Raw genomic sequence first — 270282 nt, forward strand, 5'->3', positions numbered from 1 at the left:
AGTTATGCTGCCGCTGGGGGTGGGGGTAGGCAAAGACCTTCGGGGAGGAAATGTCCTCAGGTGGATGTGGTTTTCTCAGAGATCCCTGACTCTCCCCCACCTCCAGATCGTTTATATTGTGCAAGAGAATTTCCCCAAAGAGTGGTTTCTGTAACTAAAAATCAACAGATTGAACCAAAAAAAGGGTGAGCAAAAGTAATTCTCACATGAGAGTATGGCTCTCTCTGCTTGGGACAGCGTTACCACGGAACTTCATAAGCATAGTAAATTCTTCGAGACGGAGTTAACAAAACCATGCCTGCTGCTGAAATGTGTACACTCCCTTGCTATTTACAATTGGAGTTGCTTGTGTCTCAACACACACCATTACAGAATTGATAGTACCAGAGGTCTTAACACCTGGAATGATCCGCTAAGGTACATACGATGTATATACCATATGGAGAAGCATTGTGGAGGTTCCAGGTTTCTTGATCAAAATGATTTTGAGTGGCTGTTTTGAATATGTTATGAATATATGTCTGACACCTTATTAACCCAGATTCTTCCATCTACTTTTCAATGTGCCCTTGTGACCTTTGGGTGCTGCCTACGCAAATGCAGCCTCACGTTATTCTGAGGGTAGCTTTGTGAGGTCTTTGCATACATAATATTTATGACTAATACTGCCGGAAAGCTCCACTTGTCCATGGATGATTTTTTTTTTAATATAAAAGAAATCTACATTGGACATCTAAACTTCCTGATGTAGCAATCTGGGGGCTGTGACTAGTTGACAGGAACATCAGGGAACAAAATGCTTCATCGGGATCTCTAAATACATTGAAATACGAGTGCTCATGGAAAATGTTCATGATGTTTGCTACTCACGTTACTTTCCATGGGACTGAGGAAACTGCAGAGGTGTTATCAGAACTACATCTCATGGTAAGAAAACAACTTGAAAATAGTTGGATAAAATGGTTATTATACCATCAAGTATTGACCTGAAAGAGCAGAAAATAGGTTTATTCCACTGACCACTTGCTCCACTTTTGTTTCAACCATTGTTTGTTTTTGTGAGGCGTTTGGTTGGTTGTGAGGTCTATACTCACCACCAGCTGGAGATGGTGGTGGTGATAGGAGTTTATTTTAGGCTGCTGTGAAAGATACAATCTCATAAATGGCAGGTAGGCAGGAACTTAATAGTACTGAGGCCTCCTAGCACATGAAAGTTTGTATAAGCTAACCAACCAACTGCATTGCTTAAGGACCAAAGTAGGGCTGTTGTTGTCATTATTTACTGAATTTATATCCAGTCCTCCCCTCCCCAAGGAGCCCAGGGAGGCAAACAGATGTACCACTTAAAAACAAAGCAAAAGCATTCTAAAAGCAATTGAAAACATTAATTCATCCAATGATCTTAAAGCAGTATTCTTCGGCCACCAAATGCCTGAGCAGGTTGATGCTGGCAGAGCCAGGTAGCTAAACCTGGACTTGCTGCCCCGTTTTAGGGAGTAAACAGGGCAGGTTGTGAGGAGCGCAAAACCCTCACATTCCCTGCTGCTTTCTCCATTGCAACCTCTCTCAGCATCCCTTTCCCCTCAGTCAGACTCTGATGCCTGGTGTGAGCCTGGCTGCAAAATAGATGCCGGAGAAAAGAGACTGCAGGGCAGGTATGCCACCTCCACATCTATGCCCTTTGGTTCTCTAAACTGAACCACCTCCGCTACATGAGACACTTTCTGGATTTAAAACTTGCAATTCCATGCAGTGTGTACCTGGCTGTCTAGATTCTAGAACAATGGTGTTCCTTTGGGGGACAAGAAAGGCCATTCTCCATAATTGGCCACCAGTCCACAGCTAGTATCTAGCCTGCTACAATTACCTGACTACTTTGTGGTAAAATAAAGTCAAACACGGTTGTAGAAGCATCTGTTTTCTGTGTGGTTTCCTCCCCCCTTTTTTTCTGTCACACCAACCATTTTTCCACTTGCGTCAAAAGGAAATTGAGCAGCTTGTGGGTTCTCGAGATTCGGCTCTTCTCAAGAACATGCAGTCAAACAACAAGAGCAGCACAAACTCACCGGCTGTTGGCTTAAGCTGTGCTTCAGGGAAGAAGGGCCAAGAGGATTCTGCTGCTTGGATTTTACTTGTGTACTTGTGTACAGAACAAGAGAACAGCCTGTTGCTTGGAAGACGTTGCAGCAAGAAATCCAGACTACTGAAGAGCACTGAATGCAGAGAATCTGGTCAGGTGCGTTTATCTTTGGACACTGTTCATTAAAGGAATAGGTCTGGATTTGTGTTGGTGCATCCCTATGTATTGAGTGATGCGACCCAGTGTTCTGACTCCTATCCAGAAACTATTACAGCCAGGGGAACTGGGGTTGGGCTCCACCCTACCAACTGTCCTCAAGGGTCCTGTTTTGCAAGAGAGCTTCTTTCTTCTTGTCGCATCATCATCCTGCTGTGATTTCTGAAGAGCCTGTGGCCATTTGGTGCTGGGATAGACAGGTGAGTGGTGCTCACAGTCGCATCACTGGGAGCAGAAGGAACTGTTAAGGAGCTAGAGACCATTATGCTTTTGAGAAATGGAACCAAGGGTTTGGCAGATTTTATGGTGATAGTAGTAGAAGACTGGTGGGGCAAAGAGGCCACTGTAGGTGAATAAATGCTTTGCTGAAGTGTGCTTCATTGTAGGATTAAGATAAGTAGGAGAATAGCGAAAGAGGAGCCTTGAATGTCCCTGGTACCAAGGTGGAAACCACAGAGGTGTGAAGAGTAACCATGAGGCTTAGTCTACTAACAAAAAAACAGCACTACAGGTTAACTTTAGGAAAGCCTTTTTTAATTGTTGGGGCAGATAGCTATGTTACTGGCCACCAGGGCTGAGATCCAGAACTGATCTTTGTTGCCTGGTCATACTGAGTACGGACTTAAACTCTACTCAAATATTCTTTTATCAATAGGTAATCTGTTTAGCTTCCAAGCTGTGGGTGAGACGTAAGTTTCAAAGATAGTGGAGCCATCACTTCCAAACACAATTAACCAGTGTATATTGTAACCAGGTTAGAAATGGATGGTATCTTAACACTGCCATCCTAGGCATTTGCTCTCAGCAGTACAGTCCAAACTGATTTGCAAAGTACTTGGGAGTACATCAAACTTATGGCTAAGGCTATAAGTTCCATCTTTTCAAATGAGTGTGACATGTCCTAACTTGGCTGTGTTTTGTACTGCAGAGATTCCTCATTTGTTCTCCTCTACTGTAGGGTAGTCTTCACTGAAGAGTGTTAATCACCCCCTACTGGGCAACTCAAGGCTGGATTAAAGTGGTTGGGGGTTCCTACACCAGTTTCCCAAATATGGCCCCCCTTATCCAAAAAATGAATGCACGAAGTAAGGAAATACATAGAATCATAGAATTGTGTAGAGTTGGAAGGGATTCCAAAGGTCACCTAGTCGAGTGTCATGCCCTACTGACTGAGCTATCAGATACCTCAGATAAAGACTAAGCAATTTATTGTTGCATAAGCTTTCATGGACTACAAAAACAACACCACAACACTCTGAGCAAGTGTAGTTTCATTTTTAAACTCGCTTCTTATGGTTTTTGCTCACTTTTGCCCACCAACTTACTTCACATGGCTAAAGATACAAGGCAAGGGAGGGCTCAGTGCTAGCATCCTAGACATCCAATTTTGTTTCCTTTAACCAGGATGGTGTACCTTTGTACTATAAAGATCCATATTTTTCTTGGTACTGCAGTCTTGCAGAGTAGTACAACTCCAAGGCTTCAGTCCTTCTTAATCTAGCCTGACTATAATGCTTTACAGAGGCATAACTCCAGCTTGTTTTCACAGGCCAGGCCAGCTTACGTCCTCATGACCCCTCTGATTTTGAGTCTATTTCCAGGGTTAACTAATTCTTGCTTGGGCTATTAATGTTAACTTGCCTTGCGGACTCAAATCAATAACCAAACCAATGATGAAGCCAGTAACTTCTTAAAGAGGCAGCAAATGGCTTTGCGGCTTCTTGCCTCTTTCCCTAACACAATGCAAGGACACTTCAAACACTTGGCAGATAACTGAGTTCAGAGCAAATGATGGATAATGGCTGATAGAAGAGGTGCTGAGCACAAGGTCCTTTGGAGCATGTGACTGAGTGGAGCCAAGGACAGAGGACTCCAAGCTGGGAACCTAGATCAGCATTTAGTTTTAGCATGTAGAAAAAGCTCTTATATCATTGGTGAGCAACTGAATGGAAGTTCAACAGGAGGCTGGATGCAACCTTGAAGTTGATGCTGATGACCCTCTGTTTTCTCTCTTGTTAAAAGGTCTCTCTCAATACTGTGATTTTAGACCACTATTACTTAAATCTACCAGCTGACGGCAGACTGTGATGGGAAGTTTGCCCAGCAGAAGGAAGCAGATTGCTACTCAGCCAAGCCCACAGTCCAACGTGCAGAACAGCCAGGCCCTTGGCCTCAGCCGTGGTGTCAGGCCACAAGGTGGGAGGTTGTTCTGTGCTACCGATCCCTGGACATAGAAAGCTTAGGGTTGCATCCAATGCTAGTCCTGCTCGGGGTAGATCCACTGAAATGAATGACCACTGCTAACTTGGGACCATCAGCACAGTGGAAGGTACCAGGTGGGGGAAGGATGATCCGGGACTAGGAGAATCAAAGTGGTGCCTTCTGGATAGTCTCGGACTACAACTCCTACCACTGCTGACCATTGGTGATGTGTTGGCTAGGACTGATGGGAATTGGAAGTCCCAACCCTATATGGAAGGCACCATGTTGGCTGCCACTACTAGTTTAAACACTTCTCAGCTTTGCTGGCTAACTAACTGGTGAAGCAGGAATGTCTTAATCAGGCAGGGGAAGGCAGCCAAGAGGGGGCAAAACAAACCTCCCTGGGGAGGGAGTCCCACAATCAATAAGCCTTTTGCGGTGCCCCAGTCACCAATGGGATGTCAAGAGAAGCCGCCTCTGTTTATTTGAAGGTTTGCACAGCTTCTGTATGGGAAGCCTTTTAGATCATTTGTTGCCAGTACAGTGGCACCTCAGGTTAAGAACTTAATTCCTTCTGGAGGTCCGTTCTTAACCTGAAACTGTTCTTAACCTGAGGTGCCACTTTAGCTAATAGGACCTCCTGCCGCCGCCACCACACGATTTCTGTTCTCATCCTGAAGCAAAGTTCTTAACCAGAGGTACTATTTCTGGGTTAGCGGAGTCTGTAACCTGAAGTGTCTGTAACCCGAGGTACTACTGTACTTGGCTTATCATCAATGTTCTCTGGGCAGTTAACAAAGAAAGGCTAAAAACCCATAAAATCCAGTCAACTAGAGCTCTAAAAATTAACAGCACCCCCTGTACCAGCTAAATAAGCTAAGCCTAAGCTATTTAGGGCCTGAATTTAGGGCACTTTGAATTGTGTCTGGAAATGAACTAGAAGCCAGTGCAGCTGTTATAATAAGAGTGCACCCTGCTCCTAGGACACCTGAGGTTTCCTGATACTCTTCAAGGGCAGTAGGAAAGCTCGTAGGAAAGCTCAAGGCATGGAAAGATTTTAAGTCGTTTGTTAACTATGTCTTTATTAACTTGTAGGTGAGAGTACCCCTATAGCTGTTGCTGTGTGTAATTTCCCTTCTGGACATGCAGAGCCAATACTGTGGATGGGAGAGCAGCTGAATTTGCTATCTGAGTGAGTACTTGCACTGAGATGATGAATGACAGAATTCCCCCTACCCATCTTGAGACATAGGTGCGGAACAGGGGTGTCCTTGTGGAACTGGCCTGAACTCTGAGACTTTATGAAGTGTGATATGGCTAAGCTCTCTGTCGTTTGTGCTTAAGGCCCAGTTCCTTGGCTTCTACTTGAGTCTCCACAAAATATATAAAAGATAATTGAGAGCCAATGTGGTATAACAGAATTGGACTATGACTTGGGAGACCAGTGGTTGAATTCCCTGCTCATTGGGTGACCTTGGCCCAGTCAAAGTCCCTCAGCCTAGCCGATCTCACAGAGGTGTTGTAAGGAGAAATGGAAAGGGGAGAACCATGTAGACCACCTTTAGCTCATTGGAGAAAAAGGTGGTATACAAATGTAAGAAACAAGTCAGCCAGTCAAACTTAATTTTTAGAAACCACTTGTCACCACAGAAATACAAATAGTATATAAATACATTTTCGCATAGATGGTCTCCAGCACATGAGACCTCATGTTATATGATGAAATTTTGTGTGATCCATCTGGGCTGCTAAGGAAACTGAGAAACATTGGGTACTATCCAACTAAGGAATCCCCTGATCTCAAGGATTTCTGCTTGTGTGATGGGACTTCCCCTCCACTCCTTCCCCAGCCACACCCTCCCCATATCTGCTCCAGAGGGTTGGGGGAACCCCTAGAACAGTTAGGGGGCACGGGGGGAGGAGAGAGGGAGAATGTTCCATTGTATAAGCAGAAATCCTTACACCGACTGAACATTCTCGTAGTGCTATGTCGAATTTATCCCCATCTATCAACAAATAACAGATTTTCTCCCTGTTATTTAAAAAGGAAAGCTGCTGGAAACAGTATAAGCATTTTTGTCGCGGTAATGGCCAGCCCCTTTCCCTAGTTCTCAATTATGAATAGGGAAGATCTTCAAGGAAGAGGTCATTGGAAAGTCTTGATGCTCAATTTTACAATATGCTTTTCTTTTAACAGAGATGGTGAATGGTGGAAAGTGGAGTCAGTAACCACGGGCAAAGGCTGCTATGTTCCCAGCAACCATGTTGCCAAAATCTCTTACGGGTAGGAGTTTCTGCTTTCCTGTTTATGCTGCAGCAATATAAATGGTCTGGTTGGGAGTAATTTGGGCAGCAGTAGGGCAGTTCAGGATGTGTGCCCCCCCACCCCAAGAGCTGCCTAAGAGTGCCTATCCCTGGAGGACCCAGTCTTAGCCTGCATGAGACAAGCGTTCTGGGCAGTAACAGTGGCGTGTTCTTCTCTTCCAGGTGGCTCTATGAGGGCATCAGCCGATCAAAGGCTGAGGAGCTGTTGCTGCTGCCTTCCAACAGTGAAGGTTATTTTCTGATCAGAGAGAGCCAAATGAAGAAAGGTATTGAGTCTCTTCAGAAATCTTCTGACTCGCTGGATTCTAGGGAACAAAGTGGGCTGAAGAGTGTGGCTCAGAAAGTTCAGAGGTGATGATTTTATACTACTTTGTGGCCTGATGGTGTTCTCTCTCACATGCAGGTTGCTACTCTTTGTCTATCAGACACGCAAATCGTGCTTCCTGGGATTGCGTGAAACACTATCGCATTAACTGCATGGAAAATGGCTGGCTGTACATCTCCCCTCGCCTCACCTTCTCGAGCTTGCAGGAGCTGGTGGAGTACTATTCTGGTAATTTTGTTTTCCCCTGCTTCTGGGTTGATAAAAGGGAGAGATTAAATTCTGTTTTGTTCCTGCTTGAGGCGGCCTCCAGTAGTTAGGACGCAGTCCTGGTGTCAGCACCTGGCATACTGGGCTGACACCTTGGGCCCTCTGGTGGCTGTATTCTCACAGCAGCCAGCCACTTCTTCCTGCACCTGCTCATGCCCTGCTACTGCAGCAGCAGCCCTTTACTCAGCCACCAGCTAAGCCTGTGCCAGTGTATGAGGGGGGAGGATGGCAGTCTCCCACCTTGTTGCTGTAGTGCAGGGGTCGGCAAGGTTTACCTTGCCTGGGCCAGTTCACTCCAGCGGAGATCCCTCCGTGGGCTGGATCGCGTGCGTGCCCACAATTTTTGGCGTCTGCACAGACTCGATTTTTGGCGCTACGAAAATGAGTCCCTACACCGTGCTTGTTTGGTGCAGCATGTGGGGACTCGCCGAGCGGGTGGCTCAGCGGCCAGTTAAATGACCCCCCCCATGGGCCACTTGTGTCCCATGGGCCTTAGGTTGCTGACACCTGCTGTAGTGCGTAGGATCCTGTAGTGGGTTGGATACACTGGCTCCCTCGAGAAGGATGGCTGCAGCAGGTGAGCCCAAATGCCAGAGGGCACTGGGAGGCTCTATGGAGATCAGCCTGCCCAAGTCCTCCCCAAAACTGAAGTCAGGCCTTGACAAATCCTCTTGCGTAAAAAGATGAGAGTTGTGCTAAAGCCCAGTGGGTAAGTAGGTGGACCAGTCCATATGTTATACCTGTGTAGGCAGTCATTTTGCACTAGCAAGTGAGGGATAGATGGATGTAGAGAATGAGAGGGCTCTTGATGAAAGAGGCATCTCTCATATCAGCAGGTTTGACCCAAGTGTAACATCTTTAGTTTCTGCCATAGAAGAGAATAGCTGCCATGCACTCCTGTCAGAAAAAACAAATGTGTGCTGAAAGAGGCATCATCAGGGCTCTATAAGCAGCAGCTATCAATGCAGGAAAAGCCTGTAGTATACGCTGCCCTAAGACTACCTTAAAAGAATTACCGTAACAGACTCCAGTCTATGATAACAGACTGACTCTGTTTGTGCACTTTGTACTGGGAATTACATTTCATGCACAAGAAACTCTGATTTTCTGGATGTTAACAGCCTACAAACTCTCATCATCCTTGACCATTAGCTATACTGCCTGGAGATGATGGGAGTTAGAAGTTCAACCACTGGAGCAATACAAATTCCTCATACATGACTTTAACGGGTTGGATGGTTGCTCTTCACTCATGCGATTGTACACACTGCCTGCTATTCCTCTGCTAAACTTCCTGGCTGGGCAGCAGACGGAAAAGAGGCTCATGTTGCTTCTGTAGAATGAGTGGGGAAGCTGAGCTTCCCCGGCCACGAGAAATCACACTTTGATACCCATCTTATTTTGTACTTTTTGCACTGCTCAACTTCATTCAGCACATGGGTTTCAATCCTATGCTTGGTGAAACTAGTTCTGGGTGGTGTGCAAGTGTGCTGCCACTCACACAAATTGCAGCCTGCTTCTTTGCCTTGGGGAACACAACAGGATGCCTTTTCCTTGCTCATGCTAAAGTGGTGGTGGTGGGCCCTCCAGTCGCTTCTATCTGACTCACAAGCTTGCTCTGCATCCTTCCAAGTACTTTGGCTTGGCTAGGATGTATCCTTGAATTGTGACCATGCCTTGAATGCCTGTGTGTGTGTAGAAACCTCCACCTTCTTTACATGCAAGTCAGTCTACTGCACAAAATTAGGAGCTGCATCTTTTGCTCTGGCATGCAACCTCCAAGATGCCCACAGGGGAATGTGGCCCTTGAGCTGGAAAAGGCTCCTCACCTCTTGTGCTGCCACCAACACACTGGTTTAAAATAGCAAGGTTGAAACAAGTATGTGGCGATCAGTGCAGTTTAGCTTTGTTTACTACTATGCGCTTGGTCTGGAATACCTAGTGGCTATGCATGGAAGGCCCAGATTAGGAGATTCTTTCCTCCTTTTGTTAACAGAAGTTGGAGATGGCTTATGTTGCTGCTTGAAGGAGCCGTGCTTCATCCAAGGCTCTACATTGTGGCAGAAGTCTAATCTTTCCCAACCAATGGTAGTAAAGAAGCCAGCTCTCAACTGGGAGGAGATCAGCAGGTACTTTATTATTATCCTCTTTTCTTCTAGCACAGAACTCAGCACAGAGTTCCTAAGCAGTCTCTTTATCTGGGCTCTGGCTTGTATGAATTCATGTTGATGCACTATCAGCCTTCAAAACCATGTTCTGGTCGGGCATCCTTCCTCTAAGGAGAAGACAGCAATCTTTGCAGACGGTCGCTGCTGTGATGATTCACTGGTTGCAGCAAGCATAAGACCATTTAATCTGTAGTGGGTAAATACTTCTGCTGCAAGAGAAGCATTTGGTTGCACTTGCTAATAGCAACAAGAGATAAAAGCAAGTTTCTGACAGTGGTATGATTGGGATAAGCAGTGGGGAAGTCTGCCTGCTTTTGTGTGGGAACAATCTACCAGAATGCTATAATGAGAACGTCTTTGCAAGAGAAGGATGTTTATCCTTCTGCTTCACAGCATATTTTAATATTTCAATGTTTTCTCCTGTCTAGCTCAGACTTGTTGGCAGAAAATCCGCTAGCAGAAGACTCGCCAATTAGCTTGGGCCTGAGGGAAGCTGTCACTTCCTACCTGTTAATGACTGAAGACCTGCCGCCAGAGAACACTATCAGTGAAAAGTGAGAAAGATGCAAATAAGGCTACTGTTGGGAAGCACTTCTGGAATGTGGAAGACAGGACTTCAGCACTGACCTCTTTCTACAGTTTTTAATGCTCTCTCACATTAATTTATCTACTTAATAATTATATTCTGTTGGTCTTCCATCATGTGGATCCCATTGCAACTACTGACCAAACCCAGACCTGCTCAGCTTCAGCAAGATAGCGGCCTCATGTAGTTACACACGGCCTTGATGGGCTTCATTTACGAGGACTATACATATATGTATTTATAATAATATTTTTAAATAATAAAGCTTGGCTGTGTATTTATGACTACTCCTATAAAGCCCTGCATTTCAGCAAAGTTCACTTCGCTCAACATCTGTAAAGGATATTTACATGGCAAAACAACAAGAACCGCAAGCCACTCAAACATCAGCAGATCACCACAACTGTTAAATCACTCACCTTCATTGTTCACAATGGGAAAGATATAAAGCTGGTGTTGGCTACGTAACTAACTATTGTTGTGAACACTCCTGTAATACAAGCGCTATGCTACTTTGAGACAACCAGGTGTCATTTAATGGTCACATAAGCTTTATTCCAAATTATTACAGCAAAATAAGTTTATCTGCTGTACAGATGTTACACTCATATCAATAAGTGCCAATAAATTGGAGACAAATTATTCCCTGAAATTAGTCTTGGCACAAAAGCCTTCGTTTCAACTCAGAATAGTATAATAATTCTTTCTGAAAAAATTAGCTGGTCAAAATGTTAACTGAAGTAATTGTTACTCCTATGACAAACATTGGCTAACTGAAATTTACATAATCAATTCTGCAGCATATAAACATTACAGATTTATATCCATAATTATCAATTTGTCACTTAACAGGTCTTCAACTCACAAATGTGCTTTAATTTTAAAACTTTGGTGGTGTCAAAAACAACTGATATCAAGGTAATAAAAAATCCAACATTCAGAACACCATCAATGAAAAATAGTCCATTCTTGTCCAGCTTGAAGTAACTTTTGTCCCAGGTGTTGTCCAACACAAAAATCAATTATGGAAATATGATCTGCAGGCAAACCTTTTTAAAAAACATAACGAATACTTACAATACACCAATGTTTCCAAAAGGTACTGTATAATGTAGCTTCAACATAAGCAGCATTTTCACTTTGATCTCACAAATAATACAAATAAGGAAACTAAATAAAAGTACAAAAAGGGATTCTGAAACATACTGTTTTAACATAATGCCCCCATGCTTTGGGGACAGTACCTCATGCATAGATCTTGAGGTTCCATTTACACAAATATAAAATAAACTGATTCCCAAAACCACACATTTACAAGTCTCTACAATGAGAAAGTTTATAATATTGAAAAAGACTACTTTTCAAACTATAACCGGAATGGCAATTATTAACAGTAGGGTAGAAAACTACACCGTGTCCATCACAGACAAATCTGAATCTGTAGTACACCTTATATCTCACCGACCGCCCTGTCCCCTGCCATGAGGGTGTCTCGTCAGCACTAGGTCATGAGAGGCACAGCATGGCCAGATTTAGAAATTCAAGAATGTACAGAAGTACAACAAAAAAAGAGGGTTTCCCAGTACCTTAAGTCATGCTACAATGACATGATAAATACGGAAAACAATCATTTACTAAGAAAAGAAGTGCAACCAAGTTGTGACCTTCTACTACATCTATTCAAAATAGTAGACAAGTTTCAGGTCATAATCTGCAAACCTCTTGTAACAGTTTACAATTAAATTAGACATTCATACTTGCTAGGCTTAAAAATAACATCTTCTCTATTGATTAAATACTGTGGTTATGCATAAACCATTAGAAATAAAGTATGACTGTCTGGTGCACTAGTTATTTAAATAAACTATGCAGAATGTAATTTACAGCCTTGGTCAACTAATCATTTTTGGCTCTTAGAACTTTGTTCTCCAGTGGCACAATTTTGTCAGTGTATGTATGCAAAGAACATGAATGTTGAATTCAACAACTTGATACAAGGAGTGAAAAGTCTTATTACCAGCCTGCTCCTAGCCTCTGAAGACAAGACTAAATCCCTTTCCATAATGTTAAAAATGCCTAGCAAAAGCCAAATGAACAAAAGGTAAGGGCAACCCCATCACTTTTCTGAAGAGTGACCCTTGTCCCTAAACAATTCCCTGAAGTCAGTTCTGCATCACATGCAACAAGCATGCTATTCCATTTAACAGAGAGTGATCAATTCATGTGATGCGCTCCAGCCATCACGTAGAAGTCTCCAGTATCATGTGGAACAGCAAAGTGCTATTTGTTGCACTTTGCCCAAGTCTGTGAGGAGTTGTTTTATACAATGTTTGAGTTGGGGGAGTCTAGCTAGTGGTTCTGGTGGCTCCAGCTCTCCAGTATAATCCAACCAGCTCTCCAAAACTGGAAGAAAAAAAGAATAATGTTTAAAAATGTGCACACATCAGTCACTGGTAACTAATTTGTACTAGAAGATTGGAAAATAGCCAACAAAATGTCAATTTAAAAAAAAGGCTCTGGGAAATCACAGGCCAGTTAGCTTAACGTTTGTACCAGGGTATCTGCTAGAAAAACGAAGTATATAAAAAGAACAGATCAGAATGGGTTCTACAAAGGGAAGAAAGTTCTGCCTCATCACATTTTGAAATTGTGCCAATAAGAACATGGATGTGGTGATCCAGTAGGATCATATGCTTGGACTTGCCAAAAGCTTTTTGTCAGGATGGTTCCCCAAAGGTTTGTAAGTAAAGTCATAGAGTAAGAAGGCAGGCAGTGCTATGATTAGTAAAAGGCTAAAAAGAAAACAGAGAACAGGAATAAGCTCCCACCACTTATCCACTATGGAGTGATGGTGTTATCGGAACCAGTGCTATTTAACCTCTTCATCCATAGATCGGGATTAGGGATGAACACTGAAGTGGGCAAATTTGCAGAAACCAAATTATCTGGATTTACTATAGTGAAAATTCAGGTAGACTGTGACAGCTCCAAAAGACTCTCCTCATTCTAGATGAATGAGCAAGAAAATGGCAAATGGGGTTCAAAACTATAAAGTGGTGCACAATTAAGGCAAAAAAATTCGTAACTTCCCAAGTACACTCTTGGGATTTCAAGTGGCAATGGCTACACAGGAAAGACATATATTGGGCTGTGGTGGATAGCTCAGTGACAATATGAATTCTGAGCATGGCAGCTATGCCAAAGAATTATTAGGAAAGAGGTTGAAAGAAAATTGAATGTGTTTACACATTACATAGAATGATAGAGTTGGAAGGAAGCACAAGGGCAATGCAGGAATCTCTTTGCCCAATATGGGGCTCAAACCCATGACCCTGAGATTAAGCGTCTCATGCTCCACCAGCTGCTGGAAAGATAACTTTGTAAGCTGGCAAAGGTTGTAGAAAAGGGAAGAACAAATCATTACCATCCAGCTCCTTTTCAATTAAATCCATCCTATGAGTAACTTCATCTTGCAGAGACTCAACGTGGGCCAGAAGGTTAAGTTGCCACTGCAGCTGGGAATTCACAACTCCTTCCTTGTCTTTCTCCAGCAGTTTTACTTCAATAGCTTCCTCCGATGTGACTTTTTCTCTTACCTATCAAAATACACAAATTAATGAGGCTTATAGGCATTAAATCAGTCAATGTAATTTAAAGGAAAAGTTAAAGGTTTACTGAATAATCTGGCTCTATAAATGGGACTACTTCTGGATCAAAAGACAGAGTATAAATAGATACAGTGGAACCTTGGTTCTCGAACGGCTTAGTTGACTAACAAATTGGCTCCCGAACGCTGAAAACCCAGAAGTGTTCTGGTTTTTAAACCTTTTTTTGGAAGCTGAATGTCCAATGCAGCTGTCGGCTGTTTCTGGGGTGCCTGCACCAATTGGAAGCTGCTCCTTGGTTTTCAAACGTTTCGGGAGTCAAATGGACTTCTGGAACGGATTAAGTTCGAGAACCAAGGTTCCACTGTATATCAGTAAGTTCCTTTGTCAGATGCTGCAGAATGCTGGGTTTTATGACTACAAGCTGTTTTTCAGAGTACAGTTGGGAAAATAATATGGAGTATTAATAAAACATTAAAACAACACATATTAAAGCTTGTGTACTCTTATGGACATGTCTTAATATATGGTTCATATATAGTCATCACAGAAGTAAGGCCTAAGAGAATCACAGAGAAAAAATACTGTTGTATTATATAGAAAATACTTCCACTCTGAAAGCTAGTTAACTTTTCTTTTTTTTAAAAAAAGGGGACACCCAAATTAGAACAGAATGTAACCTTTCTAAATAATAGATAGGCACGTTAGTTCTATACAGCTCTCCTGACAAATAGTCTATACTCTGAAATTTCATCACAATTTTCCGATGTGAGGGGTTTTCGGTTGCACAGGTTGTATCAAATGGAGTCCCTTGTGCTGACAGAAGGCTTTTTGAATCAGCAGAGGATTTTGCCAGTGGAATAGGGAGGGAGATGTTATTACCGATTCCCCCTCCTGGTGATGCCCTCTGTATGTGTCCAAAATCTACTTTAAGGAGTTAAGAGAACCTCCGGAACAGTCTAAGATGTGGGGGAAATCACTTCCCTTCCAGTTTCCTCTACAACTGATCAAAGAGCCTTCTGTCGGTGCAAGGAGCAGCATTAGATACAGCCTGCAATTCTCACCTTTGCATTTTATTTTCTATTGTTGGCCAGCAATGTATTATATTTCTATTTCCATTACCAACTACTCAGAATTTCCAAGTTGTATGGACAGGTATGCTGCCTCATCCTCCGTATACAAGCTCGGCTCTTCCCTGTGCAGGGATTATCATATCTATTTGTGTTGGAGATAAGATTTTCCTTCTCCCAGCTGCAGAAACTCAGAAATACTTCAATGCAACATACCTTAGAGTAGTTATGTTTTGATTCATTTTCAAACTTGTGTATTTCTCTATCCAGCTCCCATCCTAATCTCTCTACTATAGTATCATCTCCATTCTCTCTTATCCTATTGACACCATCATCAATGTCTGAATTTCTGGTTTCCACAACAAGTCTCTGTTCTATAGCAGGATAGTAGGCTCGAGGTTTTTGGTAACAGTGTTCACTAGTGATATATGATTCCTCTACAGAAGGAATGGTTGAAGGTTTCTCAATGGTTCCATTAAAAGTTCTGTAACTTGTAGTCTCCTCTTTGCAACAGTTTTCATCAATATGAATGAGGCGCGTGCTGTGTGATTTTTCATCTACTTCAAGATGTTTCCAAGGCTGACACCAGAGCTTCAAGTCAGGATGTTCTTTGCTTCTGATGAAAAAAGTAAATAAGTGGGAGTCAAGACTAAAAACTTTTACAGTGGTGTCCCGCAAGACGAATGCCTCGCAAGACGAAAAACCCGCTAGACGAAAGGGTTTTCCGTTTTTCGAGGCGCTTCGCAAGACAAATTTCCCTATGGGCTTGCTTCGCAAGACGAAAACGTCTTGCGAGTCTTTTCCCTTCCCCCCCCCCTTTTTCTAAGCCACTAATAGCCGCTAAGCCGCTAATAGCGCTAATCCGCTAACAGGGATGCTTCACAAGACGAAAAAACTGCTAGACGAAGAGACTCGCGGAACGGATTATTTTCGTCTTGCGAGGCACCACTGTACAGACGATTCAGATGACCTACCCCTTTTCTCCAAGAACATCAGAAGTTTTCACTTCTGCTAAGATTAACCATGGTCAAGTGTGCAGTCAACTGTAGTCAATAAACTATGGTCAGCTTAATAAACTATGGTTTAAAGTTGGTTTATTTCAACTAACTATAGTTGAGATCAGCATGGCCAGCTGTGGTTAATTTAAGATGAAAGTGACAGTTTCTGAACTCTCCCGTTGCAGCTATACTAGAAGAGGAGAAAAGCACATGAGATGGAAGGTCACTGTGTCCAGTTCTCAAGATGGGTTAGCAGCAAGGCCACACTAGCCTATTACAAATTCAGGTCTACAGTACAGAATGCCATACACAACAGAGATCTGCAATGCTAACCACACTTGCTTATTCAAAAATCTAGCGGTATGATTCAAATGAGAACTTGCAAAAACAATGCTTACTGCAAAATGCTCATCTTCAGTTGAAGTCCATGCAGTACTTCTATCACTTTTTGCACATCGCCAAGAAGTTGGTGCGTAGCAACTATTTTCTTAGCATTCTGGTGGGAATAATTTTCTCCCAAAAATGTTAAGCCATGCATGTGACCACTGCATAACCACTCCTTCTCATACCAGTATTTCAAACTGGATCTCTTACCTGAAGCAGAATAATGAGAGGGTAAGATTACAAAAGTAAATATATGAAAACTCTTTGATAAAAAAATTCTCATATTCTACTACTTAATCTTTATTCTCTTCCCCCACTCCCCAATAATAGTAACTTCTAAAAGGGAATAGTACAAAGTAAACTTTAAAGTGCGATTGCAAAAGGAAAAAATCTACTCCCCACCCATTTGCTTCAAACAAGGATGACATTTAGTAATACTCAAATTCTCTCTTGGCTTTTAAAAAAATAGTGAATTGGATATCGTTTAACTAAAGTAAAAACTAGCGAGTATCAAAATGCAAGTCCTATGATGCAGAATTTCATTTGAAGCCAGTCTAAGAAGGCTTGGAAGCTGGTAAAAGACACAAAGGATGTAATCAGATCTACACTAGCCCACTGAACATAGTGGAACTTTCTTCTGTATAAACACACACACACAAATCTTTATCTGAAACTTAGTTAACCAGATCTTTGCACTTGAATATAAACACACAAAATCCCTGGCTCCAAGTGAGGAGAAAGCTACTGCCGCCACTGCACAAAAAAACATGTTTCCTTATGGCCATGAAAAGATAGGTGCTGCTGTGACAGTGAGTTTGTTTTGGTTTCAGCAGCCCCTTCCTTGTGAGGAGTGCGAGAGAAGGGAAAAGCCAGAATTGGGCTCGCCTGTTGCAGTGGTGTCTTCTGGTCACCATCTCTACACAGCTGTATCCTAGAGGCACAAGAACAGTTTTTCCTTTTCAAAAGGTACAAATTATACTGACAGAAGTCATTTGGCTGAAAACAGGTCAGTTTAACCTCTTTTCCACATGCTATTATATACAACTGTCATTGCAGTGAGGGCCCCAAATTGCTTATTCTCCATTCTCCTTTAGTGGAGAAGTCACATCTCCCCTTGAATATGCAAACAGAATAGGTTCTGTCTGGCAGGGAGATGGAGATTTGGCCGATAATAATGCATAATGCATTTCCCATAAGTTGTCAAGCTACGTCCCTGAGGGATATGATTGACTTCTGACCGGCTGGATACAGCCACCTGTCAATCAAGACCCAGGTAGGTCAGAAACTCTTCAAAAGATGACTGTTGCCAAACAGTCTCTTGTTCCTCAACTGACCATCTGCTGCTATATGTGAGTAGACCAGAAGCCCTTATCAAAGTAGCTATACTGGAATAGATGAGACTTGAACTAAAATGTTCTTTTTGTTATTTTCTGCCTCTTCCATTTGCCCCCTTCCTTCCTTTTCTATTCTTAAGAGTCTTCATAAAATTTAGCTGTTAGGGTCCTGAACGCATTTGAGCCCAAACTCTCAGGGTTATTCCAACCTCTCATGTTATAGTCACTTGATTCATGCTATGTGTGTGCTATGAGAGGGAGGAACAGATAAACTGGATGCAATCTCTGCTTTCCCTTTGCAAGCATTTGCCTTGGATCCCTGGAAACCACGCCCATCTGGGGTTACAAGGAACATGCCTTGTAGCCTCTGGCACTACTGGTCTCCCCAGAATGGCAGTCGTGGAACCAAGGGAGTAATAAGTTATTTACCTCACTTCCATTACAATCATTGTAAGTTGTTTCATTTGGAATGCTGCAAACAGTATGAATTACATGACAAGGAAATCACTTCAGATGTATAATAATGTAAACTTGCAAATTAACAGGAGACAAGTCAATAACAAAATCTAATAGGTCGTATTTAAAAGAGACAAGACAATAATAATAATAATAATAATTACTACATACTATTAGAAGACTCTGCAACCTTAGAAATCTTTGTACCTGGAGGATCTTGACAAATATAGCAGGTGTATTTCTCAGGTACATTATCTTCTAATAGACCCATACAGACTCCATGCTGCCAACAGAGACATTCTTCACACTGTTGTAAGTCAAATAAACAGAACGAGATCAATACAAAGTATGCATCACACACACAAACAAACAAACACTTTAAAGGTATTTTAGAGGCCTAAATACATGACTGTATATTGCTGGTGCATATTTCTTTTACAAACAGAATAAATGAAAAAGAGTTGAGTTGTTATGGGAAATTATTCTTTTTTCCCTTAAACTGGAAAATTACAAACTATGCAACATGGAAATCAGGTAGCAAGAAAATTAATCAGGAAATATCAGGTCAATATATCTATAGAGAAATTATGTCAGAAGCAAAAGCTTAAGTTTTCCCATATGAATGTAACACCTTTGGAAGGAAAATACGACATATAGTCTTGTGTATTAGAAGTAGTGGAGGCCAAATCGGCCCCAACATCTGCTGTATCAAGCTAAGCATACCAAACTATTTCCCTCAATAAACTGAACTATTTCGAATCTAATCCCATTTTTTCCTGTGTTATTAATGGATCTTCTGTTTCCACCAGGATCTTCTGGTCTTTCCCTCTTATGAATCTCAAAACTCTCAGCCTGCATCTCCCTCACCTATTTATCTAAACTGCTGCTCTAGCAGCAGTTGAATGGCTGGAATGTGAGCCAGATACCAGGAGACTTAGATATGTCATCCTCAGGACTATGTTAAATGAAAAGACTACATCACTACCTGCTCCCAAGCCAGGCATCAGAATGGGAGAAGTAGGCTATCCTCTATCGCTACCACCATTATAGTTAACAAGCCAGGTAAACTTGGATGGTAGGGAGGAGGGCTTATTTCACCAGCTTCCTGAGTGAAAAATGCCTACCCCTTCTTTACACAAGCGAAGTACAGCCTTGAGTTACAGGGAGGGAGGCCACAACATGTTTGTACAGTAATGGAATTTTGGGGGTTTTCTTAGGAAGATTAAAAGAGCTCTATGTCATTCTAAAATCTTAAGAATTTGTTCTAAGTGATACTACATTAGCATTCACCTAAACATGAATTGCACAAGCACGGGTTACAGGTAAGAACAATTCAGAACATTCTTAGGGATAATATTTTCAACACAATAAAAGAAGTCAGAAAGTAATAGAAGAAGAGGCAAATGCAAACAATTAAAGTTTTTCATATCTGACACAATCTACTCTATTATAAAGCAATTTCAGGTAACAGTTAAGCTCCATAGCATCACCATTTTGGGGTTTGGTAATGAGGATTCTCTGCTATCTATCTATCTATCTATCTATGCACACACATTATTATAAAACATGCACAAATGAATCTTCCTAATTAAGTACTGTTTGGGCATGCAGGAGGGCACTGCAATATATTTATTTATTTATTTATTTACTTACAAATATGCAACCTAGACTTTCATGAAAATATAGCAAAGTAGAACCATACAAATCCATAAATATATCAATAAAACTTCAATTTGTACTTTATAATTACTTATGTGTTTCAATTTACTTCATTACGCTCACAATCTACAACCATGTACCTGAATCATAAAGTCATTTTCTTCCTCCACTTCACAAATGCACCGAACAATTTCAAAGTCATTATCGTCGTATTCAAGATCCTCATCAGGATTAGTTGTTACATCAATGTCCTGACTGCAGTCATCGTCGCTCCAAAGCAAACTATCTGCAGATGACTCACTCAAGGTATCATCCTCTGTGTGCAAAGAATTTAATAGGAATAAAATCTGTGTGAGTAATTCCAGAAAGCTGCCAAAGGAGGTGGTCATTCTAAACAATGTTAGCAAAAGAATATCCATTGATAAGACTTTCACACATTCCAGATTATGCTTAAAATTGTGTTTCTGTGCTAGACTCAGATGCTTTGTTAAATTTGTATCCATTACTAAACAAAAGTGAGACATAAGGTAAAACCCAGCCAAACCCTCAATTTCCTGACTGAAAACTGGGCCAAGCAATGTAATAAAAGGAAGCCAGTCTCACTGAAATCAATGAAACTTGTATGCTTTGCTTTGACTGGATCATGTCAACATGCAACTACAACCCTACACATGCTTACTTTTTCTGTAGAGCTTGCCATTAAGTAATAAGGGTTTGCTCCTGTGTTACCATAGCTGCAAGGAAAGTTTCTGACACCAAGTATTTTCTCTGGCCATAGCCCAATAGTAATCTGCTTATACTGCCTACTCATGGAAGCAATGGTTACACCACTTCCATCTACACAAAAACTGGTTCCTAAGGGGACACTAAACCAAATACTAGAGACCAGCATGTAGTGGTTAGTTGCTTCTGTTCTTGAGGACTACAAAACTAAGCAAATGGATGGCAATCTGGATAAAAAACTAACCCAGGCTCAAGGATCACCAGGGGCAGGAGAAAGGTTCAACCCCCAGATCAATAGTGCCCTTGGATGCTCTGACAATTACTCATTTGAGGAAAGTTAAAAGTGCTGCATTTGTAGTTAACTGTACCAAATCTACTCCAGAGTGTCCTTCAACCCTCAGGAGAATATTCTTTGAGCACATGGGGAGGAAAGGATGCCCACTCACACAACATTCAATTTCACAACTGCATGACTCTTTAAGATATCATCTATGTTTTCAAGAGATGATAAAGTGCTGTTTGTTTAAACTGGCTGTTTCTACTTTTCTTACACTGAACAAAAACACTTATGAAAAACAGCTATTACAGCAGTGAGAACTTAGTAAGAGGAACAAAAAATGTAGTAAATATCATATCCCTTATGACTATTATACCATTTTAGCGCACACGGAGAATAATGTGGGAAGCAACAGAAAAGTAGATTAAAGTAAGTGAGCAGAATAAATACAAAACTCCTCTCCAATAACAGAGGTATGTGATTTTCATGTTACACACACTTAATTTGTCATTGAGGTTTGGCATCTCTTTAGGTGGTTTGCAACAAAAAGTTCCAAGTTCCCTATGATTTCAATGAGTTTGCTCAGGAAATAATTAGATCTGGATCTAGAGATATAATTTCTCAATTTTTGTATCCAAAGTAATTTGCTGTGGAGAACTTATTTTAAAGTCTTCAGCTTTTTTAAAGATGTCATATAGTGATTGAAATGGAAAATGCATTTAACCTCAAATTCTAATTTGCTTTAGAGTAGCAGTGGACATTACCTCTTATAAGTAGGTAAAGGTTGGTTTAAGATTAGAAAAATGTAAGTCACCTTTAAGCAGAAACCAAATCTAGAAGATTTCAGCCTGAAGGTTGAGCATTCTGGAAAGATACAAATGATTTAAATGCAAGAATTTAGAATGGAAACTGGTGGAATCCAATTCATTTTAAAATAAGTATCAAGGACTTAATGTTCATAGATGAGTGGCTGATCTAGGAACAGTGAAGCACACAATTCTGAGCCACACTAGGTCACAGTGTGGTTCTATTAACAAGGACTCGAATACACAAAAAATGTTATTCTTCGCAGTTGTAAGAATGCTTTCAGATATTATTAAATACTATGAGACAAATCCAAAAGAAAAAACAGGAATCGATTAGTTTACTTAAAGTGCTGCTCTCTTTACAAGATAAACAACCTTCTTTCCACAACAGCCCACAAGTAATAAGGTGATCATTTTTCTTCTGAGCTCACACAAAAACACACCTGTATACCCCATGCCCATAACACAATACTTTTATAAGTCAAAGCTTTATATGGGAAACTAATGCAGAGGCAAGCGATATTGTAGCACAAATACGTTGCCGGCTGATGCAGCTAGGGAGTAACTGGATCTTTTGTTAATACAACTGAATATTTTCTAATATATCTATTAACTATTAGTGTATAGAAGCATCAGATATTACTTAACAATACTTCTTTAAATTAACAGAGTCATATATTGAATGACTTATCTGCAAATTGGAGGAAATTATCAAGATTAAAGATTTATGATTAGGATGCCTTCTCTTTCACTGAAGTAACTACACATGGACATGTCTAGATGTGAAACGGGACCAGGAAAAGAAAGTTGAGTGTCATTTTTAGCCATGTTCTTTCTGTATCAATGGTTGATGGTTCAAGGATGTTTATGGCAGCTACATAAAGTATAAACTATGCCTGTTTTTCAGTGCTGATCCTTCTTCAGGGCTGATCATATGGTCTGCTTTTTACTATTTACCTCTTACCAAAACTTCATTTCAGCTTCAATTGTGTTTCACAGGTGCTAGCAGTTGTGTATTAACATCCACTGCTGCTATTTAAGACCCTTGGATATTATCAGCCTTGCCATATTTTAAGGCCCGGTTGAGTTGCTCCTGTCATTGCTTCTTAGGCTAGGCAGAGAATTTATCCTCTCCGGATATTCACCTTAATACTTCTTTCCTTAGTACTACCCTACACCTAAATATCTGTGTAACCTTCAGGTGCTTCTAAAACATTTGTTCAATATTCATTAGTGGTTCCCCCCTTTTCTACGTTGTTGCTTAGCTCTGGCTATTCTAAACCATCAACAAATATAGAGAATAGACACATAGTACCCAACTGTCTAAAACAATGACTGCATTCTGACATGTGAAGCCATGCTTATCTTAGTAAAGCCATACTGTGCATGCGGCCCAATCACTCCTGCTTTTCTCCTCTTTTGGCACAGTAAACAATGAGGATAGCTTAGCTTTATGTGTCAACGCAGGACCATGGTTTGTTGGACTGTAACAAGCCACAATCAATAAGTCAACAACACACCATGGTTTAAGAGTAGCCAGTGATTGGAGCTTATTATGAAGCAACAGACCATAATTTCATATTTGGATGTAACACCAAGCTATCACCTTCCTAGGTTTGCTTATCAACTCATGCCAGGAGAGGAGCAGAACAGAAGCTTTTGCACAGAGAACTGGGTTGCATGCACCAGCATGAAGTTTTGCACAGTAGTTATTAAATCAAGCTTCTTGACTTACTATTATGTGCAAACACACCAAATTTAACACTTCTAAAGAATAGAAAACTTGAAGAAAGGGGAAAGTTACAAAAACAAGCCAGGCTCAAGCAAACCTGCTAAGGAAGAATAGCAAGAATCCCTTTAACTAAAACTGATAGTTAAAGAAGAGTTAAAGAATCCCTTTAACTAAAACTGATAAATCAGTCTTATGTCTTTGAGCTGGCATGTCTCTGCAAGGCAAATACATCATGCTTTATGATAATGTGTTGTTGCAGTAGTCAATGTGCTCCATCCTAGGCAGCAAGTCTTTGCAAATTTTCAATTCCTTTACTAGCATTTCAAAGTTCTAAAGTGAAGACTATTGAAGTAGAAACTAAATCAATCTCACCATTCGTTTTTGATTTGTGTTTACGATGCCCAGAATCAGCACCCTGCAGTTGCGTACTCGAATGTGCACAAGGCCGATTTGCTGAATTGTATCTCGTTGCAATGGCAGATCTCGTAGGGGAAAGATCTTGGGGAAAGTCAACATTTTCTTCACTCCCTGAATGCTCTGTAAACATTAGGAAGTGTTAACACTTTAAAAATGAATATACCCAAGATTCCATGGTTAAAGAATTAACAGTACTATGTTTGCACTGGTTCTACACCTCTAATAAACAAGTAGTTAGTGTAGATAGTGTTGATACTTGTAGACTCCTCTGCCTACAAGTATAGACCCCCATCCATGTTATTTGCCCATCACCAACAACAACTCCAGAATGCTAAAATGCTCTGCTCTCCATTCAGTAGGAGGCAGGGTCTCTTCTTAGAACAGGGGTGGGAAACCTGTGTCCTCCATATATTGTAGGACTAAATCTCTCTGTAACCAGATTACTGGCCATGCTGGCTGGAGCTAACGGGAGTTGGAGTCCAACAACATTGTCACAGAATACAAGCTTAATCAGAGGCTGGACTGATCTGCCTCGTCCTCTGCTAGATGCCATCATCACATGTCTCTGAAGCAAACAGTGACACTTCTCTGTTAAAAAGACAATTGCATATATACTTGTTTACATTGATGTCTCCAGTGTAACATTGTCTTAGTAGTGTTTTCTGCTAAGAAAATGACGTTGATCAAGAAAGGAAAGACAATTAAATGAAGTCATCTCCCCCATTATTACCTGATTTTGTTTTCTTTTTCTTCTTTTTCTTCTTCTTTGATTTTGATCTTACAATGTCTCTGGGTTTTTTCTCTTTGCTCTTCTCCTTTTCTTTATTAGCTTAAGAGAATTTTAAAAATCTATATTATTTCTTACAGGATAAAATAGTAAGCTTTTACTCAGGTATACTCAGTGCTTTTTTTCTAAAAAAAATGTTTAGGGGTGCTCTCGTTTTCCTACACATATTGAAATACTGCCCTTCAATGAGGCCAAACAGATTCACAAAATGTTTAGGGGTATGCGAACCCATGCATCCCCCCAGAAAAAAGTACTGGGTGTATTTATGCATGATTAGCGTGTTTCTAGATCAGTAGTCATGTAAACTAGGGAGGCGGGTGGCGCTGTGGGTAAAACCTCAGTGCCTAGGACTTGCCGATCGTATGGTCGGTGGTTCAAATCCCTGCAGCGGGGTGAGCGCCCGTCGTTCGGTCCCAGCTCCTGCCCACCTAGCAGTTCGAAAGCACCCCTAAGTGCAAGTAGATAAATAGGTACCGCTTTATAGCGGGAAGGTAAATGGCGTTTCCGTGCGCTGCGCTGGTGCTGGCTCGCCAGAGCAGCTTCGTCACACTGGCCACGTGACCTGGAAGTGTCTTCGGACAGTGCTGGCTCCCGGCCTCTTAAGCGAAATGAGCACACAACCCCAGTCGGTCACGACTGGCCCGTACAGGCAGGGGTACCTTTACCTTTACCTTTAGTCATGTAAAATTTCATTTTAGTCATCTGTGTGTGTTCCAGTACCAATCTCTACTCATTTGCTATAAATGTGTGTTTCCTCCTCCTCAAATTGCTGGCTCATTATATTGTGCCCCTAAAGGTTATACTTAATTTGCACAACTCTATGTTGTAAATTAAGTGATTAATAGAAAAATAACAAGCTGAATTTTAATGATTAAATGTAACTCAAGTGATTCGGGCTCATAAATGTAACTAGAGTGTTAAAGGCCAATTCAAAATAGTTACGAGAAAGAATACTTTTGGCAAAACACTCACATAAGCAACCAGATGTCGTCCGTCTTCTATTAGAACATTCTTGACTGGCCTTTTCAGAAGCTACAGAGCCTCTTGTTTGAATGCTTCTTGTTGCTGGACTCTGTTGTGGTTCTGGTGACTTCTCAATACCATGAAAATACTTCATATGATAATGCAACAGTTTGGCTTTCCGAAAGGATTTGGAACAATCCAAGAATTTGCATCTAAACTTGGGTTCATGTTCTATTGCAGCTTTTGAAGCAGTAAAAACATCAGCTCTCTTTGAAGCAGTGGTTACTGTAAGAACACAAGATGTAAACTTAAGAAACACATGCATTTTAACTGTAACACACTAGCCTTGTGTAGACATGTAAAGCCTTTTGCACAGTGGGTAATCAGGACTGCACTGCCCAAAGCCCTTCATACTAACTTTTAAAGAAGTCTAGCCTGAAAAATATGATGAGTAAAAACTTAACCTGTAACAGATGCCCCTGAAATCTCCTGCAATTCAGGTGTAGAGGAAGGCTCTGCCGTATTTTCTTCCTTTAATCTGGTGTCATCTACTGAAACCTGAGGTACTGAAGTCTGAGATACTTCAGAAGATGGAGGCAACTCTTCATTAATCTTTTGGTCAGACTCAACACATGCTTCTAATGGACCTAAAAGTCAAAAGGGTGGGTAAGTGAAGAATAGAACACACAGATACAAAACACTTAGGTTAACATAAAGTCTTTAACAGCCAAATCTACATTTTAAGTTAAAACCTTAAGAGAACTCAAGCAAGAAATAAACTAGAATGAGGACCAATACTACACATGACATTCAATGCACCTTTACAACTAATATGCAGATATTTTTTTTTAAAAAAAAATTAAGTTCAAGGGGTGGCTTATAATTAAAGACAGGCACTTATAAAATCAGCTTATTTACCTTCTACAACTTCTTTTGGGATAGATTCTGGCTCTTTTAAAGATCCAACTTCATCTAGTAGTGGTGCAATGAAGTCAGTATCTAAAGTTTCATGACTGCTACTGGTAGAATGTCTTGATCGTCTCTTTACAGAATCCTTTTCATTGTCCAGAGCATTTTTCAACTTTTCTTGAGCTAAAAATAATTTTAAGACCATTTATTTTTAAACTCTTAGCAATCAAATTTTATCTTAAAATTTTATCATAGTATTTACATGTTTAATTCAAATGCAACCTATTACACCACCAAAGGTATTTCACCAAACAGCTACATACATTCATATACACATAAAATTATACACAATGTGTTGACCTTGTGGCAACTATCATTCATCTTTATGACCACATCCATTCTTCTTCATGTAACACAATTCCTCTTCCCTTCTGGCTTCCCCAGAAGTATGGATGTAGGTTCTCAGTCTCCAAACCTATTGACTAGCAATAGCTTATTATTATAAATGGACATTTTAAAAAAGGTATTATATCCACTGCCAATGGTTAGTGAAAGGCATGTTGTTCTTAGGGTCAAACACAGTCCAGTGAGAAGCAGTCTTTGAATTAATGGATCTTCTTGATGGTGCTGGGGGTTGTTACAGATAAGACAGTTGTACCAGTGGACACAACAGGGTTTCCCCTTTGTTCTCTCCTCTCCTCACCCCCTTTGCCCCACAATCTACTTCAGAGGGTTCCCTCAGCCGTCAGAGCAGAGTTGAGGGGTGGGCGAGAGAGGAAGGGGAAGTCCCATTTGTGTGAGTGGAAGGAAGTCTGCTACACAATTGAGAAGACACTATTAGATATGTCCCATGTAGTATTTTTTAAAAAGAAATTAAACAAATACTCAGGCAAATAGTGAACTACTCTTACTTTATATTTTATCCGTAAATCTGCAACTTTCCCCCTGACCCCTTTTGTCACTGGCTCCTTCTGTTAGTAGGTGTTCCTATCAAGTATCTACACTATTAATCAATAAAGGTCATTAAAACGAACATAAGGGAAGTGACCAGCAGCTCTAAGCTACATGCCAAACTCAATATAGAAAGGGAAATGCCCAGTCCTTTCCCTTCACTATTGTTAAATTCTTTATTAAAGCATTTATCTCACTGTTCTAGTGTGAATACACACCACTTAGGGCAGGCTATAAGATATAAAATTACGATTTCATAAAAAGAATGTAAAACTATTGTAACAGAAAGTGGGTCAGCTGTTTAAAGATTGTAAGATTGTCTGCTGTGTGGAATAAAGCTGACTCAATGGATCAAATATGAACAAAGTCTGAATATTAGACTGCAATTCTTAGAGAATCAAATTCACTCACAGAACTTAAAGGCTAATGCACTAGTCAGCTGAGAATATCCAGTCAGGAGAGCTGAATGCTGATGTACAATGAACAGCTTCTTCAGCTGACCCAAGTGCCATAAATCTGACCTCTCATGGTGTCTAAATAGTTAGACGGTGGTCCTCACAAAAAAAAATTAAGGCTAGTACTTCAGAATTTTATTTTATATATTTACACACAGTTTTTTGATCTAGCATTTCTAAGGTAGATCTCCAATAGATAATACAATTCAATACAAGATGATGGTGTGACATGTAATCAGTTTTGAGAAAATGTGATATTCAAGGCTGCCCCCTCAGCTGTGTGTTGCTCTTGACGCTACGGGCCTTAGAGGCCAATAGCAAACCCAAGCAAACTGCACCCCTTCGGGAAGATGTAACTGTCACTCAGGAGTGGAACTCTTCCTCATGCAGAGCAGATAGAAGGCTGGCTTCTGGCTCATAATTTGATGATGGGGCAGCTGAGATGCTGGGGGGGAGCATGATATTAAAAGCCTCTCACCAGCTCTCTAGTGTCCCTGATGTTGCTATGTTAGAGGTCTGCAATCAAGCATCAATCCTGCCTGTGCCATTTCCATAAGCTGTATGCTACTGAAACAAAAGAGTTTCAGGGCCTGAAATGCATGCCCAAACACTGGGAGAGGAAAAACAAACAAAACAAAAATGTTAAAGATGACACAATGCCTATCATGCCAAATTATGCAGGAAACATGAGACTGAACCTCATCAAAACATGTACATCTCAAGTGTTCTCTGGATTTTTGTTTTTTAAAAACTTATGTTTACTTTCTAAACTATTATTTATATAAACGGATGAAATGTATGCAAAAAAGCTGAAGTTACTCAAGCTAAGCATCCTCATACAATTCAATTATTACAAAAAATCAGAAAATGAGTCAAAATAAGGTCCAAGTATTCAGATAACCATGTACTTAAAAAGATCACAGCATATTAAAAAACAATTGAAGATTGGCAATGTAAGTTTAAGCATTTTTGAGAGAGACCAGTAGAGCATAAAAATAGTCCCATCTCTGCTTATTTATCATTACACACATCCCTATATTTTATATATCACCTTGGTTCATTGGTGAGCAAAGAGAACTGCAAGAAAAAGCAATGACTGTATAGTTTTTGCATTTGTAAAGTGTTTTAAAAAGGGATTAGCAGGACCGAAATCAGCTGATTTTCAGGGTTTCCACGTTCCTTACAAAGCGTCATTTTTCAGAATCTCTTGAAAGGGGCTCTGCAGGTTCGTGGGGGGAAAGTGACCCAAAATCATTGTGATAGCTGGTGGGTCAAACTTGACCCATGAGGGATGTCCAAGATTACAATGTGGGCCATTGGCCAGATCCTGTTCCCCTTGTTCTAGGGAACTGACACAGAAAAGGCATTACTTCGGCTTTCGAGGCAAGAGAGGATAGATTTGCACATCTGAAGTATTTTTGTCCTTTGGTTCCCCAATAAAACCAGAAAAGGAATCTACCACTGCTAGTAGAAATACATGAAAAAGCCTCCATGTGCCTAAATTCAAAATGTAATGGGAGATAGTCAACTAAGCTTTACTTAAGAGTTGACCCACTGAAATTAGTGAACATGGCTAAGTTAGGTCCATTAATTTCCGTGTGTCTATTCTGGGTAAAAAATAGTTGAATGCCACCCAGTTTTGCTAAAATTTGCACGCTCTCTCTCTTTAAGAATATTTCCTATTCCAGTTAAATGCAAAAAAATCTTATTTAAGTAAATGAATAAAATACTCACACATGTTCTTCTGGAGTCGGGGACGTTTTGAGGGGATCTCTCCTCCTTTAGGTATTTTCCGCCTTCTCAGTTCTAAAGTTATTGGCTGCAATGTTTGAGAGCCTTGCTCTAGATATGTAAATAGAGCAAGGAAAAGGTTTCTAAACATACCAAGAGAAGAGGTAACCAGATTTTTTCCTTCTTTTTTAAAGAGAAATGACATTTTTCTACTGTTTTATAAAACTTTTATGGAGCTTAGGATTTGAATTCTCTACTTTCACCTTCCTTTTTTTGGGGGGGGGGAAGTATTCTATAACATGTAGTGGTACCAAGTGAGATAATAGCCATATATCATTAACTCCACAAGTTCCTTAGGAACTGGATGACAGATCTTGCACCCCAATCACTGTTGTAACTCTTGGCTTTAACAAGTGTAGAAAACTTACACTAATTTGTGTGTGTTGATGGTCAGTTCAAATTAAAGTAACATAATAACTAGTTAAATCTGTATTCTGTATCATCTAAATTGGGATATCTACACAAGGAGAAGGAAGAGATGGGGGATTTTGTGACCCTCCGGATGATGCTGAACTACAGCTCCTGTCACCCCTGGCAACTGGCCATGCTTGTGGGCTGCTGAGAATTGACGTTCAACATCTGGAGGGCCACAGATTCTCCACTCGTCGTATATGAATGAGACACAGCCTTGACTGTTACCACTGACCTGCAGGAGGCACCACAGGTGGTCGACCACGTCGTCTTTTAGTTTCTTTGAGGTTTTCTGGTGGGCTATTCACATTATCATTTTCAGGTTTCTTTTCAATCTGGGTATCTATTGAGAATTCTCTGTCATTTTCAGATATGTTCTCTTTGTCTTCTTTGCCATCCTTTGGAAGAGCCTTTTCAGACACCTTGCTCTTTTCTGAAGGAACTATTAGTTTCCCTTCTTTATCAGATTTAGACCTTCGTTCAGTCTTTAACGTCTTTTCATCCTTGTCTTTCTTACTATTCTCAGTTGCTTTCCTCGGTTCTTTAAACTTTTCCCATCTTTCAGGAGATGAAGGGATTTCATTACCTCTCTCCTTGGGTCTTGAATTACTCACAATAGACTAAAAGCAAGTTTAAAAATTGTGATTGCTTTCTATTGTAAATTAAACTTACTTACAGAATTGGGAAGGGGGAGGCACTGTAATAAGGCAATTAATAAGACACACAATGTACAGTTAAAAGAATCCTGTGACTGTACAGCTTTAATACTATTGTCTGGTTCCTTTTTCCTAATATGATTGCATGCACATATAAAAAGAGTTAAAAGCTATAGAGCAGTACATAAGGAAACAAGTACCATATGACAACACTCTGCGCTCATGGGAGATTACATGGGGGACAACTAGTTAGAGTATCTGGAATTTCTACATTAAGATTTATAATCTGTGTTTTAATCAAATTAGCAGGGTGGCATACAATTAAATTTTAACACACAATAGAACAAATACATAAAAATAAACTTAGATTAGCAGAAATAAGTAATACATAAGAAAGAATAAAGCTGATAATCAAAAGCTTAAAAGCTTGGGAAAATGTAATAGTCTTTGCCTCATGCTGAAAAGATACCCAAGTAGGTACCAGTTGAGACCTCGTTGCAGAGTGTGTTCTAAAATGTCAGAGCAGAACTGAAAAGGTCCTTTGCCTGGTCAACATACACCAGATCTTGGTTCTGAATGGGAACCCAAAGAAGGACCTCTCAGAGCAACTTACCGTTTTTAAACCCCACCCCCACCCCCAAGTTGGCTCTGTGAGGGTTGGGAAGACCCCTGGAACACTGCATGGAAGGAGGAGAGGGCAGATCACTCTTTCAGGCAAGGAGATCCACTTAGTGAGTGATCTACTTAGTGCTATGTTGAATACGTCCTATGATGTGTAAGAAATGCCCACAAACAAGACCTAAGTATAACAGCATTCACCTCACTTGTGGATTTCCAGCAACTGGTATTCAGAAGAATATGGCCTCCAACAGTAGATATAGAACATATGGCTCACAGCCACTGATAGCCTCCATTAATTTGTCTAGTCCTCTCACACTAACTGCCTCATTCCCTTACAAGGACATTGTATCAGGGGGGAAATATGGCAGTTCTCATAGGTCATGAAGGCAGTCACCTTTTTAACCTTACAATTCCCCAGGCAGGAACCGCATGTCTTAAGATACAGTTGCTTCCTGGGAACATTTAAAAAGACTATGCGGAAGGACATTGTAGGGAAAAGCTGCCCTTAAACAATCTTGTAAATGCAGTGCAAACATATGCACAGATTCATGAAACAATCATGCTGTTTAATCTGAGATCCATGTTCTGATCTGTGCATGGGTCCTCAGTGGGCAAAATGTGTAGATTTTATCCAAGATGTTGTGTGAACCAGAATCCACTTCATCCCTACATCTTAGACTTTATGTCCTCTAATAAAATACATGAATTAACAACCCTGTAATTTATGTTCTGGCCCCAAATCAGTTTAACCAAATCAAAATATAAAAGTAAGTTTCATACCTGATCTTTGGAAAAAGCTTTGACGTGTATATTCTTGACTGTCTGAATTACACCATCATAAAATTTTACAGTGTAAGTACCTGAAATTTAAAAGAAACTCCACTTATAAACTGAAGCAGCAACTCTACAGTGTGCTAATTACTCAATAAACACAAAGTGATTCACATGTAAGAGTAGTCTTCCCCAACCTGGTGTCCTTCAGGTGTTTTGAATTACAACTCAATCAACCTCAAAGACATCATGGGCAATAGGCAAGAGTGGGGTAAAAGCAATCTTCAGAAGTTCCAGATCACAAGTTTACATCACTGTGAAAAACTGGGTTTGATTGCAATAAATTCTATTTTTATCAAGGAAAATGTTGAGATTTCAAATCTGCTTAATAGCTTTTATTTCCATCGAGTGGAAATAAATACGAAAAGCTATTGCACTACAGTGAAACTTAGCTTTCTATAAACCGAAAGGCTCCTTCATTCAATGGACACCTGTGATGCAGTGGTGAGATCTTGTTGGTAAAAGGTGGTAGGGGCAATTTTAACCAAAAACCTCTTTTTCTTGAGAGTTCACCAAATCTCCAGAGCAGGTTTTGAGAGAGCATAAGGAGCTGCAGGGGGGAATCTGAGAAGTTGCCTCCACACCCTTCTTCCACCAGAAGAAATGTCTGGATCCAAGCAATGGAACTTACCCATGCCCATACTACTAGAAATTAATCCACAAAATTGTCTCATATTACTTTTTCACTCTCACATAATTAGCCAATTCAATTATTCATAACGTTCATAAGTAGTGGTCACAAAAATTGGGAATAGCGTGGAACGTATACAGCAGCTACTCATTTTCAAGACGACTCTCTACAGTGTACTTTGAAATTAACAATTATGCCTTACCATCCTTGTTAACAGAAGTAACTTTGGCTGGATAAAAACGACAATCAGACCAGCAAGCCAACACTTGATCATTTATATGAAATCCCTAAAAAATGGAAACATAGAGAAGCGAGTGTTCAGGATACACTGCTGCATCACAGCAATAATAAAATAATCTATGCAGTAAACAAAACATTCCTGCAGCAGACTTTCCTACCAATTATTTTACAAACGATTTTAATAATTGTACTCAGCCTATGGGGCACAATAGCTTTGATATTCTAAACATATTGTCAAGGCAGGGGGATCATCATAAGCAGCAAGATTATTGAACACTTGGATGCAGAAGAGTGTGTTATTTGTATAAAAAATGGGAAACTGCCATGAAAAACGACAATAATAAGGATAAAATCCTATACCCACATATCTGGTAGTAAACCTCACTGAAGTCAAAGTGAATTACTTCTGAGTAAACAACAGAGTAGAACCTCTGCAGGCCTAATTAATGCCAACAGGCCACTTTGGCTAAACCACACCCACATGCCAATCACCTACATCATACACAATGCCATATATGGGAAGGTTAAAAAGGTGACCAGACAGGGCCAAAGGGGTCTTCTGAAATGTTGCCGATCACCTGATTGGCAGGAGTTCAAAAGTGCTTTGAAGCATGGTTTATCAGCTGACTTTTGGAACTTCAAGTGCTTCATCACCTGATGTTACTGTGACATCCACCTATCAAATTGGACCACATGGATTTGGGATAAGAAGGATCTGGCCCACCAGACTGCACTGTAAAGCAAACTTCACAGCAGGTGTGGAGAACTAATCAGGCAAATGGGCTGCATCTCTAACTCCTTCATCCCCTGTGGGTCAACAGTAACAGGTGGGTGGGACTGTAGAGAAAATATGTCCATTTGCACATGCAAATAGATTTCAAAAGGGATCACAGCAAGAACCTTCTGAGATGCACCCTGAAAGTTCTCAGTGGAGGTCTCACTGTTGAGGTGACACCTGAAAGCCCTGCTTATAAACAAACAGGCAATGACTTATACCTACTTATACCCACATGCTTTTCTGTCCCACACCTGATGTCACATTTGAAGTCAGGTGTGGGCGCAGTTTGGAGGGGACAAAGCCTTGAGGACTACATTGGCATCTGTGTAGGACCAAATAGATCCATGGACTGCCCACACATGGCTTACAGTCACAAACAACATGTCTATAAACAGCAATGTTGCCCAAGGTTACCATATTTCATTTATCATTTTTTCTATCCCACCCCAGCTGAGAAAAAACAGTATGCAAGTTTATTTTATTATACCAAAAATATTTATAAAAAACAATTAAATCTGCATTCACAGTTTGCAAAGAATTGGGTTCACTGCAAGCTTTAACTTAGGTTGCTTTTACTTACAGAAGATCCTTCGTCATCATGTAATCCTTCTTTCCTTAACTGTATTTTTTCTAAAGGACGCAAATAAGGACTGTCCCAACAAAACCATTCATCATAGCGGTGATTCCAGCGTTTGAAATGGATTAGCACTTTTCCTTCCTCATAATCAATTTCTTCAATGTGAGCTGGATACCTATGCAAAGAAAGTTAATTTAAAATATTCTTGCAAAAAAAATTGGAAATAATTGTCTTGAAAAAGGAGTAACCATATTACAAAGCCATACATTTTGGTAAATATATGAATATGATATACAAATAGCTTCAATTTCCAACTTTTTGTGATTAATTTAATCTTGCTGCTTTTTTATTATTAAGTAAAACTGCTTTCTTTTTCTAGGAAATATGACAAACACCTGAAATCAGCGTTAACAAAGAGCCGACAGTTTATGTGCTTATGGTTGTGTCTTTTGAATTCTTAAGTCATGGTTTCCAGTCACGGTTTTTATCCATGCTTTTGGTGTGCAGACCTTGCACTTTTCGCCATAACTAATGTTCTAACTAAACAACCTTGCTGGTGCTATCAGCAGTATATGAAAGAAAGTTAAAAATCTTATGCCATCAGAGAACAACAAAAAGACCCCTAGGAATAGCTGCTTGGTATCCTGATGATGATGACAATAGGCAATGCTAATTTGTCAGCGCCATGACCTGACACTGCTGTTATCGGTGGCTGACATCGAATTGTTCCCAAGTGCTGGCAGACAGACTGCATACCCTCCAAATCTGCCTTGGCAAGTTACAGGACTTTGTGGAAATATGGGGAGGGGGCTGAAGGAGGACAAAGAAGAATGGGAAATCTACTTTTGTAATGTTTGATGTCAGTAGTGTTAAGAATTGGTCTTTTTTAAAAATTAAACACAGATCCATACAACATGTACATCTCTACAATAGCTTAATCTATGCTTTTGTTAAGGGTAACTCCAAAAGTAACAAACAAGAGCTTATCCCATATGACAAAGTTACTGGGGAATTTTCAAGCGTGCAATAATCATGTGGGTACAGAAGCTGAGAAGGACTCCTCAGACCTATACCTACAGACCTATACCTACAGAATAATCAGTTCCTATACCTATACCTACAGACCTATACCTACAGAATAATCAGTTCCTCCTGATTGGTCCTCAACCATTATGGAGCAAGATCCTTTTTAGCAAATCATATTAATCAATCCATCTTCAAGCAGAGAACATTTTCATCATCCCCTACTGATATCAGATGAGACGAGCAAAACCACCTTAGCTTGGGAGATGGTTCTGGCAATTTTTTATCTCAAAGCAGAAGTTTGTTCAGAATAAATTATGAGGACAGACAGAAAGGGGAGAAAGTTCACCAGTGGGAAGCAAGATGGTGACCCTTCTAAAGCATATCTGATCTCTTGCTACTAGATCATGCTACTAGAATGTTAAATAAAATGCATGATGTTCATACCCTACATATTTAGATTGTTCAGTCTCAAAGTACAGAACAAAATGGCATGTGAATATGTTCTTTCTTTGTGCTATACAATTGCAATCACATCTATATTAAAATTTAGGACAAGTTCCCTTGTTTAAAACTTGTGAAATTGCCTAGAAGCCTATACTGTATATAACTGCAGAAAACAAACAAACAAACAACCCACAAAACTATTTCCTACAGTGAGGGGGGGAAAGTATTTAATCCCCTGCTAAATTTGCCCGTTTGCTCTCTGACCAGTCCATAATTTTAATGACCACTCCATAATTTTAATGGTAGGTCTATTGTAGCCGTGAGAGACAGAGTAACAACAGGAAAAACCCCAGAAACCCAGAAGACGAAAGTCAGAGATTGATGTGCATTATAATGAGTGAAATAAGTATTTGATCCCCTATCAACCAGCCAGATGTCAGGCTACCTGGTATCTTCACTGTATGTAACGAGCTGAGATGTACCTGCTGCAAGGGAGAGGTTTTACCTGTAATCCCAGCTCGTTACAATACCTGTACAAAAGTAACTTTTGAAGCAATCAATCCAGCAGATTCCACGGTAGCCACCATAACCAAGACCAAAGAGCTGTCCAAGGATGTCAGGGACAGGATTGTAGACCTGCACAAGGCTGGACTGGGCTACAAGACTATTGCCAAGCAGCTTGGTGAGAAGGTTGGTGCAATAATTCAAAAATGGAAGAAAAACAAAATAACTGTCAACCTCCCTCGGTCTGGGGCTCCATGCAGGATCTCATCTCGTAGAGTTGCAATGATCATGAGAACGGTGATGAAGCAGCCCAGAACTACATGGGGGGAATTTGTCAATGATCTCAGGGCAGCTGGGACCATAGTCACTATGAAAACAGTTGGTAACACACTACGCTGTGAAGGACTGAGATCTTGCAGAGCCCGCAAGGTCCCCTTGCTCAAGACAGCACATGTACAGGCCCGTCTGCAGTTTGCCAATGCACATCTGAATGACCCAGAGGAGAACTGGATGAAAGTGTTGTGTTCAAATGAGACCAAAATCGAGTTCTTTGGCATCAACTCAACTCACCGTGTTTGGAGGAGGAGGAATGCTGCCTACGACCCCAAGAACACCATCCCTACCGTCAAACATGAGGGGGGGGACATATTATGCTTTGGGGGTGTTTTTCTGCTAAGGGGACAGGACACCTTCACCGCATCGAAGGGACGATGGACGGGACCATGTATCATCAAATCTTGGGTGAGCACTGCCTTCCCTCAGCCAGGGCATTGAAAATGGGTCAAGGATGGGTATTCCAGCATGACAATGACCCAAAACACACGGCCAAGGCAACAAAGGAGTGGCTCAAGAAAAAACAAATTAAGGTCCTGGAGTAGCCTAGCCAGTCTCCAGACCTTAATCCATGGACAGGCAAACTAGGGCCCGGGGGCCGGATCCAGCCCAATCATCTTCTCAATCCAGCCCGTGGACGGTCCGGGAAATCAGCGTGTTTTTACATGAGTAGGATGTGTCCTTTTATTTAAAATGCATCTCTGGGTTATTTGTGGAGCATAGGAATTTGTTCATTCCCACCCCCAAAAAATATAGTCCGGTCCTCCACAAGGTCTGAGGGACAGTGGACCGGCCCCCTGCTGAAAAAGTTTGCTGACCCCTGCCTTAATCCACCAAAAATCTGTGGAGGGAAGTGAAGGTTCGAGTACCTACACATCAGCCTTGAAATCTTACTGACTTGGAGAGGATCTGCAAAGAGGAGTGGGACAAAATACCTCCTGAGATGTGTGCAAACCTTGTGGCCACCTACAAGAAACGTCTGGCTTCTGTGATTGCCAACAATCACTTTGTCACCAAGTACTAAGTCATCTTTTGCAAAGGGATCAAATACTTATTTCACTCATTATAATGCACATCAATCTCTGACTTTTGTCTTCTGGGTTTCTGGGGGTTTTCCTGTTGTTATTCTGTCTCTCACAGCTACAATAAACCTGCCATTAAAATTATGGACTGGTCTTTTCTTCGTCATTGGACTACAATTCCCATGAGCCCTAGTCAATCAGCACTTATGGAAGTTGGGAGTCCAACAGAAATTGAGGACACTACATTGGTAATTGAGGTGGGCGGGGAGGGGGCACACACCAGTGCAGAATGATACACGCAGGTCCCACTTTCCCAAGAAATCATTCTGTAGTCGTGTTTACTAAGTTTACAATTCTCAGAAAATTAATGCTGTTCTTTTCAAACCTAGAATCATAGTTTTGCATATAAACTCAAGTTCAATAAAGGGCAGACCAGGTTACTTTATAACTTGACAACGGCAACCCACCTTCTGCCTTCAATTATCATGAAGTCTAATATAATTCTTGCTGTGTTGCTACTGCATCAAGAAAGCTTAGCACCTGAAAACAACTAGGGTTATGTCAAATATACTGATTATACACCCCCCCATCTATACTTGCAAGGAGAATGACATAACACCAGCATCTGCCTAACAAGCTACAATTTTCTCTCGCAACTCAGTATTGCTGTTTTTTACTTGCACATTATGTGCAATGAAGTGTTTATTCAAAAGGTTTCTGTTTATAAGGCCTACTGTCAAGGAAACTATAATTAACTAGCTGTTCAGTATTATGTTTCCAGTTGTTCAGATATTTTAAATAACAAATGAAAAGGTAAGCAGCACATAGGCAGCAAGAACAGATAAAATCAACACACACTTTCATACATTCAAATAGACAGAAAAAGCTCATCTGTAAGTAGGTTTGTATCGTTTTGCAACAGTGACCCACTAGCTTATACAGGAGTCTCATATTCACATCAGAGCTCCCTAATGTATTAGGAGCCCTTGGTCTGAGCTGATTATTTTATTATTTACAGCTGGCATAGAATTCAATGGCCAGGTTGCTTGGGGCAAGAGACTCTAGGTAGTTAACACTAATCCTGGCCAAACTGCACTGGCTACCGATTAGATTCCAGGTCCATTTCAAATGCTGGTTTTGACCTATAAAGCTTTATGCAGCTGAGAACCTCAATGCATCAAGGACAACCTTTCCTCATATGAACCAACCTCGACCCTGCAACCATCATCTGAAGCCCTTCTTTGTGTATGCCCCTCCTCAGAAGGTCTGAAGGGTGCCAAAATTAGAACAGTGCTTTTCAGTGGTGACTCCTTGTGCTTAGAATGCTCTCCTTGGGGGTGGCTCACCTGCCATCATCATTGTAGAGATGTAGACACCAAATAAAATAAAAAAAATTTCACCAGGCTTTGGCTCTTAATTATCTGTGTTCCCCTTTAGTGGACGGGGCATTTTTAATCCTGCCTTTAAAAAGAGGATTGTTTTTCTTGGTTTTTCTTTCATGCCTGGCTTAATGTATGTATGTGTTTGTTTGTTTGTTTGTTTGTTTGTTTGTTTGTTTACACAATGTAAGTCACTTTGTGGTCCTTTGATTTAAAAAAGTGACCAATAAATTTAACAAACAAATTTAAGACATTTATATACCACTTAATTATTCAAATTTCTAAGTGGTATACATTGTCTTCAGTGACAAAACTGAGGAAATGGAAATATTATCAAGAGACACTAGTTCATTCATTGAAACATTTCAAAAATAAACTCTATTTTTTTATATACTTCCAATGCTACCAACCCTCATCTTCAGCAGACTGCAAACTGTCCAGAATGCATTGTTTTAGATACGTCATTTGCTATAGCCTTGATCTAGCCAAAACAAGTTCTCATGAAAGCATGTTTCCATAATACATTAACCCAAGAGAGACATAATGATTAAAAATGAAATGTGTAGCTGTCTTTTCTATACAAATGTCTAGTATCAGTGTTCTGCAGTGTCAAGGTTCAGCTCAGTCTCTTAAAAAAGATTGATTCTCAGTTTTCCTATACATGGTGGTCCTCAAGAAGCAACATCAAAAAGCGAACTTTCCAGTATTCTCTATTCATATAACACAAAACAAAGTTCTACTTATCAATTCAGAACAATACAAATAATAAATTACTATTATTATTTGTTTTTAATGTGTGACATTTTAATGTATTTTAATTTTTGTTGGGAGCCGCCCAGAGTGGCTGGGGTACAAATAAATTATTATTATTATTATTATTATTATTATTATTATTATTATTATTATTATTATCTCATTATTACAATATCACATTCTACTTTCAACTTCCATAAAGTTAGAATGAAAAAGTAATCCACTAGTTTACCCCCTTTTAAAGAATTCCTCATGAGCAAAGTTTTTAATTCAGCCACTTGACAGGTGTCTTTCATTTCAAGGTACAGGGTATTGAAGAGTAAGGACACTATACCTCAGGGGAATGGGATATACCCTAACCATATTGTTCTTTTTTATAATTTATTGATTAGCGTATGCTCCCTACTAGAGTAAATACACCGTTCACGGCTGTTTACAACATATAAAACATAATGCTTCCATAAAAATAACGTTAAATAACAAAAAAATTCAGAATATATCCATATATGTGTCATAAAATAAAAGGTCACAATGAAATGGTCTTCAATAGCTTGCAAACAAAAAACAGCAAGGGAGAGAGCCAACTGCATTTCACAAGGCAAAGCATCCCATGATACCAGTTATTTAGAGGCCTCTTCTCTTGTCCCACTCAGTTGTGCTTCCACTCTAGGAAAGACACAGAGAAGAACCATTCCTTCTGATCTTAGAGAGCGACTAAGATGACATGGGAGAAGGCAATCCCCAAATGATTGACTTGTTGACTCAAATGTCTTTTTCAGAGCCTCTTCCTAGATCCCTTACACTTGGCACCTCAAAAAGAGTAATACTGTGAGAACAATTAAAATGGTGTAAAGCAGAAGGTCTCACTGTGGCTTCGGAAACCGTCTCACACCAGATCGGACTATTTGTCCATGTAGTCTAGTACAGTGGTGCCCCGCAAGACGAATGCCTCGCAAGACGAAAAACTTGCTAGACGAAAGGGTTTTCCGTTTTTTGAGGTGCTTCGCAAGATGAATTTCCCTATGGGCTTGCTTCGCAAGATGACAACGTATTGCGGGTTTGCTTCCTTTTTCTTAAAGCCGTTAATATCCGGGGAATCCGAGCTCCGCAAAACGAAAAAATCGCAAGACGAAGCAACTCGCAGAACGAATTAATTTCGTCTTGCGAGGCACCACTGTACTGTCTATTCTAAATAGTCATGGAGATTCCAGACCCTGAATCAGAGATTATTTTTCAAGAAAGTGCAGATGGGTGTTCTTTGTGCAGGAAACTCAGGCTGAACCCTGTACCAACTTCACAACAGTTTTAACACAAAGGCTGCAATCCTCTACCCACTTACCTGGGAGTAAGCACCATTAGGCTCAATGAGACTTACTTCTGAGTAGACATGTATAGGATTGCCATGTATTACAGAGCAGCAGACATTAGGTGAGGGGAGCAAAATCAATAAATACTATATGAACATTTGCAATCAGAACAAAGTTAATGTTAGGGAGTCAAACCGAACCCTTTTTTTAAAAAAAACTGAAAACCCAGCATAATCAGAACCTACATAATCATTGGTGATGTTAACTGTCTGCAAACTTTTATTATGCCCGAATTCAACTGTGATCCACTTTATAATTTCTGCTGTATTTATTAAACAAAATTATTTTCAAATGTCATTTTTATTTATTTATAATTTTTATTAAAGAATACCATGCTAATTTTATGTGCTGTATAAATCTCTCATTTCCTAAATAGCCAAAAGTATCTGAACTGAAATGTTTGATGTTATATTCAAGTGAATGCAAAGCTGTACTATTTTTTAATGAAATACTTATCAATATTCACATTACAATTTGGTAACATATGCTTCCTCAAATTTTAAGGTGGACAATGAAGGCACTGAAAATGGTTAACATGCTCAGTTTTAGCATACTCAGTGCTATATCTGCTAAGATGTATGCATGCACACTTTGAGGGGAACCATCCATTTTGACTAGTTATTTTTATCCAGTCATTATTTTTACAAATTAATTTTATGAAACAATGCAGTTTTAGAAATGGGTCTTTTTTAATGTGGAAAAACATAGCAATGGAATTTTTTCCATTACCGAAAATATCCTGTCCCACATCACTGTTTGAAACAAGAATGAGAACGCAATCAGAAAAAAGGGCAGGTTATTAGTTTGGAGTAAGGGTTTGACTAAAAACTGAAAAGATAGCACTTACTGACTCCAAAAACAAAGAATTATAATAAACTACTAATGCATTCACAGAACTAATATTGAGAAGAATGCAATGCTAAAATCATGGTTTACTGCTATAAGAACAAGCTGTAAAAGTATTAAGGAAAGCCTTAGGCTTGAGTGCTTCCCCACTGTCAATGCAGTCAGGACTTTTGCCAGCATTTGTAATAAACCAGATTGTGGAAAGTAAATGTCCTTTTCCTGGTCAATGAAGAAGAAATGAAGGAAGTGTGGGAGCATGAGCCTCTGCTCTGACTCACTCCAGCTAGTGCATATAGTACTGCTAAACAATAGTTTAACACTGTGTACAAATGCAGCCAATATGGTTTGCAGGCAGAGATAAAACTATTTTTCTGGTTTAGATATCACAGGAACTGTGAATTAACCAGGCAGTTTCCCCCCAAGCTGAGCGTGTAAACGAAGGGAAGATAGGAATACTAAAGTTCAGTGCACAATACCATTACACCCAAACTAGGCCTTTAGGTTTTTGAAACTTTCTACTTTTACAATGTGACATAAAGATTGTCAGATAAATAGCTGCATCTGTACAATATATTTAAACATTTTGTATTATTGACATTAGGATAATTATCACGTTGATACTAATCACCTTATCATATATGTGAACCACCATTTACGTTTTCTCACATAAAGTAGAACAAGACTAAGTGGTTCGGATACTCTGAACCAGTTACTGAAATGCTACTGGTCTGATTGCAGTTGAATCAGAACCAGACCTGAACTGGAACTTTTGTTGGTTTGACTCCCTGTTTGTAGCACAATGTGACAGCATCACAAAAATGTATCCAAGTTTTATCATGAAATAAGAAATACCAGTTTTTTAATCTGTCTCGGGCTTCCAACTGGGCTCCCACTTCAAAGCTGATACCTCTTCTGTTTGGTGGATGTTTTCTCATTTTGTTATAAGCCGCTGCTTTTATTCCCCTGAAAAATGCAATTAAATATCAATCACCAGAACCTGTGTCAATTGCTAATCTGTCTAATCAGATAAAATAATTCATATTCCAATGTTTCAGTTATGTAAGTTCTCTTTGCATTCTTTATACTGTATGTTGAAAAGAGTGCCCTTAAATATATAGTCTCTTCATTACAAAGACTGGCTTTGTATACCCCAGATCTTACTAAAACTCATCACTGGAAGTCAAACTGGAGCACCTGGGTATACTGTGGAAACAGTATCATTGTTGAGGGGCTCCCTCCGGTATTCAGGTACCAACATATCTGTAATGCTTCTCAAATTAAATTCTTTGTGGTCAATATTTTATTGATAATTCAGCACAATTTTGTACATCACGGTTTGTTGTTTCCAGTGCTACCTTGTCTACACTTTGATCCATGTGCTATGGCCACCACCTTTAGAGTTTACTGTGTTGTTGCCACGTAACATGTTGCTGGCTTACCACCTGGATTGCCATCTCTAAATGTTTCTCTAATAGTACTTATTTTTTTTTAAAAAAACAACAACAATCCTTGCCATATGGACCAGGTACCATGCAGAACAAATTTTGAGTAGCCACAAAGCTCATGCATTGTCTGAAGAGGTCCTTAATTTCAGTCCTGCAAGTTTACAGATATGATGCACTGAACAGTGCTAGCTTTTACACAGTACAGGAATCTTAGATTTAGTGTATGTAGTGTCTTACAGAGAACTGAACAGATGCTACTGGATTATCTGGGTTATCTGATATATACTGCTAAATATATTATCTTTCCTGCAAATGCCTTTGTTCTTGCACTTTTTGCTTCAAGTTCATGCTAACAGCACTACAGGCTTTTACTGCTGCAGTTTTGTTAATGTTGTTTTGTGATTTATCAACTGCTTCATTAACACCATAAGTCTCAAACTAATGAACAGTGGCATATAAAAGAACTGTTCTGGAACAGTGATCTGGAACATGCACACCACTGATCTAGAACATGAAAATCATTTGCAAAATGAAACAGCCTCGACATGGTGGTTCTTAGTGACTTGTGTTTTAGACATTACAATAGAACTGCAACGCCTTTTTCTAAAAGCTTTCACCCCCCCCCCCCCGGTAACTGGAACATTTGTTGACTCCCAGAGTTGTTTTTATTTTCAGTTCTAAGTTTGATGTACAGCTTAAAATCATAATATTTAAATGCTATTGTGAAGTAAACTACAATTTTTTTGCTGAAATTTGAGGTGCTATAAATGTGAGCTACCAAGAAGCAGTGGGCATTAACAATGTTTCAAATATTAAAAATATGTTTTGCTGGTATACATGACTCTGTCAACAACATAATAATTGGACTACAGTAACAAATCCTATACACACAGAGACAAGCCAACATTTGATAGCCAAGCCAAAATTTGCAGTTGCCAGTAGCCTGCCAAACCCGCTGAATCCAATGAAGTCACTGTGTGGGTGGAAAGACTGCTCATGTAACAGATTTTCCCCTGTGCTCCCCATACCGCCCAAACCTGCTTCAGAAGGTTGGGGGTGCAGGAAGAAGATAGGGGACGTCCCATTGCACTAACAGAAGTCATTCTACTCATGCAGTGCCTTTGAAAGGCTTTAGAGGCACGCAGATCAGTAAGCCCAGCACAGGTGTAGGGAACATCGCCACCCATCAAGCTCTGAACTAAAGGTGTTAGGTGAGCCAGTGCTTGCTTTTCTGGACAGCCCAGCACCAAAAATAGCAGCCCTAGCCTTCTCCAACTGGGAGCTGGTGTGACAGGGATCTTCCCCATAGCTGGGCTGTGCTTCCAGTACAGTCCAACATCAGGGACAATCCCTACTCGCCATCCACGTCCAAGGCAGAGAGGAGGGCTGGGCTTTGTCTTGTCATGCATCCCAGCAAGTGATGAGACACACACTGAGTAGAGTGTCTTAATACAACTGAAGAGTGGCAGCACATCTCCCATCTTAAATGCAATGCAAACATGATCCTGCTTAGCCTTCTCTGCACATCTAAAAAAAAAATTACTGAGACATATGGAACCATGAGCTAAAATATAACTTGAAGACCTCTACTAAGCATGTGAAAAAGAATGACACCCTCTCCTCCGAAATAGCTGCACAACTGAAAAGAGAATTGAGGCTTCCATAAGCTTCTGAAACTGGACCCCTGGACCCAAGGCCTATATGGTGCAGTGATGCAACCAAATACACATTTATTGAATGTAATTTGTTCCCAATTTAGGCAGAAATAGAAGACTAACACACACACACACACACACACACACTGCTAAGGTTTCTCCTTTTGTAACTTGTTGCTGGTGAAAATCTGGTCTTGGTTAGCACAATTATTTGTGGTAACTGTATTTTGCCTGCCAGATCACCACTTTGATGAACACTATGTTTTATCAGACAAAAAGGTATGAAAGATTCAAAACAAGATTCCATAATTTTACACGTCAGCTTATTTTATTGGTCTTGCAGTGCGCGTTCTCTCTATCCCTCCCTCACACACGCACAAACACACAAGCTGCAAACTATCAAAAGAGGTCTATGTGGATAGCCAATCCTGCTACTGTAGAACACACTAGAATGGGACATTCATAACCATGCGCCTGCCTTCTCTGACTTAAAAGGCCAGTATGTAAAGCAAACCTTAAAGCTAGGCATGCAGAGCAAGATGCTGGCAACTAACTCCAGTCAACAGCTGCAGAGTGTCCTACTGTTTCTTACCCAGAAAACCAACCTATTAGACACCTGTACAAGGTATAATTTCCCACACCTCTTTGTAAACCAGGCAGACAGGGTTTCTCCCTTAATACAATACTATGTATTCAATATACAACACAAAAGAAAGGAAGTCTTGTCCATCTGTGTCACTGGATTCTGGGCCCAGAAGGCATAGACAGAGATATGTAGCAACTTAGCTCAGCTCTGCTCTGCATATGGGAAAAATGAATGAAGGGACAGGAAAGCTTTGACAGAGCCGGGCAAGGAGCAGATTTCATGTGAGAGAAAAAGGGGGTGACTGATATTTCTATCTATCATGTTCTCTTTTTGGTTCAGGGTGGGTTACTAAAAAAATTTGTCTTTAGGCCAAAGAAATAACTGCCTAAATTTCTAAGCCTACTGAGCACTATTAGAAAGAATTACTGTACGGAAACTGTCAAGCAGGCCTCCAGTAGCAGCTATCAGGTACATAAGCAGCAAGTATTTTTTAAAAAAGTAAGTTTTAAGGTCTCCTAAGTCCCCTTTGCATGTGATGCCTAGCCAGAGGCTGTAACCCAAAGCAGCTAATCCAATAGTCACCAAAGGGACCATGACACCTCGCCAGTGGAATATAACTACGAGATAAATCAAAAGCCTTCACGGGCTTTCCAACTGAATGGATGAAGGAGCCTGAATACATTTTAAACCATCTGTGTGAATTGAGTGTGTGCTGAATCCTCATGCACAGAGCATAATATGCTTAAAATGTGTGGTCTCCACTTCCTAGGTGGTTCTCCCTCAAACAGAAACTACTTTTCCCCCAAAAGCTTTAAGACATTTAATATGTAGATGCAGTTAAATGTATTACAGAATGCTGAGCTGCTCATATTAATGACTTTCCCACCAGATAAGTGCTTTCCACCATCAGCTTCTTAATAGCACTGAAAAGTAACCTAGTTTTCAAGAGCACTGCATTTTATTTATTCTGCCATGTTGAGCTTGAACATACCACAGCCAGGTGAGTTCAGGACATGCACCAAGGCTAGCATTTGTCTATGGACAGCTATGCTTTATTACTGGAGTCCAAAGGCTATTTCCTCCCACAATGGAACTGACTAGATCCAACTGACTTTGGTCAAGTCAGTTTATTATTGGACTATTATCATCCTGCATTATTCATTTTATTTATTTCTCCTTGCACTTTGTTCCTGGTCTCACCAAAGGCCTGTCTCTAGATTCTAATTCTGTTCTTCAACACCCTAAACCGATTCTATGATAATAATCATGCTTCCATACAACTGCATATTCTATTTCCTTTGCTGTATCCAGCCTGGAAAAGATTCAGCACTCATAACCTTTATGTTCCATTTCCACAATGCACAGAATGTCTGTAATACTATGTCTCTGTCTGAAGACCAATCCAAGAGAGAGGGATAGTACCTGCACATCAAGCTCTGTTCTTGACAAGCAGCCATGGACTCCAAGTGCCAGGTTAAAAAAGAATGGTTTTATACTGCAGTAATGATTTACAGATTTAAAGAAACCACAGATGATCACACTATTTTTCATATTAACTGCTCCTGCTAGTTTACTCATGTTAATGTGTGGTAGACATTATGGGGCCCAGTACAGACATAATGCTAGCTCCCTAAACTGCAGGTGGAAGTGACCCATGCTTGGGAATATACAAACTGCCCTCTTTCTCCTCCACTTTTTGGCACAGGTTTTCCTATTTTTTCTCTTGTTCACTTAACTGTGGGTTATCATTGCATCTGTACTGATATTTGCCATGATTAATGCTGACCAGGGTTTGGAAATTCAGTCTTAAGTGCAGTTATGAAAGGACCTTTTTATATGATTAGCATTAACTGTGCTTAGTACCACTGTATGAAACTGGGTATTTTCAAGTTTGGCTGTAAAATTTCATGGTGGTTTATGAATTGGAGCATATCAATGTCCTACAATGTTTCTGCATGCCTTCATTCCCACTCACTTCACCATTTTGTCACTGAAGTAATTACATAATGTGCTTTTACTATACTACAGTGGAACCTCGTGTTACGTACCGTCCTCCTTGCGAACGCTTCAGGTAACAAGCTCCGCTAACCTGGAAATAGTTGCTTCTGGTAGTGAACTTTGCCCCTGGGATGTGAGCGCATCCCGGTGGCACGCGTGCAGTGGGAGGCCCCATTAGCAAAAGCGCAGCTCAGGATACGAATGGTTTCATGTTAAGAATGGACCTCCGAAACGAATTAAGTTCGTAACCAGAGGTACCACTGTATACTATACTTTTTCTGATGAATGTGCCTAGTGATATATTGGTCCAATTTATATTTATATTAGTCATACACCTTATGTGCAAACTGCTTTGAGATGGTGGTTAACCAATTAATAAATCAGTGATAATACTTATTTCATGATGATTATGATTTCTGTTTTATTAGTATATCAGTGGTTCTCAAATTGGAGGGTGGAAGAGACAGAACACCTTAATGGGGTAAAACATTCAAAGGCAAGATAGTATCATTGAAGATATGGAATCTTTCTCCTTTCACTAGCCAAGGTTTGTGGGCTGAATGCCTTCTGGCAGACATCACTCACTGGATGCACACTGAGTTTGTAAGAGTGACTGCATCCCCACTATCTCATCATACCACCCTTATCAGAGAAGAAGGTTGCTAAGATAGATAGGGTGCCTTGTCTGGAACTTTAGGAAGCATATTCTTCTCTAATAGCAATATTTGATTAGTAGCAAACATATACTAATGAAGCAGCAGAATGAACACAACTGTTTACGAGATTCTCCACACAATCACATGTAGCACACATTACTGGAGTTGGTTTACAGAGCTACATGGCACAATAAAATAAAGAAGTTTGAGATACACTGAGATAAGTAATATAATCATAAATACTCAGTGGTGACATGTGTTGTGCATCATACCATAAGTAATGGCAAGAACAAATAAAATCTCACCCAGTTCACCCCCCGCAATTTGCATGCCCTCATCAGAATTGGTCAGTCCAAAGTAGGAGTGGTGAATGTCCATGATGCCTGACACAATTAGGATCCCTTGCAAGTGGATGGCCACAGCCAGGCTGCGCTGAAAAACACACCTGCAGGTAAGAAAAGGCAATTGCTACATAAGGCTAAGACCATCACTACTATGGTTTTAACATTCCTATAAAAACAGGCAGCATTCCTGGAGCAAAGATTTAGAAAATATCTTCCTTGACCCACACCCTGTCCCAAATGCAGAAATGTATTAACAATTCTAGGTATACACACTGATCTCAACCCCAAAGTGGAATTTTGAAGGCAAAAATAAAAGGATTCCCCTTGAATTGAATTTCCTTATCTTTAAATAATGCTGTGTAATGTAATGTAAACCTATCAAAGGATTAGGGATGAGAAAAGTATTCTTAACTACACAAAACATCAAAAACTAATGGGCTACATTCAAATGTTTATTTCTCCATTTAGCATGTAATTTAAGCACATATGATCCTTTAAGTCTTTACTGACACAATGTATTTTTTAAAAAAGTTGTTGCCTGGTATATAACCCAAAATACTTTAATTATTTTCTTGAAATTCAAAGCTCTAAAAATGTAGATTTGTATTGATTACATTTAAGAAACTGTTAAATAAATACTTGTATGAAGAGAGCTGAGGCAGTGGCAGATGAGACGATTACCTCATCCCCATTAGATAACTGGCACTAGCAGGCATGGAGACAGATGGAGGTTCTGCAGGTGACACTGCACCTATGGGCAACAAATTAACAGGTGGTGATCCCATTCCCACTATGGCTGGCTACTCTTTGTTCCTGTCCAGTTTCCGTATCTCTTCCCCCAGGATTCTGCTTCCACATTTCTTTTTATTACCTAGATCTGTTTATCCAGGACTGACTACTTACTGAGGATTCATGCACACTTTTAACTGTGCAGGGCAGACCCTCAATTTAGTTACTGCCTCCAAGTATGGGAAGTATAATTGGGAAGGGCGGGGGGGGGGGAGGTAGACTTGAAATAACTAATTGTTATGGTCCAACCATTTCGTGAGATTTGGTCTTACAGCAGCAGCTGGCAGCTCTCCCCTGCAGAGGTAAGTAACCCATTAAGAATGTCTGCCTCCAGAGATTTCAAGAATGAAGCAGGTCAGATGACAGCTAGAGCACATATGGTGCAAGACTTGCCACAAATGCAATTGAGCGCATGCTAAAGGGCATGACTGTGCCTACTGTGAGGTGATAACGGGTGGCGGAGAAAGTATATTCTGTCACCTCCATCTCATCCTTAGGTAGCCATGGAACAGAGGTTAACATCCATCCCAATAAACAGGAGCATAGGAAGTCTGCTGTGGTAAGTTTACAAGACACTTCAATGATGAAATTTACTGAATCCATGATGATTTGGACAACACGGCTGTGAAAAGTCTAGATAAAGTGTAATCTGGTTTTGTGAGAGCAGTTTTAGCCTTTGAGGTCTGGGGATGTGGGACAAGGTGCTTATAGCCGTTTGACTGACCTGGCAACTTCTCAACCTTTTCACATTGTGGCTGATCTGAACAAGCTTGTGACGGGTGTTGTGTTTTACTGGGTAAGTCCAAGGCATGGTAAATGCATATTTGTGTGCAGAAGCAGTGCCTGCCATCCTTAAAGAAGCAGTAGTGCAGCCACTCTTGAAGAAGAAGAAGAAGAAAAACAACAACTTGGTCACAGGGGCTTATGATAACTACTTTTTAGGGAAGATGCTTAAGAAGGGTGGTGGTGGCAGCAGTTTGGCTCCAGGTGCTCCAAGAGCAAGGTGGGCCAATATTTTCATACCCAGTGGGCCACAAGAATACTTTGTTTGGGAACCCATGGGCCGCACACTGTCTTGTCATGCAGAAATGGGGAGGCCAAAATTTGATGCCGCTCCCCCCACCTCCCATGCTGCCTTCCAAAAGCCAAGTAAGTGAGGTGCTGACTCTAGGACCCTATCAGAGCCCTCATGCAACCTTTCCAAAGTCCAGTGCCTCACTTACCCAGCTCTGAGAAGGCAGTGTGAGGGCTGGGAGGGGTCAAGTGTTGCTGATGGCTGCCAAAAAAAGCCCTAGGCCTTGGGCCGTGTGTTGGATCATCCTGTCCTAGAGGAAACTGATTATCTACACTCATTCCAGTCTGGGTTCAAAACTGATTTGGCCTTGGTTGCCTAATCATTTCACAGAGAGATTCAGGTAGGTAGCCGTGTTGGTCTGATGCAGTCTCTCTCTCTCTATGAATATAAATGTATATACATTTATATATAAATGTCCAGTAGCACCTTAGAGACCAACTAAATTTGTTTTTGGTATAAGCTTTTGTGTGCATGCACACAATACACTAGTATCTGAAGAAGTGTGCATGCACACGAAAGCTTATACAGTCATACCTCAGGTTGAATGTGCTTCAGGTTGAGCGCTTTCGGGTTGCGCTCCATGGCAACCCGGAAGTAACGGAGTGCGTTACTTCCGGGTTTCGCCACTCACGCATGCGCAGACCCTCAAAATGATGTCACCCTCCCTCTTTTAATGGTAAACATGCAAATTGTATTGATGAAGCTAAATTGCTTGACAATAAAAAGTGGTAAATATTCTGCTGTTTCACAGGCAGTTTTCCATACTTGCAGGAACTAAGCCGGCAAGTTTTTTAATCTTGAGGAGGGGAATGCTTTGTCCCGTGGTACATAAAAAAGGTAGGCTGATCATATAGCTTATCCAAAAATAGTGGCTAAGTCTTCAGTAAACCACTGTATTATAGTGGTTCCATGCATACCTACAAGGCCTGTTTTACAGCATGGCATTGGGTGCCTGCATCTTGGCCTTGTGGGGGGTGAAGCAGGTAACTTCTTGTCTCTATTGCTGTTGAATATGAAACTGTTCAAGGTAGTCATTAGGAAATTTGGGGTGTGATGTCATCAGTATGCAAATGACACCCAGCTCTACTTCTCTGTTACATCAGAGTCAGGAATAGATATGCAAGTCTCCCTGGACAAAGGGATTGATGAGCGTCAATAAGATAAATCTTGATAAAATAAAGGCCTTGTCAGTAGGAGGTTCCCGGGTCTGGGGAGTGGACACATTGCCTGTTCTGGGGGGGGAGGGGCTGCACTCTCTCTGAAGAACAGGTGCAAAGTCTGAGGGCACACCTTCATCCACTATTGTTACTGGGGGCCCAAGTGGCCATGGTAGCCAGGGTGCCTTTTACCAACTTTGGCTAGTGCACCAGCTGTGACAGTTCCTGGACAACCTAGACACAGAGATTCATACATTGGTAACGTCAAGGCAGGATTTTCTTTGTGGGGACGCGCTTAAGGTTGGTCTGGAAACTGCAGCTTGTGCAGATTGCTGCTGTTATGTTGCTGAGTGGAGCTACCTACCAATAGTATATGACAGCACTTTGGAAAGACTTGCCCTGGCATTTTTACCACTGCATAAAATCAGCATTTCCCCTATGTGATTATCACTAAGATATTGTTATATATTATTTTAAATTGCTCTGTCAATGCTTAAGAAATAAAATTGACAATATGTGAGCGCATGTAGCTTAATGCTCAAGACTGGCATGTCTGTGTACATTGTTTTTTGAGAATTGCTTGTTGTTTGAAGAAAAGATACAACCTGAATATTATACAACAGATAAACACAAAACTACTGGGAAAGGTTTTAATTCCCCAAGGCTGATTCTAGTAACAGTAAATGTTTGGCAGAGTCAAAGGGAATATATTGTGATAATAAGGATTGTTGGAAAAAGAATATTTAAAGAAAATAATAAAAATTTATCTGGGGAAAAATGTTTAGCAGAAGTCATCAATATTTCTGTTTTTCCTCTATCCTTTCTGCTGCATTTGCAAAAGCTGTTCCTCATAAATCTATAGTAAATTTTATTTACCATTTCTGCATCTAAAAGACCTCTTCCCTATTTGGGTACCAATACCCAAGTACAAAATATATTCATATCATATTGTAACATACTGTATATAGTGTGTGATGAATTTATACATTGCCACCAATTGTATTTTCCTGTTCTAAAAGTGCATTAGTTCTGCACTCAATGATTCGAGTCTATCAAGTATTTGTAGTGATTTAAATTAATTTAAATTCATGTTAACTGGAGACGATCAGTTATGCTCTGTAATGCCCACTGATACAATCCTTTAAAAGAGAGTAACTACAATGCGGCGCTAAGGTTCGGCCTAGACAGCGTATTCAAAATAGTACCCACACTAAGAGGAATAAATTTGCTGCTGTTATAGAGCAAATTACAACTGTATTCAGCCACTGATTTCTGCTACCACCCCACTTGAAAAACTGAAACTTCCAGCTTACTAGAACCACCAGCTACTAATTCTTCCTCCTCTGCCCCTGCTCAGTTTGCATATCATAGCAACATATGAAGCTGCCTTACGAGTCAGACCATTGCTGGATCTAGTTCAGTACTGCCTACACTGACTGGCAATGACGCTCCAGGGTTTCAGGAAATGCCATTAATTAAACCTGGGATATTTTACATACAAACCAAGTGCTGTACCACTTTAATTACTTTCATTCCCTAAGTCTACATACATAGCAGTTTAAAGGAGTGAGTGGGTAAATGAAGGTACTGCAAATACAGCTACTTTGATTTTTCCGATAATCACACAAAGCAACAGGATTATATTTGTACAATTTCCTTGAAGGTATTTATCAGGCTGTGTGGTCAGTCTGCAGCATACACACCACAAGTTGCATAAACAGCAGGAGTTTGTGGCACATCTGAGCAGGGGCAAGAAGTACTGGGAGCCTGGCTACAGCAAAGTGTCATCACCCCCATGCTCTGCTGGCCTCTCCTGTGCTGCATACTTCTAAGGTTAGTAGGGTCTGAGGCAAAACCAAACCATTGTAGAGAGGTTGCCTGTACTGTTTAATAAATCTAGCATACACAAATCTACCATACACCTTTTCATTCTTTGGGTTTGAAATACTGTGGCACATTTGCTTAAAAAGTTATCTATTGTTGCATTTAGAAAAATGAGGAGGGTCAGTAAAACTATCCAGCTAATTATGTCTTCAATTTACTATTTATTTAAATATCATTATATTTTCCCTTCATTAAAAAAATAACATGGATGATGGCAGTATTCTGTTTGATTTACAGATCAGCTATGTCATCTTGCCACTGAAACACACTGTGTGCTGATATCTTAGCTTCCAAGTAAAAGAGGATCTAATTAGAATGCAGTAGCATTAACAAGAATGGAAAAGTAAATATAGTTTACAAGCAGGTGATATACTAAAGTTTTAGCAACTCTGGATAAAAGTTCTTCTGAGTATCTTGGTCCTGAATTTACTTTGATCCCACAGGCAATGTTTATTGTACAAGAAGTTAAAATACATCCTCCCCTGTGGTTTTCTGTGGCAGATTGAATATTTTCAATTCTTTGGGAACAAAATATATCTAGGTTTCTAGGTAAAATACAAAATATATCTAAAATACAAAATATATCTAGGTTTCTAGGTAAAATACCCAAGAATACTTGCCACTGCAGCCTACTTTCCCATAGGCACAGAAAAGGTAAGCAAAGTGAATTTGAAACACGCAAAGTGAAACCACATTTCTCAAAAGGCCTTACAAACAAATACCCACAGCCAACATGAAGGGCACTGACCTATTCTAACAATATAAGCCCTAAGGGCAAGCAATTAGGAAAACATGTGTTATGTAACTGCAACGCCCATTATGACTGTCAAGAAAATAATACAGACTCCAGGTCCCAGCAATTCATCACCACCTTTAATTATTACAAGAGATAATCTCTGCCCAAGGAGAAGAGGGAACAATTATCAAGGGTGTCACTACGCCCTAAGCGGCAATTATTGCGGCCACTACTAGATCACTTTCCTTAAAAAAAAAACCCCACTAATCGTGGGGCTCTCAATGAAGCCAAAGCAGCCAATGAAACAAACCACGCGCGCCAGTCCTGTGGTACAAAAAGATGCGTAAGTTGGCGTGTTATTAAGGGGGGGGGCGGGGAATGAAAGCGCAACTGCGCCTCGATCCAAACCGGACGCTGCGCCTTGAAAGGGATGAGCGGAGTCTTGGCTGATGCAGAACCTGCCACGATCAAGGTCACGTTACTGACATCCTAGAAACACAGCATCCCTCCTTGCCCAAGAGGAGGAGAAGCTCGCCTGCCCTTTTGGCTTTCCTCCGCTGACGGGGGCCGAGCGGCGTCAGCAGCAGCCTCCGATGAAAAGCATGGTGCCGGGAGGAAGCCGAGCGCTGCGAAGAGACACGCCGCCGACACCCGCCCGCCCGCCCCTTCGCAGGGCAAGAGGCGGCGCGGGAGACGTGACGGGCCCCTGCGGGAAGCCGAGCGCCGGTCCCACGCGGGCGCCGAAAGCCGCTCGGACGCTGCCGGAGGGACCGGCGAGCCAGCCAACCCCCTTCCCGGCTCCCGCTGAAGGAGCCTCCGGGCACCCCGAGCCCGGAGGGAAGAGGCGCCGCCCGGGGCCCGGGACTCCCTCCTCTCTGCCACAGCCGCGGCTGGTCCCCGCCCCTCTCCGCCTTTGTGAGGCCGCGGCGGGAACTCTTCTGCGCTCGCTGCCGGGCTCCCCCCGCCGCCTCCCTCTCTCCGCGGGCCGCCTAGGGAGCGCCATGTCCTTACCGGGGAGGGGGGGTTGCTTTTCGTACGTGCCAGGGGCTCGAGCCGCGGGAGCAGGGGCCGCCAAGGATCCGCTCGCCGAGTCCAGCCCAGCGCCGCCGACTGAGCAGCGCCACAAAATGGCCGACGCGACTGCGGCGCCGCTAGCTCGCCCGCCTGCCTGCCTGCCGCGAGGGGAGGGGAGGGTCCTCCTGTGGGAGGGGCGAAAGGGCCAGGGGGCGTGGCTCCGGCGGAGAGGGCTCGGGGGCCCTCGCGCAAAATCCAGGCGGCGGCGGCGGCGGCCCGTCACGCGCGCATCCATCTCTCGGGACCCGGAAGGCGTCGCTGCTTTCCCGTTGTCCAGTGAGAGGAACTCACGACACAGGCAACGAGCGCGTGCTTTTTTCAATACCCGCTGCTGCTGCTGGACTCGGGTGTATTGAATCCTTGGAGAGAGGGGCCAGCAGCCGCAAATTATGGACCGCTTTTAAGGCCACGTTTAAAACATACCAAACCTTTTCCTCCTTCACGCGGGGAACAGGGCAGAGTTCAGTGACTGGAGTACGTGCTTCGTATACAGTGGTACCTCGGGTTAAGTACTTAATTCGTTCCGGAGGTCCGTTCTTAACCTGTCACTGTTCTTAACCTGAAGCACCACTTTAGCTAATGGGGCCTCCTGCTGCCGCCGCGCCGCAGGAGCACGATTTCGGTTCTCATCTTGAAGCTAAGGTTTTAACCCGAGGTACTATTTCTGGGTTGAGTCTGTAACCCGAAGTGTATGTAACCTGAAGCGTATGTAACCCGAGGTACCACTGTACACAGCAAGTTCTCTCTGATCCCAACCACAGCCACTGGTGTAGTGGTCAACTCTGAAGTGCAGGCACTCTTCAAAGATAGAGTTGCACCTTGGCTTGTGAGCTTATACAACAACAAAAATTAAATATGAATTTTTTGACCAATGCAGACATTACGGCTTCGGTATCAAGGCAATTTTCTGCTCACTCGCTCTTCCAACCAGGGGCATACTTTGAAGTTGGCCATGTTGGCTCTTGGCCCCCCTTCCAAGGGTGGGTGGGTGGGTGTGCAAAAAAAAAAAAAAAAATTGCTTCTCTCCACTCTGGTTTGGAGTGGCTAGGAGCCATTTTGCTGGGAGGAGAAGCAAGTTGGTTTAGAATCTTGCTATTTAGGGTGCTCATTTCTTTTAAAATGCAGGTTATCCTTGTTTGTCATTTTTCTGGTTTTTAAAAAAATGTTTTAATGTTTATTTTAATGTTTCTTCTCAACATTTTCCGGGAGAAAATCAGGACCAGATTCTCCCCTTTCAGGTTTTGGAGGAAACAATTAAATAAGGTTATATAACATAACTCCTCCTCAGTCCGCTGCTCTGAGCAGCAATCAGAATCTCTGATGTTGGCGACGGGATCACTGACCATAATCAGAATACAGCGTAAAGCGTTACGGAGCCGAGTTCCGCCGGTTTAGAGACCTCTTCATATATACCGGTAGTTAAGATTCTTACACTGGCCATAGGGTGGCAGTATTTCCCTAAACACATCCTTTGTTTTCATTCCATTAACTGAAGAAATCAGCTGCAGATTATCAAGAATGAGCAGCTTAAAAAAACGTTTAGGGGTACTCTCTCCCTGCCAAGTTTTGATGGGCAGAATTTTACTTATTCTGCCTAATAATATGGACAAGTTGTTGAAGATTGAGCCCAATCATATACCCCCTTGATCCCTGCCCTGTTTGGCTGGTGGAAACTGCCCCAAGCAGCTTGTCTATTTGGGAGTATCAACACCTATTTATTAGATGATGTGGAACCATTGCTTTTGTGTGTTTTTACACATATACATTTTTTTAAAAAAGTTGCATCTCCCCTGAAGTACTGAGTACTTCCAGGTGGGGTGGGGTGGGGTGGCTAAATAGATGGTAGATTGAAGTGAAAATTCCATGTTCTCATGTCTACCATCACAATTTGTTCTCAGCTCTGATGTGCACAATGAGAAGCTAATATCCAGTTCTGCACAGAAACTGGAACGTGAACACCCAGTGTTAGCTTCTAGAGCTCGTTTTTGGCTGGAAGCTACAGGCTTTAAGTTGAAAATTCTGCCCCTTGAACTCAAAGGTGAAAATAATAGGATACATCAGATCTATTAGCTGTGCAATCTTTTGAAATGTCAGGGTGCAGCCGTGGGAGCATTCACAGCCATGCATCATCTGAGAGCTATGGAATATTGCAATAGGGTCTGGCATATATCCACTACTGCACAGATGAGAAATTTTGGGCCAAGTGTAGCCCTCTAGGAGTCTATGTGGCTCTCCCCATGTCACACCTCTCACCAGCCATGCTTCATGCCCTTGAGTGCTCTTGACTAGCCAGAATGTGTCCTTGAACTGTGTTAATGCCTCTTGTTTGTTGCGATGGAGGGGTGTGTGACTTTTACCTGTTGTTCCACCTATTTTTAAAATGGTTCTGCCTCGCCACAAACGTGTGGCCTCCAGATTGCCCATGAGGGAATGTGGACCTCGGGCTGAGAAGTGCTATCCACCCTTGACCATCCTGATTCACTGATGTCCTTAAATAATTGTGGCCATGTGGGACTATTTGCAGTGTTGAGACAGCTCTTGCGATGAGGGAAGGGTGCTTCCCGCATGCTCAAGAGCACATTCTATTATTTCACTTTTCTGGACTAAGCCAATGAGCTGAAATCTCTACTGTTAGAAGACAAACTACAAATTGCAAGCAGGAATGGCTGGTAAACAGTCAGCTAACGGAATTGGAGGGGGGATAAAGCCTGTTTTCATACACACCTCTAGATATTCCTAACCAGAAAACTTCAAGCTGCAGAGTTCACAGATATTGACCTGCAGTGTACAGTATCAACCTTTTGACTGAGATAACCTTGCTGTTATTTGCATTAGCACTAAGATTAGGAGCTAATATGCATTCCCTGGTACTGTAACCTGGAAAACGATCTGTGGAGGGTGAGGACCAATTTTTATACAAACCTATATAGTATTAACTGTTTGCTTTGCATGTGCTTAAAATTTATCATCATCATCATCATCATCTAACTTTTTATTGCCCAAGGCAACTCAAAGTGGCTTATAACCAAACAACTCCCCCTCAATACATACATTAAAACTGAGAAACAAAAATATATTAAAAACATCCACTCTAAAAGGCCACAGATAGTTAAGAAGCTAGAGGCCTGGTTAAAGAGGAAATATTTTGCTTGGCATTGAAAAATATAGAATGATGCTACCAGGTGATCCTCGGTGGGGAGAGCATTCCACAAACGGGGAGCAACCACTGAAAAGGCCAATTCTTGTGTTGTTACCCTCCAGACCTCCTATGGAGGGGGCATACAAAGAAGGGCCTCAGATGATGGTCCATATCGGTTCTTATGGGAAGAGGTGGTACCTGAGGTTCTGGTAAAATGAGTACTCTGCTATGACCCAAAACCACAAAAGAGACACCACCACAAAGAACTCAAAAGTAGGGTGTTTTTTTTAAAATACTGTCTGCCATTAACAATGTAAATAAGTTATAGTCACTATTCAGCCAGGAGAAAAGGTGGGGAGAAAGCAGATATTATGAAAGGTAGTTTAAATTCATGCTCTTAGTCAAGGCACAGTTTGTCTAAATCTAAATCGGTGTTTAAAAACACATAGAAAACAATGATGAACCACAGATGTTTAATTATTCTTTAACAACAGTAAGGGACAGTATGTTTTGCTGATTCACATTTACAAACATGTTGGCAAAAAGAAAACAATATCCAGTGTAATTTTTAGCCTATTTTACAGCCCTTGAGGGGAAAAAGCATTAATATAACAGCCTGTCTATGCTTCTGTTATACTTAAGTGCCAGGGAGAATTTTAATCATTACCCACCCTGTAGTTGGCTGCAGTGTTTATATCTGGGAAACCTGTGCACCCAGAGGACATCCTGAAACAATTTTTTAAAGCCTTTTTTAAAGGAGCGGGGGTGTATAGCATACTAAAAATTGGTCAACACTTCCCATTTTCCAAAAAAATTATTTGTGTAAAATGTAGTTGCTATATGGTATGGCCACAAACAGAGTCAAGTCCTTAGTATGCTGCATGGATATGAGCTCTGTGTGAAACAGAGAAAATAACTTTATATCAAGATTTGTAATAGAAGCAGGCCCAAGGTACTCTGTTTGGGAATAAGTTTGAGTTTGATGGGACTTGCTTCCAAATAAGTGTTTGTAGGATTCCAGTTCTAACAACCTGGCACAAAGAGTGAACAGCACTGGCCAAATTCTGAAAAAGGAGCCTTTTTGAATAGCACCCAGCTCCTCGGAAGACTCAGGCTAATCTACCTCATCAAGTGCAGCTCAGTAAGAGATAGCAAGGAGCATTCTGCACATGTCACAGTGATTGCCTGAATTCTGGATTCAGCTCAGACAACATGTTACGGGCATTTGTGTGGATATCACCCACATGTGTCTCCCTGGCAATGTAAGGGGCGGAAAAGACATGTGACATGCTGCAATGCAGTTTCTGTAGCCACCTGCCTTATGTAAAGTAGGGAAACATGAATGCAAATTGCATCACCTATTCCTCACATTACTAGTGAGATGTGCATGTTCAAATAACATGTAGTTTGGGTCCCAGAGAATGGCTCTGTTCAGATACAAGAAATCAGAATCCCCAAGTTTCTCGATAATTTAATTGAAAAGAAGCTAACTCTCAAAAGATAGCTAGAAAAAGGCACACTATAAAGGTGAATAGGAACTTTGGCATTACCAAATAAACCAAGCTAAAGGATCTTTTACAGCAGAACTGGCTCAAATAGGGAAACAGTAGCATACTTTGGTTCCACATAATGAGATGGAATAATCTAGTAAGAGTCACAGTGTCTGGAGATCAAAGGATAATGTCCATTCCTCTATCCATTAAGATCACATCAACCACTATCTGAGAAGTACTAATTCGTTCCGAAGACTCGTCACACTGGCACAGGAAAGGCTCAAAGCACTGACTGTAAAAGAATATACAACCTGACTCAATTTTCCAAGATTCTGTCCTTGTCATTTCCATCAACTGGCCTCTTCTCAAGGAACCCAAGCCTGCAAGTCTGTTCAAGGGCTTTCTGAAGGAGCGACACCCACTTCCAAAATGACGGAGAGGCAAGGACATGGAAGGCTCCTGTTTCAGGTATGTGTCAGGAAAGTGGCAAGAGAAAGGTGTAGAAGTACTGAGGCAGCAGTCCTACTCCTACCCCTTCCCTTAATCAGCAAGGACTCCCTGACTAGTGGAAGGGCAAAGTGGTCAGAAGACTTCAGCCTCGGTGAGAAAAATCCAACTTTCTGTGAAAGGGTGAAATGAAGTTCAGAGTATTATGGCATCAAACTGCTCTTCTTGCTTAGCATAATTGCTCTCTTCTACCTTAAGACTACAACCTGTGTTTTTCAAACCAGAAGTACTGACTGAGGTCCTAACTAATATGGATGAAGGAAATCCATGATCAGATCTCCCAATGTCTTTTTCTTTCATTTAAAAAGCAGTCACTGGCGGGGACTTAACACTTTACTCCTCTCACTATTTGCTCAATTTAAAGTTCAGAGATGAGGGAAGAGACAGGTATTATACGGATACTGATTTTCCTACCGCACTGGATCATGCTTCTCAGCTAACAGCAGCCTTGGAAGGGCAATGTAAGTCTGGAAAGTGCAATGGACACGAAGGGTTCAGCTCCAAACCAGTTCAGCCTCCCTACAGCTTCTTTTAACCAAAGAAAAAGATATCAGGAGATCTGATCAAGGAGTTCTCGTGTTGTGTCTAGTTTGGCTTTGTAAGCCTGAGTGGGAAGCAGAATACAAAAGGCATATCTTGAGCTCAGTAAAAGCCTTCATGCTGATCATGTTTGCTCATAACATCTTCACAACAACTTGATACCCGATTTTAGTCTATGTTGAAGTAAGGAGGAGAAAGGCAGCAGGAATCATAACTGACTGCGTTTTTTAACATATAGAGAAAGTTCCATTCTGGAGAAATAATCTGTAAGCTATTTCATTGCTGTGACCTAGCTTAAACTCAAGGGGACAAGGATCATTGCCATTTGAGATATCTAACCCAAACAATGAAAAAGTATATTTGGGCTTAAAAAAAAGCTTGAAATTTAATCAGCCTCTTTCTAAGGTACTATACAGCAGGAGAAGAAAACAACAACAGGCAGTCTCCAGTCCATGACTGCTTTTCACTGTGGGAAAAGGTTGCAGTTAAATAGCTTGACCTTGTTTCCAACAATGCCTTCCACTTGGTCCTTCTAATATGAATTGAGTGGTAAAAGTACTCCAGGCATGAGGAGAGTCAACCTGGATCGGAAGCCACAGCTCATCCAGTGCTGCCAAACTGAACCTTTGGTAAGAGTGGTGTGTTTTAAGGTAGCAAAGACAGGTAGAAGAGTTGGAGAAGGATGCAGCCAGCAATTTGAATTGCAGTACTGGCTGCAGCAGGTTTGCTCCAAGGCAGGATATGTGCTATAGTAGCCTGAGACAACAACCCTTTTCCTTCTGGGGGTGAAGCTTGATTAGCGAAGTTTCCAATCTTCAGGTGGTAGAAGCAAAATCCCAGTATCTGAGAGCAGTTGGTTCCCAATGAACATTCCACTTTGAATGTGCAGTGGATTCCCAGTGTAATGCAGAGCGGTTCCAACTTTTGTGCTTTGACAATGCACTGGCTGCTGCCTCTGGCATCTTGACTTCCTAGGAATCAACTGCTGCAGGTTCTTAGGAGTGCCCTCACAGCATGGTCTGAGAGTTGGCTCCCTGATGCCTCAAAACCCTTTCTAGTATGATGACTTCATTATTATAGGGTTTTCTTGGAGACATTAGCGGTGTTGCTGGGGCGAGGAAACAGCTGTCGAAGCAACAGAAGCAACCCGAGGAGCCTGGAGCCTGCAGAGGGGAAGATCCATGGCTCAAAGAAGGTAATACTGGCAAGAGATCCTTACTCCCTTCACATGGTGTTGCCTGAAGCCAACCCTTCACACCACTCCTTTGATAAAGCTGGTGTCCAAGTGCACAATTAGCATGCGCAAGAAAGACATCTCTTTGCGAGTGTTTTCAAAGATAACTCTGGGATCATCAGATTGGCATCGCAGACAGTTTGGGGCCATCACCATGGCCAAGTTGTTTACGTCCATCTTGGTTTTGCCCACATTGGTTGGCTGAGCAAAAATCTGTGAAATAAAGAAGGTGCAGCTCAAATAAACTCAAAGATATATAGATGTAAAATTCTGGAAAATAGCCCAGAAGATTTAGTTGTCCCACAAAGAATCATTTACTCCTGCTAGTATTTATATGCTGTCAACTTTAAGAAAGAATTTCATATAGGAGATCTAATTATATTATTATTGTGGGTCCTAAGACCTGCAGCCAAGACTGCCTCTGATACACATTAGAAGAAATGAAGATTGAATCTTCAGAGGGTTTTATTCAATTGTCATTCTTCCCCTAGTGGAAGGTTCTTTGAATTAGCAATGCCTTTTCTCAGTGGAGCAGAGATAGAAACATTCATCGGCTACTTCCCTTTTTTTCGGCAGCCCCCACCCCACCTCAAATCTGCTCTGGGGAGTTGGCAAGCCCTTTAGAACAGCATGGGAAGTGGCAACATGCGGAGAGGAAATACTTCAAGAGGTTCTTAATCCCTGTTCCACTGATGGAAGGCTGTGCTGGATTAAAGAGCCTTCCATCAGCGGAAGTATATCAACTGGATATAATCCAGAATATTTGCAATGCAGAGTAAAGCGAGACGTTCCAGAGTGCAGCTATCGTATGTTGCTTCAGAATGCCTGTGGCCTGTCTTCTGCTTCAGAATGATTCCTAGTCTCAGAAATGCAGTTACCTACATACCTGTAAGAAGTGGATGAGGTAACACAAAACCAATTTGTTGAGCTCAGGCAGGAGTTCCACTACTGCTACAGCAGCATCAGGGTTCTCATAGTTGCTGATACACTCCTTGTAGAATTGCTGTGGGATGACAGGCTCCTCCAGCTCCCGGTACCACAGCTTCAGCAAAGAAGCTGCAAGGGCAAGAAGGGAAAAAAACAGGCACTTTCAACAACAACAGCTTAACAAATAAGGTATCTGGGTCAGAGACATCTGTCCTGAAGCAGATGTTTAATTGAATAAGGGCACAACACTCCTGCTCCTCCATCTTATGCTAAGTAAGACTCTGTTCTTCCCCAGAGGAAAGATAGCATCACCCAATTCATTGAGATTTATGGTTTCAGACCTTTTAAATCACAGGACCCAAATCCTAAAGGGGCTAGGGTAGCAATGGTCTGCGGCTTCAGAAGTAGGTATTAAAAGCTTTGGTTTAGATAGGAGGGAGGAAACATAAGAACACAAGATGGATCTATCTCAGTGTACTGTGATTTGGAGTGTGACTGAAATGTTAAGGCAAGAGGGAATCTACTGTAGGGCAGAATGCTGGAAATGGAGCAGTTGGGATTTGGCACTTAAAGAAGGAAGTGGGTATGGAACGAGGGTGGGTGGGGAGGGAATGAGTTTCATGGGTTAGGAAAAGGTCCCAAATCAAAGATCTCCTATTTTGATGGCTTCTGAATAAAAGTAAGTTCCTGCTATTTATTTGATTCCCATTCTCTCATGAATGAAAACAGTTATATTGTCAATCTGGGTCTACCTTCCACGGAATTGAAGGATTTGAGCACCTCCCCACAAAAGTAATGTATTAATGGTGAGGCTGTGACAGGGGACAGGATCACAAAAAGAAAACAGGCCTTTTCAGCAGTGCAGCCTTCCTCCTGCTGGTTGGAATGTTCTCCCAGATGATTGAGTAATATTTTTTCTTGCAACAGTTGGCAAATGTGGGGGCTGGGGTGGTGCTGTTGTTCTGCAGAGGTCAGGGGATGGTGGGACCGTTTTATGGTGTGATTGTACTTTTAATCTGTAAGTTGTTGCGAGACCTTTTCATAAAGTAATCAAGAAACAAACAAACAAACAAATCTGAGCGAGAATACAGCAGCTGCGTTGTTTATCCATACCTGGTATATTGGGATCACCAACGTTGTTAGGAATTTTCCACTGATCAACCTGTAGCTTGAGTGCATTGACTTCATCAATGTCACCAGGAATTCTGAAAGCAGACACAGAGATTCATCAACAGAGGAAGCAAATCCCAGATCCAGAGGAACAAACGAGACTACATATTTCAGAAAGCCGTGTACAGAGTTGTTTGACAAGAATGCCATAGTTAGTGTTAAACAAGTAGGACACAAACAAAAATATTGCAGTTTAGAGTGCATCTGTTTGACATTTCCCCTTAAATGGGGGTGGGTTGGGGTAGAGAGAGGGGTACTCCTACAGGCGTCTCTACCTGCTCTGCTTAAGGACCAGGAACCTTGGCTCTTCCTCTCCTTGAGTCTTTCGATTCCAACTGGTCATTACAAGAACTCTGTTAACTAAGAAACAGTGCCAGAGTTTGCTTTTTCCCTCTTATCTCCCAAACTCTTTTCCTTTCAGGTCATGACTTTTATAAACTTTTAGACTAAGCCTCAAGGCATCATTATCATCAACATTTGTAAACTGTTCTGGGAGCCTTTTATGGCAGAAGAATGTGATTTAAAAATGCTACAAACAAACAGACCAAGCCGCAATATTTGGGGGGTCTCATTAATCTACTAATTCCTCCCTCTTGAGCAAGGCGGCTGTGGCTAAATGAAGAGTCATGCTTTGAGAACGAGTATTTAATTAGTATAGAGGATTCATTTTTAAACAGTTTTTAACCAAGCAATGGCCTTATTGGTATGGTAGACATGTTGGGGGCATGTTATATTTCTAAAAATGCCTTTATCAGCAGCAGCCCTAGTATGAGGATACAAACTACCACAATGAAACTTCCTTCCTTCAACTATGATGCAGATGTCAGCACTGCCATAAAACAAGCTCTGGCTCTATATGGTTTAAACAAGCTAAGCAGCTAAAAATGCACCCCCTTCCCCATGTTATGCAAGAGAAGTTTCTTTACAACTTTTCAACTTGTGGTCTACGGGGCCTGTCCAGTTTTTTTGTAGTGGCTTCTTCATTCTATAAATATTTTTATTTTTATTAGTTGTTTCCAGATGGAATTCCTTGCCCTTGATTTTCAGAACAGAGTGCAAAAACAACTTAAGTTCCTCACTCTCAAGGCCTTAGATTAGGTAGCATCTATACTGTGTGGCGGGGGGGGGGGGGTGAGCAGTGGCAATTCCTCTTCCCACTCTAGCTAAATCTGACAAAGCTAGCAATGGCTAAATGGCCTTCGCAGACACGGTGATATTCTAGGAAAGGAGGAGATTAAATCACAGAAAACATGCACAGCTGATGTACATGTACCACAGTTCTCTCCCCACCCCCAATCCAAAATATGCAGATGGGTAGATTAGATATTTTAGCCTCAGGTTTTAGGAGCGAGTTCATATGTACTAGCATAAGCCTATTTGTTTGGAAGCAACTGAGAAGGTGGCACAAGTCCCTGGAGACCTCATAAATCTTTTGCTGTGGTTTGAAAGCTGCTTCCTCTCCTAAAACTGTTTGTAAAAATGAGGCTTGAGAGGATGCAGTTCCACTAGGGCAAGGAGCAGAAATGCCATGCATCTCCAACTATCCGTTCAGCTATACAGTAATCAATCCTTTATGTAGCTCCGGTCAGCCAACCTCACCTGAATATTCCCTCAGTCTGTTCTCCCCCCAGTTCCAAAACTTGCTGAGACAGCTGTGTTTGTACCCAAGGTAGCTTGTTATCAGGATACATGTCCTGCTGCCGTAACATGATTTCCTCCAGAGAACTGCCAAACAGTGAAGGTGTTACAATAGCATTCTTGGCATGTATTATCTCTTCAATTGTAGGCTTCCGGAGACCCTATAAGCAAAAAAGGAAAAGGAAAAGAAAGGATGGGAAACAATGATGAACAGATTTGCATAAGGAACAATCACATGCATCCTAGGAAAGCATTTTGTGTTTGCTCTGAATTTTTTAAAATAATTATCTATGTCAGAACCTGTGTGGATGAGCATGTTAGCTGTGGCCTGTTTGTGCTGTATGCAGCACCCATGGAGGGGGGGGAGATGCATATTCACAATTAAGCCATGGGTAGTTTATGCAGTGCCCTCCAGATTTTGGATTCCGATGCCCATCAGCTCTAGCAAGCATGAGCAATGGAAGTTTTAGTCCAGCAACATCTGGAGGGTACCATGTTGCTCTCCCTTGGCTTAGTGTGACATGCTTACCAGCCTACCCACTTCTCCACTGGGGAAAAAAGCTGCAGTGGGGGCATAGAGACTCAATATGATGACTGTGTCACACACTGGAAGCTGCCTTACATGAAATCAGACCATTGATCCATTGAGCTCATTATTTCTACACTGAGTTGGCAGCAGTTCTCCGTAGCTTCAGACAGGAGTCTTTCTCAACCCTGCCTAGAGATGCCAGCAGAGATAAGATTGGGAGTGTCTCCATGCATCTGCCACTGAGCTAATGCACTTTCCCAAGAAAAGTACTTCTAAAATGATACACATTTTTAAATGGTCATAGCAGAAAAAATGTGTGTCCATGGAACTGTCATCCTAGTACTATTCCTCTGTAAATGTAATTCTGGCCTTCAATTGCTGCTGATAAGTTAGTGGAGCGTGCACTCATATTAGCTATTTATTCATCGTTTTTGCAAACGTAAGGTAATGGAACATTTCCAATCCAGACAAGAACTTGTATAATTCCTCCATGGTACTTTGATGTCATGCGTAACAGGAAGAATTCAGCCTCAGTGTGCACATGACTCAGTCAGATGATCACATCTATGCCAGGCAAGCGTATGCCATTTTTCCAGTAATGATAAATATGCTGAAAATGTCTGCATCGTAATGAAATTGATCTCAAAAACCGTGAGTGCTAGAAATTCATTCTTCACTTTGGAAAAAATAAGGAGATTTCCAGAACTCACAGAAGTGTTTTACTATATGTGACCTTGCTCACCCAATTCTGCAGCATGTGTTTTATAAGTACAATTCCAAGGCCCCCTATCTTAATTCTGATTACCAGGGCATCTTCCCACCCATTTGTTGTATGAATATTCAAGACCTATGAAAATGAAGATTTCATGTTATTTTGTCTTTCCACTGAATTTTTCTGTCTTAAAAAAGGAAAAGTAGAAGATTTCAGGCATATCATTCCCACATCTACCCCTGACTTTTCCATTAATGTCAAGAGAACAGTTCACTTAAACTACTAGATGAGAATATGACACTCGCTCACCTTTTTGCCTCCAGTGACTGCAACTTTTTGCAGCTTCCGGTAGCAGTATCTGGCATAAGTGCTGATAGGCAGACCTAACAAATGGAAATAAAGAAAATGGGAGTTTTAGAATAGTTGTGGGGAATTTCAGAGGAGAAGATGGCCCCAGAGCACAAATGTTTGTATTCTCCCTAACTGACCCTCAAGCTTATCCTTCTGAGCAAGTGATAAAATAAGTGCTATAAAGGCCTTATTACTGTTTTACTGTGCAATAAATGTGCACTTGTTGTGGCAGATCTAGATATCCTTTCTCAAGATAGCACTTCTGCCGCAGGGTTATTTCATTAGCCTGGCACTCAAAATAGTCTTCCCCTCCAACTATCACATCCATTGCAGTTTGGAGTGCTGTGAGAAATGTAATTGAGTTGGGATCAAGTGATAGAACTCCTTAAAGTCCATGGCATATTTTTTAAAAGAGGGATTTTTTTCCAGTGCAGGAAAACACATACAGTATTCTAGAAGGGAGAAAAGTTCTGATGAACATCAGAAAGGCAATATTTTCCCCATAGCAATGTTCTACATTCTGTAAACCTTTACCCATCAAAAACACATATAATACTAAACTGTATGTACTTTTTCTCCAGCACTAGTGCTTAGACTTCCCCTGCTTAAAACAAAAACAAAGCAATGAACAGATCACTTTCTCCCGCACTTTGTAGGACTAATATTCGTTTCTGACAGACTTTAGTATAAAATGTCATTTGGCCAGTGTCTGGAAAAGCACTCAGAGGGAGCTGCTAGGCTGAGGTGTCTGTGAGAAATGAGTTGAACAGGTCTTACAAACTGCATGTGCAGTTCTGCCTCCTAACTTGAGATAATATAGATGTGCATTATTTCACTTGCATACATGCTTCACAGTCTCATATAGGCACATAAAGCTGGAAATGGCAACCCTCTAATTTCTTTGGATTATTATCCCACCTCCTGCTGCTATTCAAAATGGCATACAAAAGCCCTCCAGTGCTGCAGTCCTGAACGTAACAAAGTACAGATACATTCTCTTTCCTGAAATGCCCTCACTTAATCATGTTTTCTGACAAGTCTGGGGTCCAGGTGACGAAGAACGCTCTTCTGGGAATACAGAAAAGGGCATGGTGAATGGACAACTCTGGGCATCTTCTGGCTTCAGATAATGGAACCAGCCGGGTTCTGTCATCACTTATATTGAGGAGCACCTCCTAGTGCATTCATAATCCTTGATGGAAATCAAAGCTCCAGACCCCTAAATTACTTTGCCAGATCAAGTCCAATTAATTTCAGTGAGACTTGAGCTTGGGCTGACATAGTGTTTTGTGGATGAGTGCTGAGGGAGCACCAGTACAATTCTGGAGCAGGTAAGCAGCTCCATGTGTGAGAGGTCTTCTTACTGCCCTGTGCTTCCAGAAACAGGGTCATCCTAAGGTAGCCAAAATGAGGTACCCTGGCCAATATTAAAGCAAATCACTGAAGGTTAACACTGAATTATTTGGGATTGGAAAAACATAAATGAATTGTGAAGAGCTCCAAAAGGAACTCTCCAAATTGAGTAATTTGGAGGCAATAAAATGACAAAAATATTTCAACATAAGAATCAAATGCACAGTTTCAGATAATGTAACTCTCCTATGAGGAGAAATGTTATAGTTTAGCTGAGGGCTTTTTAATTTAGAGAAAAGACATGTAAGGGAAGGGGGGACACATAGAGAGATATAAAACTGCATGGTGTGAGGAAAGTGAATAGAGTATTTCTTCCTCTCTCATAACTGGTAGCCAAGAACATTAAGTGAAGCTGAACATTCAAAACAAACAGAAGTACTTATTCACACAGTGCATAGGTAATCTATGGAGTTCCCTATCACAAGATGTGGTGATGGCCACCACCTTAAAAGAGGATTAAACAAATTCATGGACGATAAGGCTATCAACGACTAGTCATGATGGTTGTGTGCTACCTTGAGGATCAGAGACAACAAGGAACACAGAACACAGGAAGCTAACTCATAGTGAGGGCGCCATTGCTCCATCTACCTCAGTATTGTCCTAATTTCAGACAGGAGGCTTATCCAGCCCTCTCTAAATTCAAAAAGAACTCTTTAGCTGCTAGATAAGATGGGAATGCAGTGCTGCCTGTCTACACTGAATCCAATGAATCCATCTCAGGACTTTTGCTATCAAAGTTCTCAGACTAGAAGAGAAGGGAAGGAAGCCCACCCATCTACCATAAATGTAGGGTACAAATATAGCTAAATAAAGGTTTCTCCTAAACCCTGCAGTTGAAAGTCAATTATTAACTAGTTCCATCTGAATGGAGGGATCCAGTTTGCTCTGTGAAAGTTAAGACGGCAACACATCTTTATTTGGAAACACTGAAATCAATTGGACTTTAAGTGTGTTTAAGATGTGCTGTTAATCATTAAATACTGCTCTATCAAGTGTTGCATACAATTTTTTATCTGTAGCCATTTTGCAATTTCCTCCATTCCCAAAATGTTGATGCTTGTACAACTCCTGGGTCTTATCTTTCTACAATAAAGCCCGTACAACTATATCTGAGGTCAATGGCACACAAACACATACATGTGTAGTTGTGTCTCCTCTATTATTAGCCCTCCTCATAATTCAGTTATTTTTACCTTCATCCTCTGTATTTTGCTTCCTCTTTTTCCTGGATTTTGAGTTCTTTTTGTTTTTCATATCCAGAAGCTCCTTAATGCGCTGGGTAACTGAAAATCCAAAGCATCGTTGATTGAGTGATGGCAAAAACATTAAATTCTCACTGCCCTGTTTTTCTCAGCCATGGCAGAAGAGGGGCCCGTATTTACTGAATTCACACATCACAAAATCAGCTCTATCCATCTCCTTTTCATTACATGTCAAGATCAGTTTTCATTACAAACATCAAGATCAGTTTAACAATAAATGTAAGAAGAAGGAAGTTCAGATTCTAAAAAAATCTTTTTCGGTTTATTAATTTGATTAAAAATCAGCCGGAATGTTTACCATTCATGGATGGAAACTTTTCAGGATTATGGCTGCTGATGGGGTTATATCTGATGCCAGGGACAAAAAAAAGGGCCTGATTTCTTACTAATGAAGTCTCCTAACCAATTATTTTCTTTCAGCAACCTTCAGAACAGTGTACTTGGAATAAAACCATTGCACTGAATACTTTCTCTTCACTTTCTAAAGCATTTAACATGATATAGAGCAAAAGTTCTTGAACCGAGTTAACACAACTCCCCAAATGTATATCTTGACAAACAGAGCAACATGAAAGACATTTGGCCATTTACTCTGAGTGAGCTTGCCAGCTGTGATCTAAAAAAATGTGATACATCTGATGCAATTATTTATGTCACTGTTTTTTCCATCTACTTAATTATGTCTGCCTTCCCTTAGAATTCTTATAATAGCTTTTCACCAGGTTCTAAAGGAACATTCCAAATTGCTGCCCCCCCAAAAGAGGCTAGATATTTTCACTCAAAGAAACAAACTCAATGGGAGCAGATCAACACCTTAAAATAGAATAAATGTTTTTCTTCTTAGTTGTTTTCCAAGACTGGAGTGGAGAGAGAAATCTGCTTTGTAATTGTTATTGCTATAATTTGGCTATTATTGGGGTTCATTGGAAAACTAATAAAAATGTATTAAAAGAAGAAGAAGTTTGCATTGTGCAAAAAGTCAGCTAAACTTTTTGTTGTAACACCAGCTATATTTCACTTACTAGCAAAGAAATAGCTGTTGCTTTTAATCCTGCTGCATTCTTTTGAGCTCCTTTACTAATCAGAATGTACTGAGCTTTGTTATTACTTTTCACTTACAGTATCTGATATATTACAGTAAGAATAAAATATATTAAAAATTACATAGATAATAATTCTAAAACGTCCTTTTCCCTAAATCTGGAAATGAAAAGGTTGCCTACTCCTGCTGAACAGGATCTTTACTTCGTTTTATTTGCTATTGTGCTGCAATGTACTTCACCCTTATTAGATAAGGCACTTACTATTTTCATCATTGACCTGGTTGAGATGACGATAGATATAGCCTTCTAGATAAGACTGGAACTTGGGTGAAGGGGAGAAAAAGGCCAGACTGATGGCCATGAGTTCCCAACCCCATGCCAGGCTTCGGTAGCACATATTGTCTGTTGTTTGTCTAATCAGTTGTATGTACAGCTCATCCCGTAAACCTTGAATGCTCCAGCACTTGGCAACGGTTATCAAAGCCACATGATCCCTGTCCATCCGAGCCTGGCGGTCACCCATGTAGATTTGCACCAGTTTAAATATCTCGCAAGCTTCCTTTTTAATGGTGTGGTTGCTGGTGATGAGCATTGGCTTTTTGATGGAGCCACCGTTCCAGGAGAGCATGTTGGCAATGGAGAGCCTTCGGCGGAAGATGCCCTGAGTGTGCATATTTAGGTTTTTCGAGGCCCAGTCGGCCATGCTGCTTTGAGAGATAGGCTTTCGTATGGTGTGGAAGGGAAACTGATACCCCATGTTGGTGCCAGGCTGGTCATTATTTTCTTGCTGGGAATCAGACCTTATTGTTCCAGGCTGCAATGGAGAACAGAAAGAAAATGGTTAAAAAAAAAAAAAAAGCTGAGCTACTCATATTTCCCTGAGCAGAACAGCTAACTATAGTCACTTTCAAAAGAGGGGGCAGTCTTTCTATGAGTCCCAGTGTCTACTGACAACTTGTGAAGCTCTCTCTCTCCCTCTCTCCGTACCTCTCCACTATCTCCTTGTGTCAATGTCTGAAAGTTCAACTCAAACCCACCCTTCTAACTCGGTTCCTGCTTTTGTAATATGAGGCCTTTCTTCGTATGTCCTCTCAGAGGGAAGTGGCAAAATAAGAACAGTGGTAGCTCCCCAATAATGGAAGGCTCTCTTCAGAAATACGCATCTTAGGCCATCCTTATCAATGTTTAGATGCTAGGCAAGGATGTTTACTCAGGCATTTGGCTCTTAATTGGGGTTATAGGGTATGATACTCTTTTAGTAGGGTTGAATAGGATTCTTCCTATTTATGTTATTGCAGAATGAGCACCTTTACTCAATTCATATTCATTTATCTTTCCTGGTGCATTCTAAATGTTGTGTACACATGCTTTTATAGAACTGTACTTTGCTTTGACACATTTTTGTAGTAAACAACAAATAAATGCAGTAATAATACTTATTGTTACTGTTACTACGAAGCTCCAGTTTTCATTGAACAACATCTTCCTTACATATTTGTCTCTGTAAGAAGGCAGGGAAAAACATGGAGCCCTATTACTGGTAATTTTGTTTATTTTGTTCCTTATGAGGTGCAATGATCTCTGTTCTCTGTCACAAAAGAACAGCTGGGGAGATCTGGGTGCTCACAGATGAACAACAGCCTCAGGGATGGGTCCTGGTGTTGTTACAAGGAGGACAGCTGTCCCTTGTGCTAGTGACAGGTTTGTCATGCTGGATTCTCTTAGTTGTTGCCTCAGTGCATTAGGCTGTAAGGGAAACCCATAAGGAGTCCTCCAGAAGTAGATGTTTTCAATACTGTCAGCTCATCCTAAAAATTATTAGCACCATTAACTTTTTTTTTTACTTTTCAAATTCGTATTTTGGATTTTTTTATTTGCTTTTTAGCTCAGAGCATTTAACATTTCAAAGCATTGCTGTAGAAGGACAAAATACCATAGTTTTATTTTGTTTTGTTTTTTAAACTACCCTGCGTTGGATTGTTTTAATTCATAGAGCTTGTTAAAAAGCACCAACTAAATATCTTATGTGTTATATAAAGCATGACAGTTGCAAAGTAGCCTCCACAAAGAGCTGAAATGGGCTTGTGGAAAAACAGGGAGGTGTCTTCACAGCTTGTTTGCGTGGTGACAACAGCTAGAGGGAAAACGGAGGGGAGGAAGCTCCAGTTCAGACTTTGGAGGTAGCTAGGAAGAGTATAAGGTCTTCCAGAAGCTAAGTGTCAGTTGACTGGTCTACAGTGAAGGGCATGCTACAGAATGGGAGAAAACCTGTCTGGGGGATTGGAGGGGTCAGGATCTACAGATTCACTAGTCACAGGTTCTAATCCTTTAGGTTTAGCAAACTAGGTAATATAAGAATGATTCCAGGTGTGTCCAAACATATAAATAAAACACTTTCCAAAAATTCTCTAAAGATGACAATGTTGTCCTAATTGTTAAGTTTTTACAGGATATGACAAATACGATACAGACATCGTATAATGTATAGACACACACACATGATAGAATTATAGAGTCTGGAAAAGACCTAAAGGTTATCCAGTTCATTCCCCTGCTGATGTGTTCCTGCAGGTGACCATCCAGTCTCTGCTTCCCTAACAAAGTCTACCTCCTTTTGAGGCAGTCTGTTCCACGGTTGAATGAGTGGCATGAGGCATGGAGTCAAGAGGGCCTTTCAGGTCCCACTAACGGCTTCAGAAGTGGAGCAAGGAGAAGTGGCTCGTGGCTCCTTTAGGAATGTAGACTTTCTGTTGGCTATCCCGACAGATTTATATAGCAACATCTCTTCTAAAGCAATTTTAAGAGGGCCCAAATGATTTGATAATTAGTGACACCCTTTTAAACGTAACCCCACCACAGGTGCCCCAAAACTCTCCAACCCACCACCACTTGGCCAATTGCACCCAAAGGCTTCATCAACTCCGTTTCCACAAAATGCCTTGCTGCCTGATAAGAGAAGATTGTTAATAAAAGAATACCTGGGATGGTATCTGTGCTGATTCAGACGAAGACATATTTATCTGACTGGACACATTCTTTTCTAAAGAATCTATTTTTTCGTAGGTTCTCTTCTGCCTCACAGTGTCTTGCTGTACTGCTGGATCATTTGAGAGGCTCCCTCTACTGTCCATTCGAGGTCTGTATAATGACCTGTTACTAGAAGTCACATCATCTCTTGAGCTCCTGCTATTACATTTTTTCAAGCGCTCCGACTGAAACTTAATTTTGTTACCCTCTGGCAAACTAGCATTTTCCAGCATTTCTGCATCTAAGCTACCTTTACTTCCTCTGCAGGCTGCTGATCGATTCACCACAGCACGCATTTCTGCAATCAGCTTGTCATTCAGAGCACTGAGTTCACTGTTGCTGCCCACAGAGCCAGGTCTTCCCTGGCCAGGAGCCTGTCGCCTTCCTTTTCTCTTTCTCAGGCTTGGAGAAGGCCCTGTTGAATAGCCAGAGTCTTGCTGACTTATAACTGTAGGATACTCTTGAACCTGAAGACTGTTTTGCCGACTGTGGTGGGCCTCCATATTTTTGAGAACGTTTGCCTCCAAGATTTTCCAAGAGTGTTTGAAGCTGTCCCTGGAACTAAGCGGCCCTAGCTGTGGTTTAGCAACGCCATCAACGATTACACCTGTAGCGTTAGGATTTCTGGATGATTGGTCAACATTGACCATATGTTTAATATACTCTCTTCCAACAGGGCTGTACTCTGTTGCCGATGGGTTTCTCACATGCTTTTTTCCAGCTTGGTGCTGCTGCATACTTGGATGCTGTAATAATTTAACTGGTTGGGGTTTCTTATTTAAGCTGTTGCTTGGCGACATTTGTGGAGTTGTCCCATTCACATTTACACTCCCAGTGTCCATATCTACAGGGGGCTCATCATAAATTGGGGAATCAATAGATGGCTCATCATATATTGGTGCTGGAGAAGCATACTTGGGAGATGAAGGCTGTGATGTTTGCGTCTGACTTCCTGAAGGACTACTGAGCCCATTGGTTAACACTAGACAAAACCCTCCATTCTCTGTCTTCTTAATCTGCATTGACTGTTTTGTTTCTGCTGAAGCTGCTGGTTTCTGCATTGCTGGATTTGGGGTTATAGCCTGAGGTTGGGCATAAATAACTTGTTTTGAATGCAGAGATTTCTGGCTGCTGGTTTCCGCGCTGTTCTGCATCTGAAGCGAATTGCTCGAGGTGGAATTAACTTGTCTCAGGCTGTTGACTTTGACCAGCATGGCTGCTTTAGTCCCTGGTAAAGGCTGCCACCGGGTAGGGGTGTCTCTGTATGGGGAAAATAAAGCATTTAGGAAAATAAAGCAAAAAATGCAGTACAACCTTCAAGTGTAAAATACAGTCAAAAGTTTTATCCAAATATCTAACTGGACCTTCAGTGAAGAGGAGCTTAGGTTGGGTATGTATGCATCAGCCATGGAGGAGGATGGTATGTCCATGGAATGATATGTGGGCAGAGATCTACTGCTGGTGGTGCTTCTGCCAGGAGTAGGCCCCCAAACAGTGCATTTCTGAGATGTTTTGGTGAGTGGCCTTGAACCAAATGGCTTCAAAGATTCTTATTTGCTCTGATAGGCCCTAGGATTGAGAGCCCCATCATCTATGCCAGCCTGGAGGTTAATCCTGCTCCCCAGGATACAACAAACTTAGTATTGTTCTGTCCACAATTATTGTCTTAGGAACAACTTCCATATCAAACCATTGTGCAGGCATTTCCTTTGTTTCTATCGGAGCTATTCAAGTTAGTAATGGAAAAATAATAAATCATACCTGCAACAGGAAAATGCTGCTCTCAGGGAGTCTGTCCCCTATCCCTTGGACAAGCCCTCCCCTTTTTAACTCCATAGGACACCAGGCATTTATTTTTCAACATCCAAATACTGCATATGGTCTCTACAGTGCTACTTTTCAGTTGTGAGTAAAGATCATATTTTTGTTGTCTGCTGATTTCTGTTGAGTCTTGAGGGAAAGGAAGACTTTGTCCCATTCAGCAAAGAAAAAACCTGTGGGCTTAATTTTTAAGCAGTGTCCTCCCTTGCTCTTCTAATGAATGCTGAGGAATCTACAAGTTCAACACCTGTTTGTTTCCCCTTGTATGCATTTTACTTCTATACTGTAACAGCAGTCATTTCTTTTCTTCTTATGTCATCTAGGAACTACAATAAAGGATGGGCTCTAATGAGCAAACCTTTAAGAATAAGAGTTTGCTTATTTTTCCTCTTCCTTCCCCATCTCTATTAGATTCTACAGCTTGTGAGCACGGCAGGTTTTCCTTAAAAAAACTAAAAACTTTATTTAACACCTAGTAAACCTCAGGTTCTTTAGAAATATTATATAAGTGAATTTGATTTTAAACACGCACATCTTACTAATGTCAGTAGGCTGGATTCAACTACCCCTTTTCCACTAGCAGAAGCCAATATAAAGATTCCCACTAGCGTAACTGGGCTTTCCTCCCCAAATCCACTCTGGAGGATAGGAAAAACCCACAGAACAGTGCATTTGGTGGGGTGGAGAAGGGCAAACAGAAATGCATGTGCTGACATAATGATTGGCTTAGCGGCACTCCACTGATTTCCACCCACATAATTTGCATATATTCAGAGTTGCCTTTAAAGTTCCTGAAACTGAATGTGTCACTCCCCAAGGGCAAATGCCAGGGTGACATTTCTATAAGGTTTGAAAGAAGGAGGAAAACAAATGAAACAAAAAGTAGAAATAGCAACCATTTAAGAAGAAGAAGAAAAAGAGTTTGGATTTGATATCCCGCTTTATCACTACCCTAAGGAGTCTCAAAGCGGCTAACATTCTCCTTTCCCTTCCTCCCCCACAACAAACACTCTGTGAGGTGAGTGGGGCTGAGAGACTTCAGAGAAGTGTGACTAGCCCAAGGTCACCCAGCAGCTGCATGTGGAGGAGCGGAGACGCGAACCCGGTTCCCCAGATTACGAATCTATCGCTCTTAAACACTATACCACACTGGCTTTAAATGCTATCATGCCTCATTGCTACAGAGGATCTGGCTGCTTTCTCATATTGTATGATTATTCTTGCTTATGAGAAGGTTTTTTTATGCTGCTCCTCCCAGCATAGTAAATAAATGATTTCTCTTTCAAATGAGTCTTGGGATTCGATCCAGGTCCACACTACTAGTATGAATAATAATAATAATAATAATAATAATAATAATAATAATAATAATTTATTATTTATACCCCGCCCATCTGGCTGGGCCTCCCCAGCCACTCTGGGCGGCTTCCAAAAGAATATTAAAATACTATGATACATCAAACATTAAAAGCATCCCTGAACAGGGCTGCCTTCAGATGTCTTCTAAAAGTCTGGTAGTTGTTGTTCTCTTTGACATCTGGTGGGAGGGCATTCCACAAGGAGGGCGCCACTACCGAAAAGGCCCTCTGCCTGGTTCCCTGTAACTTGGCTTCTCGCAGTGAGGGAACCGCCAGAAGGCCCTTGGTGCTGGACCTCAGTGTCCGGGTAGAACGATGGGGGTGGAGACGCTCCTTCAGGTATACTGGACCGAGGCCGTTTAGGGCTTTAAAGGTCAGCACCAACACTTTGAATTGTGCTCGGAAACGTACTGGGAGCCAATGTAGGTCTTTCAAGACCGGTGTTATATGGTCTCGGTGGCCGCTCCCTGTCACCAGTCTGGCTGCTGAGTTCTGGATTAGTTGTAGTTTCCGGGTCACCTTCAAAGGTAGCCCCACGTAGAGTGCATTGCAGTAATCCAAGCGGGAGATAACCAGAGCATGCACCACTCTGGCGAGGCAGTCCACAGGCAGATAGGGTCTCAGCCTGCGTACCAGATGGAGCTGGTACACAGCTGCCCTGGACACGGATTTAACCTGTGCCTCCATGGACAGCTGTGAGTCCAAAATGACTCCCAGGCTGCGCACCTGGTCCTTCAGGGGCACAGTTACCCCATTCAGGACCAGGGAGTCCTCCACACCTGCCCGCCTCCTGTCCCCCAGAAACAGTACTTCTGTCTTGTCAGGATTCAATCTCAATCTGTTAGCCGCCATCCATCCTCCAACCGCCTCCAGACACTCACACAGGACCTTCACCGCCTTCACTGGTTCTGATTTGAAAGAGAGGTAGAGCTGGGTATCATCCGCATACTGATGAACACCCAGCCCAAACCCCCTGATGATCTCTCCCAGCGGCTGCATGTAAATGTTGAAAAGCATGGGGGAGAGGACAGAACCCTGAGGCACCCCACAAGTGAGAGCCCAGGGGTCTGAACACTCATCCCCCACCACCACTTTCTGAACACGGCCCAGGAGGAAGGAGCGGAACCACTGTAGAACAGTGCCCCCAGCTCCCAGCCCCTCAAGACGGTCCAGAAGGATGTTATGGTCGATGGTATCAAACGCCGCTGAGAGATCCAGCAGAACTAGGAAACAGCTCTCACCTTTGTCCCTAGCCCGCCGGAGATCATCAACCAGTGCGACCAAGGCAGTTTCAGTCCCATGATGAGGCCTGAATCCCGACTGGAAGGGATCCAAATGGTCCGCTTCTTCCAGGCGTGCCTGGAGTTGTTCAGCAACCACTCGCTCAATCACCTTGCCCAAGAATGGAAGATTTGAGACTGGGCGATAGCTGGCCATCGTGGCCGCATCTAAAGATGGTTTTTTAAGAAGTGGTTTGATAACCGCCTCTTTCAGCGGGTCTGGGAAGGCTCCCTCACGGAGGGAAGCATTCACCACCCCACGAAGCCCATCGCCCAGTCCTTCCTGGCTAGCTTTTATAAGCCAGGATGGGCAAGGATCAAGGAGACAGGTGGTTGGTTTCACTCGTCCAAGCAGCCTGTCCACATCCTCGGAGGTAACAGATTGGAATTGATCCCATGCAATTTGACTAGACAGGACTCTAGCACTCTCCCGCCCCGGCCCTGCTCCCACGGTGGCGTCTACCTCTTCCCGAATCTGAGCGACTTTATCTGCAAAAAACTTTGCAAAATCATTGCAGGAGATCATGTGGCCCGTACTGGGCCCTGATGTAGCAGGTGGTTCCGCTAAATTGCGGACCACCTGAAAAAGTCTCCTGCTGCTGTTTTCTGCAGATGCAATAGAGGCGGTGAAGAAAGTCTTCTTCGCCGTCGCTACCGCCACTTGGTAGGCTCGACATTGAGCTCTAACCTGTGTCCGGTCAGCTTCAAAATGAGTTATCCGCCACCGGCGCTCTAGCCGTCTCAACGATTGTTTCATTGCCCTCAGATCCGTGGAAAACCACGGGGCTCTCCGGGCTCCATGCAATCGGAGAGGGCGCTTCGGAGCCAAACAGTCAATAGCCCTGGTTAACTCCACATTCCAGCGGGCCACCAGAAAATCATGTGTTGTAACAGTCATGCAACTCACCACCAATTTATTTGCCCAGGCAATTGCCCAGGCATCTTCTCACCAAATCCAGAGAATTGCATTAAAACCCCCAAATTCCTAAGTTGTAGGGATGGCTGTCAACTTGGATGGCTTAAAAGAGGATTAGACAAATTCATGGTGAATAAGGCTACCATGAAGGATAATGGCTACTGATATGTTTTACCTCCACAGTTGGGGGCAACATGAATACTAGCTGATAGTAATCAGAAGTGACACCAGTGGTGTTGTATGCAGGTTTCTGCTTGAAGGCTTCCCATAGGCATCTGGTTAGACATTGTGAGAGCAGGATGCTGGACTAGATGTTGCCTTTGGTTTGATCCAACGGCACTCTTATGTTCTTATGAGACAGAAAGAGTAAGAGGAGGTCAAAGACTGGCATCTGGATAGATACTTCTGCTGTTATTTTCCAAGTGGAGGAAACAAAACAGCAGTCTCTCTATCTTGTTAAGAATACAGAGTCCAGAATGACAAGACTAGCATTTCAGGGAAATACAGTGGTACCTTGGGTTAAGTACTTAATTCGTTCCAGAGGTCCGTTCTTAACCTGAAACTGTTCTTAACATGAAGCACCACTTTAGCTAATGGGGCCTCCCGCTGCCGCTGCGCCACCGGAGCATGATTTCTGTTCTCATCCTCAAGCAAAGTTCTTAACCCGAGGTAATATTTCTAGGTTAGCAGAGTCTGTAACCTGAAGCGTATGTAACCCAAGGTACCACTGTACAATGGAACCTCGTGTTGCGTACTGTCCTCTTTGGGAACACTTCGGGTTATGAGCACCCAGTTGCGAACTTTCCCCGGGGATGCGAGTAGATGGGAGGCGCCATTAGCGAAAGCGCACCTTGGGTTATGAACGGTTTGGGCTTAAGAACAGACCTCCGGAATTAATTAAGTTCATAACTGGAGGTAACACTGTACAGCACTGTTGTATGACAGCTGGGGTGGGGACATAATCTGGGCAGGTGAGCAGAGCAGGTGACAGGCAGAACACCTGTTTGCAAATATCAGACGGCATCAACTGAAGCTAATGAACAGTTTCCTTCTATTTCCTATTACCAAACAGTTGCCAATACAAGAACCAGCACGACCAGGAAATGTTAGTCTATTCTTCAAGTTTTGCCTATGTGAAAGTTTTATTCCGAATTCATCGGTCCGCAGCATGAAATGCAGTCTGGTTAACCTCCATAATGTTTTCATTTCTGTTTCCAGTTAATTATAGCTTTTGTGTGGTTGCTTAGGCCCTTGCTACCTGCAATAAGACTCACCACAGATTAACCAAACTATATCATATATACTAGGAGCGAACTCAATTATCCGAGTGCCGTTCCACGGCACCACCCACCCACAAAATATTCCAAAACAGTCCAACAAGGGCGTAGCATGCTCAGTGGTGATGGAATGCTGGCTGGTTGTTGTGGGGGAGGAAATAGAGTAGTTGGGCAACACTTCACACTGCAACATCTTATTGCAGATTGCACTTGTAAATATGTAACACTAACCCCCGCCCCTAAATCAGTTTTCTGCCCAACCAAGCAGGGGTTGCTCATACAAAGTTTACTGGAACTTATGCCAGACTCAAAGTGGGTCAAATCTATCTGGATGAAGACTGAGTAATTTAATGAATTAATTGCATCAGTTAGTTAACCAAGTGGTCTTTTGATGAAGCAGCAGAGTTTAAATTTGGTTGAATACCTGGTACATTTTATTATATATTGCTTTTTGTATAAAGTACTGAGGGAACAATTCTTGGAACAAATTTTTGGGAGGTATGTAGAGAGGTCCTTCCATGAGGCTATAAACTTTCCGCTTTGTAGCCAAAATAGGCACGTTACTGTAAAGACTGCATGTTTTTTAACCCTAGTAAGTGATGATAGGAGAAATTTTTTAAAAGAGAATACTGCGTCTTGCCAGAGGTATTCAGAATTTTAAGTTTGTTACTGTTTTTATTTTATTCAGATTTGTGTAACTTTGATTTATTTGAACATGTTTTAAAATAGGGGACACTTTTTCATGGTAAACACTGATTTGCCTGTGAATTTTAGAATCTTACATTTGTTTATGTTGCACAATATATATATTTTATTTGGAACTCTCTCTCAGTTTTGTTTACCTTGACTTGTGTTACTTCCATATGGCTATGTACTTCTCTTTGTTAAACCCTCTTGCTTTGTGATGGTCTGATGACAAATGAATCCAAGTGGCAGTGGCAGAGAGAGTTGGGTAGTTAGAACAAATGGTCAGGAAACCCAAGGAATTTAATCCCCAGTTCTGCTCTTCAGAAGAATTAGTAGCAATCACAACAGAGAACAGTTAATTTGATGACTCCCCAAAATTATTTTTAGCTTGTCTTCAGAAAAGGAAATATTTTTTAATTCACAACAAAGAAACAAAGGGAAACACACAGGGCTGCATCCTGCATATGATAGGATACAAGTGAGCAAAATATCCTTAATATAAACTGGCATGGCAAACACAACTACGCCAAGTTTGCTCAGGAAAAGCATATGGAGAGGCAAGAGTCACTGTTTCCACAAACCCCCCCAAAGTTGTAACTCAAAAGCATATTTACCAATGGCTCAAAATACATTTGAAGAACACAAAGTTGAGAAAGATCTAGTATAATCACACTTACAATCTAACTAGACTTGACACATCTCTCCCCCCTTCCCTCAACAAAGATTTATGACTGAATTTTATTAGCATTTAGAACAGCCATGCTGGATGCCATCTTGAATTTTCAGCAGAACTCTCACCGTGCTCAAGATTTGCACAGAGAAATAGTAAAACCTAAAAGGTGGGTGAACCATTGCTGGGTGAGAGAGATTCTGCCGCAACATCTTCCACAAACTGTCACCCGAATACTCTCATTGCACAAACAGGCGCTGTTCACTTAATACACAAACAAGTCCTCAGAAAAAAACCTGCGTGTGGATTAAGTCCAGTCATTTTGGATATTGAGCATGATGGTGAAGCGCAATATAAATTACTACAGCAAATAAGTAAATAAAACAAACTGGGCTGTATCAAGTGAAGGCATTGCACTCACAAAACTTCTGCACATGCAATCAAACTTTCCATTCCTCTCCTCTGCTTCCCTAAATCTGCTCTTGGGGTCCTCCTAACCCTCCAGAGCAGATCTGAGGGGCACACAGGGAAAGGAGAAGTAGGGAAAGTTTAATCGGAAGTCATTTTTCAAGTGCAATATTTCATTGGCTTCAACCCATTACAGTGGTACCTCAGGTTACATACGCTTCAGGTTACATACGCTTCAGGTTACACACTCCGCTAACCCAGAATAGTGTTTCAGGTTAAGAACTTTGCTTCAGGATATGAACAGAAATTGGGCTCCGGTGTCGCAGCAGCAGCAGGAGGCCCCATTAGCTAAAGTGGTGTTTCAGGTTAAGAACAGTTTCAGGTTAAGAACGGACCTCCGGAACGAATTAAGTACTTAACCTGAGGTACCACTGTACATCTGACACAGCCATACTGTTGATTATGATTTTTTAAAAACAACTTTAGAGTGTATATTTTACAGTGGTACCTCAGGTTACAGACGCTTCAGGTTACAGACACTTCAGTTACAGGTTACAGACTCTGCTAACCCAGAAATAGTACCTTGGGTTAAGAACTTTGCTTCAGGATGAGAACAGAAATCGTGCAGGAGCGGCATGGCAGCAGCGGGGGGCCCCATTAGCTAAACTGGTGCTTCAGGTTAAGAACAGTTTCAGGTTAAAAACGGACCTCCGGAACGAATTAAGTTCTTAACCCGAGGTACCACTGTACACAGCTGGAACATTTGAGGACTGGGAGCCTCCTAACATTTCTACTCCCACAGTTTCTCCTTCATCTACCATCAGAGCCTAAGGCTGTGAGGAGAGATAGCAATATAGCAGCAGCAGCAGCAGCAGCAGCAGCAGCAGCAGCAGCAGCAGCAGCAGCAGCCACAGCCACCGCCCAATGAGGAGGCCTTGGCCTGTGAGGGACTAATTAATACCTGGTTGCTTCAACAGTCAGTTCTAGGCCAGAAGTTCCAGCTGCAGAGTGCCACGTTGCAACAACAGAGAACTGGTGGGGGAGGGAGGGAGATTTCTATACACCTTTGCTCAGCTCTAGAAAACATTGTTCCATTGTCCTTTTTATTGTGTTTTAAATATATTCTAAGCTGCCTCGAGAACTTCAGCTATCTGCCTTGGTAGCTCAGTTGGTAGTGCAAAAGACTCTAAGGAGCAGTAGAAGTACTTTAGAAGGCAGGCAATGTCAGGATTCGCCCCACCCAACCCCGGCATCTTCGGACAAGGGCATTTCTCAAGTGCAACCCTGTGAATTAACGTACTACTTTGTAATGGCAAAGCTACAGCACTGTTGGTGCAAAAGACTGGCCTTAAAAAAACACTAAAAAAAAAAACACCGCACAAGTGTGCAAAAGTCAAGATTACGCCCTAAGAAATGAATGCAGCTAGTGCAAAGCCTGCTATTTCACCTCTCTATTTTAAGCACCACTTTCTTCCTCCTCTATGAAAGCTGGTCTCAAGGCAAGCTCTTCCACCTGCCACGTTGTTGAAACCTGAGAACTCTCCATGTAAGAGACTGATAGGTTAGAACAGATGCGTCTCAATACCACCAGGGGGAAAGGCTGCCAGCTTGCATAATTCTTTTAGGCTTTGCCAGCTTTCGTTTAGAAAAATAGCCTCATAGGTGCCAACTCTATACGTGTGTCAAAAATGCAAAAGGGCTTGCATTCTGCACAGTTTTCAACAGGTGTTATATCCTTTTTGTGCAGTTGTCTTTGTCTATATCAGACTATTAAAAAACGTCATAGGCAGCTGTTCATATGGGATTATGTGAACTTATGGCTTTATAATATTTTGTCTGCACTTCTGTCTCAGTTCTGCCTCACTGAAATTCTGTGTCATCAGATTTGTTTTATTTTTCTTCAAGCAGCAGGCCCTAGTATTCTCGGGCTCATGCAATAGCTGGGAGATTTAAGAGGGGCCCTGCTAACTAATCCAAATCTGCCATGGAGCAGGGAAGAAGATTTTTAAAGAGACAGAAATCCATTGGGAAAGAAGATGAGAAATGGAGTTTAGCTGTTAGGTTTGGGATCCAAAGAAGAAGGGAGACTAAAAGAAGTGCTCTCACTACCTGAAAAACTCTCAGCTTCATACACAAAAGATACACAAATTAACAGTTGGAAGAAGAGCAATCAGTAGCAAAAGCTCACCTTACTGCTCCGAAACACCCGCTCAGAACATGGAGAAATATCACCATGGAAATGATTAACCTTGTAGACTTAGTTTTAGCAAACAAACCCTTTTTTCAAATACAAGTCATATGTCTGACTTCAACTGGGTTGCCAGTCAGTGAATGTAATACCCTTTTTATGAGGACCAGCCAAGGTTTCAAAATGCAGCTTGCAAAGCCTTTTGTGTGTGTGTGTGTGTCTATCATGTGCATCTTTATTGGAACTGTTTATTTTAAAGTCAGTGTAGAGTTTTCACCCCCACTGTATTCCCGTATACATACTGGCACCAAATTTGGGTAAGGACTCCCCCAGCTCTGGGAGGGGGAAGCGGGGTACACTGTAAGCCTTCGCATCTAGAGATTGGGAAGAAGATAAACCTACACAGCCCGTTTCTATTTCATTGTTGGTTTTTTGCATGGCCAAAAGTAAACAAAAATCGGAAGAAGACCAAGTTTTTTGTTTTGTTTTAAGGCAAAAGACACTTGTTGGATTATATTTGGGAGGGGGGAGGTTTCTAAGCTTGCAAAGCTTTTGATTTTCATAGAGATATTTATCAGGCTGAAGTTAATGTTGCATTTAGATTTGACCATAATGAATGTCAGGGACAGACACAGACTGGTTTTTGTATTTTCAAAAGGAGCCATGTCCATTTCTGCTTAGTCCCAGTGGGCTTTGTGTATATAAGTATACTTAATCATATCTGTGAATAATTCCACCATTCTAAGGCTGGCAGGGGTGGGGAGGGGGAACCAAAGCAAAATAGCAATAAGGATAAGCTGGACTTTATATCATACCAGAAACACCTACTTTTCCCCACACCCATCTACTTATCTACACACACACACACACACACACACAGAGAGAGAGAGAGAGAGAGAGAGAGAGAGAGAGAGAAATAACTATCTTACCTAAATAAGAATTCTGAATAATTTAAAAGCTCATATATGCATTTTGATCTGCAAGTTAGTCATAATACAAACACAAAGTAGCATCCTACCATTTTTGTGGTTTTTGAATTAGCATGTAGTCACTGCTATAAAATAATTTAAAAGTTTTATTTTGTTTGCCACACCAGCCAAAAATGTGCTGCTAAACATTTGTTTTGGCATGAAACCATCTGTCCATTTAAAATTCTGCATAGGGTACAGTTGCCGGTTCCTTCCCAATTATCTTCCATACTGGCATTTTAAGTGATTGCATAACAATATGACCATCTTTTAGTTTTTAGGGTAGGGAGAGTATTTACTTTGCCACTGTCCCTTGGAAAAAAACATACAAATGCCTATGTGCTCAGCAGATGTGATCCCAAGGCTGAAAACACGGTTTTAAAGGTGTCAATTTCTTTCCGAAAACAGTGTTTTCAGGTGAGTGTGGTTTGAAAAAGCCCAGTTCCCACTGAGCTCCCCATAGGTGTAGATGGGATCAACTTTTTTTTTAGCACAATCTACACTTCATTATGCACAGTTCCATGTTCCAGGAGCAGGCAGGGCTGGGCTAATAAGGCTATTAGGCTAATAAGGCTATTAGGCTAATAAGGCCATTATATTTTGTAATTCCTCAATCCATTTGAGACCTTGGGCCTGTCACTCTTAGGGAAATCCAGGTATGCCATCTTGGACCCAGGGAAGAATAAATAAGGCATTAAAAAAAAAACCCTGAAGACTGTCTCTGTAAACATTTTAAAGTGTTATGTGTGGAAACGGGCTATAGTAGTCTAATCTTCAAAGTCTAATACACATAGCAGAAGTATCATGTGTTGTGGATTGATATCCTGAAGCAGTTTCATTTGGGAGATTTGCCTCTCCCCCCCCCCCCAAATATACCAAACACATGCATAATGCTCAAATCCTTTTTTGGGGACATGTTGGTTTGCTGAAGTGCCAGCAGTGAAGAAAGTCTGGACCATGGCTGGACCATGTTATTATAGAATCCAATGTGAGAGAATGGTATAATCCTCTTAGCAAAACATTCACAAAGGTGAGTGGGGTTGAAGGTGTGGTGCAGTCCAAACAAACCATGGTTAAGCCAGGAAAACTCACTTTAGGTTCAAAACATGATCTAAAAGCAAGGTTAGGCAATAGTCCAAGGTCATTGCCACAGGGATCCCAGGCAAGGTGCAGCTCGGCAAGGAGGAGAGAATGCGTTTGGGACCAAGGAGCCAGAAATCTCCATTGTTTCCAGCAACTGAAAGGCAACTCAAGAGGATTCTCGGCACTGGTTCCAGGGGACCTTGTCTGATCCTCTAAGTCCTTGACCTGCAAGGTGGCTAGTTTGTCCTCTGACGATTCTGTTTGACGCCATGTCAGAGCTAAGCATAGAATCATAGAATCATAGAGTTGGAAGAGACCACAAGGGCCATCGAGTCCAACCCCCTGCCAAGCAGGAAACAATGACAGAACCTTTCCCCAAATGTCACAACTGCTTTTGGGTACTAACGGTAAAATGTTCCTTCTCTTTTATAAAATGGGTAAAGAATGTCTTCTGATCCGTCATGAAAGAGCCTTTCACAGCTTTGTCCCTCTTGGTCACCAGCAGTGAATTTATCAGATTTCTGAACTATTATTACATCACTCGTGATTTTGTCATAGCCAAGGCCAGGAGAAACACCTGGCAATTGGTATTCAGTTGCATATTGTCTCTGAACATGGAGGTTCTGGTTAGCTAGCAGGGCAAACAGTCCTTGATAGAACTATATAACTTTGATTAAAATCACTGGGTGGCATTCAAATAATAGTCACACCAGCACAAAGATTAGTGCTAATGCAATGGGATTCCCCTGCTTTCCTTTCCCCCATGTGAGCTCTGTGCTATCCCCAGATCTGCTCCCATGCATTGGGTGAAGTCCCAGAACATATTTTAGGGAGCACATGGGGGCAGTACATTCCATTGCACAAGGAGAAATCCTTCCACTGACAGAACATTTTGCTCAGTGCTATGCTGAACAGAACCTATTGTCCTCTTGTGTTGGTCTGTACTCAGGATAAATTCCTTCATTGTTGCCTTACATGATCCCCTCTCTTGCCTGCATAAAACAACAAATTTCATTTCGGGTGGCACAAAGAAAGGAATAAATCCTGATTGCCCTTCAGCAAGCCCTCTAGATTAAGGATGCAAGATCTGTAGGTTTCTTTACATATAAAACTTCAGAACAAATAGGATCCACATATTATCTTACTGGTAACAGAAAAACTAATCATCAATAAAATACTCTTTATATATAATTAAACTGTGCTCTACATTATATACATTAAAATGCATGCCGGTTGTGTAATGATACTTGTAATAAAGATTTTTTGTGTCTATATGCCCTATAGTAGAGTTGTTAAAACTTGTGACAACGGGGGAAGGTTTAAATATTGCTTAAAACTGGAGTAGATAGTGCTAGGGAAACACCCTTGGCTAGAAGCAACGAACTTGTTTTCTTACAATGCAGTGTTACTTGCTACCAAAACGCACACAGGCAGCTGGCCAAGTCTGCGCAAGAAATAAATTCCATGATTTTTGGGCTGACTTATTGGGGGACAGAAAACTGTGAGCTACCTAAACAAATGAAATGCCACTTTGAGTTTCTTCAGCAAGTTGTTGACAAGTTTAAGCACTACAACTTCAAGCACGGCTCTCAGTGCCTCCAGCACAATACTCCAGCAAGGCTTAGCCAGCAAAAGAAAGAATGGGCTGACAGCTGCAGCCTGAAGAAAGGATTTTGCCATTCCAAGTCCTGGCCAAAATCTGGAAACTCTGCTTACAGAATGTGATCTCACTTTTCAGAGAGTTATAGCTTTGTCAGTCCACCAGAATGGAGGACAGAATAGGTTCAGACTAGAAACCATATACTTAGGGTGCGGGGACGAGACAACAGGGATGTCTGCTGCCTTCATGCCCTGCTTATGAATCATTGAGCTGGATTCTCCTGGAAACAGAATACTGGACTCTACATTTTTGGGGGACTTTCCATAAGGGCAGTACTTAGCTAAAAAATTACTTGCTGTCCATTCTAAACACCTTACAAGGGCTTCAGGTACCAGTGTTCACAGAAGAATAAAGGGAAGTTAATTACTTTATTCAATTTTTAGGCCTCATAATTAGCACTCAGGAAATCTGCCTGGGTAAAACCTGGACAGGGGCGTCTTATCCATAGAGGCAAGTGGCACAGGGCGCCAGGTTCTGGAGGGTGCCAGGGAAGAGGCGGAGGCTGGATGTGGCGCCTCCCAGCATCAGCTCTCCGCCCTTGCCTGCCTTCACCATGCCACGCCGAAACAGCGCCGCGCCGCGCCCAGAGCTTCCGCCTGCCGTGGCCACCACAGCACAAAGCAGCCAGCTGAGCTGGGAGCCGCCTCCTCCAGCCTCCGCCTCTTCCCTGCTGGAGGAGCTGCCCTCCAGCTGCTGCCCGCCTCCTCCAGCCCAACAAAGCTGGGAGTGTTGCTGGCGGCACCGTCCACCCTAAAAAAGGTTAGCAACTCTGGGAAACGGGGAGGGGGGCAGAGGGATCTTTGCACCACGGCTCCGGATATGCTTAAGACGGCCTTGTTTGTGGAAAACATCACATGACATATTTCCACATTTGTGGCCATTCTGCACATGTGCCTAGTGCTCTGCTCTCCATCAAATGATTTAGTGGATTCTGAAGGCAATGAACACAATTGTCATAGGCAGTTGGAAAGAGGCTTGGATTGCATTCCAGGATATGGTAGTATCAAAATATTAGTGACAGTTTATTATGTCTGAACTGACTGTAAGTCAAATGACTTGGAGTTCATCTAATCCTTATCCACAAAATAAGATGACAAAGACTAAAAAGCTTTCAATATCAGCAAAATCAAGAATAACTTCCAAGTTGCTTTTGTGTTCACAGAAATCTTACAAAATAGAGGACAATGAAACACAAACAAGAATCAATAACAACACACAACAGACTAGAAATGTTTTGAAAACATTTCATGACGATTTCTGCAACTGCCCCAAGTTTTTCTAGACATAATTATTTTTACAAAATGATATTGTTATTAAGTTTATTCTCTGCTCTGAATCACAATCCTTCACGGATATATTAACTTGTAAAGGCATAGATCACCCACTCTCAGGGGGACACTTTAAAGCTGCAATCCTACACACATGTAACTGTAACCAAGCCTGTCAAACACAATGGGGTTTACTTCTGAGTAAACATGCAAAGGAATGTGTTACACATCTCATGCCAACCTACAGCCTTTACCCGTTCTTCACACAACCATGCTAATCTCATGAAGAACAGAACGGGGGGGGGGGGGATGCTCATTCATGTTAATGCATAAGAGATTATTTCAAGTCCTTTCTCTCAAATTCAAAAACAAAAGCCTAGTTAAGCAAATGAACTTCAACCTTTGCAGTTGCTCTCCAACTCTGTCTTTCCTATGCAAGCTACGTTCAGCAAAATTTCCTTCAAGTGATGGTTTACTGACTATTGCTTATTACATTCATATTTTACCACTTCCCCAAGGAGACCATTTCATGTCCCAATATCACCCTGACTGGGTGATTTTTTATAATAATAATAATAATAATAATAATAATTATAATTATAATTATAATTATAATTTATTTATACCCCACCCATCTGGCTGGGTTTCCCCAGCCACTCTGGGTGGCTTCCAACACAATACTAAAATACAGTAATGCCTCAAACATTAAAAACTTCCCTAAACAGGGCTGCCTTCAGAAAGTCTGGTAGTTGTTGTTTTCTTTGACCTCTGGTGGGAGGGCGTTCCACAGGGCGGGTGCCACTACCGAGAAGGCCCTCTGCCTGGTTCCCTGTAACTTGGCTTCTCGCAGTGAGGGAACCGCCAGAAGGCCCTTGGCACTGGACCTCAGTGTCCGGGTAGAACGAAGCGGGTGGAGACGCTCCTTCAGATATACTGGGCTGAGGTCTCCTTAGTCCAGGTCAAACACCCTGATTCACACACAAAGTTCTTACAATGAGATTTGCTGAGATTGTTTTATATACCCTTGATTCCAGTTACTTTTTCTCAAAAATCTTTCTCAAGGGGCACTTCCTGAGTAGGACAGACAACTTCAACTTGCCTTCTTTTCCATAGTCAGCAACCAGATCACCTTGGGACTATCTCTGTCCTATGACTTTTTCTAGAAGCTGGAATGTGGATGGGCTCCTTTAATTAGTCATATAAAACAGAATACTGTTACCTTTCTGTCTCTGGTCTCTTCTCCAGGCTGTTGTCCTCTTTACCCTTCTCCATCTCCTGCAAGAGAGCCATCTGGACAGGAGTGTTTTGCCCATCACTACTTGTGCTGCCCCTGTGCTGGGATGTCCTGAAGTCAGACTTGGAATTGCGTTTCATGGCTTGGAGCTGAGCCAGTGGCACAATGTCACAACCCTGTGGCCTATGCCACACTGTCTGCTGTGTGATGGCATTGTAGTAGTAGAAACGGTTGTTGTTTTGGTCAAAGAGCTCCCACCACTGGTTCTCATCTGACTGACGAACTCTGAGGTTGGACGGTGGCTCCCAGCCACACTCGCCGGTTGTCAAGTTGACATACATTCTCTCTCGAGAACGGGGCTCGATGATCTCCACCCAATCTGAGCTGAAATAGCAAAAGAAAAAGGCAATGTTGGTTGGAGCCAACACACAATATAATCTTGTCCAGCGAGGCAAATGGCTGCTTAGGCGGTCTTACGGACTCATGGCCACAGCGTAAGAACCAACTGATTGTAGAGCCCAAATCAAACCTACATCTAACAATGATTATGCAGACAACCTACCATGTTTAAAACATGGATTTGCCAGCCTTGTGCAAAACAAAGTTTAGCCACATCAGATTCCTGGTAAAATATTTGTTAATATGTCCAATCCCAACCTGCAAATTGCATATTTGTAGCCACATGAAGTACAACAGACAGAATTTCACACGATAAGCAATTTGTATGAAGTGGCTTCCCATGTGGTTTAGAAAATTCTCACGATGGCAAGTTACATACAAAGTACCATATTTTTCGCTCTATAACACGCACCCGACCATAACACGCACGTAGTTTTTAGAGGAGGAAAATCTGTAGGCGTGCCACCCATAGGCATTCCCTCCATAACACGCACATACATTTCTCCTTACTTTCTAGGAGGAAAAAAGTGATTGTTATGGTGCAAAAAATACGGTAATTTAAACAAAGTGCTTGCCACATAGGGAGTTTCTACCGCATGGTTATATTTTAGACGCACCCCCCCCCCCCCGCTACAATCTGCATGCAGGACAGAGAAGGCACATTTTTCTACCTTATAGGGGTTTTTCTTTTGTAAGAAGAAATAAAGGACAGCAACACATTTTGTACTCCAAAATGTTTTAAAGTATTAATAACTTGCAATCTCAACTATTAAATCTAATTCAAAAAAGCAATGCAAACTTATTATTCTCTAGTATGGACTCCTTTAAGCTCAACATTTAGACAGAATAAACTGTATTTGTTGAGATGATGGGGGCTTAGGCAGAGTTAGCAGTAAATTGTACCAGTCCCTCACCCTGGGGAAGGGGGCAATGCTATGGGAATTAATGCCTGGGAGTCTTTAAATACCAAAGCATTGTTCTCACAAGTGTAAACAACAGTGGCTCCAACTTTGTCTGATCTGAATGCTACTGCTTTGTCAGGGAAATTCTTAGTACGCTCAGATTCCACTTTGTAATATTCAGCATGCCACAGAAAAATGTCCCCATCGAAAATCTGTATGCAGGGCCTCTGTAATGAAAGCAACTTTACAACAGACCAAGAAATCGCTACAAAAATGTGCTGCATAATTATGCACACAGCTGTGGAAGTCATTAACAAACGTTCTGTCTGCATTAAGCCATTTGCAGCTTCTCACATTTCCTTAATCTTTTCATTTATGTAAATGGGGAACCTCTGGCCCACCGGTTCCCTCAATGTAGCAAGCCAGGCCCATGTCAGTGGCCCTTACCCACCTGTCAGTCATCCCACATCATCTCTTAAACAGGCGTAGGGATCTCAGTGCTGTGAATTCAGCACTCCCTCTGAGAGTGAATGTATGAGTGTGTGTGCCTGCATGGCTTGGTCTGTGAGAGGATATGTAAGAATGTGTCTACTGCATGTGTGCTTATGACAAGGGAAGGAGCAGAGGTATATGATACGATATATTTATTTATGCATGCTTTGCTTCATTCAGAAGATCAGTCAAATCAAATTTCATTTTTCTTTACGTTTTGTCTATCTTCCTCTGACCGACTCTCCATTCTAACCCTTGGATCTTAACATCAGACTTCAAAATACATAATAAGACCTGAATGCACATTGTTGGATTTTCTGAAATGTCAGCAGGAACTTCAAGACTCGTATTTTTGAGAACCTATATGGTGTCCCATTTGACTTCTAGGCTTAATTCCTCACATCCTACAAATGTGCCCCTTTCACTATGTCTACCAGTAACTTGTACGCAATTCTAATCTTTGAGCAGGATCCCTATGCCAGGATCTCAGTGTGGATTAGGGGGCCTGCACCTGCAATTTACTTTGGAGAGCAGTGAGTGGCATTTCCACCTTCAACACAAATTACAGGCTTACGCGTATGTGAATGGGTGGGTGGGTGGGTGGGTGGTGTGCAAGTGAGTAAGAAAGAAATGGAGTGGGGTTGCCCCATTCACTTTTGGCTGCAGCCCTCCCCACCACTGGCATGGGGTGGGGGCCAGAAACGTTTCTCACCCCAGCTCTAGGGCTGCTAAAGCTATGTATGTTTTAAAAGGTGTCCTCAACTGCAGATGGGTGAACTATTCTACACAAAAAGAACTTAAATAAATGTAGTTCAGGAATTTATGCCAATTGTTTTCAAATCTCAATGTTCAAACAAAATCAAAATGTTTAGGCTGAACGCACAAACCATGATTGTTCATGATTTCTAAACCCAGTCTTTTAGCCTGAAGTTTTGCTTTTAAGCATGTATGGAATACTGTTGTCCTTCACAACCATGAAGGATGTAAAACTTCTTCAAAAAGGTTTGTAAGGGTTGAGAGCTACTAAAATTACAAGAACTGGCAATCATGGTTGAGTTTGCCTGTGGAATGTGTTTAACAATATGCCTGCAATAATAAAATCCACACACTAGGTGTCCTTGGAATAAAAGGGAGTTGTTTTTGGTCAAGAGTTTCCCTTTCTTTGGTGGAATCCTTTGTTTTTCAGTAAGTACCTGATAACAAATGCCCTACAAATCAACAAGAGAAGTCAGATACAGCCTAGAAAGAAAATATCCTATACAAAATTAGGAATTCCTATAGCATAGATCACCCAAAGATTTAGAGTCAGGCAAACAAGGAACTGGTAGCTGGAGACATAGCTCAGGCTCACTCTTAGATGACATTTTATTTCCTATACAGTAATCGACAGTGCCATGCATCCTTCTACCATTTTTGTGAATAGAAACTTAACAACCTTTTCTGACAACCAGAGCTAACCACAAGCTATTCTGTTGCAAGTGCAACTCAGCAGATGTTCCACCTCAAATAAGCAGTGATGGTCTCTCTGCCCAAGTCCCCTAGTGATTTGCTACCATGTGAAAGCGCAAGCGCTAGCAGCACTATTGCTGAATGCCCATGAACTGAAACAACATTGAAGTAAACAGAACACCAGTGGCTCTGTGGAGTACTGCCTCCTTTATAATGTCAGAGAGAAAGCAGCAGATCAATGCCGGCATCATTCAAATACTATTGAGAGTTAAATTCAGGATTAAGCACCGTTTGCGTATACTACATCTTGAGGAGGCCAGCTGAATCCAGTGGGCAACTGAAGTTCCAGGGACAATCATGCACACTTCCTTTCTATTTGCTGAGGCTGGAACCAGACGTCATTTGGGCAAATGCATGGTTTCAACCACCTCCCAAATTGGATGAGACCATTTAAAATGTAGAGATGATTGGCAGGTGGGAGGAGCAAATGCTTTATGCCTCCCTATGCCAATGCTTGCAAACCCCACCCACCCCACCTCAGCTGCCATTTTGCTAGCTGAATTAACTTACAATTTTGGAGCTTGGCTGGGGGGGGGGCGCGACCAAACTTTTAAGTATTGTGAGTGGGAGAAGAGTTAAATACTCCCTTCCATTCACCAATTTTCTGTTCTGCAAATGCCATATCCAACTCTCACATTAACTGCTGGGGCAAATCCAGGGTTGGGAACCAGTGATTTCCTCTGTAACGTCTAATTACAGTAGTTCCAACTCGAGCATGATTCTTTACCATCCTTTCCCTTGTCTCAACTACTCTCTCCCCTCACTGCTATGCTACCTTTCTTATTTCTTTCCATAGGAGTCCATTTTTTATTCAACAAAGTAGATCAGGTAAGTGACTAACTACAAAAGCCTGAACTAGACTGTGATTTAGTAAAGGTGCTCAAGTTACATGGGTAAAGAGCAACATGCATGCATCACTCCAAAAACCCAAGGCAGGCATGATAATGTTGGATATTAGGACAAAGCAAGTTATATCAAGAACCATTCAAAGCTGCCTCTTTTATTGAAAATATCTGCTAGCTTTGCAGAAGGATGCAAATGCAACATGCTGGCTAATAAAAGGTACCCCTGCCAGTACGGGCCAGTCGTGTCCGACTCTAGGGTTGTGCGCCCATCTCACTTAAGAGGCCGGGGGCCAGCGCTGTCCGGAGACACTTCCGGGTCACATGGCCAGCGTGACGAAGCTGCTCTGGCGAGCCGGCACCAGCGCAGCACACGGAAACGCCGTTTACCTTCCTGCTATAAAGCGGTACCTATTTATCTACTTGCACTTAGGGGTGCTTTCGAACTGCTAGGTGGGCAGGAGCTGGGACCGAAAGACGGGAGCTCACCCCGCCGCGGGGATTCGAACCGCTGAACATACGATCGGCAAGTCCTAGGCACTGAGGTTAGTAAATATATAATTGGTATGATGTCATTCAAAATGTACGAATAAGCCACTTCAAAACAATGTATATATCATACAACACATCTCACAAAATATACAAGTAACTGCAAGTTATTATATGTATCAAAGTCAAACAAAGATTCAACCAACCAATGAATAGCAAGGAACGCCAAACTGTCTCTCAGAGAAAGACGTCTCACAAAATTCTCAAAGGAAGACGTCTCTCCAAAGTCTCAAAAGGACAGTGCATCCGGAATAGTTCAACTGTTTCGGAATAAAGTCTTCATCAGCGAATAATTATCAACGAAATATACATAATTATTCAGTGAGCACTGATCCACCAGTATGATCTTCACTAGTATGTATATATTCGTATATTTTGAATGACATCATACCGATTATATATTTACCAAAAGTTATTAGCCAGCGTGTTGCGTTTGCATTTTTGTAGATTGTCACATTTTGTAATACAGGGGTTTGGGTTTGTTCAGCTTTGCAGAAGGAGGCAGAAAAGGAACCAAATTCAATTTCAGTAAACAGAAAGTCACAAATCTGAGGTACAGACATTGGGAGCAAACAGTTAACATTATAGTCCACCAGTTGCTTGAAGCACCCTTACTGCCAGGGAGAGCTAGTAGCCTCAGTCTATGCAGCTGCCCCAAAAGGAGGTGACCCAGCCCCAGGGTCAAAAATATCTAGTGTTACCTGGCGTTGGTTGCTGGGTAGTTCACTTCTAATGGGGACAAACACTATTTCCCCATCTAGCTACTACAGAACTTTTAAAGAGCGGCAGATGGAGCACAGTCACTTCTGCCTTCTTATTTAAACAAAAATCTTATATTTAATGTAAATTGCTCAGGAGGCCAACGCTTGGGCAGAAAGGTGGGATAGAAATATTGTTAATGCATGCATACTATCATGTCAATAAAACTATTCCAAATAAAGGTTTGTTCTCCTGCTAGAAACAATTTGCATATTATGTTCATGAACCTGTATCATTTAAAGTGACCTTATCTATGGTCCCCCCTCCCCACTTAATTTATAATCTTCTAAAACCTTATTTGGTGAAAACTATGGATACAGTCTGATTGATACAAGAAGCCTGGAGAATGAGTAACTTTGCAAAGAGAAAGTGCAATCGTTTGACTGAGTGTAGTGACTCAGAAAGGGGAAGCCTTAATGTATGGAATAACCCAGATGTGCTTAAAAGAAAACCAACTGATCTAAGGGCTATTAATATCCTTGCAATGAGCTCTCTTCTCTCCCCCTCCCCCACCTGCTCCAGGACTAGAGCCTGTATGAACAAGAAATAAATCAGCCAAGTGCTCTGTGGGATAGATAATCACATCATGTAGCAATGACCAGGCACCAGGTCTAATGCTTTGCCTATAAAGTGGTTAGTGAGTCTGTGAGTGTTATTTCCTGCACTGTCATCTCCAGCTTTCTTTGTCACACTTTTGGCATTTAACATCATTCTGAAGATGCTAGAATGGTCCACAAAAAAGGAATGAGAGAACTGGAACAGACACTGCCCTACTTAAAAGATTCCTAGCAGATGCCTATCCAACCTTTTATTGCTGGCCTGTAGATTTTACAGTTTCCGCAACCCATTTATTTACAGGTCTCAAATTGCAATGGACAGCTGGATTAAGAATAAATATTGGGCAATTTGCTATTCTCCTGCATTGTTGTTGTTTATTTGTTGCCTGTCCTTCACCCTAAGGTCCCAGGATGGATGGGTTACAACGTTAAAACACAATTTTAGAAATGGTTTTAAACAACTTACAATCACAAAAATAAGGTGGGTCCTAAAAATAAGTGTCAAAAAGCCAGGGCAAAGAGGTGAATAACTATGGTGAGCCCTTGACTGGTAAACTCCACATATTCCTCTCCCACCAGCGAGACAGTATATGAATATCCTGCCACAGCAGCTGCAAGCTCAACGCACACCCTCTTCTAGACTTTATACACTGCTGAGGTTGGGAGGAGCTACAGCCTCACCACCTCCACAGTAAAGCAAAGCAGGCAGTGAGCTGGTTCACACATAAGGTTGAACAATAGTTTGAAATAAATTATGGTTTAATAAGCATTTGCTCCATCCTTACTCCTGACTGTGCTGCATGGCAGAGGAAACACACCGGGAGCAAGTCAGAGTCTGTCTTGCCTGCTCTGTCTGAAACCGGACTCATGGTTTGTTTCTCTCCAAACAAACCACAAGAAGCCACAATTTCTCATTGGTTTATTTGGAGGAAACAAATCATGAACCTGCAAAGACCTGGGTTCACATTTAATGCAAATTGAATGCCAAGTCAGACTGTGGCTTGCTCCGGTCCAGCGGCTTGTGTGAACCAGGCGAGGGGCGCGTGCACCAGATGGGGGGACCTCTGCCCAGCCCTTGCCACTGATGCTGCCGGAGCAACTCTACCCCAACCAGAGGAAAGCATGGCCGTGCTGAACTGCCTGCCCACCCATGCATTGGGGAACCTGACTGGCCGACGAGACCCTTGGCGGATGGAGGAGCACCCAGGTGAGGGCGCCTGGTTCATGCCCTCAGAAATTTGTGCACACACACCTCCACATGACACCCCTCCAGTCTTCTTCCCTCCCTGCATGGCACAGTCAAGAGCAAGGAAGGCACAAAGCACTTGTGTTCATTAAACCATACTGTATTTTAAAGTATAGTTTAATGCTGCCTGTGAGAGGCTGCCCCCTAAATAACTATGTGCAAGGCTGTTCTATCTACTATTAATCCTCCTCAGATGGTTCAGTGAATAATTGGTTCTCACTCCAGCCTGAGGATGTCACCCTTTTCAATGAAGGTGGACTTTACAATTGGGACAGAGCCGCTGTTCCTTCACAGGGCTCAGTTTAAGTTTGACTGTTGCTTTATCCACATCAGAGCTCTGCTCTCGTTTAGCATTCAACCTGAGTCCAAGAAGCACAGGGGAAAGCAAAATCCTGCCTAATATAGGACTTGCTTTCTTCTGACAATTTTTGTGCTTCTGCTTCTGTACTAAAAATATCAAACCAGGAGCACAAAATGCTCCAGTGAATATATGCCCCTATAATTATGCTATAAACGCCATTTGTTCCAAGATCTATACGAAAAGATACTTCGTTCAGGAGTAACTTCTTCAGCCATACCCCCAGTTTCAACTGAGCGCTTTGACATGTTTTCCAGAAACCCCAAAGCCAACAAATGTCTGCTCAGCTAGTCAGACTACACACTCAAGTTATACCCACCAAACCAGAGAGAGAGTTGAAAAGAGAGCAGCCTGGGAGGCTTGAATACCGCTTAGGAAAACAAATTCCAGTCAGTGGTCCTCCAGAGGATGATCTGGTGCCAGGACCTGCTGCCAGAAAAATCGGTTTGCATGGCAGCAAATGGGATGGTGGACAAGAGGTCAGTACCTTGTACGGCTTTTAACTCCTTGACTTCGCTTAGTATGATTCATAATCCTTTGCATGTCATCACAAGGTATTTGCAGGAGCTTGCTGTGATGATATACCCCCTTTCAAATGAAGCCCAAGTACTTTTTCCACTCAGCAGACACAGCTGGCCTTAGAATGAAGAGGATTTTATGAATTCTCATAGTTTAAATATCAGACTGCAAAGCGCAGCAACATAATCTCCGCACTGGCATGAATGTGGACCATGAATCATGCCTAGCAGCGAACAGGAATCTACTATGTTTGTATAACGTGCTATTTAAGGTCCAATAAGCAGCTTTAGTTTTTGACTGGTTCTCTTGCATCATCCAGCGTTAAGCTTTCCAACATGCTAATTGCAAGGCGCTGTTATCTGTGGCAAGATAAAAGGAAGAACTGGTTGCAAGCATCACACTACATAAAAGAAATTGGAAAAAAAATCTGTATTTAACAGTAGCCAGAATTATTATTTTTTAAATCTCATTAGGTACAAACAACATTGGTATCACTAATTTGTAGAGAATACTTTGTGTAAAAACTTCCCCATATCTACCTGCACCACTTCCCCTTTAGACAGTCATAAGGTGCAGAGTGTTCATACACTTTTTTGACCCAGCAGATCATGAGGCCCAATCTTATGGCTGAGACACAGCACTGCATATGACCGCTTCTCAACCAATCTACCCAATCTTGTGACACATGGAGTACGAATGCAGGGATACCAGATGTCTGTGTGGGAGAGGAAACAGATCCGTATGGAAGCAGGCTGGCACACTAAACAGCACACAGTATATACATGGCATTGTGCCCATATGTTTCTTTCCTCACAGCTGTATAATATGGAGCAGGTGGCTAGCTGACCGTTGGTGTTCATGATGGCTGTGGGAAGTTCCATCCAATGGCCACAATCTGAAGTACTGTAAAACTAGTTCTGTGAACATGAAGTAAGGCAAGCAATTTTAGAATTGATATTTCTGAATAGGAGTGATCCCCCCCCCCCCCGCCGACTAAAGACAATTTCAAAAGGCATATGTGGGACAAATCTTTAAAAGGGGAAAAAAGATTTTGCATAATCCTAAACAGATCTTTGGATCTTAGCTACTGCAGCAGAAGATTTATAGCCTAGCGAATGATTCCAGTCAAGTCAGTTGAGAAGAGGGTCTTAGTAAACCCCAGAATTGCTGGTGGTGAAAATAGTTTAATAAGACCATCCCTCTGCCCCAAACCAAGTTCTGAGGGCAATTTCATCTATATTAAAGAAAACATGGGGCAGCCAAAGGAGGAAATGTAATAATGGATGACTCCTTCTCACACTGACTAGGGGTTCTAGCTTAGCCTTCTGTCTCTTAGGTTAGCTTTCTATCTGCGGAGGATTTCTAGATAGATAGATAGATAGATAGATAGATAGATAGATAGATAAAAGGTAAAGGTAAAGGTACCCCTGCCCGTACGGGCCAGTCTTGACAGACTCTGGGGTTGTGCGCCCATCTCACTTAAGAGGCCAGGGGCCAGCGCTGTCCGGAGACACTTCCGGGTCACGTGGCCAGCGTGACATCGCTGCTCTGGCGAGCCAGAGCCGCACACGGAAACGCCGTTTACCTTCCCGCTGGTAGGCGGTCCCTATTTATCTACTTGCACCCGGAGGTGCTTTCGAACTGCTAGGTTGGCAGGCGCTGGGACCGAGCAGCGGGAGCGCACCCCGCCGCAGGGATTCGAACCGCCGACCTTTCGATCGGCAAGTCCTAGGCGCTGAGGCTTTAACCCACAGCGCCACCTGCGTCCCAGATAGATAGATAGATAGTTTCGAATAAGAACATTACATGATACAGCAACATCACAATGTAGATACAAGTAGGTGTACATTTGTAAACTAAACAGTTAATTTTATTCAGTCTATCATGCAGGGAATTATTTTGTTTGAATAAACATTCAGTCCTGTTAGTCCTCAACTGGCGGCTAAAGCAGTACAGTCTAGGACACAGGTTTACCTCTTTATCGTTAGTTTGTGAGAACTAGGCCAAAGATTTTCCAAGTTACAAGTACAAACTTGCAGTGCTGGAAAGGAACCAAAGCACAATGAGAACTCACAGAGGATTCAGTAATATCTCAAAATGACCTCATCATTTCTCCCTTTTCTGACCTCCTTCAAGTCTTGCCAATTGGAAAAATGTGAAAAGACGAATGTCAGTAATCATGAGGACAAAAAGAAAACAAAATATAAGCACCTAATTTAGTTTTACTGTCCTTGCTCTTTGATTTTTTTTTTTTTTAAGAAAGCAGCACAGAGTCTGCTACTTATGCCTGTGCTGCTGGTTTTCCAACTCGGAAGAGTTACAAAGAATCAGACGATTATAAAAGAGCACAAGAACAATTTGTCTCACATTCTGTGAAGCCTTTTAAGAGTAAGCAAAGCAGGAGAGCCATTTCCAACTTTCCTCTGATTTTTAGAATATTTCTCGTTTATTTTAGTTGCTCAACAATAGCAAAGGATGCCTATATTCTAATCTACCAACAACAAAAGCAGTGAAAAGAAGGGGGATAAAAAACTTCGATGGGAGTACCCAGAGACACACCATTGACGAATTACTATCCATTACCACCTCGCCAAGTCAGTGCACTGCTGCACAGTACTGTGTTGTGACAGGTCAAACTATAGTTTGAATTACGCTTTTGCAAAATAATCATGCAAAACACTAGTATTTTAAGGGGATGTTAACAACCTAGGATTCAAATTTATCATGTTTATGGTGTTTACAACCTCTCAAGAGAGCCAAGCACACCAGGGCAGGAGAGGTAATCGATGCAAAACCGTCTTCACAGATGCAAAATTCCAACAATCACGCTGAGAAGTGCGACATAAGTCCCCTACTAGACCATCTGCATAGGCCAAAAATGCATGGTCAATTCCCAGGTGAAATCTGGAGATGGTTGTGGGAAGGATAAAACTCTAACCCCATGTAATTAACTGTATCTGCTATTTAATATATTGTCCAAACCAGTATTCTATTTGCTGCACTAATCTCTTGTTTTTCTAAGCCAAGCATTGAAAATCTCATACACTACATGAATAAAAAATGGCTGGAAGAAAAATGGTATCACATTTCGTTAGTTCATCTCAGAGAAGGGCTGTAATCAGCCTCCAACATCTTGGGGGAAATGGCCTGGTTTTTTTCCTTGAGTCCATTTGTGAAGTATAACTGTAAAGACATTCATTTCAGTTGGTTATCATGTATTTCTACCTATTATTTAAAATAAATAAATAAAAGTGTAGCTTGGACAGATTTTGATGGGAAAGGAGAACTAGTCAGCGATGAGAAATAATCTGGTAATGCCAGTCCATCTAGATGCAGAAGAGAGAGGGAGGAAACAGGACAAAGACCAACTGCATTTTGTTTATTCTCCCTCTGGATTATTTGTGTTCAAACTGGCTCTTAGAATAATTTTGTAAATTTAATAACTGGTGGCTAAGTTTGCTTTTTTCCTCTTCCCTCCACGTGTCTTCCTTTTGTGTTGAGTCATTTTGACTGTAAGCCTAAACTGTCTTGTTTACTGAACTTATATATGTAAGCTGTTCTGAAGAGCAGAGTAAAAAAATCTTAAAACCAACAGCTTTGGAATATAAAACCCAGAGAATGCTTATATACACAAAAATGAAGAGATTAAAAAAAAAAACCTGAGGTGTTGGGACCGAGGTCAAGCAGGGGAAGCAATGTAAATAGATTCCTAAACTTTGTCAGGAAACATATGTTTTGATTCTCCATACCTATGAGAAGTAGAGACATCACCTTGCCAACAAAGGTCCGTATAGTTAAAGCTATGGTTTTCCCAGTAGTGATGTATGGAAGTGAGAGCTGGACCATAAAGAAGGCTGATCGCCGAAGAATTGATGCTTTTGAATTATGGTGCTGGAGGAGACTCTTGAGAGTCCCATGGACTGCAAGAAGATCAAACCTCTCCATTCTGAAGGAAATCAGCCCTGAGTGCTCACTGGAAGGACAGATTGTGAAGCTGAGGCTCCAGTACTTTGGCCACCTCATGAGAAGAGAAGACTCCCTGGAGAAGACCCTGATGTTGGGAAAGATGGAGGGCACAAGGAGAAGGGGGCGACAGAGGACGAGATGGTTGGATAGTGTTTTCGAGGTTACCAGCATGAGTCTGACCAAGCTGCGGGGGGCAGTGGAGGACAGGAGTGCCTGGCGTTCTCTGGTCCATGGGGTCACGAAGAGTCGGACACGACTAAACGACTAAACAACAACAACAACCTATAACTAAGATAGAACAAGGTGCGTGTCATGTCCTAAAATGAAAATAATTGTAGGGTGTAAGATCTGGAGCTATAAAATTTAACAGGATATTTTAGATTAAAATATATATTTCAAAAAAAATAGTGGATTGCTCAATTCATCCCCATCACTATTCAAGAGAAGTGTGGCAGCCCCACACCTGCCTGTGTTACTGCAATTAAGACTGAGGAAAACAAAAGGTTAATGCTGTCCAAACTCTTGGTTGAGGACCTGACAAAAGCATGCACCTTGACTGAATAGCAAAAACTTGTGCTTTCAGAGGGAGATCTACTTCAAAGGTTTTAAACAAAATGTTCACAATTAAAGAGTAATGTGCGGAAAGGACAAAAAAAAATTAAACTACCTCTACCTAAAAACGAAAAAATGGCAAGCATATAATGGTTATGTGATGAAACCATTTGAGACACGGCCTTGTGCTCTGGCCAGGAGCAAAACTGGCAAGAATTTGGCTCTAAAAACAAAACCTGTCATTTGAAGCATTGTTATTTCCTGGGAAAGAGGGAGGATGGAATATTTGCAGCTAGGGGGGTATGCTATAGAAAGCAACTTCAAAAACTATTCCAATGGCATTCATCCATAAGTTTGTTTGCATTGTTGCTAACTATAGCTTGTTTTCCTCTCCTGGCTACATTAACCTTTGACCGCAGAGGCAGTTCTAACACAAGGGTTTCGTTGGTGGCCAACATTCACTTCCGTGTCCACAGGTTAAAAACAATGAAACATTTAACAAGGGTCATGACAAACCATATTTTATTTTTGTGTGTGCGTGTGTGTGTATACATACACAAAACCTTACATATAATAAAAAGGTATGGCTGTCATCACACAGTTTGCTTGGCTACCAATAGGTGACTCAGCAAACAACAGCGTTATAACAGCCTTCTGAGAGCTGCTGGGTCATCAAAGCAGCATCGGAGGGCAAGGAGAAGTTTAGTGGAGAAGGGAGACTGAGGCAGATAGGTGGCAAGCTCTATGGGCAGCTTATTTGGCGAGTTCCAAAGGGAGGGCGCTGCTGATTTTGTCAGCAGGGAAGGGGAAGGGGTGGAGGTAGGTATCGTGGGTGAGCATATATCTTATGTATTCTTTCTTTCCCTCCTCCAGGTACAGTCATACCTCGAGTTGAATGTGCTTCGGGTTGAGAGCGTTCGAGTTGCGCTCCTCGGCAACCCGGAAGTAATGGAGCGGGTTACGTCCAGGTTTCGCCGCTCGCGCATGTGCAGACGCGCAAAATGACATCACGCGCATGCGTGGAAGCGGCAAAATGCGACCCACACATGCGCAGACGCGTCTTGCGTTCCGTTCGGGATGCAAACGGGGCTCCGGAACAGATCCCGTTCACATCCTGAGGTACCACTGTATGTGTAAAGAAGAACATAAGGAATAGGAAATCTGCACTGGAATCTAACAATCTAAGGTAACAATCCTACTTCCCTGTGAGTTAGCCCTATTGAATTCAATATGACTTCCTTCTGAAAAGACATGGTTAGGTTTGTGCTCTAAGTTTGAAAAGATGAGAAACTGAAAAGCTATGAACTCCAATCCTATACATGTTTCCTTGCCAGTAATTCCACTGTACTTAGTGAAGCTTACTCCCAAGTGTGCACACTGGATTATAGCCTTAGACAATGTACTGCAATTGCTCACAAAAACACACAATTCCACTACCATTAAAGACAAAACAAAGAAAATTGCTGGCAGGAGTCTGAGAGAATGAGAAATAAGCACCTAAACCGTAAAGAAATCTACAGGCTTTCAGATAACGTGCCCGAGCGATGATCATACTGTACTAAATCCCAACCCTGTCAAAAGATAGTACAGTATGATGTAATATAAAGAAATCTATGGATTTATCAGAACTGTTTCAAGAACGTTCATTGGAAAGAAATTTGCGTGTTCCTCATTCTAACTCATGCAGCTCAACACAGAATAGAGAGGAAACAAAAGAGGAGCTTTCAATTTAAGTAATAGTATTCAGAAATAGTACTGCACCAGGTCACTCCCATGGTTAAAATGTATTGCAGGGAAGTCTTCTACAAGTCTTCTTGCTAGTTTTGTTCAAAATAGTACTCATATGTTAATAACCTTGACTGATCATATACAAAGATGACTCGTATGGCTGGAACTGATATTCTGAGCTGGTACAGACAATCACATAAACCATGGTTTATATGATTTGGGAGCAAGTTGCAATGAGCCTCAGTATCACTCAGCTTTCTTCCACTCTCCACCTTTCATGCTTTCACTTTAAAAACAAATCACAGTTCCATCTTACAGCTGAACGTAGGAGAGTTGTGATTTGTTCTTAGAGAAGATAGTTTCAGAATCTGAAACTAGTTTGATCCTAGCTTATTAAAGCAAACTTTGAAGACATATTCAGGGCAAGGAACCACATCTGGAAACTAAGGACTAAAGTTAAAGGTAAAGGTAAAGGTACCCCTGCCCGTACGGGCCAGTCTTGACAGACTCTGGGGTTGTGCGCCCATCTCACTTAAGAGGCCAGGGGCCAGCGCTGTCCGGAGACACTTCCGGGTCACGTGGCCAGCGTGACATCGCTGCTCTGGCGAGCCAGAGCCGCACACGGAAACTTGCACCCGGAGGTGCTTTCGAACTGCTAGGTTGGCAGGCGCTGGGACCGAGCAGTGGGAGCGCACCCCACCGCAGGGATTCGAACCGCCGACCTTTCGATCGGCAAGCCCTAGGCGCTGAGGCTTTAACCCACAGCGCCACCTGCGTCCCTAGGACTAAAGTTACACAGCTGCAAATAAAACGTTTTAAATGGGTTGTAAAGTGCAATATACAAATGAGACACTAGATGGCGAAAGTGAGCTATGCAAAATTCAATATATTTTTCAAAATGTTTTTTTAAAAAGCATTTTCACAGCATTTTTTATGCATGTGTAGATTCCAGGTGGCACTGTGGGTTAAAGCCTCAGCGCCTAGGGCTTGCCGATCGAAAGGTCGGCGGTTCGAATCCCTGTGGCGGGGTGCGCTCCCACTGCTCGGTCCCAGCGCCTGCCAACCTAGCAGTTCGAAAGCACCTCCGGGTGCAAGTAGATAAATAGGGACCGCTTACCAGCGGGAAGGTAAACGGCGTTTCCATGTGCGGCTCTGGCTCGCCAGAGCAGCGATGTCACGCTGGCCACGTGACCCGGAAGTGTCTCCGGACAGCGCTGGCCCCTGGCCTCTTAAGTGAGATGGGCGCACAACCCCAGTGTCTGTCAAGACTGGCCCGTACGGGCAGGGGTACCTTTACCTTTACCTTAGATTCCACCCAAGTAATAAAAATGTGAATATTTATAGAAGACAGCCACTACAGTGGTACCTCGCAAGACGAAAATAATCCGTTCCGCGAGTCTCTTCGTCTAGCGGTTTTTTCGTCTTGCGAAGCATCCCTATTTGCGGCTTAGCGGATTAGCGCTATTAGCGGCTATTAGCGGCTTAGAAAAAGGGGGGAAAGGGGGAAAAACTTGCAATACGTTTTCGTCTTGCAAAGCAAGCTCATAGGGAAATTCGTCTTGCGAAGTGCCTCGAAAAACGGAAAACCCTTTCGTCTAGCGGGTTTTTCGTCTTGCGAGGCATTCGTCTTGCGGGGCACCACTGTACTTTATAAAATGGACATGGTCATGGGCCAAAAATTACAAAGTCGTAAAGCAACTTCTGCCAAACATCTGGGAGGAAGAAAAGTGTTTTAGGCCACATAATTTTTATTTAATGATCTAAACTGTGCTTAACTTACCTTCAGGATTTAGGTTTTCCTTCCCATCATTAAAAAACCAAGAGAACAATAAAATATTATTGTGACTCCGTACTTCCCTAAATTTCCCTAAAGTGCCGCTGCTCCTTACTCTTTCAAAGCCCTGACTTTGCTGTGTGAGGAAGGGGAAGGGGAATTTGTAGGATGAGCATGAATGGCGGCAACTCTTCTTCCTCATCCCAGCTATTTCTGATAAAGCTAGAAATGGCTAAAAGACCTTCATAAACAAGGTCATGTATGAGGAAAGAAAGGAAAGGAAATCACAGAAAGCATTTCATACATTCTAAAGATTAAACATGTTTACATCAGAAAATAAGTTCAGGGAAAATGCTTAATACAACATAATTCAGGGCCAGCTGTTCTTTGCAGTTTCCGCCTAAGCATTCTTTGCACACCAATATATAATTACTCTAGCTCAGAAACAAACATTTATCTTGGTACACCCAAAGGCAGTTACCATTGCATTTGTAATAACAGAAATTGAAACGAAGGCAAAATCATGACAAAATATGTAACCTGTCCCTAAATGCATAAGGCACTATGAACGTTAGTGCATTAAGACTTCCTTTTAAAATAAAATATAGGAATACTAAATAAATTAGGATAAAATCTTTCTTTATCCAGTGCTCAGTATTTTATGGGGCAAACTGTCAAATTCCCCTCTCATTCAGTAACTTAGTAACAAGCTTGTCTATTAATTGAAGGAGTTGGGTTATTGATTAATTTGGTTCCTGAATCAAACTTCTGTTACATCACAAGCCAAATAGCCATTTGTACTGTCTCTTTTCTCTGTGTTGTTTTATAGATCTCAGGCATTTCCTCTGCATTCATAAATATAAAAATTCTTTCCACTAAGCTACAGCCTGTCAAAATAAACCACAGCTCTGGACAGTTTGCTACTGGGGAACTTCCTGAGCACGACAAAAACAAAATATAACACCCAATGGCACTCAGGCATTTGATCAAAGCATGCCAACTTTGTATGATCCAGGTTTGATGAGAGCCGGAGGATATTTGAAGAGTGAGACCCAATTCAGATTAGGGCTACCTTCTTCTGCACTTGTGAATGTCCACCTGGCATTTTAATTTGCACAAGTTGCGTAATGTGAGCAAGACGTCTCAGTAAGTATTCTCAGAGCCTCAGAGAACAGTAATGTTGTGGGCCAAGATCCACAAGCTCCTGGATTGCAAAACATATCGTTCAAGCAGATGAACTGCAAAGAGGGAGTGCAAAAGAACTTCTCAACCAGCTTTGAATATTTCTCCACTTTACAACTAGGATTTCGGTAGCTCTATAAGCAGAACAAAAGAGTGATGTGGTTACTCAAAGGCAGGTCTCTTTAACTCATTTTAGTTGAGAATGTGCTCCACACTTTTAATAGATCCAGAAAGCAATGTGCTCGCCACCCACCCAACACTTTCTAGACAATTCACACATTCATGTTAATAATTCTTAAAATCAAAAATATTAACATCTGGATATGCCCCCTACACACCACACCAAACCAAGTGCTTCCAATTTAGTAATTATTCTTGTTCTTCTTCCAACTATATCCTCCTTTAGTAAATGAAAAAGCTTTTCCTTGACTTAAATATACTCTTGATTGAGAGCCTCCAGATGGTATATGAAAAAGCTAGATACAACACGATACGTCACCCAGCAAACATAAGCATTCCTTGTTAATGACTTACCACACCAGTGGGGCAATATGTTTGCTAAATGCAAAAGTTTGGAAAATAAAGAGCAGTTCAAACAAAGCCTGGCTTAGAAGGATAAAAATGAAGGCTATGTCACTTAAGTTTTGCAGATGAGACAGTGACTTAATTAAGATTCACATTTACTTATTTGTGTCTTAACAGAGATTGGTAGAGTGGGAATACTCATTAAAGTACCTTGAAGTGGCCTCTCATGGATGAAGCTGTCTCCCACCTTAAGAGATCCTTTAAGGTGAATATACTGCTTTAGAAGTTATTTTGCAGAAGAGAAATAAAAAGGTGAGCCTATTGTTTTCAATCCTCCAGCTAATCTAAATACCGGATTTAGTTTACAGCTGCAAGCTTCTCCTTGCTCATGAGAAAAAACAGGACAATTTGGAAACAATGCCCGCTAAGCCATGCGTTGCAAACTTATCAGATTCTCCCTTCATCACTGTACATCATTCCTGTGGGATAACCAGCCTCATATAACCAACATGCTTAAGTCTAATTAATGCATGAACAGGTTAAAGCCATACAGGAGTAAGCTGTCCTGTGAGGCTGAGCTCACCCTGGGAGGTACTATAATCAAGCCTTTGTTCCCTTTTAGTCTACCTGAGAAGCTCAACATGCAAGGAGGTCTGAGCTGGTTGCTCCAAGCTCAGACTGTATGGCTCTCTCACCACTGAAACCAAGTTAGGTTTCCCTGCCTGTGCAACTTTTTCTGAATGCTGTATAGAAAAGCACACGAAGCTGACCTTTGGGGAGTTTGTGAGTTTATCATTTTTAGCTTACCAAACATATGGTCTTTTGCTAGGGGAAGAGCAAAACTTTGGAAGGATATTGGAAGGGCATATTTTAAAGGTCTAACAACCTATACTTCATGCTTTACTTTGCTGCATATTTTGTGATTTTTAATCTCTGTTGGGGTTCTCTCACCAAAGAGTACTTGCCCCAAACTTTGCTCTTGGCATCCAGGAATTTTCCTTTTATACCTATTTTTTACTTGCAACCAAGAATTCCAAGGTTTCAGCAGCTGTGTTTGTAACCCTTCAGGTAGGTGAACTTTGTACAGACAATTGATTATAAGAAGGAAACACTCTGCTTTGTCCCTTGCAAATAAGGTGAAATTACACGTGCAATACACCAGTAATTCTTAAACAGTAATCCAAGGACCACAAATGGTGTGCTCAAGATGGACTGCTCTCTGAAATCACAAGGGAAATTAAATAAAAATGCTGCTATGCCAGAGGTTTCTTTGCTGTTTCTACAATAGCTGCTTGTATTTATGAAATGGAATGTTTCAGAAACGCATACCCAGTAGGTTAGTTCTGACACACTTTTGCTACAAATTAAAAAATTGTCCTTTGCACTGCCATGCCAACAGCAAGTTGCAATCTATGGATTAACAAAGGGTAACCAGTGACTTGGAAGCCTTGCTTGCAAGGTTCAAGAAGCATTTGGATGGTTGCTTTGGAAACAGTATGCAGACTAGGAATGTGCTCTGCATGAGGCCACTTTGGACACTGTCTGGAAAGTGCAGCTGGCCCAAACCAGAACTGTGAGATTGTTAACTGGGCCTGGGCTATGTGACCATATGACGCCAGTGCTACATTAACTGCTCTAGTTTCTAGTTCATTTCTGGGCCCAAGATTAAAGTGCTGGTTTTCGCCTTAAAAGCCCTTAACAAGTTGAGACTAGGATACCTGAAATACCATTTTTTTAATCCACATCATGAGATCCTCTTTAGGTTCTATTCCAGAAGCACTTCCCAAGTGAAGTAAAATGAGTGAGTACTAAGATGAGGGCCTTCTTGGTGGTGGTGCCCTGGTACTGATATTGTCACCTCCCCCCTCACACACAAAAGTCTTATTGTTATGAATCATGCTTGGTGTTCTGTGTCTTTTAGTCAGCTGTCTTTATGCTTCTTTCTGATGGAAGCATTTTATGCTGCTAATTGTATTTTTATAATATAGTGTTGTTTTTTAATATTGTGTGCAGCCTGGAGAGCCAGTATTATATAAATATAGAAAATGATGGTAATAACAACAACAGACAAATCTCCCATTTGATGCAGCAGGGCAATCGCTATTCTTACGAGAAACCTCAGTGGCATTTGTGGCTTTTCAGTGTATCCTATTTTGAAAATGTTTCAGTGATATTGAGGATGTGCAAACCTACCTATACTTCTCCATTCTCTTCATCTCACACTCAGTTGTTTTGGTTTGAATACACAATATAGTCCCATCAGAGAAGCACAGTAGACTTTTATTTCAGAAGTATTTTAAGCAGACACCCACATGGCAGCAGAAATGCAAGAAGATCTGCAAACAAAATTTACTACAAACAGTGCTATACAATATAGTAAACTGCAGTTTAGGAACTCCTACAACATCCTCAAGTAAGTAACAAGCAGTATAGTGGGAAGTAAAAAGGGTGCACATATACAATCCAGATTTGCTTTTTTGGGAACAGGCTGTTGTAAAACAAATGCAGAGAGCCACAGATGGATTAACATTTAAAGATGGGTTCCTAAATTAGACATCTAACCTTTGCAGTCAACCCAAGTTCCTAAAAAACCCAACCCTATAATGAAGGGGAAAGCAGGACTAATGTAAGAAAAACATTTAAAATGGGAGAACCTAGAAATATAGATAGTGCTATTTTGGAGACATAGTCTTGCCAATGTTGTTTAAAGATATACCCAGGAAGAAGCTAATGAAGGTTCTTTTGTGTTTTTTTGCCAGAGATAATAAATAGGGGTTTTTTTACATGAAAATGTCTTTTAAAAGGCATAAAAAAACCCACTGGTTCAAAGATTACAGTAGTCAAATTAACAGATTGGAAGGGGGGTGGGCAGAATCTTGTAATGCTTCACTAAGTGATAAAGCTCCCAAAGAATGTGGCTCAGACTCCAAGGGTACACAGTACAGTGGTAGCTCTGGTTATGAACACCTTGAGTTACATTTTTTCAGGTTACGAACGTTTTTAACCCGGAAGTGAGTGTTCTGAGCTCTCGAAGGCCTTGCCGCTGCCTGGAGCCAAGCCTAGACATCTGCAGGGCCTATGGAGGCTCCACGATTAGTCTCCAGCCGTGGGAGCTCTTGGAGGCCTCCACGAATGCCCAGAACCAGGCCCCGACATCTGCAGGATGCCCAGCAGGTCGCATCCCAACCCCACAGTTAGGTAAGGAACACTTACCTAACAAAGACCAGGAGCAGTGAAGCTGTTAAGAAAACAAAGATGAGCCTGGGCCGAAAAGCCCTTCGCTAGCCCTTGCCCCACCCCCCAGCTGTAGCAAGATGGGTGGCACCTAGTCAGGTAAGCCCACCTACCCTGGGGGGGGGGGAGATTCTGCAAGGGATTCTGGGATTTGTTTAAGTGAGTCTGCCCTGTGCCTTTGTCTCTGCTTTGCTCCTTCGTTTGGGGAACTTCTGGGGGACTCTGCCTTCTGCCATTGTTTTGGGGATTGTGTGGAGCCCAGTTCAGCTACTGGTTGATTGTGTGACTGCAGAAATGGATAAAAGCCCTCCATCCAAACAATGACTATCATCAGTGAACGTAAGGCGGGGAAATGTTAATTTTTTCATCTACAATACTGTCTTATTTATTTTATAGTACAGTACATTGTTTATTCCCTTCATTTTATAGATCAATGGTCTCGTTAGACAGTAAAATTTGTGTTAAATTGCTGTTTTAGGGGATGTTTTTCATCATCTGGAATGGATCAATCCACTTTTCCATTACTTTCAATGGGAAAGTGCGCTTCAGGTTAAGAACGGACTTCCGGAACCAATTAAGTACTTAACCTGAGGTACCATAATGTTTCAAACTGGTGGAACTAGCGAACACCTGTCTTCCAGTTTCTAGCATTTATCCTTTACTGTGATCCAACGCTGGTGCTTATTCTCTTAATAAGAGACAAGATGTAAGGGCACAATCCTCTCATCCAGTCTATTAGCAGTGTTCTAAATATGCTGCCGTATAATATAGCAAAACATCTAACCTGCATCTGCTTTCATTTGGATCCCCGGTCAAGTCTTGTCCCTTTCCTGGAACAATAAATATATGAACACTGATATTTAAGAAAGGCTGCTCCAAGAAGGTCTTCAAATTTGTGCTCTCTCTGAACACTTTATTTCGCCATACAACTTTACCAGCTGCTATGGTCAGTTCCTAGAGGAAAACAAATTCTATTTCCAACATCATGATACTCTCTGTCTGGATTTTCTGCCAAAACCAGGAAAAGCTATAATTTGAAACCCCTAAAGCAAGCAATTATATATATGCCCACACTTATCATGCACATTGTCAGGAAAATTACAGAGAAACCATGGTAAATATAACTGCAGCCAATTTCACAAAGTGTCTGCTGCCTTTGTAAATAGGTATCATCAAAATACACCAGAGTCTGTTTAGTTAGGCATATATATATTCCTGTTCTGCAAAAATATAGAATAAATACTGTTAACTAGAACAAGGGTAGCCAACCTTTCTTCAGCCAGCCCTACGAGAGCTTCATGGCATGGAAGACCCACAAACCCAGACATACTGAGGACCTGCCCAAATAGGGATACAGCACATATTATTTCTGTCTATGATATATATTCAGGCATGAAAAAGCACAGGTTCCCCATCATAGATCTGTGATCACAATAGCACGATGGGCCTTGACAATGCCAACTTCTGCTCAGTAAAATATATATGCTAAGTTGTTGGGGGGCTGCCCTAAATAATTTAGCTAGACACAGGCTGCCATTTAGCAGCCCCACCTCAGAGCTTCCTGTCATCTCCAATACTAAATGTCTGTAGAGTGAACACACATACAGATCTGAGACATGTGCCTGCAAAGACACTACATACAAGTACGGTGATATCATAATTAATAATAAATTTATAATCAATACCCAGCTATCTAAGGCAATTGTAAGGCAAAATAGTCCTATTTCACATAAGGAGAAAAGATGTATGAAGGAGAACTGTGTCCTTGATCCCACGAAGCAAACCAATACAGAAGCTTATTCCTATGCAACAATACATCTCTGAATAACCAATACAGTCCAACCTCTGTTTATGTAACCCTCTGGTTATGTACACTTTGGGATGTGCATGTGACAAACCCAGAAGTATTTTAATGGGTTTTGCCGCACGTGCATATACGCAGAAGCGGTCCTCAGGTTGCAGAAACCTCGAGATCCAACCAGACCTCTGGAACGGATCCCATCTACAACCAGAGGTACCACTGTACAACTTATCTGCAGCGCTGATTACAGAATAACTGAATGAAGTGCACTAAGGGGTATATTTGCAGTAAGATATCCACATACTGTGTGGATAAATTAATTAAACACAACTACTTTGTCCTACCGCTGTGGGTTAAACCACAGAGCCTAGGACTTGCCAATCAGAAGGTTGGCGGTTTGAATCCCCACGATGGGGGTGAGCTCCCGTTGCTCGGTCCCTGCTCCTGCCAACCTAGCAGTTCGAAAGCACGTCAAAGTGCAAGTAGATAAATAGGTACCGCTTTGGTGGGAAGGTAAATGGTGTTTCCATGCGCTGCTCTGGTTCGCCAGAAGCGGCTTAGTCATGCTGGCCACATGACCTGGAAGCTGTACGCCGGCTCGCTTGGCCAGTAAAGCGAGATGAGCGCCGCAACCCCAGAGACGGTCACGACTGGACCTAATAGTTAGGGGTCCCTTTACCTTTACTTTGTCCTACACTGCAAAAAGACATAAGGGCAGAAAACAAGTGTATATTTTCTGTGGGGTCTGTGAGTACTATGCAGAGTAAGCACTGAAAATATACACTGATTTCTGTCCTTGTCTCCTTTAATCAACTTCTGAACTGAAAGCTCTTGGGCGGAGTGGGGTTTTTTACAAGGTAAGGCACACAGCATACTGCCTTACACGCACCTCTCCTTCAACTTTTGAAGACCAGGATTCACACAAGAGCCTAAGTAATAAGAAAAACAGAGGGAAATGCAGCCAGATTCACAAACAACCAATCCTTAGTTTAATTGCATGTTGTTATGAGCACAAGCTCTAGATGCCCCAGGGTATGTCTCTGGGCTGACGGCTTCAAAAAGACTGGGACCTGCTCCAGAGCTGGATTTTTGAAATGCTGTACTCCCATTGAAATTTAAAAGTTAATATCCTGGGCCTTTCTTGCTTAACACAGGGAAGATTAGAATAGAAAATATACAGCATATGCTACAATACCTCAAAGAGACCTTTATAGGAAAATACTTTCCAGCCTGGATCACAAGAAAACTTTGGGAAATGACCATTGGTTTAATATACATAATATATAGTACTTTTGGTTGTGTGAACATTTTTAATAATATGCTAGTCACTTTTACTTGCACGAGGTATTTAATGCAAACATTAAGAAATGGTTTCTACTATCAGCAAGTGGTACAATGCACTCTACCACTCTGCTTCAGAGTGCAATCTTATGTGTAGCTACTTGGAAATAAATCCTATTGGGTTCAGTGAGGCTTATCCCAAGTGTGAATAGGATTTCAGGCTGTGTCCCTTTAACGTGGTCAGCATAGGCTAATGTAATCAGCTTCCTAGGGGGCGGGGGATAGAATCAGAATCTTTATACTTGGACATATTTGCCTAGTTCTAATGATTTCAGAATGATTCATTCCTCAACTGCTGGGCCTTGTTCTACCTCCCTAACTAAACTGTAGCTGATTATTTGGGGTTCCCAGAAAACTGTGGATTTCACAGAATTATAGATTTGTAGAGTTGGAAGGTACCACAAGGGTTATCCAACCCCTGCAATTCAGGAATCTTTTTGCCCAACATTGTTTTATTTAATTACTGATTCTAGATTCTCCTGCCTTATATTGGATCTGCCTCACTTTGATGTCACTGAATGTCTCCAAAGTAGTATGTGTACCAGTGCTTATTACAGAATTCCATTTAAACATCAGTTTGTTCTTCATTATCCTGATATATTTATATTTGTACACTTTGATACACAGGTGCTTCCCTGTCTTCAGAGTTCTGGGCTCCAACTTTCAACATTTCTTCTAAAATAAAAGTTGAATTTGCACAATGGCACCTCTGAACACCAACAACTACGATGCTGCATGGTGATGAAAGAGATGAGAGAGAAAGGTCTTGTTGCCTTTTGTCCTGGCTCTTTTGGCCTGATTTCCTTTCCTGGCTTATGAACCCTGCAGCCTGCCTAACCCTCAAATTAGTGTCTGATCATCCTTGTCATACAAATGTGATGCTGAATAGGACCAGGGTCTCTGAGTTAGATTTCCTAAATAAAGTGGTGAACATGCACACATCCACAAACCCACTAAAAACAAACAAATCTACAAAATGCAAGCCAGTGTTACGCACAAAGAATAGGTGCAGTGCCAAATAGTGTCTGCAGGGAAAATAGATCACTTAAAGCAAAGCTTGCCAGCCTGACCATCTTTGTCTGCCTCCCCTTTTGAAGCCAGAACTGGGACAGGGAGCCTACTAAAGGAATTTTATCTGCCGATTAAAACCTTGAGCTGATGCAATACTAAAGTTTTTTTCAGATTACTGTTATTGTCTGAGGCCTTAGCATGTGTTTTGTATGACTATGATTCTCCAGGTAGGTGTTACTAGAAGGTTTAACAGAAACACCAGTAGCAAATTTTGGAACAAACGGGATTAACACTGAAGGAATTATTTGAACATCAAGTTCTCCGCACATTATAGACATAAGGACATGTACAGAGAAGCTTACCTTCCTAGCAAATGAAATTTCTGCCATTCGCTAATTTCCAAACAAGGGGGCAAAAGCTCTACAGAAAAGCAAACATGCTGCCAGAAGGGATTAGGCAAAGAACAAAACCACTATCATCAAACTGCAAAATGTCTCCTTTCTCTCCCCTCCCACCACCTCTGTGGGAGATGATTTAAGGGGGGGGGGGGAAATCAGCGAATCGACAGAACACACACACACACACACACACACAGACGTAAATGAACTGACCTTTGTGTCTCCTGACCTTGGCTCCAACTCCCTTTTGCTTCTTATCTTGAAAGGATTGCCCTTGTGGTTCCTGATCCTGCCTCCCACTGACCACACCTTCCCACACCCCTCCAGTTTCTGGTCCTAGTCTATTCATCCAGAATCTCCTAAGGGGTTTTGTGGATCTTACTCTCTCACTCTTACTCCTGCACATTAAATATAAATATCACGCTGGCCCTGGCAAAGCTCATTCCCCTGGCCCAGTCCTGAGGAATGTGTCCAGAGTCCTAGTTCAACTGGAACAGAGAAGGTATGCTTAGAACTCTCCCCCCCCCCCAACAGCAGCAAGCGAGACTCAGCACTGAATGGAAAGGTAACAGGCCAGAGTCTGACTGAAGCAAATAAAGTTCCATCAGAATTCCTGGAATACTGGATAGTGGCCAGGGGCTTGATGTCCTTCCACTGCTGTCACGCTCCTCTGAACTGCTGGAAGGTGAACAGCCGCTAAATGCTACTCATCATGCATAAACAATATCCTTATTTTGAGAACACAGATGTGCCCATAATTCTTTAGTAGCATTCAGGAGATTCTGATCAAGGCAGGTTGCTGTTATTTGAATCTAGACAATCTGGCTCTTTGTCATTTGGAGCTGCTGTTTTAAATAATTTCCCTCTTAACTCTCCTCTCTTCAGTGCTGCTGGCTGATGTTTCAAGTGTTTGTATGGAGGGCAGCATCTAGTGACCATTGCCTGCTTTTTTGGAATCCTAGCCAAGCAGGTTAGGAACCATCCAGACATAACCTCAGAAACTGCTCAGGTGATTTGGCATCAGGCCCTGTCACTCAGCTGCAATGTGAATGAGACTGTAAAGGATACAACTGAATTTTATAAATAGATTTTCTGTGCTGGACAAGCTGCTTGTGTAATTAGTTAAACCTTCCAAGTCTCTACACAGCTGCAAACTATTTTGACCATCACAGATTGTATTACAGTGCAGCGTGTGCTCTGAACAACAACAAGGAGAGTGAACACAGGACCCATTGCCATCTCCGTCGGGAACAAAAGTAGAACAAAACCTGTTATCCACCTTGCATAAATGCAACACTGTACACTAAAAATATGACTTAACAACACCATACATAATGCAACACACATTTAAATGTCAAGGCAAGCTACCACTAGGCTACACACAAGCTATTAGCTCCTCCCTGCAGAGACAAAATGAGGGTACACAGCTGAGAGTACATGCTTTTCAGGCAAGTCATAGACAACAGAAAGCTGCCATATATTAAATTGGACTGTTGGTCCACGTAGCTCAGTATTGTCTGCACTGATTGGCTGGAGCTCTCCAGAGTTTCAGAGACAGGCTTTTCTAACCTACTAGGAGATACCAGGCCTGAATTTGGCTTCTTTTGCCGGCAAAGCATGCACTCAACTCACTGAGATATATATATGTGGCTTTTGTAAGTCACTTTGAGACCTTTGTGGTATAAAGCAATTAATAAATAAAATAATGATAATAATAAACCTGGTAACTTTTGAAAAAGCATTATGTAAGTTGCTGTGATATCACTGTGAAATAAAATCCACCCCCTTTTTCCCAGTGTTTTCAGGAGGGAGTTTGATTGGAAAAAATGGGGAACTTGACCAGTAAAAAACAGGCAAAGGTACGTGGTGTGTGCACATGGGCAGGAGATGCTATGATATGACTGCCCAAGATAAGAGAAGGGCCAGACAGATTTAGCACCCACAACTTCCCCTGAATATTCAAGCCAAAGTTCACTCACTTTCAAATAATGAAGGAAGAGTTCTCTGGATGGAAACAGGGGCACTTAAAAAGTGATACGTCTCCTGGGTGCAGGACCAGATCACAGACAAATATTTCCTGAACTATTGGCAGGACTGGATAAAGTCATTATAGGTGAAAAACAACTTTCAAATGGTTAGAGTATTAGGCCAGGACTGAAAGACCCAGGCTGAAATTCCCTCCTAAGCACAAAGCTCACTTGGTGACCTTGAGACAGCACTGGCAGAGGAAGGGGTGTGTGGTGGGTGCGATCCGCCCCAGGTGTAATCCCTGAGGGGGGGGTGACATTGCCGCCACCCCCCAGGACACTCGCCGTGGGAGGCGCCCCCTGGGATGCTCGCCACGCCCCCGGGTGCACAGCATGTGTGCCGCTCCGGGTGCCAGAGCAGCTAGCTCCGCCTCTGTGAGACAGTACTACTTCCTAAGCTACGTTACAGGTTTTTTGTGAGGAAAAACCAGAGGGGGAAAACTATATACGCTGCCTTCGAATCCTTGGAGGAAATGTGGGGTTTAAGTATGGTAAATAAAGTAAAAATGAGCAGTAAACCTGATTTTACGACCATCTTATATCAACAATAAACATTACAAACTGGGTTGCTTATGTTCTAAAATGCCATATACAGTTTGATGCAGGATTTTAATTATTGACAGTGTCAGCTTTTGTTTTTGTTTTTTAAACCTACCTTTAAATTTATGGAAGTAAACCTGGAAAAAAAGCCTCCTGTGTTTAGAAGACACAGCTTTTATTTCCAGCTTGCCATCCTTTGTATATTCTAATAGTGATTCCCAATATAAAGTCTGGAGTTTCTTTTAATGCAGAGTATGAACTAGGCATGGGTTATTTACTGTAGCATGGCTCTGTCTAATTTGCAGATGCTCTGCAAGGGACACTATTGTAGCTTTTCCCCCCTCCTGATCACCCCACACATTATCCAAATGCCAAAGAGTCAGTTGTTTGCTTCCCTGCCAAAGCCCTCTATTTACCAAACAGATCTTCAAACAAAACAACCACTTTGCATATGCTCCATGCAAAGGCCTGGGACTCAGTCTTGCAGGAAATGTACTTTCCATTCTGGAAGACTTAACTTCAACAGAGTAAAAATTTGCAGCAAGCCAGTTAAAGGACTATGACTCTGAAGTTACATATTCAAGTCCCAGAACAAACCAAAATGTTGTGTGACATTCCTCAGCATCTGCTATCAGCAAATAATAGCCTTCTGTCTTTTTTCTTTCTTTCTGGGATTTTGAAGTTGCCAGTCTTTTATGAGCCAAAAGAGAGAACTCATTGAAAACCTGCAAATACTTGTGTACTTTGGGAAGGATTTGGCTATTTTTCAGGTAGCAAAGTCCACAAGAGACTAGTCATTAAACCTATCAAACAAAGATAAATGTTGTTTTCATTGCAACTTATGTAGTTTCATTTTTCCGGAACTCTCTCAGATTGCAGCTGTCCCTATCCACAGTTGTTTCCCTCTGTCTCTCAAAGCCGAGCACTCTTGAACATATTAGCTGTCCAAGCTTGTTAAGTGTGACTCAACTAAATCACTACAACTCTGGGATAGTGTAGGAATTTGGCGATAAGCCAAAAAACAAGGAGAAAACTGCTTAGTCCACAAGGATCCAACATTACACGTTTACTTCAACTTCCAATTACTTTGTAAATCCAAATAGAGGCACATTGTGACTTTTGAACAGGGGGAAGAACAACCATTTTCCTGATGCTGCTAAACTACAGAAAGGAAGCCAAATGGCTAACCAAATGAAAAAGTAAAGATCTGTTTACAAAACTGCACTGAATAATGTGACATAAATGTTTGTTCCATAAACAGAGAGAGGTTAATAAATCGGCAAATGAAAGGCACAAGGTGTAGGTCTAGCAAAACATTTTCAAACTATGGGCTTCTTCAGCATTTGCCGTAAACAAACCAATCTAAACATAGTCGGTCATTGTTTATATTGTAGGACACAAACACATAAGTAAAACTGCTACTTTAAAGGCTCGGGTGGAATACCTTGGGGTTTAATTCTGCATCCAGTTTTCAGATATTTTTATTGTGAAAAACAGATCTATTTTCAAACAAGAGCACATTTGATAACTGAGGAAGAGAAGGATAAGAAAAAACATGTGTTGGGGTGAACAATACTTTTTATCCCGCAGCAGGCAAGCACAACACAGCTTGATTGTTGACCAGAGTTAACTGGCAACACAAAGCACCACAGATCAAATTGAAAGTGCCAAGGACATTTGGAGAGGGACTGTAAACAAGTGTTTATATGCTAATGCTAGAAGCCTCTGAGCCAAGATGGGTGAACCAGAGTGCTTGGTCTTAGAGGATGGCATTGATATAGTGTGAATAACAGGAACCTGGTGGAACAGAGAGAAGCAAAAAAAACTGCCAATATCATAATGTCATCATACAAATCTATGGCGTGACTGTATTTGGAATACTGTGTATAGTTCTGATCGCCCTACCTCAAAAGGGATAATGCAGAGTTGGAAAAGGTTCAGAAAAGGGCAACCAAAATTATCAAGGGGGTGGAGTTACCGGTACTCCCCTATGAAAAAGATCATAGCATTTTGAGACTTTTTGGTTTAGGGAGAAGGCAAGCAAGAGGTGACCTCATAGAAATTTATAAAATTATGCACAGTGTGAGGAAAGTGGAAAGAAAAAAGTTTTTCTCCCTCTCTTCTAAGACTAGAACTTGTGGATACCCAATGAAGATAAATGTTGGAAGATTTGGGACAGATAAAATAAAGTATTTATTCATGCAGTGCATAGCTAAACTACAGATCATGATCCCGCATGAAGCAGTGATGGCCATCAACTTGGATGGTTTTAAAAGAGGATTAGACAAACTCATGGAGGACAAAGCTGTCAGAGAGTTGGAAGGGACCTTGAGAATCATCTAGACCCCAAACAATGCAAGAATATGCAGTTGTCCCATACAGGGATCAAACCTGCAACTTAGCGTTATCAGCACCACAATCTAACCAACTGAGCTATCTAGGCTATCAAAGGCTATGAGCTCACTATGGCTCATTCTATCTCCACTGTCAGAGGCAGGGTACCTCTGAATACCAGTTACTGGGAATCCCAAGTCTGAGAGCTGTTGTGCTCAAGTCCTGCTTACAGTTTTCCCATTGCAGGTTTGGCCACTGTGAGAACAGGATGCTGGACTAGATGGGCCATTTTTGTGTTCTTTTGAATTAAAACCTATAATGGGAAGGCTTCCCTTTCTATTATAGAATATGCCGCTTCCATTGACGTTCTCTCAACAACTCACATGACAGAAATATCAAGGCAACAATGATCAGGCGACTGCATAACATTTACAATTATCATGTGATGGGCAACACAGATCAATTCCTCCCAGCTTTCTTAAAGGCATTTCTAACCAGAAGATTTCCTTGGTGTCAGCCATGCCTATTCAGCAAACCCAATATCAATGATGTGCCAATAGGGACTGTGCCAAATCTTGCTGTGCTGATCCTTATTAGTCTAAACTGCAGACCAGGAGATTAGCTGGAACAGCACAGGTGTTCACAGGCCAAAACAACATTTCCCTGCAGATCATGCAAGCCCCCACATATCGGTGCACCTTCATTTTTTGGGACACTGCTTCTAGTTTAAAACTTAAATTATGCAGTACTAGAAGATGTGGCTTATACACAGCCTAAATTTCATATGTATTATTCCCACTAGGCAACACAAGAGTTCCAAGTGAAAGCTACCCAAACTCTTTCTATGGGTTGCTGCATCACGAAATGAAGAGATAATAAAGTATAGGCATATTCTCTCTTACAGATTCAAAGCTCCACTCACTGCATAGTGCTGGGCCAATAAATTCATTGCCAGTCTCTCTGCTCCCCTTCCAGCCATTCTCCCTACCCCTGGGACTTAGTTCAAGTTCAGACAGAATCAAGCACAAGTGTGTTTAAGTAATGTCTTCATATTTCAGTGCCAGGATGGAAAACAAACACATTCCATTTCTTTCTATTAAGTCACACATAGTATCTGCTTAATAAATATTTACCAGTAATTGTCCTGGGTATGGATGCCTAGGGTCCAATTCAGCACTTTATGCAGTCCAAAACTCAGATGCAAAGGACAGCATCTGAAATATAACTTCTCTCTTGACTGGTTTTCAAACAAGTCTATCCCAGAAGGAATGGAAATGCATTGTGTAAAAAGAAAGTGAGTGGCAACAAAGTGTTAGCAGCTGAGGTTATGCTGCATCAGTTAGAATTTCCTGACTGTGTCTTGAATGGCCACTTGCCAAGACAGTTACTGTTCTATTCAGTTGCAGCCATAGCTAGCCAGCTCTGATTCTGAGGAAATGAAATATGGCCCTTTTCAGATACAGTGGTGCCCCGCAAGACGAACGCCTCGTAAGACGGAAAACCCGCTAGACGAAAGGGTTTTCCGTTTTGGAGGCGCTTCGCAAAACAAATTTCCCTATGGGCTTGCTTCGCAAGACGAAAATGTCTTGCGAGTTCCTGCGGGTTTTTCCCCCTCCCCCCCCCCCTTTTCCTAAGCTGCTAAGCCGCTTATCAGCTGATCCGCTAATAAGCCGCTTAACAGCTGATCGCTAAAAGCCGCTAAACCGCTAATCTGCTAAGCTGTCAATGGGCTTGCTTCGCAAGACGAAAAAAACGCTATACAAAGAGCCTCACGGAACGGATTAATTTCGTCTTGCGAGGCACCACTGTACCTCTAAACAGGGGAGAGTGCACTCTTTTAAATGTTCAGCTACCACTTTAGCAGGCATCACCATTTCACCCAACCTTTTTACAGATCACTGGCTCATCCAACTGATAGCTGCTGCACAACAATGAACTCTGGCAAATAAAAACTATACAGCATCAACCTACACCAGGCTTCCTCAACCTCGGCCCTCCAGATGTTTTTAGACTACAATTCCCATCATCCCTGATCACTGGTCCTGCTAGCTAGGGATCATGGGAGTTGTAGGCCAAAAACATCTGGAGGGCCGAGGTTGAGGAAGCCTGACCTACACTTTGTCAAGAAAGGCTTGGATTCCGCTAACCACCACAATTTATGACAAAACTCTGGTAATTTGAGATTCTGAGATCATAAAGGTTTGGAGGCAGCAAGGGTCTGTGATGGTACTTTTAACACATCTTCTGTCCACAAGGACTGTAGGGAAAGGCCTATGAGGGCACGTTGCTAAATTATTAAAACATGTTTTTGTTTTAATTATAGGTTGCATGTCTTTGTTTCTCAATTTCACCCTTTTATTTGGTTATGTATATATGGTGGTATTTTATGCATTGTGACTTGCTGTTATTTTTTATTGATTATACTTTAGCAATTATTTACTGTAATTGTTAAGAGTAAATTTCTGTGTAATTATTATTTGCTGGTATTTTGAGAGTTAATTTTGTTGTGTACTATTATATGCTAATGGATTGTTGAATATTGCTTTATTTGATATAAGTTGTTTATTTTAAAGTTATGTTTCTATTAAGTTTTTTTGTATTGGATCAGATTATTGTAAAGGGTGTGATCTTTGTAGTATATTTTGTTGTTGTAAACCGCCTTGTGTATAGTAATATAGAAAGGTGGTATACAAATTAAAAGTGAAATGGAATGAAAACGAAATGTTTTCTTATTTCTGTAGTTAACAACTGGGCCAAAAGAGGTTTATTGATGGCCAGCATGATGCTATGGCTAACAAATGCATCCAGAGAAACAGGAATATGCAGATGAGATTATACCCAGAGAGATGACTTCTCATAACAGATGTTGCTCTTTAGTAGTTAATCTAATGTAACTAATCTAGGCAAACTAACTAGAAAAAGGCAAACTCCATTGTGAATGGATGAGAGAAACACTGGCTTATCTATTTAGAAACTTTAGATAATGAATATGTACACTGATATATATATACTCTGTGGTAATTACAGAGGCCACTAACAAATGATAAGGGGTTTCTCTTGTGGGGGTTGGTTAGTCAGCAAATTACTCACTTTTATAATCCTTCCAAACAGCCAATAGTAACCTGCTCTAACATTCAATAGCAGTTTCACAGATGTACATAATATAAAATGGGTAACAACAGGGAGGATAATAGTAGTATTTAGGATGTTAAGGAGGAGGAGAGGAGAATTTGACAGATCTCAAATGAATAGGTATCAAAAAAAGAGCAAGAATATATACTATGAGAAGTACTAGAATATATTTTACTAGAATCATGTTTACAGGGTTCTTTCATGCTAACCATCTGCTGATTTAAGAAGCTACTGTAGGACTCTGAATCTTCCAAACTAACTTGGAATCTGAAAAAGATGCCAAGAACCCGAAATTAGTTTGATATCAGAAGCAGTTATGCTGTTAATTCCATGCATACACTACATCATCATCATCATCATCATCATTTATTTATACCCCTCTGGGCGGCTTCCAACAAAATATTAAAATACAATAGTCCTTCAGATATGAAAAGCTTCCCTAAACAGGGCTGCCTTCAAATGTCCACTGTGCAAGTGGTACATTCCATGCCACTGCTTCTCTTCTACAGCACCCATGATTCCTTGTTCCTATCTCATCATATAGGGGAATAAAATTAAAAGTGGCCAGCTCACACTTAGGGTACCTAAATGTTAACTAAGGCACATTCTCCTTTTCCCCCCGAGACAGGCAGATGCCAACAAGTTTGCTAGCTATGGTGGCTGTCTGATGTAGTTGTCCCTAGCCACTCATCATAATTCAGCATACCACCTTTCTCTGAATCATCAAAGAAAGTCTGGTGTGGGCACATCAAATGTAAAGGAACGGAAGTCCCCCCAAAATAGGCACATGGAACTTTTATATTCACAGGTGCTATAGATTCCAAGCCTGACTTCGCTTACAAACAAAAAGCTATTTTTGGCGACCTTTTAAGGGACTGTATTGAGGCAGCATAACTGCTTATTCCTCACATAGGGCCTTCATTTACCCAACCCTTTCTTCCATTCAATTGCTCAACTCTAAATTTCAGACAAAAGACTTCTACATTTTCAAACATGCAAATCAATCAGCTTTAAGCAAACAAGATATTGTATGGCTCCGTAAAGCACCTTTAAAAGAATTCTGGGAAATGTAGCTTACTCTTCACAAAGCTACAATTCCTAGCACCCTTAACACGCTGCCATTTCTAGCATTCTTTGGGGTAAGCCGTGTGCTTTAGTGTGTACACAGCCTTACATTATATCTGTCTTACTTGGAACATTAGTGTGATTTTTCTTTGGCACAGTATAGATTCATCTTGGAGGGAAGGCAACATGGAGAAAGAAAGCGTCCATAATAGCTGAGGTCAAAGAAAAAAGCTAAGATTGCAGAAGACAGAAACCAATCTTAAACATTATAGAAACATTAAACATTATGGAAAGGGCAGATGGGCAAAAGAACAAGATTCTTCCATCGAGGCAACAAAACAGGACCCTTCAATTAAGCTAGATTAGCATTAAGAATGGTTTAATCTGTCTCAAAGAATGAGACAGATGACCCAATACCCTTACAAGCCCTTTTATTCTATAAATAATCTACAGAAATATAACTAGATCCCAAGTGTTGCATGCTGTTCTGGAAATAGTGTTTAGCACCAGAGGGCTGCCTGTAAAGAACAAATGAAAACCTTTGCACTTGGAGTTCAAACAAAGTATTTCTATACATAGCAGCAAGATGAAATTAGCCCTTATGCACACCTGGCACAAAAGACGGTCCTGCCAACACGGCTGCAATCACAGCCTAATTTTCATATTTATAAGGAATCTTATTTCTTGTGGTTCATCCATAGACCAGGAAGAACTGGTCTGGCTAAGGTCCACAAAAATAGTCTGACAAACAGCTGTAGAGCAGATTTAATTATGAACCTACACATACCCAGAACAACAATAATTTAAGCAAAGAGCATAAAGTAGAGGACTTCCTGGTGCACTCTCTATCTATACCTGTACACTCAGAAATAATTAAGAAAAATAATTTATTAGTCTAATAAATTGGGTTCCTCCGTGATTTTGCATTGTATTAGTCTTCTGTTATTCCATTAAGTAGTCAAATTCTAAACAGAAGGGATGACTTCAGACTGTATGGATTGTGGGATTCCAACACATTCAGAATACTTCCCCTGAACTGTGATAGCTGCAGGAGGAATGTAATAGCAAGCTTACAAGACACTCTAGGCCCTTTTACCTTGTTTTGAATGGTGCTGCCCTTAATTTAGCATTTCAGCTGGAAAATCTAGATCAGTGGCTGTCGAACTTTCTTCCCTTTGGACCATTTAAAAACTTCTGAGCGTCTTGGTGGACTACTTAATTATTGGTCTTTGTGCTGTAGCAACTGTGTTGTGCACTGTGCTGGATGCTGCATGATTACACAGAATTACACAGAATTTAAATTTTAATACCATAAAATACAACATAATAAAAGAAACAATAAAAATCAATATAAATATTAATGGATGAACCACAACCACAAATTCAGAGTCACCCTGAACCACCTGAAAGAAGCTTGCAAACCACAGTTTGGGAATCCCTGATCTAGACGTCCCTCTACACTGTGACATCTGTGTTTGCATCTTTTCCTCTCTATAATTGAGAGCTGGACATAAATCTAGTCATTTGAGACTGATGCCCCAGTAAAACTTTGCTTCTTTCCCTAAACTTTCATCTACTACATTTAAGAAAACAGTGTCCAAAATCCATAAACAAGGCAAAAGGAACGTAAGTTCTCTTTGACTTACTTAAAAAAGGAGCTTTGAGTTCTCTGTGTGTGCTTTTTGGAGTGGGTTGCACCTCTGGGATGGCATACTGCCCTAAATTTACATTTTCCCTGCTGTGTTAAGCCAAAATAAACCTTTGCTGGCTATTGTGAAATCTCTGGCAAGCTGTTAAAGAACCCTACACCTCATCCAAAGGGCCTTGGTGCCAACTGCCATGTATTTCAGATATCTTGATGTATGATCAGACCACCATTTCACTAAATAAACATTCACTGCTATTGTTTCATTGTTGTGGGGTGCAGCCCCACGTACAACATTTTACCCACAGCAGTTTCCTAGCAGATACTACACATTCCCTTTTATAGCTTCGGCTTCCTTGCGCAGAGAGATTAATTGCAGTTGCTAAGTTTCAGTGGAGTCTGATGGGTATGACCAAATAGGTCTTTGCTGGCAGGTTTGTCCCTGGCTTAATAAGATTATGTCTCCTAGCACGGACCACTGCTCCTAATTAAACAACCATATAACCCTGTCAAACTAACAGCTTTAGTTATCCCTTTCTTTTTCTTTTCTTTCTTTTCAAACCTGCTCTAAGAATACAACTTAGCCCTTTCGGAGGGCTAACAAACTTATGCAAACAAGCACTTTTTTTCCAATCCCCCTTTCGGGTTTCACAAATGCACAGTCCGTTTAAGGATGCTTCCAGCTCGAAGTAACATTGTGAGATTATGCTGGAAAACTCAGCAACATACTGAAAACCACTTTTATTTAAAGCACAATGGCAACATGTCTTTCACTCTAACCATGTGGATAAAACAAGTGTGGGAACCTTTAGCCCTCCAGATGTTGCTGAACTACAACTCCCATCTGCCCCAGCAAGCATGGCCAATGGCCAGGGATGGCTGGGATTGTAGTTCAGCAATAAGTGGAGGGTCAACGGTTCCCCATGCCTGGGGTGCATCCTGAATTCTTTGACCCCAACTGCCAGGATCACATACTAAATTTTGTGTAGGCTGCTCTAGGAAGGTGGCTTTCGACAGGATTCCTGTAAGTGTCCACTGGCCACAACATCCACCTGCCTATTCTTATGCTGTGCTGTTTTTCCATATTGAAGGTGAGAGAAGCACAGAATCTTTGCAGGTGACCAAGAGCCTTTAAAAAGTTTTTGATTTGTTGAGAAGACCTGGTAATTCTAAATTGTGCTAAAGTGATATATACGTAGTTCCAAGCTACCTTTCAGCCAAAGGAGACCTTAAAAGTGGCTCAGTTACCATGGCTTAGCACAAATGCACAAGTGTGGCGATTGGCTGCTGCACTCCTCTCCTTCCCCAGGTCTCCTGCTGCTGTGCTCCCATTAGATAAGCCCTGCTTCAATTCGTGTGTCATCTCCTTCAGATCTTGCCTGAAGGAAGCTGTAAAGTCCATGCTTTGTTTGGAGCAAGACAAACTACAAGCCTGTGTTTGGCTTAGCTCTAGGCAACTCTCCAGAGGAGGAGCACAGCAGTCACTACATCCTCTCTGACAGCAGTGGGAAAGCTCTAGCCTTTAGTCAGGCCTGGCAGGGCCCTAATTTCATAGAATCATAGGACTGTAGAGTTGGAAGAGACCTTGAGGATCATCTAGTTCAACCCCCTGCAATGTGCAGCTGTCCCACATGGGAATTGAACCTGTAACCTTGCTGTTATCAGCATCATGCTCTAATCAACTGAGCTATCCACTATAGACCACAATGCCTCTTTTGCCAAGCCATGCCCCACATGGACATGGGGCACAGGAGTATCTTATCAAAGATGACACCCTCATCCCAGCAAAACAGGATGTTAAATCTGCACTGGTGCATGGACTTGTCAAGATCACTGATAATGCAGCTCTTGATGAGCCTGTCTTGAAGACTTGGGTACTGTACAGACTTTTATTTCAACTTAACCTAAAAAAACCTATGTGCTTTTAACTAACTGATTAAAACTTTGCTATCACGGATTACAAAATAAAAGCTTTAATTGATTAAACCCTAGAGCCACCTAAAAATACATAGTTAAAAAAAGGTACAGTATAAGTGGGTGCACAGTTCATGTGCTTAAATCACCATCGAGTTAAAGACACTTAACCACACTTAACAATGCTCCCTGTTGTGCCACAGAAGAAAAATGAAGCCTGCAGGAGATTCTTCACTTAAGCATTAGTGGCATCCCACAAAACTACACGCCACATTCTCCCGTGTCCGTGCTATTATATTATTTCCATGTTTTGCTCAGAAGCTCAAACTGGATTTCTACATTCTATAAAACCAGAACAATGCACCTACACAAAGTTGTGTGATACATAGAAACACATGGGACTTCACATATATATATATATGCTCATTTTATTACAATCGCAGAATTTGGGTTCAGAGGTTGAAGGAAATGGTGGATTTTGTTACTGAAGGATTTTAGGGCCCCTGACTTTCAGCAATATGTAAAATTTTGTTGTTTTGCAAATGGAAACTCTGACTTCACACTCTGTTTTTATGAGAAAGCAATGATGGGAAACAGAACTCAAGAGAAAGCCAGCTTCCTTCAAAAACCATATTCCAGTCAACTGCTTTTTAAGAAAATAAGTCACTCTGAATTAGTTCTTTCAGGATTTTCTCTCAGTTGCAGTGTGAAGTCCCAAGTGGCACTGCTTTCCAGACTATGGCTCTAAATCCAAGCTGCAGTACGTCTGAAAGAGATAGAATCTTACTGAAAAGTTTCTAAAAGGAACTATAAGAAACATTTAAAAAGGGGCCCCAAATAAAATGTGATATTAGCAGCCACATATTTCAATAGAGGCCTGCCTCAACCACATATAAAGCAGGAGTAGGGTTCCATTTAAAATGCAAAGGTGGGACATGGCAGAGGGTGTCTAGCATTCTCCCGCTTTTGTCATGAGCCCATCCATCTGGGACTTTTCCTCGGGACAGCATCTGATATTGGAAATAGCAACTTGATGGTGAAAAAAGTAGCTGAGCAGAACAGTTGTGGACAGACAAGTAGCAGGCAGAATTTGTGCATAAGCCCTTTTTACTCTTTAACTAGGGTCCCTACCTCTCCAGCCCTACTCTTGATGTGATCTTGCCTGCATCTCTCACACTGATCAATTTCTATTAGCTGCTTTTGTGTTCAAAGCAACAATCTTTCCTTTACAACATTCTGGACTGTGCAAAAAAGAACACAGCTTCTCAAATATGAATCCATGGGAAGCACTTGTACTGTACACTATCATCAATCTTGCTGTTCATTTTTAGTTGTACCTTAGTGCACTAATGACACAGCAGACTGTGGAAAACATCTACCTACATCTGAGAGGATGGCAGATAGTAGCTGCCTTGAATACCCAGAGTAAGTCTGAGAATAGGACTGAGCCACATAGATGCAATGCTTCTAAACTTCTTCAACTGGCACCAGATGAAGCATTTTACAATTATGAGGTCTACAGATTCTATATCTATAACCGGACACCACATACGGGTTGTGCCAATCTTCATACTAATGACTACTAGCCACAAAGACAGGATCGGTGTAGATGGAAGAGGCTAAAAGAGGTATTGTGGTTGAAAAACATCTGCCCTAGTTGATATCTCTGCTAAAGAATGCTTCCACCTCATGTACACTTCCAGTTTAGCACCGCAGAGGTAAATCACCAATGAGGAAAACCTTCTTTAACTCTTCGTTGAAACATCCGTGACTGAAGGGCTTTTTGGGCTCAAAACCTTGCAATACTTTTAAATAACTGACCAGTTAATTGGGTGAATAAGGTACCTTTAAAACAACTTTAGTTTATAGCAAAACATCTAATGCAGGTAAACTTAAAACCCCTCAGTGTGATAAACAGGAAGTCCTTTCCATCCGTGCTTATGGGTTGCCTTGAGGTTCTAATCTGCATTAGTGCTTATATGTACAGAAGGGCAAAGGAGCAATTTTAGATGAATTAATATATAAAATGAGGGACAGCTGGATCAATGCAAGGGGGAAGGAAAAAGAAAGCACAGTGAGGGAAGGAAAAAGAGAGTACAGTAAGTTAGAGGTGTTCCCCCTCCAAATAATTTCCTACAGAGACTGAGAAATTGTACAGGTATTTGCCTACTTTTACACAGAAGGGAATGGGCAATTATGCCTAATGATACTTACTTACAAATAATTTCCATGTTCGTCAGTTGGAGCAAAACCAACAAAGGGTCTTGTGGCACCCTGAAGATTAACAAATTTATTATGCTATAAGTCCATGCATGTTTACTTGAAAGTTAAGTCCTAATGTCTTCAAAGTTGCTTACACTCAGGAAAGTGTTTTTCAGATTGCAGCCTAGCAATAATAGTTGACACCTACAAATGCACTGTGTGTAGGCTTCTGCTCTTGAATTAAATGCAAAGATAATTTTATATTCCTGCTGAAAAAGCCAATTTTAGCATATAAGGTTAATTTACACATGAGAGTTTAATGAGGCATTAAAAACCTCCAGGTAGACCATCCTAAAAAAAAATTACCCACAGAAACCTTTCATAAATGCAGATTAAACCAGATCATCATGTTTACCCTAGTTTTAATTTATATTATAAAGGATGACATTACTGGCTGTTTTGACTACCTAAGGCCCTAAGGGGATTTTCATGTAGTATGCATGTTAGAACAAGACACTATTCCAGTGAGGCAACACAGACTTAAGACCAAGTAAAGCATTAGGAAAATGTATGTATTCTAATGACAGCTAATTGTGAACCAGGAAAAAGGCAAAAGTTGGGGGACTACTAAGGGATATGTGAAAGAGGCAATAGAGGAATACATTAAAAAAAAATGTGTGTTTATTTTTCAAATCTTCAACTGCATTTCAGGAAAACACACACACAATTTGATTAGTTTTGCATCAACTCACTTTATGAGGTTGATGGTGGAAATCTTCTAGATACTCGGTGTCTGTCTACAAAGGATTCTATTTTTTAAAATTTCAGAGGTTGTGAAACTAAGTTCTTGTCAAACAAGTATGCATTACACAGCTGGCTGTTCCACCATGAACTTATCCAAGCCTAATTGCATCAGCTTGGGCACCCAGATTCAACAAGTATGAGTGGTACTGTACCTTTAATACCTGCACAGAAGACTTGAGCTGCTCCTTACATAATCCCTCATCTATGTAATTATTAAAAGCACAGGAAACCAATTCTATACCAACTCTGATAAATTTGTTCATTAACGTAAGTTACCATCAATATGAATCTTTTTTACCTGCCATTTTATGATCTGTAGGACTTGCAACATTCTACTTTGCATTCTCCACATCATCACTTTGTTATAAAGCTTATACACTGTTCCATACCAGGAGGCAAATAGGGAGTTGGTTCTAGAATAAGCTTGTGGGCTACATGTCAAATATACAACTGAACGCTTACAAGCTGGAAGCATTTCCAGTTTTGGCAGAGGGAGTTTTCCTACTTATCAAGAGTAGATGTGGTGTAGCCAGATAATACACTAACAGATAAAGAATTCTTTTTATCTACAGGACAGTTAAGCTCCCTGAATGAAGGTTCTTTCAGCATCAAAAGGACTGAAGAGTTCTTGTATTGGGTGGATACAAGAATATTACCCACTTCCGCTGTAACTTCTGAACAGCTAGAACTGACTGTTCTTTTCAACAAAGGTTTTGAGACTGCACCCACAAGGTGCTATCTAATGATGTAAATGCAGAGGTTTAATTTCTCACAACAGCCACTGACTTCAAATTCTCCATTCCCTTCTGTGTTCAAGCATCCTAGGTGAAAGCATAGCAGATGCTCAGTGAGGCCAGAGCCGCTACACCAAAGGCAGCTGGGAGGGTGGTGCAGGGCCAGATATCTGATTCACTTGCAAGATGACCACATGATAATCAGAGCAATTGTCTCTCTTGATGCTGTTGCCAAAGAAGGCAATTTTATATATAAAAAAATGAGTCCCAATATGACATTATGTAAGTGATTTAATTAAAGGTAAAGGTAAAGGTACCCCTGCCCGTACGGGCCAGTCTTGACAGACTCTGGGGTTGTGCGCCCATCTCACTTAAGAGGCCAGGGGCCAGCGCTGTCCGGAGACACTTCCGGGTCACGTGGCCAGCGTGACATCGCTGCTCTGGCCAGAGCCAGAGCCGCACACGGAAACGCCGTTTACCTTCCCGCTGGTAAGCGGTCCCTATTTATCTACTTGCACCCGGAGGTGCTTTCGAACTGCTAGGTTGGCAGGCGCTGGGACCGAGCAGCGGGAGCGCACCCCGCCGCAGGGATTCGAACCGCCGACCTTTCGATCGGCAAGCCCTAGGCGCTGAGGCTTTAACCCACAGCGCCACCTGCGTGATTTAATTACTTCAAAGTAAATTATGCTAAGGATTGGGACATACATTAATTCAAATCAAGTTTAAGGAGAAAGCAGGTCTACCAGGAAGGTAATGATGGGAATAATGATAATTGTAGAATACAGTCCATCATACCAGCCCTTAGCAAATATTCAGTCAAAAGAAGTTCAGTAGCATGAAGGAGCTTATGGCAGCACCTGGTTCTGGATTTAGAAGAATCTTTTACGTAAAGAAATGCACTTATTAATTTATGCCGCAACATGAACACATTTATTTGGAAATACATCTCACTGATTTCAAAGGGACACTCCCAAACAAACAAGTCTAATCATACTTGGGAATAAGTGCCACTGAAATTGATTTACATGCAAATGTGTTTATGACCAGGCTGTAAATTTTACTTGGTTTTATATTTTTTATACTAGGTAATCAGTGTTGGCTCTTTTTTTCTTTTTGGGAGCTGCTGGTTTTCAAGGACCTATGTTTATATAATTTTATCTACTTTAAACTAGTGTAAAATTATAACATTAAGAACAACTAAACTTAACCAAACTAAGCATTTGAGGGTTTTTGATATTAAAATTATGCTATTATGGGGGGGGGGGGGGAATCACTGAAATAAAGGTCAACACAATGGGAAGGGAATCTAGTTCAGTGGTAGATAATATGTGTTGTATCTGGAAGATATTTAATTAAACTCTCAGCATTTTCAATTAAAAGAAAGTAAGTAATCTCAGGTAGCAAAACTGAAAACGATAGTTCTGACCAAGACCCTGGAGATCCACTTCAAGTCACAGAGTAAAATCATACTGGCCAATGTCACAGTGACTAATAATAATAATAATTTTTTTTTATTTATACCCCGCCCTCCCCAGCCAAGGCTGGGCTCAGAGCGGCTTACAAGCAATAATAAAAACAAGATGAATGATTACAAACTTAAAAACAAAAATAAAATACAACATTAAAATAATGGAACATTAAAATATTAAAATGTAGCCTCATCGCAGGAGGAGAAGGAAAAGGAAAAAAAAAGAGAGAGAGAGAGAGAGGGAGGGAGGGAATCAAATTGGCTCCAAGCCAAAGGCCAGGTGGAACAACTCTGTCTTACAGGCCCTGCGGAAAGAAATCAGATCCTGCAGGGCCCTGGTCTCATGAGGCAGAGCGTTCCACCAGGCCGGAGCCAGAGTTGAAAAGGCCCTGGGCTCTGGTCGAAGCCAATCTAACTTCCTTAGGGCCCGGGACCACTAGGGTGTTGTTATTTATGGACCTTGAGGCTCTCCGTGGGGCATACCAGGAGAGGCAGTCCCGTAGGTACGAGGGTCCTAGGCTGTGAAGGGCTTTAAAGGTCAAAAGCAGCACCTTAAATCTGACCCTGTACTCCACCGGGAGCCAGTGCAGCTTGAAAAGCATTGGGTGAATATGCTCCCATGGCAGAGACCCCGTGAGGAGCCTCGCTGCAGCATTCTGCACCCGCTGGAGTTTCTGGGACAGCTTCAAGGGCAGCCCTGCATAGAGCGAATTACAGTAGTCAAGCCTGGAGATGACCGTCGCATGAATCACTGTGGCCAAGTCAGGGCGGGAAAGGTAAGGGACCAACTGCTTGATGCGGCGAAGGTGGAAAAATGTCGCCTTGGCTGTTGCTGTAACCTGCGCCTCCATGGAAAGGGAGGCGTCAAGGATTACACCCAAACTCTTAACGGAAGTCAATGGCACTAATTGGGCCCCCGCAAGAGAAGGGAGTTGGTCCCTCATCCCCATGCCATCCCGACCTAGCCATAGGACCTCTGTCTTCGAAGGATTTAGTTTCAATCGGCTCCCACGAAACCATCCAGCCACAGCTTCCAAGCATCTGGTCAGTGTGTTCGGGGTCGAGTCGGTGTGGCCATCCATCAGCAGATAGAGCTGAGTGTCATCAGCATATTGGTGACAGCCCAGCCCAAAGCTCCGGATAATCTGGGCAAGGGGGCGCATAAAGATGTTAAAAAGCATCGGGGAAAGAATTGCGCCCTGCGGCACTCCACACACCAAGGAGTGGCGCGACGACATTTCCCTCCCTAGTGCCACCCTCTGTCCCCGACCAGAGATAAAAGAGCACAACCAGTTACGGGCTATGCCCTGTATCCCCACGTCTGCGAGGCGGTGGTCCAGAAGATCATGATCGACCATGTCAAAGGCAGCTGACAAATCTAAAAGGATCAGCAGTCCTGACCCGCCTCGATCCAGTTGTCTACGGAGATCATCTGTTAGGGCAACCAGAGCCGTCTCCGTCCCAAAACCAGGACGGAAACCAGACTGAAATGGATCTAATGCCGATGTTTCCTCCAGAAACCTACCAAGCTGTTCAGCAACTGCTCTCTCAATTACCTTACCCAGGTATGGAAGATGACAAAGTATGTTGGTTTGTATGCCATGTTAACCCATAGTTTGTTTTAAACTGTGGCTTAACTGTGAATGCACCTTTTGTGCCTTCCTATCATGGGTGCCATGCATGACACAAACAAAACTTAGTATGGTTTGCCACACTGCACAATCCTGGAACATGACTGCTTATTTCAAAACTACAAGCGGTAAGCTAGAAGTACCGTAAGTTGTATTTCTGGCTTATTTCTGGCATACCGCTCATTGGTTTGTTGCGGGGGGGGGGGGGACACACCCCAATCCAGACTGTGCAACACGACAAGCCACATCATGGCTTTTTTGTGCCACGGATGACACCCACAGGATAAATCCCTGCAAGGGGTAGAAACCACATTCATAGTGAAGTCATAGTGGGGGGGGGGGTAGTAAATGCTTTGTTTCTGTTTTTAAACTGTGGATCTGTTTTCACTGTAGTTTCCTTTGGGAGGAGGGGAGCTTACAAATTCAATAAATAAATAGTTGAAAACGAATCATTGCTAAGCGTGAATTGTGAACTAGCTTGGTATAGCAAAGCTTTATATGTTCAGCAGCTATGTGTCTCACCTCAAATAAGGCCCCAAGCCTATTTAGATACATAGCATATTCAGTATTTTCACAACCAAGGCTGAAATATCAGCACTATTTAACTCACTCTCTAGGTAATGTGGATTATTAACTTTCCTCCAGGGTGAAATCTAATGTCAGGTTCTTCTTAGAGGTGCACACTGCTTTGTTAAACCAGTGGTTACAGGGCTCCTAAAGCACTTCTTTAATAAAATTAATGTTAAATACAAGAGTTGTCAGATGGACACCACACATGTCATACCAGCAAGAGACACTCAGTGCCCTCTATTGCCTAACACCCCTACTATGACTTACCTAAACTGCTTTTTAAACACTACACGACTAAAACCCAGAGAGGACAAAGTTATCAGAAGGTAGTTTTGATCACTCTGCCACCCGAAAACTGACACATATTCTAAACTAGAAAGTCATTTTGCCTTGACAACATTACCCTGGGCATTATTCAGCTGTAAAGCAGGAAGGAGAGGAAGCAACCAAATCTTAATTTCTTTATTTTAAAACTTTTAAAATATACAAAGCTTGGGCTGCAATCCTATATACACTTACCTGGGTTTTGCATCATTGAATTCAGTGGGGCTTATTTCTGAGTAGCCACGCATGTATAGAATTGTACCGGCTAACACGTGACTTGTTAGTCTTCACTCTGTAATACGGATTTTCCTGTTGCACTAAAGTTGTTCAGAAAGATTTACGATACAGGCCATTTGTTCCCTTTTGTTGGACAAGAGGCTCTAATCCTACAATTTGCTGATCTGCACAGGTGGGGAGGCTGTAGGCTAAACACAGACCAGATTAAAGAACGAGCAATATTTATAAAACATGTAAAGAACTACTTCAAACAGAAAGATTAGGAAAACGTGCATTAGTGCAGACTCATGCCGTTTTAAATATATATATATTTATTAGGTAACAAACACTACATAGAAATAAACATTTAAAAAGCAGAGAGATACAAGTTATTGCTGAGAGGCTTACACAGCTATTACTTGGTTATTATCTAGGTAGCTAGCTAGCTATTATTAGTTGTTGTTGTAGTAGTAGTAATAGTAGTAGTAGCAGCAATATTTCAACAAAACATATACTGCTTAATTACAGTCATCTCTAAGGAATGTACAGGAGACACAATAAAATAGTCTACAAATGAATTAAAACTATAAAATAACAACTTAATTAAAAAGCCTGCTGGAATACAAAGTCTTCAGTAAATGAACTGCAACAGGGAGAGGGCCTTTCTGACCTCAACTGGAAGGGAATGCCACAAAATTGGGCCCATAATACTGAAGACATAGCTCTTTGTGGATATGGGCTCTGCATCTGAGCCATGGGGGACCACTAACAGAAACTCCTGCAAAGACCTCAGTGATTAAGAAGGGATATAACAAATCAGGTGGTTCCTGAGGTATCCTGGATCCAAGTTATTAAGGGCTCTGTAAGTTAATACAATAAAAAGTTATAGGTGGCCTAGTAGTGTATGGGCACCCTGTGGAAGCTTTTGAACACTGGAGTTGTGTGCTGGCGATAGCCTGTGCCCATCAACAGTCTAGCTGCAACATTTTGCACCAGCTGGAGCCTCCAGACCAGGTCCAAGGGTAGCTCAACATAGGGCACACTGCAATAACCAAGTCTTGAGGTTACCAGTGCATGAATCACTGTGGCCAGACTATCCCTGCCCAATAAGGGCTGTAGTTGGTGTACCAGCCATAGTTGCAAAAAGGCATTCATAGCCACTGAGGCTACCTGAGCTTCCAGTGACAAAAATAGTCTCAAGAACACACCACAACTCCAAACTTATTCATTCAGAGAGAGTACAACCCCATCCAGACAGGCAACTGGAAAATTCCCCGGACACAGGAACTACCAACCCACAGTGCCTTTGTCTTCGCAGGATTCATCCTCAACTTTCTGGTCAACTCCACCACTGTGCCCACACAACAGTCCAGATCATGTGCAGCCTCTCGTGACTCAGATGTTACAGAGAAGTAGAACTGTGTGCCACCATTGTTCTGGTGACACTTTGCCCCCAAACTCCAAATGACCACACACAATGGCTTCATGCAGATGTTGAGCAGACTGTACCCTGTAGGACACCATAGTGCAATGAGCATGGGGCTGAAACACAGTCTCTCAATGCTGCTCTCTGGATATGACCCTGTAAGTAGTAGCAGAACTACTATAGAACAGCACGCCCAATTTCCATCCCAGAAAGGATAGCAGAAGTATACTATGGTGAATGGTATTAAAAGATCAAGAAGCAAGAGTTGCATTCCTCCTGTCCTGCTCTCAATATAGGTCATTCACCAGAGCAACAAAGGATGATTCAGTCCCAAAACTGCACCTGACTGAAACAGATCTAATTGAGTCATATTCTCCAGGAAATGCTGCAGCCTTCTCAGCCACCACTATTTCCACCACCATATGAAAAAAGGGGGGACTTGCAACCAGATGGTAGTTGTTATAATAAACCATAGATTCTGAAGTGGGCATCTTCAGGAGTGTTGAACAGCAGCAGGCAGCTTTCCACTGTGTAAAGTTGTGCTCACCACACCCTGGATCTATCCAGTTAACACCCCCCACCAACTGGCTTTCACCAGCCAGGATGCACAGAGGTCAAGAGTGGAAGAAGCCAACTGCATCACTGCATGAAACCTGTCCGCATCACTGGGCTGCATAATCCAAAATTGATCCCACAGAGCATCGGAACACACTGCATTGGATACCTCAGCTGGAACTGCAACAACAATATTGAGACACTATGGGACGGAGCAACTTTATCCTCAAGTGTCATGAAACTGGTCACAGCATGTTGCCAAGTGCTCCAGAGGCCTATCCACTACTTCTAGTACAACCAGAATACAGAACAAGAACAGGAGAACAACTTGCTTTTTATCTAAGTTTTTTAAATCTCTGCTCTTTTTGTTTGGAGCAAGCAAGACCTCTTTCTCAATCTCAATAAAGCTAAAATGTCTCATATGTCAACTGACTTGATGTGTCATCTTACTGGCACATGCTACCTACCTATAGAAATCTGAATCCAACAATCTATGGCCCAAAGCTGATTCTTTTAATAACAGGAAGTATCATAAAACTCTAGATGACCCTTGGGGTCCCTTCCAACTCTACAATTCTATGATTCTATAAAATCTCAAATGTACTTTCTTTAACATATACTTACAGGTATGTCCCCATATTTTCCAATTAGTTAAACCCATTCTGAAACCTGAACATGGCCCAAATCCCCACATTCCAATAATCCACTGACATCTCAGCTCACATCACCATTTTCAGACTATCTGGATCCAAAGAATTAGACTACATTTCCCACATACACAGCTCAGTGAATAATAAACTAGATTGAAAGAACAGTTACCAAAGGCGCACACCACGTCACCTCCTGGTATTAGGATAGGTGCAGCTTACTAGAAGAGAGGGACAAGGTGGCAGGGAAGTCAGTGCCGTGTGGACACACTGCTGGCAACGTACACTGGTCCTGGTTGTGCTTCTGCAGTGCCACCAATCCTGCTACCTTGTTCCTCCCAGTAAGCCACTCTTGATTGTAACTAAACTTGAGCTGCAATACAGGAAGCGTTTTGCAGACATATAACCTTATTAACCTCTTAGGTTCTGAAACAGATTGTAAGATGTATCCAGGAGTACTTGGGACAAAAATGGATGAAATAGATAACTACCATATTGTAGTAAATGTGTGTGTGTGTGTTGATCTGATCAAAGTTTTTAGAAATTCATGTATTCAGTAAAATCTAGATAGTGATTAAGATTTTATATTATTTTTAATTTTTAAAAAGTATGAGGAATCACCATTTTTTGTTTCTTCTTCTTTTGTCCCAACAAGCCTTTACATACTGTGAAGTAATAAAAGCAGTTGCTGTGATATTTACTTTGGTCTTGCTTTTAAGAACTTGTCTTCCTTTTTCCTCACACAAAGCAAGTGAATCCCATGGTAGTCAGGGAGGATTCTTTTCAAGGATCATTAACAACTTTGATGTAGACAGGTCACAACATATTTAAACATTGTAGCAGTTTCAAAAAACATGCGTACAAAGCATTTCATTTTCTGCACTGTTTTACACATGGAGAGGCTCACTCTACAACACTGATCTCTGACTTTTCTATATTTATGGTACACCTTCTGGAAGCTTCACTTTTAACCTATTTTTTAAAAAATAATAATAATAAGATGACCCCTTCAAACAGAACTGTTGGCCCAGAACCAGTACCTCAAACATTTCAATGAAGGCATGATTTTCAAAATGTCAAATGGTGAAACCAATCTAGACATACAAATCACAGCAGTTTATCCTGAATTTAAGAGCTGTAGATATATGACATTGCTGAATCCCTCTGAAGAATGTACATGTCTCCAAGCAGAGTAAAAACAGTACATATTTGGTTTTCAATGTTTCCAAGAAAATGATCCTATTCAAGTACACATGGCCTTCACTTTTATCTTGGAAGTAATAGTTCTACATGGGAGTGGGTTACAAAAGAAACAAAAGCACACTAGCATAAAAGGTAAAAAAAAAAGTACAAAAAGATAAAAGGGTATACCCAAAAGAAGTGCACAAAGACCTTTCTAGTACAAACAGCTTGGATCAACATGTTTACATTGAGGTTTCAATCTTGTGCACACTTACTAAGGAGCAAGTCACATGGAAGTAAGTCCCAAAGCCTATATGCCCAGAAATAAACTGCACTTCTGCGCTAAACAGCAGTCCCCCATGTCACACTGGGAAACCAGTTTGAGACACACACTATTGATTGCCATATACCGTATTTCCTCTGTGTGAGTGTGGTGACTGTTCTTCAGAGAAAAATGCCAAAGGCATATTGGGCATGAACTCTTTAATTTGGGCAGTTCTTTGGATCATAGCCCTATGTTGTAGAACAGTGGCTCCCAAACATTTCCTCCATGGACCAGTGGAGAACTGCCAACAATCTTGGCAGACCACTTAATTTTTCTACCCAAGGTAGAATGCTGTATGATTTTAAATTTGTTTTTATTACTTCCATTGCATTTTACTATATCACTATTTTAATTCCATAAAATAAAATTTAAAATATAACAAGATTCCTGCATTGCAGGCGGTTGGACTAGACAACCCTTGTGGTCCCTTCCAATTAGACAATTCTATGCATAAATAATAAAATACAATCCAAGAAAAAGAAACAATAAAAATAAATTTAAAAATCAACAAGAATATTTACTGCAGACCACAGTTTGGGAACCCTTGTTGTAAAACAATTTACTTCTCCATGTTTTCTAAAAAGTTGTGTTCTGTAAGAGTACATTATCAAGTAAGGATATACTAATGATAAAAAAATGAGTATTGGTATATCTTTTATTGGTCCAGCAACTTCTGTTGATATAAGAGTATGTGCACACATACAAGCTATATTTTTGTGTATCTATACTACTCAGAAAGTACAACTACAAACATATGCACACTTATAAAAATAGAATCCATTCCATTAAAAAGTATCAGGTTGCCTATTTTGCATTCCATATTCTGGCACCAACAGCGCAAAGCTGCCAACATCACAGAAGAGAGGCTCGGAAGGTCAGTGGCTGATCAGCCAAATAAAATAGCCTCCTGACTAGAACTGCTAGATCTGTATACTAACCTATTCATGGATCCCAGCATAGGACAAAAGAACCAAATGGGTGCCTGTCCCGGTCAATACATAAGATACGACTTTTCCAAGTGCATGATCAGTCCCTATAGAAGCAGCACTACTGTTCATAAACATGTGCATGGATTGCATGCATCTATACTATGTTCCACTGCAGTTTAGAACCCAAGACCCTGTACATACATTCCCGCATGCCAAGTTTGCAGATGGGAAATGGAGTCCCAGTAATAAGAAGGGGCTTGGTGACATCCTACTGCATATGTCAGCCATGGCATACTTGTGCTCTGTAGTAACCCTAAACACATGTGATTTCTAAAAGTACCCACTCAAGATCACAACGCAGATCCGTTGACCTTTAGCTCCCTTTGTCACGCTCACAACCAGCGTGGTTAACTTAACTCAGTTATGCAAAGGTGATCTTTCCAGCGCTTTTCCGGGCACGGTTCTGGATGAAGCAGGAATTGCAATCCTTGTTAGCTACTGGAAGTATGGCTGGCACCCGGAGGCGAGAGTCATTACAGTACTTGCAAGTGTGCAAGGCTGCAGTCTCAAGCATGATGCACCAGCGCATCATCATACATTCTTCGCCTATAAGACTATATGCCCCCACCGGAGCAACCACCGACATAGCGCGGTAATCCGCCGCCGCCTAAAGCCACTCACTCCCACGATAAGTCGACCAAAAACCAGAACATGTGAAAATGCACCATGCCACCTTCGTGGGGGGACACTTAGCCGGTCTGTGCCGAGGCGGGGGGCGGATTAAACTTCATTTCCAGCAGGGTCGCGCAACTATTCTTTCACCACAATCCCAATACTTTCCCCGCCGCCGCCGCCGCCTCCCGCCCATTGTTCCGCTCCCCTTCCCCCAGTTTTAGGAAATTCCCTCAGGAGCCCAAAGCCGACTAAGAGGAGCTCCCGAAGAGCGCCAAGTGCCCTTTCGCCGTCCATACCCCCCCCCCAAACGGGACGCCCAAAAGTTCCCGCACACTTTTCTTTCCTCCCCTCAGCCGCGCGCTCGCCGGGGAAAGGAGCGCGGAATGGCGGCGGAGGCTTCTCCATACTTTTCCCTGCGTCTGGGGCCCAGCCCTGCGCCCCACCCAGCGCAACAGGTAGGGAGGCGAGCGGTCGGACAGGGGATCCCCTCCGTCCCGAAGTTGCTGGCTGGGATCCGACGGCCGCACTCACCTTTCCGCCATGTCCTCCGCTCGGGCCGCGCCGCCCGGGCTTCCCTCCTTGTGCCCCTCCGGCTGAGCGAAGGCTGCTGCTGCTCCTGAGCGAGTCGGGATCAGGATGTGAAACTCGATCCCGCCTGCTGCTGCTGCCCCTCCCGGCTTCCCGTGGAGCAGAGGGACCCCGCTCTCCAGTCCCTCTGGTGGGGAAAGCCAGCTCAGGCCTGGTAGTGAAATCTGGAAAGGAAAGGGGACCTGGGATTAAACATTAGCGAGGGGCCGCGGGAGTTTAGTGTGCTAAAAGCGCTTGTTGCTCCTTTCCCGAGTCGGCGAAGCTTTATAGACGCGGCAGCAGACGGTCGGTTTTCCTTCCCCGTCAATCGAAGGTCACGCTTTTCAGCACTACATGCCCAAATCAAAACCACCTCATCTTGTAAACCGTTTTAATAATCACTTTTTTTCCTAAGAGGTAGCTGAAGAGGAAATATTTCATTTATTTTTGCTCTTTCAGAGCATGTTTGTTTTATTTTATCCGTTTTAATGATTGCCTAGACAAGCAGGCGGTAATGGTTATTCTGGATTAATAAGAAGCAAAGTGTCTTTACGCACAGCCATTCTGCTACATACATTAGTAAAGAAGAGGTATTCATGGTTCTGTGATCACAAACAAGGATTAGGCATGAACTAAGTTTGGGAAATGTGTGGAAATGTAACTTTGGGGATATCTTTATAACTTGGTTCAGTATTGCCCCCTTTTTACTTCAGATTAGATTATCGAAACCACTTGGTTCTGTTCTTGCAGTCTTTAACATAGAGGGTGGGTGGGTGGGATTCTCAACATTCTTATCCCTATAAATAGAATAAATATAAAATGATAGTTGAAGTAATTTTGTGGATACCGAATCTATATTAAATGATCCACAGTAAAATTATCCTAACTTCTCAGGTATACACTGCACTATCAACATTACAGTGAGGAATATGGAAAGCTATTTCACCTTACTGTTTTGAACATTAAGACTCAAGTCAGAAAATACATACACAAAATAATGTGTATGTGATGGTATAAAAAAGGTAAGTACCAGTTTGATGGCAATATATTGTCACACTTAAGGAAAACATCTAATATATATGATACATACCTTTGCTTTATTTAGTATGGAACTTTCTTTATAGAAACTTTATAGAACTATGTCACTGTGACATTAGGATATTTCATACAGTTTATTGGGAACTCTGAACATAAAAGAATTTTCTCCCTTAGAATTATTCTGTATTATTTCCTTAAAGGTAAAGGTAAAGGTACCCCAGCCCGTACGGGCCAGTCTTGACAGACTCTGGGGTTGTGCGCCCATCTCACTTAAGAGGCCAGGGGCCAGCGCTGTCCGGAGACACTTCCGGGTCACGTGGCCAGCGTGACATCGCTGCTCTGGCCAGAGCCAGAGCCAGAGCCGCACACGGAAACGCCGTTTACCTTCCCACTGGTAAGCGGTCCCTATTTATCTACTTGCACCCGAAGGTGCTTTCGAACTGCTAGGTTGGCAGGCGCTGGGACCGAGCAGCGGGAGCACACCCCGCCGCAGGGATTCGAACCGCCGACCTTTCGATCGGCAAGCCCTAGGCGCTGAGGCTTTAACCCACAGCGCCACCTGCGTCCCAATTATTTCCTTATGAATGGCCTAATAAGGAGGATGTGTTCCCCAATTAGTTTTCTGCCAGAACACTGCTCATCAAGCAACAGGGTTGTCATGCTTGGAAACAGAGGTGAAATAAAGTATTCATTGTGTTCTATGGTTTATGGGATATGGGATATAGAGCGCCATATACTAACTGTGTTCTATTGCAATAAAGCATATCTGCATTACTAATATGAAAGGAGAGTGCTGTGTGTGGAAACCCCAATGGGACATTTATTGAGACTCATTAAACCACAATAATTCAGGCCAGCATCCTATTCTCACTAACAAGGTCTAATGGCTTTGAACAAGTCACTTGACAGCCAACTTTCTTCTTAGGAAAGCATGCCAATTATTGTGGACTTCTTTCAAATATAATGCAATTGCAGCCCCTGGTGGCAGCTCTTTCCAATTAAATTACAACTCTCATCTAGTTACAGATAGGTAGCCGTGTTGGTCTGCCATAGTCAAAACAAAATAAAAAAATTCCTTCCAGTAGCACCTTAAAGACCAACTAAGTTAGTTCTTGGTATGAGCTTTCGTGTGCATGCACACTTCTTCAGATACACTGAAACAAGTGTGCATGCACACGAAAGCTCATACCAAGAACTAACTTAGTTGGTCTTTAAGGTGCAACTGGAAGGAATTTTTTTACCACCCAATCCCACCACCCTTCTGAGTAATACCCCCCCCCCACCTTCTCACTATATAGAAGGGTCTGGTGACTTCTGTTTCAGTGTATCTGAAGAAGTGTGCATGCACACGAAAGCTCATACCAAGAACTAACTTAGTTGGTCTTTAAGGTGCTACTGGAAGGAATTTTTTTATTTTGTTTTAACTCTCATCTAGTTAGCCTGGCGTTTTGTTTTAGCGTCAGTAAAAACTTGAAACTAACTTTGGCATATTCTGCATAAGAAACTTTGAGATCCATACACTTTGATAAACTGAACCCCTCAAATATTTTGGGAGACTCACTAGAATTGTTTTTTGGGGCTTTAAAACAGAATGCTATAAATAATATTATATTTGCTCAAGCATGCAGTTAACAGTATCTCAAACAGCATAGATCACAATCCTGTAGATTGAAACATACAAATATTTAAGCCCCAATATTACAGTTGTACCATATACACTGGTGGGGGACATGCCGTGCTCCTTCTGTGGTAGTTTGTCCACCTTTGGTTCCCACCCTGCACTCGGCTCTCACCTGTAGCTCCTACAAGCTGCCAGCGTGCAACAGCGGCCACCCCCAGGTAATGGTTTGACTGGCCGGCTAAACCAGGTGAGAGTAGTCAATGGGTCTCAAACCCTCAGTGAGTTAGGGACCTCCCTGCATGCAAAGACAAGCTGCAGCGGATTGCAGTGGACTTGACCAATAGTGGGTTCAACTGTCAATAACATGGTTTCTACTTGTGCTGTAGAGGGGAGTGACAGGTAGATGGGGCCCGGAAAGGTAGCCCATTTAGGGCAAGGAAACTCTGATCCTAAACCTCTGCTGCCTTGTGGGATATCTTCAGGAGAAGAAAAGGCTAAGGAGTAAACCTTACACAAATCTGGACCGGAGTCCCTAAGACAGTTGGGTGGTGTTTTGTACACTGCCTTTTGTCAACTCCTGCAGCCAAGCTGGTGACAGACACATTGCTCTGCCTTCCTTTGCACATCAGCAAGGCTGAGAGGGCGGGTGTTATCATCTGAGCAGGCCACGACCTCCATACACACTGCCTAGGCTTGTGTCCCAAGGAGCTCACGTTGGTGCTGCTAATGCAGCTGTTTGACTTCTTTCTTAGAGGAACATTCCACTGTCTCTCTAGACAGATTGATGCCAACAATTATTCTCTGACTAGCAGCTTCTGAGAGAAAGCGATCCCAGATGAGCTTGCATTTGGTGCCAAATTTAAAAGATGACAACTTGCAGAGGAACAATCGGGTGTGCTTTCTAATGGTCCTCGTTGATCCTTTGAAATTGCAGCTTTACCTGTCCAACCTGACCTGATATCAGATGTGGTGACAGATGTAGGAAAGGTTGGTGTGACTGGGGAAACATGGTATTGTGGGCCAAATTAGGATTTCTGGTGGGATTAATATTGTCTTCAGGCCAGAAATTCACCATGCCTGTAAGAGAATAAGGTACCAACATGTAGCATTGTTACCAGACCCATCAAGTTTCCCTATTTTCCAGGGACATCCCTGATTTAGAGAAGCTGTCCTGGTTTCTGATTTGTTCCCAGAATGTCCCACTTTTCCTTAGGATGTCCCTATTTTCACCAGAGAAATATTGGAGAGTATGGAGTTATTTGACCCCCAAGCCGTCTGAAGGCAATCCTGTAGGGAAGTTTTTTTTTAATGTTTAATGTTTTATTTATGCTTTTATATTTGTTGGAAGCTGCTCAGAGTGCTGGGGCAACCCAATAAGATGTGTGGTGTATAAAAAATAAAATTAGCATTATGGAATGGGACGTCCTTATTTTCATCAGAGAAATGTTGGAGAGTATGTGTTACTGGAAGAGCTCCAGTACTTAGTTGCTTTTGAAAAATGAAATAGCTAGTTTATAAACTTTGTTGAGGTACTCAGTGCTGCTGTGTTTTTTTTTTTTTTTTGTTATCATGTGTATTCTTTGCTTTTTAGTGGTACACTTTGTGCTTTGGTAAATTATTTATCAGGACTTAGAGGAGTCATATTGTGAAATCCCTTTGAATCATTGGGTACTATCTTATGTGCAACGAACTGTAAACAGCTCAATCAGGACATTCTTTAAACTATGTCTGCCTAGATTTGGTTAATAATTTTAAACTGTTTCCCCTCTGTGTGAGAGGTTTTGTTTTTTAAACCCTCTGGAAAGTTTAGGGAAGGAGAAAAAAGGATTGCCTCAAGAGCTGGAAAGCTATGGTTTATTTTAAAGAGAAGATAGAATTGTGTTACACAGTTCTGTATGTTAAATAATTCAGGTTTTCCCCTAAAAGCCCACAAAGGGGGAAACAGCTTATTAGGGTATTTATCATATAGGAGAGTACAAGCCGTCCAAATGAAAATGACATATTCTTATAGCTGCCAAAGCTCCACCCCGTCCTATGCTTTGGCTCTTAATTCATAAATCTCTTCCTCTGGATAACTTGTGCATACACCAACACAGGATAACATAAAACTGTTTAAAGCAGCTTTGCTTCAGACAGATCCTTGTTGTGTCTCCTGTTCCCCTACAGCTTACCCTGTTTAATTAAAAACCTCCACAATCTGTCCAGGGATGCTACCCTCCCAGGGATAGAGCCATTTCTTAGGGATGAGCTTGGCCAGCTGCTACCTGGCCTATGTTCAAATCAAGAGCCAAGAGACTGGTTAACTTAAAAAAACAACTAAGGCTGTAGTCCTCAGCTATTTTTTTTTAAAGTCATCCCACTGAATGTAAAAATAACCAGTCAGCTTAAATAAAAATAAACATCCAATGTTTTAATTTTAAACATATATTATTACTTCATTAATATAACACCATCATCAGGAAACAATATTTTCCCTAACTTAAGTTGTAATAAAACAGATTATATGTAAAATTGTATTAATTTTCTTAACATAATAACATCTTTGTTTCTGTGCTCATCTGTATGAATGTGTTTGGTTCAAATTTTAATTATGTGTTTTGTATCTGGCTTTACACCAGTAAACCAGTAAAGCACGAAGAGGTGATTTTGGCACTTAATCAGCATATTAATACGTAAAAATATTTTTGTAAAAATCACAGGGTTGTATCCAGTGCTGCATGCACTGAGTTCCACTCACAAAACTGGACTTAGCCTTCCTCACCTCCCTTTGTGCCCTCTGCCTATTTTGCCTTGGAGGGCCCTCTACCTTCTGGATTTTGAGTGTGTGCTGGGGGCTGCAGGGAAAAAGAAGTGAGGGTGATGTTCTGTTGAGTAAGTGGAAGTCTGTTGTAGAAAAACAGCTTCAAAGACAACTGTAATAAACAAAAATCTGCCCTTAGTCCCTTATGGGGGACACAAGAGCCCTTAGAGAGTCCTTTGTAGGTTCTCCATCGGTCGGAGAAAATAACAGAGGCCAACCAGAGAATATTGAGAAGCAAAACAGCTAGTAAGCCTAATCTTTATTGACTGTTGCAACAGGGTGCTCCCCTCACATGCAGGAAAGGAGGAGGACCCAGAACCAAGGTGTGCCTGCCCTTATATGTTGTTGTTGTTTAGTCGTTTAGTCGTGTCCGACTCTTCGTGACTCCATGGACCAGAGCATGCCAGGCACTCCTATCTTCCACTGCCTCCCGCAGTTTGGTCAGACTCATGTTTGTAGCTTCGAGAACGCTGTCTAACCATCTTGTCCGCTGTCGTCCCCTTCTTCTTGTGCCCTCAATCTTTCCCAACATCAGGGTCTTTTCCAGGGAGTCTTCTCTTCTCATGAGGTGGCCAAAGTATTGGAGCCTCAGCTTCACGATCTGTCCTTCCAGTGAGCACTCAGGGCTGATTTCCTTAAGAATGGATAGGTTTGATCTTCTTGCAGTCCATGGGACTCTCAAGAGTCTCCTCCAGCACCACAGTTCAAAAGCATCAATTCTTCGGCGATCAGCCTTCTTTATGGTCCAGCTCTCACTTCCATACATCACTACTGGGAAAACCATGGCTTTTACTATACGGACCTTTGTTGGCAAGGTGATGTCTCTGCTTTTTAAGATGTTGTCTAGGTTTGCCATTGCCTTTCTCCCAAGGAGAATGGGTGTAACTCAAGACCACCCTCCAGATACATCATAACTACGCCACAGAAATCTGAGTGCGTTATCTCCTGTCTGGCAGGTTACTTGTTAATGGTCACTTGATTGGATTACCTGGGGAGCCTGGCCAGTCCTTTGTAAATACTTAGTTCCTGAGCCAGGTCGCCCTATTCATACACAGACATACCCTTAAGACAGGATTTGTGAACAAAAAGACAATGGGGAGGCTTTTCCATTTTCCTTCAACCTTTCATTCATAAGCACAGGAATATATTAAGTACATACTTCATTCCTTTTCTACTGTTTTGTCTTTAGCTAAAGAGTTTCCTTTTAATTCTCTTGTTTGTTTTCAACCATTTATGTACTCATTGGTTGAAACAAGCCGGTTTTATTATCTATGGTTTGAAGCTGTCTCATTTCAAATAGTAATTAAGATTAATCACTTTAAAGTTTGGATGTAACACAAAACTGTGGTTTATTGAAAATGAAAGCCAAAGCTTATAAATTCCACTTCGTGGCTGCGCCAGAGGAGAAGAGGGGAAGATGGAGATTGTGAACCTGAGGCTCACCTAGGCACATTCTTGACACAATTAACCATAGTTCAGTGTCATGTCTACAGTCAGACAGTTAAATTCCCACAGTGGGAGCTAATCATTAGGATATCTCCCACCCCACCATGAAAAGGCAATCTACTTGCATAGCTTGACATGGCTGGACAAATACATTTTAGTGCTTTAAACAAAAATGGTTGTGTGAGGGAAAGAGACCCACAGCCCTGCATATTTAAATTTAAGAATGAGCAAACTGGAGTTTTCTGTCTGGAGTTAACTGAAACTAGGACTGCAGCCTGGGGAAAGTGGTATATGTAGACACAAGTTGCTCTTTGCTGTTATATTTGTGGTGATGCTATCTGCTGAAGCTGTGTTTTTACCTTCACTGTGCTTGTGTATTTGTAAATAAAGCAAATATTACAAAGGTGCTATATGTTTCCAGTACTCCCTAATAAAGGGAAACTACAACCTATAATTCTACTCCTAGAACTTCTGACTACTTGTGAAGGTGGGTCAATCAAATCACAGTAAAAAAGGTAAAAGGTGTTATTCTAAAGCAGCAATGCTGCAGCAAGCAAAGGCACCAGCAGCTAAGTCAGCTGCTTGTGGCTGCAAAGCCAGACAGGATGTTTGTGACTGTTGCCATGGAAACAAAGGGGCAGTCCATTCTGTACTGAGCACCGGATGTTAGCTCAGTGAGTGTGTCATATGACCTGTACAGGATGTACATGGGTGGAGTTTGAAGTTTTCTCTCTGTTTGTTGAACAGAGCAGACATGTTTTCTCTATATGACTGCTGAAGACAGGAATAAAACATGTAGATACATTTCTGTCTGTGTCTGATTCCCCTCCCTGGGGATATGCTGGAGAGCAGGGAGGAGGAGAAGCATTTTGGTGTGTTTTTCTCACAGCCTGAGGAAAATCGCCGGAACGGACCTCGTGTGTTTTTCCTACCGGGAGTCACCGGAGAGAGGTCAAAGGAATTCAGCCGGTGCCTGGAGAGATAGGCACATACCTCTGACCGGCCCTGAATTCTGACTTTGGTAGCAGAGGATGGTTGCTACGATCCATGGGAGTCTGCATCAAGGAGACTGTATTCATCCCTCTCCATGGAGGCCTGAGATGGAAGCTGATTCTCTGCAGCTAGAAGCTGACCAGAAGAAGCTGAAAGCCAAGCTACGGAGCCCAGGTATGAGATTTTCGGGCTTAAAAGTGTGAATGCAGATGGATTAATTCTCTGCTTCATGGGAGCAACGTTTGGGAAAAACAGCTCCGAGAGAGAAGAGTCTGCATTCCAAACATTCCTGTGGTTTTTCCTGTCCAAGGAAAGGAATGTGGTTGCTTAGCAACGCAGGCCAGTTTCAAGATAAGGGCTGGATGTCAGGCTGTGCTCGGAGAAGCAAAAACAGCTCGTGTTATGACTAGGAACTGTGAAAGGGACTTTCCAAGCAGCCAGTGTTATTGCTGCCAGGTGCACAGAGTGTAAACAAGCCAGCTTTTGGATTTTAGAGGCTTGTGTTTGAGAGTCAATGCAAGGACTCAAAATGGATGTCAAGAAGGGAAGCCTGCCTTCTCCACCCCTTTTGACCAGTGACAATTATGCATCTTGGTCTATTAAGATGAAGGCCTTGCTGCAGAATCAGAGACTGTTTGGGGTGATTGAGAACCCCATCCCTGCAGCACCAACGCGTCCTTGGGAGTCACAGGATATGAAGGCCAGAACTGCTATAATTCTGTGCGTGTCAGACTCTCAGCTTGTTCATATACAAGATTTAGAGCACGCGAAAGATGTTTGGGACACGCTGAGAAGGACACATCAGAGAGATGCAGGTTCTTCAGCGTTGCTGTATTTTGAAAAGCTGACCAACCTGAGGCTTGCGCCTGATGGAGATGTTCAAGCGCACCTGACGGAAATGAAATTTCTGCGTCAGCAGATGGTGGAACGCAATTTCCATCTGGATGAGGAAGTGTTTTGCTTCATGGTGATCAACAGCCTGAATCGGACTTACAAAACGGTTGCCAGTCAGCTGGGGTCTCTCCCAGCGCAAGATCTAACGTCGGACAGGGTCTTTGCCGTGGTTCTGAACGAACATGACAGACTTGCCGCCCTGGAAGTCAAGGACAGGGGGAGGGAAGAACGGAGTTCTAACACCCCCACTGCTGTAGCTACTGGAGGAGACGCCGTAGCTTTGAACGTTGTCCGATGCCACAATTGTGGACAGACTGGGCATTTTCAGCGGTACTGCAAGAAGCCACGTCAGAACAGAGGAGCCAAGGGAAGCTCCACGAAGTCTGAGGCGTTAGGCAGAAGTCATGCCAAGTCACAGGCGAAGCCTGCAAAGGCTTTGTTGTCCCTAAAAGCCATACCACAAGTGGGGAATTCCTTCGTTTTAGACACGGGAGCGACGGTTCACATGACCCATCGCAGGGATTTGTTTTCGTCGTTTAAGAAGCAAAGCTTCGTTGTACAACAAGCCAACGGTCGAGAGCTGGAAGCCACCGGAATTGGGACTGTGTATCTTAAAAGTCTGAACTTGACTATAAACGATGTTTATTTGGTTCCAGAGTTGAAGTACAATCTGCTCAGCGTTTCGCAGATCGCCAAGAAGGGACTAAAACTGTCCTATGATGATCAACACTGCGAGATCTACAAAGATGGAGAGTTGTATCTTTCTGCCAAAGAGAAAGATGGACTGTATTTGTTGACTTTTGATCAAAGTGATTACATGGAATGTAATTCTTGTGATTCTAACATGATTTCTTTTGCAGGTGTAGCCAAGAAGAACGCCAAGCAGGTCACCTCAAGGGTCGACAGGGCATTTCAGCGGGTGTATGCTGATGTGATTGGTCCTTTAGCACCATCTAGAGGCAATGCAAAGTATTACCTAATATGTGTTGATTCTTTTACAGGTTTTGTCTGGATTTATCTTTTGGAGAGACCGAAAGAAGCCTTAGAAAGGTTTAAAGAGTTTTGTGATAAGGTTAAAAATATGCATGATGCTGACATAGATTGTCTTTGCACAGATGAGAAGCCAATTTTTCTTTTACAGGATTTCCAGAGGTTCCTGAAGAAGAAAGGGATAAGACACAAGATTGCTAGTTCCGAAGAAGCTTGGAACAGATGTGTTTGTGTTAGGGTGAACAAAGAATTGCAAAAGGGAATGCATGCGCAATTGCTTAGTTCACATCTGCCACATGAGTACTGGGCTGAGTCGCTAATGTCATTTTGTTACACATGGTTGAGAAAGGTTTCAAAAGACTTGGGATGTTCTCCTTTTGAGAAACTGTTCCACAGAAAACCTTCTGTTGCCCATTTCAAGGTTTTTGGGTCTCATGTGAGGACAGAAGCTCCGGGTGGAGTAAAGAATGCCAGAGGCATTTTTGTGGGTTATGAAAAGGGTCTCTACAGAGTAATTTTGTCTGAATCTGGTAAGGTGATTCTCACAAAATTTCTAGAGAGTGCTCCTGAACAGGAGAGAGTGGTTGTTCACACATTTCCCACAGGTGATGATGATGATTCTGATGATGATGATGATGAGTTTGATCTTATTGAGTTCAGTAGTACTGATGATGACAGCGATAGCTCAGACAGCTCAGTTGTCACAGTCATTGAGAGGAAATCTCACATAATGACTAGACCCTCAGAAGAGGAGGATGAACCACTGATTAAGCTTAGTACTGGTTCTCCAGAGAGTTCAGAGGCTGAACCAGAAAGCAAGGGAGAGCAGCACCTCTTACGTAGGTCTGAGAGAGCAACGAAGGGTGTACCACCCAAGAGGTATTCAAAAGAGTTTGCCAACCAAGCTATTGCATATGTTGCTGTTGTAAACGACCAAGGTCAAATTGAAGCTGTGTCTGAGTCAGAGACAAAGGCACAACAGAGAGTTGCTAACCAAGGTAATGCAGAAGCACTCATTCCTTGGAAGTCACACAACCAGAGAGGTACATTGGTAAAACCAGTGGCGGGTAGTTCCAAGGGTGGAACTGAAACAACAGGGGAGTGTTATAAGTATAACAACTGTTTGTTTTCTTCTCTGGATGACGCTTTGCTCGCAGCACGCATTGATACTTTAGGGGGAGTATGTTATTCTAAAGCAGCAATGCTGCAGCAAGCAAAGGCACCAGCAGCTAAGTCAGCTGCTTGTGGCTGCAAAGCCAGACAGGATGTTTGTGACTGTTGCCATGGAAACAAAGGGGCAGTCCATTCTGTACTGAGCACCGGATGTTAGCTCAGTGAGTGTGTCATATGACCTGTACAGGATGTACATGGGTGGAGTTTGAAGTTTTCTCTCTGTTTGTTGAACAGAGCAGACATGTTTTCTCTATATGACTGCTGAAGACAGGAATAAAACATGTAGATACATTTCTGTCTGTGTCTGATTCCCCTCCCTGGGGATATGCTGGAGAGCAGGGAGGAGGAGAAGCATTTTGGTGTGTTTTTCTCACAGCCTGAGGAAAATCGCCGGAACGGACCTCGTGTGTTTTTCCTACCGGGAGTCACCGGAGAGAGGTCAAAGGAATTCAGCCGGTGCCTGGAGAGATAGGCACATACCTCTGACCGGCCCTGAATTCTGACCGGCCCTGATCATTACATCCAATCGTGATTGACTCTGGGGTTGCGGTGCTCATCTCGCTTTATTGGCCGAGGAAGCCGGCGTACAGCTTCCAGGTTATGTGGCCAGCATGACTAAGCTGCTTCTGGCAAACCAGAGCAGCACACAGAAACGCCGTTTACCTTCCGGCCGGAGCGGTACCTATTTATCTACTTGCACTTCGTGCTTTTGAAGTGCTAGGTTGGCAGGAGCAGGGACCGAGCAAGGGGAGCTCACCCCGTCAGGGGATTCAAACCGCCGACCTTCCGATCGGCAAGTCCTAGGCTCTGTGGTTTAACCCACAGCAAATGTCACATTCTTTGATCTTCCAAACAATGATTTTGGAGGATTGGGAAGAAACCATGTGCACCAAAGTGTTTTAGTATTGAAATATTTCCAAATATATAAACAAAAACAGCTTCTCGTCTCCAAGAATAGTTGATATTCAGGTTATGAATACATTTGAACAAATAAAGTACCAATGATACTGTTTCCCCACACCAAACACTTGTTTAGCCTTGGTTATGTTATTCCAAACCCATTTCCATCTTTCCTCTGAAATAGAAGTGATCAGTATTTTATTCCATTTATTTTGGAAGATATTCACTGTATTATTTAAAGAAATCAACATATCAATGCTCCCTGGAAGGCCTTTTATTTTTATTTTTATTTTTTTTTAAAAAAAACATAGTTTATTGCTTTTTCTTAAAAGAGAAAAACATATTGGAATAAAACATCAACCACCCATACGTGAAGTGCAGAGCCAACAACAAAAGGAAAAGGGAAAAGAATTTGCAACCATTGAAGTTTGTCAGTCTTATTAAATAAGTGTGTCATGCAAGAGACTTCCATGTGTTCTTGGTGGTTTGCAACCATGTTCAATGGATGTTGCATACACAATAAAGTCGTACCACATTATGTAGTAGGTAGTGAGTCTTTACTAATTCATATCTCCTTTAAATGTGTCATTAATTTGTCCTTGATGATTAGAACCCATGTCTGTGCAAGCCTTACTTCAATTAAATCAACATTAAGTGTCCCCCAGTGCGGTGATTATAGTGGCTGTTAGTAAGTTCATGATACACTTTTTATCCGAGAGGTCCCTGAAAGGCCTTTAGTCCTCTATTTAAGAAGAGATTTTTTAAAGGGCAAAGTTTTCTTAATGGGCCAGAATTTCTCAACAATGTTCTTACTGAATGCCTGGTTTGTTAATACTGAAACAAAAGAGCCTTAGTGATGTGGTTCCCTTTTTAATTTGCCACATCCTCATACTCTGTGGTCAACTGTTTCTTGGCTTCACTCTTATACAGTGGTACCTTGGGGTAAGAACTTAATTCATTCTGGAGGTCCGTTCTTAACCTGAAACTGTTCTTAACCTGAGGTACCACTTTAGCCTACCACTGGGGCCTCCTGCTGCCGCAGCGCCACCAGCATGCGATTTCTATTCTCATCCTGAAGAAAAGTTCTTAACCTGAGGTACTATTTGTGGGGTAGCGGAGTCTGTAACTTGAAGTGTCTGTAACCTGAAGCATCTGTAACCCTGTACCACTCTATATGCAACTGTAATACTGTAAGCCTGCCACTTGCATGCATTTAACTTGCGTGCATTCAGCTTTACAAACATGGCAAAAAAGTTAAGATATTAAAAGGGGGTGGAAAGTGGGTGGGGTTCTGGTTCAATAGCCTATCTGCTATTGAACCCAATTGATTTTGACAATACACAATTTTGCGTTTAGACGCAATTCCTGGAATGTAACCTCTGTGTAAATTGTGGGCCTACTGTAATTCTTGTTCTATGTATCAATAGTTCTTCTCCCCTTTTCATTAGATCTTGAAGGTCCTTAGCTTTTTACTTCGTCTTTTCCCACTTGTAACTGTTATCTAGTCTTGTAATAATAGTAATAATTCCCATGCCAATAATCTGCAACTTTGCTTATCTTCTAATTTATCACACTCTGTTTAATCTCTCTTCCTGCTTGCAACTGTTTCTCTTGCGTGATTTTACATAATCCTTCTAATAATCCTTTGAATTATGGTGCTGGAGGAGACTCTTGAGAGTCCCATGGACTGCAAGAAGATCAAACCTCTCCATTCTGAAGGAAATCAGCCCTGAGTGCTCACTAGAAGGACAGATCGTGAAGCTGAGGCTCCAAAACTTTGGCCACCTCATGAGAAGAGAAGACTCCCTGGAAAAGAGCCTGATGTTGGGAAAGATGGAGGGCACAAGGAGAAGGGGACGACAGAGGACGAGATGGTTGGACAGTGTTCTCGAAGCTACCAGCATGAGTCTGACCAAACTGCGGGAGGCAGTGGAAGACAGGAGTGCCTGGTGTGCTCTGATCTATGGGGTCATGAAGAGTCGGACACGACTAAACGACAACAATCATTCTAAAACTGAACTTCCTTTTCTTTGGCTGTGCTTCTTCTATTTTCTTCCCTCTTTCTGTTGCATCTATATCCCTTTTCACCTCCTCCTAGGTTATAACTTATTGATTTTATATTTCCTTATCTTTTTTTCTGCCATTATTGCGTATAATGTTTGAAGTTTTACTATGTTTTTATATGTGCTGTAAGCTGCCCAGAGTGGCCAAGGAAACCCAGCCAGATGGGCAGGGTATTATTATTATTATTATTATTATTATTATTATTATTATTATACCCTAGATCTTATAAACTTCTGAATACCTGCAGCCTTTTCTCATTTCACTTCACCATTATGCTGTTCTTCTATTTTCTAATTTATCCCTACATTTTCATTAAGTGTTCCTGGACTGCTATAATTACCCAAATTAATGACTTTAATGATATTAATCAATATGTTGTATTTGAGAGACTGACAAAGCTTCTGCCACATATGTCTAATTAAGCTTGCTAAAAAATGGTAACACAAAATACAGAATTTAGATTTATGAAGTAAAATGATTCACCAGCCATTATTGGGCATGCTACCGGGTTTACTAAACTAATTATGTGACTCATACCTCCAAGTAAGAATTATTATGGCATCAACGCTAACCCTACTTACCTGGGTGTAAGCCTTATTAAGTCTAAGTAAACAAGATTAGGATTGTGGTGTAAAAGAGAATGTCTAGCATTTGAATTTCAGGAAGTTTGTGAATGCTAAATATAATTTTGATTTTCAGTTAACTTCCCTTGTCTTTTGTTTGGGATTTCAATACAGAATATTAAATACAGTTGAGTAGGTCTATCAGGCAATAACAGCAATATTTATATAGAATAACATTTTTACATATACTATGTGTAAACCACTTTTAAAATGGTTTAAGTGCAATGTATGGTGTGGATGTGACATTTGTTTCATATTTTCCTAGTTACTTACTTCATATTTCCTAATCATATCGTATGTTGGCATTTAGTTGTGGCAGCTGTTTGTAACAGAACTCATCTCTGGCAGAATCCAGAACAGATGTCCCAACAAATGCCCACTCCTCTTTATTCCTTCTCCCCATCTTCACGTTTATTGCTATGCATTTTAATTTTCCTCTAATGAGTCTGTCCCCATTTTTCATTAGTACTTAGCCATTCTCTTTTTGGGGTCTGTTCTGGAAAATACACAAATTCCGTGAGAAGCAGGTGATCCAAGATGACCATTGGGTGGAACATCTCTGTTTCCCCCCTACCCCCATCATGGCATCATGCCTGCACATTTACCCAGGATGTGCAGGAAGAGCAGTGCCAGTGGTGGCAAGCTAAAATCCATATAAGTTTAATTCTGGTACATATATATGTCCAAAGCAAAACTTCTTAAGTAGTAAACAAAATAAACAAAAACTGTTCTGTTTTGTCTTTGCCTTTTGGTGTGATTTTTGTAGCATCTCTGAAAAAAGCATCAATTTTTAAATCAATCAGTTGATTGTAATCATTATATGTGGTCTGCTGTAAAAAAGATTTATCAAGTGCTACTAGCAGATTAACTCCTCTTTAAACAGAAGATAACATACACGAGTCAAGTAAACATGGGATTTATTGGATGAGATTGATTGCACAAGCCAAATGAACAAGCCACTTTTATGGGAGTTGCCAGCATGGCCCACCAAAACATTCCCTTTTTAAAATGCTATTATAACTTTACCTTTAGCTCAGCATGAACATTATCACATTTAACTTATAATATTTATAAGTAGGTGTACTTTCATAATTATATTGCATTTCACTGTCCAAGTAAGTAATAACATGTTGGACTTCAAGGACTTAATCCTGATACGTAAATATAGTTCTTAATCAGTATAAGTCTCTTTCAAAGGTACTAGCAGCCCATACGTATAATGAAATGTCAGGGAAAATTAAATTTGCAGTTAAATTATTGATCTTACGATAATATGCCCACTTACCTGGGCGTAAGCCCCATTGAACTCACTGATACTTACTTCTGAAAAAACATGCCTAGAATTGCACTGCAAAAGAATTATGCCTGGAATGAGATTATTTTTTGACCCATAGGCTCAGTACTTAACCTTTGAACCTTTTATTGTGACGCTCGCAGAGCCTTCTGTTCTCGCGAGAGTCTTAGGCCCTTGAGAGAGACGTTGGTTCTGAATGAGGCTACACAAACAACACGTTACTCTCGCGAGTTACTAGGCGCGTTTGTGCGAGACGCCTTTCCTCGCGAGATGTGCTTGGCGGACACCCGCCATTTGCACAGCATCCAGCCCTCTTGTGCCGAGATCTCGCGAGAGCCCGTGCGGAGAGCTCTGGGTGTCCCCATATCTCCAGCACGGACCCTCCTCCAAGCAGCAGGACGCGGCGGGCGCCATTTCAGGGAGCAGTCGTTTCTGCTAGAGCCGAGTCCGAATCTCCTCGTTGTGGAACTTCCTCGGCTTTGGCCTTATCCGTAAAATATTTTTTGAGGCCTAGATTTTCCCCATCTCTCTTTCCCGTCGTTGACGGGGTAATTTTGCCGTTGGGGGGCCTACTTCCCCACCGCCCGAAACATCCGGAGCCTGAGGTAGTTGCAGCAGCCGCCCTCCTCACAGACACCTGAGCTAGAAGCGGGACCCCCAGCAGCGCAGGTAACTGCCTCCGTCTCTTTGAAGGCCTCCTTTTTGAGGGGCGACTCGAGGGGCCGCGCGCTTTCCGTAAGGCCCGGAGGAGGCCCTGCTTTTGCTTTGGGCCTTCTAGGTGGCGGGCCAGTCTCGTTCCCCTTCCCCCTGGAAGCGTGCGAGCCTGGCCCGACAGACTCGGTGTTCAACCGCTTGGTTTTTTGAGGCATGGTATTCGCCTCTGTTTCGCAACGAGTTGCCAATGGCTGCGGGGTGGGGGGAGGGTAGGAAGGGGAAGTCGACTGGGACTTGGTTATAAGGAATTGGCTTGTAGTCTTAACACGTCAGTTTTCATGGACCCGATCGACTTTACTTCAGGGTGATCGGACCACTTTCCAAAACACAAGATTTCTAGCCACGTTTTAGTTCATATGTTTTCGTGCCAAGCGCCATAAAACTTTGTGTTGTGTGTTTACGAAAGGTTGATGCCGTGAGCTAATAAGGGCAGTTAATAAAAAGCCGACGTAATACATGCTGGAAGGAGAGTAGGAAGACTTGTTTTCTTTGTGTTCCTCCCCTCCCCAGGCATATTGGGAGGAGGAATGAACTCCCCCTTTTCTGCAGAGTTTGTAGTTTATTTAATTACAAAAGCATGAAAAGCCTGTAAGTTTAAGAGTTAGAATCCTATTAGGATAAATGGATTCATTTTAAGTAAAGTTTTCCATTTTATCATTCTTAAATTATTAAAACATCAGTTGGCAACCAAACAGAACCTTTATATTGAATAAGATCATAATTCAAATTTTTTGTTATGTAGTTTATGCCTCTTCCAACCACATCTGAAATTTCATATGCCAACACTTCCTTAACATTGGTCTACTCAGAGTAGACCCACTGAAATAATGACTTATTTGAGAATGATTAACATATATTCTCCATAGACATGCCCCTGGACTGGTACAAGCCCATTGCATTGGGCTTGAGCAGTTATTTGGATTCTGGTCTGAAAGTCCACACTTCACACAAGCAAGGGATGAAGCAGATTGTTTCTAATGTTCAGTGAAAAGTAAATAGCTATGCTATTGTTAGGATAGCCACACTTACTCATAATTTTCCATAAGCATGTAAAGTCATTATTGTGACACATTTATAATGCTTGACATCATCGTTCACTCTTCTACAAAGAAAGAAAACAGACATTTGACTGGTTTTTTGATAGAGGGTCTTGGATTCAGTTTTAAGGGACTGAAACCGTTGACTTTAACAAGCTTATGTTTCCATTTTCAATAGGATTATTTGTTTTGAAAAAGTTATGCTTAATGTAGCAAATTTTAGACAATGTCAAAATGTGTCTCAATAAAAATGTGAAATGCTAGAAAATTGCAGCGTTCTTTAAAAGTTGAATATCTTGAATTACTTGTGCAATCAGTTTCTTAACCCTTAATTATACAACTATTTTGGCATACCTGCCCTAAGTTAATATGGATACCTATAGGTCCAACTTGTACAATCGGACAGTAATATTTTGCATCTTGTGGCTATCCAAAATCTCTTTAGCAAATTTAAATTATTTTATATCATATTTCATTCTTCCAAAACGGCCCCCAAGAACAGCTATGTTTGAACAATGAGCTATACTCACTAACAATCATTAACTTTGCCTAACCTTTGGGCAGTATTATTCCTGTACTGTATTGGTGTTAATGTAATGGGAGGCAGAGAGAAAATGTAAGTTCTTGGCTTAATTAAGATTTCACCAGGTATTTTCAGCTCCTGTTCTTAGTTACCTGCCTCCACTATTTCAGGTTTGTCTAATAATTTAGTTTGTGGTTTGGCTTTGTTAAATTATAATAAAAGATCGGTCAGAGTTTCGTGCATTTTTCAAATTTAAACTGGGATAGAATAAATTTTGGCCAAACCTGTTTTTTGCGTACAATAATTTCCCTTGTGCCAGCATGTTTTTTGCTTCTGGGGATTTTCTCATGTTTCTGAGTTTGCTTTACAGAGAAGAAATTGGTGTACAGTATCTTAAAATTTCTGTTATTCTACATTGGGTATTTCTGGCATGGCATTACCATTTTACTTACTGGCACATCTTCTTTAATAAATGCAAACTTGAAAGACACTTTTCCCAAATGCACCCAACTCGACACATGCTAAGCAAAATACATACCTGTTGGAAATCAGAAGTAATGCAAAGCAGATAAGCTTGCACTAACATCACTGTGCACATTAGTTAGTACTCTCCACTATCTTTAACTTCACTAGTTATCAACACAGTGTTGTATTCTCTGAACTCTCACACTTAAGCAGTGGAACTTCCTCTCCCTTTCTTTCTCACATGCCCTTCACATTTGCTCTGAGGGCTCCCCAACAGTGTTTGAAATACCCCTGGCACGTTTTGCGACTGGCATGGGTCCAATTGTGACCATATGGAGATCTCTGGATGCCAGGCTGGCGACTGACATCTCCATCTGGCTGGCCCCTCCAGCTTTCTTTACTAGGTATGCAGAAGAGCTTTTTGCATTTATATCTCACCCTTTTCTCCAAGGAGTACATGGTTCACCCCTCTTCAGTTAATCCTTACAACAACCCTGTAAGGTAGGTTAAGAGGCTGTGATTTGCCCAAGGTCACCTAGTGAGGTTCATGACGAGTGGGGATTTGAACCCTCATTTCCCGGATCCTAGTCTAACACTCTAACAAGTACACAACACTGGCTTCCTAGAGTGCTTCTGCTTTGGGGCAGCTATATAAATTAAGTAGGTAAATAAATATGGGGAAAGCAAAATATCCCTTAGGGAAGCATCTGAAATACTTTCCTTGAAGCTTCAGTTGTTTTATTCTGGACTATTCTATTTGATGTTTTAATGTGCTGTAAACCACTTTGAGATTTTTTTCTTTAAAATATAAAGCAGTACAGAAGGGAAATGAATAAAAAGTAACAAAAATAATAAAATTCACTGCAGGAAAAAAAGGTACCTAGACATTCCTATGTGGCGACCATAACCCAGGTTTAAGATGGCATTTGGTGATTAGTTTACATTTCTGAGTTTCTAATGCTTCCCCCCCACACCTTCTGAACAAGATTTGGGGGTCTGCATGTGTGAACAGGAGAGGGAGCAGTTTTGTTGCTCAAGTGGGGTCCCTTCCAACTCTACAATTCTAAAGGTAAAGGTACCCCTGCCCGTACGGGCCAGTCTTGACAGACTCTGGGGTTGTGCGCCCATCTCACTTAAGAGGCCAGGGGCCAGCGCTGTCCGGAGACACTTCCGGGTCACGTGGCCAGCGTGACATCGCTGCTCTGGCCAGAGCCAGAGCCAGAGCCGCACACGGAAACGCCGTTTACCTTCCCGCTGGTAAGCGGTCCCTATTTATCTACTTGCACCCGGAGGTGCTTTCGAACTGCTAGGTTGGCAGGCGCTGGGACCGAGCAGCGGGAGCGCACCCCGCCGCAGGGATTCGAACCGCCGACCTTTCGATCGGCAAGCCCTAGGCGCTGAGGCTTTAACCCACAGCGCCACCTGCGTCCCAGGTGTAATTACGTGAGTGCAATTATTATGTTGCTTTCAACAGTCTTTGAAACCCCTAAAACAATATTACTGTGCTGTATAAAAGCAGTCATAAAAAAGTTCAGTGTTAGAAATTGAGATATGAAAGCTAGGAGCTAAATGCCACGTTAAACCTAGGTTATGGGTGCATCTACAAAATGTTGAATCACACTTTTTTAATAACAAGAATACAAAGCTGAAAATGAACTGCAGCTAAAATATTATGTTCATTTTTCACATGGTCTAGTCCTTCCCCTGCCCACCCCCTAATATTCTTAAGAGGGTCTTTTCTCCATTCTTCAGAGAGTAGCTGAGAGTAAAGGTAAAGGTAAAGGTACCCCTGCCCGTACGGGCCAGTCTTGACAGACTCTGGGGTTGTGCGCCAATCTCACTTAAGAGGCCAGGGGCCAGCGCTGTCCGGAGACACCTCCGGGTCACGTGGCCAGCGTGACATCGCTGCTCTGGCGAGCCAGAGCCAGAGCCGCACACGGAAACGCCGTTTACCTTCCCGCTGGTAAGCGGTCCCTATTTATCTACTTGCACCCGGGGGTGCTTTCGAACTGCTAGGTTGGCAGGCGCTGGGACCGAACGACGGGAGCGCACCCCGCCGCAGGGATTCGAACCGCCGACCTTTCGATCGGCAAGTCCTAGGTGCTGAGGCTTTAACCCACAGCGCCACCTGCGTCCCGCTGAGAGTAGTCTACCCATAATCCTTATTATAACAAGCTCAGGATTGCTTATACCTTGCAATTGGGGAATCTGCAACAGCTGATTCCATACGAAATATTTCCTCGGATAGTTTAACTAATCTGTTTCGAATTTTTGACCCAAGGAGTCAATGATTCATGGCAGATTTCAGGTGATGGGAAATCATCAGATTCGTGAGGAACTTCTAATCTGAAGCTCTATTGAGCTTTTTTTCACCACAGGGATGTTTCTCCCACACCCTGGAGGTAAGGCAACAACACAAAATGGCTTCCCTTTTATAATTCTGCATAGCTGTATCCACTGTTGATTTTAGGGAAATGTTTTCCATCGGTCAACTTTTAACCTTGAGCAAACAGCATTTCCAGTAACAAAATGCTCAACCAAAAATGTTAGAGCATTCCAGGGACAGTTTTATGGGAGGGTATATGCATATATGCATTTTCAAGAGTTCATTTTTCAAAATGTGGTTAAACAATTGGAATTTCTAGATTATTGTTATTTCTTACATTGAATTGATAATTGAATTGGTTCCAAAAGTTTGATATTAGTGCATATCTGGTTTAACAAGAGTATGAAATGCTCTTGCTTGTTTTGCTTTCAGCAGTTGCTTGGAGCCTGCAGCATCTGTGTTCTTGCCCATTGACAAAGTCTGGGCTCTTCATGATAGAGAAATTGAGAGAGAGAAACTGTAACCTGACCTGAATATCACATTTATTTTAAGAAATCCTTACCTCTGTTAGTCAGAAAGCCAACAGAGAATTATAATAGTTTGTTGTTTTTGAAAGTCAAATGACTTGGTAAGGGGTTTTCAGCAAATTATTATCTTAATTACACAGGTATTACTGGAGTAATAAAACCTATTATGGCTATTTGGAGAAGGGATATTTTAGTATGTTTTATTAGCAAATATGCTTCTGTTTATGTATGTTGGGTAGGTACCGTATTTTTCGCCCTATAGGACGCACTTTCCCCCCTCCAAAAATGAAGGGGAAATGTGTGTGCGTCCTATGGGGCGAATGCAGGCTTTTGCTGAAGCCTGGAGAGCGAGAGGGGTTGGTGCGCACCGACCCCTCTCGCTCTCCAGGCTTCGCGGACCTCTCTGCAAGCAGCGGGAGCGCTCCCGCTGCTTGCGGAGAGTTGCCTGCATGCCGAAGCCTGCGTGCGCTGAGATCAGCGCGTCCAGGCTTCGCGGACCTCTCAGCAAGCAGCGGGAGCCAGCGCTGGGCTCCCACGGCTTGCAGAGAGCTGCCTGTTTGGGGTCGGGGGAAGCTCGGGCCTCCCCCGCCCCAGCCCCGCGCCTGGGGGGGGAAAATAATTTTTTCCCCTTTATTTCCCCCCAAAAAACTAGGTGCGCCTTATGGGACAGTGCATCCTATAGGGCGAAAAATACGGTATTTACAAACATGGGAACCGAGTTTACTTTTTCTCTGGATAATAGGAAAACTGCATAGTTTTGTGTTTGGCTGAATGGGTTACATGCTTCCAGAGACGGTGACCTTTTTGCATGCATAATGCTGAAGCCCTGCTTTAGTGTTACAGGATTAAGCCTAGCCTCTCTTTGAGCTCACACACTTCCCTCTCCTCCAGCATAGCTATACCTAGGAGATTATAAGTTATCACTTGGAATTTTAGCTGTACTACAGTTTAGCATGTTTGAACCCTAAGCTCTGGTAAATCTTATCTATAGTTAATGAAAGCCAGCCTGCTATGGTTTGAGGTTGGCTTGTTTCCATTAGCCGTAGTTAAAATTAATCACAGTTGGTCCAGAGTTTGGTAAAACAAAAGCTAATGTTAATCAAAAATGGAAATGAACACTTGTGGACACTGGTACCTTTCATTTGCACTAGAGGAAGAAGAAAGGGTGTAAAAAGTAGGAAGAAGCTTGGTTCATTCACTTTAACAGTGTTATGTCAAAACTGACCTAGAGTTTCAAGAATGTTCAGAATATAAATCTATGAATCATTTGGAAGTGTGGACTGATGCAACTTTTGTCACCATCAGAATCATCAAGCTCTTAATTTTTGAACTAGTCTGGATTAGTACATGCTTGACTAAAGGAACTTTTTCCTCTTTCTAGGTGTCGTGAAAAATGGCTGATGATATTGATATTGAAGCAATGCTTGAAGCTCCTTATAAGAAGGTGAGAAAATATGCTAATAAGGGCTTTATCACTATTCATTTAGCATTATTCATGAAACTACTGCTGAACTGTAAACTAACACCCCCGGAGCCCTCATGATTTATCTTATTGGACGTGCGTTACGTGTATCTTACGAGTAACTATATGCTGTTAATGTAATTATATTGTGCAGTAGTTTCACTTCAGCGTGATGAATAAATGCCCATCTATCTCTCTTTGTAGACTTGCCTAACGATATCTCACCTCTACTCCCATGAATTCACCTTTGATTCCAGTGTGAACTGTCAATCATAAGGTAGTAATTGAGTGACGTATCGCTGTACCGTGGTCCCCCTAGGTAAAAACAAAAAAACAAACAAACGGAAAACACTCCTAAAAACTACCAGCTCAATTTTGGATTAGCAACAAGGTGAATGCAGTGGTTTGGGCAAATAGCAGGGTTCCAAGAATAATCTCTTCCCCAAGTTCATGGCAAGCAAATACTTAGACTGCTTAATGGAAGAAGAATGACCTCTTTTTTTAAAAAAAAGATAGACGGGTGATTAATCTTTAACAGGACAGGAGGCAATTAACTGTTGTGCGAAAGACCTTTCCAAAAATTCTTGGATCCCTGAATAGTTCACATTTTAGTATTAGTAAAACAAAATATTGTTGCAGTCTACCGTTCGTTGTGACAAAGTACTCTTCTATTTATTTAATTTAGCAACTTTGATATAATTTTCTACATTTCTGAATATTTAATACCTAGCTTCTAGATCTAAACAGGCAGCAAATGTATTTAGTTTTTCACTGGATATTGGTGAAACTATTAAATTATGCATGCAGTAGCACTGGCTTCACAAATCTATATATACAAAAAATTAAGTAATGTAGCAGTTGAACTCATGGTGTAACTGGTGTGATAACTACAATAAACATAACAGCAACTATTAGTTCATTTTGAAGTATGTTTAGTACAGCTATGCGGTATGAGTTTTGAACAAGTGTTTGTAACCTTTTAAATTTTCATGTTTAGTTTTATGTAATATTTATTAGCTATGTAACATTTTGAAACAAATCATAATTTGTAATGTTAAGAATCTTGTGTGCTAGTTTAACATGGATATTTTCCATGTAAACAGGTATGGAAATAGGGAATATTTAGGCTGGACTGGTTGGATTATTGATGACTGACTTGGGAGTCGACGTTACTAAAGCAGTGTGAATCCCTGTTTGCTTCAGGGCGAGATGTGTGACAGAGGTGGCATCAAGCTCTTACAGTCCCAACCCTCCAACGAAAATGGGCGAAGATCTCAGGACTGGCATCGGTCACAGGAAATCGATAGTGGCTGGCTGCTAGCATGGCCACTTGGGGCTTAGGCAGAGATATAGCCTTGGTACTGGTCAAAGGGATTATAGTACATGAAAATGTTTTAAACGTGAAATTTCTTTTTACATTTTATTTATTTAACCACTTGAGTGCTGAAAACTTCAGGATAACTTTAAAGTCACGTAAGGAAGCTTGTACGATTTAAATATATTTTTTAATAGTAATTCTTGTATTTGTAATTGTATGACTTAACTATAAGCAACAAAGTGGTTAAACAAGTCTACATTAACTAGTAGCACTCCATATTAAATGTAAAATAATTTTAGTATTAAAATTTTTGTTTTGTATTTTCTTATCCCTATTCCCATTACCCTTTTGACCACTTGAAATGTTTCCACTTCGTCCTCACGATGTTCTTCTATCAACCCTGCTTAGGATGAGAACAAATTGAGCAGTGCCAATGGCCATGAAGAGCGCAGCAAGAAGTAAGTATCCACTGGTATTACTGAATTTGTCGTTATTCCTAGGAAACATTCTTGGCAGCCAGGCCCTCTTCCCTCAGTAATATTAGTGTTCTTCAGTTTTTAAGCAAACAGAATATTTTACTCCCAACGTAAACTTTTGAAAGAGACAACTGGAATCCTTGTTCAATTCCAAAAATTTCCGCCGGGTCATCTTTCAAAAGAAATTAAATACAGCTAAATATATAGTCTATGACAGATACATAATTTTAGATTTTTGTAACAGTTTACCTAACTTTTAAAAAAACAGTACATTAAAAGACTGATGGCATAATATGTCTGCTCAGAAGTAAGTTCCATTGCGTTCATTGGTGCTTATTTCCAGATAAGTGGACATGGGATTGTAGCCCAAGTGAATCTGGTATGAACTTTTTAAGGTAAATTTCCAAATGGAATAAATTTGACTGTGGAATCTTGGGTCACAAGAACTTGTATTGTTGAAGCACCTTGGAACTACTTTAGGCAAGCATACCTATCTTTCTGGAATGTTGAGAAGTATGTGTGGGTTGGTTTAAGGTGATTTTTAAGCTAATTCTGTAAGGTTGGAGTCACCACAGAACAGTCTTTGCCTCGAGTTCCAGCCAGTCATGCCTCATAGTGGCAGGACAAAAGAACAGTGTTTGGCAGTATCTTGATAAGCTATTTGGAAACAGTGAGAGTTGCTGGTTTCCACTAGTTTCTTTCCTCTTCTAGAAAATGGAAGCAAAATATTTTAATATAACAGAGAGGGCTAATGAAACAGAACTGGAATAGTTCTAAAAACTAAATTAAATATTTTTCCAGTGAGATGATCTGCTTCTTTTAAATAAAAGGGAATCTTGGGGTCAACTTGCATATCCTTTCTTTAAATATTTCCAGGGGGAAAACAGTCAATTTCTGAGGTATCAGTTCCTTTGTTTAGAAATGGTTAGCTGAGAAAACAAACAAACAAAATACCACTTTAAGCAAAACTGCCTTTGCATAGTGCTGTGCTTTTCTAAGCAATAAAAACTCAAATGCTAGTCTTTTACTGTGGTGGAAAACAGAATCATTTCCCCACTCCCTGCTGAACAGATCCTTTTTGGATAGTGGTTTGTTTCATTAATATCAACAGTGACTAAACGTTTACTTAAACTTACTGCTGAGAGACGAGAGAGCACAAGAGACTGAACTTTGTTCTTAAAAAGAATAATATGTTTCTTCCCAGAGCTATCCCATCAAAAAACCACTACTGGAAAAGTACAGTCTACTCTTGCCTTCTGAGAGCATGTCTTTGCTACCTGTGCAGAATGTGGCCCTTCTTGTGGAAATGAGAGGAGTAAACTAATGTTTAAAAATGTGCACAATATAGAAATAAGACTCATCTTAAATTACACTTGGGGAGTATCTGAGGTAGATTGCCTTGTTCATATAAAGACAGCTTGTATTGGGAAGGTAGATAGCTCCTTTCTCTTTGCAGTATTTGATAATGGAAGTAACTGGAAACTTCTAATTTCCTTTCCCTGGTGGTTTTACTTTTATAAAGTGGAACACAGTACATAGAAGAAGGAGCCATGCTGTATTCTCTTATCCAAATGTAATGGTGTTAGAAAGAAACCAGCTTCTCTACCAGCCTTGTTGGCCATTTTTTTCAGTGGATGGTATCCAGTGGTGACTATCAGCTGTTGAAAGGTTATTTTTAATTATTTCTGCTCCCCCAACCTTCTGGAGCAGATTTAGATAGTGTGTGGGGTACCTTAGGGGGAATGGGAGATTAATAAAACTTTTCTCTCCCTTCCATTGACAGATTCCCTTTTGTCTGCTGACAGTCTCCACTGGATACCACCCAAAGTGAAAATTTAAATACCCTGAATAATACTATTGTGGGCTTCCTGACTTGCTTTTATTAGAGAAAAACCCCTGTTTGTTCATATCTTAAGACTGCAAGCCACAATAATAGGTTGACGGTGTTGTATGAAAAGTTAATATTGTCATAGGTCAGTGGGATAAGAAAGAGGATTTACTCTCAAAAAGGATGTGGTTTTTTTTTACAAAAGCTCACAGTAAGTTACTTTTCAGAACCTTTTTAATTCCTTTGTAGTAGTTTACTTGAGGAAATATGCGTTAATATTTCATTAAAGCCTTTTGGACCCTTTGCTGTACCAACTTAACTGCAAGGCAGCCTGAAACTCATGGTCTTACAACCACAGCAGGCAACAAAAAACTGGCTGGACAGTCTCCTTTTTATTAAATGTTATCTTGGTGGGAAGATGTTAACTTAGCTTTTTGTTGCTTGTCCTAGGTGTTGAGGAATGTTCTGCCGTCTCCTGTCACCCTCAAGAATTTACAAGAGACTTTGTTCTGTCAGCCATTGGGTGAACAGGGAAAAAGTGCTAAACGTTTTTGTTTTTTTTTAATGTAGTTTTATGTAGCCTCACTGATCTCATGGGCTAAATCTGGGATGGGGAACCTGTGGCCCTTCAGATGTTGCTGGACTACACCTTCCATCCCTGACAATAGGCCATGCCAAGAGGGTAAGAGGTTCCCCATCCCTGAGCTAAACTTTTATGGACATGGACAATTTCATGAAGGTTTTTTCCTGTCTGGGTGCATTAAAAGGTGTAGACTTCATACCCTGTTGGTTTGTTCAGGGCTTTAAAATCCTGACCTTTTGCTTAATTCATAGCTAAAAAGGCCCAAAATAATGGGAAATGATCTACAATATAACAAAGTGATTAGTGAAAGCATTATGCCAAAAATTTTTTATTTAAATTAATTTAAGAGAACTTCTTGCCCACCTAGCAGTTTGAAAGCATGCAGTGCAAGTAGATAAATAGGTAACGCACCAGCGGGAAGGTAAACGCCATTTTCGTGTCCTGCTCTGGTTCACCCAAACCGGCTTAGTCATGCTGGCCACATGACCCGGAAGCTGTCTGCGGACAAACGCCGACTCCCTCGGCCTATAGAGCGAGATGAGCGCACAACCCAAGAGTTGTCTGCGACTGGACCTGACAGTCATGGGTAACTTTACCTAAAATACAACATTAAAATCCTCTATTAAAAACATGTTATTTAAACATTCAGAGATTATTAAAGCCATAGTAGCCAAAAGACATAAATCTCATGTAGGTTCTACATTTATGGATACAGTTGTCTAAACAAAAATGCTTTAAGCAGGCACAGAGGAATACAACGAAGGAACCTGTCAGGCCTGGAGTTCCAAACTGTAGGTGCTGCCACTAAAAGATTGATTACTACAAGTGTGGAATGAGTATTACGTGGCACCTGTAACAGTGCCAGTTCTGCAGATTGAAGCAATTGAGTGGGTATATATGGGGTAAGATCCTAAAAGTGAAGAATGGATGGTGCAAAACATTCAATATGCATAAAACAACACAGATTTTGTTTATACCAAAACCTCAGTTGCCTATAATGTTCTGATGAACAGTTAGCCATTTACCATATGCAAAAAGGATACATTTTAGTATAAACTAAGCAAAAACTAACTGCAACAAATACAATTTGGATTAAGGTTAATTTTCTGGGCGGGTGACTAATAAACATGTTATTTACCTACTGATACCAGTCTTTTCAGTTTCTTGCAGATGTGTGCTGTAATTTAACTTGAAGCAAAATAGAATCGTAGCAAATGCACAAGCTTTTACAGTCATGATGATTGCATGTATTTTATTAGGAAAACAGCATTATTTGGTTTTATGTAGGGTGGAAAAAGTTCCAGAGCTTTTCTTTCATTATGGATATCAATTGCAAATACAGTATTAGGCATGCTTGGCGGTTTCAGAATTTTTGCCTTTTGTTTACTAAATACAAGTAAAATAAACATGATTAGATGACTCTCTAGGGCAGGTGTTGAGGAACCTTTTTGGCTCCATGAGCTAGATTTTTATCAGAAGCCACCAACCCATCAACCACCTGATGTCACAATGATGTAAAGTGCTTTAAAGTCCCAAAGGTGCAGCTAAAATTAAAAAGTATTTTCCTACATTCTGGGAAGGCTAAACCCCAGGAAGCAGTTTCTGCTAAAACAAATCCCCCGCTCTGTTTTATCAGGGAGTTCCATGCAAAACCCTTCCAGAATCAGGAATGCGCCCCCCACAGTTTTCGGCTCACAAGTAGGGGTTAAATCTTGCTGCTTTGGCTGTAGACTGATTCCTTGCTCAGAACAGGAATGTGTTAAATCAACCCCATCCTCAAGCCCATTAGATGACATCACAACTATTGTCAGCTGATAGGCAGGCAGTGTGGTTTCAGGAAAATGACCTCATGGACCAACTTGAACCTCCTGACAGGACAAGATTGGCCCACAGGCTAGATTGTCTACCACCCATATTCCTGGACATAAGTTTTTTTCCTGGTGCAAATGGAAAATTAACCTATGCATATTACCCTAGTTTTCCAGAAAACCTTTGTCACTGTGTGCACTACTGCTTACGTTAAATACATTAATCATTTGTTGCAATTTAGAACACCTTATTCTCTAAGGAGCTCAAGATGGTGTACATAGCTCTCTCCCACCTCATTCCCCACAACAACCCTGTGAGGTAGGTTGGGCTAAGAGGCAGTGACCGGCCTATGGTCACCAGTAAGCTTCATAGCCAAGTGGGCATTCAAGTTTCAGGTCCTTGATACTCTTAACAGTTACACCACACTAACTCTCAAGCTTACAAGTCCAATGGAAAGTGTGTAATTTGATACACACACACACACACCTGCAGAAATAATAAAAAAGCAAATCCTCCAAAGTGGTGATCATACTCATAGAATCAAAGAATTGTAGAAGGGACCCTGAGTCATCTAGTCCAACCCTCTGCAATGCAGGAATTTCAACAGGTGGTCCTCCATCTAATTTGAAACCATATTGGATCCAGCTTAGCTTTGCAAATGTGCTAGCGGTTTTATTGCTGCACCAGGTTGGTTAGGAATTGTTGATTAGAAGGAACATACCTTTTTACCAGTTTGTCTGCTTCATTATAGTAGCCTGATTATGTATGTATGTATGTATGTATGTATGTATGTATGTACATATGTACTGTGTTGTGGAGCATTTTGTATTACTGGCATGCTGTTAAGAAATGAAGATGATTTGAAGCCTGTATTAGGCATGACTGGTGCCCATTTATTACATTTTTCTTTATATTCAGTTTAGGGCAGCATGCTGCACATGAAGTGGTTTTATTTTATTACATTCTTCATAGTTAATCTTTAGGATGCACTATCACTGACCTCCCATGCACAGCATGAAAGTGATTTTTTTTCTAGTTCCAAGCATTAATTTTTTTCATATAGTGTATAAGGTTTTCTGAAGTGCTTCTTCATTCTCATGATTTGAAAGAAGCTCTTCCACTTAATTGGTCTTTGCTGTTCCCAAGCTATTAAAATATTTGGAAATGAGCAATCTGCTCAGTAATACTTTCTTATTCAACTTGTACACGCACAACAGCGGTTTAGTTTTACATGTATGAATTGAAATGAGCCTGAGTAAAGCTTTGAGGTCTCTTGTTCCTCTGCTTCCATGCAGTTGGGAGAAAGATTTCCTCAGAGAGCCAGTGTGGTGTAGTGGTTAAGAGCGGTAGTCTTGTAATCTGGGGAACCGGGTTCGAGTCTCCACTCCTCCACATGCAGCTGCTGGGTGACCTTGGGCTAGTCACACTTCTTTGAAGTCTCTCAGCCCCACTTACCTCACAGAGTGTTTGTTGTGGGGGAGGAAGGGAAAGGAGAATGTTGGCCGCTTTGAGACTCCTGAAGGGGAGTGAAAGGCGGGATATCAAATCCAAACTCTTCTTCTTCTTCAGTGTTTTGGTTCACTTTCCATAATTTCTGACTTCTCGGAGCGAGCTAATTTCAAACCATGGGTTATGAAGCTGGCTTATTTTAAATCACTGTTAACTAGAACGGGAGTCTGTGAACCTGAAGCTTTTTTCATTCTTATCCCATGTAGCACTAAGCTATATTTTAGTGCTGCATACAAACCAGCCCACTTTTAATGCTATTGCTAGTATACCAGTCTCTCAAAGTTCCAACAGGTCATTTGATACAGGTAGAGATATTGCCATCAACATAAAAAGCGGGTTGGTTTGCACATTTGCTGCAACCATAAGCCTATCTATATACCCAAAAAATTGTTTGTTGGATGAAAATCATGTTCTTGAGCTGCAACTTGTAACTGTGTGTTGCGTTCGCAATGTGCTGCCACAAGGAAGAAAGACAATTTAAGAAAGCCCTTATCTTTTCTTTACAGAAGTTCATTCCTGTAGTGTATGTAGGCAGTACTGGGATGAAATCTTTTGTTATGAGAGTAAACTGCAGCTTTCTCCTGATGGCATATGCAAGCATGCATTATGCATTCTTGATGTGACAGATTTATTAGAAATTTAAATTATTTGACTTGTGGTAGAAAGGAGTTGAAACCCTAATTTTCAACTTGGGTAAATTTCACATGCTATGTTTTATATTTTAATGGAGAAACAATTGGTCACACTTGTTATTTAATAATAATGATATGAACATTAATTGTAGGTCCAAGTTTGAACTTCAGTATCTTCTCAAAGTTTCTTTTTATTCCTGCAGTAGGAAAATTCTTGTAGTTCCCATAAATGTTTTACTTGCCACATTCATGTTTGGTACATAACTGATACAAGAGTCTTACAGCTTAAAAGAAAAGGCGAACTAGAAAAAAACACCACATATCATAACTAGCAGGCAGCCTTAAGTTACTGGGCTTGTAGGTTCCAGGTAAATGAAAATGTACATGTTGCAATAATTCCTTACCTAGGTATTAGGTCTCAAATCTATACATTTTCCTTGGGAAGGGGGATATTGGCAATATTTCATCTGGTTATTCCTGTATTGACAGTTTTTGTCATCTGGGAATCAAAGAAGAATTGCTTTCTATAAGGATGTTTCTTGAGGATATCTGACTGCAAAGAGGAATACCATCCATAATATCTCACTAATATCATGCTAGGTAAACTCCTTAGGTTTGAGTTGATTATTTAGCCTATGGATTTCTTGAATTTTAATTAACAAATCACAGTAGAAACAAATGGTCCTCCTTGTGATTACAAACCAAGGCCCTGGTTTTTGCTCACTGAAGCTATCTGATTCATAACCTACTTGTCTTCCTATGTACGGGGTAGAAACATAACTGATTCAAATAGTACTGTGAATTCGTTCAATCTCTTTGTTTAGAATAGAATCTGAGTGAGATCTTAACTCTTGAATTAATTCCAGTTGTCCAGTTTAGCTAGTGACCTTACTCCTGGACAAGGTTGAATACTCTGGATGCAATAAACCATGTGAAATGAAAAGTGCAAATTATAGGCAGGTGGTGTTAGCTTAAACAACTTTTAAGAAATTCAGTACTCTTGTTAAGATATTACAGCTTAAGTAAAAAATAAATGCACCACTCTAATAAACCAGGGTCAACAAATAGAGTTTCGTGAACACTTATGCTCTAAATCCTTTAAAGCAGAGGCACAGGAGGGAGTACATCTGGATTTTTTGCAATAGAACTGCAACAGTTTGTTTACCAGCAAACCAAAAGGGCTCCCCATATTATGCTACTGAAAAAAGTAATTAAGGGGAATTAAGGATGAATTTTCATGTGAAAGGATTGTGAGCTCAGTTCTGCTACTAAAAATATCTTCCTGTTCTGAGACGTGTACTTAGAGGCAACCAGTTCCTTAGTTCTTGGTACATGTCTGCCTCTTTACAGTGGAAACATTATTTGTCCCTGCTTTTAAGCATGGAGAAACCCTAATATAGACTAATTATGTCTTTTGGGATAATGCAGTATGTATATGTTCTTACATTTGAACCTGTCTTTGGGTCCCTATGTTACTTCTGTAGGTTTTTCCCCTCTTAAAAATACTTTGCATTTCTGTTATAAGCAGCAAATGGTTTAGAATATATAACTCTTAATGGGCTAAATCATTGACTTGGATCCAGATAAACGAGGGGAAGAAGACAAGGTATTAGTGCTGTTTGAATTTTCTTGCAAGTGATGGTAAAATATTTCTCACAAGCCAGCAGCACAAGATAGCATACTGTGTCTACAGTATGAGAGAAATAGTGAATAAGGAAGCTGTAGGATAAACTAGTGGGCCGTAATAATGTCTTGAAAATAGCTTATGCAAACAGAAGCAATTCTTTGGATTTGGGGTTGCTTTTCTCATGCAATGCTCTTCCGCTAGGTCGGAAACAGCCCTTCTGTGAGTGGAAGAGGCTTTCCGCTAGCAGAAGGGCACCTGGGATCCAAGCTACTTGCTCCAATGGGACCTTCTCCATTTGGAACATATCTAGCGTGAGCAGGCAGTAGAGTGGAAAGAGAGTCTCATTAAATGAACAGTTCAGAATCAACTATGAACCTGACATTTCTGCAAAGGAACTTGGTAGGTATAGTTATCTGCAGTTTAAACATTTTTGTGTCTTCTGTTTGATAAAATATTCCTCCACCTAGGAGGGAGGTAGATATTTTAAAGAGTGAGGTACCCGTATGTTTATCCTGGTTGGGGGTATGCTTGTGAATGTGTGCTGTCACCTTGAAGGCTTGTACATACCCAGTGCATTGCTTTTAACTATTGTATAATTGGTTTAGAGAGAATTAAAATTATGTAATTTGATTAAAGAATGATTGCATTATTTAAAAAATAATGTACATTATAAAGAAAATTTGCATTCATGCTGCAGTTGCCATAACTTACTTGATGGGGATTTTTTAAACTTGCCTACCTACCCCAATTCAACTTTTAAGTGGATCTTATTATTTGCTGCTTTTGAAAAAAATACACCTAAACTTGTGTTGTTTGTCCTGTTCAGGAGAAAAAAGAGCAAGAGCAGAAGTCGTAGCCATGACAGGAAGAGGAGTAGAAGTAAGGAGCGCAAACGAAGCCGTGATCGTGAGAGGAAGAAGAGCAAAAGTCGGGAGAGGAAGCGCAGTAGAAGTAAAGAACGGAGACGCAGCCGTTCAAGAAGTAGAGAACGGCGATTCAGAGGCCGTTACAGAAGCCCCTAGTATGTTGCGCAAAATTGTCATTTTAGTTCTAATATTTCATTGCTGAATAAGCAGGAAATGTAATAAAAGTATAAGTTTTTAATATAGCTGCATAAGCCTCAATTTTAAGATGTATACATTTCTGTACCTTGGCTTAGGTTTTTCAAAATACTTTTAAGCAGACAAATTAAGAGAAATCTGCTTCCAGTATCATGTGGGATCTGAAATCACAGTATGACTGTAGCAGTGACACAATTTTCTTTTGCAGTATCAGAGTGGGTAATCACTGTAATGGTGGAATAACAATATTTGGTTCATACATAATGCCAAGTCCATGAAACTAAAAGTCCTTGCCATACAGGGGGAGGATAAGACAGACCATGCAAGCCTGAGACTTTGCTTGCGCGCCTTCTTGTTCTTATATATGTCACACTAAATCATCTGAGAACTAGCCCAGACTTTCTCATAATGTCAAAATGATATCTCAGGTTAATTTTGGATATGCTTCACATATCTGCCTTACTGCATCCCACTTGCTTTCAAATATACTTGTAAAGTGAACACCAGTTAGCATTTAGTTTCTTTCAAGATTGTTCCTGCCAATAATGAACTTGCTTAGTAATATATTGTCTTTTTTTTTAATCTAGTTCTGGTCCAAAATTTAACAGTGCCATCAGAGGAAAGATTGGCTTGCCTCACAACATTAAAATAAGGTTTCCTTCTCTTATTTTATGGTGACTATTTAATTATCTATTTTGATGTATTTAATACCTTCATAATTGGTTGTATCCTTTTTTCCACAGTAGACGACGATCCAGGAGCAAAAGTCCATTTAGAAAAGACAAGAGCCCTGTGAGGTAGGCAGTTGAATACTACTATTTAAATTGACTGTGCAGTGTTGACTATTATATGAGGTGTCTCAGTTGCTTTCTGTGCAAATCTCATTCTCACCTTTCAGCTTCCAGAACATGCTCTCTGTGCATGTTTAGTGTGCTGCCTCTGCAAGCCAAGGTTATTGTTAGTATTTTAATTTGGCATGAATAGCATAGAATGCACCTATTTTGATTGATTGTGGCAGTGTTGTGGATTGTGGCAGTGTTGTGGATGTTGGTAGCACTACAGAATTGGATGTTCTTTTATTACTGGTAGTACGACCTTTTGCTTTCTCTGGCCATTAATAGGAACGTCCTTTCAAAGGCATCTGTGATACACCTCTGTGTGAAGGTGACTTATGCATTTGACATTAATGAGCTATAAGTAAAGGTAAAGGGACCCATGACCATTAGGTCCAGTCGTGGCCGACTCTGGGGTTGCGGCGCTCATCTCGCTTTATTGGCTGAGGGAGCTGGCGTACAGCTTCTGGGTCATGTGGCCAGCATGACTAAGCTGCTTCTGGCGAACCAGAGCAGCGCATGGAAACGCCATTTACCTTCCCGCCGGAGCGGTACCTATTTTAATGTGCTTTCGAACTGCTAGGTTGACAGGAGCAGGGACTGAGCAATGGGAGCTCACCCCGTCATGGGGATTCGAACCGCCAACCTTCTGATCGGCAAGACCTAGGCTCTGTGGTTTAACCCACAGCTCCACCCGTATCCCGAGCTATAAGTAGATTATTGTAAATTTTTCACAGATGGAGCAGCAAGAGATATTGTGCTCCTTTCAGCTGTTCTCCATACCACATTGATGTGTCTCAGGTCTGTGGGAACAACCTCTGCTGAAGGAAGGAACTATCTGGTATGAGTAGAGGCGCTGGAATGTCTCCCTAAGTTAGGCTCTATGGAACCATTGGGTAAGATGACCCAAATGGCAGCTAAGCTGCAGGAGCTTGGGGTGCAGTTATGGCCTACAGAGATTATTCTTAACTCGCAGTTTCATGGACCCAATGGGCAAATGTCATGTTAGCCTCAGCTGCCTGCTCCTCCATTTTTTGAAAAGCCATCCTTCACTGCTTAATTCAGTACTTGCGGCAGGCAATTAGGGTCATTCCCCATCAGGCCAGGCTGAAAGAAAACAAGCATTGGGCTGTTTTCTTGCATTCATCCTAGCTACTATCTTTGGGCTCCTGTAAGCTTAAGCTTGTTAATTCATCTCTCCTGCCAAAATTTGCTAGCGGCACCCATGTATAGATATCGGTCCCTGTGTGTGCTTGTCTGGCCTATCCACATATAGGGGACTTGCTTTGAAATTAGGGGGATAGATTGAATTAAAGAGTGATCACAATGTCAGGCATAGATTAGCAGTCTTGTAACTGGAGTCATGGTCACTTTGCGAACAGAGTGCTGTTAGGTTTAGACCTTACTCCCATTCTTGCCATAGTCCGCAAAATGTGGACATTTTGCAAGGGTAAGGTGTAAATAATGTTTGGAGGGAGATTGAAACATTTTGTAATATTGCCTTTCAGTTGCAAAGTATATGATAATGCATTTTTGTGTGTAAAAAGTGCTATTCTGCTTAAGCTTGATAAATACAGTGATATGCCTTCATTTTTTCTATGCATCATTGCATTTCTCTTGCTGCCCAGTGCTATACTGATTACTGCCTTTGTATGGATAGAATATCGAAAGACATAAATTTGTAAAATGGCTGAATACGTTCTTTCATTTCAGACATACACAACTATTAAAGTACGTTGAGGTTAAAAGCATTTCCTTTCTAATGCTGGGATTAGGTAAGGTGTACGTACTTAGAAGTATGTCCATTAAATTAACAGATTTTTCCAGGCATACTTGTAGAATCGGGGTGCAAGACCTCTAAAACATCCTTTGTTAACCCCGAGCACCTTCTCCCAACCCTATTTTGTCTTTTTCATCTGCGTTACGCATTCTTGTATATTGGGGTAGGAATATACATTACACAGGAAAGAGCCCTTTTCTGAGGGCAGTACCTTTTTTGCACTATAAATAATGAATTCTGAGATATTGAGACATTGACACATCTCATTAAAGGGGACTGTAGATATCTGGTGCAGTTGAAAAACAGGGGTACCTGTCTGCCTTACTTGAAGCATGTGCTATTTGAATGTTAAACCTCCATCTGTGTCTGAGTGTAAATGGATTTAATGAATATCAGAACAAATTTGTTCAAATTATCTTTTAAAATTGAAAATTACTGACCATGGTTTATCTATTATTTTCAGAGAACCTATTGATAATCTAACTCCAGAGGAGAGAGATGCTCGAACAGTATTCTGTATGCAGCTTGCTGCAAGAATTAGGCCAAGAGATTTGGAAGAGTTTTTCTCTACTGTAGGAAAGGTGAGGCGTCAATAACTCAAATTTCTTCTGGTGTCATCCTAATATTTTTAAAGCAGAATAACTGAGCAGAATTTTTTCAAACTTTCTGTATATTAAATTCCATTTAAGATACAGTGGTGTATTTGGGATGATTTGCAAGATTGAGCTGCTGAATTTTTAGCCTAAATCTAAAGAAGCTTCCACATGAGGACTTGCTAGCTAAAATAACATAGACCAGGCACGACCAACTCACAAGAGACTGCGATCTATTCCCAGTTTAAAATGCAGGCAGTGATCTACCCATTGTCTTTGGAGGGACGAGGTACATGTGTGGGGTGCGTGTGTGGAAGGAGGTAGCTAAGTGGATGCGGGAGGGGGGAGTTTAAGTGGGGGTGGGAAGGAAAGGGAGGCAAAAGTTCTCTCTCTGAGGAGCCAGCTGGCTTCTCTTCCCACCCCCAGCCAGCTCTTCTCCCTCCCCCTCCACTTATCCAGCTCTCCCCCCCCCCCGCAGCCCTTTCTCACCCCCCCATCAAAGGTAGCTGCATAGCTGACGTGCATCCCAATTGTGCCTGCCCCCCCCTTTTACCCCCACATCCGGGAAGACTGGACCAGGCAACATTCCTTGTTCTTTCCACTTATCCTGGTCTTCCCTGCAGCGGCAGGGGGACCCAGTGCCAGGGCCACCACTGCAGCAGTGACGGCTAGGCTGGGTGACATTCCTTGCACTTGCTGCCCGGCGTGGCCTTCCCGGCGGCAGTGGAGGGACCCAGGGCCGCTGCTGCAGCAGTGAAGGTCGGGCAGCAAGCGCAAGGAATATCACCCAACCCTGCCTTCCCAGTGGTGGAGGGACCTATGGGGCCGCCACTGCAACCGGGCTGGTCAGCAAGTGAACAGGCAAGGAATGTCCCTCCCCCTGGCGCTGGGTCCTGCTGCTGGTGGGAAGGTTGAGCTGGGCAACATTCCTTGTGCTTGCCTTCCCTGCGGCTGCGGCAGGAGCCAGGGGAAGGGGCGGCGACATTCCTTGCCCACTTTATTTAATCGCACGATCGACTAGGATCACTTCTGTGATCTGTTGGTCGATTGCGGTTGACTGATTGGACATGTCTGACATACACAAAACCAAGTTACAGTAGGATTGTCCTGTTCCATTATTTTTGCAACACTTTGGAAACAGGAGAAAGTAAGTAACTTGTGCGGGTTGGCAAAAAAATGTGATTGGATCCTAAGGTGCCATTCTGTGCAGCCTCCATCTAACGTCAGGGGGAAAGGCAGTTTTGTTGATTTCCCTCTCTTCCCCTCTGGAGTAGACTTTCAGGGGTGTGGGGAGAGGGGATTTGGCAAAAACAGAATCTCAGGATCCATCCATAATTTGCTTGCTTTTCTGATGGTGTAAGATGCTGACACTTTTGACTCTGAAAGTTTCACAGTTGTTACTACACCAGATTGTCTAGAACAGGCATGTCCAACCTCAAGTAGGTTGCAATCTACCAACAAGTATCAAAACCTGGCGGTGATCTACTACCCTCCAAAGTCGTTTAAGATAGAGAGAGTGATAAAGGGATCTTTATTTCACAGATACAGTAGTTATGTTTGGATATCATCATGATAGATTCAATTAGTTACTAGATGAACAAGTAACTAAGCAAGTGAGAAAAGTCAAACTATATTTTTATATTAGTTTGCACAGATCTGAGAAGCCAGCTTCTGCTTCTCTTTCTCTTTCTCTTTCTCTCTCTCTCTCTCTCTCTCTCTCTCTCTCTCTCTCTCTTTCTCTGTTAACTCTTCGAGTTGCTTCTTCCTTGATCTGCGATTCTCCTTCCCTGCCTCCCCCCCCCCCACGGCATCTCACTCTTTCCCTCCACCTCAGTCTTTCTCCTTCTGCGTCTTCGTTTCGAGTCCAGTCATGCCCCATCCCTAAGTTAGTACCCTGCGGGAACACCCCCCCCACACACATAGACACCAGCCCTCCCTCAGGGCACCATGTCCCCCTCGCCCCCCCCCGGTGCTCTAACACACACCCCTAGCGCAGTGCAGAGCGGGTGTCAGGAATGAAGGCAAGCTGGCTTCCTCAGTATGTCCCTGTTTTGTGTCTTGCTTTCAAAATAAGATGGTAACATTGTAGCAAAATTTGGAAAATACTTGGCTAATTATTTGAAGGAACAATTGAAAGTCTTTGAGGGACAGTAGGGTACCTGTTAGGGCACTGAAGCACCATTCCTTGAATACTGAAAAATGGCACTGCTTGTATGTTTTCACAGGTTTATCTGCAGGCATGAGAGGATTGGAAAATGATTCAATTTTGTTTCAAACATAATTTTTAATTTGAAGGCACTCTGTAGGAAATGCAGATTAAACTTTTCAAATAGGTAAAACAAGTTTTAACTGTTCCCATCTTTCTAGGTCCGTGATGTACGCATGATTTCAGACAGAAACTCCAGACGTTCCAAGGGAATTGCTTATGTGGAATTTGTTGACGTTAGTTCAGTACCTTTGGCAATTGGATTAACAGGACAACGAGTTTTGGGGGTACCAATTATTGTACAAGCATCTCAAGTAAGTTGATACTAATTTCTGTTCTAGCTCCGTTATGATCAGTAAATCTTACTTCATGTGCACTTTATTCTTGCATTGCAGGGGTGGAATAGATGACTCTACAATTCTATGAGTCACTTGTGATCGAGTCCTTACATTCCATTCTCAACTCTGGATAGATCCGAAGTGTCACTTAGGGTTATACAAGGCGCTTGAATATGTCCAGTATATTTTTTACTTCAGTTGTTTGAGTTTGTCAACCTGTGCCATACCTCAAAGTGCTGTTGAAGATTAGGGGATTTTTCAAAAGTAGTTTGACCAAACAATGATTGATAACAGCTAAGAGACAGAGATGGCAGATAAAAAAGTTTATTAGAATAAACTAGCATGCCTATTTGCAAATTTAAATGCCATCTACTTGAATATTATTGTTAATAATAATAGTAGTATATTTCTTTACGCTTGTGCCTAGTTACTTACGATAAACAGTACTTGATAGAAGACCAAAAGGTGGAAATCACTTCTAATTTATCAACAGTTGCATTTTTAAGATGGTGAATGCTTAGTTAAAACTTGTTTGGCACTAAAAATACTGGTGATGACAGCAAACTCCTAATCTTGAATAATTGGAAGCCCCCCTTTTTTTAGTATTTATTTTTGAGTGCACTAAACATACAGTGAGTTGGTGGGCTTCTGCTAATATGCATGCTTTGTTTTTTTGCTTAATGTAAGAATACAATTTTTGAACTTGACCTACTCTGTAGTGTACTTCTCTCCCTCTCCCTCTCCCTCTCCCTCTCCCTCTCCCTCTCCCTCTCCCTCTCCCTCCCACACCCACACCCACACCCACCCAGTTTTGATTACAGTCTGAAGCATTCCTCAGTTAAATGTAGGACAGTTAACTGTTAAACTTTATTTAGTAATGTGTATTGTTTCTATTTGGGATAACTTTTCTAGGCAGAGAAAAACAGAGCAGCAGCAATGGCTAATAACCTACAAAAAGGAAGCGCAGGCCCCATGAGACTGTATGTGGGATCATTACACTTCAATATAACTGAAGATATGCTTCGTGGAATCTTTGAACCTTTTGGGCGGGTAAGTTTTTTAGTTCATTGGGGACAACTGCACCTAGTAGTAGTGACAGAATTATGAATTCCTGAAAGGTTTAATTGGCTAACTTCCTTTCTCTGATTTTAAAAAATGTTAGTTCAAGTAGAAATAAAAACTACATGTATTCATTTGATCCTAAAGACCAGTCTTGATTGAGTAACTTACAGTTGCACTTCTATAGTAGTGGATGCCAAGTTGCGTAAACTGCTTTCATAGCAGATTGTAAAAATTAAAATAATATTTCATCTGTCTAACTGCAATATTCTGGTTTGTGCTTTCAACAACACTGTGATAACATCAAACCATGGTATTGCACCATGGGATCACATCTTGTGCTCCCTTTCCTCCTCACACTCTCCAGTTTACAGTCCCAGTTTTCAGGCAATATCACAATTGGAATGTTTGGTTGTAACTGCAGTTGATGGTCTGAGAACGGAGCACTTAGGCATATAGCAGGTAGGGGGGAAATGAGCTTTGAGCTGGCTCCTCCACCCCCTCGATCCAACTTGGAACTCAAACTTTTGTCACAGCTGGAGTTTTTCAAGTTTTCTTTAAGAAGTCAGCATGACAATTCATGTATTCATTTGATCCTAAAGACCAGTCTTGATTGAGTAACTTACAGTTGCACTTCTATAGTAGTGGATGCCAAGTTGCGTAGACTGCTTTCATAGCAGATTGTAAAAATTAAAATAATATTTCATCTGTCTAACTGCAATATTATTCTGGTTTGTGCTTTCAACAACACTGTGATAACATCAAACCATGGTATTGCACCATGGGATCACATCTTGTGCTCCCTTTCCTCCTCACACTCTCCAGTTTACAGTCCTAGTTTTCAGGCAATATCACAATTGGAATGTTTGGTTGTAACTGCAGTTGATGGTCTGAGAACGAAGCACTTAGGCATAGCACCAAAGTATGATTTAGTATTATGTGTGACACATCTATTCTTTAGGATTTCATGATCCAAATCTTGAGGATTTCAAACGTCCAGGGGAGCTATTAGAACATTCTGTGCATATTCCAATTTGCATTATGGTCCTGGACAAACAGACTTTGTTTTCTTCTACATCCTGCTCTATAAAATAAAAATTGATGACAGTAGGTCTTATATACTAATTAGTACTGGTCTTTGCAGATTGAAAGCATTCAGCTGATGATGGACAGTGAAACTGGACGTTCCAAAGGATATGGATTTATTACTGTAAGTTTATAAAGTTTATTGTGGCAAACAGGTTCTACTGATGTCAATTGAATATATTGTTTCCAAGTAAAAATTCTTAGACCTTAAGATGTTCTGATTTTTTTAGACTTGTGATCCTTAACTTAGTTTTAGTTTACATGTGTAAAATTACAATATGTACCACACCTTTTATAATGTGCCCTGAAAGAAGTTGAAGATAAAATATTTTAAGTCATAAACATGAATAATTCTGAAAGTTAGGTACTAAGCCCCAAGTTTTGGGCATGTTCACAATGGTAGAATAATTCCAGTTTTTATTAAACATGAGCAACCACTGCTATTGTACTGGACTTCAAGTTGGAGTGTGCTAAATGATGATGGCTGCTTCACTACCAGATAATAGCATTCAGTAGAGTACAGTCATATCATGGATCCTGAATGCCTTGGTACTTGGATGTTTTGGCTCCCAAATGCTGCAAACCCGGAAGTGAGTATTCCGGTTTGCAAATATTCTTTGAAACCCGAATGCCCAACGGGGCTTCTGCAGCTTTGGTTTCCAAACGTTTTGGAAGTTGAACGGACTTCCGGAACGGATTTCGTTCAACTTCCAAGATACGACTGTATGTTGCTGTGTTGATAAAAGCAAATTGAAAACGAAAGGATGAAGGCAAAATTGTCCATAGACAAGTGTGCAGCTTCTCAAGTTACATAAAATTACTAAATGCAAACATCAAGTTGACAAACTCTACAACCCCTTAAACCCGGTGGAAGTATGCCATGGTTTCCATTGCCTGGTAGTTAGTTTGGGCTCCCATGTAAATGTCTGTACCTATCGGTTTTATAGCAAAAAAATCAAATACATCGTGGCTTCTGTCACACTAAACCAGTTATTTGAAGGGTTCTAGTATTAGCTTGATGACTGAAACTTAATAGCTTCATTTTTAAAAAAATAAATCAATGCTGAAATAAAAGTCTGCTAACAACTGTAATTTAAATGACCATAGATTAATTTGTTTAGTTTTCAGACTCTGAGTGTGCTAAAAAGGCCTTGGAACAACTAAATGGGTTTGAACTAGCTGGCAGGCCAATGAAAGTAGGTCATGTAACTGAACGTACAGATGCATCCAGTGCTAGCTCGTTTTTGGACAGTGATGAACTGGAAAGGACTGGAATTGACTTGGGAACAACTGGCCGTCTTCAGTTGATGGCAAGACTTGCTGAGGGTAAGTACATTTGTAAAAAGCATAGTACATATGGTATTTTCTTCTAACGTATTTTTTTAGCATACTACTATATGATTTCAGTCTAAAGGAAAGCTCACTGCCAAGTTTTTCTAGCTAAGTGGGACATAGTCATCTCCATGTTGTAGACCTTCTAGTTTGGCTACATTGACTCCCAAGACTTTAAGCTGGTTTGCATACAGTGCTAAAACCATGATTTAGTACTATGGGCATGAGGTGAACAAACCTAAAGCTGCACTTCCTATTTCTCTTTCCTCCTTCTGTGCAGCTGGGAAATAAATGCCTGCTGCATTTTCTTAGAGTTTTGTGAATCCTAGCTTGTCATGAGGTGCTAATCAGAATCAAGGTTTAAAATAAACTTGTAAGCTTCAAAGTTAGTAAACTTTAAACCATGGGTAATGACACTGGCTTTAACTAATCAGAGTTTGTTATTAAACTGTGCTGTCTGGAAATTAAACACAGCAGAAGTCTTCCCAAACCTTGTGGAAGTGGGAAGGGATAACTGTAAAGCTAGTAACTTTGATTGGGCTCATTCTGGTTTGTACTTGTAGCACAAAACAATTTTTCATAATTTTAGTATCCTAGTTAAATGTAGAGCCTCTAGCACAAGATAGATTAATGGCTTTCTATTCCAGGTACTGGCTTGCAAATTCCTCCAGCTGCACAGCAAGCTCTGCAGATGAGTGGATCATTAGCATTTAGCGCTGTAGCAGGTAATTTTTTTTTTCTAAATACTGTATTCTGGAAGTTATTCTTAAGGAAGATAACTTACTCACCTGTTGATTATGATATGTTAGCTGATTTGCACAACCACAGCAATTTTCTGTATCACTTTATTTAATTTATTTCAGTTATATACCACTTAGTCACAGAAATTGCTAAGCGGGGTACAAACAGATTACAAAAGTAACAGTGAATAAAATTTTATGCAGGAAATAAAATTAATCATAAAAACAGAATGTATTTAAATGCTTGCTGAAATAGAAAGGTTTTCAGGCACCTGAAGTTCAACTATCAGAGGGCCCTGTATAATATCAGTTGTGAGGGAGTTCTACAGAATCAGGCCCACAGTACTGAATGTGCAGCTCCAGGGGGATATGAACTGCGTGTCTGAGCCATGGGAGACCACTAAAACAGATTACTCTGAAGATTTCAGAGATCAAGCAGGGATATAAGGTATCCTGGGCTCAGAATGTTAAGAGCTTTGTAAATTATACAAGAACCTTGAACTTGGCCTAGTAACATGGACAGCCAGTGTGAGCTTTGAAGTGCCAGATTTATGTGCTGATGATAATCTGTCCCTACTAGCATTCTAGCCACAGGATTTAGCACCTGCTGGAGCTTCTAGACTGATGATAATAATAATAATAATAATTTATTTATACATACATACATACCCTGCCCAATTATAGCCCCACATAGAGCACATTGTAGTAGTGAGTTTTGAGGCTACTAGTGATTAGGCTATCCCTGTCCAAGAACAGCCATAGTTGATAACCATAACCTGTAAAAGGCACTCCTAGTCACTGAGTCTACCTGAGCCTAAAGTGACAGAGAACCCCTGAATTATGAACCTGTTCTTTCAGAGAGAGTACATATAATCGTGTCCAGAATAGGCAGGATATACAGGACACATTTCGCATAACCAGTCTTGAATTGCTTGTGAAATTTTCATATGACCTCTTTCTTTTATTGCTTCTTGTCTGCTAGCTTATGCAATACACAGTGACAAATTTTCTTAGAGGAATGGTTGGTACTCTTCAGAGCATTAAGGGGTGTGAGAGAGAAATTTGCATTCCAAATATTATATTGAAATGTTCTCTGCAATATTTTTCTTTAGATTTACAGACACGACTTTCACAGCAGAGTGAAGGTGAGACTGATTTTGAATAGAGTTGTGTATTGCTAGAAAGACAGGCATTTACAATTCCACCTGCCTGAGAGCAAGGACAGGTGCTCCTTACTACTTGCGAGAGGAACTCTCAGAAGCTTTAGACAGTTCCCAACAGTTTGGATAAGAAAAGATACAGCATGAATTTATCCTGTTTCTTTCCCTGTCCAAGCCTTGGACACAGGAGAAAACTTCCACTGCATTCAGCCTATCATACTTGGTTACAGAACTTGGTAGCAAGGAGAAATGGATGCTCACCTAGTTAAGATAAGGTGATATTAGTGGATCCAGTATGAAGATGACATTTGAGCTGTTGTCTTTTGTTAAAGTAAATAATAAAGCACTGGGTCAGATAGAAAAGGTTTATTTCTATTTTCCAGTTCCTCTTCTAAAAGAATTTCATTTTTCAACAATTCTGGTGTGGACGTGCTGACACTCAAAAACCTATACATACAATATTGGGATTTTGGGTGTAGTCTTATTGTTCTCAGGCAGTCCACTCAGTTGTACTCTACTTGCTCCAGGGCCATTTCTGAGTTGGATCTTAATTTTGTAAAGCATAGGCTCTTTTGATCTAAGGACATTTATGCAAACTTATTTGTCTGGTGCAAGATGAAGGAAGAAATAAACAGTTGACAGTCTCCCTAGTTAAAGGAGCCACATGTTGTTTTATTGGAGCCCCTTTGACACACACACCCCGGGCATTATTTACGACTTTAGTAAAGCAAAATGTATGTGCAATATTCAAATAACAAGCCCTGCCAATAGAAGCCTTTGCAAGAACTTATCCTTCTCCTAAACTGGTTGAGGGGCAGGGAACACCCTGGAAACAGTGCACAGGGGGAGAAAAAGAGAGATCATTGCATTAGAAATTCCAACAGAGCAATCTGCTTAGCACAATGTTGAATTCCTCCCTATATGTTTCAGACAGTATCTTGTCCTCAGAAACGGGGATGGGAGTAGGCCTATTGAAGTTAATAAGGCATGTTAAAATTAGGTTCATTAACTTTGGCACCTCTGCTCTAAGTAGGACTTAGTTTATTACAACCCGTGAATTCAGATCGCTGTTCAAGTTACTTGGTGCTTCTTGACAGGGACATAATGCAGTCAGTTTACTTGTTAGCACAGTGCTCAACAAATTGAATGCAAAATATATCTCCTGACCTCCTTGCCCATATTAAAGCCTTTGAACTAGAACTCCAGTTTTTAAAAATTTGAATGTGAAAGACTGCTTATTAGGAACTGTATTCTTGCAACAGAATCATATTTTGTAAACCTTGGTTTTCTATTTTGTAACGTCGTATTATGATAAATTTTCAATAGAGTTTGCCCTGATACTTTTAAAGTCTTAGTTGTAATCTGAGGGTGGAATTTGGCATTGTGATATTACAAACGTTCTGCCTGTGCAAGTGTATCAGCTCTCACAGGCATGCCTCTCACAGCCAATTGCGGGGGGGGGGGGAGAAATGAAGAAAGTCTGTTACGCACAGGGCTTCTGCTGACAGGGCTTTTAGGTGTATCCCACCCTGAATTTTGTGCTTCTTAAAATAAGGAGAAACTTACTCTACACTTTCCTCTCCAGTGTTGGCTGCAGCTGCTTCTGTACAACCACTTGCAACACAGTGCTTCCAGCTCTCCAATATGTTTAATCCTCAAACGTAAGTTAATCTCTCTCTCTCTCTCTCTTTTTGTAAAATCTATTTTATTTCTCTATTTTCAGTATACATATGAAGAATAATTAATTAATTTGTGTATTGTCTTACTCTTCAGTGAAGAAGATGCTGGCTGGGATACAGAAATTAAGGATGATGTGATTGAGGAGTGTAACAAACATGGAGGCGTTGTCCATATTTATGTAGACAAAAATTCAGCTCAGGTTTGTTGATTAAATCAGTACCCAAAGGTGGTAACTTCTATCTGTTCCTATACTTCTACAAGATGTGGCTATACACCACTGTACTACTAATAGTATGGGCAAGTACTTTGGGAGCATTTTATGTTCTGCAAACAGACCAGACTAAAGTATTCTCTGTGTGATGCCAGAAAACTCTGTTACTCAGTTGTCAGTGAACAAAATGTCTATACAGTGGTACCTCAGATTAAGTACTTAATTCGTTCCGGAGGTCCAGAGCACAATTTCTGTTCTCATCCTGAAGCAAAGTTCTTAACCCAAGGTACTATTTCTGGGTTAGCGGAGTCTGTAACCTGAAGCGTATGTAACCTGAAGCATATGTAACCCGAGGTACCACTGTACAGACATTGATTCAATTACTATTTACATCATTGCAAGCTTAAAATACATGCTTATGAATCCTGAATCACTGGCTGCAAAGAATATAGGTTCAGTAAGTACTGCATGGACACAGTGATTCAGTTTTACTAGCAAACCGGAGGTTAGACTAACCCCTTTCCAACCCTGGGAGGAGCGTGGGGAGTGTTCATGTGACACACCACACCACAGCTAACACACTAACATGTCATGACACAGTTTGGAAAGCTCTGCCATAGACCATCTCAGTTAAAGGAAAAAAGATGACACTTTGAAACCTAAATGAGAATTGCATGCACCTAAAACTTTGACGCAGGTGGCGCTGTGGGTTAAAGCCTCAGCGCCTAGGACTTGCCGATTGAAAGGTCGGCGGTTTGAATCCCTGCGGCAGGGTGCACTCCCGCTGCTCGGTCCCAGTGCCTGCCAACCTAGCAGTTCGAAAGCACCTCCGGGTGCAAGTAGATAAATAGGGACCGCTTACCAGCGGGAAGGTAAACGGCGTTTCCGTGTGCGGCTCTGGCTCGCCAGATGCAGCTTTGTCACGCTGGCCACGTGACCCGGAAGTGTCTCCGGACAGCGCTGGCCCCTGGCCTCTTAAGTGAGATGGGCGCACAACCCCAGAGTCTGTCAAGACTGGCCCGTACGGGCAGGGGCACCTTTACCTTTACCTTTACAACTTTGATGGGGAACCTGTAGTACTCCAGATGTTGTTGAACTCCCAACCTACCTCAGCCAACATGGCTAGTGGTCAGAGATGATGGGAATTGTAGTCCAGAAACAACTGAAATACCACAGATTCCCCATCTCTGCCCTACAAAATCATGTAGGAGTGCTCCTTAATCTAGTTCTGCTTTCAGATGCTCAGGTGGCTATGTGCTCACCTTTGACTGATATGCCAGATACAACTGTTCCTGATGAAACTGGGCCATGCCACAGTCTTTCAAGCCTTCATTACCTCATGCTTTTTGTGGCACTGCCCTTTAATAGCTTTTGGAAACTTCAGTTGGTACAAAATGCTACCATCAGACCTTTGTATCAGGTTAAACATTCAGAACAAATTGCTTTTTTTTCTTTTTTTTTATTACTTGCATGATGTACTTTAGCATAAGCTGCCTTGAATTAACTTTGTGCAGAAAAGGCAGGATATAAGTATATTAAATTCATTTGATGGATTAAAATATTTATTCACATTTAATCTGTAGTTTTGTTCCAGCAACTTGAATTGTTGATTTCTGTTGATCTGCAAGTGAACGGTTCTGTTAAATGCAGTAAATGTTGTTTGTATTTCAGGGTAATGTGTATGTCAAATGCCCTTCAATAGCTGCAGCAATTGCAGCTGTCAATGCATTACATGGAAGGTGGTTTGCAGGTATGTGAACTGAAGTTGTTTATTACTACTATTATTAGAATTAGAATTTATATACCGCCCTATTACCCTCAGGTAATATTTGCCTTGTTGCTGTCTAACAGGTAATAGGTTTAGATAAGCAGCTGGGACTTTGAGAAATAAATAGTTAGGGGAGTTGTTTCTTAGAACACCACCTATAAAACTAGGTAATCACAAATACTTGGGGGAAGTGGTATCAGTTTGCAGGCTTCCACTGAGAACGACAGCATCTCTACCATACTTCTTACAAATTTATCTTCAGAGCTAGTAAGCCACTGCCCTTAGAACACATGTTGATTTGGGCTGCTTAAATAAGTTCTAATACTTTTAATTGTCTAGATTGATGAATTTCCGTTGAACTCAGATGGGATTGACATTTTTGGGAAGAAGGTTATTTCTTCCCACTTGGGCAATTGCTGGGTGATATATATAACCCTTCCACCTGTTTTCAGTTTGCCATCCCTTACCCAGGATACTTTCCCAACAATTATATTACAAGAGTATCAAGAGTTCCATTTAAGTTTAATGTAGCCTTTGATGCCCCATCCTTCTTTGCCAGATTTTTGCACGTTACAGCAGTGGTTTTCAACCAGTGTGCTGTGTCACCCTGGGGTGCCTTGAATGATGGTCAGGGGTGCCACGGGCAACACTGGCCCCTGTCCGTCTTTCTTTCCCTCCCCCTTCTGATGCCTTCTTGCGTCTCTGCCTCTCAAAAGGCTTGCACAGCTGTTAGTTGTAGCAGACCCGACTACAAGCTCCCCGGTTTCTCTGGGGCTGGCCAGGGGGTGCTTCCCAGGCCCCTGTAAGGCAGTGTAAGGAGGCACCTTTCCCTGCAGCACCTGACCATCATTCAAGGCCCCCCCCCCCCCCCCCGGGTGCCACGGCACACTGGTTGAAAACCCCTGCCTTACTCAGTGATATTTTACTGTTAACTTAGTGTAACCTTAATGTTTTTTTCATTGGACTGATTAACAAGTTCTAATTCTGGAAAGTATTGCTCTTGTTGGACAGATGATTTTTATGGTTTTTTCTTCTTTTTGTTGTTGAAAACCTCCCTGAGCATTGCAGATGCATTGTGAGGATAGAAGTTTACTAAAACAATAGTCCTTGGAGGTCTTGTAATGAACTTCATAGGCATTGCACCTTTCTCATTTTGTTCATTCTTGTTTAAAAAGTAAGCAAGAATTTTAAGCAGTTTTTCCCTCTCTCGTTTCTTTTAGGTAAAATGATCACAGCAGCGTACGTACCACTTCCAACATACCACAACCTTTTCCCTGATTCTATGAATGCAACCCAGCTCTTGGTTCCTGCTCGGCGATGAAGATGGATTTAGTCAGTTTTGTACATAGCTATTTTTGAAGGAAGACTTGAGTTACCTTTTTAATTAGAAGACAAAAGGAAAGGCTGTAAAGTCCTTTTGTGTACATTTCCTGTTACTTTTAAACGAAAAACAAAAAATAGAGTAAGCAGGAATGCTGTGTGTTCATTCTCTTGATTAGCATTCCCACTGTATACAAAGCTGACTACTTGTTCTGCCTTGTAATTCTTGTACATTTAGAACATTTGGCTAAAGTGATCTGTAGGAACAGATGTAGCTCATAGAAAAGATTTTTCTGTAAAAGGTGGACAGGACATAAATTTTAATGTTTCACAAGCCTTTTCTTTTAATGCAGGTATTACATTTTACATTCACCTAAATGTAGATGCTCTGCTAAAGGTTAATATCAGATTTAACTGGACATATTTAGTGTGTTTTGTATGGATCAAAAATTTGAGAGGCTACTGAGTGATTTCTTTGGCCAGCTGTTCTGCTCACTTAATGTTGACCAGTTGGCAAAATTTGGAGGATTATAGAAGATTTTATTTCTAGATGGTAACTTTTGATTGTCTCTGTAAAAGTTTCTTGTAAATAAGGTGTAAGGTGTGTTTAGAATTCCAAACAAAGCTATCTCTGCATTTCCAGATTAAAGTTCCATTGATTGCAGGGAATGTATCTAAGTTTGAAAGTTGAAGTAGGAAATGCAGGAATATATTTTGTCTGGTTGCATATAATCTGCTCTTTTTTAAGCTCTGTGAGCTCTGAAATATATTTTTGGGTTACTTCAATGTGTTTGACAAAACAGCTTGATATTTCTATCAACAAATGACTTTCATATTGCAATGATCTTTGTAAGAACCACTCAATAAAATTCTCCTAAAGGCCTCCAAAAGCATTATTTTTGAGAACTCAAATTAGGTGTAACCAGAAAAATGCAAATTGTGAATAGTTAAAATGCTGGAAAATCAGCAACAGTTTGAGCTTCTCTTTCCCTCCCTCCCTCTGTTCACCTTAGTGCACTCAGTTTTTCCTTACACACATCCACCAGAATTTCTTAGTTTAAAAACCAAGCTACATTTGTCACGGTGTAGAGGAGGGGTCCCTAACCACCTTGGGCCTACAGGCACATTTGGCATTTCAGGAGTGTTTGCATGACCACAGATTGACTGCTGCTGTTACTAAATGTTGGAAGCATACGCAGCTATCATCTTCTCTTGCCCAAATGAGACATGGGACAGACAAAGTTCACCAATGGAGGGGGAAAACCTAGTGAGGCCTGCCTATTAGTTGGAGCAGTGTACTACTCTGCTCAGCACAAGTAGTGCAGAAGCAAGTCCATACCCAGTGTTGTATCATCTCTTACTCCTCACAATGACTTTGATGGCCTTTTCTTCTGGACTACTCTATAATGTCTATGTGGATGGCAAAGGTTGCCAGTTGGGTACTTATAACTCCCGTATGTCAATTCCAGTGAACACAAAAAAAATCGAACTTAGGTTCACCTCTGCCGCTAACAGCCATTCAGCTGTTAAAGCTCAAATTGCAACATAGGTTATTTAGGTGATACAGTATCCTATCTGTAAAGTGTGTGGCCCTTGACAACTGATGGAAAGCATTTTTAAACTAAACATTTTTAAACTAAAAGTTTTGTTAATTTGGTTATATGTCGAGAAGGCTATGCTCAGACAAATTTGAAACTAAATGAGAAACTCTAAAAATGAATTATTTTATAAGTGACACCATTCAGTTGGGTGGCACCCTATATAACTAACTATGCCTATTAAGTGAAAATAGTTAATCTGGTGAATATGCCAAATCAATTCACAACATACCCAAACAAGTTCTCATTTTCTTGTGTTATTTAATTATCCCCTTCTCTCAAAGGCATAAGAGGGCCTGAGCTCCCCTTCTATAATAGTAGTGATCCAATCCTACAGTAGGAAGTTCTTGTTATCACCAAGTGGAAAGCTATGGACTTCTTTAAATATGCAATGAAAATTACTTTTACTCTCCCAGAATAAGTGCAACTTAAACATGAAACTGTTATTAGGCTTACACTGCAAACACTTGGTACCAACTTCTTTTGATTATCCATGCAACGATTCAAATTAATCCTGTCACATACACGCTTTCGTCCAATTTTATTCCACCTCCATAAACTTGGGATTTTTGCAAAAATTCAAGCCTCCCTGGTTTCATTTACAAAATCACAGACAGAAGATTCCTTTGATAAACAATGGCTGATCTTGTAATAAACTAATCATACCCACGCAGGAAACACTTGATACCAATTAAAAAGCATCTTCTAATAGGTATGATTCCTATAATTGATCATTTATTTGAGGTCACATCCATAGAGATTCACTGTATACAGAGATTCCATTACTTCTAAATCTCCACTGCCTTTGCCACTTTTGTTACGGAGAAAAAGATTTACAAACCCTTGCCAAAGCAATAAAGGCCGAAACTTATTTTGATGGATTATTCAATCCTGGTGCAGAGATTTTTATTCTACTACATAGCAGAACTTCCAACTTGCAGGGGCATTGGTCTTCGTGATAGAAAAGTAACATTAACAGCGGATTCCCATGCCAATTGCCATAAATGTCCCAAAAGTTCCACCACTCTGCATCATGGTTTTGCCAACACCACCCATCAGTTCTCGCCCTCTCATGCCAAACCTAAAAGAGAAGAAACAATGACAGAGGTGGTTACTTCCCACAATAATCACGGGAAAATAATTTTGTATCTGATTACTGGGAAATGCAATCAACGTAAAAAAACTTCACTAATTTTGAGTGGGTACTTTGGAGTGACCTATACAGCAAATTAGCTCATAGTAAGCACTGGGTGGTCTGCCAGCCAGTGCAACTTAACAAACAGAAGCACTTCCCATAAACTAAACTAATTCAAAGAGAAGAGGTTAATGATAGGTCATTTGAAAACACATCTTTTAAGATTTAGTATTAATCCCAAACCCCATCCTTTACTTTGCTAGTACATATACACCAACACAGTTTAAGAGTACAAAGTTTTAGTACTAATTATTCTCCAGCTGAAGTAATTTCTACTATAGATTTTATCTAAAGCTTTATACTCATGAATGTGTCTTGCTCTCAGAAATGTACAGGATTGCAGTCATGGTCTGTTATCTGGCAACAATCCGCAGAATAGATGGGGGAAGTAAGCATAAAAGATTGTTAAGTACAGGTGGTGGCCATTTGGGGCACGTCCAATTAACATGCAATCGCTGACACATGGGTCCTTATGGACTTGGAAGAGTGCAGACCATGGCCGTAATGAGGGCGGGACACACTTATATCTGCATCTCTGACTCATGCTGGGCTGGAAATTGAATCCCTGCTCAAAATGGTTACCCCTTGTGATATGATCATATTGCATTATTTTGCTCTGTTCCTAAGCCAGGAAAGGTAACGAAGAAGATTCTTCTTAGGATTTATGTTGCATTCAACTACATTCCAACATACCTGAGACAAGAAAATGTGCCGAACAGTGCACCTGCTGCCATACCAACAGCAAAGCCCATCATGAAGCCCATTTTCACTCTGTCAAAGCAACTGGGTTGGGATTGGCCATATGGCCCCACTGTCACAGGCATCTAAAAATATAAAAGAATACTTAAAGAATATCTATCGCTTCCATGCGGAAGATAATCCACATCACCAGTGTGGATGGACCACTCCAAATGTGAAAGTGTGATCAATGTACATGACTGTTATGAATATCAAAGGTGAAAAAGAAGTCCCTGCACCAAGAAATTTTCAACAGCACCATAAGAATTCATAATTTGATTTGCTTCATCCAAAATAAAACTTGCTACAAATGTCTCTTTTTATGGAAGTTGTAGTTATGGGGGAATGTGGTTCTATTTAGACCACAAAGATTTTCTCAAAATGCCCCAGGTAGGCAAATGAGTTAAACATGCAGTAATCACTACCTGTGTGAAGATACGGTAATTAGTTTCCTGCACTAATCCTAGTACTGTATTATTCTGTCACATTTTCTTTGGGATTGCCAATCAACTGTGTGATAGAAATGTACAAATGATGAATGTGAGTCAGTTAAGGACTAGGCTGAAAAGCACTTTGAACTCAACATTATTATTTTTTTAAAAAAAGGTTTAATTTCATTTTGCTAAATTTAACTGTTACAAATCAACTTCATTGAATGAACAGCAACTTAGAAATGAACTATAAACTTTGAGATTTTAAGCTATTTCCATTTACTACCCTGTCTGGTCTCTTAAGAAATACTTAGACAAAGTTCTACTTTGCAACTGTTTAAATTATTAAATGTTTAAATTAAGGAGCAATACTTTCCCACTATGTAACACTTGTAGTAGTTTAGCAAGCAGAAGTTCAAACACACAAGTTGCCAAACAATCCCAAACCAAAAGGGCCTGACAACAGGGCAAATATATTGTTAACATTAGCTTGAAGGATCTATATCCCCACTGAATCTTCCAGGGAGTTCAGCTGCCTTAGCCATTATTTGTAATGTGGTGCAATCTAGACCTTGAACTCGCAGACGCTTACGTAATGCTTTTTATATTTAAAAAACAACACACCAAAAAGCCAGCAGCATAGCCATTCTAATTTAAAGATTAAAATCCCTATATTCTTGCTTATCTCTTGTGCGAGTATCAGCAATTTCCTCCAATACGGAGAAACGGACCAGTTTCTGGAAAGAGGAATAATTCACAAAAGACTGACAGATCTTTGTTGGGGATGTGCGGGGGAGGGGGCGCAATAAGATGGGCTCCAGAATAACACCCGCGACTTTATAATTTTTAGCTTACGTGACAACGAACAGGTTTTTAAATATCGTGCGTTTAAGGGCCCGCGTTATCTTTCTGTCCCACTTGCTTATTGAGTTTCTCAATAAGCCGCGAAGGCCAACGACGCGGGGAAAGGCTCGGGAGACGAGAACGACGCAAACGGCGGCATCGCTATGGCAACCGAAAGAGACCCCACCCCACCCCCACCCGGATACCCAACGTCAGAAAGCCCCCCCTGGACCACCTCGCTCTCTGGGCCCGCCTGCAAACAGCCTTTTCCCTGCTTCTTCCCTCGTCCCCCCTCACCTCGACCACTCCGCGCTTCGTTCCACCCGAGTTTCCCTCAGCGCGGCCTGCACTTCCGTCGCACTCCGATTACGTCGCAGGAAACGGCTCTCCCGGGGGGAGGCGAAGAGGCGAGCGTCGTTGCTGTGGGTGCCTGTCGGCTGGGCGAAGGACGGGAGGCGGAGGGACGATGATGGCGGTGCGGCCGGCGACATGGCGGGCTCTGAGAGGACTGCTAGCCGGCCAAAGGAGGCGGCTTTCAGGGGCTCCGCAGCAGCAAGGTAACGGCGCTCTGTCCTTTGCAATCCCGCCAGAAGGGCGAGCGAGCCTGGCGGGACGCCCGGCGGATCGCGAGTTTCAGCAGAAGCAGCTGGTAGGCGGCTCCCTTCCGCGGCTGCGATGGCATCTGCCTCCTGGGCAATGTTATGTTTTCCGCTGCTGCGGGCTTGGGAAGCTCGCGCAGGGGGAAAAAACCAAACACGAGTGAGAGTCGCCTGGTCCCTTCTTCCCTAAGGCAGCTTGCTCAGTATTTCATTTTTTTCCTGTTGAGGGCTTACTCTCTGAAGTGGGTTTGCTGTCATCTGGAAACAACCTTGGCTGAATGTGAAAGTAGTAGAGGATCGGGGCCGTAGAGCCGCAAGATCCGACGGGGTAGAGCCGCCGCAGCGACGCTACCGATGCCAAGAGCTCAAGCGCAGAAAGAGAACGTGTAAATAAATAGCTACGCCTCCCGGTGTTGTGGTGGTCCGTCCAACTTTCTCTCCCGTCAGCTGCAGCAAACGGCATTGCGATTGAGTCCTACTGTCGCAGCCCAAGGGATCGTTGAGATGACGGGGGTGGGATTACGGCCCTTTGAAAGTTACAGGCCCAACCTTGGGTTTGCAAAAGTGGCGTAGTTAGTAATGTTGGAAGGGCAGGAACTCATCGCGACAGCTCACATGGTTACATTCCTAAGAACAGTTAAAGGGTGGGGAGTAGGCTTCTTTGTTGATCAGAAATACATTGCATAATGCCCATTTTTAGAATGGGAGGGACTTGGGTTCACATCTTCAATCAGCCATGAAGTTCACTGGGTGACCTTGGGCCAGTTAAAGTCTGAGCCTAGCCTACCTAATAAAAGTATTATGTGCCAGACCAGATCCAACTTCCAAGCTTGCAGTGCTGGCAAATACTGCCCAGTCAGATGCCATTGCTCCAGGTATGAATAACTACTGAAGCTCCCATGTTCCTGCTCCGCTGCATCACTGGTTGGAAACCTTTTCTCAGCAATCCTAATAGGAACCCAAACATTCTGAATCTGAAAATGTTTTATATGTTACATATAGCTAAGCTATGGAGATAATCTTGCTCTTTGAACACTTCACTATTGTGTGAGCTCAGTTCAATTGATTTCTGCTGGTGGTTCAGTTTCAAACTTTTAAAATGCCACTTTCTGGTTGAAATGCTTTGTTATAGCTGCCTGAACAATATAGTCCTGTGTATCAGCTTCTGAAGCTGAACTTAAAGTGGAAGTATTTTTGAAAAAATATGTTTTAACCACCTGTCTGAATTGCTTGTGCATTAATTAATCTTCATATTATACTACATACTGGAATAAGTCCTCCACCCCATAGCAGAAATGATATAATCTGCAAATTTGCATTTGTCACTCATATAGTTGTCTTTCCCTAGGCATAGGCAGTGCTGATGAAACTTCGCTTCGACCATTGTACATGGATGTCCAAGCAACTACTCCTCTGGTTTGTGAACTAAGTACTGTACTCTTTTGAGGAGCATTTGTTTAAACAAACACATTGTTTACAGAGTAGTCCTGCACTATTTACTCAGAGGTAAATCCTACTATGTTCAGTGGGGGCTTACTGCTAGGTAAGTGCATAGGATCACAGCCCAAGTTTCCTGTCTACCCTGAGATGTTTGATAGGTGAGAGAATAATACAGTGGTGCCTCGCAAGACGAAATTAATCCGTTCCGCGAGTCTCTTCGTCTTGCGGTTTTTTCGTCTTGCGAAGCACGGCTATTAGCGACTTAGCGGATTAGCGCTATTAGTGGTTTAGCGGCTTAGCGGCTATTAGCGGCTTAGAAAACGGCGGGGGGGGAGGGGAAAAACTCGCAAGAACTCGCCCGACGTTTCGTCTTGCGAAGCAAGCCCATAGGGAAATTCGTCTTGCGAAGCACCTCGGAAAACGGAAAACCCTTTCGTCTAGCGAGTTTTTCGTCTTGCGAGGCATTCGTCTTGCGGGACACCACTGTACAATGTGATATCTGACTAAGATGTACTCAAGCTAGAACTGTAGAAATGATAATTCCTAGAGTCTGACTGAGTCAGATACTTGTCATTGGATCTAGTAGTAAGAGAACATGGCTGAACATTTACAGCCTGTTCTTAATCACATTTTAATCCTATTTACTCTGAAATAAAGACTGCTGCCATACTGGCCGTACTGTCTTGTGTACACAAACAGAAAGAAGATTGTAGCCTTAATAACAGGTCTGGGTGTGTTCCAAGCATTTGGGTGTGTAGGGGAAAACTCTTCGATACAGATTTTTTTTTTAATGATGAAATGAAATAGAATAACTATTAATATTTTCTTCTAGGACCCTAGGGTTTTGGATACCATGCTTCCCTATCTTGTGCATTTTTATGGTAACCCACACTCAAGAACTCATGCTTATGGTTGGGAGAGTGAATCTGCTATGGAAAAAGCTAGACAGGTGAGATTTCTGCATTTTTCTTATAATTTGTTTATGAACTGCTTATCAGTCAAATCTCATGGAAGTATATGTATGGGAATATCATCCAGAAGACAAATTGTATCGAGGAGTTAGTGATCTGACATGGTTACCCTTCCTGCCTCTGTTCCTTCCCCCTCCCTCGCTGCTGTTAATTTTTTTTGCTGGTGTGAGAACAGTCTTTAATGTCCTGAGAATGAGAAGGTGATGCCCCCCCCCAGCTGCCTTAATCAGTTGTGGAGGATAATGCCGGGTACCTTCTTTGCTATTGGACATTGTTTTGAGAAAGTGAGACATTGGGAGGGAGGGAGGGGGCAGCTAATGGATTATCTGCAGGTAGCCAGTCTAGAAAGGCACAAGGCTATCTATAAAATCAGGTGGTTTGGGCAGAGTTTCTCTGAAGCTCATGCACGGACTGATTGGCTGCAGGGCCGTGCAAACTGAGACTACCTGGGGGAGTCACTTTGCCACTTCTTGTGGGCTTCCAAGTAGCAGATTGAAGTGTTTGCTTTGTATACATTGCTTGCTGTTTTAGAATAAAATCTTTAATCTTCTCACTCACCTGTGTATTTTGTATTGCTTCTGAATCTTATTTTAAAAGAATCACCTTGCCTTTGGCAAGACAGTATACAAAATAAAGAAAAGCAAGATACAAACGTAAAACAGTTAAGAGTACATTAAACCCAATGTAAAACCAACATGAACAATAGCCAGTAGTGCTATCCTGAAAAAGCCTGGCATTCAGTGCCAGTTGCAGCTTCCAGACAAACCTCAAGGGCAGCTTCACGTAGAGCACATTCTAGTAATTCAACCTTGAGGGGATAAATATATGGACCACTGTGGCCAAGCTATCCTTGTGCACCCAAAACTGATAGAAAGCTGAAAGAAGGTGCTCTGAGCCCAAGACTACTTGGGCCTATAGTGACAAAGTTGGAGTCAGCAGTACACCTAAGCTACATACCTGGTTGTTCAGGAAGAATGCAGTCCAACCCAGAATAGGCAACTGAGCTGCCTTCTGGACTTGGGTACCAGTTACCCACAGAGCTTCCATCTTGTCAGGATTCATTTTCAGTTTATTGGCTATCATCCATCCCACAACTTCATCCAAGCATGTTTAATATTTGCATAGCCTCATCTGATTTAGATTTCAGAGAGAAATAGATAGAGCAGGGTGTCATCAGCATACTGGTAACACCTTACTCCAAATCTCCTAACAACGACACCTAACAGCTTCATACAGATGTTAAACAGCCCTGGCGTCGGGACGGTTTCCTGTGGCACTCCATAGCACACTTTGCGGGGGGCCAACAAAACTCACATGCGGTGCTACTCTTTGAAATCAGCCCTGGAGATAGGAGCAAAACCACTGCAACACAGTGCCTCCAACACTCATCCCAGGAGGTTACTATTGTTAATGGCATCAAAAGCCTCTGGGAGATCAAGTAATAGCAACAGGGTCACACTCCCCTGTCCCTTTTTTGATAAAGACTACCCATCAGCAACCGAGGCAATTCAGCCATGAAATCAGACCTGAATCAAGATTGCAGTGGGTTAGTGGGTTAAGGTAATCTGTCCTCCAAGAATGCCTGTATATGTGCTGCTGCTACCTTCCCTCTAAAAGAGGGTACTAGTGACCAGGCAGTAGGTGGCAAATGCTACTGGACCAAGTTTTGTTTTGTTTTTAATATAAAGAAGTGGCTGCACCACCACCTGTGGGCATAAAAATGCAGTTTATTTCTAAATCTGCCTTTGCTGACTTATGAAGCAGTTGGGTTTTGAAAGATGCTACAAAAATTGTCTGGTGAATGTGGTTTTCTGCCTCAAAGTAGTAACATTATATTATTGTGTTCTGTCTTTTTTTAAACAGCAAGTTGCATCGTTAATAGGAGCAGATCCTAGAGAAATTATTTTTACCAGTGGGGCAACAGAATCAAACAACATAGCAATTAAGGTAAATGAGTATATTGTAATGCCAAGTGATGGTGATGTAAAAACAATTCACAGTAGTCTGGATGTTCAAATATTACTGTCCTGTCTTGTGTTATAATTAAGGCAGAAGCTTAATACAATTGCAGCAACTAACAGTGCAATCCTGTGTATATTTTTTGGCTTTACCTGAGAATAAATAAAAGTATTGGCAAGTCTTAAAAAGTGCTAAACCTATTACCTTGTGTGCAGTTTTTTTTTAAGTCTGTGGAAGTCACAATTCTCTACATAAAGTTATTTGGATAATCAAAACAAAATTAAAAAAATCCTTCCAGTAGCACCTTAAAGACCAACTAAGTTAGTTCTTGGTATGAGCTTTCGTGTGTATGCACACTTCTTCAGATACCAAATACATTATTTGGATAATGTTATTGTTTTTGCATTTGCAGGATGAGCATACTGAGTCATGTTAAATATCTAGAGATACTTTCTGATATAAATGTATTGTAATTGTAACTTGGTTGAGATCATATAGCGATATACTGTAAGTTCCTAAAACAACTTGGTGTAAACTTAACCAGGTTCACAGCACACTCCTATGCACGTCTACTCAAAAGTAAGTCCTACTGAATTCTGTGGGACTTCTTTGGGTAAGTGTGCATAAGAGCCTCAGGCTGTGGTCTTGAACTCACTTATTAGGAGGTAAGCCCTATTGAACACAGTGGGACTTCCTTCTGTGCAGACATGCATGTAAGATTGTACTGGTAGTTGAATTAAACTTCTGCCTACCTTAAAGTAGATTGCACTAATGTTTCTTGATGTTAAGAGGCCTATTGTATAACCAAACCTAATTCTGCCTGCTTTGTACTTAAAACAGTTATGCAAAGAGAGAGTTGCATTATCAAAACTAACCGACAGGTCTCTTTTCAAGATTCTTCTCTGCACTGCAGTTTGTAAGGTTTCTGTGGCTACAGTTTTGCTTTGTAGCTATTTCCCATAATTGCGCTGAGGAAAAAGGTTGTAAAAAATGTAAATATGTAAAAATGAAACCATGACACTTACTTAAAAAACTGAGCTAAAGTTGAAAATTGCCAAGATTACTTGAATAGTTTTTCATATGCAATCCTTTGCATATTTACTCACAAGTAAATCTCATTGTGTTCAGTGGGGCTTCCTCCCATGTAAGTAAGCAATCCTATGCACACTTTTAGGAGTAAACCCCCCTGCACTTGGTGGGACCTAGTTCTGAGTAAATGTGCCTACGATTTGTTGTCTATTGCCTGAAGCTTCAAGGTATTTGGGCGTTTTACATTTTTTTTACTTGATACTTATAGAAACTACGGATTTCCAGCAGTTTTGATCTAATTTTTTTCCCCGTTTTATCTGTGTAAAGGGTGTTGGAAGATTCTATAAATCCAGAAAGAAACATATAATTACAACACAAACAGAACACAAGTGTGTGCTGGATTCATGCCGTGCCCTAGAAGCTGAGGGATTTCAAGTCACATACTTGCCTGTACAGAAAAATGGGATTATAGATTTAAAGGTAAATCACTTGTTTCCAAATTTGTATTCATGTGATTACAGCTTCTCCCTTTTTCAGTCCTTTGCAATGGAATGTTAACAAAAATGCAGTCTTCCACTTAGAATATGGATGCTACAGAGAGCTGTCTAAGTAAAAACTGGTGAAATGTTTGTTGGGTTGCAGTGACAAAAGGGTGAGGTTTACTGCTTACTTAGTATATTGTACAAAATTGGATCAGTTTAGCAGGTGCATTCAAAGGAAGGACACTTTATGTACTAGTAGAATAAATTGATTTATATCTCTAACCATTTAGAGTGCACATCTTAGCACAGGGAGTATGCCCTATTGAATATAATGGTGCTTATATGTTAAAAGTGCAGTGTAATTGTAAAATAAGTTTCATTTGCAGTGCTAATGCAGTTCGAATTAATTCTCTTCTATGATTTCCACCAGGATCTAAAAAATGCAATACAACCAGACACAGGATTGGTTTCAGTAATGACTGTGAATAATGAAATAGGAGTGGTACAGCCAGTTAAGGACATTGGTAAGTTGACAGTTTGGGTGGAATTAATTTTATGAAAGATTGTAAGATGCTTTATGGAAGAAGTTCCTAAAAAAACTGGTTATGAAATTTGAAATAAATACTAAATCAATCAATCAAACAAACAAACGTCATATCTTGAGCTAAAATGCCAAATACTTATAAAGCTTGACAATGAAGCACACACTGTTGAAGCATAGAATAGCTACATAATTGTGGTGACTTAGAAACAAATCACTGGCTCACAATCAATATCTGACAGCTTTTCTACGTCTGTCAATAATTTGTGAAGGTCAAAATAGATGTTACATGTGAGATCTGTGACCAGATTTCCAAACCTTTTAAAAAAAGAACTTCAAGGTTGTTGTTAATGTGTCTACTCTTGGAGCAGGACCATGGAGGATTCCCCCCCCCCTTTTTTTTATTTTGAGCCATTTCACTCCCATCTAAATGCCCACCTCCCAGCAGTTGAAAGCTAACAGTACAGTGAAACACAGACATCATTTGTATTATATCTGTTCCCAGATTTATTTTGTGATGACCTCTGGGTTTTAGCAATACATTTGAATTGATTGATAAAATCAGTATGTTTAAAATATTTCAACATTTTCATAAAATATAAATAATATTTCATTCTGAACCATGTTGTTTTTGCATTGTAGGTCAGATCTGCAGTTCCCATAAAATTTTCTTTCATACAGATGCTGCACAGGCAGTTGGGAAAATTCCTCTAAATGTCAATGATATGAAAATTGATTTAATGAGCATCAGTGGCCATAAAATCTATGGTCCCAAAGGTATTGATATTTCTTATATTAGATACTACTTCATTTTTACTAATAAAGGTGGCCAGGTTTATTTGATTTGGTAGTCAAATAAACATTTGGAGAAATCGCTAACCCTTGTCAAGGCACCATGAAAAACAGAGACCTTAGTACAGGGCTGGAGAACCTGTGGCCTTCCAGATGTTGCTGGCCTACAGCTCTAATCAGCCCTAGCAATTATAGCCAATGATCAAGGATGATGGGACTTGTAGTCCAGATAGGGGGCCACAGGCTCCCTATCCCTGCAATAGTATTTAAGGAGGAAACAAGAATAGCAGAGGAAAGCCTGCAACAGTCTTGCAGGGATGGGCGCTTCATTCAAAATAGCTTTCTTCGAAATAAGTACTTCCAGTGTGGTGTAGTGGTTAAGAGTGGTAGACTTGTAATCTGGTGAACCGGGTTCACTTCCCTGCTCCTCCACATGCAGCTGCTGGGTGACCTTGGGCTAGTCACACTTCTTTCAAGTCTCTCAGCCCCACTCACCTCACAGAGTGTTTGTTGTGGGGGAGGAAGGGAAAGGAGAATGTTAGCCACTTTGAGACTCCTTTGGGTAGTGATAAAGCGGGATATCAAATTCAAACTCCTCCTCTTCTTCCATATGAGCACTTTGAACACAACTTGGTTCCTAAACACTAGTCTGCTATCCAAGATGTGGAGACAGCTATATGTGGAACAAGCTACATCTACAAATGGATTAAGCTATGCCTGACCACATACCTTACACTATACAGATCTATATGCAGCAGCCTCCATGCAAACCACTGCACAGGGCACTAAGGGCACAGTCTATAATAGACTGTGTGTATGGATGTGGCAGTATGCATGACTTTCTGCCAGAATATTAGATTAGGATGCCAGACAGTTATTTTTCATTTTCTGGAGTTAAATAATGACAAAGGAAGATCCTGCTGAAGAACACCTCAAGGATTTTGATCAATTTTAGGAGAAGATACTTATTTTATAGAAATTAGCAAATGAGGATTCTTCCAATTAGAAATGTAAATTGAATATCTGAAGATGAGATCCAACAAAATGTGAATGGTTCTGTTCATGAAACAGGGCTTCTTCCTCTCTTCCCCCCACTGCAGGTCCCTCCAGTGATCCCCCAAAAATCTTCTCCAGAGGGTTGGATACCCTCTGGAGTAGATTTTTGGGGGTGCATAGGGAGCTGCAAGCTCAAATGAGAAACTGGAAGTTCTGTTGTGCAACCAGATTCCCATTGCACAAGTGGCGGAACATCACTGGATGTTGCCCTGAATGTTTAAAATGCATCTCTTGTGACGAAGAATCTTGATTAAAAGTTCCTGAAGGATTTTTTCTAAATGTTTCTAAATATGCTAGGAGACATACAGTATGGAAAGTCTACCTGTGTACTGAACAGAAGTAACTTCTTGTTTCTAAGGGGTTGGTGCAATTTATGTTCGGCGGCGACCAAGAGTAAGACTGGAACCTATACAAAGTGGGGGAGGCCAGGAGCGAGGATTACGTTCTGGGACTGTGCCAACTCCTTTAGCAGTTGGTCTTGGAGCAGCTTGCAAATTGGCACAACAAGAGATGGAGGTATAAAGAGCAGTTCTAGTTGTGTAACTTTTCTTGATCCATTTATTTTACCATGTTCTTTGAAGCCTTGTTGATGGTTGAAAGTCTGCAACACATTCCTTTAACAATAATGCTTAGGGTTTAATAGGATGCCCTTCTCTGTACTGTAGAGAACTAATCATGCTCCATAATTCAGCCTTTATTTTCCTATAATATGTAAAAGCAGTTATATAAGCAAAGCAAACTTGGTCCTCTTGGCAGAACAATTTTCTGAGATGGTTTTGAGTATTTCTGAGATATTTTAGTAGTGCTATGTTCATTCATTAAGTAGTTCTCTGTGCCATATTTCTTACAAACTCTAACCTTACAGTTAGAACCTTTCTGGTCTCTGTCTTGCTGTTGGTAAGAGAAGGCAAGCAGTTTCTAGAACAACTAGTGTTTATTGATTATAATAATTGTACAGAGATGTACCTCTATTTCAAGGGCATCTCTCTTTCTTCTCGAGCATAGAATTTTCAAACAATTATAGAGGCAATTTCTTATAGAATTTTCCTACTACATATTTCTGAATTTTACAGCAGCAATTGTGGGATAGTAGAGCAAACTCAGGGGGTGGAATCCAATGTTGTGCAAGCAGACTTCTGTTCACATAATGAATCTATCCTTTCTTTCTTTCCTCCATCCCCCCATGTACCCTGAAAATGTGGGGCATATTTGGGGGTATTAGAGCATGGAAGGGAGAGGAGAGGTAGGTGAAGTCCCATTGTGCAGGTGGAAGTCTATTCCACTTGCACATAGCCAGCATCAGCTTGATAACCGTAACTCTCATATTTAACGTGGGGCTGAATTTTGCTATGGTTATTATTTGTGTGAGAAATTGCTCTGACAAATATTGTGTTATTTTGCCTTGTCTTTTTGGTTAACAGGCCAGATTTGACTGATAGAACATTTTTAGTACATCAATCAAGGCTCATCTGCATGTTTGTAGAATAGCTAATAAGTTCTCTTGTTTCTTTTTCAGTATGACCATAAGCGAATTAGTTTATTAGCTGACAGATTAGTTACAAACATAATGTCTGAAATTCCTGATGTAGTAATGAACGGCGATCCAGTTCATCGTTATCCAGGTATTATTAGCATAATGTTGAGTTCCTCTTTACTTCAGAAATTGCCTTTGACCATTTAGGGTTTCTTTTTAAAATGAATATAGCATTGGAAATTTTAAAACAGATTTAAGTGTTAATCTGGTACAGCAGTATTGTTTTAGAATTGAAAGCAATCTTGTGCTCATCCAGTACGAGCCCAGAAACTCAACAAATAGCTTGAATATTGCAAAATTCTCATCCTCTGTTATACAATGTTCTATATATTCATGACTAGATGAAAACTGAGATAATATTATAACAGCATCAGTGCTACAGCTTTGGTTGACTCTAAATAGTTTCACTGTTGCTCTGTTAAGCATATGAAGTCAACATGAAATTAAGTAGAGATTGTAATCACTGAAACACGATGTTTAAACTAATTCAGATATGTCTTCTGCTTCTGTACTGACCTTAAATCACTGCATAAATCAATCCCAGTGAATAGCAGATTATGCACAAGCTTTTTTATTGTTTTACATCTTAGTTCTGACTTGTATGTTTTAGGTAGAGCACTAGGATAAATCACTGTGTTAAAGACTGAATGAAGAATTATGTAATGGTCCAAAGAGCTGCTCAATATTTTCTTCCACTTCATTGTCTTCTGCACAGTTAGCCAGTTTTAGGTTGTTTAGAAATAAAAATTATGGGTGTGCTGGTGAGACAGTTGTTCTGCATGCATTTCTGGAATTAGCATTTAGCTCTCTAGTGATCAGAGCTGTGGTGACATTCACATTCAAAGGAAATGAAAAAGAAACATTCCATAAAGGGAAAATAGACTCAGATTATTTAAGAACAGGGTCTTGAGTTCAACCCCCATGTTAGGCTAAAAATTCCTGCATTGCAGGGGGTTGGACTAGATGACCCTTGTAGTCCTTTCGTATACTATCATTCTATGATTCTGCAAAAACCCTGCTGTCTAAAGTGCAATCTTAAAAGAAGCTGACACTGCTTTGTTAACTTTGCAGGCTGCATTAACTTATCCTTTGCATATGTGGAAGGAGAAAGCCTGCTGATGGCACTTAAAGATGTGGCTCTGTCTTCTGGAAGGTAATATTGTTGGTGTAAATTGGAAAGAATGGGTGAAATTGCACTAAGCACTTGGACCGTGTCTTGAGCAAACATGGTGTAGTGGTTAAGAGCAGTGGACTCGTAATCTGGTGAACCGGGTTTGATTTACCACTCCTCCACATGCAGTTGCTGGATGACCTTGGGCTAGTCACACTTCTCTGAAGTCTCTCAGCCTCACTCACCTCATAGAGTGTTTGTTGTGAGGGAGGAAGGGAAAGGAGATTGTTAGCCACTTTGAGACTCCTTAAAGGGAGTGAAAGGCGGGATATCAAGTCCAAACACCTCTTCTTCTTCTTCTTCTTCTTCTTCTTCTTCTTCTTCTTCTTCTTCTTCTTCTTCTTCAGCAGGCCATCCCTCATTTCTGGATTCTGTTTAGAGAAAGACTCAGCTACACGGGGTGGTTAGAAACAGTTGAAGGCTAAATACTTAAAACATGACTCATTCATCCTCCCCTTTTCTAAGGAATGTGTGTACATGCAGAGGCAGGTATAATGCCAAGGTTGAATTCAGCAACATTGGCATCAATGTGAGGTATTTGCCAAGTGTGAGGTTTTATCATCTTGGTGAATGTTACATGCTATATGGTTCGGTTCCATATAGTATGGTGAGCTAGCATAGTAAGGGCAAGTGATCACTACAAGGTTTATTTCTGGGACTAGAGAACTCTTATTATACTAGATTAGTTCATGATGTACCAGCATCTCTTAAAGTTAATGTAGCTAGTGTATTTATTCTTGTCTTGTGCCATGAGACAATAGACACTACATACTTTGAACTGAACTGAAATGGATAGGGGAACTGTGAAAAAGACTGACTACTAAAAAGCAGGAAAACTCTGATGTTGTGCTAGAAGACTCTGCTGGAGCTGTGCATACTCTGCTGATGACACTGGTCAAAGTGTGTTGTAGTATTAACAACAGATGGTGGACCCAGGTATAACAGGTTATGGGCCAACTGACTTCTATAAGTCTTACATATGTGAGAGAGAAGAGAGAGCCTGGAATATGGTCTAAGGACACATTATGCGGTCTATTGTTAAAGCTATGCAAGTCTTAGTCTGGTCAGTGTGCAGATGAGAGATTGCCTGGAACTCCCATGCCAGATATTTAAAGGAGTGCACAATAAAAGTGGCCTTTTCCACTTCAAGTCACTAGAATTGATGATCTAGAACAAATCTATGAGCCATCTAATCCAGAATCTTTCTTTATTATGACCAGGGCTGATTTACTTCCATTTATAAGGAGTGTCCTATTAGCATTTCTGACTCCTTTCAAATTTTTCTGATTCCTTTTAAAATTCAATTGGCAAATGTCAAATTACATAATTTAACCAAGCTTTATTAGTTATAACTGGATCTACTAGATGGTTAATTCCTGCTGCTAATATCTTTTTGCCCTTTCCTTCCAGTATTTTAGTCCCCCTAAGTTATAATAAGAACTTTGGGCATTCTTATTTTCCTGATCACATAACACACTTTTTAATATATTACCCACCTTGTCTGATCTTTCCCGCTACCTCACACTTCTTTTTCTAACATCAATCTGTTGCTGTACTCTGCCTTATTTTCTGCTTCTGCAGTTGAAATGCCTTACCTTCTATTAATTATGCAATTACACACCCTTCTCTTGCATAATTAGTCTTCTTGGTTTGTTTCTGTAGTCAGTAAATCTTTAGGGGGCAGTGATAGAGTTATAAGAAGAGCATATTACTCTAGAGCTGTCTGCTATTTTGATTTCTATACCAGTTCTGTGTAAGGACAAAATGCCAACATATTGTTTTTTCTCATTAGTGCTTGCACATCTGCGTCTCTGGAACCATCATATGTGTTGCGTGCAATTGGAACTGATGAAGACTTGGCTCACTCATCCATAAGGCAAGGCTTATAGTTCTAAATTAAGCATAGGCAAACTCGGTCCTCCAGATGTTTTGGGACTACAACTCCCATCATCACTGACCACTGGCCCTGTTAGCTAGGGATGATGGGAGTTGTAGTCTGAAAACATCTGGAGGGCCAACTTTGCCTATGCTGGTTCTAGACAGTCACATTCAATTATATTACATCCATCAAGAGAAGAATCCCTTTTTATCTTTTTATGTGTGCTATGTTGCATCTGATAAGCTCTTTGCTTTAATTTCAGGTTTGGCATTGGCCGTTTCACTACTGAAGAAGAGGTAGATTATACCGTAAAAAAATGCATACAGCATGTGAAGAGATTAAGGGAGATGAGGTAAAAAAATATAAATCTGAATATTAGACATTAACCATCACAGGATTTCTTTAAAAGTCTGTCTGTGGTAAGGAAATACTGCCAGAAGTCACGGAATCTCAGTGGTTAGAGCAGATCAAGATAGGGGAAGGAATATACTATTTGTTATCTCTGTAGCTGTGGTCCAGCCAGATATTTACAGCAAACTGGCACAATCCTTATAAAGCCCAAATATGCATGCAGTCCCATTATTTAAGTCACAGAATCAGGTGGGTCCTAATATATATATTTCTCAGGTGTCAAAGGCCAGGGTAAATACGCATTTAGAAGGGTGGAAATTCATATATAAATCTCTTTATTTCCATTGCTAGTGTCTCAATATACTGTAATACCCATCGTGGGTTCAGGCATTCAACCTTGGTGAAATTTTGCCATAACAAAACATCTTAATTGCATATTTCGGAAGATAGGAGGCATTCTTAGACATAATTACTTTATGTAGTTAGAAAGTGTTCTTTGTGGAACTTCGTTTAAAATAATATTTTGTTCTTATTAATTATTTCCTGAAAGTATTTCTGACTGTCATTGAATTTTCCTTCTCATTCACAGCCCACTGTGGGAAATGGTACAGGATGGAGTTGATTTGAAGAGCATTAAATGGACACAACATTAAGCAAGGAAATCACTTGTTATCTTGGACTGCTTGGATATAGATTAAAGTAATATTTTCTCTACATTCCTGAGTAAAACCATGTTGTGCTTGTTTTAAAAATACAAAATCTTTGGATAATCAGTTACGCTTTCTAAATCTAGAGCCTGAAAACTAAATCTAAGGCGATGTTTGTTCAGGTAAATAACTGTGCTTACAAATCATCAAATACGAATGGACATTAGTTTCCTGGAACCAAAGAAGTTGCAGTACTTTTATTTTGGAGGTGACATTGGTACAGCTTGATATGCCAAATCTTCAACTGTCTTATTGTAAAAATAATAAAAAAGTAGTTTGTTTCTACCGTAGGTTTTCCCTAGAATAATTTGCATCTGTTTCAGCAACATCTGTCTTATTGCAAAACTTGTGTTCAAACAGACAGTATGGTCAGAAGTAATCCTCTTACAGAAGGCAGTCTTCCATCTAAAAAGTCCATGTTTTATATTTGAGCAGTGGCATTTGCTACATAGCAATGAATTCAACTGTGCCTAAGGTTTACTAGCTCCCAAATGCAGATCACATTCACTTTTTCACAAATTCACCTTTTCCTTACCTTTATCCTTGATTTGTTATCACAATTTTTTTCTCCTGCTTTCCAGAATAATTTTTTCTGAGCTATTTATTGATTTATTTTTGAGTGACGATGGAAGATTTCAATGTAATGTTTTTTCCTGTAGAGCAACATATTTTGGTTTTTGCTGATAAGAAGCTATGGTCTTGAGAATGAGATTGTGTCTGTCTAGAAATATCCCAGTTATAGAAATATCCCATCACTTAAAAAAATAAAACAATGTCATTGCCTTTCACTTCAGGGTGCCTGACAGTGCTAGATTAAGTTAAACTGGTGAGGCTAGTATTTTTGGTACTCAGAAATGTGTGCCCTCATTTGTATCGGTTTTTTTTTTTTACTGGTATTACTTTTTCTAGTAGTAGAAAGAAAACATCTATTTAAGGGAAGTTTTTAGTTTTTTTACTGCTTTCTGAAATAAATGCAGGAAGAAAATTTAACTGTCTATAATAAATGAACGCTTGTCTTATGCAGCTTTGTGTGCACACCATTTTGAAGGAAATGGCTGCTGACCCTAGGCAATGGACTGTTAGCACTCAATCAATGAAGTATCACTTGCCTTAACTACGAGTCCTATACACACAACGCATATACTCCCATTGAAACTGTATCAGCTTCCTTGAGATAATGTTTATTGCAAACCTGTTCTGGCAAAACTGCTTCATGTAGGAGAGTTCTTAATTTGCAAAATCGTTACAGAAGTTTTCAAAAGCATGGTTTAAAAAGGAAGAAGCATTGATACTGCAATGATGACAGTTTTATTACCATATCACAAAATTAAATTAAATTTTGTGGGCAAGCCATTAATTCCCCCCCCCCAGGTAATTTAAAAAAAAAACCAGCGTTGGAACACTTCTTACACTGTACAGTTTCTTACACTGTACACATAGACTTTTTCAGACATTTATTTTTGTTGTTTTAGAGGAATTCTGTGCAATATAAGTACAGTGAAAGAGAAAGGACATATTACAGGCAGACAGAGAAAAGATAATGTGTTAAAAACAAAATACTGAGTTAAAAGTGTCACAAAAATGCTTTTCTATGTTTAACTTAGTAATGTGGCACTCATCTATTAATAAAGAGATAAAAGCAGCTTTTACTTGTTTGAGTTGTGAATTCTTGTTCATTGGGATGGAAAATATATACACTGATTTACTGAGCAAGTAGTTCTCATAAGCATATATGAGATGGTAGGAATTTTTCTCTGAATGTACATCACTTTGCACTTGCGTATGTTGCAATATATTTGCTATTGTGCAGAGTTTGGAGAGATCCTTTTTGAAGATCCTCTCAATTTGTTCTTGCCACTTTGAATAATGTGGTAATGTATTATCAGCAAACATGGCCTCCTCACTGCTCACCCCTAATTCCAGGACATTCATGAACAGGCATCTATCTAGTTCCATGATTTCAGAAATTAACCATCAATAAATAAAAATACTCCACCGGGAGCCAGTGCAGCTTGAAAAGCACTGGGTGAATATGCTCCCATGGTCTAGCAGATCTGCATTTTTTTAAAAAGTTGTGTAGTCCTATTAAGATTGCTGGAAGAAATATTGACAACCTCAGATATGCAGATGACACAACTTTGATGGCAGAAAGTGAGGAATTAAAGAACCTTGTAATGAGGGTGAAAGAGGAGAGGGAAAAATATGGTCTGAAGCTCAACATCAAAAAAACTAAAATCATAGCCATTGGTCCCATCACCTCCTGGCAAACAGAAGGGGAAGAAATGGAAGCAGTGACAGATTTTACCTTCTTGGGCTCCATGATCAATGCAGATGGTGACAGCAGCCACGAAATTAAAAGACGCCTGCTTCTTGGGAGAAAAGCAATGAGAAACCTAGACAGCATCTTAAAAAGCAGAGGCATTACCTTGCCAACAAAGATCTATATAGTGAAAGCTATGGTTTTCCCAGTAGTGATGTATGGAAGTGAGAGCTGGACCACAAAGGCTGATCGCCGGAGAATTGATGCTTTTGAATTGTGCTGGAGGAGACTCTTGAGAGTCCCATGGACTGCAAAAAGATCAAACCTATCCATTCTGAAGCAAATCAGCCCTGAGTGCTCACTGGAAGGACAGATTGTGAAGCTGAGGCTCAAATACTTTGGCCACCTCATGAGAAGAGAAGACTCTCTGGAAAAAACTCTGATGTTGGGTAAGATGGAGGGCACAAGGAGAAGGGAACGACAGAGGACAAGATGATTGGACAGTGTTATAGAAGCTACAAACATGAATTTGACGAAACTCCGGGAGGCAGTGGAAGACAGGAGTGCCTGGCGTGCTCTGGTCCAGGGGGTCATGAAGAGTTGGACACGACTAATCAACTAAACAACAACAGTCCTATCAAGAGGTACCTAGTGGAAAACACTGCTGCCCATTGCTACTACTAATATGAACTTTGAACAAAGGTACATTGAAAAACAGCAAGCGACCCACCCAGGCAACCTGGAAATGTTGCACTCATCAGTTAAATATAGTTTATAACTATATTTTAGTTAAACATGCATAGAAAAGACTTGTTCCATAATCCACCACCGTTCTTCTTAGGAAAAGAAAAAGCAACTCAACTCTCCCCTTATGGCAACACAGATATAGTGATTTACAGGCGATAACAAGGGGGAAAGGACTATCTTGGTAAACAGAAATGTCGGGTTAGCAGAAACGTATGACCCAGCTGCTCTTGCGAGGCTAACTTCTACCATGAGCAGAAGAAGATAAACAGAAGCAGGAAGAGAAATGACTGACATTAGCACCCTCCTTGCAGCTATAAGTGAATGGGGCTGCGATTCTGAACACCATTGTGAGTAACCCCTTTGCAGCTCAGTGGAACTTACTGCCGGGTAAGCATGCACGGGACTGCTTTTTCTCTGTTTTTATGTTGTATATATTTGGGTTTGATCACATGGAAATGTGACAGAAGTATTGGCACCTATTGTATTTCATGGCAGGTCGGTCCTAATGTTTACAAAACTTTCCCCACCCCACCCCCTTTCGGCTACTGCTGATTACGTTTCTGTTGTCTTCGGCGGAGTGGCTTTGACCACCTGAAAGCTTTCGCCGCACCAAACGTGCGAAGCCTGCGAAGGTACCACGGGAGGCCACCTCGAAGATGCGCCCGCGCTTTTCCCTCACCAGGGAAGATCCCCCTCGCTCGCTCCGCTTGCCTTCGCCACACAAGCTCTCGCGGCGCCGCCTACCGCAGGCCACACCCTCCTCTCCTCGCCGCAGACGGCCCGGAGGCGGTGCAGGCGGGCGGCCATTTTGTGGCGCTGCTCGGTCGCTGGCGCTGGGGCTCAGCGCGGGGAGCGGGGCCTGAGTGGCGAGTTAGTTTCCTTTCTAACCCACTTTTTTCCCGTACAGGCCCCTCGGTAAGAACTTAGCACTTCCCTGGCGGCGCCTCCGGCTCGCCGGGGAATAATAGTAGGTGGGGAAAGCCGGGCTTGTCCGGCTCGGCTGCGAGGGGGAGCGTGTTCCCCTCCCACCTCAGCTTGCACAAAGGGTGGGAGGGCGGGAACGAGGCCTGAAGGGAGCGGGGGGTGAGGGCCGCGCTCCGGAGCCTCGTTGGCTCCTCAAGGCCTTGGCCTGTAACTCTCGCGTGGGGTCTGTAGGTTGGACAGGCATTTAGCCTCGCGAAGGCATTTTGGGCCTGGTGCGCAGGGTTGCTTGGCTGCGCCTGAGCGACGGTGCTGGTTCGGGGTAGTGGAAGAGCCGCCTATGCGCCCCGTGGGTTTGTGACCCCCGTTTCTTTTGGGGGTAGGTGAGTATCGGCGGCTCCCTTCATAAGTGGCCTGACTAAGCCGAGCTTCCCTGGGAGCATCCCCGGGGCCGGGTCTTAGGGCGGTGCAGGCGCTCCCATTGTAGGGGATGACGGGGGCGAATGGAAGCGAACTCGGTAGTGTAAAACAAAATGGCCTGAGCTGCGGGGATTTTTTTTCCCCTTGTTTTTTTTTGCATCGACCAAAAGCTGTCGCAGTACGCCCGATTCTCTGGCGTCCAAGTCAAATAAAGACTCGTCCTTGTGCAGATTCGAAGTGGTACTGGACTCAGTGTGAACAACGCCGTGATGAATTTTCGAAAGCTTTCGATTGAGATCTAGCGTCCTGTTTTCACGGTTTTGTTTTGGTGGGGTGGTCTCCAGGTACACACACCACTGGTTGTTATTTTGGTTAACTGCGCTCTGTGAAATTTCTGGGCCCTTCGTGGTTAACAAAAATTTAAATTCGCGGCATGAAATGATACCTTACATGTGAAACCCGGTGTCGCTGTTTTAAGTTGGCTAAAAAGATTTTAAGAAACATTTGGTTCTGGAGGATGACTTCAGAGTTTATGGTTGTTCTTTAGGACTCCTGGGGTGGATCTGTTTCATATCTTCACTGACATGGGCGTGCTCATCAGGTTATATAACAAATTCATTTGTTATAGAGCGATAAGGACATAATTTGTATACAAAATTAATTTATCGTTCCGAAATTTGACTTCATGAAAGAGAGCTTCATTGTTTGCTGTATTTTCCTAGTTTCTTTATTTCCTCTGAGGGACATAAATGGAAGGATATTTGCTTTTTAAACAATAGGGCTGCTGTAAGTAGGTAAAGTAATTGATGATTATTAGCCAAAGATAAAGGAAGGTGATAGGAATTAAATTTGCCAATTGACAATAGAACAGCTAAACTTACATATAGGTACAAACTGTTAAGATGCTATAAAAAGGCTTTTCATTTTTTAAAAAAGTATTTTTCTTATGTATTTTGATTATTAGGAAATACTGGCTTTAGTTTTGTGTTGACTTTGAGTCTTCAATTGTGAATCCCTTTATTCCAGCACACTTTCCCTTCCCCTTCCCCAGCTACTGATAAGCATAGTAATCATACATTTTTAATACTGTTTGTTTGAAACAAAGCTCCAAGAAAATGCTTGGTGTTGGAAAGTTACTTTGTACTTAGGAATGTTCTGCTTACCTCATGAGTAAAAAAGAAGCTTATCATAGGTTCTATAGGATTTTGGTGTATATTTCGGAACTCAAGGGCAACATACAAAGAGTATTCATTGGGCACGAAGGAGTCATTAAGACCAGGGATAAATTAATATGACAGAATATTTCAGCATATCTGGTAGTATGCTTTTTTTGAAAAGGTTTTTGATTTCTGAACATTCTTGCTTGGAATTATGCATGCGGCATAAACCACAGAAAATAGTTATTGGAAAAACTGAGCATGACGGCAGACCCTTTTGTTGAATAGAAATGTGCACTGGGAACTGGTTGGAGAAAAATATCTGTTAGCATTTATATTTTGCAGTGAAATGACCATGTGGAACATTATTAAGCTATTTAGAAATGAAAAAAGGCGATCTCTCGAATTGTACAAAAAATTGTCACCAGGATAATTGAAAGATTTCAGATGCTGAAGTTTGGCTTGTGCTGAATAATTCTCACATGAATTAACATATGTCCTAATCTTGAATTGTAAATAGTTTATAAGGTCAGGTAGTGAATGAGTTCTTGGGTTTTGCTGTTCAGACAGGTGTTTTACTTCAGATTTTATGTGGGAATTCACACTGTTTAAGTTTTGTGGTGCTGATGTTGATTTGTTCCTTGAAAGTCTTTGTTTTGATTAATTGTTATTTCCTGTGGTCAGCAAATATATGGTTTTCTTTAAATAAGGCATAATTACAGATATCACCTGTTCATAGAACTGCCTGTCAAGCCATTCATGAGATGTGTGGAATTCAGTATTCATTTTTGTTTCTTTTCTTTCAATGGAAAATATTTTCAGGCTCTGCAGATCAGGATTTCCAGATTACATTAGGGTTGTGTGTGTTTAAGTACTAGTGTATATAAACTTGCTGAACGTTGGACACAATGATTGTTTGAAATACTGTTTGGTCCTGTGCTTTGAGAAGAAGATTGTCCTGTTTGCAATTTATGTTGGATTGTATTTTGATTCTGCAGCTCTAAAATAAGCAAAGTTAAAGAAATAGGAGGAAGTGTATTGTGAGGTATTTGCAGTCTGATTTGGCTTCAGCAAATGTGAAATGACTTTGAAAGGATGTTGTGTTTTGGTTTATTTAAAGTACTTCTTAATTGGGTGAGAAGTTGTAGCATTAGAAAACTATTCTAGTTTTCTTGATCAGGAAAAATAAACTAGCCCTCTTTATGAAATGACACAAATCAGCTATCTGAAGAGAGAATGCAAAGTTAATTTCTGTAATGAATGTGTTCTGGCTTTTTGTTTGTGTTCGTTCTCATGTTGAATATTTTTTGTTTTAAAATAAAAGTAATTGTTGCTATCAAAATGTGTGAAGCTGTGGAAAAGACCAAGGAATGTATATTTCATGCACTCTCAAACTTGTGGTTCCCATGTATTGGAGTGCCTTATGATGGACATTGTCCCAGACTGTCATAATACACAGCACATTGTGGACTGCTAACTTTTAGTTATGTGTTGCTTGCATTGATTTTTGCCTCCATTTATTCTTTATTTCAGTCTAAAAGTTGGTTTTAATTGGTTGCCCACAGGATTGCCTTGGCTTCTACTACTTGTTAAGGAAAAAAAACACAACTCTCTTGGCAGGTAAGATACTGAAGATGTATTTATGCTTACTGAACACGCTTGGATAATTCAAAGTACTCAGGAAGATAGAGCCAGTACATGAGTTACTTTAAAAAATTTAAATCACCTAAAATATATGGAGGTCCCCCCCCTTTGTTGGCCTCAAGTTGTGATTTTTTTGGTAAAACTTTCTGTGGGTAGAATTCTTTAAGATTGAGGTCTTTTTAGGGTTATGTGGTTTTTAAAACACCATTAACTCTTCTGTATAGCAAGTTTTGTGTAGTTACCCAAATTGTCTAGTCATGTAGGTTTAAAAACAAACAAAACCCAGGTGAGTTCTACTCTCCTAGCTAAAGCTTGGCAGCTAAGTCTTTAATTTGCATTTGGTGTTTGAATACATTTTTAATATAATTGTAGCTCTTTGGTGTTTAGTCTGAAATAATTAATACATTTTGTGATGCATATCAGTGTTAGCTATATATTTGCAAAGTCAGATTTTTATATATCCGTGCCCCCCAAAATACATCCTTTACATATACCATGATGGTTATATCTACAGCCTGTTGTTTTCTGGAGAACTGTACTATTTTGCTGCTCAGTCTTCTATGTAACATTTATGAACTGATGTTAAATGGCTGTGCAAACATTTGTGTCTTGTATTTTTAATAAGTATCTCCAGATGAATGAATTATTTAAAATGGAAGGCCATGTTAGGCAGCTTTATGACATTATGGAAGAAATGCATTCTTTGAGATAATGGCCCAAAGATTAATAATTTAGTTTCAAATATTTTTATCCTTCTCTCTATCTAAAATATAATCAAAGCAGCTATTAAATCTAAAACATCATGTAACTACAGTTTGGTATAAAATAAACAGCACAGCGTAGCTTTTTGGTAAGTATAAAAGACAAAAGCTTTGTGAACTACCCACATGAAAACAAATAAAGATGGAGCCAAGTAGACATCTCTCAAAATGACGTTCCAAAATATTTGCACATTGTCAGAAAAGGCCCTGTTCTATGGTCTACCAGTGACATTTCTGGTGATGAAGAATGGAACAAGACTTTGGTGTCTCAATATTTCAGCAGGTTCCTAAGACAGACTTAATAGTTTTGATTAATAGAATGTATATATCTGGACTGATTTATCTCAAAACTCCTTATGGTTGCAGAGAAAGATTTGGCTGTAAACAATACTATTGCTTACTTGTGATGATTGAAAGCATGTCCCTGTTTTGTGTAAGATCAGAATTTTGGTGCACATAGTGCAAGTGAAATACTTATGTAGGTCATATTAGGAGGCTTCTACTTTTTCCAGACCAAGGACCAGTCTAAAGTGCAGACATGTGTTTGGGCATTTATACTTAATTTTCATCATACAGGCTTTGTCCTGTTTGTGCAGGGTTGGATTCCTGGTGCCTGCACACATCGGAGCATACATAAGCATACTCTTTTACGCCCCCAACTTGTGTTCAGACCATTTCCACAGACCACATTTGTTTGGCAGTAGTTCTGCTGTTGCAGTCTGCTTTAGATCGTGGAGCACCAGTTGAATAACTGTGGTAATAAGGTATGCAACAAGGTATCTTCAGACAATACACCTTGATTTATGGACTTAATCCGGAAGTCCGTTCTTAAACCAAAGCGTTCTTAAACCAAGGCGTGCTTTCCCATATCAGCGGGGGCCTCAATTTACAAATGCAACACTCTCAACAGGAAGCAGAACATGTTCTGCTTCCAAGGCAAAGTTCACAAAACCAAAACACCTACTTCTGGGTATGCAGCTTTCTTAATCCAAGTTGTTCATAAACTAAGCTGTTCTTAAACCAAGGTACCACTGTATATTTGTGGTGGGTCTTGAACATGCAAAATTGAATGTTCTTCAAAAACCAGTTGAAGATAATAGAACTTGAGCCTCTGTGCAAAGGTTCCAGTCATAGACACCCTCAATAACATGGTTTACAGTTTATTCAATCTTTTAACAAAAATGTTTTAGCCTTTTTATGATGTGCTGAGGTCTGTATCTACTGAATAGGCCTATTCACTCTTTTGATTTTGCTGCTTAGGTTATGATTATAACACTTCTGCAGAATAAATGTTTTGTAGATGTTGCTGTCTAAATAATAATAATAATAATAATAATAATAATAGTTTATACCCCGCCCATCTGGCTGGGTTTCCCCAGCCATTCTGGGTGGCTTCCAACTGAATATTAAAAACAATACAGCATCTTCCACTAATATGTTGTACTAGTTTTGAATGCTTGCTTTAACTTGTATTAAATTGTTTGCTTGCATTTGAATAATCTACATTTTCTTATGCTTTTAAATTAGGGATTAATAAACTTTTTAAAAACCTTTTCCTATTTCTCATTTGCAAATCTATTGCATAGTAATTTGTATCTGTGACTGTCATAACATTTTAAAGGTGACACTGCAGATTTCGAACCTGTTTTATTTTAAAAGAAAACTCTTTAATTAAGAGTACTTACTACAATAAATATAAGCAACATTGTAAAACTGGACAAAATATATTACAACACAAAACCACTGTTATCAGCCTGAAGGGAAGGGTTTAAATAAAACAATAACTATTATAATTATAATTATAATTATAATTATTTCTACCAGGAACTAAATGAACTTCAGAAAGACTGTGACATCATATTTTTACCAAATATGATGTACTGTATCCAGTACATCAATAGCCCTTCCAGCACTTAGACATTAGGATGAATGTGAAGTACTCTCTGTATCTTCATGAGATTTAGCATTATTAGTGGATGACTTTGAACCTAGCATAGATATATTGAAAAAATGTTTAAATGAAATTTGCTTCCAGTATTCTGGTGGCATAAGCTGGTTTCCTGATTTCTTTAGTAATGGGAAAATGTGCTTGTAAATCCCAGGCAACATGGCACCTTTGGAGCATTTATTTTTCATACTACTGGCTACTTGGTTGTTTCAGCTAAAGTTCATTTTATAGTTCTCTCTGCAACCATAAGGAAAAAGGAAGGTTCTTCTGATGAGCTTCAACTAAATCAAAGCCAATTTATTGAAAATTTTATGATACTTCAAAAGCAATTATGTAAGTTTTTATCCCTTCATGTTAGCAAGCTGATGAATGGTTTTAAAAACATTTTCTTTTAACAAAAAAGGTTTTCTTTTTAAAAAAAAGAAATCATGAACATTTTAAATACTATTTCCTTTATCACATTATTTTTCCTAGAGATGCCAGTCCTTTTTTAATTTGGGAAGGCTTTTAACAGTACTATGTAGCTATTTCAGAGTGGCATTATCTGAAACAGCAACATAATCAAACACAGGGTGCAGGAGAGGTGTATTACTGGTTCCTATCTGACTTCTAAAATACATCTTGCAGTGCCTGGTAACTCTAGAGTTTTCCATCCAAACACCAAACCAAGTATTGGCTTGCTTGTATAAAGGAATTAATGGCTTTGTGAAAGCTGCAGAGTAGGAGGAAATTCTTAAAAAAAAAAAAAAAAGAACAAAAGTGAGGAGCAAGGAATAGGCTGGAGAGATTTCATGTCTCTAGATACCAAGCAATGTGATGTATAGGAATTTTGAAGTAGTTATGCATTCCTGTGTGGGACTGAAATATAAGATTGTGACATAAGATAAGTGTTTTAAAAATAAAAAGTTCGTTGGTGCACAGAAGCCTAAAATATTATTCCAGCCTTGAGCTAAATGAGCTTAATGCAAGAAGTTTGCTTTTGGATTGTCATATCTGAAGCTGGTGTTCTCCAGAAGGATTTGTCTTGGTTCCAGTTTTTGACTGTGTTCTTGTTAACAGCCTTTAACATTCCATATTGCAATTTACTGGAAAGCTTTGATGCAATTGTGCTTTAAAAGTACTTTGTAGAGAAAGCTGCATAAATAAAGATCACAAATTGTAAATTGATTTAAGATCTGCAGGAGCTTTTAAACATAAGTATCTAGGTTAAGCATATGGTGTCTTAAATAGTCTGACCTAGCCGTTGCCTTTTCTCATCTGCAGGTGTGTGTGTTTCAGCGCAGCATGGCTGTGGTCATCCGCTTACAAGGTCTCCCAATTGTGGCGGGGACTATGGACATTCGCCACTTCTTCTCTGGATTGACCATTCCTGATGGGGGCGTGCATATTGTAGGGGGTGAGCTGGGTGAGGCTTTCATCGTCTTTGCCACTGATGAAGATGCAAGGCTGGGTATGATGCGCACAGGTGGTACCATTAAAGGGTCCAAAGTAACACTGTTGCTGAGCAGTAAAACTGAAATGCAGAATATGATTGAACTCAGTCGCAGGCGCTTTGAAACAGCAAATCTAGATATGCCACCAGCAAATGCTAGCAGGTCTGGGCCTCCACCTAGTTCTGGAATAAGTAGCAGGGTGACTCTTCCTACGACAGTACCTAACTTTAACAGTCCCTCTCCTAGTGTAGTTACTGCAGCTACTTCAGTTCATGAAAGCAACAAAAACATACCAACATTCTCCACTGCCAGTATGGGAACTGCTCCTCCTAATATTGGTGCTACTTTTGGAAGTCCCACCTTTAGTTCCACCATACCTAGTACAGCATCCTCAATGAACACAGTACCACCTCCACCAATACCTCCAATTCCAGCTCTGCCGTCATTGCCCCCAATGCCTTCCATTCCTCCCATCCCTGTCCCACCTCCAGTACCTACACTGCCTCCTGTTCCCCCAGTTCCCCCAATACCTCCTGTACCTCCTGTGCCACCTATGACCCCTCTGCCTCCTTTATCAGGAATGCCTCCAATGAATCCCCCACCTGTAGCACCTTTGCCTACAGGAATGAATGGATCTGGAACAGCCATGAATCTGAGCACTAACTTGAATCCAATGTTCATGAGTCCCATAAATCCTATTCAGATCAATTCTCAAAGTGGTGTGAAATCACTTCCTATCAATCCAGATGATCTGTATGTCAGTGTGCATGGAATGCCATTCTCAGCAACAGAATCTGACGTGAAAGACTTTTTTCATGGACTTCGTGTGGATGCAGTGCATATACTGAAAGATCATGTAGGACGAAATAATGGAAATGGATTAGTTAAGTTTTGTTCTCCTCAAGATACATTTGAGGCCTTGAAGCGAAACAGGATGCTGATGATTCAGCGCTATGTCGAAGTTGGTCCTGCAACAGAGAGACAGTGGGTGTCTGCAGGAGGCCATATAACATTCAAGCAAACCATGGGTCCTTCTGGACAAAATCATCCTTCTCCGCAGACTCTGTCTCTGTCTAAATCACCTAATGGTCAGAAAAGATCCAGATCCAGATCACCACATGACCAGGGCTTCTGTGTTTATTTAAAAGGACTTCCTTTTGAATCTGAGAACAAGCATGTAATAGATTTCTTTAAAAAGCTTGATATTGTGGAAGACAGTATTTACATAGCTTATGGACCCAATGGGAAAGCACTTGGTGAAGGTTTTGTTGAGTTCAGAAATGAAACTGACTACAAAGCAGCTTTATGTCATCATAAGCAGTACATTGGAAATCGTTTCATTCAAGTACATCCCATAACAAAAAAAGCTATGTTAGAAAAGATAGAAATGATTCGGAAAAGACTGCAGAACTTCAACTATGATCAGCGTGAGATCATTATGAATACTGAAGGGGAGACTGGCCCTTCTAAACTATGTGCACATATATCCAATATCCCCTACAACATTACTAAAATGGAAATCCTTCAGTTTCTAGAGGGACTGGCAGTGGAAGAGAACTCTATACAAATTCTTGTTGATACTAATGGGCAAGGTTTAGGACAAGCACTGGTCCAATTCAAAGCTGAAGAAGATGCTCGTAAATCAGAGCGCCTGCATCGAAAGAAACTAAATGGGAGAGATGTTGTGCTAAGAGTTATTTCCCTTGAAGAAATGAGAGAAATTGAGAGAAATCCTCCCTCCCAGGGGAAAAAAATGTTGAAAATGCCATTGCAAGGGAGTGCACTAATGCCAGGAGTGCAGAATGCTGGTGGGGATAAACATTCTTTCATAGGTAATAGCCCCAAAGATGCAAACAGTGGTCCTCCTTTTCATTTTCCCAGCAATTTCAGTGGGTCTAATGCATTTGGCCCCCCTCTTCCACCTCCAGGAATAGGTGGTGGCTTTGGTGATTCAAGGCCAGGGATGCCTTCTATTGGAAATAGTGGCCTTCCTGGTCTGCCTGGTTCAGGAATTGATGTTCCGGGTTTTGGAGGTGGGCCTAGCAATTTAACTGGGCCATCAGGTTTCACAGGAGGTCCTCAGAACTTTGGAAATGGGCCTGGTAATTTAACTGTTCCTCCTAACTTTGGTAGTGGACCTCCAGGTCTTGGTGGTGCGCTTGGACATTTAAGTGGACCTCCAGGGTTTGGACCTGGACCTGGAAACTTGCATATTGCTGGGCCACCTGGGTTTGGAGCTGGCTCTGGAAAGCCAGGGCCAACTGTCATTAAAGTTCAGAATATGCCCTTTACTGTATCAGTGGATGAAATTTTGGATTTCTTCTATGGTTACCAAGTAATCCCGGGTTCAGTGTGCTTAAAATACAATGAAAAGGGCATGCCAACGGGTGAAGCAATGGTTGCATTTGAATCTCGTGATGAAGCAATGGCAGCTGTTGTTGATCTGAATGACAGGCCAATAGGCTCAAGAAAAGTCAAACTTGTTCTAGGGTAGCTGTTAATATAAAATGTTTGTAGAATAGATATTAGTGCTGTGATTTATGCATTCAGACTGTTTTATAGTAGCTCCAGGTTAGAACCTATAAATTGTTTAAACTTTCCATTTGTTTTGATTTGACTGGTTTAATTGTTTACAGAGCAATCACTGCAAGGGGAAATGTGCAGTTGTTCTACCAGTACAGATACATAAAGAAGGATTCTCATAAGTAGAAAAAGTTTGCTAATGCTAAATTAACCATGCAATGTTTATCAAGGAGTCTAGATTGTGTTTTTGTTTTTTTTGAAATCTTGGATGAGGAAAACTGTCTTGATGAAGTTAGTGATCTCTTAGTGGGTGCTGTTGCAAGCTATTGTAAAATAGGAAGTAGCTATTTCTAGAGTTGCTTAAAAGCTGGCTGAATTTCTTTGTTTACACAGGTCAAAGTTTTTTTGTTTTTGTTTTTTGGGGGTTATTTTGCTTAAAAGTCCCGAGTTTAACTTTGCAACTGAATAAAGTCTAAGTATACACAGATTGTTTATGTACCTTATTTTTTCAAAGATTCTTGGTGTATGGACAGTGAAATTATGTACATTGAGAAACATATAGGCAGTTTTCCTATACATAAACAGAACAATCTGTAAAATTCCAGCTTTTGTGGAATAATTTTAGTTCATATTTCAACTGACTGTATAGAATAAGGCTTTTGCCACAAGTGCAGATACCTTCATTTATTACTCTGCATCTTTACTGTATGCTTAATATTGAATACATGGAGGTGCCATACCATGCCACAATTTGAAAGTATAACTGTTTGATTAGATGGATTTGTTAGGATTGTATGTTACAGTTGGGATAGGATCCTCATCACTTGGTTTTTGTACACTCTGTATGTTGTGTATATTTTTGAACCACACCCTTCTGAAATCTCTTGGTTTATTAAGTGAACATAAGGGACTGATGCAAAGTGTTAATGTTAGCAATCATTTGTGTTACTATGATTCCATGAAATCTTGTGAATTATTGCTATGATCACTTAAGATATTAAAGCATTGAAATGTCTCCCGTCACAAATTGAGTTCTTAAAGTCTTTCCAATTGATTACATTGTTCAAATTCTGTGTAGAATTGTCACTTTCTTGGTAGAACTCTCTTATGAAAGAGGGAAGATGCAATCAAAGACTGTCCATGATTAGATTCAACAAGTTGCCTGAAAAAACACTTGCAAATCATTGTATATTTAAAAAACATTTTAAGCTATTCTGATCCCAGTTAAAGGGAAACAGTGTCCATTAGAGTTGGGTATGATGGAACATCTGAAGTGCACAGCCTGGCATAATGTAGACGTGCAAGTGGCAACCATTCTATTCTAGTCATCCAGTGTGTTAGGTGAATGAAAAAACATGCTGAATTGCTGCATCATGAGAGGATTTTGCAGTACAGTAATTTCAAGGATTGTGTGAAAGTGTTGCAATGAAGTGGTGGCTGTATTGCAAATTTTGTAATTCATGGATTTGAAACTGTTTTGACAGGAACAGAGATGGTGCATTCCTGAAAAATGACATGATTGTACTACACTGTTAAAATTACTAAGCCTCCTGTTAATAAAACTGTCTTTCTGAAGTTTCTTGCTATCTATTTTTAATTGTCTGGTGTGTTTCAACAGCAGACTTCTTTTATTGAACGGTCAATAAAAATATTACATTTTGAGGAAATGGCCTGAATAGGGAATGAGCATTTTCTACATCTATTTTTAAAGTTTGTTCTCTAATTGCCAACTAGTTTGCAATCATATGGGTATGACTGCAGGAAGACAAATCCTGAAAAGTAAAATAATGAGGTTGAACTGAAAAGTTCTGTTTCATGAATGAAATGACTTCTTTCAATCACTGGTGGCTATTTCCATGGATGGGCAGTCCCTTTAATGAGTGGAATGGAACCTTTGGATTTAGCCCAATGTTTTATTTCAAGAATTGGTTGAATTTTGAAAGTAGTATGTAGATGAATTGGTAACCGTACTTAAATATTGAATAATCCTAGCATTGCTTTTGTTGATGTTAACTTCAATTAAACTGGTGGTTTTTAGTCCTCTCTCACTTAATGGTTTTGAACGCTTCCTTTCACTTTGAAGTGGGATTGTTAGATACTTCTGCAAATACTCTAGAAAATACAGCAGGGTACTAGGAAACTCTTGTAGATGTGTTTCTTCAGATTGTTATGCAGATGGTGTTTGAAATCCCATCTGATTCATATCCTGTATACTGTTTAAAAATTAAAAAATAGTGCACTAGTAAATCTCTTAAAATGAGAGGATATATTTTTCTGAAGTTTTTTTAAATTGCAGCTGATCTTGCTAAAGCTATACTCAAAGCTTAATATTTATATTTGGTGTTTATATACTCTCCAGTTAATCATGTCCTCTGGTCAGTGGCTATATTGACACTTAAACACATCAGTATACATATCAGATATTGGAAAATTCAAGTGATGTTATTATAGGGGTTTTCTTAGTGGTGTACAAGCTGAAATTAATTTGGGAGCTTGTGTTAAAGTTTTGACGAGAAGACAATGTTTTCCTGGAAAATTCTGCAAGATGGATTGGATCCTAGAAACCACTTACAGAATGTGCTGTCTCACCCACTCCAAGATTAGACGATCTTTATGTATATGGAGAAGGGAGTTACAAGACACCACAGAACCCACCTTGCATTAACAGAAATTTATTCTTCCCATACTAGAGTCCCCTTTTATTCCAAATAAATGAGTAGAACAAACAGCTAAATTTTGCTTATTTTATCTAAGAAAACTTTACAGTGCAATCTTATGCCTATTTACTCAGAAGTCAGCCCCATTGAGTTCAGTGGGACTTATTCTTAGGTAATTATGTATAAGATTATATTCGCAGTATGATTTCCAGTGTACAACAGATTGTCACCCTCATTGGAGTAGCAAAATAATATTTGTTTAGAGATGAAAGGCCAGATAAATACAAGCAATATGTCTTTAAGATTCCAGTTAGATTTGTCTTTAATATTGGAGGTCCCAGTGGCATCTGTTAAATGAAACACTATTCACCAGTTTCACCTAGTGTGCCTGCTGCAGTGCCTCCTGGGCATAATTTGCCTTTCTAAAGTTATCTTTGCTGTTAACATCCATACTGCATAGTGTTGTATGTAGGATGTCCAAACTTCACTTTAAATAGCTGCTTGGAACTTATCCTGCCAGTATATATTATGTTTTAATCTTAATTCTGTTGGTTGGATCCTGAGAGAAAATGAGTGGAACTCTGCTCGCACAATGGGGTTTTCTTGGCTCATCTTCCACACATCAATCCTCTGTGCCCCCTGGAAAGCTGTTCCTGAAGGTCAAGGGTCCTTTTGAACACTCTTTGATGGGGCATGTGACTGCAGCAGGAAATGGGTACCGCTTGAGAGGGCTGCCTTGTACAAATGGAAGTGCCTTTCTGCTTTTAGGAAATATCTTTGGATCCAAGCCATTGAGTACAAGTAAAGTACTGGTCTTGATTGAAAGTTCAGAATTGGGGCTTCTGAAGGGCGTCTGATTCTGTGCAAATGTCTAAATTCATTGAGATCTTTAGAGAACCTACTGTGAGTACACCTGCTTTTGGAGATTCAGTGCATGGCTAATGGGGATAGAGTACTGTGAGTGGTGATGTCGAATTGATGGAATAAATTGATAGAACCACTTAGCTAGCCCCTAACTTTGCTAGCCTTTAGCTAACATTGGGGAGCATTAGATGGATTTAATTATATTTTTTGCTCTGCTAACGTTATTTAAGGAGCAATATTGTAGAAGGCATAGTGAGTCTTGTTTCTAAACATGTAGCTGATGTTCTCTAAGAGTATGAAATTAATATACTTCTATATGAACAGTGGCTTCAAGTTACAAGAAAGGAGATTCCAACTAAACATCAGAAAAAAACACACAGTAAGAGCTGTTTGACGGTGGAACGGTCTCCTTCGGGAGGTTGTGGGCCCTCCTTCCTTGGAGGTTTTTAAGCAAAGGTTGGGTGCTGTGGATGCTTTAACTGAGATTCCTGCATTGCAGGAGGTTGGACTAGATGACCCTTGGGGTACCTTCCAACTGTACAATTCTGTGATTCTATAATACAGTTTTCTAGATTTTGATTAGAATTTTATAAACTGCCTTTCTGCTTTAGAGTATTTGAAGCAGTGTTCAGGAAAAACACCTAACAGTACACTGCCAAAGTATACGGCACTTTATTAAATCAAATACTACACAGTTATTCACCATGAGGAAGCCACTTATTAAATTCTAACTACGAGAAAGAAGAAAAACGTATAGAAGAGAGATAAAGGTGGAAGGAATAATTTTTGTCTTCAGCTGCACACATTTAGGCATTTTGTCTTTGGGTGAGAAGCCTTTATGGAAGACAGACATTTTGAGATGTGATACAATATTGATTTATAAAGAGGAGCAAACGGTAGAGCCATTTAAGTGAGCTAGTGGCTTTTGGGAAGCAGAGGACACCAAACATGATGGTGCCCAATGTTACGACACTTCGCTGCAAAAGCAACTATTTATAATGACTTAAAATAATTTCTGTTAGAAGACGCTGTTGTGTTAAAACAAAGGACTTCCATTTTTAAAAAATATATATCAGATATTGTGTTAGAAAATAAAGCTACCACTTGGTGATTCAGTTAAGGAAACCTATGCACATAAGCAGGTTTCTGTGTATTTTTTATTTAACCAGATTTCTGTTTAATTTAACAATTTATATCATGTTTAATTGTAAGCACCTCTAAGAAGTTTACATAAAATACATAATAAATATTACAACAAAGAATAAATAAATATTGCCTCAAAAAGAAGTTTTTAGCAGGCACCAAAAATAGTACAGCGAAGGCACCTGTATAATGCCGAAAGGAATTGCGTTCCAGAGGAGGTGCGGCATTAACAGCATTGTAGGCAGTATTGAGTTCAGTACACTAAATAGGGGTCAGCAGCTGGAAGTGCTTGTGCCAAATTCAGCCAGAGGCAGAAGAGATGTTGAGGCTGCAATATCTGTGGCATCAGCTTGCTGGCAGGCCACTTTTTAGGGACTGCATGTGGGATTTTGGCAAATAAGCATCTATTCATTAAAGTGAGAGGAAAACACTGCTGACTTGCAGCATACAGAAATTGGTTTTTGATCTGTTGTTGGTCTGCCGATGCATAAGACATTAGTCCTTACACTGCATAAGTGATTGATTGTAAAGAGCATATGGAAGGGACACTGCCAGATTTCTGAAATTGTGATAATTTCTCGTAGTGAAAAATGCTTTATTTTGGTGTTTCTATTCTACATAGCATGGTTACTTGTGCGAGGAACTTGGCTTTGTGTTTGTATTTTATAAAAAGCAAAATTCTGCATTAAAAGAAGAAAATTCCTGCAGCCTGCCTAAATTACACAACTTAATTTTGCTTGTTTTTGCTTCTCCTTATTTATTGCCCAAGCACTTAATCTCTGTCCATGATACCTAGAGAGTTGGACTTTATATTCAACGTTTTCATGTAATTCATGGTTTTATGTATTTATGCAGACGTGTGTACAGGCAGCTTTATTATTTTATTTGTTGTGTGTGTGGCCAAGGACATATGTCTCTCCCAGTATATCTTCACAGCTGCCTTTATGAAGAATAGTGACTGTCCAAGGATTTACACAGTGCTCTTCATGGCTTAGTGGGGATTTGAATGTGGGTCTCTCCTAGGTCCAACAAAATTCTGTTGTAGCTTAGGTGTGTGTGCACAACTGTGCCCTGTTGTAACTATTATTTTTGGTGCAATACTAAGTTCTAATTGGTAGCAATAAGGTTTATTGCAAAATATGCCTGAGCATATGAAAAGTGATAGGTTGCAGGTACTCAAGCTACAATTGCGGCAATTCAGAACTTTTTTTGGCAGCCTTTCTTTTGATTTCAGGTCCTTTCTGTGGATTTTGAGATTTTTAGGTTAGCTAGCTTTGGCCTTTGCAGTACAGAGTTTGGCGAAATAATTACTTAGTAACAAGTTTAGAAAATTGTTGTTATTCCTTTCTTCTGAATTGTACTTCTTTTACTCAGAACAAGTTTAAATGTATTCAGCACTTAGATGGTTTAGCTCACAACTTTATTAATACATGGGCCTTCCACCAAAAACCGAATGTGTCATATGTGAGAGACAGATATTTTTGTGCTAAAATTGGTTACTATGGTGCAGCAGAACATTAGTTTGCAGGTTCAATATGAGGTTTGTTCTCTACCTTTTAAACCAGGATTTGCTGAATGATACTTTCTCTTAAACTTGTTTAGGTGTAGTTAACAGATATTTCTCAAATACGTATAGATTAATTCCAGAGTAGTTGTTCCCAAACTCCCCCCCCCCATGGGCCACTTGAAAATTGGATGGCAGACCACTTAGTTATTTTTCTTCCTGTTGTAGCAATTGTCATGCACTTGCAGATGCTGTGTGATTTTTACTTGTATTTAATTGTATTACAACTTGTATTCCAGAGAATAAAATTGTAATACTATATGAGAAATGAAAAGATAAAATTCAAATGAATATTTATTGTGGACATGCAATGGATCACCTGGGTGAAGCTCGCAGACCACAGTTCAGAAACCCTTGCTATAGAACCTTGTTAAAGTTTTCAGAACAGTGAAACTTTGCATACAAGTAATGCGATGCTTAATTTAAGGTGCATGCATGGCCCTTGGGAGAACTATCCTTTTTTGCTTGGATTATTCAAACATTTTTTTCTTGCATTCTTTACTGTTAAGCTGTAGGTCTAGTGTTGTGTATTGGATCTGGTTATTGCTATGGACAATAAAATTAAAATCTAAACTTTGACTATAGAATACTTGAAATTATACTGTATAGATTGAAAACTTCCTTTAGCAAATCAGTGTTGTCAGTCATCCTTTGTCTGTTGGTTCTATTACTGGAAAATGGTGGTATTTTGACACTGGCCTATCAAGAATACGGTTGTGATGCTAAAGAATCCAGAGAATTACATCACATTTAATATACATCACTTTAGGTAAAACGTCTAGCTAAATGGTTGATTGGCAGTCGGTGCATTTAATTTGCTTGGATTAGCTCTCAGGGTTCTAGCAAAGTGTTTTGTTCATATCTATGACTCATGTGGCCCTCATGGTAGTATTCCCAAACCACCTCAAAGGTCTATAAGCTGTAAGGCAGTTGGCTCTGCTTACTCACACAGCGATGATGACCAAAAATATTTCTCACTCTATCACAAGACAGTACAAGTGTCAAATCTCCTAAAGAACAGATACTATGATAGATTTGAACTTTGCGGACTTAATACTAGTGCAGAAAAAATTGTGGTCATTGTGTGGATGACCAGTACCAGCTACCTTAAGGTCATTGTAAAGACTACATCCCTTGAAAAAATAGATTTTGAAATGCACCGGGAACAAAGAATAGTCTGCCCCTCTCATCATTATTGTGCGTATCTTACCTTTAAACCTGGCATACAGGTATACATTTTATGAAATAAGAATAATAAATAAATAAAGTGCCTGCTGAAACAGGAAAGCCTGTCAAGAACCTGGAATTCAGTAGGGAAGAGTTCTGCATAATCTCAAAGCAGATTATCAAATTTGGTAGAAATTCAAATTAGACCAAACTAGAGAACACATTTCCATGTAATAAGGAATGTGCAGTCAACACTGGAAAAATGCTTCACTCAAAGTTAACCACCTAAAATCTGGTGCTGCTAAGATTTGAGAATTCTTTTGTTTCATTTCTGTGCAGGGCTGGCTGTTAGGAATTCTTCTTTAGAATGAAGGCTCAGAGCAGTTTAAGTAGCAGCCTACTGCCTACCCACCCAGTAATTGGATTCACTCTTGCTTAGCTTCACTGGTGCACTCTGTGATCTCCAGTTGAAGGGTGGTATACAAATTTAATAAATAAAAATTATAAATGATAGATTTTCCTAATAGAGCTACTCCAAAGAGAAATGCTAACAATAACTATATGCAAATTATGCACTTGTTTAGTTGGGAGAGTTTTTTATTTAACCAATGCATGATTTTTCTAATGAAACTGAGAGGTGGCCATTGAATTTCCTCACATGTATGCAGAAGCATTTCATGCTGCCTACAGAAGCTGCTTTGTATCCAAGCTTACAATGTTTCCAGGCATTCAGTACAGTAACTTCTAAAAGGTGAAGATTAGACATTGATTGCCAGTCGATGACAGGTGAGTTACAAGACTCAGGTTTTGTTAAAATGGTATCTTAAAGACAACCATGAACCAGTGTTGTCTTTGTAACAAATTTACCATGTAGTACTTGAAGTATAGATCTGGTGCTGGAAAGAAACAAGTGGCTAAAGAATGAACTAAGCATACACAATGAGAAATGGTGGGAAATACACTAAACAGTAATACATCCTGGCATTTGGTCGGTTTTCAGCTAGAGGAGGCTTGCAAAATCCCCCAACTTTCAAACAGTAAATAACAAATAAGGTTCTAAGTTGAGCAGCTGTTTTCTCTATAGTTAAGGGAAGAGGATATGTTGATCATCATCACAAATGGGAACTGAAGGTTTCACTGAGATAATGAAACTGCATCTATAATGGCTTATTGCAGGGGTTCCCAAATTCGCCTGGGGACTGAGCTTCATTCAGGTGGTCCACAGTGTGTTTGTGGATTTGTGGTTGAATGTGGGGGTCTGCACATCCATTTCATTAGTCATACTGATCTTTAATTGTATTTTAATTGCTTCTTTTATTTAATACATTCTATGGAAATCAAATTGTAATACAATATGTAAAATAAAAGATGCAATTAAAATACAATTAAAATCATGCAGCATATATCATAATTTAATACAATTACCACAACCAACAGAAAAGTTGGTAAGCGGTCCTCCAAGACCTTCAGCAATTTTCAAAAGGCCCATTTGGAGGAAAGCATGGGAACCACTGGCTTATTGGTTTCTGTGGGATTACAGGGCAGAAACTAGCTAGTTAGCATTCTCTGCTGGTAGCCTTTCAGAGAATACAGAGCAGGTGACAGATGACTTGACAGCTGTTTCACTTGTCTGGTTGCAAATGTGTGTTCCACTTTATATGCCCCATCATACATGCATTTTTAGGTTTGTGTGTAAACTGTTTTAAATGTACATTAAGGTGGTTTGGCTTGTGACAATATCCTTCTTGAAATCATATACTACTTGGAAGTAAAATGATACAAGTATAGTCAATAATGTGCTGCAAGGAAGGATGCAGTAAACTTAAAAAAGTAGTGTTGCAATATTAAGGGAGGTTGGGATGGAGGAAAAGTAGAAATGATATTCAAACTGAACGTTTTTGCATAAACATGTTTGCTATGTGTAGCTGTATGTTTGGGTATGTATAACATACTCAGAGAAGACTGGTTTATGTTGGTATTTGCTTCTTTCACCTATAGCCATAATGTCTCATACAAAGGAGTCCTTGGCATTTAAGCTTAGTGTTTTCATCCAGCGTAGGAGTATTTTAATTGTCAGATTGCACCTCTGTGCTGCACTATCCATAGTTACTCTGGTGAATGATTTTTATGTATTCTTCTAAATATATGACCTCCTCAGAACACCTTAGCAGGAGTTAATGAAAAATTAATTCAGCCTTCTACTCTACAACTCTACAAGGGGATCCATTTCTACCACTAGTTGCACAGCTTTGAATCTGGAGCAGGAATAACTAATGCTGTATGTTCTAATTCGAAATCCTTACTGCTAAATAGCAGCAGAAAAATGTAAATGCAGCAGTGATAGGCACAGGGATTACTCCTTTAAGCGTAGTAGAAAACTTGTTCTCATGGAGGAGACTGACTAACCAGATGTCACTGGATTTGCACTGGCATAAGCTTAGCCTATATTCGTGGTTGTTAGATGTATATAGAGTTTGGATAAAGGTACCCATTTAGTAGAACTAGAAAGCAAGAGTATCCTGCTTATGGGAATTATTTGTGGTCTTAACTATTGCTGCCAATGTTGCAAAGTTGATTCGGCAGTTGGGCTGTCCCCCAATGTGTTCACGCTACAGTTTTTGATTAAACGTCTGCTACTGTGCCTAAATTCATGAAGAGTCTTGGGAATGCTGGGATTTGAAACTGGTCAAACAATAGGCATTTAGAGGATTAATTGTAAAATAAAACCTTCTGAGTCCAAGTCAAGAAGGAGATTAAAACAGATTTCAGATTCTTTTCTGAAGGCACAGCTGGGGTTTGTATATGCAGCACAAAGCAGTTTGTTATTTTTTTCAAAAAGTCACACTGTTTTGCCTGTCAGGCACTTTGGAATCAAGAATATTGCAGGAGAACATTGCCCGTTGTCCATCGTTCATAACTACAATGAGAGATGGAGCATCATTTCCTATTGTATCTTCAGCTGTAGTGAGGGAAATGGCCAGATGAGCGATATGCATGGCCAGATGCATTGACTGTGCAGCTAATAAGCTGAACTTTGAAAAGTAATAAACACTCAGCTTCCTCTTCAATGTAACCTCTGACAAATTTCCCATATGGAAGGCTAGTTGCATGCTTCTAAACAAAAGTGATCTATATGTTTTACCCGGTCTGTGAACGAGTGGTCTGTATCTGGAAAGCAGAGAAGCCTGTCATTGAGGTGAAATCTCCCATCACGGTTCCACTGCTTCAGCTTCTTGAATAATACAGGGTATTGTACTTCTAAAGGTATGAAGTGCCATTTTTGGATGAAAAACTGAAGTCGCTGTGCGAGAATGAGAATAACAGAAAATGAGAGGAGGAAACGGATTTCAGTTCAGCCATCGTATAAAGTGTTGAATGAGATTAGCAGCATGGATGTGTGTTCTCATCGACACTGCGATGCAGACACCAATGAGCATCCTGAAATCAGAAACATGAAATGTGGATAGCAATGTGCATCCATGTCTTGCTTCCATCTGAATGAGCATTTGCATCAGGTTGCACACACAGCCTGTTCCAAAATTTGTATCTACAATATATTGCAAACATGAAATGCTAATAATATTACACTATATAGGCAGGTTGAAGGAGCCCAGTAATAACAGCAGTATTAAAAGTGAAAAAGGCACCCCCCCACACACACACTAGAAAAGTAGGAATGGGAAAAAAAAGACCTTGTCAAGTGAATTCAAAGACATTATTAAGTAGATAGCTTAAACAGACATGTTTAAGACATGTTTAAAATATAAAGAACACTCACAGGTGAAAATGTAATTCATCAGAGAATTTCTACTTAACTAAAGTACATTTACATTCTACATTTCTACTTAACTAAAGAACTATTTTGCAGATGAGAGACTCTTAAGTTACATTCATGCCAAAGCTATGAAGGCAATGAAAACATTGCTGAACTAGGTTGTATACTAGCCACAAATCTCTTCCCACCCCTTCTAGTTAGCAAATATAATAGTTACCTACCAATATTGTGGTTTGTAAGACCAGCTTTTTAGAAAGTCTGAATAGTTTAGCATTGTGCTAAACTAGTTTTTGAAAATGAAATTTGAGCAACGTTTGTTTACATGTGCGGCAACAAATCGGAGAATCTAAAATGAGACAGCAACATTGAAAAACGCAAGTGAAATATGGAATTCAACTTAGTTTATTGTGTGATGATTATATCACTTAAGGAATAAGCCCAGGCTAGGAAATGATAGAAAATAATAGCATTTCTTGATCTTAAGTAGTACATTAAGTTCTGGTCAGCTTAACTCAGCTGTAAGAAACTGCAAACTACAGATCAGGGAGTTACTGATCTGGAAAGCTTAGGCGGTAAGAGTTAAGAAAACTTAGTGGAAAACTTCTTTTAAAAACCCCTTTCATACAATCAAAGTTCCTTAGCATTCAACAAGCTCATGGCAAAGGAAATAAGTGGTTCATGACACCATAAACTTGCCGTATTGGCAGTTGGGGGGGGGGAGCGTAGAAAGCCACTAAAGATTCTCATTCCACCCAGAGTAGACCTGTTGAAATAATAAACATAGCTAACATGCCCATTAATTTCAATGAGTCTACTCTCAGTAAAACTCAAGCCACAATCTATAACTTTAATGAGGTTTGAGAATTAGGAATGGATTAGTAGGGATTGTAGTATGCAGTGGTCTGGGTAATTGAAAATGATTCCTGCGTTGCAGGGGTTGGACTAGAATCAGTGTTTCCCAACCTTGTGCCTCCAGCTGTTTTTGAACTACAACTCCCATCATCCCTGACTAGCAAGACCAGTGGCAAGGGATGATGGGAATTGTAGTCCAAAAACAGCTGGAGGCACAAGGTTGGGAAACACTGGACTAGATGATCCTCAGGTTCCCAACAGTATGATTCTATGATCGAGAATACATTGGAAGCAGTAAATGATGGTTCAACCAAGTAAGGTTTTTCATCTTGCAATACCATAATCTGCAGCAATGTACTTGCCGGTAAGTGCTCACATATAAAGGATTGCTCAGTTGGTCAGAATGTGGTGCTAATAACACCAAGGTTGCAGGTTTGCATATTCCTGCATTACAAGGGACTTGGACTGGATGATCCTCGGGGCCATTTCCAACTCTACAATTCTATAATTCTGTGACGGGGGGGAGGGATTAGAATGGTGCAGTTGATTCTTTCTGCAGCGCTAAATGAAGTATGTATGTTGTGGGTAGTGTTTTGGGATAGGTCAGGTGGTGGGATGTGAGATGCTTCATTTAAGCATCTAAAGCTCACACAGCAAGTCTTTGAATTCTTAAGCTAATCAAAGTGTGGTAGATAACCTCAAATATAGGCATAGCATTATAGCGTCTGTGGGTAAAGAAAAGGATAGGGGTTTGGGTTATTCACCTAGTTACTTGCCTGCTCTGTTGCCCCATTTCTATAGAATCCACCTTCCTCATAGAAGGGAATCACCTGTTGAGTGCAGCAGACTAAATAACACGGCATTGTGTATTGATTCACTGAACAATGCTGCTATCCATATTCTGTGCATATTGTGACCCTGGGGATTTGTTTAGAGAGTGCAGTAGAAATCTGTAAATAAATAAAACCATGAATGTAGTGAAACAACAAGTGAACTGCTGCTACATAAATTGATCTTTGAACATTTTCACTACTGTGCTATTCTCTTGAGCAATTTCTTCCACCGCTTCAATTAAGTACTGTGGTGATCCAATGATGCTGAGATACATGTCACATTATTGCTTACTACTGCTTTCCTTTTTTCACATCTGGAAAATGGGTATAAGTATGAAAAATGCATCAAATACAAACCAAAATGCAGAAGGAACATTCTGAACAGTCTGGATTAAGCTGATGAACAAAAAGCAAGCAATGCTTCTGACTGAGAAATGCAAAATAATGTCCATCTGTTGAGAATTATTGATAATTATTCCAACTACACAGTTTTCAATTTTAAATTGACAGGAAAGCGATTTACTAGAATATCAGCAGGCCATTTCTGTGGTCAAAAGTTATTGGAAGCTAAAAAATAGTACAAGTATAAGATGTAACACAGTCTCTGACCAAATCATCTTAGCTTTGCCTAATCAAAAACATACGAAAATGAAAATAGAAACAATTTAAGATGAGACCCAAATTCATGATTCTCTATTGATTCTAAAATATAATTAATTGACCAGACTAATGTGTTGGTAGTGTAGTAGGGAAGATTCGTATGCCCATTCTGAAAGAATGAACTTAACAAAGAGGCACAAAGAAATGGCTTTTGCTGTATAAATTACATTATAAAGTCTAGTGACACTATTATATTCAAAAGGTCTAGAAAATGGAAATAACATATAACATCTTATTGGCTCTTTGCCAAGAAGTACCTGAAACCTCATGCATATATGCAGTGCATTTTTCTGGGGGTACGCAGGTGTATGCATACCCCTAAACATTTTGTGAATCTGACCTCATTGGGGGGCAGTATTTCAATATGAGTAGGAAAATGAGAGTACCCCTAAACATTTTTTTATATATAGAAAAAAAGCACTGCAGATATGTGATCTGACTTAACATTACTAAATGGGAGTAAACAAAAGATATATTGCTCCATGATGGCACTTGGTTCAATTTCCTATCTTCTAGAAAAGAAACTAACCTGCTATTCAGTCAGGGTTATTATGCATAAAAATCCCTGTTCAAAGGTTTAGGTTAGAAACTCTGGCCCGGGTTTAGACCTTACCTAGTAAGCATTTGTGGAAACTAAATCTTGGCACTGTTCAGCTGTAGAAAGGAAATATGGTGAATTCATCGAGGAGTATCAGTCAGACAACTTGGCATATGTGTCACATGCAGAGTTCAAAGAGTGTAACAAACTAGAGCATTTAACCTTTGATGCAGTCGAATGAGATGAGAGTAGCAAATAGTGTAGATTAGGCTATGTTATGTGATAGCTAGCTGTTGGTTTCTCTGCCACATTGCACCCTGCTTTCAGGTTTGCCACCCATTGTATATTTTACCTTGTAAATTAGTGTTCTTAGCTCCTTTCTCTTGTAAACTCTTAGCACCTGTCTGAAATGCAGATTAAGAAACTATTTGGGGTAGATTCATAGTTTAACAGCAGAGAGAAATATGATTATAAAAGGCATCTGTCTCTCATTATTGCACCATTTGACTAGTTAGAATGAGCATTTGAAAGAATTTGTTAGCTTGACCACTGTTGAATCCATGGGTGGCATCACTCATTTTGGGTTTAGACCTTACCTTACACAGTAATTGTTTACATATTTTTCCTTATTAGACTTTTTCAGTAAAAAGATCAGTATTACTTGTCTGAATACTTGTAAACTAATGAAATAATTCTTACTGCTTCCAGAACATGTATTCAGACATATGTTTGTGACTCATTCTTCAGCTTTTAATAAGTAAATGCAAACTTTTGAGCTGATTCTCAATCTTACAAATTGTTGGTGGGCTACCTGTTCATAAACTCTGACATCAAGATAAAAGCAACAAATCTAAAATTTGAGGGTTTAATAGACTCTGAACCTCTAGACTCCAAAAGAGGTCTCTAAAGCACAAAACCTACAAAACAGTTGAAGTGTTGCAGGAAAAAGCAACTGTATACTACAGCAGTCCTGTTTATCTTCATACTCTTCTGTGCTAAAGGGGAGGATATTCAGAAAATCATTTGACTTTGAATGCATTTTACAGTTCTAGGGCTTTTTCAGACTGTCTTATTGCACTGTAACTATAACCCAGTTACAGTTGCATATGTGAGCCAAACATTTTACTGCCATTCTCAGTAATGTGGTGTTTGGGTTTTTAGAAGCTAGCTAATGTACCTTTTGCATTGAATATAGTTTGGTTGGCAGCCTGTGGCTATAAGTTACACATTTCTCTCCCCATCCATCCATTCTAAGGAAGTTTTTTTACTTTGATTTTTTACTGCTGTACTTCTTCAGAAGCACTAATGATTGCCAGGCGTTCCCTATTTCCCATTGGCAGGGGTCATCCAACAGCCATTGTAGATGTTCCTGATTTACATTTCCATGAAAAAAGGCCAGTTTAAGTCTCCCTTTTTGAAATCCATGTTTTCTAGACAAGCAATTGCTTGTGGCGATTAAAGCTTTGGTTTGCTACAAAATTGAAACTTGTTATACATCCTAAGTATATGATCCAAAATGTCTGGTCATGCAGTTTGTGTGCACTAAACAATTGTATCTTTTTAGAGACAAAGATCACTTACAGGATCACTTACCTGAAGGCTAAGGCTGCAGATGACTACAAGGGCTTAGTGGACAATTTTAGTGCAGTGCAAGATGCCATTCCTGTATTCTCATGTCTGTGTCATGTTTCATGACTTTCTCGGTCAAATGGAAAGGCAAAATGATACATTACAAGGCCTTTTTCTTGCATTTATAATGCCTAACCTTGGAAATCAGATCTCTACACACACATACACACACACCAACATGGAGGTGTTTGTGATACTGATATATAATACTATATATAATATATTTTGGTTGTGTGTTGAAAGCAGTTTGTGGCATAGAAGAGCAGCATGTGTCACTGTGTGAAGACCTGATATAGCCAGGGAAAGATGCAGGTGGCATTCTAACTTTAGCTATGCAAAAGTGCACTTGGCCACCACTGAAACTCAGGCTTCCAGGTTCAGGGTTGAAGCTAGGAACACACCCAAACTGCAAACCTGTGTCCAAGAGGTCCGCTATCATCTAAGATAGAGTAAGGCCAGGACCAACTCTGCTTTGTCTGAGTCAGGCTTCAGTGTATTCACTCTTATCCAGTCTTATAGGTGTCAAAAATGATTCAGAATCTGAACAGCTTTCTTGGATTTAAATGGAAAGGAAAGGTAGCATTGAGCATCATCAGCATATTGTTAACACAGAATCTCAAAACCACGGATGCTCTCACACAGTGGTTAGCACTGAGGCAAGATGGAGTCATGAGGGATTCTATAGCCCAATGGCCAAATCATCAAACAAGAGTCCCCTAGCACCACCTTCTGGAACTGACCCTGCACAAAGGACTAGAACCACCATAAATCAGTGCCTCCAAGTCCTATCACAACCAGGCAGTTCACAAAAATAGGATTCCATGGTTGATAATAACAAAAGTCACAGAGAAGTCTGGCAGAACCACCAAGGACATGTTCTCCCTGTCCAGTTCCTGGGGTAGATTGTCCACCAAGAGGATCAAAGCTGCCTCCATCCCATAACCAACCTGAAATTGCATTCAAATGGCTCTAGATAATCAGTCTTAAATTTAAAAAAATCCTGAAGTTAAGATGCCACCACATGCTTAAGCACCTTTCCCAAGAGTGGAGTATTGGAGACTGGATGGAAATCATTTGGTACTGTCTTTATTATTTCATGAAACAAGATGTAACTGATCATTGACCACCCAAAAAAGTTGCACTGGGTGACTGGAATGCAGTGGTAGCAGAAATGCACTTTCTTTGCTGCCATCTCTGCCATAGAGTAGGTTTTCAGATGGTTTCTACCCTGTATTCATTTGGACTTGCTCAAGTCTTTTGCCAGTATTGCTCTAGCTATTGTCCTTCTTTATTACATCACTTCCTGCTCCCCCCCCCACCAAAAAAAGAAAAATCCCAGCGAGAGATCTCATGAGTAATTTTGTCCACTATTCAGGCCTTTTCCCCTTTTCAAAGGCGGACCAGTGCTTTAACAGGATTGCCTCTTGAAGTGAAAGGCAAGCCTCCAAGAACCATCAGCTGATGGGCCATTTTAATTGGTGCCTCACACCAGCAGAGGTTTGGAGCCTCAGTAAGCTTAAACCCTACCATGATGATGGGACTGTAGCACTACCACTGAGACTATACCTTAGCTCAAGAGTGGAGGTTAATGGGCAGCACGGTACACCAGCAAAACCCATATTCTGTCCTAAATACACACCTTAGATAGACACAATCTAAACGGGAAGACAGTTCTTGGGCACCTGGGTCAGTGGGTAGAATAATGATAGACCACTGTGACTCCAATTCCTCTCTCCTTCCAAGTCTTGCGACTGATGAAGTGAGCTGTAATCCAAGAAAGCTTGTAACATAATAAATTGGTTAATTTTTAAGATGTCACAAGAATCTTTGTTTTTGCTGCAAATGACTAACATGCCTACCCCTCAGATATGTTTGAAATAGAATACTTTTTTCAAGACAGTAATTCTAAACTTAGATTTTAAATGTGATTTAAAAATGTCTTTGTTCGTGCTGCTTGATTTTAGTTCTCCCTTCCTAGGGCTTTAACAATATACACAGGTCCGGCTATCCGCTAGCCGAAGATTCACTTAGTCACACATAAAGAATTATGCCCAAACCTGCTGTACACTTTCCAGATTCACTTATCCAAACAAACAACATCCTTGTTTGTGCTTTGCTGGTTGGTGGTAGCCATTTTCGGGTAGAAACCACAGAAAGAGGGCTGGGAGGTGGGGCAAGATAGGACAAATCAGAGAGCAAGAGAGAGTGGACAAATCGGGGAGCAGGTGAGATCAGATAAATCCGTTTCCCTCCTTTCTCTTTCTCTTGCTGATTGGCTGCAGCCATTTCAGGAAGAAACCATGGAGAGAAATGGGGAAAGGAAATCCTACATTAGAAATATTTTCATAGGAAATAGTGTAAATTGTAGATCTGGTATGTGAATGCTCGCCTAATGAACAATTTCCAGAGAACACATTCCGTTTGTTAAGTGGGACCTGCATAGCAAAGTAGCAAATAACACCACCATCCATTGTGTAGTTATAGGATTATGCATTCCTAGAACCACAAATAAGAAGTCAATTTCGTATCGTGTGGAATACAGTGGATGAGGATCTTAGGTCTTGCTCAAATTAAATACAAGTTCACTTTGCAGAGTAAGCACCTAACAAATTTCCCCACTCCTTTATAAAAACTATAAAAACTTGTTTCTGGCTTGTTCTGTGACCTTAGGAGCTATTCCTTCCTTTGAAAAGAATTATTTGCTTCGGAAGTGTAGCATACTTCATATGAATGTACAAAATGGTATCTTACCTTTAAACCTTTTCCTTTTTTCTAGTGTAATAATATGCCTAGGGGAATATGTTTTGAGGTCTGCATAGATTTAGAGTTAAAGAGAAGCTTATTTATTCATCTTATCAAAGGCAGCAATTATTTAAAACTGAATGAACATAGTAGCAATTAAAGGAATTGCATAATGTAAAAGAAAGATGACAGAGCTTAACTTTCAGATTGTTGGTGGACAATTGCAACCATACTGGCCCCGCTTCCAATAACAAATTGCACATTTGCAGAGAAGGTTTTAACCTAGCCACCCTGGTATTCTAGCTTTCTATTTGTAGGGAGTTTCTCCTTAATTGTGGGGGCGTATTGAGACATTGTCTCAGTTAACATGTAATGCTAAGTCTAATCATGGCTTGGCGCTAAGGTGCGGTTCTTGAGAATAGATAGTGTCTGCTTTGCTTGTCCTCACTGGTACTGCTGCTGGGTTACTGTGAGCTAAGCCACAATTTGGCTTAGTGCCTCATCTGAACCTGGACATGTGGTTTGTCTCACTCCAGACAAATCACAAGCTGTAACCACCAGTGTATTTGCTGAAATGATGCAACATAGGAAGTTGCCGATAGTATTTATGTATTTATTTATGTTCTGCATTTTACACAAATACATTGCGCTCAAAGTGGTCCATAAAAGACAATTCAAATACAATAGCACAAATAATAACACACTGGATTATACCATTGATCATCTACTTTAGTTTGTGAGCAAGAAAGAGAAGATGTATGTTTTCTTTAATAGGAAGAATAAAGTATTCTTTGTTCTTCTAATGCAAGCTTTCATATATTGCTTCTGTTTGTGTGAATGGTTTTTAATTGTATGTATTCTCTACAGATTCTGTGATCAGACCTTGATCATACAGCATTTATATCAATATAAAATTTAATTGTACTTTATGTTCCCTTAATACCATATGCTAATAATTCAGTATGCACTGACAATTGGATTAGAGCTTTCAAAGTGAGTAGTTTCTCTTGTTAGCTTACCTAAAACTTAGGTCTGACTTGGATAAGTATTCTTACATTATTGCTGTGATCAGTTTCTGAGCTGGCTATGTGTGAGAGCAAGACAGGCAAAAATAGCTTAATTTATTTTAGTGCTTACTCTGCACTTTTACATTAGAGGAGCCATGAAACTGGCTTACAAATTTTATTGAAAGGGGACCTTTTAATTTTAAAAAATATATTAAAAGCATCTAATCACAATAAAACATCTGAAGCAAAATTTAGAACAGATATAACCAAACCGTCTGCCTGGATAGACTTGCCAAAACAGAAAAGTTTTCAATAGGCATCAAAAGGAGTATAGTGATGGTTCTAGCTTAATGTCAGTAGTGAGCTGTAAAGTATAGGTGCCAAAGGAAGACTCCTTACAAACACAGAAAGGATATTGTATGGCGCTAGCAGAAGTGCCTCTTTTGCAGATCAAAGTGAAACTGCACGCATGAGGTATGACAATCCCTTAAGTAATCTGGTTCCAAACAGTTTAGAACTTTATATACCAATAAGAACAACTCAGGCTGGTAGTGAACTGGCAGTCAGTGCAGATCTTCAAGCACAGGTGTAATATGCCAACAGACTCCTGTCAGCAATCATGCCGCTGCATTTTGCACTAACTGCAGTTTCCAGACAAAAATGGGAAATCCCATATAGAGGACATTGCAGTCGACTAGTCTTGAGGTTACATGCTCCTAGAGCAATAGTCTTCTGTTGAAAAGGATGAATGTGGATGAAACAGGCTTTACTCAGCCTGTACCAACACAAAACATGGTATCAGCATTGACCTGCCAGAAATCTCGCCGGATCCAAGTTGAGCCATTAGGCTTGAGGACCAATACAATAAGGCTACACCATAATTCCACAGTACTCTAACTCAGCATTTCCTGAAACTCTATAAAGCCCTATATGGCCTAGGACCCTCATACCTACGGGACTGCCTCTCCTGGTACGCCCCCTGGAGGACCTTATGGTCTGCAAATAATAACACCTTGGACATCCCGGGCCTCGGAGAGATTAGGCTGGCCTTGACCAGGGCCAGGGCCTTTTCGGCCTTGGCCCCGGCCTGGTGGAACACTGTGTCACAAGAAATCAGGGCCCTGTGGGATCTGACATCTTTCCGCAGGGCCTGCAAGATGGAGTTGTTCTGCCAGGCCTTTGGTCAGGGCTCAGCCTGACTCCCCTTTTCTTTTTGTATAAGAACTAATATGAAAGAGGCCTCCCAGCATTCTCACAGGCCCATATAAGATAATCGATGAGCACTTACATTTTCTAACCCTAACCCTGCAGAAAGCCATCTAATTAGATTTTAATTTGATTTTGACATGTTTTTAGGAGGTAATTTAATTATTGTTTGATTTTATACCAACGTTATATATCTGATGTTAGCCACCCTGAGCCCGACTTCGGCTGGGGAGGGCAGGATATAAATAAAAGTTTATTGTTGTTGTTGTATGTTGCATCCTGCTTTCTTTTGGGCAGTTGCACCTTCCTGGGAGTGGTATTGTATTGTTGGATTAAAGAAATTGTGGTGCAAATTTGACATCAGTGAGGCTGCCTATTCTTTTAGCACACTGCCCTTATTCTGCCTGGGCTGCATTATGTTTATCCCTATTAGCTGAAAACTGGAATTCAGCTGGTGAATTCATCTGTCCCTGGTGAGTTGAGAGAAATGCTCCTCCCATGCTAGCCATGCAACAAATTCAGAGTAAATACTTCAGACATCTGACAAGTATTGTGTAACCTTAGGCTTATTAAAAATCCTTATCCCCAGGTATATTGTCGTTCCTTCTTGTGGTACCTTTTCTTATCCGAACCCTAGTCAAGCTATTCTGTATGTAATCAACACCATCTATAAACACTACTGATTTCTGTATCTGAGGCTCCAGGGTTGCTGTGTTTGTTCTGTCCCATGATTCCCCTATGGAAGATTGTGAGCTGTGGGAGAGAGGAAGGGGATAATTCCAGGGAGACCTGTGGGACTGCCTGAAAAGGAAACAACACAGGATCAGGAATTGTATCTTTGTGGTTTAGGTGGTATATACAGGAGGGCTTTATTAAAGGACTTGACCAAACCATCAAAGAGGAAGGGGTGTAGCTCATTGGTAGAACATCTGCTTTGCATGCAGAAGGTCTCAGGTACAATCCTGATCATCTCCAGGCATGGCCAGGAATGTTAGTCCTGCTGTCGGTCAGTGTAGACAGTAAGGCGCTAATTGTCCTGTTTTGGTATATGGCAGCTTCCTAATTTTCCAGAGGCTGGAAATTGCTCCTCTTATGAGACTCTATAATGGTGATATTAAAGCAAATGCAAAGGATGATTGGAGATAAGCTGGTGGCATACTTCAATCCAGGCAGAAAGATTTACCAACAAGCTATTCCCAGGGCTTTCGTATTATGTGGACACAACTCAAAACAGCAAACAGCATCATCACCCACCACTAGAAACCAATAGGCTATTGAATCCAGTCACTGGGAAGAGCATTGTAAGATGTTCCAGGTAAAATGGTCAACACAAGTAGAAGCTATCAGGGGCCTTATCTCTATAACCTGACCCAAGGTGGGGTGAACTTCTGCTGGATGGACACATCCTGGTTTATACTTCTGCAGAAAGAAATGTTGCAAAAGGACACTTGAATATTATCTGGAAGTGACATTCATGGGTAGCTTGTAATATTTAAAGCACCCTTTGCAAAACCTAATGCCCTCCACATGTTTTGGGCTACAACTCTCACCAGCCCCCTAGTTAGAATGCAAGATTGCTTAGTCTTGCCTGCCTTGGGCAGCACCATAGTAAATTGTAGAATGACCAGGCAATCTCAGACAAGAGTTTGATCAGTGGCTGGAAAGAAGATGAGTTTTCTCTGCTTTACTGCTGTTATTGCCCTAACTTGGGGGTGATTTTCAAAGAAAAGTTCTGGTTGAGTGTCCCTTGCCCTTCTCAGCAGTAGCACTTGTGGTGAATTTCCTTCCTTTTAGGGTGGGCAGAAGATAGATCTGTGTCTGCTGGTAGATCTCAGGACATTCTACAAGAATTTCTGACTCTCAGTTGCTTGAAAAAAGCAGTAACAGAATTAACAAGTGCTGCCAGCACATTATACTGCTGGAATGAAGAAAGGTTGGGAAACCTGTGTGGAAGGACTGTGAGCTTTGTTCGATTCAGGCTCTCAAAATGAGTTCCTAGGCTCTGAATTCTTTAATTCTTAGTGTGTGTGTTTCGAGGATCTTGGGGTTCTAGTAAAAAAGCAAGATCCCACAAGCCTGAAGTCTGCCAGTACCTGATGTAGGTAAGTTGCAGGCTACTTCCTTCTAGCAGTGCCATTGGGAAAGTAGCTAATGCTTCTTTAAGTGAGAGGAGAATGGGAACTTTGCAACTCATTTAAACTTAGTTAACTGCAAGGGATAGCAGATTTGCCTGGAACCAGCATAAACTGATAATAGTGTGATTTAAGAAAAGGACATTTTTGAAGAAACATAGCTGGCTTGGTACTATATGGCAAATATAACAACAGATGTACTGAGTTTTGTGTTGCGTCCATTTATGTTTGTTGCTATTGAAATTTTGAATAAAAATGCTTTTTTTTTTAAAGGAACATAGCTATTCTGCCAAGGCATATGCTTTCAGATTAATTGTCATATAGTGCTGCTATGAGAGGGAAGATAGGTTTTGGTGAAGTCTTTCCCTTCCACCTTTCCAGTGTGGGAGTTCTGAAAGGAAGTGAAGATCTATGAGGCTCTGAAACCAGAACAAACTGGCAGGGTTGAATCTGCCATTCCATGAAGTATGAACAAATCTAGCAGGGCCTCAAACCTATTTAGCCCCTTTCATCTGTTGGATTACAGACCAATCAGAGATATCTGCCTGTCAGACCCTGATATCTCCTCTGAGTGTGCATGGTCACGTGATTTGAGTGCCCGTCTTGTAGAAGGTGTCCTGTCTGCCCAGAGGCTTCCTTTTCTTTTGGATATTTCTGAACTCGTGGATGATTATTACTTATGAATCGCCTTTTGTATTTGTGTGAGAAAGTGATTTGCAGTCGTATCACAGGAGTAATGAGTGATGGTCTTATGGCATCTGCTTATCATGTCCTGACTTTGCCAGTTGTGGAGGCAATGTGTGAAGGAGTGTGAGCTACAAGGAATGAAACATGAACAATGAAATATTTAGTGGTGGTTTTCCTCATTTATATTTACCCATGGTAAAATAACTACTGTCACAGGTTAAGCCTGTGTGGTGGCTGGGCCCTATAGACAAGAGAGAGGGTGTCCAGTAAAACAAATGGAGTCATAACAGACGTTAACTGTTCTTGGGACCTTCTGGTTGCTCTTGCACCTTCTCAGGTGTGCACAGCTATTCTTTGCAGTGGTTTGGGAAGCCTAAATGGTGTCCCCACACAATCCTTTTTTACATCAGCTAAATTTAGATGCATGAAAGGGTTGGTTGCGCCAGGTGTTGCTTCTGTAGCATCTGAAGCAGGGCTTCATCTCTTCCTGCTTACCTTCCATTGACATTAGTGTGAAACTGATGTGCAGATTATCACATTTTGCATTTGGTCCATTTGAATGTTACACTACATGTTGTGGTTCGAGGACCCGATCCCCGCATAGTGGAATGAAAACACACGGACACGTGATATAAGGTTAATGGGCAAGAAAAGGCCACAACTTTATTGATTACAGCAAGTGAAAAGGTATTGGCTTAGGCATTGGATCATGTCAGTTGACTCCACCCACTCGGAGAGGGGTGAGTCTAAAAGGGGGGTTTATTCACCAGTAGGTGGAGCCTGTTGATGCTAATCCAACTATAAGCTCTCCCCTGATGTCACCGAGGGTCGTGCCATGGCCTCCCGCCACACAGGCATCGGACAGAATACACGACCGCTGGATTCCTTTAACGGAATACCCAAAATTGAAGGCGTAGGCGATGGCCACACCTAGCCATTCCACACATCACAAACACATTATTCCAATGCCTAACCTACCCACCAATACCACGAAAGTTGTGACGATTACTACGAGGTAGGCGAAAAAACCACAAAGCCTAATGCCAAATGGAAAAATTCCTACCAGGCCCCCCCGGACAACCAGGGCGACCAACCTAAGGCCCATAGCAAGGCCAAGAGAAAAACTGAAACCCTGAGCTCTAAGGGAGTGGAGGGTGACTCGCGATGGGACGGCGAAAAGTGAGGGCCGTGTGGCTGGCGCAGCGGCGAGTTAAGCCGCAGACCACGCCCCTTCCAAGGCACCTGGTTCGGCGCTTGCCCATGGGCGTGGTGCGCCAGCCAGGTGAGTGGGTGGCAGGGGGCTAACGCCCCCTTCTTGAGGCGGAGCTCGGCTTCCACCCACAACCCCCCCCCCATTTGCAGGAGGAGAGGCTTTTTTGCAGGGAAATACGCATGTGTACAAGCAAAGTGCAGCTTCATGCAGTTTTCATGTTCTAGAAAACCTGACTATGAAGCAACCCGAACACCATCGTATTAAATGGCATTTGGCCAAATCTTTCTGCGAGTGTCAGACAAGTAGTTAAAGCAGTGTATCTGATCATTACTTTTTTATTTCTTTATTTTATTTTTGGAGGAAAATGTATTTAGCTTTATGGTCTGTTAAGACAAGAGAATACATGGCAGTCCAAAGAAAGTATTAGGAAACTAAAACAGTTTGCAGGGATGACATTTTCTGAAGATTTGTTGTGATTCTGTATGCATATTTTTTACTATTATGACCTAATTGTTTAATGAGTATTCAACATTCTCCTTTCACTCTGTTAACAGATGGCGCACTGCGTGACAAAGGTGGAACTGTCCATATCATGCGATAATCTGCTTGATAAAGATGTTGGCTCAAAATCTGACCCTCTATGTGTCCTGCTTCAAGATGTTGGTGGAAACCAATGGACCGAAGTAAGGAATTGTTTCTAGTAATTTGAAAACTACCAGAAGTTGGCAATGTGAACACATCTGAACACTTGACGTTTTGGTTAAAATTAATTAAGGATTAATATTTTACAGGTTTAAGCAATTAAATGAGTTAAATGACAACAAAATATCACAAGTTTTGTTTCTATGTCCCATTTAAAAAAAATAATACAGGGCTTTTACGTAGCCCAAGCTTTTTAATCATGGAAGTTTTTATAAATTATTTTTAACTGAATTTTGTATTTGCTAATTCATTCCCTCTGGCTTTTGGTGGAGAAAGGAGGCCGGCAACAACATAGCATCAGCATTTTTAATATTCCTATTGTAATGCTGAAAGTTCCACTATGTTATCAAATCTTTTTACTGTTTGAAGTTGCATTTGGAGACAATACATCTTTAGTTGCCCCAGAGTCAACATACCCAACTTTTTCTTCTCCACCCCTTCTGGTTTTACTCAAGATCCAACCTGAAAAAGTGTTCAGGAGAAATCAGAAGCCTGTTCACAACTTTGGCGTTTTGGTTTTTCCTAACAAAAAACTATTACTATTATGCAACTTGTGGGGATTTTTATATATATAATGGACCAGCATGATTGCCTAAAACTCTTGTTCATTTTTGTAACTTCTACAAGTAATTGATGGTGGAAAGATTGAAGGCAGTATATTTCTGTACTGGCCTGGGTCACATGTAGTGCCAATTCCAAATAATGACTAAGCCTGAGCAAGCAAGTATGTGGGCACACAGACCACAATCTGCAGCTACCCGCCAAGCTTACTGCTGATGCACTAATCAAAACTAAGCCATGCCATGGTTTAGCATATCATTACATGGGAACCCAGGTTCATGGTTTTGTCTCCTCCGAACAAGCCATGAGCAGCAAGCTAAAAACAAACTTTAGCTGCACTTTGTGGTTTACTTGGAGTGAGGCAAACAATGATCTTAGGATCAGACATAATTTTAATCTCATACTATGGTTTAGGGGAGGAGCAAAGTGGCCATGATTTTTTGCTTTGTGTATTTGCATGCTTGCTTGTTCAAAATATGTCATAGTTTGATTTAGCATTCCATGTGACTCAGGCCACTTTATGACCTGAACAACCTACAGGAAAAAAAGGACATTGGTGTTTTCCTTTGTATTTTTGCTTCTTTGGTCCTTAACGAGAAGACCACCATGGAAGATATGCTTCCATGAACTGTTTCCCTTGTGGTAAGCAGCCACAGGAAAGTGTTGTGTAGGAAACTGCTTTATATCAAGTCAGATGATTGGTTCCTCTAGCTCAGTATTTTTGTCACTGGCTGGCAGAGGTGCTCTAGAATTTCAAACAGGAGATGCAGCCAATGTTAAACACCTAAAATTGCATAACTTTGGCGTATTCAACCATTTTTCTTCCTCTTAAGTTAAAACGAAGCACTTGTAAATCCAAATAGTTTCAGAGGGATTAAGAACAGTCTTAAATCTCTCCCACTGAAAGTAGAACTTAGAAAGTACTTAACTTTGGTTAGATCGCACCTCTAGTTTTCTGTTGAAGAATGTGAGTGTTAAGCATGACATTTCCTTTTCTTGTTGTATTGTTACAGTTGGATCGAACTGAAAAAATAAAGAATTGCCAGAATCCTCAATTTTCAAAGAAGCTGCGAATTGATTATTATTTTGAGAAAGTTCAGAAACTGAAATTTGGCATTTATGACATTGATAACAAATCCTATGACTTAAATGATGACGACTTTCTTGGAGGGGCAGAGTGCACCTTGGGACAGGTACTGGAAAACATGTACTGTAATGCTACATGCTATTTTTTAACCTTTTAATTACACAGATGAAAGGAGGAGTTAATATTCTGAAAGCTTTCAGTTAAGTGTAGAAGTACTTGCATCAATTGCCTCCTTTTGCGTGGTGGTGCAGGACTCTATGGGCCTGCTTGTTTGCTGGACACTAGCAAACATCAGTCTTGCCAACCCTAAAACCAGACCTCACTGTGACTATTGCACATGACAATAATTCCATAATAGAATTGTTCTCAGTCCCACCCCTCGGCTTCGAAATAGATGTTGACCTTATGCCTGATGTATGCTGACTCTAAGTAACCCAAAATGTGAGGTGTGGCATGGCATTCCAGGAGTGCTCACCCCCACATGTGCCAATGAAATAGGGTAGGAAAACTTACAATGCAGCAATGTTATGTTGGCAGCAAGGATAATAACAATAATTATTATTATTTATTAAATTTCTATCCCACCCTTTATTCAAAGATCACTGGGTGATTTACAATATAAACACACACACACACACACAGAGAGAGAGAGAGAGAGAGAGAGAGAGAGAGAGAGAGAGAGAGTTTAAAAGGCCATAGAGGAATATGTTTACCTGCTGCCTAAAAATATATAACAAAGTCACCAGGCGAGCCTCCCCAGTCCCTGGAGACAGCATTCCACAAGCAGGGAGTAGAAAAGGCCAGTTCTCATGTTGCTGCCCTCCTGACCATTCCTGGAGGAGAAGAAGGGCCTCGGATAGTGATTGCAGGGTCCGAGTTGTTTCATATGATGGAAAGCGGCCCTTGAGGTATTGCAGTCCTTAGCCCTTTAAGGTTTTATAGGTTGAAACCAGTGCTTTGAATTGGGCCTGAAAACTAATTGGCCGCCAGTGCAGTTCAGGCAGGATTGGTGCTCCAACCGTCTTGCCCTTGTAAGCAACCTGGCCGCTGAATTCTGCACCAGCTGAACTGTCTTCAGAGGCAACCCCAAGTACCAGAACATAGACAACAGAAGTTAGGCTATCCCTGTCCGGATAGGGATGCAGCTGGGTCCCCAGCCAAAGCTGATGGAAGGCACTCCATGCCACCAAGGCCACCTTAGCCTCAAGTGACAGCAATTCATCCAGTGGCACCTCCATGCTATTCCTTCAGAGGGAGTGGAACCCCATCAAGAGCAGGCCACCTCCCATCCATGCGGTCTAGGGAACCACCCACTAACAGAGCCTCTGTCTTATCTGGATTGAGCTTCACTTTATTGGCTCTTATCCAGTCCATTACCAAGGCAAGGCAACAGTCCGGCACACCCACTGCCACACCTGTGGATGTAAAGGAGAAGTATTACATTGCCGACAATGAAAGCTCTGGATAAGGGGCTGCTGCGCTGGTGGCAGCAAGTCATCTGCCATAACATTGTTGTTACAGCATTGGATGTTGTTCTTAGGGCTGAGTTACACAATCCTTTCAGCACCTTGGCATGTGAGTTTACTTGATCCTTATAGTGTTTGTCCTTTTAATTTAAAATAAAGCATCCTGAGGCTTTGGGAACTGTCTGAAAATCCAAATGGTTAAATCACGTAAAACTTCAAATCTGTTTCTCATTACACTTATATAGTTACATTGACATGTATCTTGGCAAATGCTTTTGGTAAAATTTCACACTATGTAAATAGTTATGATTGGCTGTTATAACTGATAGCTGCAATAATGTCTGTTGTGTTGACAGCATGTTAATTGGCTTCTTGCCGATGATATTTCTTCCTTCACATTTCTGCCTCAGGGTAGAATATATCACTTTATGTGACTTTTGTAATGGATGCATAGATTTCATTCTTCTTTAGATTGTGTCGAGTAAAACTGTCACACAGCCTTTAATGCTGAAGAAAGGAAAACCTGCAGGAAAAGGCACTGTTACGGTAAGAAACTAATTTCTGGCTAGTTTAAGGTTCCTCTACATTTTTTTTCACCAATAATTGCTTTGGGGAACCCTTTAAAATCCTTGTTAGTGGTCCCCCATAGCTCAACTGTGTGGCTCATAACTACTAGGAGCCATTCATTCCGCGTTTGGGGGGGGGGTGTTCCACGTTTATGGAATTCCCGCCCAACTGAGATTAGACAGGCATCCTTTGCTGAACTTCAATCACCTGACAAAGTCTTCCTTATTTCAGCAGGCATTTTAAGGTAATTTTCTAGTTTTATGAACAAATCGAATTGTGAGTGTTTTTCTTTTAAGAATATATATATACCATTAATTTTAAATATTAAGTGATATAGAACTATCTGAAATAAACATAAATTTAAAAATTATGATCAATTTCAGAATTACTCCAGTTTAACAGACAAAATAGTGTTTTTTAAGTATCATATTAAAAAAAGTGATCCAATACAAAAGCTATTGGGGTACATTGGAAATCTCAATGTCTATTTAAATTCTTTATTGGGCTATCAGGAAGCCCTGGAGGAGAAAAAGGGAACTATGAGATATTGGCTTATAACAGAAGAGGAAACAACACAGAAACCAAATAATATCTAAGTGAAATACTGGCCTCATAGTAAATAGTGGAAGTGGGCCAATGTACCTCAGTAACCTCAATGGCCTAATGAGGTTTGCTGTTTGTATTTTCTTTTTCCAAATAAGAAATAAACATTTCAAGTTTAGACTATGTTAACTCCTGTGTCAAAGCAAAGCAGAATTAACCCTAGGTTGAAATTTACTCCTGGAGACCAACAAACCCCTGTGAGCCTTTTTGTAATTGTTGGTGGGTGTGTTGTGTGTACACAGGAATGTACAGGCCTTTAAAAAAAATCAAAATAGGTACCGTATTTTTCGCCTTATAGGACGCACTTTTTCCCCCTCCAAAAATGAAGGGGAAATATGTGTGCGTCCTATGGGGCGAATGCAGGCTTTTGCTGAAGCCTGGAGAGCGAGGGGGGTCGGTGCGCACCGACCCCTCTCGCTCTCCAGGCTTCAAGAAGCTCTCCGCAAGCCGTGGGAGAGCTGCGCGACTGCGCGCCCCAGGCTTCGGGCTTTGCGCAGCTCTCTGCTAGCCGTGGGAGAGCTGCACGAAGTCGCGCAGCTCTCCCACCACTTGTGGATAGCAGCCTGTTCTGGGGTCAGGGGAAGCTCGGGGGGGGGGAATAATTTTTTTCCCTTTATTTCCCCCCCAAAAAACTAGGTGCGCCCCATGGGCCGGTGCGCCCTATGGGGCGAAAAATACGGTAAGTGCTACAGAATTCATGATATAGGCATACATGCTAAGGGTTTGCCTATCCTATTTTGAGAAGTTGCTGGGAATTGTATAGACATTTTGTAGTTTCCCATTCCCATTCATTTCAATAGGGCTAAATCAGACCTCTGATAGTTAAACTTTTTAAAAAACAATGAAAAGATGAGGGGAGTGAAACAGGACAACAAACCTCATTATTGTCAAATGTATGTGTGGAGTATGAAGTGGTTCAGGTTTGCTTTAAAAAAACCAAAACCGTTTTGCAAGTAATTCAGACAGCTTCTGGATTCCACAGCAGTCACATTATCACAGGAGGAATGTAGGAAGTAAATAACACTGCTGCTTCATGCGAATGTATTTGGAACATAATAGCTTCACATATTTCTCCTTTGGTTAAGCTAACTGTGAAGTACATTGGTGAATTTGTTTTATAATTTGTGTATTTGAACGGCCTGCATTATTCACATTAGAACTACTTTCCAAAATCTCACTGAAATTATTTCCCCTTGAATTTTTAGATTTCTGCAGAAGAGATTAAAGACACTAGAGTTGTGTCCTTAGATGTTGAAGCCCGGAATTTAGACAAAAAGGTAAATGGTATATTGAAAGTAACTCTCTTTCCAGTTCATTCCGTACTTGAACCAACATTTATATCCCATCTTTCCTCCAAGGAGCTCAAGGTGGTGTACAGAGCTCCCCCCACTCCATTTTATCCTCACAGCAACCTTGTGAGGTAGGTTAGGCTGAGAGGCTTGACTGGCCCACTGAGCTTTATGGTTGAGTGGGGACTAGATCCCTGGACACTTCCCCACACTGGCTCTATAGCAGTACCTGTGTGAATAGGTTTCACAAGGTATGTCATGACAGAACCATCAAGAAGGAAATGGCAATAAGCGTAGTAATTAAGGGCTTACATGAGAATGGACCTGTCTGTTGCTTCGAAGGGGGCAGGGGGGGGGAGGTTGAATGTGAGAGGCATGTGTGTAGACCACACTTGAAATTAAAGGTGATTATTATTTTTATTTTGTAAAGCTTTTTTTCATTTATTGAAGTTAATTCTTGAAGTAAAGATTTCCTAGAGAAGCATAATAATTTCAGCTCTCGCTACCATGGATTTTGGTGCTTAAAGCACTTTATAGTTTGCCTTAGCTGAGCATAGGCGTGCATTATTTGCAGGCTACTAAATGAACAAAAGGACCCAACAAAAACATCTGTGACTGAAAATAAGCTGTTATTCGTTGAATGTTTGGGGGGGGGGTTGCCAGTAATAATAGATATAATATCTAAAAGTTCTTACATCCTGAATTATTATTTGTATAAAGATCAAGGTTCTTTTTCTATGCAGGATTTTTTGGGCAAATCTGATCCATTTTTGGAGTTTTATAAGGAGAGTGATGGTGGAAAATGGCAGCTTGTCTACCGATCAGAGGTAGGATTTACACAGTGATTCAACTTTTGAACTTCAGGAGCTGCTATATCTTAATGAGCTCTGAATGAACTCAGTTGCAAAAAAATGGAACTGCTACTTCTTTGGACAAAATCAGGCAGAGGCATTATGCATAAATGGAGCTCTGCCAATCCAAGGTTCTTCGGCCAGACTTTGGGTGATACCTCCTCATCCCACACTCTTCCGGAGGGCTTCCGACCTTCAGAAAAACCTTTTCAGTGGGCAGAGTGGGCTGCATTACATAGTAATTTCTTCTGCTAGTGGTTCTCAGACTTCAACCCACTATAAGTTCCTCATATTTGGGCAGTGATGTACAAGCCATTTGGGATGTCTGGAAGGCACTGCAGCAGCTCTTAAATTTTGCAGCTGTAGCCACCCAAAATCTCATACTTATGCCAAACTGCACATTCAGCTGAGATGCATGTTTAAATTTATCTAGGTATGAAACTAGAAATTGGCTTTAAAAATACAGAAAATACATACATGTTTATTACACATCAAGTGTATTAATAGATTTTTGCCTATAAGCAATGAGTTATGTCTTATCATAATGGTACTCTACTTTTCATCCAGAAAATTATTATGCAGCTATTGGAACAGAATTATTATTTAAATAATAATAATCTGCGGAAATCTAGGTGAGGGAATGCCATTGTCATAATGTACTTGTAGGATGAGGAGAGATCTCAGGCGCGTGATTGTAATTGGATTTCTTTTATAGGTAATTAAGAACAATTTAAATCCCTGCTGGAGAAAGTTCAGTGTTCCTCTGCAAACATTCTGTGGTGGTGACTTCAACAAACCAATGAAGGTGATGACAATGATTTAACTTTAAAAAATAAAAATAAAATACAGGTTAGAGAACCCATTTGATTTAATTATAAACATCTTTTGCAATATGAAGTCTGACCGTGAAAGAACTAAAACCAAATAATGTGTGGCTGCCCAATAATTTAATTAGATTGCCATTATTTTTGCACCAGATTTCCTTCTGTGTGCTTACCCATTTATTTCTTTGAAATATACTTGCAGCACTGAAAATACTGGCAATATGAGCTATTCTCCATCCCTCTAACTGAACAGGAACCCTTGTTCTGTTTATTGGTTAACCTGGAAACATCATCTGCCAGAGCTGTCTTTCTGTATAGACTAGTTTTTGCAGTACATCCACTGTGGACTACAACTATGTCTGAAAATAATAAATAATATTATTTAATCCTACACGCTTAAATGTAGTTTTATGGAAGACCAAGATCATGAAGACCTAAATAGCGGCTTGAATTTTCAAAAGTAAGTCTGTAGTATTGCTGGTTCTGTGGGAAAGCTTGAAAATATGACCTGTGTGTACCCAAATGCCCTTTGGAGGATGCTTGGCTCTGTTTTTAAGCTATGGTTTTTGTGGCTTAATTAAGAAATTATTATCTTCATACCCAAACATTCTAAACTATATAGTGACTGCAAAGCCTCCACGAGTCCATTGCTTTTTTAAAAAATGCACTTCCAAGTATCTAATGCAGTTGTTTAATATGCTTAATTTGCTGATGTTCAGAAGTGAAGTCATATCCACTGCCCGGTAAAATTGCCATTTAAGATAGGATTTTTAATATATCGGCCAACCAAATTTCACAACCTGGACTTTCTAGCCTGCTTGCAGGCTTCCCACGGCCCTTTGGTGGGCAACATTTGGCCCTCCAGATGTTGCTGGGCTGCAACTCCCATCACCCCTGCTTGTTAGCCATACTATCTGGGACTTACGGTAATTGGTGTCCAACAACATCTAGGTGCCACAGGTCTCCACCCCTGGCATTGGCTACTGTCACAACAGAATGCTGGACTTAGATGGTCCTTTGATCCAATCCAGATGGGCAGCTCTTATGTTTTGTTTAAGGCTGCTTAGGAGAAGCTGAGCTGTATATGTGGAAGAGGGAGTATTATACTCACGTAAAGGAATGGAAGATGCTAGATACCTTTAGTGAGATAGTCACAATTGGAGGAATAAAACATAAATGTTGAGGATCCCCTCAGCTGTTGCTCATTGTCAAACCTTCCATTTTTGGCGATCACAACTAGATTGGGTATTTCTAACCAGGGTCATGTCCTGGTTATGTAACTGAAGGTGTGTTAGCAGTGTCAGTAGATTATCTCTACTTGGAGATTAATGAAGGAAATTATGACTTTAGGGGGTTTGTAAGAACTTACAGCAAGAGCAGTTGATAGTACAACTGTGGGACCCGGCATGTGTAAATAGGCCTGCGGTAAGGACGCAGGTGGCGCTGTGGGTTAAAGCCTCAGCGCCTAGGGCTTGCCGATCGAAAGGTCGGCGGTTCGAATCCCTGCGGCGGGGTGCGCTCCCGCTGCTCGGTCCCAGCGCCTGCCAACCTAGCAGTTCGAAAGCACCTCCGGGTGCAAGTAGATAAATAGGGACCGCTTACCAGCAGGAAGGTAAACGGCGTTTCCGTGTGCGGCTCTGGCTCTGGCTCTGGCCAGAGCAGCGATGTCACGCTGCCCACGTGACCCGGAAGTGTCTCCGGACAGCGCTGGCCCCTGGCCTCTTAAGTGAGATGGGCGCACAACCCCAGAGTCTGTCAAGACTGGCCCGTACGGGCAGGGGTACCTTTACCTTTTTAAGTTGACTCAGCTCTTGACCTGCCCAGCCATTCCCAGGGGAATCAGGTGAACAGTCATTCTAATAACCTTCTAGTAACTGTCCTTGGGGTTGGGCTGGAGTGCTCTCATTCTTCTTTGTTTATTCAGAATATGCATGAGCATGCTGGATGACAGCACCAAATTTGCATCTATAAAGGGCATGTCCTTCCCACCCAAGCAGGGAGAGAAGAGCATTTTACATTCATGTATCTTTCTGGATCTGCACTTGCAAAAGCTTTCCCTGCCTGAGCAGAGGGAGATTGAAACTAAGCAGAGCCAATTGAAACTAAATCCAAGACAAGAGTGATAATGGTTGGTGTGTAGATAGACCAGGGGATAAAAGATGAAAAGAGCACTGCCTCCTTGGTTCAGTCAGGTTTGCAATTCGATTTTCAAGTGTAAACCAGGAGCACTTGTCACCTCCTAATCTGGTGAGAAGGCTGCATTTCCCCCCCTATCTATGCCATTACTGAAAGGTACTGCTTTTCAATTGATGGTGTTCTAGGATGCACACTGTTGGCTTGTGCTGTTTTAAATCTTACTTCTAAAAACACATCACTGAATGTTGGTCACAAACAAATTAGAGGGATGTGCATTCAAGATAATATATTTACGATCAAGCCATTTATATGTAAGCCGTATATTGTATCTAGACGTAATTCCTATCTTTTAAATCTGCTGGTAAACAAGGGCAGTGTTGAAAGCTACCTCTTGTTTAAACTATAGCATTACTCAAAGTTATTTTAAGCCCCAAACACATAGCAGTTCTCAATTGAGTCCCGTTTTCCTTCCATTGGAGACTATCTAAATGGCTTAGCATGGACATTCAAGGTCATATTTCATTTGACTTTTGAGAATGAGGCTTGCAGGTTTTTGCATGACTAGATATCACCTGGGAAGAGTATTCATGCAAAGTTCTTAAAATAAGAGGGAACTTTGGATTATACGGTTTGTGTTAAGGCTCTTCTTTGCTGTTGAATGTCTTGGGTTTTTGTGCTGTTTTTGTTTTGTTCCCATTGTTTCTTTTTACAAGGCTTATATAAGACTTAATTTCAGTTGATTGCTTGGCTTCTATAACTGGATTTTTTACTTAATTTAGCCTTGGAACAGTCATTTTCTTCTTTTTTTATCTGCTCAGCATTTTAGTTGCATTTCCATTGCCTACTAAACAGGTTCATACCCATGGCTCTCCTCAAGGACTCATTTTTGGGTCTCTCTCTTACTATTAGGTTTCAGTTAGTGATATGGATGACAGCACCAGTTCAGATTTGATAGGGGAGTTCACATGCATCACTGCAAAGCTGTTGGAAGCGAGAGACCAAGCGGTGAGCAGCAGTCATTCTCTCTTATAAAGTTCTGCTTGTCCATTGCCTGCTGTTTCTTTCCTTTCAGGTGCACTGTTCAGATTATGATAGTGATGGGTCACATGACTTGATAGGCATTTTTGAAACTAACCTCTCCCAGCTACAGAAGGCAGGTGGCAGCTCTCCGGTGAGCTTTTACTTTTACCTTCTTTTATTAACTAATTGAACCTATTTCTCATTGCAAAGAAGAATCATAGAAACAATAAATTGATTCTCACAGAGCAATTCTCAGCACCCTTTACAGTTCCTAGGAAGCAATAGATGTTGTATTTTAAGTCATCTGTGTTCAGCAACCCAAGATATCTAATTTCTGCTTTCTGGTTTACCGCGAGGGGGAAAGGAAGCCAGGTTTGCTATCGCAGCGAACTGGTTGCTGCTTTTTGGAGTTTTTAGGCAGCTCGCAGGCAACGAGTGCCCCAGAGAAGGTCCTGGGGACGACCAGGACATTGAGGGTTCTCGCAGAGGTCAAAAGCGAGCTCCCAACGGGTCTGCATGGTTCCATTTGGTGTCAGGCTGACCCGGCAGTCAAGCTGTGATCACTTGCCAGTATGCATGGCTACCATTATTTTTTCTAGCTTGGTCTTGTCCTATGTATCTTAAAATGTGAACTATGTGGTTTCATTTCATTAACTAGAACAAGTTCCTTTGATGTGTGTTGCTTTCTTTGTAGGTGGAATTTGAGTGTATTCACCCTGAGAAGAAGAGAAAGAAGAAGAGCTATAAAAACTCTGGCATTGTTCGAGTCAAGTCTTGCAAAGTAAGGAGCATTTCATACAGAAGAGTTTGCTATTCTGTGATTGTAGGGTAGAAGTTGTAACAGTTGTGTGCTGTTTTTTTTCAGATTGAAATGGAATATTCTTTCCTGGATTACATCATGGGAGGCTGCCAAATTAATTTCACTGTGAGTTGGGTCACCTGTTTACATGCCTTTTCCACCTAAGTTAAAACAACTCAAGCATTTATATATTCCTGTGAAAAAGCCATTGCACTTAAACTGCACAAAAACCAGTTTACTAGATCTGTCAGTGAATAAGTCTGCTGCTTGTATATCTGCCAGACTAAACAAAATGAATTCACTGATCATTCTAATACATAGTCTCCCTGGTTGCATTTTGGGGGAACCGAATGTTTGACCTTTCTTCAGCTGCCTTGAGTTTTTTAGTGATTATTTCAGCAGCATTCTTCACTGATGTTAGGTATGCTTGAAGTCAACTTCCATGAATGTTGGGCTTTCTTTGGTTGCCTGTTTCTAGAAAGAAATCTTATCTTTGTGTTCTTTGTTATTGTGTCAGGTGGGTGTAGATTTCACTGGCTCCAATGGAGATCCAAAGTCACCAGATTCTCTTCACTATATCAGTCCAAATGGGATAAATGAATACCTGACCGCCATCTGGTGTGTGGGGAACGTGGTACAGGATTATGACACGTATGTTAAAACTATTTTTAGCTGCTCTAGCTGCGAGCGTTAGTAATAAGTGAAATTTAATAGAGTTAAAAGTGATGTATTTGACTGAGTAACTTCAGTCCCTTCAACCTTTATGTATTATGCATCTCCTGCATCTCGGGTTATTGCTGAGAATGGTAATTCAGTGAGAGTTGCAGTAGATTGTTCTTTGTTTTGTTGGTTCCTTCATGAGAGTAAGTGATTGTTTTGCTTTTCTGCTTGCTCATAAAATGACACTGCTGAGTCTCGGTACTTGAGAGCAAGAGCTGTAGACAGTCATGTATAAATGAAAATGATCACTGCTCATGGGATGAGTGTGCATTTTCCCCATACATTTTAAACTGAAGGAGGAGTCAACTCGATTACAACATTGGCTCCTGGAAGCCTGCACTCTTACTGCTTGCTTCGCTTTTAGCAGTTTTGGTTTCTGAGATAGCATGCAGTTTCTGCCAGCTTGCAGCAGTGGTAACTATGAATTGTTTTTGTTCAGTTGAAGGTAACATGTCTATCTTTCCTCCTCCTCTACCCCCTACATCTTTCAGTGACAAACTGTTCCCTGCCTTTGGGTTTGGAGCTCAAGTTCCTCCAGACTGGAAGGTGAGTTTCTTAGCTCAAGTGTTTCTTAATTCAAATGCCTTGGTATTTGGCTACATGACTAAGTGTGTCTCTTTCCCAGGTATCCCATGAATTTGCATTGAACTTTAACCCTACAAATCCCTATTGCCAAGGTAAGCATTTAGTAATCTTCATGACCCAGTAATCAAATTTGACAAAGTGTGCATCAGAGAGTATGTTCCATTAAAAATAAAGAACAGGACCAGCAGAGCTTCTAGAGTTTTTGTCAGGACTTTTGTGCATGACTTTTGGTATATTTTCTTTGCCACTCCACCTGTTCTGTAGCCACAGTCCTCTTGGCAGCCAGTGACCACCTCTGCAAGGCTCCAAGAATTATGTTGTGTGCTGCAGGCAGTACATGTTTTGCCATCCTCTGAAAATAACTGATTCACACACCCTACAAATGTGGTGAAATGGGGGGAAGGCGTGTCTGCTCAGCTTCAGTTATTGTGCACACATTAGATTGCCATTTCCATTTTGTGACAGAAAGGATAAAAGTTGAATAACTGTGGGAGGATTTATGGAGAACACTGGGAAATAAGCAGCATACATACACACGAACTATTGCAAGAACAATTGGTGTTTCCATTTTTCAGGAATCCAGGGAATTGTGGATGCATATCGCCAGGCACTGCCTCAGATTCGTCTCTATGGTCCAACAAATTTCTCCCCAATTATAAATCATGTTGCCAGGTTTGCTGCTCAGGCAGCACAGCAAAATACTGCTTCTGTGAGTCTGTTTGATTTAATATTTTGGATGTTTTTGTTTTTAAGTGATGGATTGGGGGGGAAAGTCACAAGAGGCATTTATTTAAAGGTGTGCTTGTATTCTTTCATTACTTCACTGTTGTGAAGCCATAGTCTACCATGAAACTTCACATACTGAATGGATTTGTAATCAGGCTCTACCCTCTGAATTCTGTGTTTTCTCTGCAATTCATTCCCATGTGGTAGAGTTAGGACATACTGTACTTCTGTTTGTCTGGTGCTTTCAAGTCATGGGTCCAAGACGCTTTACATTTCTCCCACTGCTTTCCCCGGGAAAACCTGTTTACTGCTGAATCAGAACAAAGACAATCCACAGAAAACCTGATTGATGTTTGTTCTGATTCAGCAATAAACAACGGGTTTTCCATGAGAAAGCAGTGGGACAAACCTAAAACCTTCTGGACCCACTGCTTGAAATCACGGGACAAATGGAAGTGTGTGTGAACCCTTGAAGTACTAAAGCCTAGGTTATTAATTCTATCCAAAATAATTTCAAATAAAGCTAACGTGAAATAGCTGGTTTGAGAATTGAACTGGGTTTTTAAAGTTACTTTACTGTATTTTATTGTTTTCAATCCAGTTTTTTTTTACTCTTTCATGCTTTACGAAGTTGTGAGACACAGTGTGCAGATCGTTCTTTATAATTGAGCAAACACAGAAGTATAAAAACATCAGCCTTTCAGTCCCTTCCTTAACTCTTGCCTAAGATTTGAAGTCAACCTCTATTGACTAATCTAATTTTCTTGCAGCAATACTTTGTCTTGCTGATAATCACAGATGGGGAGATCACTGATCTGGACCAAACCAGGCAAGCCATTGTCAATGCCTCCAAGCTGCCCATGTCTATCATTATCATTGGAGTTGGGAGCGCTGAGTTCAAAGCCATGGAATTCCTTGATGGAGACGATGGTGTTCTAAAGTCCTTGTCAGGGGAACCAGCTGCACGAGATATTGTCCAGTTTGTGCCCTTCAGGAGGTTCCAGAATGTAAGTTGAAGAATACCTAACTCTTCCAGAGAGTTATACTTTGTCAGCAGGCAATATTATTTACTTCTTGAAAACTCTTTGGTTCACACATAATGCTACAATGTAGGCAAAACAAGCCAAGTTTCATAATCCAACCACAAACTATAACTTCAGATTGTGGTTTGTTGGCAGTAAACAAATCATAGTGAGGCTGCTGGACACAGTTCACATGTAATGCTAAACCATGGTTTAGTAAACCATAATCCGTTGTTTGACCCAGAATTTCTCATAGCATTGTTTGTACAATTTTTTAAAAAATTAATAATAACAATGTCCAAAGCCAACTATGAAAACCATTCCTTTTCTTGCTCTTGTCGTCACTGATGTTGTCTTGCTCTTTCTTCGTTACAGGCTCCTCGTGAGGCACTTAACCAGTCAGTGTTAGCTGAAGTTCCTAAGCAACTGGTATCCTACTTCAAGATGCTTGACCTGAATCCCATTAAGTTGCCTTCAGAAAAACAGCCATAAAGCACAATACCTTTCATTTACAAGGAAAAGAATACTGCATATAGAGCTTTCCAGTGAATAGTCCTGTCCCCTATGTATTACTCTGCATTCAAAACAATATTTCTGTACTTCCAACATATACAGGGAATATGATATACTTGCAGACAATATATAGGAATACTAGTGCTCTTGGCAGTTCTTATTAGAAAACTGACGAATACCTTATGGCCAAATCCATTTGCATTCTGTCTACCTGCCCATGCTGTGCAGCACACAATCCTAGTGAAGAATCTTGGGTTTGTTTGTTTTTTAAAAGTCAAGATCCTAGCCCTTGATTTAAAAGAAAGCTTTTTTAATTTTAATTTTTCTGCTGAAGTCGCAGAACCTGAATGGAGCTTGGGACATGGCTTTCAGAAGGTGGTGAAACTTCTTATATCACAAAATGGCTGCTAATGCTTGCTTCTGTCCTTTGCTGATTTATATCCCATTCCCATATTATTATTTAATCTGCTCAACCCTTCACTGCATTTTTGAGTCAGTTGTGAAGGTTCATTCATAACAAATTATGAAAACACCAAATATTTGTACTAAAATTACAAAAAAAAACTTAAAGGGAAAAAATGGCCAGGTATTCACGCAGCTCACTAAAAAGAATTGTCTTGTGAGTGGTTGCTTCTCTCAGTTTAGAATGTATTTGAAATCTAGCTGCTATAAAGTTTACATATATAGTTATATATTACATGTATTGCTGGATGGTCTCTTCTGTGTCTAGAAAGAGAAATCATTTTGCATTGATATATACCAAAATCACTGATTGCCTTAATTTCTACTATGCCTTTATGGAATGCCAATGAATTTTTAGTACTTTATTTACAATGAAACCTTAAGCTTCAGGTCCCAAAATCAATTGCAAATCAAGAGATTCTTGCTTCAAAGGTGCTGTTTACATATAAAAATTCTTTCTCAAGGGCATTTTGGTCAGTGTGTTTCAAACTGGGCTATGTACTGATATGCAGGGGAGTGCAAGTGAGATAATTTGTGTTTCTGTCTCTGAATTATCACTTAGGAAAAGGGATGTGTGTGGATGTACTGTTAAGCAATTGCTGCACTATCTGTCCCAGGTTTATTGCAATATTTACAATCCTGTAGTTTTATTTGTAGCAAAAGCTTGGATGCTTGCTTTAGGCAACATTATTTTAGCTGTATTGTTTATAAAATGTATTACATGCTTCCTACAGCTTTTGGATTTAAGCACTTTAAAAAATCATATAAAATCTTTATTGGATTTAAGGAAAACAGTATATGGAGAACTTTAATATTTAATACTACCAACTATTACTAATTACTGTTCCAAAATATAAGAAAATTACATTAGAGTAAAATCCCTGCACAATACCTAAATAGCCTCTTCTTTTGAAACTGCAATTTGATCCATGCATAAATTTGATCCTGTATAAATTAGATATACAAATTATAGATGTTTCAATTAGAACTGCAATATTTATCATTTCAACAGCTATGTGAAATGTACACTTAGTTCTCCAGGAACAAAATATACAGTGAATACTACAAGCCTAGGACCTTCCTTTGCTGTTACTTCTGGTGGGTTACATGTGTTCAAGCAGTTTCTAAGAATGAGGTGGTAGATTTCTAAAGTGGGAGAATGGACCGTATCACCAGACTGCATGCACAGTAAGTAGCATTCAGTGTTTTTAATGCTTCCTTGCATTTAAAAACAAAAACTAACAAACAAACTTCTTCCTGCAGGTAGAAAACTTAGCAGAGATTTCCTTTAAAAAATTATCTGGGGTAACATTTAAAAATGACACCTCCTCCAAGCATTCTGAAATAGTATAATTCCTGTTGCCACCTCAGAATGCTGTTCTGTTGCAGGTATATGCTACACCAGGCTTCCTCAACCTCGGCCCTCCCGATGTTTTTGGCCTACAACTCCCATGATCCCTAGCTAGCAGGACCAGTGGTCAGGGATATTGGGAATTGTAGTCTCAAAACATCTGGAGGGCCAAGGTTGAGGAAGCTGAATCTGTTACAATTGAAAGTTATCCATTTCTGAAACTTAAGAAAGATGCTATGTGCAGACGAATTAAACTCTAATGTGATTATTATTTTCTTCAGTACAATAAAAGTGATAATGCATTATGATGAAAGCTGCTTGCTTCTTTTTCTTCTGGCCTGTATAAACCACTGTGATACAATGCTTACATTGCTCTACCACTTATTTCTGTCATTCACATTTCCATTTTGCAGATAGTGACTTTTCCAAAGCTAAACAGTAATTTACTGGCTGAACAGGTACTTTTTAAACTCAAACGCTGGTCTGTACTGGAGTATGTTGAAGTCTGAAATGCTTGTGCCTTTCCTTATGAAAGCTGCCATTCTTTTATAGCGGTCCTGATTTTCTGCAGATGTCAATGTAGTCAATACTTTTGGTGCCTAGGGCACAACATTGGTTTTTCTCCTGGAGTGACAGGAGAAGCACACACCATTTAACATTCAGAAACATAAATATTCTTAATCAGTTCTGTGGAAAATTGGGAGGTATACCTCTTGCAAATTGAGTTAATAATGCATCTTAGCATCTTGCTCTCCTTTTAGCCAAGTGCTTTTTGAGCAATTGTGCTGCTTTGTGGGTAGCTATAGCGTGAGCTGTGTGTTATTTTGCAGTATACTAGTGTGCCCTATTGGCACATAGTTTGGTAATCCCCAATACTATACGCCAGAATATATGTATGACTAGCTCTACAGATAATGCTGTTTATGGATCTACCCCAGTATTGTTGACTCTGACTTGCAACATCTCTTTAAGGTCTCAGGCAGAGGTCTTTCTCATCTGATCCTTTAACTAGAAATTTTGGTGATTGAACCTGGAACCTTCTGCATGCAAAGCAGATGCACTGCTACTAAACTATAGTCCCTTTTAAGACAGTCTTGATTGCAGCCAGAATAAGTTATGCCTTTTGTACATCATGGCAGTAGTAGTCTGGGGGGTCTCTTTATCAGTTCTTGCTGGTCTGGCAGAATTCAGCTGGCATAACTGGCAGGGCCTTCTCATGGGAGAAATGCTACACACATACTGTTTCACTGGAAATATTATTGGAATGACAGCCTGGTTCTTTGGTAGAAAATGGAGTATTTTACCAAAGTAAGCTTTGCTTTTTTGGACACTATTACATTGATATTCTATTGCACTGCTTGGTTTGGTTGATTAATGCCGAAAAGATTCAGTTCTTCATGTAAGAATTATCATCTTGTGTACCACAAACTCCATTAAATTTCTTAATCAAACTCAAGGTGTCTTCAGTCTCTTAATTTTAATAAAATTTCACAGGTATAGATAGAAATTGATGTTAAGGCTTCTTTGTTACTTGAAACCCCCATTACTATGTGCAAAGACTCTGTCATTACAAACTGTTAGGTTCTTATTGCAAAGGTTATTGGAGGGAGGGGTGCATAGCTCCTCAGCACATCACACTCATATTGACAAACACAGGAGCAAGAATGCCCAAATGGCGGTAATGTCCTTTATGT

The 270282-nt window shown here is 41.0% G+C and overlaps 8 protein-coding genes and 1 long non-coding RNA gene across 27 annotated transcripts; 5 read left to right on the forward strand and 4 right to left on the reverse strand.

Moving 5' to 3' along the window:
* The first annotated feature begins 5699 nt into the window (after positions 1 to 5699).
* Positions 5700 to 10466, forward strand: SLA2 (Src like adaptor 2). Its single transcript, XM_079979996.1, has 5 exons — positions 5700 to 6782; positions 6986 to 7089; positions 7227 to 7376; positions 9412 to 9544; positions 10012 to 10466. The coding sequence occupies exons 1-5, from the start codon at positions 6616 to 6618 to the stop codon at positions 10139 to 10141; spliced, it is 684 nt and encodes a 227-aa protein (XP_079836122.1). The 5' UTR covers positions 5700 to 6615; the 3' UTR covers positions 10142 to 10466.
* Positions 10467 to 10697: 231 nt separating this feature from the next.
* PHF20 (PHD finger protein 20) lies at positions 10698 to 55392 on the reverse strand. 3 transcript variants are annotated; one of them, XM_079979014.1, is made up of 19 exons: positions 55242 to 55383; positions 48551 to 48690; positions 42758 to 42868; positions 34235 to 34406; positions 32839 to 32923; positions 31955 to 32034; positions 30133 to 30517; positions 29430 to 29537; positions 26299 to 26472; positions 25845 to 26027; positions 25390 to 25665; positions 24361 to 24459; positions 23586 to 23750; positions 19816 to 19991; positions 18224 to 18323; positions 16241 to 16436; positions 15061 to 15460; positions 13594 to 13765; positions 10698 to 12572 (listed from the first exon to the last, which is right to left on the reverse strand). In XM_079979014.1, the coding sequence occupies exons 3-19, from the start codon at positions 42838 to 42840 to the stop codon at positions 12430 to 12432; spliced, it is 2997 nt and encodes a 998-aa protein (XP_079835140.1). In that variant the 5' UTR covers positions 42841 to 42868; positions 48551 to 48690; positions 55242 to 55383; the 3' UTR covers positions 10698 to 12429. The 3 variants fall into 3 exon arrangements, with proteins under 3 accessions (XP_079835140.1, XP_079835138.1, XP_079835139.1); XM_079979012.1 differs by having other exon boundaries at positions 18188 to 18323; XM_079979013.1 differs by lacking the exon at positions 48551 to 48690 and having other exon boundaries at positions 18188 to 18323; positions 55242 to 55392.
* A 3507-nt stretch (positions 55393 to 58899) lies between these two features.
* On the reverse strand, positions 58900 to 159525 carry LOC307217553 (rho GTPase-activating protein 39-like). 6 transcript variants are annotated; one of them, XM_079978976.1, is made up of 12 exons: positions 159494 to 159525; positions 149087 to 149159; positions 143631 to 143851; positions 91096 to 91494; positions 74244 to 75552; positions 71527 to 72079; positions 70154 to 70243; positions 67503 to 67576; positions 65914 to 66113; positions 64258 to 64349; positions 63104 to 63273; positions 58900 to 62430 (listed from the first exon to the last, which is right to left on the reverse strand). In XM_079978976.1, the coding sequence occupies exons 1-12, from the start codon at positions 159508 to 159510 to the stop codon at positions 62236 to 62238; spliced, it is 3393 nt and encodes a 1130-aa protein (XP_079835102.1). In that variant the 5' UTR covers positions 159511 to 159525; the 3' UTR covers positions 58900 to 62235. The 6 variants fall into 6 exon arrangements, with proteins under 6 accessions (XP_079835102.1, XP_079835105.1, XP_079835106.1 ...); XM_079978979.1 differs by lacking the exon at positions 70154 to 70243; XM_079978980.1 differs by lacking the exons at positions 149087 to 149159; positions 159494 to 159525 and adding an exon at positions 137340 to 137569 and having other exon boundaries at positions 143631 to 143663.
* Positions 159526 to 159865: 340 nt separating this feature from the next.
* On the forward strand, positions 159866 to 194395 carry RBM39 (RNA binding motif protein 39). 5 transcript variants are annotated; one of them, XM_079979472.1, is made up of 19 exons: positions 159867 to 160171; positions 166476 to 166538; positions 166761 to 166833; positions 167760 to 167914; positions 168283 to 168332; positions 177165 to 177359; positions 177987 to 178052; positions 178143 to 178196; positions 180476 to 180593; positions 182973 to 183125; positions 184062 to 184199; positions 185353 to 185418; positions 186416 to 186620; positions 187274 to 187351; positions 188479 to 188511; positions 190112 to 190187; positions 190300 to 190405; positions 192089 to 192167; positions 193406 to 194395. In XM_079979472.1, the coding sequence occupies exons 4-19, from the start codon at positions 167879 to 167881 to the stop codon at positions 193504 to 193506; spliced, it is 1554 nt and encodes a 517-aa protein (XP_079835598.1). In that variant the 5' UTR covers positions 159867 to 160171; positions 166476 to 166538; positions 166761 to 166833; positions 167760 to 167878; the 3' UTR covers positions 193507 to 194395. The 5 variants fall into 5 exon arrangements, with proteins under 5 accessions (XP_079835597.1, XP_079835598.1, XP_079835599.1 ...); XM_079979473.1 differs by lacking the exon at positions 167760 to 167914 and adding an exon at positions 170749 to 170860; XM_079979471.1 differs by lacking the exons at positions 166761 to 166833; positions 167760 to 167914 and having other exon boundaries at positions 159866 to 160171.
* LOC307218058 lies at positions 188518 to 190105 on the reverse strand. Its single transcript, XR_013839719.1, has 3 exons — positions 189759 to 190105; positions 189409 to 189720; positions 188518 to 189169 (listed from the first exon to the last, which is right to left on the reverse strand). It is a non-coding gene; the product is annotated as an uncharacterized lncRNA (long non-coding RNA).
* A 1421-nt stretch (positions 194396 to 195816) lies between the features above and the next one.
* Positions 195817 to 198741, reverse strand: ROMO1 (reactive oxygen species modulator 1). Of its 2 annotated transcripts, none has more exons than XM_079980173.1 (3): positions 198608 to 198741; positions 196992 to 197122; positions 195817 to 196184 (listed from the first exon to the last, which is right to left on the reverse strand). In XM_079980173.1, exons 2-3 carry the CDS (start codon positions 197120 to 197122, stop codon positions 196076 to 196078), a joined length of 240 nt encoding a protein of 79 aa, XP_079836299.1. In that variant the 5' UTR covers positions 198608 to 198741; the 3' UTR covers positions 195817 to 196075. The 2 variants fall into 2 exon arrangements, with proteins under 2 accessions (XP_079836299.1, XP_079836300.1); XM_079980174.1 differs by having other exon boundaries at positions 198546 to 198609.
* Positions 198732 to 214470, forward strand: NFS1 (NFS1 cysteine desulfurase). Its single transcript, XM_079979644.1, has 13 exons — positions 198732 to 198867; positions 200258 to 200325; positions 201182 to 201298; positions 203184 to 203267; positions 204636 to 204788; positions 205221 to 205314; positions 205974 to 206108; positions 207538 to 207695; positions 208696 to 208801; positions 209785 to 209866; positions 211677 to 211760; positions 212026 to 212115; positions 212704 to 214470. Exons 1-13 carry the CDS (start codon positions 198777 to 198779, stop codon positions 212765 to 212767), a joined length of 1326 nt encoding a protein of 441 aa, XP_079835770.1. The 5' UTR covers positions 198732 to 198776; the 3' UTR covers positions 212768 to 214470.
* Positions 214471 to 216615: 2145 nt separating this feature from the next.
* Positions 216616 to 270044, forward strand: CPNE1 (copine 1). 7 transcript variants are annotated; one of them, XM_079982279.1, is made up of 17 exons: positions 216661 to 216743; positions 219892 to 219946; positions 251859 to 251987; positions 253581 to 253760; positions 255592 to 255666; positions 257496 to 257567; positions 258323 to 258406; positions 259146 to 259235; positions 262463 to 262561; positions 263105 to 263191; positions 263276 to 263335; positions 263727 to 263860; positions 264421 to 264475; positions 264555 to 264606; positions 265090 to 265223; positions 266011 to 266247; positions 266638 to 270044. In XM_079982279.1, the coding sequence occupies exons 3-17, from the start codon at positions 251859 to 251861 to the stop codon at positions 266752 to 266754; spliced, it is 1605 nt and encodes a 534-aa protein (XP_079838405.1). In that variant the 5' UTR covers positions 216661 to 216743; positions 219892 to 219946; the 3' UTR covers positions 266755 to 270044. The 7 variants fall into 7 exon arrangements, with proteins under 7 accessions (XP_079838409.1, XP_079838403.1, XP_079838407.1 ...); XM_079982278.1 differs by having other exon boundaries at positions 216694 to 216743; positions 219860 to 219946; XM_079982283.1 differs by lacking the exons at positions 219892 to 219946; positions 262463 to 262561 and adding an exon at positions 262300 to 262395 and having other exon boundaries at positions 216616 to 216743.
* Positions 223964 to 228210, forward strand: RBM12 (RNA binding motif protein 12; the record flags this gene model as incomplete). Its single annotated transcript, XM_079982276.1, has 1 exon — positions 223964 to 228210. The coding sequence occupies one exon, from the start codon at positions 223964 to 223966 to the stop codon at positions 226604 to 226606; it is 2643 nt and encodes an 880-aa protein (XP_079838402.1). The 3' UTR covers positions 226607 to 228210.
* Positions 270045 to 270282: the final 238 nt, after the last annotated feature.

The sequence above is a fragment of the Podarcis cretensis genome (genome assembly GCF_951804945.1).
Source record: "Podarcis cretensis genome assembly, chromosome: 6".
Lineage (NCBI taxonomy): Eukaryota > Metazoa > Chordata > Lepidosauria > Squamata > Lacertidae > Podarcis > Podarcis cretensis.

Coding starts and splice junctions, on each gene's coding strand:
- SLA2 (XM_079979996.1), top strand. CDS start 6,616: ATGAATAGGGAAGATCTTCAAGGAAGAGGTCATTGGAAAGTCTTGATG. Junction 7,090..7,226: donor AGAGAGCCAAATGAAGAAAG/GTATTGAGTCTC, acceptor TCTCACATGCAG/GTTGCTACTCTTTGTCTATC. Junction 7,377..9,411: donor GCTGGTGGAGTACTATTCTG/GTAATTTTGTTT, acceptor TTTTGTTAACAG/AAGTTGGAGATGGCTTATGT.
- PHF20 (XM_079979013.1), bottom strand. CDS start 42,840: ATGAGAAAACATCCACCAAACAGAAGAGGTATCAGCTTTGAAGTGGGA. Junction 32,035..32,838: donor TACTTCTGTTAACAAGGATG/GTAAGGCATAAT, acceptor TTTAAATTTCAG/GTACTTACACTGTAAAATTT. Junction 16,437..18,187: donor GGTTGCAGAGTCTTCTAATA/GTATGTAGTAAT, acceptor ATTCTGCTTCAG/GTAAGAGATCCAGTTTGAAA.
- LOC307217553 (XM_079978976.1), bottom strand. Junction 75,553..91,095: donor AAGAGACCAGAGACAGAAAG/GTAACAGTATTC, acceptor TTCCCCATACAG/AGACACCCCTACCCGGTGGC. Junction 72,080..74,243: donor CAGCACAGATACCATCCCAG/GTATTCTTTTAT, acceptor TCTCCATTGCAG/CCTGGAACAATAAGGTCTGA.
- RBM39 (XM_079979471.1), top strand. CDS start 166,488: ATGGCTGATGATATTGATATTGAAGCAATGCTTGAAGCTCCTTATAAG. Junction 168,333..177,164: donor CATGAAGAGCGCAGCAAGAA/GTAAGTATCCAC, acceptor TGTCCTGTTCAG/GAGAAAAAAGAGCAAGAGCA. Junction 183,126..184,061: donor TTATTGTACAAGCATCTCAA/GTAAGTTGATAC, acceptor TAACTTTTCTAG/GCAGAGAAAAACAGAGCAGC.
- ROMO1 (XM_079980173.1), bottom strand. CDS start 197,122: ATGCCTGTGACAGTGGGGCCATATGGCCAATCCCAACCCAGTTGCTTT. Junction 196,185..196,991: donor GGCACATTTTCTTGTCTCAG/GTATGTTGGAAT, acceptor CTTCTCTTTTAG/GTTTGGCATGAGAGGGCGAG.
- NFS1 (XM_079979644.1), top strand. CDS start 198,777: ATGATGGCGGTGCGGCCGGCGACATGGCGGGCTCTGAGAGGACTGCTA. Junction 201,299..203,183: donor CTATGGAAAAAGCTAGACAG/GTGAGATTTCTG, acceptor TTTTTTAAACAG/CAAGTTGCATCGTTAATAGG. Junction 212,116..212,703: donor AAGAGATTAAGGGAGATGAG/GTAAAAAAATAT, acceptor TCTCATTCACAG/CCCACTGTGGGAAATGGTAC.
- CPNE1 (XM_079982277.1), top strand. CDS start 251,859: ATGGCGCACTGCGTGACAAAGGTGGAACTGTCCATATCATGCGATAAT. Junction 251,988..253,580: donor GTGGAAACCAATGGACCGAA/GTAAGGAATTGT, acceptor GTATTGTTACAG/TTGGATCGAACTGAAAAAAT. Junction 255,667..257,495: donor CAGGAAAAGGCACTGTTACG/GTAAGAAACTAA, acceptor TTGAATTTTTAG/ATTTCTGCAGAAGAGATTAA.